The sequence below is a fragment of the Emys orbicularis genome, chromosome 3 (assembly GCF_028017835.1).
Source record: "Emys orbicularis isolate rEmyOrb1 chromosome 3, rEmyOrb1.hap1, whole genome shotgun sequence".
NCBI classification, from domain to species: Eukaryota; Metazoa; Chordata; order Testudines; family Emydidae; genus Emys; species Emys orbicularis.
In genome coordinates, this window is record NC_088685.1 from 87,352,815 (window position 1) to 87,616,756 (window position 263,942).

Below are 263,942 nucleotides of genomic sequence, written 5' to 3' on the forward strand. Positions count from 1 at the left end.
ATGACTCCAATTTAGCAGTGATGTTACTGGGGCAAATAGATCCCTTGTTTAACAATTGATTTCAGGCATCAATTTGACTCATTTTGTTTTATTGGCATCTAAAATGCATTGATATGGAATGGCACCTAAAGGCAACATAGCCCAGGGAATGCTTTGCTGACTTATTTCATTCACAGACAAGAGAAGACAACATTTTTAGCCACATGTTGAAGGCACATAATAAAAGTATGCAATTTACACTTTCTTCCAAATTCTTCATCCTATTTAAGGGACTCCGAAGAACACAGTCTCACAGATAATGCTTTCTCACAAATACTGCACATGCATGCCAGGATGTTTATTTTCAAAGCTAGAGACACTGATCCTGTGATAGTGTTTTCATACAATTACCTAAAAGAAAAATATTATGTATGCTGGCAATAACCGTCAGATTTTAAATGTTGCCAGAATGCGGGATTATGACTTTTTAAAACATTTACGGTGGATATTATTGTTGCATAAGAATTCTGGGAATAGCACAGTATTTTACAGGCTGATTGTATCTAAAGTCCCATTACTCACATCCTTCACAACAACATTAGTTGTTTCAATCACTATAATGGTTGCGCTAATAAATATTTAATTCATTAATGAAAAAATCAATCCCTGCAGTGTCTTGATGCAACAATAAATTTTTTTTCCTGAATATTAAAAAAATGCAAAACCAAATCACATTTGCTGACCATACATCACTCTGTGTTGGAAAAGAAGGGCATGAAGTTCACTTGCATGAAAAAACAATGTCTGTTAAATAGTATTTCAGGTCAACGTTATCCTTTGTTGGCCTCTGGAACAATGCTAAACTTCTGAGTTTATCTAGACTGAGTTAATAATACCTAGCATTTCTGTAGTGCTGTACATTTTCAAAGTACTACACAAAAACTAACTAATCCTCAAACCACTACTGTGAGTGAGATACCTAAGTATTATCCCCATTTTATAAATGAGGAAACAGACAGAAAGGAGAAGTGACTTTAAGGCCACACAGAATCAGTAATAGAGCCAAAGTGTGAATGCAGGACCCTGACTCCTAAGTCTGTGCTCATTCCTCCAGACAACACTGCCTTCCACACTCCCTCCATCAATATTTGTAAAACCACCTGAAGTAACAATTTATTGCCCTTAAAGTTTCAGCCTGATTTTCTGTTCAGAATGTTCAGAACTTGTATCTCGCAATCAGCAACAAATATTCTCTCTTTAAGACACTTTTTGTTGCCTCTCCTCTGCTTTGGTGCTAACTCTTAGCATAAGCTTCTCTCAGCTTTAAACACGGTCTTTGCAGCCCTTACCCATAAATGGCTGGATGCTGCAGGGCTGATTCTTCTTTAGATCATTAGTCATAAACTTAGCTCTTTGACACAGGATGCCAGACCTCAAAGGCTGGCATCCAACTTAAGCACACTGCTGGGAATGATGAATGATCTCTGAGACAATGCTGTACATTCCAATGTACCAGGGTTTTCGAAAGGCTGCTGCTGCTGCACTCCACCAAGTACAAGCAGAAGAGGAAAAAAACATAGTAAGTGGATTAATGTAGGCAGAGAATCCTTTATATAACCATGTCTACTTCCACTGGCTAACCAGCCCTGCTCTCGTCAAGAGGAATAAACATAACCACACATGTTGCAGCCCCTTGGAATGCTTGATGAAGAGATTCCTATAATTTGTAAATATCATCTGGAAAATGTTTTGGGATCCTTCTAGGTGAAAGGTACTACACACTGGAAATGCAAGTCACCAGTGCAGACACAAAGTAAAAGAAACCTCTTTGATAGCAGGCATGCATCATGTTAAACCTAATCCTTGGACGCATCAGGGAGGAGGAATCAGTCAGAACTCTTTATTTGCTAGAAACCAGCAGTAGTGACAAGGGTACAGCGTGTTCTTACCTTGTCCTAAAGTTACAGCAGAAATTCAAGCCTCTTTTTTGGTGTCAGTCGAGAAGCAAGTGAGTGGCAGCCATTCTCTCTCACACAGCTGGGATGGAGAAAATGGGTGCAGTTTATGATAAACGCAGTATAACAACCATCTCTGAAAAACTGACTCGTGGAGTTATATGCAGGCCAACGAAGCACAGAAAATCAACCTGAAAAACAGAGCTGAGTTCCCCAGCTCATGTTCTCCAATCTAACATGCTGTCACCCTAGACACTTGGGAGAATTATATTCAAAGATAGCCTAGAAATGGGATGGGGGGAGGGATGGGAGGAAGAGGTAAGCGGGGGGGGGGGGGCTTAGTCTCCAAATGCACAGCTTTTTTAGAAGACAAATATGTAAAATCACCAGGTTGGTAGTTTTATATTTTTATAAGTGGTATCCAAGCTGCATGCTAAATCACTTTAGAGAGAGTACACCAAGCATTCCACCTGTTTTGTTTTTCCATAAAGCTTCATTCTATTTCCGTACATACAAAACACGAATACCCTCTTGGGTATTTTAAAAGGCTATAATTCCAAACTGGAGGTTTTACAAGCTCTGTTTTGTGTGGTTTATGATATCATAAACATCTGAATACAATTACAGGTTGCAACTCTGCAGGATACATTGCTTCTTTTGTAACTCAATGTCTGATGTTCACAACTTTCCAGCACACTTCTTTGATTTGAACCTTTTATTATTGTTATTATTATTATTATTATTACAAATGTATATTATTTGTATTAAAAAAATTCACACTGAAGCAAAGTCAATTCAATTTCATGACAACTAGGAATATAAAATAAATGCAATGAACTCATAGTTCAGTTTTAACAGTCATTTCAAGAGCGACATGAGGACAACTTAAAAGCAGTAAACTCTTAGCTCTAGAATGAGAAACAAATATTTTGTTTTGTGTTTTTGCAAACCCATCAGCATGGGTATTGCTGTATGTGGCCACCATAGAGCTAAAGCAGCAAAGTTTTGTGGCAGCATGAAGAGCATATGCAGTAATCTATAATAAAAACTACAAAAATGAAGGATACGTGCATGAAATTATAAAAAAAATAACTGAAGAGAAACAGACACACTTCCACCAATAGTAAACTTGGGAGAATACAAACTAGAACAATTTGAAAATTATACTACATTACATATATAAAAAGTTCTTTAAATTGCTGTTAAAAAGGACATCTTCAGTCCACATTTTGTGTAATACTTTTTAGTGTCTACACAAGACAGATTTTTAAAAAAATTAAATAGTATTAATTTACTACTAAATATTTAGGAGATAACAGTGCATTAAGAATTTTTTTCATATAGTAATACATATCACTCCTGTGTGGCGACACTTTTAGAAGATTACATATGGCCTTATGTACAATACATTTATTTAATCCTAAAACAATTCTTTGCTTAATGGTGTTTAAGTACCATTACTGAAGATTACAAAGGGGAACTAAGCTTTAATATGTTTATATAAAATATTAGACATATTTGAATACTTCAAGCTACCCCCAACCCTCCCCTCAGAATGCTCTTCCCTCCCCCTCCCCCCAAAAGATACAGTGTCACAGATACAGTGCAGGACTCGCAGCTTTCACAATATTCTTCCTTCATTGTGCAGTTTGTGCTACATAAACGTCACCAATGTAGACTATGCTGCTAATCCCATTCCTCACTCTCCTGTCTTCTCCAAAAACCAGATGAGAAACATTGCAGGATGGTATTTGACTGTCCACTGCTTCACCAAGGGAACAGGAATGAGAAAACAATCAAGTTGATGTCACTTTCCATTTCTAGTTGCCAGTGTGAAATACCTTTCTGAGGGCACACAGAGGTTATGGGTACGGTCAAAACTGTGAATAATAATAAGTGTCAATTACCAAAACTGCACAGGTAGAAAAATATACATGATCCTGGGTTCCCATAACATATTACATGATTAACCTCTGAATACAAAGAGCATTTTTCCTCATGAAATTACCTCTGAACAAGTCTCTCTCACCTTGGCTCCCATCCACCCTGAAATTCACACATAGCTCACCAGAAAAGGCCAAATATCCAAACACCAACTGACAAAGAGAGAGAAAGCGAGCAAACGTGCACAGTAAACATTTTTAAGCAGTAACCACTGCTTTTATTTATTCCCCTTTCTACTTTTATTTTGAAGGCAATGGAGGAGTTAGCTCAGCTTTGCACGTGCATAGAAGCTGCAAGGGGCTAAAGCACAGCAAGCAATTTAGATCTAGCAAATACAGAATTATCTATTCAGTTTAGACAATGGTGATAGCAGTCATTCTAGGGGATGGAAGCTCATTGAATTAAAGCACATTATAATGCTGTGTATCTTTGCACTCCACACATCGATGAACCTACACTATGATTCAGCTTTGTTGGCACTATAAGAGTCCAGCTTAACTACAAGCAGATTTTTGTCCCCCTGCCACCATCAATAATTTGATGATGAATAAAAGCAGGTGGGAGGGGGACAAACGTTAGACAATTATGTTACAATAGCCAATGGTGTTTTGAGAGGACAGAGGGATATGAAGAAGACAGGAGACAATGACCAGCATGTCCAGAGCCTAGTATCCAGAAAATTGGATGCCAGTCACATGAATATCCAATAATGTTGTTGTAGGGCAGGGGCAAAATTCTCCTTCAGATAGACATGGGACTCCCACTGACATCATTAAGAGGTGGGGACTTGCATCTTTCGAGCCCAGATACATTGCAAGCAGGTAACAAAATTTACTAACAATTAAAATCAGTTCCTGCCAACTAAGCTACGCAGAAGCACAGGACATGTAGTATCACAAAGAATAAAGATGGAAAGTATCCAATAGGAGATGGTTTTGTCCTAATAATAATTTATATTTTCCTTCAAATTGCTTCATTTCATTTTTATCACTTCTTGCCCATTCTTTCTTCAGTCACTTTCCAGAGAAGCCTGGTGTCATCGGCAAACGGAGCAAAGTCTTGTGGCAGCTGGTGTGGCCAAACCAGGTTTCCAACTGGTTATAAAAGCAAAACATTTTTGTGAGAGGAAAAAAAGCATTAAAAGGTGACTGGGAGCTCACTCTCAATGGAAATACTTATTACTCTAACTGGGACGAAAAAACAATTCTCCTCAGACAAAGGATCTACTACCTGCCTAGTTTCTATCACAATTTTAGTGTGGAATGTATAGTGGTTATGTCTAAAGTCTTGCATGGATTCAGGATAGAACACAACTAAACATGATATCACACTGTGTAGTGTAAATGTCCGTAATATGCATTGCTTAAACATAATTTGCTCCTTTCTTGACTTCTTCTCCAGCAATCAATTAAAAAAGACTGGTGCTGCTTATACAGCGAGGAACATTCTAAAGTACATGAATGTCTTTCCAGTTTTAGTGCAATCAAATTCATCAGCCTTATTTCTAAACACAGAAGGAAAATGGAGCTGCTCCAAATTATACATTATGTGTCTCTGAATACCTGTGGCTCCGAAAGTTGGATAATGATCCTCCGATTATGCTTGTGAGCTCTAATTATTTACCTGGGATAGACTGCTAGTAACCCATCCACTTATGGTCCTTAGGCACAATCACAATGTGTTTGCTCTTAGGAAAAAGAAACATTTCAGTGCAACCAATCTGGATTAATCACAGCAATGTGAAGAATAAAGAATTTGCGTATTAAACATGAAAAACGAAGACAATTTTCAACATGCTCTTCAAAACATACAATAAGTTATCTTAAATTTGATGATCTTATATAAAAATGGACAATTATTTGTTTTTTTTATTTTATAATCCTTTACATTTTTGTTGTCTTATATTTAGATAATTGATTCAGGGAAACTGACAAAGGGAGATATATAGAGCTCCCACACACATTAAAGAAGTGGTTTTTTGTTTTGTTTTGTTTTTTTAAACAAGGACTAGTATAAGTCCTCAACCACATTCTCTCTTCTACTGAGATCATAGGGCACTAAATATATTTTCCTGGCTATTTTGGGTGCCCAGCCAGAGAAGACATTCTGTTACATTCCATTCCTCTGTTCCAATGGCGCTCCAAAAGCATCTCCTTTTCATGTAAGTATCATGCTTTAGTTTAAAATAATGCTTAATTCAGCACTACTCAGAACATGGTCATAATATGTATGGGATTCAATATGAAAGATTTAGGAAACATTCACAATCTTCTGTTTGGTGTACAGTCCAGTACCATGAAGCACATTAGCTGCTGCAGAGACTTGGGTTGGTTTTTTTTTGTTTTTTTTCCCCCTAAGACATCGCCTGAAAACTAGACTAATACAAACAGAATAGTAAAATACTCTGGAACAGTAAAATTTGCTGTTCTTGACATCCATGAGGAAAACAGTAATATCCTGTGAAAAAAACATAGTGCTTTTAAAAGGTGCATTATACCTGTATAGCTAAACTGGTTTGCCTAGTATAAAACTAACTATATACAAGCTTGAAAGCCTGGGAGTTCAAGATTTTAAAACTTTAAAATCACATTAAAGAGATTTGAAAAGATAGATTTATGGCGATCACTACAGCATGAGAAAGGTGCACCAGGAATCCTTCAAAAATTCCATAGGTTAAAGAAGTTAAGTGCTGGGTTCAGATCAGACGGTTTCATTAGAGTTACCACAATGGAACACATGCGAGGGAAGCACGCGGGAGGGCGGGGGGCACTTCACAAGAATCTCCTTTATGGCAATAAAGAAGGAACAGAGTCATTGAAAAAAAAATCTTCCGTAAATAAAGTTTTCCTTTTATAATTGTGAATTTTAAATTTGTATCACAGTTTGCATTTTTGGTTCTTCTCATTGTTAGGAACTTCATATTGCTGGAGTCTTTTGACTTTTAGTCCATTCCTTTCTAAGCGCAGTCTATTAGGTCTCAGTACCTATGAGACTGATGAGACTGATGATACTGAGAGCTCTGTTGAGATGATGTGGAATAGCCCATTGTACTCTGGGACTGAGAAGATCCCTGAATGTTGCTTTGGTAACTCAGGCGTGAACTGGAGTGCTGGAGAAAAAGAAAATGGAAAAGAATTAAATTAAAACAGCCTGTTAGGACAATGATGCAGGGAGCTTTTCAACTCTAAGAGGCTCATTCAAATCAAAATGCTGGGTGAAAGCAACTGAACAGCATTCCTCTTTAAGGGCCAACAGTATGATAATTAAATCATTATTATTAATATAGCACCCAAATGGTGTTAGGTGTTTGACAGGCATGGGAAAAAGACAGAAGTTACAATCCAAGACCATTTTAAAATGATTTTGAAGTGATTGAACCCCATTGCTAACTCTTAATCTTTGTTGTTTCTTAATCCCATGTCTATCTATCATGATTTATTTTTTAATAAATATCTATATTTATTTGTTATTTCTATGCCACTATTAACTAAATAACAAATGTAAGTGACTGCCAGCTCCAAACTCTCATTCTCTACATTGGGGGGTGGGGTGGGGAGAGATTAGGTGTGCTAGAGAGGCAATGTATTCAGTTCCAGAGGAGATGGAATAAGAGTAGGGAAGAAGTGGGGGGATATGACTTAAAAGATACCCCAACATCTGACTGGGGAGAGACTTGTTGATAAGTTCCAGTAATAACATCATTCTAGAACACGTCTCGATTCCTATTCTGGTGCTCCATCTACTAAAAACAAAGACATTTACACAGAGATGCCAGTGAGTGCATGTGTGCAAGACCTTAATATTTAATTCCCTGAATTCACTCTTTAAATTGCCAGAGTTGTGAAACAAGGTTTCGCAGAAACAGGAACAAATGTTTGTTATTTATTAATCTTAATACTTTGTATGGAGCAGATCTCAATGAAGAAACATCAGCTACTTTAAGAATTTCAAAATACTTGTACAGTATTTTGCAGATTCATAACAAAATAGTGACTTAATCTGTTCATGCCCTCCAGTTTCCTTGCCAATAAACAGTTAAGACCTGGTAGTATGTATCGTATAAAACATATGTAGCCCTTTTCATGTAAAATATTTCAAGATCCTGTATAAATGATCAAATCTGGCCTTCAAATCAAATAAATGCCTGTGTACCCCGGTCTTAGATTTTGTTTTACAGAGCTCTGATCCTATTGCCTTAACATTTAGCATCCAGGCATTCAACAAAGAACAAAAATAAACAAATGCTCTGTCACCAGCTACGATAACAACAAGGAGTCTGGTGGCACCTTAAAGACTAACAGATTTATTTGGGCATAAGCTTTCGTGGGTAAAAACCTCACTTCTTCATGCATCTGAAGAAGTGAGGTTTTTACCCACGACAGCTTATGCCCAAATAAATCTGTTAGTCTTTAAGGTGCCACCAGACTCCTTGTTGTTTTTGTAGATACAGACTAACACGGCTACCCCCTGATACTTGACAGCTACGATAAACATTAATCTAGACTCCACTAAAAAGATGAATAAATGAAAAAATGAAAAGGGTCAGAAAGTTAGACAAAAAACAAGCAAACCAAGAATTACAGTTGTCATTCTTAGAAATCATAAAATCATAGAATATCAGGGTTGGAAGGGACCTCAGGAGGTCATCTAGTCCAGCCCCTTGCTCAAAGCAGGACCAATCCCCATCTAAATCATCCCAGCCAGGGCTTTGTCAAGCCTGACCTTAAAAACCTCCAAGGAAGGAGATTCCACCACCTCTCTAGGTAACCAATTCCGGTGCTTCACCACCCTCCTAGTGAAAAAGTTTTTCCTAATATCCAACCTAAACCTCCCCCACTGCAACTTGAGACCATTACTCCTTGTTCTGTCATCTGGTACCACTGAGAACAGTCTAGATCCATCCTCTTTGGCAACCCCTTTCAGGTAGTTGAAAGCCACTATCAAATCCCCCCTCATTCTTCTCTTCTGCAAACTAAACAATCCCAGTTCCCTCAGCCTCTCCTCATAAGTCGTGCTCCAGCCTTCTAATCATTTTTGTTGCCCTCCGCTGGACTCTTTCCAATTTGTCCACATCCTTCTTGAAGTGTGGGGCCCAAAACTGGACACAGTACTCCAGATGAGGCCTCACCAATGCAGAATAGAGGGGAATGATCATGTCCCTCGATCTGCTGGCAATGCCCCTACTTATGCAGCCTAAAATGCCATTAGCCTTCTTGGCAACAAGGGCACACTGTCGACTCATATCCAGCTTCTCGTCCACTGTAACCTCCAGGTCCTTTTCTGCAGGATGGCTGTGATGAAGGATGGCTGTGATTAAATAATATAAATGATTGTTCCCCACAGATTTAAATTCAGAAGATAAGTGAGCCCAAAAGCAAAATATTTTTCCTTCTAATTTTGAATTATATCTAATGGAGTAAGATTAATGCCATAAAACTAAAAGAATGCATTTAACTAGGCTATGCTTACTTTAGTCCCACAAAAGAGAATTTCTGTTTTGACTCCAGATTTGGACAAATTGCAGACATTCCATTCTGGATATAAGACAAACAGTCAGCTAGAACTAAGAAAGAGAGAGCGCTACAGCTAGCCAGATACAAGTATAAAAATGGATAATCAGTTTATACTGTTTAACAGCTGATTTAATTGGAACATACAAATAATTAACAGCACAGGGGTCAAAATAAAGCCTGGCGTGGAGGGATCACTAAAACAAATGGCTACAGGCTGTGCAGAAAAGAATCACAAGAGCTACATTTAATTTTCCAAAAAGGTAAGACTAAAATTAAGAAAATCCTGTAATGGGAAGGCTTGCCTAGAACTCCAAGACATCCTGAAGGATCCCATGGTCAATAACATCAAAGGCAGCACAAAAATCCTCAAAATATGGACAGAAACAAGCCAGCCATAAATAGGGACTTTCCGAGATCTCAATCCACTCTGGAACTTTTCAAGAAAGAAATTTGACTGAGTTGTTGCTACTCCTAAATTGCCATCACCACCTTTAAAATCATTTGCAATAAAGAAAGAAAACTAGAAACGGAAGGAGAATGTCTAGCATTCAGAAATCAATTATCTGGGGAGGGGGCTTGATGGGTTAGGAAGTCAAAGCAGCTCTAGAGTAAAAAGAAAGGTTTAAAAGAGGCATTCACCCACGAAAGCTTATGCTCCAATACATGTTAGTCTTAAAGGTGCCACAGGACTCTCTGTTGCTTTTTATCAAGATGATGTCCTTACTAAAAGTATCCAGCAATAGCATTTAGAATCCTTGCAAAAAACATAACTTCAAGTGATATCCAAAAAACAACAACGAGGAGTCCTTGTGGCACCTGAGAGACTAACAAATTTATTTGGGCATAAGCTTTCATGGGCTATAACCCACTTCATCAGATGCATGGAGTGGAAAATACAGCAGGTAGGTATAAATACACAGCACACAAAAGCTTATGCCCAAATACATTTGTTAGTCTCTAAGGTGCCACAAGGACTCTTCGTTGTTTTTGCTGATACAGACTAACACAGCTGCTACTCTGAAAAGTGATATCCAGTCTCTTCTCATTCTGACATATTTTCAATGATCTTTTTGATAAGAAACAAAGCTTTGTTTTCAGGTGTATTTTTTTTAAAATGAAAAATATTTATCTGGTGATGCTCAATTAATATTGTCTGAAATGTTCATGATGTCCCCAAGTATTTGTAAGTTTGGTTCATACAATGCTTTGAATTATTTCATATATGTCACTTATTCAGTGGAAAAAATATTTTAATTCTAATAAACCAAGATAAATGTGCAGCTTCAAAAAGAATACAGAAATATTGTTTTCATTTAATATATTCTAATGTTGCTATAGTGGAAAACAACAGACCAGTTTATTGCAAATAACCCCTCAAATGTTTCATTTGAAGATTCACTTTTGAATTCACTCACAGGAAACATTTTAGAGATAAAATGGGAATCACCATTATTACAGTGTCTTGCTTAAGCATGAAGCATACTGACTCACTTATAGATCTATGTTATAGCGTCACAGAAATTGTTGATCTTTAAGATTAAAAGAACAGTTATCAAGGTATTAAGACAAACAATAGAATAGGAATTATCCCATCTATCATTATCACATGGAACAGAAAGTGGCAGGAATTAAATCAAAGAACCTGTGCTGTTGACGCAGCATATTTTTCTAGAGCCTGCTTCTCACATGGGATCAATCCTCCAAAGTGCTGACTACTCTGGACCCAATCCAGCAAAACACTTCAGCATGTGAAAACAGTCCCACTGACTTCAGTGGGGTTACTCACATTCCTAAAGTTATGCACATGTTTTAGAATGATATTGAAATTCTGAGAACAAAGGAAACGTTATTGAAATCTATATAAATACCAAAGAGTGAAATCCATCTATAATGAATTTTGATACAGTGAAATGTTTTTTAAACTGAAGTAGAACTAAAGTCCACAGTTCTACTAATAATTAGAGCAAGCACAATTCCATTATAATTAACTTCACTTAAAGTAAATTTATTCTGTGGAAATATTTCACTATAAAATTCTATAGTGGAATACACCTTGCCCCTAAAATTAACTAAAGTAGTAACAATCAGAGTCTGTACCTGATAATCTGAAGGCATGACAGGCCCGCCTGAGTTAGTGCCTGAAGGCCCTATGCGTGGTTTCTTATTTGGAGGCACCTGATTGAGGCTGGAGTCCTGGCTGTGCTGAAGTCCTGCCCCAGTGCCTCCTCCTCCTGCTCCACCTCCTCCTGCAGTCCCATTTGTCTGGGTACTGTTTTGCTGTTGCTGCTGCTGTTGCTGAGGTGCTGCTTGCGGTTGCTGCTGAGGTGCTGTTTGTTGCTGATGTTGATTCTGTTGCTGTTGATTCTAAGAGAAAGCACAGCTGGGGATGGTCACTTTTTTCCTGAATTATTTATTTACATTTGGTGTCACAAACTCTTCAGAACCCCTAAACCACAACTTGGGTGAGAACTAGCCACAGGACAAAGCACAGCTGGACTGTAGTGAAGAGCACCAAAGTGAGTGAAATATCTGTCCTCAATATGCTGCTATTTGCTCCAGGTAGATATTTGTGAACTGAGGAGGGAGGGATGAATTTCAAAGTTACTTAAACTTTGTGGGTTTGAAATTTCAGAATAGAATAAAATTGTGGTTCATTTTTAAAAATAAGGTGCACTGGGGGAAAAAAGCAACTTGAATGACAATCTAGTACCTCCTATCCCTAGCCAGCCAATCCAGATCAGCTTAATAATGAGAAGGATGGAAGGAACTATCAAGAAAATGGTGGTGGTCACATCACGAATGAGTGCAAATAAGCTGCAGCAAGGCAGCCAGATAGCAGTGATGAGCAATAGCAAATAAAGTAATAATACTTTGCACTTCAATGGCACCTTCCACCCAAGAATCAAAACAACTTTCCAAACATTAATGAAGCTTCACAGCAATCCTGTGAGGCAGGTGGCATTATCTCCATTTTACAGATGAGTCAATTGAAGCACAGAGAGATGAAATGAGTTGTCCAAGGTTACATAGTAAATCTGTGGCAGAGCTGGGAATAGATATTCCAACTCCTGAGTTACAGTGCTATGCTTTAACCACCTTGCAATGAGAGAGATGCTGGAAACAGGCCAAGCATGGTGCCCTAGACACAGGGTCAGAGAGTCTTGGTGGTAGCAAGAGGAAGAGAGTTTGTTAGAGCAGACTGCCTGGAGATAGGGTTGCAGGCCAGTGTTTTCTGGGGCTGAAGGAAGAATGTGGTGGCAGAGAATGAGGGGAAAAGGTAGCTGAAAGAAGGGAGGGAGAGAGAGACGCGAGATAATTGAAAGAGACACTAGTGCCTGGTAGCAAATAAAAGAAAGGGGAGGGAGCCAGAAAGCAAAGAGAAAAAGGGCAGAACATATGGATGCAGAGTATAGGAGCTGGAGAGCAAAGGAGACTCTGGTGGCCTGGCAGCAGAGACCTAAGGACTTGAAAGAATGGAGGGTGGAGCGTGATAAGCAAGAGTTCCACAGATATCCAGCTGTAAAGAAACAGAACCATCTGGCATTGTAAAAGGTTCTTATTGCCGGGCATCCATGCAGCCAAGGGGATTACAACAGTGACCATTTTTATTTGTTGTTCATATAAGATATAAAACTTTCTCTTTAGAGAAACAAAAACACATCTTTATTGCAGTCTGAGTTTCACCAGCCAATAAATAAAAACTCTAAAATGTTGCTCAAAATATTTGAGCACTTTTTGGTAAATACTTTAAAACTTTATAAAATTCTGAACTCATTTCAGTTCTTCCAGGGTCTTGGGGGTGAGGGGTCTGCTTAACCAGACAACAATTTATCAGAGCTTAAATGTGGTCAACCTTTATGGAAAACTTAAATAATTCGCTTCCCATAAGTCATAGCAACCAATTGCCTTCAGCACAAACTTCTTGGCAGACTCACTAATCACAAGCTATTTAGCGTCCTCAAACTAAAGTGTGCATCGATTGCCATTCATCACGACAATGTCACAAGTTACACTCCAGATGAAATTCACAAGAATGTATTTATTTAGGACTGCACAAAGGCTCATACTGTCTTGCATCTACATGGAGGGCTTATGTCTCCCTTTCCTATCTGCTAAAGTCAAAAATATATCCTACTTCCTGTGTGCATCATACAAGTCACACCCAGTTTCTATTTCAGGGGAGATCAACAAGTTAACTTGTTACGTTTTTTTTTTTTTTTTTTAAGTTAATGAAGTTTAACTTTTTTTAAAAAAAAGAAGTTATTTATCTCACAGAGGTAGATCAAACCATTATTAAAGATCCAAATGAACTGTCATATTTAAGACCCCATTTGTATCATAGTGCTTAGATTGTCATTTTTTTCAATTAATTATTTGACATTTTGTGATTTTTACATATGGGTGCTTGGGTCTGAGCTGAACCATTTTCACTATGAATCCCCACAGCTGCCAAGTTGAAACCTGGGCTGCATGAAAAACCGAGAGAACTCTCTCAACTGGGGCTAATGATTTGTTTCACGGGGGCATGGATCATGGAGTCCATGTTTTTTCTGGCTTTGGACAGGTGAGGCATGGAGATTACCTAGCTGGTTTGAGAAATCTGTGTAGTGCAGCTACTGTTCCTTTTGCTAGGATGAGGCCTAGTCTACACTAGAAAAGTTTGCCAGTATAGCTATAGTGGCAACTCCCCTAGTGTAGACGGCAGCTTATACTAGCAAAAGAGTGTTTCTGCCATTACCATTTTTAACAGTTATCTGAATGACGTAAGTTATATCAATGTGGAGAATGAGGGCTATAACTGTGTTATTTTGTTATGAATATTATATGTACCTCAGTTTGCCTGCCTGATATTATTCTGTCTGACTACATGGAGTTGAATTTAGAAGGGGTTGTAAGGAAGAGCAAGCAGGGACCAAAACAATGGTCAGAGATAAGCTCTGGGTAAACAAGTTCAGAGGGACAATAATAGCTGGGCGATTAAATTGGGAAGATGCTCTTCCCAGATGCCGGCTAAAAGCGACGCGCTGTTTTGCGAAAGCCAGAGCCTAGATATCAAAAGGACCATAAATAGTTCAAAGCAACCCGTGGAGAAGGGAAGGGGTTGTGGGAACTGCTACGAGAGGTGACACATTTTTAATTCAGCGGCACAGTCTGCAGAGGTGAGGTTACCTAGGTTGAGTGGAACCCTCCTAAACTTGCATGGAAAGGAATAAGTCTAGGTAAGGCCAGACACATGTACGTTTTTGTTGTTTTCACCCATTTCTCTGATCACAGTGTATCTTTGGGTGAATCAACAATACTTTTGTTTGGAAGGAGCTGTTTTGAGTCACTTTAATAAGTTGCTGGTCACAGGCTCCTGGAGGAAAGTTTCTTGCAGGTGCCAAATACATACAAGTCTACTGTGTTAACATGAAAATAGGAGGATCCTGCCACCACAGGATCCAGTCTAAGAATGGTAGACCTGTGTGGTTACACCCAAAGAGAGGTAAGGCAGTGAAACCTGTCAGTTGAGGGGTGCACTCAAGAGGGACTGCAAAGGGATCTAAGGCACAGTTCGCTCTGTAGCAATGACAGCATGGTTGACTAAACATGTTGTAGCTTGGAGGTCCACTCTAAGGTGAGATGAATGCCCACAGAGAGACAGGGAGAAAGCACTGTTGCAGTTCACCCCATGACAACAGGCAAAAGCACTTACTTGCTAGTATAACTATGTCCACACTAAGGCTTTGGCCATATAGAAATGTCATAAAAATAAAGAAATCACACCAGTAACTGACATTACTATACCAGCAAGTTTCTAGCATAGACCTGCCTGAGTCTGGGAAGCAGTGCTGGAGACAAGGTAGATGCACCTCGCCCCCACAGGCTTTCAGGCACTGCTGCCACTGCAGGTCTGAGCTGGCAGGCACTGGTGCAGTGGTTTCCAGTGTTTTGAAATGGTTGTGAACTGTTAGAGGTCATTAAGTGGTTTAACCCTTTTTTTAAATGATGAATATTGGCAACCAGTGACTGGGAATTTGTCTTTTATTCTATTTCCAGGACCAGATCTGCCTCACAGGGTTGCTGTGAAGCTTTATTACTGTTTGGAAAGTTGTTTTGATTCTTGGGCAGAAGGTGCCATTGAAGTGCAAAGTATTTTTACTGTTAATATAAATTACTGTGGCAAACAACAAGCTTTAGTAAGCATGTATTACTTTTTCAAGACATTTAGTAAACTATTTCAAGACTGTATTTTATATGACAGCTATTGCAGAATCATTGTTCCTTCATGTCCATCACTGCAATAAAGGGTTTTGCTGTTTTCACCCATTAAGCTGAGTATCTTCCCACTGAAGGGATCTTTGTCACTGCTCTGATTATTGCAGCATTTGTGACAACACAATTACGTTGTGCCTGCACTCTACTAGAAAAGTAAATCTGACATTCAGGAACTGCATAACTCAATGGGATGAAACTTGTTAAATAGTAAAGGTGTAAGGACAGCAGCACATTCCCCTGCACTGCCACCCTCATTCGTTCTACTGTTTTAGTTAGAAAAAAATCTAGCCATGTGTCTGAAACAAGGGGAAGGAAAAAATCATTGGGTTTTGTTTTTGTGAATACTTATTTAACTTTGCTGACTAATGAAAATTTTGGAGAAAGGATGTTTTTATTAAAGATTTACCCTTCCGTTAAAGTGTAAGAGCTCCAGATACACCATCTCAGAGACCCCCTGTAAGCCTTCCAGCAAAACCAGGAAAGACCAAACTTGACATTCCTGATGTTAATATGTTTTTTAAAAAAAATATTCTAAGCCTTTTTTATACATCATAAAGCAGCAAAACATGGTACAAATCCATTTTTTAAAAACACCCTTCACTGGTTACCTTTAACAAACTTTTCTTGTTGTGGAAACAGATTCAATGAGTAATACATAGTTTTAAATGTCATTTTTTTCTAAATTAACTAGATATGCTGCAAAATCTTTATTTATAGCACGCATAAATATGCAACAGTCCCCATGAGACACAAAGGCTATTTACACAACAGATCATAATAGCTGCTTTGAATATTTATACTGTGCGTGTCATTTTTCTTTAACTAAATAAAATTTCCCAAGAAAATGAAATGCAAATATATACTTTAACACTCACAAATGAGTAAAATCAACTTAACAAAAGCCAAACTCATTTGAGCTCATGTTGTTCCTTATTGTTCGGTAACCGAAAGTTTAAAAAGCATTGCTAAATCTCGGAATTTCAATTACATCAGTATCCTGACTCCACGGCTATTTTAATTTAGGTTTTGTAATTTCCTAGTCTCAAAAAAAGACCCGGGGAACAAAATCCTGAGGATTTAGTAGATTAACATTTCCCCCTGCTCTGACACTGTCACATGTAAAAGAAATACTAATCTACAATATCAGCTCAGAAAGTAGAATTTACTCTTTCAAATGTATCATTGACAGGCACAGCTTTAAATCAAACTGGGCTCCCATGTTGTACAGACTATCTGAACCAGAGGACATGCATAACCAGAGGGTTCCTCTTGGCTCAATAACAGGCCCTGTCCCATGCAGATGCCAGGACACAAGTTAATTACAGCATGAGGCCTCTTTCTCTTTCTTCTGTTAGCCATGTATTACTAACAGTGTCTGACTAGCTGTAAATTTTTAAGCTTAGGAAAAATACAAACAAACAATCTTATTCACTATAATTTACTATGCATTAATGTGAAACTTTCTAATGTACTGTGAAAAGTTTGGGGACAGTCTTGCCTTTAAAACACATTCCTGGGTAAGAGCCCATGTTCTTTTAGTTTCCCTTTGTGGCATCACAACTTTTTTGTTACATTTTGAAAAAAAGTGCCTTTTATTATACCTTATCTCCTTTTTCTTCGGGTTCATCCTCATTGAGGAATTCTCGTTTTGGATAAGGAATCTGGCAGCCAGCAAACACACTGAAATATATCAAACAGCAAATCAGAGACATACTAAACATACATGCTTCTGAAATTAATTTGTTTAATGTCATATATATTTCAGGGCTTTTTCTTTTAATGTTTGTTATGCCTTGACTCCAAATTACTAAGTGACACCCTATAAACACCCAACAGATATATAACTACTGGTAGATGTACACTGACAGGAACAGTATCCCTGATGATGACACAGCACAACTTATTGCTGAGCTCTGTGACTTTATCCTCACGCACAATTATTTCAAATTTGGTGACAATATATACCTCCAGACCAGTGGCACCGCTATGGGCACCCGCATGGCTCCACAATATGCCAACATTTTTATGGCTGACCTGGAACAACGCTTCCTCAGCTCTCGTCCACTCACGCCCCTTCTCTACCTACGCTACATTGATGACATCTTCATCATCTGGACCCATGGAAAGGAGACCCTGGAAGAATTCCACCATGATTTCAACAGCTTCCACCCCACCATCAACCTCAGCCTGGACCAATCTACACGGGAGGTCCACTTCCTAGACACCACCGTACAAATAAGCGATGGCCACGTTAACACCACCCTATACCGAAAACCCACCGACCGCTACGCCTACCTTCATGCCTCCAGCTTCCACCCCGGACACACCACACGATCCATCGTCTACAGCCAAGCACTGAGGTACAATCGCATCTGCTCCAACCCCTCAGACAGAGACCAACACCTACAAGATCTTCACCAAGCATTCTCAAAACTACAATACCCACACAAGGAAATAAAGAAACAAATCAACAGAGCCAGACGTGTACCCAGAAGCCTCCTGCTACAAGACAGGCCCCAAAAAGAAACCAACAGAATTCCACTGGCCATCACCTACAGTCCTCAGCTTAAACCTCTCCAACGCATCATCAGTGATCTACAACCCATCCTGGACAATGATCCCTCACTTTCACAGACCTTGGGAGGCAGGCCAGTCCTCGCCCACAGACAACCCGCCAACCTTAAGCATATTCTCACCAGCAACCACGCACCGCACCATAACAACTCTAACTCAGGAACCATTCCATGCAACAAACCTCGATGCCAACTCTGCCCACATATCTACACCAGCAACACCATCACAGGACCTAACCAGATCAGCTATAACATCACCGGCTCATTCACCTGCACGTCCACCAATGTTATATATGCCATCATGTGCCAGCAATGCCCCTCTGCTATGTACATTGGCCAAACTGGACAGTCACTACGCAAGAGGATAAATGGACACAAGTCAGATATCAGGAATGGCAATATACAAAAACCTGTAGGAGAACACTTCAACCTCCCTGGCCACACAATAGCAGATGTAAAGGTAGCCATCTTACAGCAAAAAAAACTTCAGGACCAGACTCCAAAGAGAAACTGCTGAGCTCCAGTTCATTTGCAAATTTGACACCATCAGATCAGGATTAAACAAAGACTGTGAATGGCTATCCAACTACAGAAGCAGTTTCTCCTCCCTTGGTGTTCACACCTCAACTGCTAGCAGAGCACCTCACCCTCCCTGATTGAACTAACCTCGTTATCTCCATACTGATTTATACCTGCCTCTGGAGATTTCCATTACTTGCATCTGAAGAAGTGAGGTTCTTACCCACGAAAGCTTATGCTCCCAATACTTCTGTTAGTCTTAAAGGTGCCACAGGACCCTCTGTTGCTTTTTACTGATTTTAACTTTTGCTATATTTGCTGTTGGCAAGCTGCCTTCCTCTAGAATTATAGCAGAACTGAGTGAGCACAAATGACAGCACAATTATTTGCTGTCCTGACACTGCATTTGTTCACTTTGCTGTGTGAATCAACCAGAAACTCTACAGCACTTAATTGGAAGTATGGATGGCACAGTGGATTGAGGGCCTGATCCAATGCCCATTAATGTCATGGGAGTCTTTCCATTGACTTCAACGGCTTTTGTATCATGCCCTAAATGTACTAGCTATTCATCTCTGGAGAACTGGAATCAATTAGTCTTAGGGACCTTGTTTAGAAGGAAATAAAAAAGAAGTTTTTAGATTGAGTCAGCTAATATGATTTAAAATACTATTTAGTATCTAGTGTACACACAGTTTAATACCTTTAAATTCATGTTGCCAGGTGTTGTGACCTAGGCAGAAGTAGACCAGTATGAGAGAACAAAGACCTACTAGTAGATAATATTTTGTACCAATTTTAGTTTCAGCAATTCTTGCTGTTGAACCTTTGGGGGGTAACCTGTGCTGCAATACAATCAGCTTAACATGATTTTGAAAGTGCTAACCTGGGTCTACGATAATTGCTAAGTGGCATTTCAAATCATAATGGCTAACTTGATTTTTTTTTTTAATTCTTTTTTCCTAGTCTAGACTAGACCTGTGCTTTCTTCCTACATCTGGAATCCATTCCCTGTCTATCATGCCTCCTCCATAAATTCCATTTTAAGTATTCTGTTCTTCTAGGAGGCTGTGGAGAGTGAGGGGGATATCAGTATTATATTTTATGAATATCACATATATCACATATATCACATATTCCTCAGTTTACCTGCTTGATATTAGCTTGTCTGGCTGCATGGAGTGAAATCAAAGAAAGCTGTTGCGGGGAAATACACAGAAAACAAACAATACCACAGATAAAGTACCTTCAGAGAGAATACCCAAGGTTGTTAAGGGAACAATGAGGGAGCTATTACTTTGAAATGCCCACCTGCCTGACTCCAACAAGGCTAGCAAGGACCAGGCCAGAGTCTAGGATCAGTGGGGACACTCATCCAATAAAGGCCCCAGCCTAGGGAAGATGGGGGTTTGAGTGGGCAGCAGCTGCTGGAGGTGGATATCTGATTGACAGACAAAGAGAACGTTGCAGGGACTCTCTCTCTCTTTCCCAAGCCCGGGGAACCGGTACTTGGGGTAAATGGAACTTACCTAAACCTTGAAAGGAAAGAGTAAAATGTAAGGCCCAGGCAACAGGCCTCTTTGTTTTAACCCTTTGCTCTGCTTTTTATTCACCTTTGAGTAAATTAACAAGACTTTGCTTTGAAGGAGGTGTTTTTGAGTCACTTTAATTGGATCCCGGTAACAGGCTCCCAAAGGAAAAGGGCATACAGATGCAAAATACAGTTAGGCCTGTTGCGTTATCACAGTTGGTAAACAGGGAACCTGCAGTCCAGAGATCCTGTCAACGGGTTGTAGGACCCCTGGTTCCACCCAGAGAGGCATTCACTTGAGAAGGATTGAAAGGAGTCTAAATGTGCAGCTTGTTCTGTAACCATGACAGCATCCTATAATCCCTAGAACTCCCCTCAAATAATTAACAAAAGAGTAAATATTTTTTTGAAATCCAAACAAATATCATAGGACTAACAAGACTCATGATAAATGTCATTGCTTGATCGCTCACAGACTTTTGTTGCCTTGTAAGCTCTTCAGGGCAGGGATCCCTTTTTTATACATTTATAAAGTGCCTGGCACAATGGGGTCTAGTCCATGACTGGAGCTCCTAGGTGCTACCATAATAATAAATAAAATAAATAAAATAATAACAAAATAAATAAATAAATAATAATCCCATGCTGCATCTGTGTATTTTCTATTCAGATAATAAAGTTTCCTGGACAGGGTTTTTATTGCCTTTCTGGCTGAAAAGCTCCTAGCACCCTGTTGGCACAATTAAATAATTGTATACAAAAAACACTATGTTAAAAGAATAGTCGGTTTGCAAAGACAAGCACTCAAATGTTAGGAAATTCAAGAATAAAGGTGACCATGCCCCTGCATACAGTTATTAATTACTTGATCACATGCTATTTTTACCACAGCATCCCTGCCTCACTAAGTACATGGGATGGATAGGACTCTTCAAATGGGTAGATATTCATATTTCTTTTTATCCTCTTCATAGAGTGGGTGGCCTTTCGCCTTATTTACTGCACACCCTCCAACTCCTGCATGGAATACAGAATTATTAATTTCCTCATGAGCTTTTCCATGGTGCTCATCATTGTGGCATAAGAGTACTTCACAAACACTAATGCATAACATTTATAACACCCCTGTGGGTAGGGAAGCATTACCATCCACATTTTATAGCTGGGGAACTAAGGCACAGAGAGATTAAGGCCAAAACTATCAAGTGTCCACTAAATTTGCTCAGCTTGAGATCCATTGGCATGTGGATAGCAGTTTATATGTTCAAATCACACCTCTCATTGACATTAGATGCAGTTGTGAGTACTCAGCACATTCACAAAGCAGAACCTAGGATCTCAAGCTGGGAACCCATAAAATGAGGAACAAACCATTAGTGGACAATTGTGAAAAGTTTGGTTTAAGTGACTTGCCCAGCACCACATAGGAATTTCATGGCAGAGTCAAGAACAGAATCCAATTCTCTAGGATATCATTCAACTGCCTAAACCATGAAACCATCCTTTCTCTTCCTGCAATCTCCTTCACTACACACCTTCCAACTTCTGCAACAAATGAGGCAAGGGTTTTACAGACAGCCTCATTCACTACAGAACACTGGTTCAGCCCTGCGCAGATCCATCCTGTACACTGAATGAGGCAGGTGTCCTGTGGAAAAGCAGCATGTTATCATGTAATTAAAGTCTGTATCATAACACATATGCACAAGGAAGCTGAATTAAGCTTGCATGGGCAACCTGAAGTCTGGCATTTCCTAACTTTTGAGTGCTTGACTTTGTAACCAAAATGTTCTTTTAATGAAGTATTTCTGATGTAATTTCCTAGAACACTGAAAAAACATTCTATCGTGACAAGTCATCATATTTTTCCTTAACCTCATTCTCAGAAACAGCTAAACCATTTTAAGTGAAACTTCAATAAAAAACCAAAACAAAAACCAGCCTGAGGCAATCCCTACCCAGCATTGAAAATTTCAGCCCAAACGGTTCAAGTTTGGTAAAATTATAATGGAAAGTGGTTCAGCAACCTTAACTACATCAGATGCTGCTGCCAGCTCAGTCTATAATTAATGATAAGACACTAGATTGAGGCCATATGATAAAGTATTTTTGGTATTCTTATCATAACAGCAGATGTATCTGTCCATGTCACACCACCTCCACTGGCATAATTCAAGGTCTCTGCCTAAGGGAGACTGTAGACTAAGATAAGAGGGGCTGATTTATAAGTAATTGTTCAGAACTAAGTACATTATGTACAGCTTGGCTGAATGATGTATGTCTAAGAGGGGCATATCTACAAGAGTTTGATATAAATACTTCAGAATAGTTTTCTAAGAATCATCGCTTCTTTCCCCCCACCATTTACCCACTTTTATTGAGTGCAGCAAGTATAAAGTTGTTGCTCTGCCTATCACTGGTTGATTTACACCACTGGTGCCCCTAGAAAGCTCAGAGGTGGACTCACGGTGGTGAGAAATATGTTCTTGTTACAAGCACATTTCTTCATTTTTAAATGGTCACCATATACTGCACATTAATAGTTAGCAAAAAAAAAAAAGCATCATTGTAAAGAACACAGAAAAAGTGAGACACATACTCTGACGTAGGCAATGGATCCTCCTGGAAATAGGGATCCTGCAAAGCCTGCTCTGAGGTAATTCTCTTCGTAGGATCCATGGTAAGAAGTTTTTGAAGCTGTGTAGTGTAACATTGGAAGTAGTAAACAACTTATGAAACCATTATTTTTCAAACTAATGGCTTGTATGCCCCATTTACATCACGATCTGGTAAACTACAAATGGCTCATTCAGAAAAGGAAAATAAGCATTTCATGCTCAGCAACACGTCTAGTTCTATGATGCACATACATCAAAAATATTATGACTATGAAGTTTTGTTGGTATGAAAAATAAAGTTAACTGGGCTAGATTCTTCAGTGCTCTATGTGCCACCTTGAGCTACTCAAATAAAGTGGCTCTAAATTAAGTGTAACTGTCCGTGACGGATCAGCCCAATATAAGGGTGATTCGCTGCGGGCACACAGATGGAATAGGAGTTATTATGTCACTCCCTGCTGCTGGCAGAGCAGGGAAAGAGGCATAGAGGAAAGTAGGTGAGATCAAGACCTCCTTTTGCCATGCCCTTTGGTACTCTTTGTAGACAACGTATGCAAGAGCAGCCTGAGAGGACTGGTCCCACACAAAGGCTGCATCCAGATCAGAGTGCAAAGGTGATCTTTATGCTACGATTGTGCATACACCCATGGCCTGTCCTCTTTGCAGATGAGCTACACTAGTAGTACACGGGTAGCACTCTGCTCCCATATGAGAGACAAAGATTCTATGCCTGGTATCTCTTGCTCGCGGATGTGAACATTATGCAGGCAATTTGCTCAGCCCCTCGCAGATAAAGGCCCAACACAAGAGATGGGCTTTGGAGTGTATTTGCAAGGTTTATAAGCTAGGGGTCTGATGGACCTTTCTATATTATAGGTATGTTAAATAGCAAAGAACTAAAGAAAGCATTCATCCTTCAGAAGGAAAGGTGATCCTCCCCCGCCCCCTCTCTCCCACTGATACATATATAATTCACAAACTGACATATGATGTAACTATACAGAGGGATTACTTTGCCCGTATCAGAAAGGCAGCCAATTCTGGGGTGAAATGCAGAAGCCGACAATGGCAAATTTGTTAAAATATTAAAAGCCATGGCTGTAGCTATCATTTATATTTTTAAAATTCATACTTCTCATCCTCCGGTAAGCAGAGACAGAACTGTTTTAATATTACAATTATATTTCAAAGTAAAATAATCCCTAAGAGCACAATGATGTACATACCAAAAGGAAAACTTTACTGTCAGGCTTGACTTTGTGTTTCTCCATGTATTTTATGAGGCTACTATTGGCATATCTGAAAAATTGTAAACACATTTCAAAAATAATATACTGTAGGATTATGGCACTGCACCAAGCAATAAAGAAAATGCATACTAGTCCAAAAGGACACATTATATATTCTAACAAATGAAATACAAAATGTCCTACATTGCCATACACTATATTTGTGAAGTGTGAACGTTTGTCCTAGCTTTCAGTGTTTGTACTTTATTACAATGGAACGTACAGCTTTGATATATGGCTGAGGTCTTGATAGTAGCACACAGCCATAGCAAATGTTGTAGGGAGGGCAGAGCTGCCCTATCCTAGTGGAAGCTACTTTGTCAGACAGGCACAATAGCTCCAACAGTGTAGCCACTGCATCATCATTTGCCATTTGAGAAGCTGTTGCAACTATTCCCTTCAGCTGGCAGAGAAACAAGCCTGTCCCTTTTCCCAACAGAAGCAGGAGCCATGTGAAGTCTTCGCATTTCCTGAGCTCAAATATTCCCATTAAGAACAATCAGACATAGAATTTATGTCTTGCTTTTAATCTCTAGATCTCTGTGGGTAACTATGATTATTTTACAAAGAGGGAAACTGATGCACAGAGGCATCAAGTGGTTTGCCAAAGGTCACTCAGAAAATCCAGGGCAGAGCTGGAAATAGTACTTAAATCTCCTGAATCCCAGACCTGTACCTTGTCCTGGACTATGCTGCTCCCTTTACTATTTCCCTTCCTTGTCTACGAGTGCAGCGGATGATCTGACTTACTCAGCAAAAACTCTTGCCAGCATTAAAAGATGGACACTAGCATTCTTTTAAAATCCAAATAATACTCTTCCAAAGTCTAAACAAGACAGAAGATAATTGAAGGTAATCTCTAGTGCTGACTTCTGTGTATCTATTACAAGCAGTTTTTAACCACCGTCTCTGGTATAATCACTTACGTTGTTCTCCTAAAGTCTTTTTGAAGTGTGGGATATTCTGGCATCTTCCTTATATCTTCCCAGTCTTTATCTTAGAAAAGATAAAGCAATCGGACAGTTTAAAGTGCAGGTTAAATAATATGATGTACATAAACTGTAATATTTGTCTGACATTTTATGTTAGTTGTTCTGTATTGTTATTCCACAAGTCCCACCACTTTCTTGGGCAGAGACTTCACATCCATCATACTGCCAGCTTTTATAAAGCTATAGAGCTAGTAATTTCCTTTAAAACAAAATCCAACTCAAAGGGTTTATGCCTGACCTTTTAATGAAAGTAAATTACCTGCTGGGAATCCCATTACACTAAAAATGCGGTCTAGCTGATCATGATGAAAAGGATTGCTCGTTTTGATGTCTTCCTGACGACAGTGAAAAATAGGTTCTGAAGTCAATAGCTCAGCAAATATACACCCAATTGCCCAAATATCTAGGAAAGAGAGAAGATAATTTATGTGAATTGACCATATTCCATCAGCCTGATTTCTATTTTACACAGTAAAGACACAGTAACTCACATGAAAATTCATTACAATAATTTAAAACATGCAATAAATTAACATACGGGAAATGGAATAACTGGATCACCACATTTGAGGTTACAAGCCAAATCAAACAAACAGTATTGTAAATTCTATCTGAAGTTGGACTCTGGCAATCTAACACAGTATAGCAATACATTCAGAGTTACAGCAGAAGCCCTCCCAATCTCTGCTGACAACTTAATCACTTGAATGTCCTGAAGATTATCTAAAACAGAACATAATGCTCCAAAAAGGATAGATTGAAATAATAGCGCTATCAGATACTCTCACGCAATTCCTATAAGGCAATCAAATATATACTGATAAGGAAAAATTATAACAGCTTGTGTGACTGGGCAAACAATGCAGACTAGATAAAATGAAGAGAGCAAGATCCAAATTTTAGCTAAGAAAGAAGACAGACTGTAGCTTTCTCAACCAATTAAAAAGACCCTGATACATGCTCAGTAATGCCCATTGGAACCATTTTACAACAGTGTACTCTACAGTAGCTTAATAGCAAGTGCATTAATGAACAGTACAACAGACTGATCATCTCAATGAAAGCAAATTCTAGTAACATTAATTTGATACAAAAAGGTTTTGTGTTCTGTCATGTTAACATGGTATTCAAAACAAAATCTACCAGAATAGCAATTTCAGTTATGTTAAATAAATCTATAGATTATATGTGATCTAGCTAACTCCACTAACAGCAGTCCTAGAGTTTTCTGTACTACAACAAACTTACATTATGCTAAGCACCCTAAAAATGTACAATAGTCAAGCAATGGGCTTGAGGACGGGGAAAAAAAATACTGGCAGCTGAATTAGGCACCACCAGAAAAATAATTTTTAATTTTTCTTTATAGTACCCTTTGTATTATTTTCTCCAGTTAGTTTTCAGTCTCCCAAATTTCTCCACTTCCTTTGAGAAATACCATTCCACAAGTCAACATCTTATCATCAGACATTTTCCTGATGGTCATCTTAAATTTTCCCTTTCAATATTTCATCCCATTACTTTTATACACATTTAGGTCACATTCTCAGGTGTTGTCTTGCTTTGATTTTATTATTAGGGGTATTCGCATGAAAACAACATCTTTTGTTCTTAAGATTTTATCTCCTTCTGCAGCATGGGCAGCCTGGTATTTATATAATTTCTATGTGGGTCAAGTGAAAAGACTTAATCATTGAGTCTTACATGAGGCATTTAACTTCTTCTACTAAAAATAAAATATGCAATCAGTGATCTCCTTTTGGTGGCAAAGATGACCTGGAAAACCTCCTCAGATATGGCACATTAAACTTTGGAAGTCTATTCCCTTATGAGCTAGGCTGTGAGTGAGGCAGTTTACAGGTGGGGATGGATTCAAGTATCCTGGGTCTTTGTGATATAGATAAACAGAGAAATTACATTTCTCTGTTCTCGTGGCTTCACAAAAGTTGCCACAGCAACAAGTGGAATTTTTTCTATAACAACTTTTTTTTTTTTTTTAAGACACACAGGCTGTAAACTCAGCATTTCGGGTTAATGTTTCATTTACTCAAGAAATGGATTACTGGGCAACATGAAAGTACTTTAACTATGTTGCTTTTCAGTCATTACATTATTTAATATGTGCAGTTAATAATTCCTGAGTTTAGCCTGTTATGCCTCTTGTTGGATTCCCTTCAACTGTCTTTAGGGTATTATCAAAAATATCCTTAAGAGACTTATTAAATTATAGAAAATCTGTCACTTTTATTTTTTATAGAATCACAGATTTATACGGCTAGAAAAGGCATCATGAATTGCAATCCAAGTGGGTCAGGATTTTCTCTACACTAATCCTTAGCTTTATGTAACCTGCTCTAAAACATGTCCTTGGCAGATACTACTGAAACTGCTTAATTGCCCTTACTGCTAGGCAGAGTCGATAAAAATCAACTATTTTTTAAAAATCACATTTTTTAAATTTAAATCGGATTTTCTAATTTAAATTAAATATGGGCTTATTTTTTTAAAACAAACATAAGTAAATCTGAAATTATGACAACCTACATTAAGGTCTAAACTTACAATAATCTATTAAAATAATTTAAATTAATTTTTTTTTAAATTAAGCAATACATGTTTGCTGCCAACTTTCAAAGAAAGTCAAATCACTGAACTGGCAGAAATCACTGGCTAACCACCTGGAACATCATGGTTTACTGAAGCGCTAAACCAGCTTTTGAAATCAGTAGCCACTTCTGCAGGTGCAGAAAGAATATTTTTTTATTTCAGTTTATTCTACTAGTTCATCTCAATGACTAATTCATTCAAAGTTGAAAAACCAGCTGGGTGATGAAAAAAAAAAGCAGGAAAGTTTGTTTTCCTCTTCCAATATATTAAAAAAAAACAGGTGGGAGAGGATGAAATCTACGAGTTCTAAAATCCTGAAGGACGTGGTGACCAGAAACAATCAGTTCAATTAACGAACTATGAATACTACTTCCTTTGTTTAAAAATTAAGTTTGTTTTCAATGCAAAACTTATTTTGATAAACTTTTTATCTTCTGTATCCAACGCTAACTAAAGATAAAAATTAAAATGCTGTTTTGTGCATTTTAAATTGAATTTTAATTTCGATTCAAACAAAACTTGACAAATCATGTACAAAACTGATAATAAAAAGATATGAAATGTAAAAATTAAGAATCTAAGTAAACATGAGTTAAGCTATATAACTGCTTAAATAAATATGTATAGATATATATTATATCCACCTTATTAGCAAAACAAAAAAAATCCAACAACACAAAATTTAGTGTAAAGGCTATATTTAGTTGCAAATCAACATGTTTTAATGGTTGCCAACAAAGGAGACCCAACCTTTATTTAGGAAAATAACTAAAAAGTATAAATGCAAAACAAGATTAAAGTATAGAAGCTCCTTCAGTACAAGTGTCCCTATACACACCAGTGTATCTCCCGGATTATTTGAATTAAATCAATCATGTATAGTTTGGGTCTCATCTTTTTGATAAAAATAAGATATTCCTGCCCTTATCTACCTTATGGATCCAATCCTGTAAACAGTTAGGCCTGGTCAATACTTAAAAGTTAGATTGACCTAACTATATTAATATGTCAACCTAACCCCTGGTATAAACACGGCTAGATTGATGGAAGGATTCTACCACCTCTCAGAGAGATGGATTAACTGTAATCAGCGGAAAAGCCCTTCCATCGATGTAGAGAGCATCTATGCTGTGGTGCTGTAGCCGTGGTAGTGTAGATATAACCTTAGTACACCATTTAACCCCAGTTGAAAACAAAGAGACCAGACCCACAATAGTAACCACTATCCTTGGAAGTGAGTGTTTGCAGGGTTGAGCACTAAATGTTCAAATGAGATTTTAAAAAGTCTTTCAAATATAAAATATATTGCTTCTCCACCTTTACAGCTTCAGGGACCTCATATAAAATACAGCATTAAAACAAAAGTTTTAATTAATATTTATAATATTTACAATACATACGTTGTAAAACACCCCGAAATAATAAAAAAAGAAGTAAAAGTCTACCACAATAGGTTCTTCCCTTTCCCTATCCCTAAAGGTCAGGAGAGGGGATATTTCACTGCTCTTGAGCTACTGAAGCTAATGCATGGACAGTGTTCATTCTGCTCCTCTATGCTCCCAGGACCAAAAGCACAATTCCCTCCAAACTAGAAGGGTAGCAATGCATATAAGGTTTTAGAAGCTCAGCAAAATAGTGTAACAAGGTGACATGCTGGCTTAATATAGCCAAGTTATCCCCTTCTTGAACCATCCAAAATATTGTTAGCCACGCTAATTATCCTGTAATAGTGTATCTCTGTATAACTGAACATGAAATATAAAATCAAAGAACTTGGATTCAACAGTCATTACACTTTGAGGGGGGAAAATCAGCCCAAGAAGAAGCTGAAGTGGCAGTGGAAGGTATTAGTAATGTAGACAGCACTGGGGCTAATGAACTTGCTTTTCCAATCCTGGGTTAGAATATATGAAATTTTCAGTGTCGATTTGTGTCATATTTTATGGTGGTCAGCTGATATTGGTAAATGGACAGTCTCACTGCAGCTCCTCATTTACCAGTATCAGCTGACTACCACAAAATATGACAAATTGAGATGATTGGCAGTCTCTGCTTAAGACTGAAAATCCACCGATTTTTAGGTCAGGAATGAGGTGCATTTGGAGGGCTGTATGGGAAGCTTGGTCAGCTTCCTCAAATGCAGGGCTAAATTCACCCCAGGAGAAATCTAATCTATGTAGCTACTTATGTCCCTCAACACTGTTCTATATGCGTATCCCACAATTAATGGACTTTATCTTCACAACACTGCTGTGAATATTATTCTCACTTTACAGATGAGGAACTGAATCACAAGGTAGATTAAGTGACTTGCTGTAAACTACAAATGACATTTGTGGCTAAGCCAGTAATTAAACCGACACCTCGAGTTCCAGTCCAGGACCCTTATCCATTAGATCTTCCTTCCTAACCCGCAGTAGAATAACTCCCCTGGCTTCAGTACATATAGATTTGGCCCGTGTCTGGCTCAAGTCATTGCTATTAATCTCACTTTCAAAACCACTAAATGCACTCCAAAACTTTTAAAGATGCATTAGTGTTTCCTTTCAATTTTAGAAACTAAAACTTAGTTTATAAAAATGAAACACCTTTCTGACCAGACTACTCAGTCTGTATCAGCTAGAGCCTTTACCAGTTTATTTTTGGACATTAATTCTGGGGAATATTCTATTTAATCTTAACAGCTAATTTAGAGTGCAGACTAGACAGAGATACAGTAACTAGACACAGATATAACTAGTCTTCCAATTCAGGGAACACTTAATGTACGCAAGACTGCTACATGGCTTTTAACTCATGGTAATTTGTCAATTCTAGCTGGCAGCAGTTTAGGTTTCACAAAATACCAATTCCGCAAACACCCTTGAAATGTTTTATATAAATAACCTTGCGGGAAAAACTAACACCTGTTGTGTGTCTGCCAAAAAACTTTGTGCAGTATTTTGGTTTTCAGGTGACTGCAGTGATGGAATTAGTTTTTCCTTTCCAAAACAATCCTAGAATATACTATACTGTGTACACACAATATTTTTGAAGGAAGTCACCGTCAAGTAAGAGGGAAGTAACCCAAGGTACTCAGCAATAAATCATCCATTGTCTACTGCAACTAGATAAAGAGAGCAACATTTAATCTACTTTGTGCATTTCAGAAAAGAACGAATGCGTTATAACCAAAAACCTACAGTAAAGAGAAACAGTTAAACTATTATTGTTAAATACTATCTGAATTGTTCCTGCACCATCAAGCGTCACTTAGGGCTTGAAGAAGGCTCCGCTATCCCTGTCTCTCCAGGGCCACTCATTGCATCCTTGTTCAGAAGTCCCATACACATTTTCCCTTTCTAAGCACTGTTCAGTGGAGGGATTCTTTTGGTCAGCCCCTTTTATATGTTCCACCAGCAGCTCAATGGCATGCCTTCAAAGGCAGAGGCTCTTGATTCATTCTTAACACATGACCCAGATATTTCCATCATCTTCTCTGGATAACTCTCAGAATAAGATGATGTTGAATTCTGATAAATCTCAGCTTTTGTTATAAATACATTCCATTTGATACCTGGTAACTTCCTGGGGCATTTGCTTTCAAAGGCGTGTCTGCCTATACCTTTGGTGGATTTCCAGGTTTCACATTCACATGTTAAGGTGGAAATATCTGAGTTGAAAATTCATAGTTTGGTCTTTAAATTGTAGATTTTTCAATGACCAAATCTTGCTGGTAAATGCAGCTGTCACCTAGCTAATTCATGACATTATTTCCTTCTGGATATTGCCATTGGCTTGAATTTTACTGCCAAAGAATGTGAGTTGACCCACCTCCCATACTCCTTTGCCTTCTAATGTAAAGCTTAAGTTGGGAGCCAATATTAATCCTATATTTTGCGATGTTGGACAGCCTTTTGGTCTTTGCTGGCATGTTGGTTGAGTGGTTATTCAGAAGAGCTACGTCATCAGCAAAAACTATTATCTTCTGCTAAGCTGTTGCATACCCCGAGTAATGTTAATTAGATTGACTTAAGTGGTAGTATAGACTTGCACTGAGAGTAACAGCTTCTTGTTTCTGGATAAGTATATGGAGACAAGCTCTCTTATTTTGGACAAAATGAAGTTTGAAGAGTTGGGACCTGGAGACCATGAATGAGGAAATGTAGTAATCAAGGTGAGAGGATGGAAGAGAATGAAAACTAAAGCAGAGGTCTGATTTGTACAATATCTGATTGGGGCAACGTTTCTGGGGTTGTAATAGGTAGATTTAGAATAATTTTTATATGCATCCATAATAAATTTGAAATAAGCTTCTCACAATGACAGAATAGTCAATATTCACATCAAGGATGAGAAGTCTCTAAAGCTAACCTAAAATTATAGCTAAAAGCCAGATCGTTTGCAATTAATAATTAAATGGAACAATATATGGACAAGAGAGGAAAAATATACATACTGTGGAAAATGAGAACCTATGCCTATGTTATTTATCACATTTTCATAAAATTCAATTTCAAAACCATCGAGGCAACTTCTCCTCCCGAATGAACAAGTTCTGTTCAATGAGTGCCTTATCTAATTCAAGAGCTATTACAGGGGTAGGCAACCTATGGCACGCGTGCCGAAGGCGGCACGCAAGCTGATTTTCAGTGGCACTCACACTACCCGGGTCCTGGCCAACAGTCCGGGAGGCTCTGCATTTTAATTTAATTTTAAATGAAGCTTCTTAAACATTTTAAAAACCTTATTTACTTTACATACAACAATAGTTTAGTTATATATTATAGACTTATAGAAAGAGACCTTCTAAAAACGTAAAAATGTATTACTGGCACGCGAGACCTTAAATTAGAGTGAAAAAATGAAGACTCGGCACACTACTTCTGAAAGGTGGCCGACCCCTGAGCTATTACTATATTACTATATATATTCCACTTCTTGAGGGCTGTTAAAATTATGTTCCTCAGAAAGAAATTTCAAGATGTAGCTTAAGAGCTTCCTCCTTCACCAAAGGAATGTCTCTCTAATGTGTGGTCTGCAGTTGAAATGGTAACTGTTCCTGATATAATTAGCCCATTAAGATTGCTTGGTAATTGCTCACAATGCTAGAGGCAAAATACAAGTTTGGACTCATAAGGAGCATACACATTACAATTGTCATGTTATAAGCTTCTCCTCCTTGCCTTCAAACTCTGCATAATTCCACACCCACATATATCTCTGTTCTAATTCCTTGTCCCCCTTTAACCTCTTCACTAGGCCAACAAATCTGGCCTCCCCACTGCCTTTGTTCCTTTCTCCTACCCTCATCTCCATGCTTTCTATCTTGCTACCCCATGAGCTTGGAATACACTTTCTATCCAATTGTACAAGGCACCACCCTCTCTTCATTCAAATCCCTGTCTTAAGCTCCATGGCAAATACCATGGTCGACAACTGTGCTCCTCTGGCACAGCGGAACTCTGAACAAAAAGAGTAAAGCACGTCTGTGAGGGAAACAGAACTTCCTCTAGGGGTGGCTTGAGACTGTGGAATGAATTCCCTCAGGAACTAATGATCATTGCAAACCTCATAAGAACAGCCATACTGGGTCAGACCAATGATCCAGCTAGCCCACTATCCTCTCTTCCAACAGTGACCAATGCCAAGTGCTTCAAAGGGAATACATTGAGTGACCCATCTCCTGTCATTCACTCCCAGCTTCTGGCAGTCAGAGGCTAGGGACATGCAGAGCATGGGGTTGCATTCCTGAGCATCTTGGCTAGTTACCACTTCATATTCCACATGCAAGGTGCATTTCTTTGACTTGCCTTCTCTTACATAAACACCTGAAATTTTTAATTTATATTAAAAATTAAACAAACAAAACACCCAGGCCCTATCAAAACAAGACACTCCATTGCACATCTCACTCTGGGGAAAGGATAAGAGGAAAAAAGCATGTCAGAGATGCATAGACACATTGCTTAATGCACTACTGGAGGGTGCTCAGACATTATGGTGATGAGCATGGTATACATGGTTACAAAACAGAAAGAATAGAATCAAGATAATTTCCCACTATGCAATCAAGATAGCCTCAGGACTACTCTAAGTTACAGGTAGATGCAATGGTCCCCAGGGGGCTGTTGTGGCAGCTGGGGATTGCTGAAGCACACCAGAAACACAGCCATGCTCCTTTCCCACAATCACACTCCTTGCTTCACAGGTTGTGTCTAGCACTAGGTATGCCAGCTCTAAGCCAACTGGGGATTCCTCCAGGATAGGAGAATCCTCAGATGGCTATTTAAGCCAGCATTATGGCCACATTACATAGCTGCAGTGGTGCAAAAGGGTTGGACCTTGCCCAATGTTTATATGTGATACAATATTCTACATATCACATTATTATACTCCTCCTTCAGGATGAACTCAATCCTGACAAATGCTAACAGAGGCCACATGGCTGTTTTCCCAAACACCTTCAAGGACACAGGAAATTAAGAAATCTCATGATCACTGGTAATCTAAAATTATATGTCTTGCTAAAGCCAATCTCATTTCTTCTCAGAGAAGGAATTCACTATCAGCATAAATCTGTCTCTTTATATACTTTTATAATATAGAACATTATTAGTAACAAAGGTGATTCAATTGACTGAGATCTTTGTACTGACGGTAATAGCAATTTCTAAACCTAATACCTGGTGTGTTAAGGATATAAGCAAAGAATAATAATAATTACTGCATAAATTACAGGTGCCTAGAAAATCCAATCTCACTCTGAGCCAAATATTTAAATTAGCACAGACTGCTTTCTGTAGGAAGCAAGACGGGGTGAAGAATAGTAAACTAAGAAGAACGAGGAGTACTTGTGGCACCTTAGAGACTAACAAATTTATTTGGGCATAAGCTTTCATGGGCTAAAACCCACTTCATCAGATGCATGAAGTGGAAAATACAGTAGGAAGATATATAGCTACAGAGAACATGAAAAAATGGGGGTTGCCATACCAACTCCAATGAGACTAATCAATTAAGGAGGGCTATTATCAGTAGGAGAAAAAAAAACTTTTGTAGTGATAATCAGGATGGCCCATTTCAAACAGTTGACAAGAAGGTGTCACCCACAACTATTTCACATTTGGGGACAATGTATACCTTCAAGTCAGCGGCACTGCTATGAGTACCTGCATGGCCCCACAATATGCCAACATTTTTATGGCTGACTTAGAATAACGCTTCCTCAGCTCTTATCCCCTAACGCTCCTACTCTACTTGTGCTACATTGATGACATCTTCATCATCTGGACCCATGGAAAAGAAGCCTTGAGGAATTCCACCATGATTTCAACAATTTCCATCCCACCATCAACCTCAGCCTGGACCAGTCCACACAAGAGATCCACTTCCTGGACACTACAGTGCTAATAAGCGATGGTCACAAACACCATCCTATACTGGAAACCTACTGACCGCTATACTTACCTCATTCTTTTTGCTGATACAGACTAACACGGCTACCACTCTGAAACCAGTAAAGTAAGAGGAGACTCTAATAGCCCTTTCTATACTTATAACTCATTCTATACTTCAGTTTTGTTCATATCACAAATTAGTGAACAGACCATGAGTTCTGGTTTGTTACATCTTCTTGATAACATCAATTGTTAAAGAAATACTAGATTTTAGTAAGAAGCTCAGCCAGCAGTCATTCAAACTCCATCCTTAAGCTTGCAGATAAAGCTGTAAGACAAGTTATGTTTTGCTGTTCTCCCAAATTAAGTTCTTTACATTATCCATTTTTACACAATATATTAACATCTTTATATATTTCAACTGGTGAAAAGCAGCATTTTTGGAACTACTAGCTTTGAATATATTTTATGATGTTGCTTATATTTCTCTGCAGATAGAAATGAAGTTTATTCACCTGTACCTAGAGTTCTTTAAGACGGACTCTACATGTTAACACCAATGGAACGTGCCAATGTTGCAACTCTGACTGTGGAACATTTCACAACAGTGTCATATGGAATGTTCTTGGCACCTGCTCCTCCCCCCGTTCCTGAATATTCTGAGGGCAAGGCTATGGGAAAGATGGTGAAAGGACTCCTAAAGCAGAAAACAACTTATCAGGTTCCAGATCCGCATCCTGGTATTCAGTGGGGCCCATCATTGTTTCCTCTGACAACATATGGGACAACCACTGGGGAATGCTCTCTGTACTCCAGTGACAGAGATGGATTCGGGAGCAAAGGATCCAATGTCAGCTTCTGCTGACTTCCAGGAGGGATGGGTCCCTGTAAGACAAGTATGTTCAACATCCCCAAAATATGTAGGTGAGGGCCAATAAAGCCATCTGGCTCAAGGTTCTGCCAAGACTGCCAATAATCTTCATCAGATTCCCAGTCATAGTACCTACTGGGGTAAAGGTATGGTCTGTAGCTACATGAACTGAGGAGCATCTGTGTAGTGTTTGCTCTGATACCTTTTCTTTGCACATGTTGGGAGCTGAGATGGTAAAGAATGGCTACTTGTCTTGTATAGTAACTAGAGTACTTCCAGGTGTATGGTCCCTATCTGTACTACCACCTGAGCAGCCTCTTGTGAGAGGGGTCCCTGAAGAGGATGGTCCTTATTCCACTGTTTTAGTGGACAGTGGTCCAGAGCACTCTTGGCTGACAATGCCAAGGAACAAGTATCGTGTTCTCTTTAAGCTTCTGACAAACCTGCACTGCAGTGCAGAATCTCACCCAACAGAGTGAATTGTGGAAGAAATCCTTTTCCTAGAAGAGAACTTGGAAAGGGATTTTTCACATTGTCCTTGTGAGACTGTTTACTCTTACCCTCTTCAGGTCTCCCCTATTTTCTTCTAGAGTCCTTAACTCTGCTTGCAGTGGTCCCGGAGCTGGAGATAACTGTGCTTGAAAGGGCACTTCCTGTTGCATTTGCCCAATGCACAGCGAGTCTGATGGGCTAGGGTCAGACTCTGGTCTCATTGAGCAATCACCAGGAATGTTCAGAGTCTGAACTCATGGGATTGACTAGTTCAGTGAGAGAAAGTCTGACAGATGTTACAGCTGGATGAGATATGAGCTTCCCTGAAGCAATACAAACAAGTGTTGTAGCTGTCACTGACCAGGAAGTCCCAGAGGAAGACCATGCAGTTCTTGAAACCCGGGTCCTTGGGTATGCTAGGCACCCTAGGCATGCTAGGGGTGGGAGGGATGGCACGAGGAACCTCAAACCTTCAAAAGCTCTCCAAAAACTAACCAACCTCTGGCCTCGGTTCACAAGGTATTTTTGGAACTGATCTTGAGGGAACCAAGAAAGACCGAGAACAGTGCTTGGCTCTGCTAACAGGAACTGTATCTTGTGCCACACTCTTATCCAGAAGTGGAGACATTGGATTCAAAGGGGCATTCCTATTAGAACTGGCTATGCTAACACAGACTGACACCTGTAGGGTTCTGCTATTTCTAGGCTTATGATCCAATGGCTTAGGATCCTTCAATACCCAAGATTTTGCTTTCACTCCAGAAGTGGAAGACAGTACCTTTGTAAGCATCTTGGACTTTTTATTCCCCGAGGGCTAAGGTACTGTTCCAGGCCTCTCAGTACTCACAAAACCAGGGTTTAAGAAACCAGACGGTTTGGCTGTGATTGCCTGCTGAAGTAGTAAGGCTTGGAGATGGTTCTGAAGCTTCTTGCCAGCTCTTGTGGTGAAAGCGCTGTAGTCTGCACACACTGAAAGAATATGTCCTTCCCCCAGACATCTCATATGGTCGTCCAAAGCAGGGACAAGAGGTACACCACTTAAATACTGGCTTCTTCCCCTTCAAATTCACCATAGGATCCATAAGCCCACACCACGGTGTGGCAAGTAATAAAAACTAATAATGGAAATAATTTTATAAGGAAAATAAGCTAAATTTTTAACACTAATCCTAACTAACTTAGAAATCTAATGTAGTGAGTCTTCAAAGAGGTTGACTCTGGGACAGAGCAGCCTAGAGAGGCTCCTGGTCTGACTGCTGCTGCAGTGGGAAGGCACTGAGGCAGCTGGAGCACCACATCCCTTTTATAACCTGGCCCTCAGAATGTTCAGGAACCATGAGGAAAGGGACAGCAGAGGGCACAAGCATGCTCCAACAGGCACTGCTATGAAATGTTCCCCTATCAAAGTTTCACCACCTGCACATCCATGAGTGGGAATGTATAGAGGCCACTCAAAGAATTCCTCTGTCTGAAACAAAGCTTCTTTGTTCAACATACTCTGCAGCACTTTATTATGCCTTCTAGTTTACTTGCTTGTTTAGGAAGCTTAAGGTAAACTGACAGATATTGCAACTCCATGTACTATCTTTAGGGACCAATGTACAAAATTTATGAATGTTTATGTATGACTGTGTTCTACTCCATGAGGGGGGGGAGGAGGTTATCACAGCTCCTCCAGGAGCTAAAAACAGTGGGGGCTGATTATCCCTGGGATTGTAAACTCCTCCAGAAAAGTTCCACCCTCTGTGTTTTCCAGAGACAAAGAGAGGGGCTTTTGGTATAAAAGGATGAATTGAAACTAACTGGTGGTCTTCCTTTTGATTCAGCAAATGGACAGAACCTTCTGTCCAAGCAAAGGCCCCACCCCTTGCTGAAGGCTTGGAAGGAACATTGGCCTATTAAACTCCCCATGTGGAAAATAGGTTATTTCTGGTATATTTAGTAAGTGTGTACGTTAATTTATTGTTTTTACTGTTTTTACTGTAATGCTTTTGCCCTGCGAATAAATGTGCTTACCTTGGAAGAGTTGTATTGTCACTGGTAAAAACACTGTTATTGTCCTAAGCTAAGCACAGGCGCTGGCTGCTAGGCAGACTGGCTTGCTGGGGATATCACAGTGTGTAGAAGGGGATTGTGCAGTCTTTAATCCTGGTCAGAGGGGAGTGGGACAATAGTCGCCACCCAGAGATAGGTGACAGCTGGAGACCTGACTGAGCACTTCTGGAATGGGCCACAGAAGGAATACACATACAGTTATCCTGAAACTGTAAACAACTTCATTTCCCTATACAGTAACTTACCAATTGCTTTTGTGTAATGTCTGGCACCAAGTAACAGTTCTGGAGCTCTATACCAGAATGTCACCACAACTGGATCCAAATCTGCTAAAGGTTTCAGAGGTGAATTGAACAATCTTGCAAAACCCATGTCAGCTGAAAAATAAATATTAAAACTTTTGTTTGACTATACATAAGTCACACAATGACAATCAATATTTATAAGCATGATAAGCAAAATGTTTATTAGAATACGATGTGACCTAGTATCATTGAACATTATAAATCATGGTTATTAGATATCTGACTGAATTACTTCAAATTATATTGGGCCCAACTCCATTGACTTCAATTAAGTGATACCGTTATGTAACATTTAAAAGGTGGCTTCACCGTGGATCTGTAGTACAGTAAAACAATTATATCATGGCCGTAATCAGGGCTGGGCGAGCAGGGCAGCCACCCAGGGTGCAAAGCTGCAGGGGCAGTGCAGGCATGCGGGGGCCATGTGCCCCCCCCCCCAGATTTCAGCCATCCATTTAGCACAGAGGTTTTCAAACTATGGGGCTTGCATCCTGCCAGAAGCTGGCAGATCAGAAGCTGGTGGGAGCCGCCTGCCCTGCTTGGGCCCCTGGCTCTCTGTGCTGTGGGCGCCAGGGCGCTGGCTAGCTCCCCGGGAGCCTTCTCTACCCTGCTCCCCAAGCTGGGCTGCCTCTGCATGGCCAGACACTCCCCAAACAGGACGGGTGGCACAGCTCCAAACTGCGCCTTGACACACTCTTGTCTCTTCCCCCGAAGGAGCCCAACGCCAGCCAGCGACACCCCCTGAAGCCAGCCCCTACCTGTGGAGCCCAGCTTCCATGAGATGTCCCCGAGGCAATTGCTCGCTACTGCAGAGCAGCAGCAGAGCCAGGAGTGCCAGGGTAGCCCTGGTGACTGATGCCAATGTATCCACAAAATGAGAGTAAAACAATGGCAGTGCAAGTTTCCCTGTACTATCCTTCTAATGTACCCGAACCCTGACTTGGAAGGATCACCTCTAGGAGTAAGAAAGTAGTTCAGTCTGCACATTAGCAGAGTTCCCTCAATTACCATTACTGCACAGCAAGCTAGTGTGCTGTAGATTTACACCCTGACTTGCTGCGCAGCAATGTCCCATATGGACACTGCCGCAGTGCGCTAAAAGTCTCAGAATGCTCTTTGGCTACTACTACTTTTAAATCATAGTAAGCCAAAGCACACTACAGAACTTCCAGTGTGCTGTAGCAATGTCCACATAGGACATTACTGCACAGCAAGCTAGTGTGCTGTAGATTCACACCCTGGCTTGCTGCACAGGAACATATTGTATAGACAAGCCCTAAAATATTTGCAGGATCAGGCACTAAATCCTGGCCTCTCTGCTGAATCCACCAATGAATGCCTTTTAATACACACTCTAATGGCAGGAAATTTCAAATGTTATCAAGTTGTATAAATCAAAAGTGCTAAGATAATATAGAGATAGAAATGTATTTTATATAGGACTGGCTTTGTAGTAATGAGGAGGAACATTGGCAGGAGCAGACAGTCAAGTCTGGATAAACACTCAAAAGCATGGATGCATATCCAAACCTCACCTGAACTGTTTTTAAAGCAATTTTGCATGCAAAATCTCAAATAAAAGGGTTCTCTCACAACAGTTCAGCTCTCCTCTTTCTAGGAGTGACCAATACAAAGAACTGTAGAAGCATATAAACACAAAACTTAGTAAAACATTTTCAAAAAAGTTCAGGTTGAGTCAAGGAATGGGAAAAAGTTCAGGTGGGTTACTATTTTATCCTAACTGATTTGAACATTCCCACCCAATACCTAAAAATAGCATACATTTGCTATATTAAAAACAAATTTGATATCCTCTTTATTATTGCCTAGTACCTGCATAGTATAATTAGATATGTGATTAATAGCTTCCACAGTGATTTTGTGTTTCCACTTTGATGCCTAATAGTTTTTTGTTGTATAGGGAAATCTTCAAAAGAAAAGTGCACCATCTCTTTAAATTTTATATGTTAACATTGTCTGAGGAAATGAAGCATTGTTAAATACCATATTAATTCTTGGTTACAATAATTCCACTATTGCTCCACATTTCTTAAATATTGAACTTTTTTCTTTTACCAAAAATGGATTTCCAGTAATTTCATTAACAAAAATGTGAACAATTGTTAAAACCAGTACTTAAGAACATAAGAATTGCCATACCATATCAGACCAATTATCCAGTTACCTTTCTAGTCCAGTAACCTGTCTCTAAAAGTCACCGGTACCTGAATGGTAGGTAGAAGTTGCAAGAAGTCTGTGTTGGGCAATTATTGATAAACATAGCCACAAGGAAAATTTCTACCTAACTGTTGATAGTTAGTATTTGGTTTATGCCCTCATCTATACTTTTATCCTATCTAGTGTAAGTATACATGTCCTCATTATCTATATAAATGTCAAATCCTTGCTAAATTCTTAACTTCAAACATACTTTTTGGCCAATATTCAGTTTAATTAGGAGTTATGTACAAAATCTTCTTCTTAAGAATACAGTGAATTTTAGAATGTTCTGTTATTTTAAACTACCACGTTGCATAGAAAGTTCATTATTCATTGTATATCTAATGAATATGTTATTGAAAGGGTTACCTATTTTGACTCTTCCTCTTTCAGGACCTTCTCCCATTACCAGAATGTTTGCTGGTTTCTGAAAAATAAAAAGCAGAATATTCAACTGACTGACACCTTATGAGACAATCAAAACCCTGGGTAAATTGCTCAAATGGTTAATTACCCTCACTATTAAAAATTGGCACCTTATTTCTAGTCTGAATTTGTCTAACTTCAACTTCCAGTCACTGGATCACAAGCTGGACTTAAGACCTCCTTATTATCAAATTTCTACTCTTCCTGTAGATACTTATGGACTGTGATTAAATCACTTCTTAACCTTCTCTTTGATAACCTACACAGATGGAACATCTTAGATCTTTCACTATTAATGCAGGTTTTCCACTCCTTTTATCATTCTCGTGGCTCTTCTCCGAGCCCTCTCTAATTTTTCAACATCCTTCTTGAATTCTGCACACCAAAATTGGACACAATATTCCAGTAGTAGTTGCATCAGTTCTACTCAACAGTCCCTGGTTCTATTCAACAGTCCCTGGTTATGCATCCTACAATCACATTAGCCCTTTTAGCCAGTGTCACACCAGAAGCACATATTAATTTGATTAGCAACTATGACACCTAAGAATTTTTCAGTCACTGTTTCCCAGGATAGAGTCTCTGTCACAAGCTGTCTAGCCCTTTAAGGCAAGCCAGGCACAGCCTTGCCTGTGACCATCACACTCAGATGGGGGATAGTTGTCCAGCGACTTAATTAAAAGTCTGCAGGGGATCAGTGAGAGGACTATTTAAACTGACTTGGGAACACAATCTGGGGGAGGAGACCCAGGAGATAGGAGCAAAGGGGAGTTCCCTCTCTCTGGGAAGGGCCTGGTAAAGTCAGACTAGAAGATATCCACAAGGAGCAGGGAGGGCAACATATAGTGGGGGAAACCTGCTGGGAAGAAACAGTATAGGAAGCAGCTCTGCAGGAGGTAGGGGTTGCAGGCGAAAGGCAGAGAACTTCAGAGTAGCGCAAGGGGACAGAAGAATTATTAGTTTGTATTTTTATTTGAACTTACAGGTGAACCTTTCTTACACTAGAAGGGGATGAACTTTTAAGTGACCTGGCCAGAGGGACAGGCCATGGAAAACCCAGACAGACAGGCTCTTATGGGACCAAGAAAATGGTTACTGGGGAGGGTGTGAGAAGGGAGGTGCTAGAGACAAGAACCCCTGCAACACCACAGTTCTATGGCAGTCAGTGCAATTGCATACAGTCCACCATTCTGCAAGTAAGGCCTACATTCTTTGTTCCCAGATATATGACTTTACATTTGGCTGTAAAGAAACACCTATTGTTTGCTTGAGCCTAATTTATCAAGTCATCCAAATCACTCTATGTCAGTTACCTGTCCTCTTCATAATTTACCACTCCCCCAATCTCTGTGCCATCTGCAAAGCTTATCAGTGATTTTGTGTTTTCTTCCCGGTCATCAATAAAAATATTAAATAGCATAGGACCAAGAACAGATCCCTGAGGGTTCTCACTAGAAATACACTGCAATAATAGTTAATACTGTCCTTTGCACAAAACCTTTTAATTAAAACCCTTTAATTAAACTTTAATTTTACCTTTAAAAACACTTACAAATAATTAAAATGTCAGCAATTTCTACAGTGAGGTACAAGCAGAAACCCAAGAACACTGTCAGGAACATTTAGATTTCTTGAATGGTGACCCATGAAGTCCTTGTCTTGGGCTAGGTCCACACAATTTTTTTTGTTGATCATGAATGTGATTTTTATTAAATGTCATTTTTATACCAACAAAAGCCCTCGTGTGGAAGCAGTTATCCCAGCAAAAAGTGTTTTTGCCAGTAGAGCTAATTTTGTTAGTGGAACTGGTACAAGCTATACCAACAAAAGCAATCTTTTGCCAGTATAAACTGTGTCTACAGCATAGCTATACAGACAAACCTTTTCTAGTGCAGATTAAGCCTTGGCTGATAATACAAAGTCTTTATAAGTATCTCATGCAATCTGCAACTGTTCAAAGCAAACAAATTGTCCATTCCAAACATTAGCTATATAAAATGTGCATATTACATTACAACAATTGTTGTACAATTCAACAATAAGCAGGGTTTAGACTTCCCTAAACATTAATAGACGTATCTTGGAAGATTTTCTACTATTGTATTAACAGCTACAAAAAAAATGAACAAGATTTTAAATGTGAAATTATTTAAATAGAGGGATACACAACAGCAACCTTCAAAGCATAACTTTAGATACTTTCATTCAAACATTATCATGAAGTAGGTTTAAATATACAGTTTAAAACTGCTGGCAACTTAACAGGTGACATCAAGTTTGACTTTCTCCAAGAATTAAAAGAGACAGTGAACAAAACTCATGCCATAATCTCAATCGGTTTATCAATTCCTAACACCATATCCCTGAAGTTAAAAGAAGATTTTCTCAAGGTTTCTTAACAGAGAATGCATTTGGCAAGGATAGTATCAATTTTAGCACATGGTTATTGCAAAAAAATATAGACCACAGTCTCTTCAGCAAATCTAGGCAAAATGAAAAAGATGATGCTTGCTCTCACTTTGCACACAAAGATAAACTTTTAACTATAATTAAATGTACATTTAAGGGAAAATGGGCTAACTCTTGCTGAAAATTTAAAATTGACCATAGCAGACGTTATCCAAGTTGATAGCATCTCAGAGTTTGGTGTCTATGAGGTGTCTGTCACCAACACAGTAGACTTATGAAAGTAGTAGTCATTACATAGGTATACTCAAAAGAGTTGTGTAAAATGTAAGCAACTTGGAGCAGGGACTGTCTAGTGTAGCCCCGACCTGGACGAGACCTCTACACTACAACAATATAAATGTTAAATAACAAATAATATTCCCATGTTACCTACAGTAAGTAAATAGTCAAATAAGGACACTTGCCAAGCACAGTTGAGGATGATGGACGATTGCTGTCCACTTAAGTTAAGGCTGCTCATTTTTCAGAGCAGACATCCAGTGAAATCATAAGCAGCTGTTCACATGTGCCCATCATGCTACTGCCAAACCCACTACTACAGTAACTCCTCACTTAACACTGTAGTTATGTTCCTGAAAAAATGCTACTTTAAGCGAAACGATGTTAAGCAAATCCAATTTCCCCAAAGAATTAATGTAAATAGGGGGGGTTAGGTTCCAGGGAAATTTTTTTCACCAGACAAAAGACATTATATATAATATACACACAGTATAAGTTTTAAAAAAAACTATTTAATACAGTACACAGCAATGATGATTGTTAAGCTTGGTTGAGGTGGTGGAGTCAGAGGGTTGGCTATTTGCCAGGGAATGACTTGCTGCTAAATGATGAACTAGCACTTGGCTGAGCCCTCAAGGGTTAACACATTGTTGTTAATGGAACCACACACTGTACAAGGCAGCACGAATGGAGGGAGGAGACAATACAGTAGACGCATGGCAGTGGCTGCAAACATTCCCTGCGGAAACTGAATGTGAGGATGAACCCACGCTATTCCACTGGAGCGCACCTCTCCCTTCACTTTCCAAAGTGCCGGGGGTGCATGTGTGTGTGAGACAGAGACACACAATGTGTGTGTGTGTGTGTGTGTGTGTGTGTGTGTGTGTGTGTGTGTGTGAGAGAGAGAGAATGAGAGAGACGTGTATTGCCCCTTTAAGTACGCTGACCCTCTCTAAGTACACTGCCTTTTTAAGTATATCTGCAAGTTGAGATAGCAGCTGTTGCCAGCAAGCTCCCTCAGTCCTGAGCCCTATGGTGTGTCCCCCGCTCTGTGGAGATGGGGTACAGGAGTAGGGACACCCTGACATCAGCACTCCTCTTCTCCCCCACCTCCTGCACAGCAAGCAGGAGTCTTCCGGGAGCAGCTCCAAGGCAGAGGGCAGGAGCAGCACATGGCAGTGGGGAGAGGGACACCTGAACTGCCCAGCACTTGATAGCCTGCTGGGCAGCAAACATAGGGGAGCTGATAGGGGGCTGCCGATGCACCCTGGTTCCAAACCCCCATCAGCTAGCTCCAATGGACTGCTCTTCCTGCAAGCAGTGAACAAAGCAGGAGGCTGCCAAACAATGTTATAAGGGAGCATTGCGCAACTTTAAACAAGCATGTTCTCTAATTGATCAGCAACATAACAAAACAACGTTAATCGGGAGGACATTAAGTGAGGAGTTACTGTACAAGCTGATATTGTGTTTCTAGGGAAGAGCAGGCCCAATTTCAGACACCATGACATAATTAAACTGCTGAATCATTGCATAAAGCATTAGTATATTCTGTTTCCAGCTAGTCAGTAGTATGTCAGTAGTGTCAGGTAAAGTGTAATTTTTGACAATATAATAAATGGCTCCACTTCAACAGTGTGGGCCATATATCACGTTGTCTTGAGAACATAAAAACCGAAAGATGATGTGTGCCAAAATGATATACTGGAAGACCTCCTGAACGTCTTAGAAGAGAAAGACAGCCACTAGAAAAGTATATCACATTAAATATTAAGCAAGGTACAATTAATCCCTTAAATATGTGATCCTTAAAGCATCACAACTGCAAAGACTGGACATGCTGGAACATGGTAACAAGGTAACTGAGGAGATGAGGACAGAGGAATTGGCAGTAATCAAGAAGGGAGGATAAAAAACCATGTAAGATTGTAGGCAGATGAAGACTAAAGAATAGATATGGGCAATATTGCAGTGGTTGAAATAAGACTTGTAGTAATTCATATGTTGAAGAAAGGCTCATTCTAGGTCATAGACAACATCAACGGCTGTGATGTGCATGGTATCTAAGAGATCAGAAACAAACACATGCACAGAGGAAATCATGGAGCTCTCCTATTGCCCAGGAGGATAACATTTCATTCAAAGGAAATAAAGAAAGGCTATAGAAACCCCTGAATCATTTAACAAACTTATCTTAGTAAAAAATGACAACACTTCTGACCCAGTTGCATCCCAATTAATACACTCTGTACTTTCCTAAAACTCTCCCCTTACTGTGAACACAAAATGCCAGCTGTGAAACAAAGTGATACTGCTGGCTTGCGCAAGTTCAGTTGCTATAGAAACAGCAGAAACAGTAAGAGTTGCAAGTCTCACATTTAAGTTACAAGCAATAAAAAACGAACAGACAAATCCCTGCTGAGATGCATTTGAGGTTTGACTGTATACTAAAGGAACAATTGCAAAAAGAACAAGATCAACAGCAACAAACAATTTGTGTGAAAATTTGAAACATATGCAGCAAGGGGTCTAGATGCCGATATAATTTAGCAAGTTGCTTACAAGATGTAAATTATATTTATAATGTAAATGTAAATTATAGTGTTTTCTCTTCTTCTATCAGTGGGCCAGTGGCAATTAACAGATCTCAATGTGAGAGAACTGGAAATGCTGACGTAACAAGTATGTATTATTAAAGAATAAAAATTAAAATGTAAACATGAATGTGACCATAAGAACACTGATGTTTATTGAATCAATGTAGCTCCAATGAAGTCTTTAACTGGGAGTGGTTGGAGAAGAAAAAAAACACAAACAAAAGTAAAACTGTCTACAATCTTGAGAGGAACACAATTAAATAGGTCATAACAGGAACAGTATTCTAACAATGGATCGTAGCATATTAATTGTAATAACTTTTACTGTTCTTGTACTTAAATACACAGTGACACAATTCTTCAGAGATGTGATAAAGAACTACATTCCCATGAGGGCCTCCTTTGGTCACGCAGCTTTCCATACACAATTCTTTATTGTTTATACCCAAACAAATGTGTTTCCCTGTTGGAATGTACCACTGGACAAAGAATGATCTGAAATAGGCATTTTCTATTGTAAAAAAATTAAGTATTTTTCTACATACAGTTTAAAGTCTTGATTATTTAACAATTATTTATAGGCTAGGCAGCACAAACCTTTTGCCCTTGGAGACCTATCTAATTTCATTCTTAAGACACAAGCAAAAATGAGTTTGGTGGTTTCCTCCTAGCCTTTAGATCGCGAACACCCATATCAGAAAGCCATTAGGCTGCATAGAACAGTTTTACACTGACGGTCTGCTGAAAAGTAGCCAGTGGTTGTTGAAGGTCAGTATTTAGGTGCACTGTCGGATTTGTTTGGAGAAACTTGCACCCAGCTTGCCTGCACTACCCCAAAATCCCCCTACCTATCCACAAGAAATACATTCATACAATAAAACAGAAAAAAGTCGTTAAATGGTTTGCAATCAGAAGCTCATCAGAACAAAAATCCACCCTTCAACTCAAAACATTTTAGTCACACATGCTGCATTACCGAACTAATGTTTTACCAGCCAATCATCAAACTTATTAATGTAGTAATTCAGTCACTAACGGCTCTTTAGCTCTTTAAATCTTTTATTGCTAGACAAGCATTCCAACCCTCTAATAGTTTTTGGTGCTCTTTTCTGAACTCCTTCCACTGTATTTAACTACATGAAACACAGTGTGTGTTAGTATTGTCATTCCAGCATCTATTGTTAGAAAATCGTTTGGTCAACATCTTTCTGGTATTGAGGTACCTTAGAATAGGACACCATATCTAATTAGTTCTTCACATTGCAATATGATAGGACTACAAAGAAAAGCAAATTCATATAAGCCTGACAAGAGGTCTCTTTTGACAAAATGACTTTCAAAGTCTCTCCCTCCTACTGAATAATCAGCATTTCAAGTTATTTTTCCCCAGATTAATTAGTTGCTATTTTCCCAAAGTTAACTACATTACATTCTCTATCTAGATTTCTAATCCCTCTAGTTCTTTTTGTATTATTTCTCTGTTCTACTGCTATTAGCATTACCTCTCAATGCAGCAGCATCTATGAATTTCATCAAAATGCTGTTCACCATTTCTTGTTGTTTTCTACAAGTACTACATTCAACAAGAACAGACGGATTCAGACCACTACAGTACACGCTAGAGACAGAATTATGTCTAACATCTAGGAAATCTGCACAAAAGGGTAGGAAATCTTTTTTTAAAAACGGTTGGAGATCATTCAATTGAAATTGAAATTAGTCTAAGTCTAAAAAGAAAAATGGGTAACAGAGGCAAATGTGGTTAAGCAATTAGGTAACAAGAAGAATAAGCCCATGCAGTGAGTAGTGCAATGCAAGGCTTTTAAAACAAAATGATCTAATAAGAACAAAGATGAAGAATGATACAGAAAACAGAAAATTAACAATGGACACTATTAGATTGGTAGGCCTAGACTTTTTGGTTTCCTCAATAACACCTTGACTTCTCCCTTTTTCTTTAAATTGGATAGACATCAGACCAAAAGCTACTACTGCAGTGAAAATGGAAATAAAAATAAATATGGATGTTTACAAATATAAAGCCAAGTGTAGCCAGATTTTTATCTTTTAAAGAAGTGTAGCTTCAAAATTCCATATTCATGTGCTGTTTGTTCTCAGAGAAGCAGCAACTTTGGCCACAGAGATATGCTTCAATCATATTCTGAAGGATCAGAACCTAATTTCACTCTATGCCCTTTCTTTACAGTTGATAATGAAGACAGCATTTATTGCCTTCTCCCTTCCTGAGTCAGACATCTACCCTCTTCCTCTGCAGGATGGTAGTTTTAAAGTGAAATATACAAGGGACTGATTTTTAAACAGTTGAAAGAAAGTGCAGTTCTGAATTTGAGAGCAAGAAACTACTGAACAGGTTTCCCGGAGATGTAGAAGAGAGGATAAATAGGCAACTGAGCTGTGATGACTGCTAGTGTTGCAGAGCTAAGTTTTTTATTTCTCTATTGTCCACAACTGCTGGATTAACAAAAAAGCTAACTCTGGAGACCTGAAATTCCTCCAATTGCAACCAGAAGTACACAGTTTGCCTCAGGCTCTGGGACAAATTACAAATCTTTTAGAGCATAAGCTTTCATGGGCTACAACCCACTTCTTCGGATGCATATAGAGTGAAACATATATATATATATATATATATATATATATATATATATATATATATATATGCATCCGAAGAAGTGGGCTGTAGCCCACGAAAGCTTATGCTCTAATAAATTTGTTAGTCTCTAAGGTGCCACAAGTACTCCTGTTCTTTTTGCGGATACAGACTAACACGGCTGCTACTCTGATACAAATCTTTGTATAACCAGAAGCAAAAAATACACTATATAAGCTAACTGATTAGTAAAAATCTTTTGCGGGAAACTTATTGGTTAATAATAGACTTTGGACCAGATCCTTGTCTGAGGCTGAGGAGCACAGGTCAAGAGAGGCTGTCTTCATATCACAGTTTGATTCTAAAGATGATCAATCAATCGCTAAACTGAGGAAGCATGTATGATAGATAATTACATACTGTGATCGGTGTCGGTCCACCTACCCGCTAGGGGGCGGTGGGGAGCTACGAGGTCACTGGCCGGCCTGAGTTACGCCTCCGCCAGCGGGGAATTAGCTGCGGGAAGGCCGCCAGCCAGAGTCTGTAGCGCGCCCCTCAGGCAGGGGAGCGCCGGCAAAGGTCAATAGCGCGCCCCTCAGGCAGGGGAGCGCCGGCAAAGGTCAGTCGCGCGCCCCTCAGGCAGGGGAGCGCCGGCAAAGGTCAGTAGCGCGCCCCTCAGGCAGGGGAGCGCCGGCAAAGGTCAATAGCGCGCCCCTCAGGCAGGGGAGCGCCGGCAAAGGTCAATAGCGCGCCCCTCAGGTAGGGGAGCGCCGGCAAAGGTCAATAGCGCGCCCCTCAGGCAGGGGAGCGCCGGCAAAGGTCAGTAGCGCGCCCCTCAGGCAGGGGAGCGCCGGCACGGGTCCCGGCGTGGCTCGGCCGGGTAGGGGAACGCAGGCCCACCCTACACCACTGCGTTCCAGCCCAGGGCCCTGACAGCGGCAGGACAAGGGTCCCGCCACTGGATCAGCGGGGTCCTTCCGCGATACAGACTCACCACTGTGCAGCTCTGTCCCTGGGCTACTTCCTACCCGATTGCTCGTCCGAATCCCTCTGGTCCCGTCAGTGCGTCGGGGTAGTCCGCTGTTGGCAGCTCCAGCTCCCCCTCAGGCTCAGGCTCCTCCAGCTTCTCCCAGTCCTTGGCTGCTGGCAGCTCCAGCTCCCCCTCCGGCTCCTCCAGTTCCTCTGGGTACTCGGCAGCGGGCAGTCCTGGCAGCCCCAGTCTGTCCTCCAGGTGAGGTTTCCACTGGTCCAGGGCAGCAGGGTCTGAAGGGAGCAGCCCGCGGTCTGCATCTGCCTCCCTCCCTGGTGCTGCTCTAACTGAGCTAAGGGCCCCGCCCTTTATACTTCCTGTTCCACCCCTCCCCTTCCGGGGGGTGGAGCGAGCTTGGGCTGGCCCCGCCCACTCAGGCTGAGAGAAAGGCCCTTTACCCTCAGGTTCGGAGGGCAGCCACCCTGGCTCCCTACACATACATAAAAACTATGTTAAAAGAACATGTTTAAGGTTGCAAAGTCAAGCACCCAAAAGTTAGGAAATGCCTATGAAATCTTAATTCGACTCCCTTGTGTGTATGCATGATGATATAATCTTTAATTACATTATCACATAATGTTTTCCACCGTTCTCTTTGGATGAATCAAGGTTGTGTATTGAAGAAGACTGATGTTTGTGGAACCCATGGCTTATTTGTTGCAGAAGTTGCAGAGAATTAAGTCTATCCCTGTCTCCACCATAGAGTTCCTATCTGATGGTGGACAAGTCACTTAAACCAAATTTTTCATAGGTGGTCACTAATTGTGTGTTCCTCATTTTCTGGGTGCCTCACTTAAGGCTCTTGAATCTGATTTGCAGAAGTGCCGAATACAGTAAACTGCAACTGAAGTCAATGGGAGCTGTGTTTTGAACATACGAAACGCAATATAATGCTACGTACTTTGAAAAATCAGGTCCTAGATGTCTCATATTGGGCATCCAAAATTAATTGATACTTTTGCCTCAGGTCCCCATCCATAAAATGGGGATAATACCCACTCATTTCAAAAGGGTGTTGAGAAAATAAAGGCATTGTTTGTGAAGAACTCAGATTCCATAGTGTTGAGAGCCATATAAAAACCCAAGATGAAACTAATAATTCTGTCTTCAGAGCAGGGTTTGAATACTATGCAGTAAAAAAGACCTAGGATCACACATTGAACAGGGAGGAGAAATTAAAATATTGAATAGCTACTCATATGGTGAGAACACCCTCCTCCTGTGCATTGAAAGATGCAAGGGTCCTGAGGAAAAAAAACAATATGTGATCATGTAATTAAAAAGTGCACAAGCAGCCTTAATTCTGGCATTTCCTAACTTTTGTGTGCTTAACAATGTTCTTTTAAAGTATTTTTGTGTATAATTTCCTCAGTTTAAAAAAAAAAAATTCCAACATATGATGCCATATAGATAACCACAACCTTTAGATCCACTGCACAGACCTCTGCCACTTGAACTAACAGAGTAACTGACAGAAGAGGGATGGGACACTTTACCAGTGGGTTTTCACAGACGCTTGCTCTCAGCAGAGGAATGATGAGACTCAGGCCTGGTCTACACTAGGAGTTTATGTCGAATTTAGCGCCGTTACATCGAATTAACCCTGCACCCGTCCACACCACGAAGCTATTTAGTTCGACATAGAGCTCTCTTAAATTCGACTTCTGTACTCCTCGAAAACGAGAGGAGTAGCGCTAAATTCGAAATGGCAATATCGAATTAGGCTAGGTGTGGATGGAAATCGACGGTAATAGCTCCGGGAGCTATCCCACAGTGCACCACTCTGTTGACGCTCTGGACAGCAGTTTGAGCTCGGATGCTCTGACCAGCCACACAGGAAAAGTCCCGGGAAAATTTGAATTCCTTTTCCTGTCTGGGCAGTTTGAATCTCATTTTCTGTTTGGACAGCGTGGCGAGCTCAGCAGCACTGGCAACGATGCAGAGCTCTCCAGCAGAGATGGCCGTGCAATCTAATAGAAAGAGGGCCCCAGCATGGACTGATCGGGAAGTCTTGGATCTCATCGCTGTGTGGGGCGATGAGTCCGTGCTTTCAGAGCTGCGCTCCAAAAGAAGGAATGCAAAGATCTACGAGAAGATCTCTAAAGCCATGGCAGAGAGAGGATACAGCCGGGATGCAACGCAGTGCCGCGTGAAAATCCAGGAGCTGAGACAAGGCTACCAAAAAACCAAAGAGGCAAACCGACGCTCCGGATCCCAGCCCCACACATCCCGTTTCTACGAGGCACTGCATTCCATCCTAGGTGCGGCCGCCACCACTGACCGTGGACTCTGAGGATGGGATATTGTCCACGGCCGGTTCCTCGTCGGAAATGTTAGCGGACGGGGAAGATGAGGAAGGAGATGAGGAGGACGAGGCAGTCGACAGTGCTTGCACCGCTGATTTCCCCGACAGCCAGGAGCTCTTCATCACCCTTACCGAGATCCCCTACCAACCGTCCCCATCCGTTACCCCGGACACCGAATCAGGGGAAGGATCAAGCAGTGAGTGCTTTAAACATCTAAACATTTATTTTTAACATAACTGGAATATTTATATTGTTAACAATGGGGTTTTCATTCACTCATTTAAACATAGAAACTTTTATTTATAAGACAACAGGAATATTAATAATATCAGCAATTGGGTGTTCATGATTTCTTTGCCTTAGGCAACTATTTAGTCCCAACTATGTAAAAAAAAATCAAATAATGTCCGGATTTTCATGATTAGGCAACCACAGGACGCTCCACTCTGTAGTCCCTTCCAGTGCAGTTACACCAAAATACGGTCTATATGTCCGGGAATTGACACAAAGTCCTCCTGGGAGAGCTCAGCATAGCTCTCCTGGAGGTACTGCTCAAGCCTGCGCATCAGGTTCCTTGGCAGGGCGATCTTGTTAGGTCCACCGTGGTAGGACACGTTCCCACGCCATGACTCTATCAAGTAGTCCGGGATCATAGCACGGCAGAGCATGGCGGCATACGGCCCGGGCTTCTGCATGCTCTCCCGAAGCATCCGTCCCCTGTCGCTCTCCGAGATCCTCATCAGCGTGATGTCGCACATGACGGCCTGCTTTGAATTAGGGAGGGGAATGTTAGTATTGGGACTGCTTTACAGCCACGCGGTGGAGGCGGCAGAGGGGCAGCATACAGGGACCTTTCCCTGGGACAGCCGCGAGGTGGTGGGACAGGGGCAGAGCTCATGCTTCCCTGATTGCTGCCAGCAGAGAGTGGCATTGCTTTCAGTGCGAAAGGAGCCCAGTGCTACTATTAAAGTTTTAAGCTGCCACAAGTCTACGGCTTACCATGTTTTCCTGCTACAAAAGTAGAGGTGTCCTGCCACGCTTCTCAGATCGCAACTGCAAGACCCCAGGCACTGAAGGCGAGGGCCGAAAATTCGACCTTGTCCTGAGTGCGCATGTGAAAGGTGCAGTGCATGGTGTTGTTCACAGAGAAAGACTATGTTCTTTGTTAGCAACTTCATTTATCTGTCTCAGGAATTCACTCCCTTTTTCCCATTCCCACAGACACATCTGCGACTGTCTCCCAGCCTGGCATCACACTCCCAGAGGCTAGCACAGATTAGGAGGAGGAAGAAGAAGACGCGTGAGGACATGTTCTATGAACTTATGGACTGCTCACGAGCGCAGGCAGCCCAGACGACACAGTGGAGGGAGAACTTGTCACAAATGCACCGAGCAGTCATGGAACGGGAGGAGAGGTGGCGCCAGGAAGACCAGCAGGCTACTCAAACCCTGCTTGGACTAATGAGGGAGCAAACGGAGACGCTCCGGCGCCTTGTGGATGTTCTGCAAGACCGGAGGCAGGAGGACAGAGCCCCGCTGCAGTCTATCTCTAACCGCCCTCCCCCGCCACAAAGTCCCACACCCCCCTCACCAAAAGTCCAAAGAAGGAGGGGCGGCAAGGGCCGTTAAAACTTTCAGTCAACCCCTGCAGACTGCTGTTGCACTAGAAGGCTCTCGTTCCACAAAGTTTGAAAAGTCCTTTCCTACCCATCTCACACAAGCCCCCGTCCAAGTTTTCTCCCCCCCCTTTTCATGTGCGGTTCATAATAAAATATTTGTTTCTGTTAAGTACTGTTTCCAAGATTTTCTTTTAGAGGAGATTCTGTCTGAAGGGGGGGAAGGGGTTTGGTAATTGGACAGGACAGTCACCTTAAGGAGGCTACAGAGGCGGGGGCAGGTCCAGCATCAGGACACATACACAGTGCAGTCACCAGTTACCCTGGTCAGTCTGGGAGGTGGTTTTCATGTTCTGGGGGGCGCGGGGGTTGATCTGTGACTTTGTGGCGGGGGAGGGCAGTTAGAGAACTTATGCCGCGGTCCTTATCCTGGATCACAGAGCCACGCAGCAGGGGGTCTGTAACCCTCCGCCCCCTGCCAGAAAGTCACTTGGCCGACACATACACGCAGTCCCGCCCAGGACTGCTGGCAGGCTCCGTTGAAACAACCAATCCACCACTTCGGAGCCTGTCACTCCCGGAGTTTAGAAGCATCATTTGCATCAGAACACTAAACCCGCCCCCCGCCACAGTCTGCGTCCCCGGTTCAAAACATTCCCGCGAAAACAGTAAGAAAGAGAACGTTGTTCATTAACAAAACGGAACAGATTTTATTTGTTGGGAAGGTGGTGAAGGGGGTATGTAACTTGGAAGGATAGTCAACAGTAACTGGGTAAAGAAACGGGGGGCAGGTTCAGCATCTGTGTCCACAAACTAAACAGTCACTGGACCCTGCTCAGTCAGGAACCTAGCTTTCAAAGCCTCCCTGATGCACAGCGCGTCCCGCTGGGATCTTCTAATCGCCCGGCTGTCTGGCTGGGCGTAATCAGCAGCCAGGCTACTTGCCTCAACCTCCCACCCCGCTATAAAGGTCTCCCCCTTGCTCTCACACAGATTGTGGAGCACACAGCAAGCAGCTATCACAATGGGGATATTGGTTTCGCTGAGATCACAGCGAGTGAGTAAGCTTCTCCATCTCCCCTTGAGACGGCCAAAGGCACACTCCACCACCATTCTGCACTTGCTCAAATGGTAGTTGAAAAGTTCTTTTTCTGAGTCCAGGGCGCCAGTATAGGGCTTCATGAGCCAGGGCATTAGCGGGTATGCAGGGTCCCCGAGGATCACTGTAGGCATCTCCACATCCCCAAGACTTATTTTGTGCTCCGGGAAGTAAAGACCTTCCTGCAGCCGTCTAAACAGACCAGAGTTCCTGAAAACACGAGCGTCATGAACCTTGCCCGGCCATCCGACGTTGATGTTCGTAAAACGTCCCCTGTGGTCCACCAGTGCTTGCAGCACCATAGAAAAGTAGCCCTTTCTGTTAATGTACTGGCTGGCCTGGTGGTCCGGTCCCAGGATAGGGATGTGAGTCCCATCTATAGCCCCACCGCAGTTTGGGAATCCCATCTCGGCAAAGCCATCTATGATGAGCTCCACGTTTCCCAGGGTCACTGCCTTTGATAGCAGTACCTTGACGATTGCCTTGGCTACTTGCATGACAGCAACCCCCACGGTAGACTTGCCCACACCAAAGTGGTTCGCGACTGACCGGTAGCTGTCTGGCGTTGCAAGCTTCCAGAGGGCTATGGCCACTCGCTTCTGGACAGTCAGGGCTGCTCGCATCCGGGTGTCTTTTCGCTTCAGGGCAGGGGACAGCAACTCACACAGTTCGAGGAAAGTCCCCTTCCGCATGCGAAAGTTTTGCAGCCACTGGGATTCATCCCAGACCTGCAGCACTATGCGGTCCCACCAGTCCGTGCTTGTTTCCAGGGCCCAGAATCGCCGTTCCACAGTATCCACAAGACCCAGTGACACCGAGATGTCCTGGGCGCAGGGTCTCGTGGTTTCTGAGAGCTCTGAGCTACTCTCTGAATTCATGCCCTCACGGTGGTGCCGTAGCCTCCTCTCCTGATTTCTCTGCAGCTGCCTCTGGTAAAGGTGGATGAGAAGCTGCGAGGCGTTGAGAACTGCCACAACTGCAGCGATGGTCGCAGCGGGATCCATGCTCGCACTGCTGTGGCGTCCGCGCTGTCAGTAATCAGAAAAGTGCGCGAACTGATTTCCCGCCGGCGCTTTCAGGGAGGGAGGGAGGGAGGGCGGGAGTGACGGACGGATGATGACAGGCACCCAAAAGCACCCTCGACACATTTTTTTACCCAGAAGGCATTTGGGGCTCGACCCAGAATTCCAATGGGCAGCGGGGACTGCGGGAACTGTGGGATAGCTGCCCACAGTGCACCGCTTCCAATGTCGACGCTTGTCCCGTTAGTGTGGACTCACAAAGTCGAATTACTGTCCTTAGTGTGGACACACACGTTCGACTTTGTAATATCGATTCCACATATTCGATTTAACTAAAATCGAACTACTCTCGTAGTGTAGACATACCCTCAGACTCCATTCCAGACACTGGCACAGGCACAGACTCGCCCTTTACAAAAACCATGTTAGCTCTTCCCCAACAAATTGTGTTCATCTATGTGTCTGATAATTCTGTTCTTTACTATAGTTTTAACCAATTTGGCTGGTACTGAAGTTAGGCCTTCTGGTCTGTACTTGCTGGGATTTGTTGGGAAAGAGTCAACATGACTTTTGTAAAGGTAAATTGTGCCTCAACAACCTATCAGAATTCCTTCAGAGGGCGTATAAACATGTGGACAAGGGTGATCCAGTGGACATAGGGTACTTAGACTTTCAGAAAGCCTTTGACAAGGTCCCTCACAAAAGGCTCTTAAGCAAAGTAAGCTGTCATGGGGTAAGAGGGAAGGTCATCTCATCAGGGCTGACTAACTTTTTTGCCGCCCCAAGCAAAAAAAAAAAGAGCGCCACCCCGCCGTAACACCCCCCGCGAGCGCCACGCCGCCCCGCAGAAACCCCCCGAGCACTGCCGGAACCCCCCCCGAGCGCCACCCCGCCCCGCCGAAACACCCCACCGAGCACCGCGCCACCCGCCAAAACACCCCCCCGGAGCGCCGCCCCGCCGAAACACCCCCCCCAAGCGCTGCACCGCCCTGCCGAACCCCCCCCAAGCGCTGCCAACCCCCCACCCCGAGTGTCACGCCGCACCGCCGAAACCCCCCCCGAGCGCCGTGCCGCCAAAACAAAAACAACCCACCCCCCGCAGCACCGCCCGGCCGAAACAAAAACAATAACAATAAAAAACCTCGAGCACCGCCCCGCCGAACCAAAAAAAAAAATCCACGCGCCCCTTGCCACCCCAAGATTGGCCGCCCCTTACAAGGTGCTGCCCCAAGCACATGCTTGGTCGGCTGGTGCCTGGAGCCAGCCCTGCATCTCATGAATCAGTAACTGATTCCAAAACAGGAAACAAAGGACAGGAATAAATGATCAGTTTTCAGAATGGAGAGAGGTAAATAGCGGTGTCCCCCAGGGATCTGTACCGGGACTAGTGCTGTTCAACATATTCATAAATGACCTGGAAAAAGGGGAAACAGTGAGGTGGCAAAGTTTGCAGATGATACAAAATTACTCAAAATAGTTAAGTCTAAAGCAGACTGCAAAGAGTTACAAAGGGATCTCACAAAAAATGGGCAAGCAGGCAACAAAATGGCAGATGAAATTCCATGTTGATAAATGCAAAGTAATGCATATTGGAAAACATAATCCCAAATATACATATAAAATGATGGTGTCTAAATTAGCTGTTACCACTCAAGAAAGAGATTTTGGCATGGATAGTTCTCTGAAAATATCTGCTCAGTGTGTAGCAGCAGTGAAAAAAGTTAACAATGTTAGGAACCATTAGGAAAGGGTTAGATAATATGACAGTAAATATCATAATTCCATTATATAATACTCCTGGGGGAATTCTGCACCACTGCACGATGCAGAATGTGTGCAGAAATTAATGTTCTGTGCAGAATTTCCTTTTCCCCCCCACAGAGGCTGCAGAGCTACTGGACCCAGCAGAGCCCAGCTCTACACCTCACAATTAGAAGACACTCCCAGGGAGTGGGGGACAGAGCAGGAGGGTTCCAGGCAGCTGCAGTTCCTGGCACACCCTGAAGGAAGGACCCACACAAGCCCAGGACCCAGCATCAGACTGTATCTCCCTCTGGATCCCTGGGCTCTGGAATGGTAGGGGGTGCATGCGAGTGTCTGGTCTGGGGGGGCATGGCTGGGCTCTGGGGGGTGGGGGAGCAAGTGTCTGGGCTGGGGGGTGCCCTATGGCTGGGCTCTGGGAGGTAGGGGGTGTGAGTGTCTGGCCCTCTGGACTAGGCTGTGCCGGGGGAGGGGGCAGAGAAACAGGAACTGGGTGGTCACAAGGGGTTTCTTTAACTCTCTACTCCTGGGGGAATTTTGTGTGTCTATATTGTTATAGATATTGTTGTTGACAGGTATTTTGAAATAAATTACCAAAATAATTGAAACTGGCATGTTTATATAGCATTATTTTGACAAATAAATTATGCAGAATTTTTAATTTTTTGGTGCAAAATTCCTCAGGAGTAATATAAATCCATTGTATGCCCACACTTTGAATACTGTGTGCACTTCTGGTCGCTCCATCACAAAAAAGATACATTACAAATGGAAAAGGTACAGAGAAGGGGAACAAAAATGACTAAGGATATGGAACAGCTTCTATAGGAGGAAAGAGATTAAAAAGGTTGGGACTATGCAGCTTGGAAAAGAAACTACTAAGGGTGGATATGATAGACATCTACAAAACCATGACTAGTGTGAAGAAAGTGAATAAGGAAGTGTTATTTACCCCTTCACATAACACAAGGACCGGGAGTCACCCAATGAAATCAATAGGAAGCAGGTTTAAAACAAACAAAAGGAAGTACAATTCTTCACACAACACACAGTCAAACTGTGGAACTCATTGCCAAGAGATGTTGTGAAGGCCAAAGCTATAACTGGATTAAAAAAAGACTTAGGTAAGTTAATGGAGGATAGGTCTAAGACTGGTTGGACACCACCCCCACCCCCATCGGGATGCCACATGATGTACTGGGGTTTCACTGAGCCTCTCCTGCTCCATGAGTCTAGATTCCCTCTCCCTGTTTTGCTGAATTAGGCTCTCCAGCCTCTTGCAGCACACGCACACATACACACACACGCACAGGTAGGACCACACCCAGCTGCAGACACAGACTGAAGTCAGTTCTGTGTGAGAGGACTCACCCAGCACTCACATGCACACCCCTTTTGGGAGATAAACCCCAAATAATACTGTCTTGCAGTGTATAGAAAGATCTGCACAGCACAAGCTCACTCTTTGCTCCTCAGGTGTTTCCAGGTATGTTGCTGTAGGGAAGAGTGAGGTCCTCCCATAATGTCATTTTCCCCCTTTTATATCTTCTCCCCACTTGCTGGAAAGCTCTTTTGCTGTGACCTGGGTCAAACAGTTCTCATTGCGTAGTGCTATCTCTGAGATGTTTCTATTGTACACAGTTCCTGGGGTAATCCTTATGCTTGTGTGCATTTCCTCAATAAGCCATTAATATTGTTTGGCCTTTTTACTGTCGTACCTGAAAGGCTGCTTGTGGGTGTTTTCAACCTGAGGACATGTTTCTGCAACACATACATAGCCAAACTTCATAATTTCACACACGATGATAGCACATACAATCCAATGAGATATTACTGTCTAGCAGATCAAGACTTTTAGAATAACACCTAACAAGGCATACCTTGTATAAGACATATCCTAATTACATGACAGTGGTGAATATTGGGGTGTCAGGGTGTAACACGGTCCATCAATGGCTATTAGCCAAGATGATCAGGGATGCAACCACATGCGCTGGGTGTCCCTAAGATTAACTGCCAGGTGCTGGGACTGGACCACAGGGGATTGATCTTTGATGATTGCCCTGTTCTATTCATTACATTTGAAGCATCTGGCATTGGCCACTGTCGGAAGACAGGATATTGGGCTAAATGGACCATTGGTCTGATGCAGTATGGCCATTCCTATGTTATTTCCTCTCCCTTCCTAATACTGCCCAAAAATATCAGACAGAACTTTCACAGTTTCTTATATAAATCACTGTTAACTAATGATCTGATGTGATTTCTTGCAAAACAGCAATTCCTATAAAACATATGGTTAACTTATAAACTGAAGTGGTATGATCAGAACTGAAAGATATGGTTTTGCTAGATATAACCAGTTGTTTTGAAGTATATGAACAAAAATAAAATCTATCCACTGCTTGATCAATGAATGAAGCAGTTAAAGGAAGTTATGGTACTGGAAAATTGATTGCTCATATCCAGGGTAAAAGAGGTCAGCACAATCAAGAGTGGAATGTATGGAACTATAGAAGGATTCATAAATGAAAGAATCCTCCTTGAACATACCATTCTGGAGACTCAGGGATTTCTTCAGGTTGCCTAGGGATGCCTGGTTGTTGAAGAATGTTTGCAAGACAAAATTAAAACTCAAGACAGACTCAGGATGCTGAGCATACTTTCATAGTACTTTACTTCATAATGTATTGCTTTGTTTTGTTCCAGTTGATGACAATGCAGTTAAAGTTACAGAGAAAAGAACTGTAAAAAAAATAGAATTCCAAAACAGTCAACACAATTTAAATTAAAGCTGTTATGCAACATAATCTATCCAAAAGCACTCATTGGTGCTGATTCTGCAACAGTATACTTCAGTTTAAAATACCTAAGTGGTGTTTTGGGGAGGACAAGGAAGAAAAGAAATATGAAGGAGAGAAATGGATGGAAAAAAGAAAAAAATTGTGAAATAATTTTAATAAAAAAAATCAAAAGGAAGCAGTTGTTCAAAACAACACATTCATGTTATCTCAAGGTTTCTCAACGAATCACAATCCACTCTAGCTCAATTCCCATGGAACGTCTCAATATTGGATAATTTAGGGCCAGATTCTGTGTGGTCCTTAGGTAGATGTGCAATATGGTTGGGGGAGGAGGAGAGGACAGAGAGTATAAGGAGATTGCCCCAGCCCTGCTAACTCATTTAAGGGCCAGGTATATTTTCAAACCCTGTGCTCATGGGAGTACACGGACTGCTCCCAAGCTGCTACCTCATGGGAACATGGCACCTCAAAGGGGATGAGACCATTGTTCTATCCACTTAGACACACCACCTGCAAAGAAATGTGGAGGAAGTAAGCTGCATCCCATAGAAGATGTAATAACAGATCACAGCCCCTACTTGTGTAATAGCTCCGGAACACATTCTGCTTCAGAATGCTTCAGGATGCTATGGCCAAGTCAACATAATTCTACATTGCTCCTTACCAGAAGATGTGCCTAATTTACCTTTATTTTATAAATATAGAATAAAGATCTGACTCAAAAAATACTGAGATGGGACTTATGGTTATATATTCTTAAACTAGGACTTCCAGAAATTAATGATACACTGCCACTGTCCTTAATTTAATATCAAAAACTAAAAAGAGAGACTATAAGTCTGGGAGAATACTAATATTAAAAAAACCCACCAATTATCCTAAATAGTTCTAGATTAGAATCTGATGAAGGAAGGAAATGAGATTAGGACATTCAAATGAGTGATTTACACCTGTTTTCCATTGTTGGAACTCTTGTGCTTATTTGCGTTGTTCTATTCTTTGCCTTGAGAATTAGGCATCATAATTGCCATCTCTGATAATTCTTTGAACTATGGCAATAAATTCAGCTATTGTCAACTTCTGGTATTTGTTTTATACAGTATTCTGGCTATTCTGCATGGCCTAGTGGGACTATTAAAACAGGAACTTGAGGCTTTTAGCTAATCAAAGTACAAATAACTAAAAATGAGAGTTCTGCCAATCATCATAAAACATGTTGTTAATTGTACTTCACCAAATATCGTAGACATTAAAATTCTGATACTTCACTCTTCTGTTAGTCTAAGGCAGGCAAAGAATAAAAAAAGTTTCTATGATAAATAATATAGAAATAAAAGGCATAGTTGCAAAATTAACCCATTTTCATCACAAGCCTGATTTTGCTCAGTGGGTTTAGACTGACTGAATTAGGTTAAAATAATAAGTCCTTATGTGGAAATCTTAGAGAAGGAAAAGAGAAAGGAAAAATAGCTATTTATAAAGTGATTATTTTCCAGAAAATTTGTCTTGAAGTCTTTGCCTCCATGTCTACAGGGGGATTTTGGGAATACTTCAGGGACGATGCACTAAGGAACCAAATTGTTCTTTGTATTTTTTAAGGCAGAAACTTTAGGCTGAATTCAGGAAAGGTATAATATGTAGTAACTATTATTTTAGTGATCAAATGGTTATTTCTAATCATCTTTCAAATTTAAATAACTCTTTCTTTTTAGTGTTTGATTTTCCAAGATGCATGGAACTGTGCTGCATAAATATTAATATATTTACCCACATTCGGTACATACTGTTTTTCCATTTTCAAAATCTTGAGGATCCTCCAAACATACAATCAGCACTACTGTGTAAGAGCAACATGGTGGAAAATGTACAGTATAGCACCCTGACAAAACTTAACTAGTTTAATTGGATTCCTGATATCAAACTAACTGTAAAGTCATCACAAACTAAATCACACAAAGAAATAAAGTCACATGTATACAAAAATGAACATTTTCCTCCCTGCTGCTATATATACAATCTTGCACAGGAATTCATATTACTGAAGTTATGAAAGAACAAAGAGAAAGAAAAGAAATTATTATGACCAATAATATTAGCAGGAGAGGATCCAATGCACACCATAACTAGTCAAAAAACAGTACTGGTCAGCTACAAATGGGTGCAAGGTCAAATGCAAGTTTCTGACAAACTGTTATCTCAAGCATTTAGAAATGACAATCTGTCATGCTGCTCTTCGGGAATCATTCCGTACAAACAACTGTTATTTTTAATGTATATTGATTGGGGAAGGGTTAGGCAAGTGCCAAACAAATGGCCAACAACTTCTATATTATTAAGTACTGTTTACATACAGCAACTTTATTAAAATAGGGCTACTATCAAAGATACAGAGAAAATTGAGTTGTTTTAAAATTTGTATTTCTATGGATTTAAATAATACTAAATGCTGCCCCCTTTAATGTGAAGACAGACATTATATTTATCCTTTCTCTGTACTGAGACTATGGAACTGAAGACAAGTCTGAAACATGCTTGTGTGATCAATCTAAATATATCCTATAGGCTAAGGGTTAAATTCTGCCTCACTGTGGAAATACTGCCCCAAAGGGTGCACATACAGTAACTCCTCACTTAAAGTCGTCCCGGTTAACGTTGTTACGTTGCTGATCAATTAGGGAACATGATTGTTTAAAGTTGTGCAATGCTCCCTTCTAACATCGTTTGGCAGCCGCCTGCTTTGTCTACTGCTTGCAGGAAGAGCAGCCCATTGCAGCTAGCTGGTGGGGGCTTGGAACCAGGGTGGACCGGCAGTCCCCCTATCAGCTCCCCGCTCCCGTAAGTTCCCTGTGCAGCAGCTGCCCAGCAGGCTAGCAATTGCAGCTGTCCCTCCCCCCACTGCCATGTGCTGCTCCTGCCCTCTGCCTTGGAGCTGCTCCCCGAGACTCCTGCTTGCTGTGCGGGGGGGAGGGAAGGAAGAGGGGGGGGCTAATGTCAGGGTGTCCCCCTCCCCCCTGCTCCTGCACCCCGCTTACCCCATCTTCCATAGAGCAGGGGGACACACCAGGGCTCAGGACGGAGGGAGCTTGCAGCAGCTGCGATCTTAGCAAGCTGATCTAATTAACAAGGCAGTGTACTTAAAGGGGAAATGCGCATTTCTCCCTCCATTCCTGCTGCCTTGCAGAGTGAGAGAGTTAACCCTTGAAGGCTCAACCAATTGCTAGTTCATCATTTAGCAGTAAGGGAAATATCCCACCTTCTGACTCCACCTCAACCAAGCTTCACAATCATTATCACTGTGTACCAGTATTAAATTGTTTGTTTAAAACTTATACTGTGTGTGTGTGTGTGTGTGTCTATATATATATATAGTCTTTTGTCTGGTGAAAAAAAATTCCCTGGAACTTAATCCCCTCATTGACATTAATTCTTATGGGGAAATTGGATTCGCTTAACATCGTTTCGCTTAAAGTCACATTTTTCAGGAACATAACTACAACGTTGAGTGAGGAGTTACTGTATACACCAGGGGTAGGCAACCTTTCAGAAGTGGTGTGCCGGGTCTTCATTTATTTACTTTAATTTAAGGTTTCACGTGCCAGCAATACATTTTAACGTTTTTTAGAAGGTCTCTCGCTATAAGTCTATATATTATATAACTAAACTATTGTTGTATGTAAAGTAAACAAGGTTTTCAAAATATTTAAGAAGCTTCATTTAAAATTAAATTAAAATGCTGATCTTACGCCACCAGCCTGCTCAGCTCGCTGCCAGCCTGGTGTTCTGTTCACCTAGGCCGGCAGCGGGCTGAGTGGGGCCTGACCTCTGAAGCCCCCCACACCCCCAGAAGGGTGGGTGTGGGGGGCTTCAGAGGTCAGGGCAGAGGGCTGGAGGGGTGTGGGGGGTACAGGGCAGAAGGCTGGGGGTGTGGGGGGCTTCAGAGGTCAGGGCAGAGGGCTGGAGGGGTGTGGGGGGTGCAGGGCAGAAGGCTGGGGGTGTGGGGGGCTTCAGAGGTCAGGGCAGAGGGCTGGGGGTGTGGGGGGTGCAGGGCAGAAGGCTGGGGGTGTGGGGGGCTTCAGAGGTCAGAGCAGAGGGCTGGAGGGGTGTGGGGGGTGCAGGGCAGAAGGCTGGGAGTGTGGGGGGCTTCAGAGGTCAGGGCAGAGGGCTGGGGGTGTGGGGGGGTGCAGCGCAGAAGGCTGGGGGTGGGGTGGGTCAGGGCAGAGGGCTGGGGTGTGTGTGGAGGTGCAGGGCAGAAGGCTGGGTGTGTGGGGGGGTTCAGGGCAGAGGCCTGGGTGCTCGGCTCGTGGGGGTGCTCCCAGCCCCCTGCGGCTCAGACCCCCCCCGCCCACTGCTCTCCCCTGCGGGGGCAGGAGGCAGAAGCAGAAGCTTCGTCCTGCAGTAGCCAAGCTCCCCCGCTTCTTCCCCCAGCCGTGGTGCAGCCTGCTTTCCTGCCCCTCCTCCTCTCCTTCCCTGCGCCGGCCCTTGCAAAGGGAGGGGGGAGGAGTGGCAGTGTGCTCGCTGCGGCTCATGGCAGGGGGCTGGAAGGGATATGTCCCGTTCCACCCCCTTGCCCAAGGCCCATCCCTACCTCTTCTCTGCCTCCTTTACCCAGGGCCGGCTTTAGCAAGGGGCTGCGGGCAGGGCCGGCTCTAGGATTTTTGCCGCCCAAAGCAAACACAATTTTGGCCGCCCCCCCCCCCGTTTTTTAATTACCCCACCCCCGACCCGCCTCAACTCCGCCCCTTCCCCAAATCCCCAGCCCTGCCTCCTCCCCCCAGGCTCTCAAGCCTGGGAGGGAGGGGGAGCAGCGGCGCGCGAAACGGCCGCTCGGGATCTCCCCCTCCCTCCCAGGTTTGAGAGCCTGGGAGGGAGGGGGAGACTCCGAGTGGCCACAGCGCAGGCGCCGCTTCTCCCCCTCCCTCCCAGGCTCTCAAGTCTGTGAGGGAGGAGGAGCAGCGGCGCGCGAAACAGCTGTTTCGCGCGCCGCAGCCGCTCAGGATCTCCCCCTCCCTCCCAGGCAGCAGCAGCGGAGGTGAGCTAGGGCGGCCGGGGCACATTTTTAGGGGCGGCATTCTGGCGCCGGCCATGCCGCCCCTAAAAATGTGCTGCCCCAAGCACCAGCTTGTTTTGCTGGTGCCTAGAGCCGGCCCTGGCTGCGGGGCTGCCGCGCGCAGGCCGGAGCTCCGGCCGGAAGAGCGGGGCCGCGGGGCTTTTGCGGAGCAGCGAGCACACTGCCACTCCTCCCCCTTCCCTTTGCAAGGGCCGGCGCAGGGAAGTAGAGGAGGAGGGGCAGGAAAGCAGGCTGCACCACGGCTGGGGGAAGAAGCGGGGGAGCTTGGCTACTGCAGGACGAAGCTTCTGCCTCCTGCCCCCGCAGGGGAGAGCAGTGGGCGGGGGGGTCTGAGTGTGGCTGAGGGTCGGAACCGCGGCAGGCAGCCGCGTGCCATTCAAAATCGGCTCGCGTGCCGTGTTTGGCACGCGTGCCGTAGGTTGCTGACCCCTGGTATACACCAAGAACTAGGCACTTTAGACAATACTAGAGTTAGATGCCCAACTCTATTTGGAAGTCAACTGAAAGCAGAGGCTTAACTCCTTTAGGTGCATTTGAAAATTTCACACTGACACAGTCTTGATAAGCAAACATATTTTGGTCAGCAATCGCCCTACACACAACACTCTATCTGATGGCACAAGCAAGAATAATGTTGGGGGGTGGGGCAGAAGCGGTATGAGTAGAGGCCAAGTATGTGGAGCAGACCCATCCCCCACCACCATCCTAGATAGCCCCTCCTCCACAGCTCCTGTTGCAGGATAACACTGGCATGGAGGCAGACAACTTCAACCTTGCACTCCCCTTGCTCAAATATTTTGGGTAGGTGCCTATGCACCATGCCCTACCAGAATTTGGCCCTACTATTTTATATCCTATTGCTAATTTGGAACAACATGATGAGAGGCAAATCTCATTCTTTGATGTGGCAATATAGTCTTCACAATTATTGACATGAAGCAAAGGAGGTAAAAGAACGAGCTATTAATAAGATTTCTGTTTGCTCTTTGCAGGCCGGAAGAGAGATCTCTTTATAACCTGCCACAGTTGGATGCTCCCACTCAAATGAGATTATAAGATATAAAGCAGAGATCTGCTTGAGAGTGTTTATGTTAATGATGTCTTTGCAGTGTTTCTTAAAATATGTATTCTTGATGCATGCTCTGTGGAATTTTAATGTATTACATTCACTTTTCTGCTCATTTTATCAGTTACCAGATAACATATACTACTAGAGCGCATAATGAACTTTGATTCACCTTTTTGCTGTCTATTCTTTTCAGACTTAGTAAAAGTTCCATTATTCACTCCAGAATTTGAAGACTGTGCACGCTACATGCCAAATTTGGGTATAACTATCTGCCCCCACAGATCTGATTACAAAATTGGGACCTTGGAGTTTCAGATCCAGGCTGGTTTGGAGTTATCTGAGATGAAAAATTATTCGGGAATTTTTTACTAAAAATACTGGACTTTTTTTCAGGCTAGAATACTCAGATATAGTTCAAGAGATTTTCTTCCCACTTAAAACAATTCACTTACATGTCGAGAGCAAGAACAAGAAACTTCACCCCAACATGTATTTTTGTGTGTGAAAAGTTATAAACAGCTAAAGTTACAGCTTTAGAAACTGCTGTCACAACATCTGTATACATTGCTAACACAATGCCCTATTTGAAGCCCTTTATGTGTACATAAAAAGGTATAATGGGTAAAGTGTACTGAACAAATAGTTCCTGCTTTGAAGAGCTTTGTCTAAGGGAACAAATCAGTATAATACAGGATGCTTCATGGTACAGGCTTCCAGCATTTGGTACAAGAAAGTACTCTGAGAACGTTAATCTGGGAAGATGTTCCAAGCAAAAGGAGCATCACGAAAGAAAGCAGAGTTAGCAGGAGTGAAGAGGCAAAGGGAGCAATCAGGAGAGGCGTAAGCACAAGGTAGAGCAGATTATATCAGTGGAGGTTAGAAAGGGATGCAAGCAGAAGAGAGTTATTTGGAACAACACTGAAACAAATAAAAAGAGAAACCTCTGCCCCGAAGAGCTTACCATAAGCGTCGACTCTGTGGGTGCTCCGGGGCTCAAGCACCCATGGAAAAAAAATAGGGGGTGCTCAGCACCCATCATCCAAAATGGTTGCAGCCCCGGGGCTGGCCACTGATCAACTGTTTGGCAGCCCCTGGGGCTGGAGAAAAGCAAGTTGCGGGCAGGCGGGTGGGTGGGATGGATCTCAGGAGAGGGGGCGGAGTGGGGTCAGGAAGAGGCAGAGCCAGGGCAGGACCTCAGGGCGGAGCAAGGTGGAGCACCCACCGGAAAAAACAAAAGTCAGTGCCTGTGGAGCTTACAATCCAAGCATAAAAAAAGAGACACTAGATGGATTCAGACAGGCAGCGGTAGTGCAAGCAAATGAGGAGACAATATTGGTTAGTACGATAGGTTGTAGTCTCAGAACATCAACAGTTTAATTGTTGTCAAGTTTTTTTGTAGGCCTCAAAGCAAAGAAGAGTTTTAAGGAGGGAGCTGAAAGTTAGTTTTGTGGATGATTACAGGGAGCTTCTCCCTGGCATGAGGGGCGGCATGGGAGAACACATGATGGTGTCTCTTTGAAAATGTAACAAGTGGGGGATTGAGGCTGGCCTCATGAGCTGATCAGAGGCAGGAGTCAACCTTTCAGTACTGAATAAGAGATGGTGTTAGGGTGGTGATGCGTTGTGTGCAGGGCCTTGAAAGTGAAGGCACATAGCTTTTAGAGGGCTGGAGCATGGCACTTTCTAAAAATCAGGCTCCTTTAAGGTATCATTTATGGCACCCAAAAATCTGGGCACTCAAAGTCTCTAGCAGAACTGTATGAATAACTGAATTTTCTATTTGGTTACCAAACGAAAACAGATAAATGTGGATTTACAATATTTTTTAAAAAAACATTTGATAAATTAAAAAGTAGAACTAAATTCATTTGGGGTCAAAAAAACATTTTGCTTGTCCCAAAACTAAATGCTTTGTTTTGATTTTGAGGGCTTTAAAATGGTTTTATTAAATAAAATTGAGGGAAATTCCAAAACAAAATGTCTTTCTGAAACAAAGTCAAAATGTTTTGCTTTGGAAATGCCAAAACAAATCTTTTCAGCATATCTGAGAAGTTTCTTTTCTCCCCACTCACAAAGAAACAATCACCAGCATTGACCCGGCATTTTTCAGGGAGGGAAAAAAAGGATTTGCATGAAAAATTTCACCCAGCATTAGCCATTTTGACAATATTGGCCTACTTAACAGTCATAAGTAATATTAAAAAAAAGTACAACATGCTGCCAAGAATTAGAAGCAGGAACAATTCCAGATTAAATTCAACACAAAGAGGAAAATTCATCAATACTATCTGAGAAGAACAGACACTTACATACATTACAATAATTGTGGTTCATTAAGCATAAGGGACTATGGGTTTCAAACCCAAGTCCACAGAACTCTTAGGAGCTAGTAAGCTCCAACCTGCCACCAAGCAATCTGCTAACAGTTGCTAGGGCAGAAGCTAAACCCCGACAGAGGACTCCAGTTCTGGAAACTGATTGGCAGAACACTGGGAATCCTGATTGGTCCACAGCTTCTATATAAACACAGGATATAAACAAGAAATTGTCCATGCAACTGGGATCCACCTTACTCTGGACTGTGTGCTTTGTGCTTCCTGCTCCTGCGGCTTGACATCCTGGGACCCCAACCTGGTGTGACTCTGATTATCAATCCGTGCTTCTGCTCTCAAGTTTGTCTCCTGCTTCTGATCTCCTGGTAACCTGACCCTGCCTATCTCCTGACACTCGATGCTCAGTTTGCCCTCTGGCCTGTCTCGGACTCTGATCTCCTGGTATCTGACCTGGTCTGATTTCTGCTTTGATCATTAGGCCAGATCGCTCACATTCCAGTCATGACATCAAGATGTATTGGCCACATGGATTTCACTGTTGGTGTGTATGCACCCCAACTGGGCAAGAGCAGATATTTTTGGCCAGCGGTGTGTGTTGGGGCTGGGCCTGCACCCAAGATGCACCCCTCCGATCTGAGGGCACAAAACAGCAGAGTGGGCACAACTGTGTCCGTTGGGGCTGCACCTGCACCCTAGATGTCCTTGCCCCCAGGCTCTCCACCCAAAGGCATAAAGGGTAGAACAGGCCCAAAAAGCTGAGATGCCCCTCTAGCTGCCCAAAGGGTCACAGCCAAGAAAGAAGGCTACACTGTTTAAAAAACAACATTGCTTAGCTGGGAAGTGAAAGCAGTTATAAAGAAAAATAAAAAATAATAAATGAAAAAGATGGAAAGTTGATAGCACTGAATATAAAACAGAAACTAGGAATTATAGAAAAATGATAGGAGAAACCAAAGGACATAAGGAGAAACCTATAGCCAACAGGTTATAGTCAATAACAGAGAGTTTTTTTAAGCATATTAGGAACAAAAGGGATGCTAATTATGGCATTGGACCATTACTAGATGGAAGTGATAGGACTGTCAATAATAATAATAATGTAGAAAAAGACAGTAGTCAACTTTGCTTGGTGAACAATAAATCCTGGAATAACGTCACAATAGCCTCGAATGAAACACAGGAAACTCCATTATTCTATATTGGAGTATGGTACTGCATGTTCTACAAAGAAAAGCCAAGGACTAGAACGGCTTACACATCTTCTGCGCCCAATAAACCATTCTTTCTTGAAAAGTTTCATGAGATGTTATAAAAACCAGGAGTCCGGTGGCACCTTAAAGACTAACAGATTTATTTGGGCATAAGCTTTCGTGGGTAAAAAAAACACTTCTTCAGATGCATGCTCTCTCCATGCATCTGAAGAAGTGGGTTTTACCCATGAAAGCTTATGCCCAAATAAATCTGTTAGTCTTTAAGGTGCCACCGGACTCCTCATTGTTTTTGTGGATACAGACTAACATGGCTACCCCCTGATATGAGATGTTATGGTCAGAAGTGATCTATTCCTTCCTTCATTGGAGAGACTGCACTTTCAGTTGCACAGCACCTCTATCACTAGGTGGGCATGTCTATAATCAGTTTCCAACACTGCTTACTATAGAAGTTACATATCGAACGTCTTCCATTCAATTTCTGACCCAGCTTTTCTCTGCTTAGCTTGTGAGTTCACAGTGCAAAGTTCTATGATAGCAGATTTTCAGAAAGCCTTACAGACATGCAGTACAACAAAGCTCTTTACTCTCCTCTCAAGATAGTCCCTCCATTCACCTGATCATCCTAACAGTCCTTCTGTGCACCTTTTCCAGTTTGAATTTGTCTTTCTTACACCTGTGCAACTGTAATTGTACACAGTATTCCAGATGAGGTTTTACCAGTGCCTTATACAACGGCATTAAAGGGTTCCCTATCTTTACTGGAAACACCTCATCTGATACCTCCTTTACCTTGGTCTGATATATTTGAAATCAGCCTGACTTCTACAAAAATTGTGGTCAATAATAAAAAATATTTATGATAACTTCTGAAAATGGAAATATTTTGATTTTTAAACAATGCAAGGATGAGGGAGTGATCTGAGACATAAAAGTAAAAATACAATAGATCTTATTTGGTATAGGATCTTTCCAGTAAATTATCCCCAAAATGCTTTACAAGAGCTAAATACAAAATACTGTATGTTGTAAATATAGAAGCAATTATATAAATACAGTTTACAGGGAGCAAATTATTCATTTGTAAGACCAATAACTGAGAAGGAGAAAAATTAAGAGACATAGGGAAGAAGAGAAGTTAAAAGAGCTTAAACTAGAGAAGTACTGGCTCTTCCAAGGGGCAGGCATTTCAAGGAGAAAGCACTCGTACTGAAACTCAAGATTATGAGCAGGATCAGGTAGGAGCTCAGTTCTAGAAATACAGACTGAGCCAGAAGAGGGTATAGAGAGAGTCATAGGCTTGAGCAAGTTCAAGAGTTTTACATCAGGTAAGGCAATTTTGATCTGAATCTTGAAATGAATAGGGAGTCAATGGAATTATTTGAAGATTGGGGAGGGGTGAATGCATTTGTTTGTACATGGGACGAGATATAAAGCAATATTCTGTACATGATAGGGCGTGTTCAGTTAAGACTTGGAAAGGACACAGAAAAGGGAGCTGCAACAATTAAGGCAGTGAAGATGAAAAGAGTGATGAGGATTTCAGGAGAGATGGAGTCAAGGCAATATGAGTAATGAAGAAGAGATGGCAACAGGCAGATTGACAGCTATAGGAATGTGGGCAGAGAAGGAGAATGGAAACAAATGAAAGGTAAGTGTCGAGGAGGAAAACAGCAGATGGGAGTTGTTGTTAAGAAGGCGCTTCTAGCCCAAAAGAACAAATTCTGTCTTTGACCTGGCTCAGAACTACTTACATTTTCTCCCCCATTTATCAACAATTATACCATTTTCTATGTAGAATAATGTGGAAGAGCAGGTAGCAGTGAGACAACTACATTTTTCAGGTACCGGAGACATATGGCTTAGGGGCCTATCTCCATCTTTAGGCACTAATAGGATTTTCAATAGGACCTAACCAGGTTAGGTGCCTAACTCCCATTCATTAGGGACAGATTTTCAACTGGAAATCTATGAGTAGGTACCTAACCTACTTAGGCACTTTAAAAAAAAAAATCTCACTCGGTGCCTAAATCCCTTTGAAAATCTAGCTCATTATCACAAACCATAGAATATTGCTTTCTGCCCAACAAATGTACTCTGCCATGCATTATTCCTTACTGATTACGTAACAAACTACATCCTGTGCCATTCAGTTTAAATTATTCCTTTAGCACAGTAGCAACCATTATATTGTGAGTGAATGACATTCTGACAGCGTTGGATAAGGGTCAAACCTGATGAAGCTTTATTTCTTATTGAGTTAGCAGCTTTCATACTCTTGTCAATTGAATGACTGTTACAGCAGTTTGACTTTTAGAATAAGAGGTATGGGCTGATTTGGCACCATCACTAAAATTAGAGTTCAACAAAATAAAAAGACGCTGAACCCAATATTTTTGAAAATATTTATGGTAACTTTAGAGTGTTTCCCACTTAACAGGGAAAGTGCATACTATGGGTTATAGAAGACTGCTGGGGAAGGTTAAAAAGTGTATTAGCCCAAAATATGGGTAATGATGAGTTAACAGGAATTATCCTAAAGTCATTATTATTATTATTATTATTATACTGATATTTTATTATCATCCACATTTAAAAAGGAAAACCCTTCAGAAACAATGTAAAATGCTGCATATTGCTGAATGGTACATTGTTTAAAAACAATTCAGACCTTTATGACACACACACACCCTTATTGACAGACTGAGGAAGGGGAGGGGAGGGTTGGGATTCTTCCAACCTAACCAAAAATTATAACACAAATAGGACAGTCATTATGGGGATCAGAACCTTATAGAAGGTATTGAGGGGAGAGGGTTAAAATGAAGTCATTGACAAAATTCTCATTTTGTGGGAACAGAACTGAGCTTGAAAGGAGAAAAACAAGGCAACACCTTTTTTTTTTTTTTTTTTTTTTTTGAGGGAGGAGGAGGGTTTCAAACTTAAAACACAACAATTTCCTGTCATCAGTTTGACAGCCTCGTTTCCTTTACCTTTTGGATCCCCCGTTTTTCTTCCACATATTTTTAAACGCTGCAGCTGAAAGGAGATATTGAGGCAGCCTTTTGGCAAAAAGCTTGTACATCTGAAGTACGGGAGCAATTGAAACAGAAAAATTATAGTAGCTAATCTGAGCAAAGAGATCTGCATTAAGAACTAACCATCCACTGAAAATCCCTGCCTTCTAACAATATTTGCCAGCCAATCAGAGCATATATAGTCACCGATTCTATGGTTATTGAGATATACCTGTGCCATCATTATACTAAACAGCTATCTAGAACTTCATAAGTGGGGACCAAGTATATGTTATTCAGAAACCATGCAACACTGTTGCCCTCTTAGTGACTATGACAATCAGTATATTGATACACAGTGACCTGATAAGAATAAGTTTCAGGAATATTTGAGTTTGTAATGTCCTTATCAGTATCGTGAATTTTTCAAAAACAAGAATCCAGTGTCCCGTTTTTAGTTTGTTGAAGTCCAATATCAATGAAGTTGCCAAACCAGCCCCCAAAGCTTTTGTTCTAAAAGTTCAGTTGCTGTAAAATTTAGCTTCAATAGCATTAGAAGTTTCTGCTAGCTCAATAAATACAGCTTCACCAAACTTGAGCCTTATCCAAACCTCTGACAAATGTCACCCACAGTTATTACAGCAGGAGTTATTGCAGGGATAGGCAACCTATGGCACGCATGCCAAAGGCGGCACGCAAGCTGATTTTCAATGGCACTCACACTGCCCGGGTCCTGGACACCGGTCTGGGGGGCTCTGCATTTTAATTTAATTTTAAATGAAGCTTCTTAAACATTTTAAAAACCTTATTTACTTTACATACAACAATAGTTTAATTATATACACCTCTACCCCGATATAACGCTGTCCTCGGGAGTCAAAACATCTTACCGCGTTATACGTGAAACCGCGTTATAGCGAACTTGCTTTGATCCGCTGGAGTGCGCAGCCTCGCCCCCCCAGAGCACTGCTTTACCGCGTTATATCTGAATTCGTGTTATATCGGGGTAGAGGTGTATTATAGACTTATAAAAAGAGACCTTCTAAAAACGTTAAAATGTATTACTGGCACGCAAAACCTTAAATCAGAGTGAATAAATGAAGACTCGGCACACCACTTCAGAAAGGTTGCCGACCCGAGTTATTGTTTTAAAAGTAGATCTAAAACTGAACTAAACAAGAAAATGTCTCCAGCACCTGAGTACTATAGATACCTTGCATGAGGTGCCATATTATTCCACTTAGAAAAACTGTATTATTGACTCTTGAATGAAAGAATGAATGAGGGTACATAGTTCCCAGACATCTCTATGACAAAAGTTCTTCAATGGCAATTTTAGGAATGCTGAATCTGGTCCATACACATTATTTCCAAAGAAAAATATATTACAAAAATACTGGCTGTCGATGGACACTGCACTGAATTTTCCAATTCTAACTCAATATTTAATCAAGAAGGATGGAGTTAAACTACTCTGGTTCTTAAGTTTAAAAATCTGAAATTGCTATTTTAGGTAGAACCAGCTGAATACTTTTAAACTCCAAATTTCACCGCTGCTTGACTACAAGGACATTTTCTACATTTAATATATCCTTTAATAAAAAAATAATAATGGTGATTGAATGGAAATGTAACAGACTGCCCTGGAGAGAATCCAAGTTTGGGTTCTCAGCTCCTTAGGCTAGCAGAAGTCAAAAGCACTGAGGAGGTCTGTAAGGTGCTGGTTCATCCCCAGCCCACAAAGAACCCCCTGCTACACCTAGTCTCTTTTTCAGGCGGTTTTATGTCTCAAAGGTAGGCAACCCCCTCCCCCCAAACACAGCTCCCCAGCACCGTGGTCTATAGCTCTCAAGGGATTTTCCCCTTTGCCTCCCTCAAGTCCTCCTGCTTCAGGGCCTATTGCAGGATTCTCCCATGCTCCATTAACTGAGCACTGCCTCCTTGGGCTCTCTCCCTAGGGACTCTTTTCCTCCACAGGCTCCCACTGCCTCCCCAACCAAGGAGATTCCTGCAGCTCCTGCTCCCACTACCCAGGTCTCCTAGTTTCTGGCCTGTCTCCCTGTTTCCAGGCAATGAGAGCCCAAAATATGATCTCTCTGCCCTTTTCCTGACTGCTTCTCAGGCCTGACACTCCCAAGCTCTCCCCACCACCCAGTAGCTAGCTGCCTTCTCATTTAGCTCAACTGAGGGGTCAGCTGACCAGTCAGAGGTGCACTGGCCTCTTTCCTCTTAAGGGGCAGTGCCATCCTGTGACAAGATTTTAAAAAGGCAGCAAACTTTTAATGTTGATGCAAGAGATGGTGCTATCAAAGAAAATGTGCTATAAAATCACCAGCAGCTTTACTAAATAAAATCACTGCTATATTATTCTTACACTATGAGCTGAAGTAGGCAGGAAGGCTATTTGAGTTGGTAGATGATGTCAAATCCTGAGACAAAGCACTAAAAGAATAATGGTGGACAGCACAGTTGCCAACTTTCACATGGTAAATAAGCACCCTGACTTTCGCAATAAGCCAAAACATCAAGCTAATCCCATTTCAAAACAAGGCCAAAACAAGCCAATCCCTAAGAACCCTAACACTATGTGACTAGATCCCCCCAGCATGCAGTCTGAGCCCTGGTCTACACTGGGGGGGGGGGGGGTGTCAATCTAAGATACGCAACTTCGGCTACGAGAATAGCGTAGCTGAAGTCGACGTATCTTAGATCGACTTACCTCGCGTCCTCACAGCGCGGGGTCGACTGCCACCGCTCCTCCGTCAACTCCGCTTCCGCCTCTCGGCAGTGGTTGAGTTCCGGAGTCAACAGCAGAGCGATCAGGGATCGATTTATCGCATCTACACTAGACTCGATCACTACCCGTTGATCCGGCGGGTGGTGAAGACCTGCCCTGAGCCTGTGGTGAGCTCGCTGTGTACCGCTGATCCTCTCCCCCCCTTGCCCCTGCTTGCCGGGAGCCAATAAAAAAAAGAAGCAATAAGCTACAACAAGCAACAAGTTACAAGCCAAACAAGCTACAAGCAAAAAACTAGCCAACAAGCAACTCAAAAGCCAATTAAGCCAAAAACAAGCATACTTTCTGCGTTTTTTTCATGGGTTTGGCATGTTTGGTGGACAGAGGATGTGAATTAATTATTTGTGTTTCAGTACCACCCAGAGGTCCCTTTTGTGCTAGGCGCTGTACAAACAGAGTAGAATAAGAGCCCCTGCCAAAGAACTCATAATCTAATTTCAGACAGGACTCAACCATGAGAGTATAACAAACAGTAGGAAGGAGAAGGATGACAAGCGAAATAGCAACCAAAACATGTGATAACATGTAGGCCAGTTATGTACTACGTTCGATGGTTTCAAGATTTTCTTTTCTGCATAAAAATGGTAAGATAATTGTTGAATGAGATATATGTCACGAATCCTCATTGACCAGACTTTCTGGCATATGTGGCTAAATGATGACAGATTATTTCTGAAGCTACAGATCTGTGGATTTTTAGCAGTGCTCCTGTCGCACAAAGATAGCTTTGGAATTAAAGTGGCTGAAAAAATTAACTTTGAAATGCTTGATATAGATATATCAATATCATATATATATATGAAATTCAAAACATATGCATAAGACTGCAACAACCCCTCTTTTACTGTTCAACTTAAAAACTTAATTGCTAGCTCCTGAGAGGAGCCTCTCACAATTTGATCCTTATATAGCTAGCACAAATAATTTCATCTAGGGCATTTTTTTAGTTTACTCTGTGTTTTGTTAACAGATCTGACCTACACTAAAACTAAATGTAATTTGCACCCTAAAAGGTTTTAAATACAAACAAAAAAAGGGGAAAAAGATGAAGGTTCAGAGACAACTCTTTTATGAAATACTAACAGACCTGTCATTTTTACAGCAAAGTAAGTCTATCTCTGACGGAGATCACAGAACGTGATAAAGCTAACGAATGAAAGCAAGCATTCACTGTCACGGCTCAGTGCAAGTTACTGGACCATTGATCAGCACTGATTAATTTAGATGCAACACAGTCTGCTACATTATTGCAGAATCCTAATATAGTGGGAACGGCTACTGTATGTGTTACAAGTGAAGAGGAATATATACTAGAGACCACAAGAAGGGGATCAACATCTGAGAACAAATGCAAATACAGCATTTTTTCCTTTGTTTCTTTACATACTATGTATGCACACGCAGCTCTGTTTTCTCTGATCTGCTTCAAGCTTCGTCACCTTCCAGAATTAAAAGTATGAACTTTTTAACCTTATTCATGATGGATTATGCCACTGAATAAGAAAGACATTTAGACAGATGTGATGTTAGCTGATCACATCATAGCTGAGAAAAGGCAGTATTCTCTAAGAACAAAACAGAAAAGAAATAGAATTTGCAAGATTACAGTCACTGGAAAGGAGGCACTTTAAAGAGCTGTTTTTAGAATGTAAAGCTCAGTTTACTCACTCCAAGAGGACAGCTGCACCAGCATGCTAAATACATTATCTATTTACTAAAATGCTTTATAAAGCAGATGGCATGTGAATTTGCTCCATTAGAAATGAGAACATTTTCCTTCTGTTTTTTTCTACATTAAGCAAAGAAATAAATAGATTCCTGAACTACTTTTATTTTTTGTCCTCACTCTCCATTCTCCACTCCACAGGAGAGCAGATAAGCAGCTCTCAGAGGAGCCACATGTAGCTTTTGAATTTACTGGCAGAATGCAGCCAGAAGAATGTAAGTCAGTACTTTCTTTCCTCTGACTTACCTTACCAATATGTTTTATTTCCTGTCAAAGTTTTATTGGTGTAAAACTTTTTCTAAACCTTGGGTTAAGCTCTTCCCTGACAGCAATTATAATTCTTCATTTGTAAGATGCATCTACAAACCACAGAAGTCTTAGTAAGTTATCCAAAAAGGGAAAGCATGTGCTAATGGACCTCTGGAAGATGTTTTGTTGTTTGGATGTATTCAAATGCTGTAAGATTCAGTGGACCTTAGCAGACATATATAACCTTACAACACTAAGGCTTTGTCTACACTGGCACTTTCATTGCTAAAAATTTTTGTCACTCGGGGGTGGGAAAAAACACCCCCCTGAATGACAAAAGTTTGAGCAACAAAAAGCGCCGGTGTGGACAGCACTTTGTCGGAAGGAGCCGTGCTCCTGGCAACGAAGCTTCCACACCTTGCTCTCTCCCTGCGATAAAGAGTGGCCACACAGTGCACCTTACAATGGCGCGGCTGCAGCGGCACAGCCGTGCCATTGTAAGCTATGCCGTGTAGACATAGCCTAAGTCTCTCTAGAACTGAAGGGGCACACAGTGTTCTAAGCAAAGACACTCCTGACCTTCTGAAGTGGACGCTGATAAACGTAACATTTTAAGGATGTAGAAAACAATAGGCCTACCAAAAATTAAACCTATTTGTCAATGCGTAAACCCTGTTTTAGCTGACATACTCATATATTATTGGATGACAAATAAACATCTCTTTAAAGGTATCAGTACAATCTGCTTCCACTATGTCTTTCAGCACACTATTCCAAATCACTCAAGCAGAAACAGCCCTTCCAGATATCTTCTAATCATTACCACCCTCCCAATCTGGGAACATGAGAAATCCTTTCTGTAGATCCTGGTTTGGTCCTTTAAAATACTTACATACTGTGATAAGATCCCTATATTGTAAAGGGTCAGGTGGAATGACTGAGGAATAGGCACCCCAACCCTTTTTGTACAATATGGGAACCAGTAGACAGACGTAGAAAAGCACCAAACAAGACAAAAAAATTACAAGCAATATCTATTGTAAGGACTTACATTTTTAAATGGAAAGCATATTCTAAAAGCTAAACAAACAGGCAGACAGGTTGGTGGTTATTTACTTATTTATAGAAAGGCATGTATACATCCTGATTGGTGCCAAGAAAATCTTCAAGCTAGCACAAAATTGTTGGCAGCAGGGCAGGTTCCAACAGTTCTGCATTCCTGCTCAGCAACTGGTTGTCAAAAGACTGATGAGTGAACGCAACTCTAAATTTACTTTTGATATCAGCTTTTGAAAATCCTTGCTCAGATTCACTTGTGGAAGGGGAGATTGTCAGACTTCTTTAAAGCGATTCTTGTATTGTTCATTGTAGGTTACATCTTTCAAAAGTACATACGTTTTGCTTCATTTATAATCTGAAATGGTACACTGAAAAATTGCCTCTGTTTTGAAAAAAAACTGCTTCAGTTCTGCAGTATTGTAGGTAATTTTTTAAAATTAAGCACTGTCTTAAGGACAAGCTTTTTGAAACAGGAAACATGTTTTACTCTATGTTTGTAGAGTGAAGTGTAAATGTATAGCACTCTATAAATCAATACAAATAACAGTCCCCCACTAAGGAATCCTTCCAAACATGATCAGTTTCTCACTACATACAAGCCCCATGTAGAAATCATGAGTGCCTCTTTCTTACAGTTTACCGAACATCTTTCTGATACATTGTGTAAAGCAGTTAAAAATGGAGGAAGCTTTTTGTCCACCATGTAATTAACTTTTATTTTAAAGGCTCCTTAATACTTCCAATTCACTTGGATGAGTTCACCAAAAAAATAATTATATAATTTGCACTATATAATGTTTTTTCACTTGAGGATCTCAGAACGCATGAAAATATTAATTAGGACTTGCCAGAAAATAATTTCGTTTCATGAAAAATTTCAAGGTTTCTTCAACATTTGTTTTTGTTCTGTGAAAATGAGATATTTCTAAATGTTTCATGAAAATGACCCCAAAACAGCCAATAGCCCAGTGGTTAGGGCTATCACCCAGGATATGGGAGATCCAGATTCAAGTCCCTGCTCTGCCTGATTCAGCACAAAAGAGAGAGTATGTCCAGACTACAGCTGGGATTGATGCTCTGAGATCGATACACTGGTGGTCGACTTAGCGGGTCTAGTGAAGACCCACCAAATTGACAGCAGATCGCTCTCCAGTCGACCCCTGTACTCTACCCCCGATGAGAAGAGTAAAATAAGTGGACGGGAGAGTTTCTCCTGTCGACCCCCCTGCGGTAACTCGATCTAAGGTACATCGACTCCAGCTACATTATTCACATAACTGGAGTTGCGTAGCATAGGTCGACTTACCTAGCGTAGTGTAGACATAGCCAGAGAGTCTACAGCCAGGTGGGTAGGGTAATGAATCAGGGACTTGAAACTGGGTCTTCTGTATCCTAAGTGCCCTTACCACAGAGCTAGAGTGTCAGTCTCTCCCTGTCTCTGGCCCTATGAACATTTAAGTAAAATAGCTCCTACAGGAAAGAATGAGATAAGACTGGATTGTGGGAAACTCAGGTTGAAGTCTTTACTCTGCCTGATTCAGACCAGGGATTTAAACGTGTATCTCTCACATCCCAGGTGAATGGCCTAGCTACTGACTACTCTGGGCTGATCTCTCTCCTGCCCCCCACACCCCCACCTTACAAATTCCATCTGGGCCTGAGAAAGCCTTTTTGTTAAATCAGCATTTTCCAATGAAAGACTTCTTAGTCAAAACCATTTCAACTAGCTCTAATATTAAGCTCCATAATGTCCCTATGGATTAGATAATAGATGAAGTAATTGAGGCAGAGAGGGGTTAAATGACATGCCTAAGGTAACACAATGGTAATGCTCAAAATAAAACCCAAACATGGCTCCCTGATTTTAGTTCTGTACTCCAACCACTGAATAAAAGCTGCCTCCTATGATGAGATACCTTTTGGTTTTTGAATTAATGCATCCAGTCTGTCTTTACTACAAATCTGAAAATAGACAGATATTAGAATTCAGTATTGGCCTTAAACTGAGAAATTATTATAAAAACGGGAAAGTGTTGGTTTTCTAGACACATACAAGTGTCATGGTTACCATTTAAAATACTCTTTTTGAATATAACAAATAAGTCAGAAACCAAAGTGATCCACATACAGAATAATCTTTCTGGCCACTCTATTTCAGCTTTCCCCTTTTGCTTTTCCTGGATGGAGAAGGTAAAGCCATGGTCTCTACATCAATGGCTGTGATTGCCAGAGAGTCCTTTGGAATAAGCCTGGCTATTGCATTATCCACTGCCTGCAACTCCAAGAGATAGATGCTGAGTTGGAATTCCTGAGGAGACAACTTGCCTTAAGCCAAGTGAAGGCCTATCTGAGCTGACAATGGTCAATATGCAGATTTCTGGCAGATCTGCCACAGGTTTGCCCTTGTAAAGATAATGGGGTGATCACTACTGAATTAACTAAATATTGAGAGTGACTGTTAATAGGTGGCCCATAACTGAATCTGTTAGCTCCAGAGCCTGATCATCCAAAAATTCAAGCAAGCTCTGAAATAGTGGATTATTTATGGCTTGAAAGCTAGAGGAGACTGTCCCTGGGCGGGAGACTCTGGAAGAACTCTGGGATGAAGTTGAGGGCAAGTGGTGGGTTGACTGAGGCAGAGAAAGGTCCGTAGTGCTAGGTGCCTCCCTGGAGTACTGTGTGCAACAGGAGCTGGCCACTGTGATAGTTTGATGGGAAGGGTTCCCATAGAGCCCACAGTTATTCTCTTACAAATCTGAGGCTGATTGCCAAGATTTTGGAGCATGGAGCACAGGGAAAAAAAACCAACAGTAACTATGGGGGAAGAGGGGAGAAGACAGCAAACTGTCAGGTACCTGCTTAGAAGAAACTCTCAAAATGAAGCGATAGAAACTTAGGAGAGGAGTGTATGGGGCTGGCCGGGGGGAGAGGGGGGGGGCCCTCCAGTGCATGAAGCCAAACATGGAAATGGAAATATTGCCAGCTGAGTTCCTCTTAACCACTAAAAGTGGCTGGAGAAGATCCTTTCCCTTTAAGATGGAGACCAAAGGAAGACAAGACGACGACTGCAAAACATCCTGAGAAAAGTAGCCTCATGGTGCTGCTGAGGAAATGGAGGCAGAATACTGATGAGAAATGTCAATGCAGTTCACCAGGCTTGATTGTAGAGGTTGCTGAAAGGCAGAGTACGCTGGCATGGGGAGGGGAAAAAATAAAAAGAAACCTCTTTTCTTCCTCTTCCAACTTGGTCCAATAAAAGATATTACCTCACCCACCTTGACTCTCCAATTCTGCAAGTCTCAGCAGATTCAAAATTGATGGAGCAGTAGATTATCATGAAAGAAAACAAAGAAAATACAGACCTAATATGATATCAAAATATATAATTCCTAAGGCTTGTTAACATTGACAGGTTCCTATAATTCTCATACTTTTGGTCCTTCATATACTCTGTTAAGGATTTTGCTATCGTGGATTAAATAAATCTCATACTTATTTACTTTACTTAGTTTTGCATGTCATTTTTGCAAACACAGTCCAAAGCTGTTGTCTGGCCTGCTCCATAGCAGCCTGGATCACCAGGGAATTAGGTGGAGGATGAGAGCCAATGGAGTGGGGTATGCTGTAGGAACTCGAGCAGAGGGTGGCAGATCTGATGTAGGAGAGGGGGCCTCTTAGCAGGTGAATTGACTGGAACACGCAGAGACCTCATCCGTTCCAGGGCAAACAGTTCATGAGGCCCAGGAGCACATCTGATTCTCTCTGGCATCAACAGCACCCAGTCCACGGACGGAACCAGGGCTGGTAAGGGGGCCTGCCTCGGGACTGACGATTCAGGCTACGCTGGCAGACCCAATGCAGGACGGGTGCGTGGTTCCAGAACCGGGACCGGCAGATCCAGCAAACAATGAGACTTATTCTCACTCTGGTGGGCCTTGGAATGCACCCCTCCTCTGTGGTCAGAACTTGTGGAAGGTGCAGCTTCTTTCTTGGATGTGGAGGAAGACTTACTTCCATGCTTATGAGCATGCTTCCACATTTCATGGCTAGATCCCGGCATGGAATCCACAGCACTGGCACTGGCGGAACCGGAATGGGACTCCGCGGTAGGAGGCGCACCTCTAGACTGCTCAGGCCAATGTATGGAGGCGTTCCCTGGCCAGGATCCGACTGCAGCCTCATGGTGACCTCTTAAGGTGGAGGAGCTTGCCTTTCCAGGTATGGGCTGGGAAGGAGAGGCAGATACTGCACCTGGATGTGACGTGGGCTTCCCCCAACCAGTATAGACAATGTTGGTCCTTGTCGCTGAGCGAAAACGGGTGAGGGCAGGAAGTGTAGACCTTGAATCCCGGCATCTTCAGCATAATCCAGTTCCTAGATTCAGGTGCTGGGGGCGTTGGTGGAAAACCACCAAAGCAGCATCCCAAAGTCCTTAATCCTACAAAAATTGCTATGAACACTAAATCCATTACAAAAATCAGTAAAATCCTAACTATGTACAAGAATAAAAACAGTTTTTCTGGAAAGTGCATCACCAAGGACAAGAAAAAAAAGCAGAAGCTCCAATTCAGACCATGTGGCGGTGAGAAGGAATTGAAGATGCAGTCGGTCCGCCCCGCCCTTTATCTCCTCAGGCAAAACCACAAGAGAATGCAAGGGCGCATGCGTGGACCGACTCACACGACTACTCTGAAAAACTCTGGCTTCGGGCACATGGCGCATGTGCATAACCCTCAGTAGAATGCAATAGGGATCATCATTCGAAGGAGAACTGGCAATAAATCTCACCCTCACGCTGGAAGAGAGCAATATGAGAAATTAAGGAATTGACCTTGGACCTCTGGTTACATCTCATTTAATAAAAGATCATCTGCAGGATTCATTGGTCATGACAAACACTTTACAAAATTAAAACTGCCCCCAATAACTGGTTGGGAGGTGTTGGAGCAAAGAAACCACACTTGCATACATGTTTTGGCCATGCCCTGTTATTTCAAGCTTCTGGGATGCCACTAAAAGAAGAATTAACACAATCAGAGACTTCACTTGACCTTAAAGCAGATACCTGCATAATGGGCCATGTACCCTGCAAATGGAAGCTATCATTATAGCAAAGCAGATGGCTACACCGAACTTTACTGGTTGCAAGACATCAAATTTTGCCACACTGGAAAAGTAAATAGTGCTCCATGCCACAAAGACTGGTATCATGGACTGGCAGACCTGGCTGTGAAGGAAAGGATCACATAAAATAGACAGCAAACCCCAGAAAAATTTGAATCCATTTGGGACAATTTCCTAGAACTGATTAGCTAAAGATCCCGTCAGGACATCTGGAAGAAAGGCAGGTTTCAGAGTAGCAGCCAGGAGACTGACTAATCCACATACTCCATCTTCCAATGCCCTCTATTTCTCCCCCTCCCACTCCTTCCCATGCCTTTTCCCCTCTTGGCTTTGATTTCATTAAATTTAATGCATGTCATAAATATCCTGTGCTGGAAATATTTAAGTTAATGCTTGGGAACCCAAGCAACTGTGTAAATTAGTCTTTTCTTGTTTCTGGAGTATTGTATTTTTGTATTTATTCTAGAAATTGGCACCTAGAATTTGTTATAAGAAAAAAGATTGAAAAAAATAATAAATAATGAAATGGCCTGTGTCTCTTATTTTCCATTAGTAATGAGTATAGGCTGTAAAAAGGGATATCATCACTGGCAATATCTGACAATTGCTAGAATGTCCAGGATTCTTAATAACATTATTCTAAAAAGCACTGTGGACAGTGTGTGATGGATTCTGTAGTGGGGTTCCTTTGGCTACTTAAGAGTATTTCCAGATCTTGTGGTTGTTTAGTCAAAATGATCCATTTTCTAAAGGATCACAGAATTAGTCAGAAGGCGAAAACTCCATTATTTCTGAAGTATCAGGGGGTAGCCGCGTTAGTCTGTATCCACAAAAACAACAAGGAGTCCGGTGGCACCTTAAAGACTAACAGATTTATTTGGGCATAAGCTTTCGTGGGTAAAAAAACCTCACTGAAGTAGGTGGCTGTAGCTGATGCATTCCAAGCTTGCCCTTTAATGCCACCAAGTCTCCTTTTCAAAGAGCTAGGGTAAAATTAAATTAGAGTCTAAAGCAGATATTAGTGTTATAAGAATGTGTTCAGCATTTAGACTTTATGGAATACTTGTAGGATACTGCAGGTATTGATCTCACTTATAACCTCTGTAGCCCATGATATCAAGTTACACTGAGTGTTTGCATTGTAAACCTCTGTAATTGTGTAAAGCAAACAGGAAAAGAAGTGTTAATTAAGGTAAAGTGTGCATTCTGCACACAATATGGCCCATTGAAGGCTAATGAGGCATTGTGTAGCATCAAAGGACAGAGACCTTGATTGCTTTCCTAACTCCATCCAGGAAAGGAAGGCCTGTGCATCCACAGTTCCCATAGAATCTGGGAATGGGCGACAGGGGATGGATCACTTGATGATTACCTGTTCTGTTCATTCCCTCTGAAGCACCTGGCACTGGCCACTGTCAGAAGACAGGATACTGGCCTAGATGGACTGTTGGTTTGATCCTGTATGACCATTCTTATGTTAAGATTTTCTTTTCTTCACCCAGCAACATGTAATCCAATCAGAAAGTATCATTTTAAATGTCTTGATAGGCAACAAGCCTATGTATCTTGTAGACTATTTAGTACACCAGCTCCAAGGTCACTAAAGGGACATAATGCTATTGAAAGAAATCAAAACCTGACAGTAGTGACAACATAAAGACTGTGCTCTTGTCCCAGACCCTATGCTCCCTTCTTCTTTGCTGTATTCACAGATTCTTAGATTCCAAGGCCAGAAGAGACCATTGTGCTCACACAGTCTGACCTCATGTGTAATACACAGGCCACAGCACTTCCCCAAAATAATTCCTAGAGCATATGTTTAAGAAAAACATCCAATCTTGATTTAAAACGATCAGCAATAGAGAATCCACCACAACCCTTGATAAACTGTTCCAATGGTTAATCACTTTCATCTTTTAAAATGTACACCTTATTAAATAGCATAATCAGGTAAGGAATATCCTCTCCAAAGCCGCTTATCTGCTGATGAAAAATAAGTATTTAATCTAAAAAAAAATTCATATTTGTACAAAGCCATGTAGTCTTTCAATCTCCCACAGAAAAAAAAAATAACCCCAATATTATAAAATTTATCAACACAGTTACATTAAATCTAAAGAAAAAATCTCAATAACCAATAGTAATCAGTTTAACTGAACATTTAAACCTTAGAATGATGACAGTTTCCAAACTGTCATCCAACAGGGTACTTGAGAAGGTGCAGACAAAAACAAACTTCTTCCTAAGGATCACACTTGATAATTGCTGGTAATAGCCTTTATTCCTTCTTAATGCAGCATTATTAAAATAAGATAATCAATTTCTCATTTTTAAAAGTACAATTGTTCAACACTGGCACAACAGTAGAACACTGCAGCTACTTCTCTATTTTGTTTACATCTTTAAATTTTTGTTAAGATAAAATGAATTGAGTGGGGAGATGATTTGAACAGAAGAGCTCAAAATAAAAAGATCCATTAGACATGTTGGACAAATCTAGAAAGTGGTGTAAATTAAATCTTCGTACACCAGTTTGGACTACCTTACTTCTGCCCTACTCATTTGTAAGGGAGTCCAATATATCAAGCAGCTGGAAGGTGGTGTAAGTTAAAGTCAAAGCTACTGTATTTTGATGTATATCTTCTTGTGGTGACGCTGCATATATGCTACTCTAGATTACATTCCCTTATACTTCAGTTGAGAGGATGTAAGCAAGCATAATGGGGTCTAACTTTCACCAATTTGTGCATCACTTTGAATTTGAGCACAAGGAAGTTTAAGCTGGTAGAACAAAATACAACAAGGGAGCTGGAAGAAAGTATAAATTACATGACTTTGACTCACATTTGAATTTGGCACCATGGCTTTTTTAAATCCTCACACATTCCTTTATGGCTGTATGTGTCACCTTTCCTGGATTTGTCAGTTCACATTGTTCAATTTGTTTACCAATTTGCAGTTCTTGACTCTTTTGGCCAATACTGATGGTCTTAAAATAATTTCTCCAAGTAACTATTTTCAGGTATCCAAGAATACTGATCCTGGGATCTCCACAAATATATTTACTATCCTAGTTTTTTTGCAATTTTCTTTTGATTAAGTGCTGTGACGGGTTCGGTCACAGAGATCCCCTTGGGACTGTCACCTGCTGTGCTGAAATTACCTCTGAGCCCATTTTCCCTGCCAGCTTGGGACTCCAGAACCCTGCCTTGTTGAGCCAGACATGCTAGCCTTCTGCAACACAGACTCAGGGCCTGGGCCATGCCCCCAAAGCTGCAGACTAACTAAAAACAGCTCAGCTCCAGCACCCAGACACCTGATGGGATCCAAACCCCAAATAAATCCATTTTACTCTGTATAAAGCTTATACAGGGTAAACTCAAATTGTCCGCCCTCTATAACACTGATAGAGAGATATGCACAGCTGTTTACTCCCCCACGAATTAATCACTTACTCTGGGTTTATTAATAAACAGAAGTGATTTTATTAAGTATAAAAAGTAGGATTTAAGTGGTTTCAAGTAATAACAGACAGAACAAAGTAAGTCACAAAGCAAAATAAAACAAAAACATACAAGTCTAAGCCTAAATACATTAAGAAACTGATTACATGTAATCTCTCACCCTCAGAGATGTTCCAATAAGCTTCTTTTACAGACTAGACTCCTTCCTATTCTGGGCCCAATCCTTTCCCCTGGTACAGTCCTTGTTAGTTCTCACAGACATCTTAAGTGGTAAGCAGGGGTTTTCTCATGACTGGCAGCCCCTTTGTCCTGCTCCACCCGCTTTTATAACTTTTACACAAAGCAGGAATCTTGTCTCTCTCTGGGTCCCCACTCCACCTTCTAAATGGAAAAGTACCAGATTTAAGATGGATTCCAGCATCATGTGACACGGTCACATGTCCTGTGAGACCCCAGCCTCCATTCTTTCTGGGCTGGCCCACACGTACACAGGAAGGTTTGCAAGTAAACAGAGCCATTTACAATTCATTGATTCTGAAGCACCCTTAATGGCTTACACTTAATATGTTTACATTAGTAATACAAGTTTACTTCTTATTCTCCTAACTCCAGACATAGAAATAATACATGCAAATAAATAGGATGAACACACTCAGTAGATTATAAGCTTTGTAATGATACCTTACAAGAGACCTTTTGCATAAAGCATATTCAAGTTGCATCATATTCACATTTATAAGCATATTTTCGTAAAACATATGGAGTGCAACATCACAAGTGCAACAGCACAATAAAATCTATAATATCTCTCCCACTACTCAAGCAAGTGTCTAGTTCTTGTGTTTCTGCATTTTTCAATGTAGTTTGTGTGCAGTAAATTCTAAACATCATTTCCTGTTGTATTATACTAAAACAGTTTGACTGGTACTATGATATAAATATTCTCTGAGAATGTTATAGCTTTAGATTTGTAAATTTATGACATTTACATGTTACTTTTTTCCCAGGGTTCTTATTCTTGCTGAATTGCTACAAATAACTAGAAATTATTTATACTATCTAATCAGGAAGACACCATGCACCCAGCTGTAAAACACTGCTTTACATAAAATAGAAAAAAGTATTTTGTTTCCAAAGGGTGTAACCAAACCAACTAAGACAAAACAAGAAACAAATATCAGGCTTAGTGAGTAAGGGAAATAGTTCACATACACACACTTTGATTCAGTTTAATGGAAATATACATACAATTGTTTTATAAGTACAAATAACAAGAAGGTAAGAAGGTGGATATGTAGGGAAACATAACTGAGTTTTTGATCATTAAACATTTAAATGAGTTGCTAAATGAGCATATTAACTCCAATCTCAAGAGAGGATGTGAACTACTAGAGCAAATAGAATCATACACTCATAGAAGATTAGGGTTGGAAGAGACCTCAGGAGGTCATCTAGTCCAACCCCCTGCTCAAAGCAGGACCAACACCAATTAAATCATCCCAGCCAGGGCTTTGTCAAGCCAGACTTTAAAAACCTCTAAGGATGGAGATTCCACCACTTCCCTAGGTAACGCATTCCAGTGATTCACCACCCTCCTAGTGAAATAGTGTTTCCTAATATCCAACCTAGACCTCCTCAGCTGCAACTTGAGACCATTACTCCTTGTTCTGTCATCTGCTACTACTGAGAACAGCCGAGCTCCATCCTCTTTGGAACACCCCTTCAGGTAGTTGAAGGCTGCTATCAAATCCCCCCTCACTCTTCTCTTCTGCAGACTAAACAAGCCCAGTTCCCTCAGCCTCTCCTTGTAAGTCATGTGCCCCAGCCCACTAATAATTTTCATTGCCCTCCACTGGACTCTCTCCAATTTGTCCACATCCCTTCTGTAATGGGGGGCCCAAAACTGTACGCAATACTCCAGATGTGGCCTCACCAGTGCCAAATAGAGGGGAATAATCACTTCCCTCAATCTGCTGGCAATGCTCCTAATAATGCAGCCCAATATGCCATTAGCCTTCTTGGCAACAAGGGCACACTGCTGACTCATATCTAGCTTCTCATCCACTGTACTCCCCAGGTCTTTTTCTGCAGAACTGTATTGTTTGCTGTGCATCAATATGTGATTTTAATTACTTGAGACTTACAAGATTCTTAAAGGGGGTTTTATTCTGCAGTTCTTTCTTTTAAAACACACATGCATTCTGAGTGTCTTTAATCACCAGTACAGTGTGTAGCACCCCTTGCTGTGGTATCTAAGCACTTCCTAGTAAATTAGTTTTACATAGCAAGAACCCAGTGAACTTCAGAGTCTTCTGGTATTCTCCCTTCCTAGTTATAGAAAGCTCTGTTTGTCATCATCATTCCACGTGTGATATGGAAAAAAATTCTTCCCTCCCACAAAGACAACTGTCATTTCTAAGGAAGAATACAGACTCCTGGCACCATCTTTGCTCCATATATACCGACAACAGATAGGATCCACAAAAGTATCATCAGCCAACCTGAGCGTAAATAGCATAGGTTAGAGAGAGAAATTCCCAAGTTTTTAGGCTTCTTATAGGTAGCTGCCTTGTCAAGAAACCAAGCTCTTAAGAGACTGTACGTGGCATGGTCCTAAGATCATTTATGCTTTCTTTAAATGTAGTTGAGCAGTTTTTTGTTTTTAGGTTTTTGTCTTAAGCCATTTTTAATTATGTCTTCACATTTTGCATAAGTGACACCTCTCTTTCATAGACCATCTCCTGAGAAAAATGGGAAATTCAGCACTACAATCAGTCCTATTTTTGAACTTTGTTTCCTGCTGTTGCTCAGAACTACCATTCCAGATGCAGAAAAGCACAAAGAAATTCTACAGGTTGTCTACATTAGTGTTTCGCAGTGCTAGTGTTAGAAATGGTAGGAAACTTTCAGAAAGAACACCTAGCATAAATGGGGCAATTGGCAGCTTTCATAATCTGCAACCACTTTTAAGAGCAACTCTAGGTCATGCGAAACTTGCAAAGGTGACAACTTGATCTCAGTTCACTTCCCACAGCCAGAAAAAAATATCACATGAAAAAAATACTCCACAGAAGAAACTAGTGTTCACTAGCTTTTATGATAACCTTACACACTGTTTGGCATATGTGCGAGTTATCTATCACCTTCATAGTAAACTGCCCTTTTAAAGTAGAGCACACACTTATACTACAAATACATACCAGCTGGCTGGTGTATTGTTTTCAGATATTGGTATCTGCATTCCTTTTACCGGATGCAGTATCATTGTCCTAGTTCAGATGTGGCAGATAAAAACAATGTGAACACATAGTTTGTTTTCATTTTTAAAGCCTCCAATGGTATCCAGTAACAATAACAGGAAGAGCTGTAAGGATTGATAGGCAAGATTATTACTTGGGACTTTTCTTCCTCTTCCCAAGAATACATATGTGAACTTTTCGATATCATATAAAACAGAGTACTTACCAGGTCCCTGTGAAGCACCCAGTTTGCATGGAGGTAATGGATTCCATCAAGGATCTGGTAGAGTAGTGATTTAACCATAGATCTTGGCAACTGCATGGGCTTTTTATTTGCTTTTGAGGCACGGTGAAACTTGATAATATGCTAGAAATAAAACAAGTAGAAACATGAAGCTTTTTTAACAAAGTAAGTTTCCTCAAATAACATTAACAAAGGGAAAGAAATAAAGAGGTTGTTGCCTTTTGCATTGCAAAGGTGGCCTCCAATTATTTTTTAAATGTGTGTGTTCTCACGGTTACACACCTACTCATTTTTAAAGAAAATCTAGATACTACCAAAACAGTGACTACTTACCACTTTGCAGTAACTGTGGTTCTTAGAAATGTTTTTTTCCATGTGGACCCCACCCCATTTATGGTACATATGTGCCGCATGTGCATGAGATTGGATTCTTTTGTCCAGCAATGTCCATTGGTGCCACACCTGTGCCCTGCACCCACCCAATGGCATATGGGATAGACCGGCCCTGATTGCCTCTCAGTTTCCTTGCTAATTCACAATCCCAGCACAGATGGACTCCAAAGGAACAGAGAAGAGGGGCGGTCATGGGACTCATAAGGACAAAACAATTTAAAGACCACAGTTACTGTAGGGATAAGCAACAGAGGGTCCTGTGGCACCTTTGAGACTAACAGAAGTATTGGGAGCATAAGCTTTCGTGGGTAAGAACCTCACTTCTTCAGATGCAAGTAATGGAAATTTCCAGAGGCAGGTATAAATCAGTATGGAGATAACGAGGTTAGTTCAATCAGGGAGGGTGAGGTGCTCTGCTAGCAGTTGAGGTGTGAACACCAAGGGAGGAGAAACTGCTTCTGTAGTTGGATAGCCATTCACAGTCTTTGTTTAATCCTGATCTGATGGTGTCAAATTTGCAAATGAACTGGAGCTCAGCAGTTTCTCTTTGGAGTCTGGTCCTGAAGTTTTTTTGCTGTAAGATGGCTACCTTTACATCTGCTATTGTGTGGCCAGGGAGGTTGAAGTGTTCTCCTACAGGTTTTTGTATATTGCCATTCCTGATATCGGACTTGTGTCCATTTATCCTCTTGCGTAGTGATAGGGATAAGTGTAGGGATAAGTAATCATTCTCACCTCGAGTCGTGGTCAGTATGGATCCCACTTATGGTGATGGACTAGCAGTTCCCAGATTAATAAAGGAGGGTCTGAGGATTTCTAGCTACAGAACTGCTCTCCCAAATTTGGCATGTGATTTGCTCTCTGATCCAGAGCCTAAGGTTTGTTAAAGATATAAAATTAGCTCCCAGTGGCTGCCCTGTGGGTCTCTGAAGAGGATGCCTCAGCTCTAGTTGAGTGGGCCCTGTTGCCTGAGGGAAGGGGCATATCTGCTAGTTGGCAACAAGATGTAATGCACTGAATGATCCACTTGGATAATTTCTGGGAAGAGGGTGATTCAGGAATTGTTTGGGGAATCCCTGAGAGGAGATGGGGACTGGATGTCTGGAGATGGGTCTCAGCTTAATTCTGGAAAGAGTATGTGAGCGAAGAGAAGGAAGAGTAAATATATTTTAGAGATGGTGGTGACATCTCAGTGGTAGGATAAGACATTACCAGTACTGAGGGTTTAATTCTTTCTTGTGCCAGAGAAACTGGTACTAGTGGCATCAGAATTGAGGCTAGCGCCAGGGGCTCAATGTCAGTAGGTAGGAACAGGCCTGTAATACTGTTATGGACTATGGTACTGGGGATCTTGGTGCCTATGAGGAATCTTTGTTTCAGTACCAGAATAGATTTGGTGCCATACTAGCCTGTCCAGGGAGCCTTTGGGTTCATCCCTATTTACAGAGATACTTAAGGATTGGGATCAATGGGAAAAGAGTCCCTTTCTGGCATAAGAGAACACCTTTCAGAACTCAATTAACCCCTTATGGATGGCTAAAACTCTACCTCCTGGAGCCAGGTATCTCCGGAGTGATGAGTTCTGGTAAAGAAGGACCAGCAGACAGAGCAATGGACTGGATCATGCCTCTTGAAAAAGAAAAGACACCAACTGTGTCCATCAGTTATTGGAATAAGTCCATCACATGATTGGTATGGCTTGAAGTCAGAGGGTTTAGACTCGGCCATTACACAGGCAGGCACCTTGGCACTAATTAGTACTCAGGCGAAAAACAGAAAATCTAAAGAAAACAAAAAAGAGCTGCCATGAGGGTAGAAAATTGCTCCTGAACTAATTACGTTAATTACTAATATTTACAAACATTTACATAATTGCTTCAATGAAGGGGCACTATGGGGTAGCAGGTGAACACTACAAAGTTTCCTCTCGCTGTCACTGGCGGTAAAAGGGAAGTGAGAGGCAGTCAGAGCCATTCTGCCCTATATGCCCTTAGTTGAAGGGTGGAGTGCACGAGGACATACATGGCACAGGCATGGTCCCAACAGATACTACTGCTCAAAAGATTCCAATCTCGTTTGCATGAGGTGCTGCACGCCATAAGTGAGATTCTCACAGACTGAGATTCAAAGAACCATGCATAACAAGCCAACTTTCAATGTGCTTTTCTACAGGATGAAATTCATACAAACCATTTGCATACATTTATTTAGAGCAATTCAAGGTATTAATTTGAGCAGCGACAAGACTGAATTGCTTGAACTTTCTGTAGAAGCTGCCTAATTCAAAAAATTTTCACCAGCTTTGAAGCTTTAGATATCAGGCTGTAACTAGAAGCTGTGTCTACATTAGACTTTTTCTCTCATCGTTCTCACCATTGCTACCACTGGTGAAGCTCCTCTGGGGGGAGAGTTAACATAGGCCAGCCACTGGTATTTTAGCCACCATGTCAACGAACCATACTCAGAACAGCTCTTGATGACACAGTGGGGTTAAAAACCTGGCAACTCCTTGTCAACACTAATATTCTCATTGTTGCTTCCACAAGTGATGATGATAGTGGGAAATACAGAAAAATGCCTAGTATAGACAAAGCCATAAGGTTACTAGTTCTTGCCACCCCAAAATACAATTAGTAAATAAACCCCAAACTCCTACAGCAGGGTATCCAAATGACTGAATATTCTGATAACACTAAATGAAACCCTTAAGGGGTCATTTTACATATTATGTACTTCAAAGTACTTTTCAAAAGATGCTGCTGCTAATTACAACAATTTAAAAAATATATTTTATTGGTATACAATCAAAAATTCAGAAGCAGCAATAAAACATGCAGAGGTTACCATGTCAAAGACCCACACACCAAATCAATTAGTAAAAGCTTAGCCCCTTTCTCATGGAGCATGTACTGATAAAAGCATTTCAGTGGATCCATTTCAGAACTAGCTAATGATCTTTGCAAGAAACTAATCCTTACAAAAATATTTTTTTAAAACCAAACCATATCATGGCATGTAGAGAAATCCCCAACATAAAAGAACAAGGCTGGTTAGGGATACTTAAATGAAACAAATGCACAGCCATTATGAGCAAAGTATGCAAAAGAACACAAATGAGAGGTAGATGTTAAAAAACTGCAACTATAAAAGAGTCAGGGAGTTAATAGTGTATTAAGGTTTGTTGGAAAATTATCTAACCCTCTCTGGAGAGATTCTCCTTTAAAGGTCTAATCAAAGCCTAGTTCCCTGTACTAAGTGCAGCTTTACCTTCTTTCACAATCCTCCCAATTTTACAGGTTAATTATAATTGATAATTTCCCTCAACAGAGGTAGATGGGTTTCTCAAATTCCATTTCCTACAAAACAAAAGCAAAAACTACAGTTACTGCTGCTATCTTGTTCCAGTAGAGACAGGCTTACACTATTCTACACACTTGGTTTGATCCTGTCCCACTTACAATTTCAGTACTGAGTAAAATTTAAATTAAAGATACATTCAAGGCCAAGGGATTGGGATACAGAATATTTCACTGCTATGTCACTGGACTGAATCAATCTTATGAGTGACCAAGTCATACACATCAGAAGGCTGTTTAATGGCTTATGTAAGATGAGTTGGCCTCAGTCCAGTTTCTTGTGGACAAATATACATATAAAAACAACTACCAGGACAACTAGTATTAATGTGAAATTTTGTTGGCAGCTTCATCTGAGAGCCCACGGAACGTAGAGACATGGTAACTGGCTACCGTCTCACCATCAGAGATTGTTCCTCCAGAACAAGATTGATGGCTGGTGGGTCCCAGTGCTTTTATTTGTTTTATTTATTTAATTTATTAATTTCTTCAAATTTTCAAAAGTACAGCTATAGGCTTCCATCCAGTGCTCTGGGGGCCTATTCCATAAACTAGAAACCACAACAAAAACAAAGGACTGACCATAAAATAGCCACCTTAGCCCACTCCCTCCTCAACAGCCTTAAGGAACAGAGAAAAAAATGGGATCTGCAATGTATCCAGAAAGTTAACGCATCTTGTCTCTGGCAAACCAAGGGAGAAAGCGAGTTCCAAAACACAGGACCTCTCACAGAGAATGCCCTGTCAGCAGCCCTCCCTTGTTTGTACTGAAGAAGCTCCAGCTCGAGCACCTCTGCTGATCTCAAATAGGACAGGATATAAGAGGGAGAGAGTTGATCTGTCAGGTAACCAGGTCAGAAATCAAATCATCAAATTATTCAAGGTCAAGGAAATAGAAAAATCAAGAAATTGCCAGAGTTGCTTTGTTACAAACTTCCCAATGACGTTGCCTAAAAACGGTAGATAAGAAACAGGTTCACAGTTAGCAAGAGTGACAACATCATGAGTTGGTTTCTTGAAAACGGATTTATTTAAGAGCTGCTGGAGCCACTGCTCTTCCCTCACTCAGGGAAACACTGACAATATCAATCAACAATGGACCCACTACTTCCCAACTGGCCTGAAACAGCTGGTAAAAAGGTCCAAACTGAAAGCTGATGAAACCTCCTATTATCGTGAAGATAAGAATGGCCATACTGGATCAGACCAATGGTCCCTTTATCCCAGTATCCTGTCTTCCAACAATGGCTGGTGCCAAATGCTTCAGAGGGAACAAACAGAACAGGGCAATTTATTGAGTGATCCATCCTTTGTCATCCAGTCTCAGTTTCTGGGAGTCAGAGGCTAGAGACACCCAAAGGATAGGGTTGCGTCCTTGACCATTTTGGCTATTAGTCATTTATAGATCTATCCTCCATGAACTTAGCTAATTCTTTTTTGGATTAGCAGATAAGCACTGAACACCTCACAACCCCTCACACCATGTCCAACATAGTGTCTTTTTTCTCAGAACCTAGGAAGTGTTATATTAGCTTAGATCAGTGACCCTTCTCTTCCAGCATACCGTCTTCCACAGTAGCAGAAAAACTGTCTATCTGGCAGAACAGACACAAAAGCAGCCTTCAGCAAGTACTATAGCATTGAGGAAAGGGGGAAGGATGAAGCCCAGCCAGAATTACCCTTCCTCTTTCAGTGTCTCCAGACCCAGAACTCTGTAGGGGTGAACCTCCCACCTTCTGGGGATGCTAGGGTCCATGGGGCACCAACCTACCCCTAAGCCACGTGAGAAGAAGAAAGAACCAGGAATGAACCTGCCTCCCCTCCCCCACACACACACCCATAGAAACTCGCAAGCCAGCAGGAACAGACACAGAAGCAGCCTCAGCAGGGACCAAGGAACAGCGATGATGTCACCACACTGCTTTGCACAGTTTTCACTATGGACATTCTTTCCCCTGAGAATGCTGATTGACTGTCTGCTCTAAGCCCCTACTGCTCATCCTTCACAGTCTCTTATTTATGCCTCATTCCACCTGCCCTTCATACCCTTCCCTCCACCCACTCTTCTCTTCTGCTTTGTCCACCTCACTCCCCTCTCCTTTCCTTTGTCTTTCCGTTTAGTTAATCCCCTCCCAAAGAGGCCCATCTAAACAATTTAAAACAAAATATTATGGAACTAACCCGGCATTTGCAAACCGTCACTTTGTTCATGCTGCATGTATGTTATATACCAGGGGTCGGCAACCTTTCAGAAGTGATGTGCCGAGTCTTCGTTTATTCACTCTAATTTAAGGCTTCGCGTGCCAGTAATACATTTTAACATTTTTAGAAGGTCTCTTTCTATAAGTCTATAATATATAACTAAACTATTGTTGTATGTAAAGTAAATAAGGTTTTTAAAATGTTTAAGAAGCTTCATTTAAAATTAGGGTGACCAGATGTCCCGATTTTATAGGGACAGTCCCGATTTTGGGGTCTTTTTCTTATATAGGCTCCTATTACCCCCCACCCCCTCTCCTGATTTTTCACATTTGCTGTCTGGTCACCCTATTTAAAATTAAATTAAAATGCAGAGCCCACTGGACCGGTGGCCAGGACCCGGGCAGTGTGAGTGCCACTGAAAATCAGCTTGCGTGCCGCCTTCGGCACGTGTGCCATAGGTTGCCTACCCCGTTATATACCTTCCCCCTATCTTTTGTCTATTTAAGTTGTAAACTCTTCAAAGTAGCAACTGCCTATTACTCTGGGTTATGTACAGTGGGGTCCTGACTTCAATTGGTTTCTAGGCACTACTGTTATAAACATAAGTACTGCTGATAATAGCCAGTACCAGAGAAAGGTGCAAAAAACTTTGCAGTAGGCAGTTATAAAATAGACTGTCCATAGAGAAAGTTTCTTCCTAATTATCATCAGTTAGAAAGAATCAATCATCAGCGCTGGTTTATGCACTGAAACAGACTTTTAAAGGATAAAACAGTGACATTAACAAGACTAGTCAGAATTACTGCTGCTATTCAGAAGCCTGTGGGTAACAGTGAAATTCATAGGAACATAAAACCTCAGAATGGATCAGACCCAAGGTCCATCTAGTCTAGTATCCTGGCTCAGACAGTGAACAGCATCAGATGCTTCAGAAAAAGGTGCAAGAATCCCACAGGAGGGAGATGTGGGATATTCTGTCCACCTACATTAGGTCTCATCTTGATCTCTAATAGTTCGAGGAGAGTGACTTAAATCCTGAAGTATGAGATTTAACTCAAGTATCAACGTTAATTTCATGCTACTGCTGTTGCTTGAGAAAGCCAAAATGCAGCAATGCACTAGAGTTAGTCATGAGGAGTTCGACCCAAAAACCACAAGATCAGTAAAAGAGAGGCTGGAAAAGTAATCAAGTAGCAGAAATTTCTCTCTTTCTATACTGATCACTGATTACCTATTAGCTGCTACACTACTTACAAGTAAAATAAAAATAATAACAGTAGCCACTACACTGTAGTCTACTTCTTCATCTGATTTGCAATCTACCTCTGTTAAGTAACAGCAAATGTGAACACTTAAAAAAAAAAAAAAAAAACCAACAACAACAACAACTTACGGACAACCTCTGGGAGGATTTTGAGGTACTCTGTGGAGCCTTAAGATATCAGAGGTCACACTAAGACTTTAATTACAAACACTATCAAAACTAAATTACTCTAGGTAACACAAAGACCCATAACAAAATAGAGAACAAACACAATCTACATCATTCAGAACAGAAGTCTGACCTTTCAAAACACTCTCGCCTAGTAAAACTGCATCAGACCAACAAAGCCAGAGCAAAACAACAGCAACAAAAATATAAGGATGGATAGGAGTGGATGACTTCTAGTATGGCTAGTAAGTCATAAAAAGGCTGCTATGCAAAAATGCAAAATGTAATAAAGAATGCACCATGATGCAAAGGGAGGCTTCCACCTACATCAGGACAGGGTGGATTTATTTAAATCACCAAGTGGAAAGCCTCTATTTAAATCATCAATTTTAATCAACTTCCCCATTTGTAGTTTGGTTATTTTCTAAAGACGATGCAATCTCATTGGTTGATATAATCATTAAAAAATGTTGATTTACAGCTAAATAGAGCCTTTTCACACTAGATTTAGTACATCTTTTTGCTATCTAGGAGGGTACACCATAACTACACACATTTATTTAAGCAATTGTAGAGCTTAACATTTTCAGATTATTAATTGTAGTTTAGTATGTTAGAAAATGGTGAATAATATATTGCTTTTTTACTAGATAATTAATTTTTTGCTCATTATTTGTGTCAAGGTACATTAGGATGGTAACTGGAATTTAATTAAACACACAAAACAGCATATAAAATTTATTATTAAACAAACCAAAATGTTTTGGATACATAAACTTCGCTTATCAAAACATGTTTCACATTTACAACTAAATAATTTATTAAAGGAACGGAAGGATTAACTGTAGTCAGTAAATTAAACTGATTATTTCAGATCAGCCTGGAAATATTTTCAAATGTGCATAAGTGAAAGTGACCGGAGCTTAAGTTTCTACACCCCTAGGGATATGTCTACACTAGGTAAACTACAGCAGCACAGATGTGGCACTGTAGCTGTGCTGCTATAATATAGACACTTACGACAGAAGGGGTTCTTTGTCGCTGTAGTACATCTACCATCCGAGAACAGTAGCTAGGTTGACATCATAGTATTTATACCGGAGCTTAGGTCACCTTGACTACATCACCCAGGGTGTGAAATTTTTCACAGCCCTGTTAACCTGACCTATGTTTGTAGCGTAGACCAGTCTTAAGTCTGTTGAAGATAAGTTACTCAGGGTAACCTTCAAACTTTTAAAACTAGTAGATCTCATCTGCTTCCTCCTTGTTTTTATTCATGATGAGAAGAGAAGGACGAGTTTTCTAGCTTCTTCAACTCCCAATCAACTTATCAACTTCGAATGAAATAGTCCAAATGAAGAAAATATTCCTTTTGTGCCTACAGAAGAGGCTATTGCTGTCAGAAGTTGGTTTAGCACTTCAGCAAACTCGGGTCCCAGGTGCTTACCGTGTGACTTCCATCTGTTCAGTGGTGTGACTTTCTTTAAATTGAAAACTGAGCCAATCAGAGTTCAGGTAGGGAAAAGCTATAAAATAGGAGTATCTAAGTGGGCTCTGTGATTGATCCTGATGAGTTATGTGTTGGTGTCTCTTGCAGTCAGAAGCCAGGTCCCAATACCTTGGATGACTTTGCTAGTCTCTTGCACCCATAGCACAGCCCCTGGGTCCTCACAGGATTAAGCCCTTAATACAGTTCATGAGCTGTTGTGCCACATTTACAAAGCTTGACCTCAAAAGCTGAATGTTTTTCCCAGTTCTTTCTTTACCTAGAAAAGCAGCCTTTTACTCAAAGTTTTTGTAGAAGCTCAACATTTTTATTTAAATATTTTAAGAGAATATAATAAATTTAGACCTTGACATATTTTGTATTAAACTCAGATTTTAATTTAAACTGATTTTTAAGAACAAATGATAATTTAATAACAAAATTTTAAAAATCTGATTTAAATAAAAAATCTGATTTTTTTAAAATCCTCAATCTTTATCCACCGTGGATCAGGGGATTCTTGCTGAAATATTTGACAATACTTGACCATGGTGGTCAATTGACTGGCTTGCCAAGCCTACATTTAAGTAATATAAAAATATTTGGGACCTGTTGCTGCTTGAGCCTATCCTTATGAGTAAGAGCTAAAATCAGACTTAATGTAACCAAGTAAAACCAATGGAATTGCACAAGATCTGAGTATGACTTAAATACTGGAAAATGTTGATGGAATCCACTTAAATTTGCAATACTATTTGTACTTACTAGCAGGCTCTTCACCATCACTATTAAATTAATAGTAAGAATACAGACTATTTCCTTGAAGTTTGATATGTAAAATTGTAAATCTTTATTTGAATGCTGAGTCAATTGGAATTAGGAAGCTTGGATCCAAAGAGGATCCTTTGTGCTTTCTTTCTAAACTAAATGAGCATAATAGGATTTCTCATTTCTATTACTAGATGAAAATCATATATTAAAGACAATCCCTGCATGGTTATAACCTTTTTCTTTAATTTAAGAAGGCAGAGTATGTGTAATAGATTAACATCCAACATTATTGCATATCATATGCAACAACAATTTTTTATTTTAACAGTTTCACTGGTATCACTGGTATCTGCAGATGAACTTATTGAGGATCAGCTCTGTGCCATAAGCTACAGAAGGAAAGATATCTCACCAATTCAGGACAGCAAAATGGATATTAATTTTCTTTAAGAGCAGGAATCTAGTTAAGCAAATTGAAAGGATGTATAATATAATACACAGGATGGAGAGATCTGTTGAATATTTCAATCAAAGAGCATGTAAAGGGAATACTAATATTAAAAAGGTGATGGTGCAACACTGACAGGCCCCGCTCATCGGCAGGCGGGATCGAACCTGGAACCTCTGGAGCTAAACGCATGAGCCTCTACTGCAGCTAAAAGCCAGCTCTTAACTAAGGATATAGCGCAGACTCATTAATCTCTCTCTAAGAGGTCTCAGTGCCACTAGATGGGACAGAAAACCAAACCCAGGATGTGTGTGGGTTACAATGGCATAAAGGTTTATTGGTGTAGCTGGGAATCCTACACATTTCTGACCTGCTGGAAGGTTATAAATACATAACCTTTGCCAATAAAAACCACATCTCTAGCCAGATCTCATCTATGGCCTTTAAAAAAAAAAGTTACTAAAAAACGTTGAATGTAGTGGCCATCATTTAATTTGTTTCTTATAAATTTTAAAAGTGATGTCATAAAATGCTTATGACCCACAAAGGAAGTGACAGGCAGCAGAATAAAACCTTAAACTAAGACAGAATACGGAAAATTATATGAAAACAGAATAGGTCAACAAAGTTCCTTAATTATAAAACAGCAAGAGAGCAATACCGGATTTATCATGGGGCAATTGGCGCCATGGCGCCGGGCCATGGTCCAAAGGGGCCCCGGCCCGCTCTTCTCCGCCCCCCACTCTCTCCTGCGGGGGCAGCGGGCAGAAGCTTGGTCCTGCTGGCTCCTGCTGCAGGGCAGGCTCCGCCGGCAGCCAAGCACTCCCCTCCCCCATCTCTTCCCCGGAGTGTGCCGCGTTGGCTCACCTTACCTCAGATTGCATCATTTGAAAGACAGACTGAAAGAACACAGGACAGAATTTAAAAACATATGGAAGCCATATGTGGATTATATTAAGGATTTTGGAATTAAAGTATAAAACCGAGTATTATTATTGTATTGGTTCGATGAATTGCTACATGGCCAAAGTTCATCTCTAAACAAGCATGCTTTCCTCAAATCATGTGGATTTTGTTTTGCCTGTCTGGTAAAATTTGGGAGGTATTTTGGGGATTCAGTATGATTATATTAGCTAATGAGTGGGTAGTTAATATGTCTGCAGGGAGGGATAATACAAATATTGATACAGACTTAGTCAAATGTTTTTAAGTTATTACAGCTCTCTTCACCTCTTCCTTATGCCAACCACAGATGCTAAGAAGATACATTACAGTGACTAACATAAATTACAAGTAAACTTTGTAGTTTAATATATTTGTCACCAAATGTGAGGTGGTCTGTGATGCTTCTGTATTAAAAACGCTGAACAAAAATAAGTAGTGTTTGTTCTTGTCCATCACAAAAGAATTTTAATAAAATGTAATCATCATCTGAATCCAAAGACTATCCCTTTTAATGACTGGGCTTCTACCCATCATTTTTGTTCATTAAAATAGGTTGAATTTTTATTGTACTACAAAATATATAGAATAATATAATATCTGGCATACTTCATTATTCATCTCTGGCCAAAATTTTCTAGCATAGGAGCTAAAGATAACCACTTTAATTAAAAGTGGCCTGATTTTTATAAGTGATCCACATTTACAGTTCCCACTGAAGCTGTTAAGAGTTGCAGATGATTAGCAACTTTAATGATCAGGACACACTAATTTAGGTGCTTAAATATGGATTTGGGTAACTAACTTTAGGCACCCAAATTTGAAAATGTTGGTCACCTGTGTATCTCTCTTAGTAAAAGCACATCTATTATCCAACAATTTCCAAAAAAAAAAAAAAACCTTTTCAGATGGATATAGGCATTAAATATACTTATTTTGTTTTGGCTAATGCTGTGAGAGTATATAGTGCTGTTCAGTAAAAACCCTATGCAAAACAAGTAAGTTCTCTTCCCCAAAAGGTATAAGGGCCCAAGTTGCGCAGCACAGGAAATGCAAAACACCACAACACAGAAACAAGTGGACATTACTACTGAAATGATTCACAAAATGTGGGATTTTAAGGAGCTTTTTGAAGGAGGAGAGTGAAGGAGCTTTACGTACGTTAACTGGGAGGCTGTTCCTGTGTAGGAGGCAGCATGAAAAAAGACACAAAGTTGGGAGTGAGCAAAAGAGACAAAAGGGGAAGTTAGGAGTGATGCTTGGGAGAAATGGAAGGAACAAGGGGCTTGTAGAGGAGATGAGGCCAAAGGTTTAGGCAAGAACCAAGTTATGGAGAGTATTGAATGTAACTAATTTTATGCAGAGGAAGAAGGAGAGTTCTTGTAAAGATTAAAAAGTGGAGAGACATGATCAGGTGCATGGGAAAGGAAAATTATTTGAACAGCACATGTTGCACAGAAAAGAGTGAGGAGAAAGTGAGAGGCCAGAAACAACTAGGGTAACAAACATTACATCTCAAATAATATATATCAATTAACTAAACTGGGAGTATGACTAAATAACAGCCAGACCCGTAAGGAGTGGTGAGAACATTAAAACATAGTGATTTCTCATCTATTAGCCATGTGGTGTGTTTTTTTTTTTTTTTTCACAATATGAATACCACATGCACAAAAAAATTAGAATAGCAAAGGTTGGTGAAAATGGTTCTTGAACATGCCACTCAGTGCAGCAGTAAAATGGTTCTTGTGGTTACTCTAAAAAGCAAGTAAATTCAACTGATGGACAGAATTATTTAAATTCTATGCATGTAAAATTATAATATGTAGAATGGGAATATAACACTTAGTTATCACCTGTGTAGAGTACACACATTTTTTGCGTCACTTGACTTTGATGAAAAACCTTCTGAAGTGACTCAGTACAAGACTGTCACCATGTCAGAGCAAGTTGATTCAACTAGATTATATGCAGGAGGATTAAATCTCATGACTTGATTCACTCTGATTTAAGTTTTCTTTTACTTTGTGCATAGTCTGTGTTTACTTTCCTTAGTAGTAAACTTCTGATAGTGTCTTGTATAAATAGCTCTCATTATCTAACATACTTGTAATTACAAGCAATTCAACAATCTGCCACTGACATTAAACATATCATTAGTAATGCTAACTTCCATAATAGTGATGCCTTCATAATAACATTGAGACTGACACTGGCAAGGACAGAAGTGGCAAGAACGTTTTCAAAGGAACTTAATCACCACAAATTATTCTTAGGATGTTTTGTTCTCTTCTGGGCCTGAACCAAGCCCCCAGATCTAAGCAACCCATATATTTTGGATGAGGAAATGGAGCTTGAGAATCTGTACCCAAATCCAAAACACAATGTTGTAGCAAACCTCAGTTTATAACAGATCAAACCAAATATCATGAGACTTTTGGTGGGAAAATTCTCTTTCTGCCACTGACATGCTATCACTATGAGGAAATGAGCTAGAGATATAAGTTTTCATTTTAAAAAAATCTCCAGAAATCATTTCATATCCTACTCTAAACTCAATAGAACAGGCCTCACTCATAGCAACATAACAAATTCAGACGTTAATAAACTTTGAAATTAGTGTATAAAACAACTGGATTTTGGTTTTCCGCACTAGATATTGATGAGGGAGGCCAGGAAACTAATCTCTCTCTCACTTAATTTTTGTAACAAAAGTAGCCAAAAGAAAGCATGGAAAGCTTCTTCACACTTCTATTTTAGGGTGACAATTCGGGAACCCCATAAACTATTCCCTTCAAATATGGTAGGCATATTCAATTTTGCCTTCAAATCTAATCTCCATTTTTGAGGCTGATATGGCATTTTTCATGGATATTAGAGGGAAGGCCAAAATTGGGATTATAATAGATCCTCAGTTACAACCGTAACTATATTACATACAGACACATCTCAGTGTCACATATGAATGCTGTATAAATATTTCAAAAATACAGGAAAATTGCACTTACCCACAAATCATGTTCGGCATAATCAAACAGCAGCCAAACCTTTCTATCACTGTGAGAAAGGAAAACCTTCTGTAATGCAATCACATTGGGGTGCTTCAATTCTCGTAAAAGCTGTAAGTAAAGACACAAAAAGGTCAGTATTTCTACAGCTACAAAAAACACCATTTACATGATTCCAGTTTGCAATGCAAAGTATCTAATGACAAAGGCAACTGTGTTACCAGAACTGGAAACATGGATAACTAGGGTAGGTCATAGTCATGCAAGGTACTTGCAACAAAGTAAGTATGGTCCCATAGACAATATACCCAAAGCAATTCAGCACATTATTGCTATTAACTTCAGAAAGGGCTAGATTGTGCCCGGCTAGGACACGGATGCAGAGTGAGGTGCCGTAAGAACAGCATAAAGAGCCGTCCCACTGAAGGGTCAAACAGAATTGGAGTTTAGGGGTGACTACATTTCTATTTCTATTGGGAGAAACACACACACCCTGGCTAGCCTCATAAATGTGTACAGCAGTGAACAACCTGTATATGTTAAGCATCTCAGGAAGGCAGACTGCACAGTGCCTCCTGGTGTTCCCCCTAGGGTGACCAGATGTCCCAATAAAATTGGGACTGTCCCAATATTTAACCCTTTGTCCCGCATCCTGATCAATGTACGATCGGGACGCCATTTGTCCTGATATTCAGGTAAGGAGGCGAGCGGGAGGGAGGCGCCGACTCCGACTCCAGGGTTGGAGCACCCACGGGGAAAAATTGCAGGCAAGCTCCCCCTCCTCGCCTCCTTCTCCCTCCCTCCCCCCAGCATGCCCGGTCCCTGCTCCTCCCCCCCGCCAGCGCTTCCCGCTGCCTAACCTCTGTTTGGCGGCACGTAGCGCTTTCCAGGAGGGAGGGGGGAGGAGCGGGGACGCGGCGCGCTCAGGGGAGGAGGTGGAGAAGAGGCAGGGCAGGGGTGGGGACTTGGGGGAAGAGGGTGGAATGGGGGCGGAGCGAGGGCGGATGTTTGGGCGGGAAGAGGCGGGGGGTGGGCGAGCACCCACCTGGCAGAGGGGAAGTCAGCACCGTAGGGGTGAGTGGCAGGCGGGGGGAGGGGTGAAGAGGTGAGTGGAAGGTGAAGAGGCAAGTGAGCGAGCGGCGGACAGATGGGGTGAGGAGGCGAGCGGTGGGTGGGTGGACTGAGGAGGGATGCAGCAAGCCAGCAAGGGGCCGGGCGATGAGGAAGAGCACAGTGGGGGGGGGGGGGGGGGAGCCGAGCGGGAAGGGGGCAGGACATGGGGCAGACTGGGGGCGGAGCCTGGGAGGAGTGGGGGTGGACTATGGGCGGGGCTGACGGCACCCCAATGTGTCCTGATATTTTAGTGTTGTCATCTGGTCACCCTAGTTCCCCCTGGGGTGGTGTGACTGTGCTTAAATGGCACAATTGAGCCTGAAGGATGTATATCATGCTGTGTGTTTAAGGCAGCAGTTTTTCACCACTGGCACATGGCTGTTATTAGTAAACATTTCTATTATTACACACACACACACAAAAACCCTATGTTAAAAGGACATTAAGGTTGCAAAGTCAAACACTCAAAAGTTAAGAAACATCAGATACACAGGCAATCTTAATTCTATGTGGAGCAGCACTAGCAGGACATGAAACACACACTTTGCCACTGCATTTCACAGATATTTGCTGACAGCAGGGGAAAGGTGAAACTCAGGAATCTCGGGTTCCATTCCAGCCTCTGGACAAGAGTGTGCTCTAGGGGGCACAGAGTCTTCTACCCGTTCCCCACAAGCTTGACCCCTTCTGATACATCCACTCCAAACTGTCCACGTCCCCATCTTGACTCTCTCTCACTACTGGCGCCTTGCCCCAGTCGCCTCGCTTAACCAGTCCCATCCCCCACTCCTCAGGCTTCCCATCCCAGTCCCAGGGCTCAGACAGCCCTAGTTTCCCCCTCTGGACTCACTGTCGCAGTCTTCCTCCTAGTCCCCATTCCCGGTCTGTGTTCCTTGCTCAGAGAATCCCAGGTCCCCCCACTCACACCCAACTCTGTCCCCCGTCTCCTTGCCCAACCAGTTCCATTCCCCTACTCCTTGCTCCTCATCCCATCCGTCTGTGTCCTCCGCATCCCAAATCCAGTTGCCTTCCTCCTTTCCCCCTCACAAACTCAGAGTCCCAGTCTCCTGGAATAGGATTCTTGCCCAATCAGTCCCCTCACCACCACCACCTGGCTCCTTGTCCAGTCAGTCTCAGTTCTCCCCTCAGATCCTTGTCCAGTCTCCGTTCCTCCCCATCCTCATATCCTGGCTCTTCGTCAGATCCCATGTCTCTTCCCCTCACCTCCTTTCCCCCACCTGACTGGTTCCCAGACTGTCTCCTTGCCCAACTAATTCCACTCTCCCTCCCACCCCTAGTTTCCCTCTCCCACTAAGGCTCCTTGTCCCAATCTCCTTCTCTCCACCCTTGGATCTGGCTCTTGTCTCCTGTGTATTTGAATCCAGCTGCTTCCTCCTCTATGCTGCCTGGGCCCAGCTGGGGCATCAGTGACTGCACAGGAGAGATGATCTCACTGCTATCAGTTTCTGTTCCCGGCCCCAGCCTGGCCCACAGCAGCAATTGCATAGAAAGTCCTGCTCAGAACCCTGTAGCCCCTGGCTGAAGCAGGTTCAGTGCGGATGGAATCTTGTAAGTTTTTTACTTTAAAGCTCTAGCAAGTCTCTACTGAACACATGCAAACTGGGATTTTTCCAAGACTTATAACTTGGCCAAAGTTGGGCAGATCTTCACAGGGATGGCAAAAGTCACAATCCTGAGAATAAGGCCAATCCATGTCAAATTTCAAGTCTCTGCTCCAAAGCATGGCTATGCTTGAAGTTTTCAAAGACAACATCACCAGAATTTTTAATTTGGGCAAAACAACGTACTTTTCCCTAGTTTCATTCTTGGAAAAGACTGAACTCTTTTGATGGAAATTTCCTCCCCCTCCTCACCTCCCAAAAAAAAAAAAAAAAAAAAAAATCAATCTGAGGCAGAGACCCAGCATGGAAAATTTCACCCAAACTGTTAAAGAATGGCAAAGTTATAAGCAACTGAAAACACATTCTTATAATGAAAAACAACGAGGAGTCCTTATGGCACCTTAGAGATTAACAAGTTTATTTGGGCATAAGCTTTCGTGGGATATAACCCACTTCATCAGATCCATGAAGTGGAAAACACAGGTATAAATATACAGCACATGAAAAGATGGGAGTTGCCTTACCAAGTGGGGGAGGTCAGTGCTAACGAGGCCAATTCAATTAGGGTGGATTTGGCTCATTCCCAACAGTTGACAAGAAGGGGTGAATATCAACAGAGGGAAAATTATTTTTTGTAGTGCTAACGAGGCCATTTCAATCAAAGTGGATGTGGCCCATTCCCAGTAGTTGACAAGAAGGTGTGAGTATCAACAGAGGGAAAATTATTTTTTGTAGAGACCCAGACACTCCCAGTCTTTATTCAGACCTAATTTGATGGTGTCAAGTTTGCAAATTAATTCCAGTTCTACAGTTTGTCGTTGAAGTCTGTTTTTGAAGGTTTTTTTTGTTGAAGAACGGTGACTTTTAAGTCTGTTATTGAGTGTCCAGGGAGACTGAAGTGCTCTCCTACTGGTGTTTGAATGTTACTATTCTTGATGTCTGATTTGTGTCCATTTATTCTTTTGCGTAGACACTGTCCGGTTTGGCCATTGTACATGGCAGAGGGGCATTGCTGGCATATATCACATTGGTAGATGTGCAGGTGAATGAGCCCTTGATGGTGTGGCTGCTGTGGTTAGGTCCTATGATGGTGTCCCTTGAATAGATATGCGGACAGAGTTGGCAACGGGGTTTGTTGCAGGGGTTGGTTCCTGGGTTAGTGTTTCTGTTGTGTGGTGTGTAGTTGCTGGTGAGTATTTGCTTCAGGTTGGGGGGGGGGTCCTATCTGTAAGCGAGGACTGGCCTGTCTCCCAAGGTCTGTGAGAGTGAGGGATCGTCCTTCAGGATAGGTTTTAGATCCTTGATGATGCGCTGGAGAGGTTTTAGTTGGGGGCTGTAGGTGATGGCTAGTGGCGTTCTGTTACTTTCTTTGTTGGGCCTGTCCTGTAGTGGGTGACTCCTGGGTACCCTTCTGGCTCTGTCAATCTGTTTCTTCACTTCCCCAGGTGGGGACTGTAGTTTTAAGAATGCCTGATAGAGATCCTGTAGGTGTTTGTCTCTGTCTGAGGGTTTGGAGCAAATGCGGTTGTATCTTAGGGCTTGGCTGTAGACAATGGATCGTGTGATTTGGTCTGGATGAAAGCTGGAGGCATGTAGGTAAGTATAGCGGTCAGTAGATTTCCAGTATAGGCGTTTATGTGACCATCGCTTATTTGTACAGTAGTGTCCAGGAAGTGGATCTCTTGTAATGGTAAGTGTTCTTAAAATGGTAAGTGTTGGGCAACCTGAATAATTATAACCAGTGCAACCAGCCCAACCTATAATGATAGCACCCAAAGGCGGCAATTGGGATTTGAGCTCCATTTTGTTGGGTGCTATACAAACACAGATAAGATACAAGCCCTGTCACAGAATGTTTACAAGCTAAACTATACAAAACAGGGTAGGGGACAGGGTTGCAGCGTACAAACAAATGAATCTGGTGAAGAATTGGAACAGCTTTGTTAGTTACGTGGTTTGTGGTTTCCTTTAAATTAGAAGTAAAGGGAGAGTAAAGAATGGCAGGAATGGGGAAGTTAATAAGAGTAAGCAAGTAGAAAAAGGTCTGCAGAGTGTAAGCCTTTAAGGGCAAGTAGTGTCTTATCCATGTTTGTAGTGGGACCTTTGGGTGCTACCATAATATAAATATTTAATAATACATAATAAGAAAGAGAGATAGTCACTGTATTAATATTGCTTCATCAGGCTTTTACAACTTATGGTCAAATGTCCATCCACACCTAAATGATAAAAGCCTACAGGCAGGGCATCAGTACACTGACATTACCTACCTTCTATTCTACTTGTTCCAAATCCCTGTTTTGTGATTGAGAGGGAAGTCCCTACTCAGCATGGGTAACAGTCAGGGTCCGAGTTATGCTTAAGATGACCCATAACTAAATTGTCTGTTTGAGGATCCACAACTGAATGGTAAGCTGAGGGCATGGGTTGTATACCTACGGTTTAATTCTGGTAAATAAGTTCAGCCCTTCAAAAAGACTGGGAACCAGTGCTTCAAGTACCACTATGGGTAAGGTATCAGTTCTCAAATGAACTGTGTAAGCTAATTTGAGAAGGGGATTGGTCATTTCTATTTATCGGTAAGTCAACATGACCTTCATGGGCACTGCTGCTCCTGGAGTTCATTCCAGTTCCCGTTTCTCTCCTCTTATGGAAGGAGTGAAAACTGAGTCTCTTGGGAACAGAAGCCCTCATGATTGATCCTGTCCCCAAAGTCTCTGACAGCTACTGCTTGGTCATTCCTCACCAAGACAAGCATCAATGTCAGTAAAAAAATATTTTTCATGCTATTTAATCGTTAAAAAAATAATCCCAAATACTAATCCAGTTTGTAATTGCATTTCAAAGAGAGCAGAAGAGGAGGAACCAGATGGCTAAGAAGATTGATAGAATGCTACAGCATGTTTTCCTATAAGCCACTGCTGCATTTCCAGTCTAGGTCTGTAGTGATCACAGTCATTACTAGTCTCAGCAGAGAGTCTGAATAGATGAATACTGAGGCACACTTTCAGGGCAGAGTGGGGGAAGACTTTCTGATATACTTTTCAACTCTTTTTTTATAGTGAAGACTTTATCTTAACAGAGACATTGTCTTGTGGACCACCTTGAGCGCTCTTATTTAGCCTAAGCCCCTGCAGGATTTACAACCTTCTTGAGTTGTTAGCAGTCTAGGGGCCATGATACACAGCTGAGCAGTTTTGAATCCATCTGAAAAAGAGCAGTGCTAATCGGGTCACTAAAACACAAATTCTATGCCGTAGATCTGATGTCAATTTGCCATTATACAAAGATACAGCTGAGAAATAGGAAAGAATACACAACACATGATTTACATTAACTAAAGAGTACAATATTTAAAATGTGTGTGCATTCTGGAATTCTAAAAACAAATATTTTACTGCCATTAAAACTAAAGAAATCTTATATCAGTGGGCACATATCAGCACAACTTGACTAGTAAGTGAAACGTGCAAAAACAATGGAGTACATAACTCAAGAAGTTAGAGGAGAGAGATTCTTTCACACTACAGAAGCAATGATAATTTTTTTTAGGCAAAAGACACAGATACACACCAACTGATATTCTAAACATTTTAATTAATATTTTAAATATTTTTTCATTTATATTATAGCATTTAAAACAAGAAGGCATGAAAAGCCCCCTTGTCCAAAGCTTCAAGACTAAACCTGAGAAGAACTAGACTATGATTAACCTAACCACTTACAAGGATTTCATAAAACTCAGAAAAATTACTGCTTTGGTTTTGTGTAAAGTATGTTGGTTTTATGTAAAGTATGTTTTTAATTTACTGCATATAACTGATACACCTGATCCTAAAATTGAAGGAGTACTGCATTTAAATGGAATATCAAGAATTCTCCCTGAAAAAAAGTAGCTGTGTTTTTCAGTTACTACATAAGCCTCTGGGTAAATCTGTGTAGTCACAATCACAGAAGCCAAGAAGGTCCCACCAAATTACCTAAATTTGTTTGTGCATGTTAAAAAAGTACACACTGTATGCATGCTTTTTTAAATGATCATGTTCTGAAAGCCAAATTAAATATATTAACATTCCAAAAGAATGTTGAGAGTCTGCCAAGTGAAATTACCTAGGAAGATTTCTAAGTAATTAAATTGTAAATGCACAAACTAAATGTAAGATCCTTACAGTAGAATCTCAGAGTCATGAACGCCTCGGGAATGGAGGTTGTTCATAACTCTGAAATGTTGGTAACTCTGAACAAAACATTATGATTGTTCTTTCAAAAGTTCACAACTGAACATTGAGTTAATACAGCTTTGAAACTTTACTATGCAGAAGAAAAACACTGCTTTTCCCTTTCTTTTCTTTTTCAGTAGTTTACGTTTAACACAGTTTGTTGGCATCCTTTCATCTGTGAGAGATGGTGGGAATTGCAGCCTATGATGTAAATGGTTTGCAATGTCTCATGTAACTGAATAGTCCAATATGAGATTTGCATGATCTTTGGCAGTTATTGCAATTGCATGTACCTTGGTTGGGAGCTGCTTCCTTCCTACGGGCTCTTTTCTCTTCAAGCTGTAGTAGCCAGCTTCTGTCATGGACTTTGATACGCTGTTGGAGAAGATAGCATCACTTGTTACGATCACTTGCCAAGGTTTCCCATTGGTCAGGATCAATTCCAAATTCCTTCATATCTCACTTGCATATGTCTTTATAGCAAAGCTTGGGTCATCCTGTTGTTCTTGTTCCCTCTGATAGTTCCCCATATAGCGTGTCCTTGGGTATGCGTCCATCTTCCAACCTACTCAGATGGCTCAGCCAGCGCAGTCGTCTTTGCTTGAGCAGGGCTGTCACACTTGGTAAATTTGCCCTTCGAAGAATTTCTGTGTTGGTGTCTTTATCTTGCCATTTGGTGTTGAGTATGAGGCATAAACAACGTAGGTGGAAACTGTTTAACCTTTTCTCCTGATGAGCATAAGTTGTCCATGTTTCCCCACCATACCTGACAGTGCTGAGGACGCAAGCATTTTGGTACACTAGCATTTTGGTCTTGATCAGTGGTGGGCAACCTGCGGCCCATCAGGGTAATCTGATTACGGGCTGCGAGACATTTTGCTGACATTGACCGTCCGCAGGCATGGCCCCCCGCAGCTCCCAGTAGCCGTGGTTCACCATTCCCAGCCAATGGGAGCTGCGGAAAGCAGCGGCCAGAACGACAGGTTGAAGAGTTTTCCATCTGATCTTGTGTGGAGATACACTCCATCTTTCATGTCCTTAAATGCACAGTTCAAGAGTATTAAAGAGAAGATTCCAAAGAGTGTAGGGGCAAGAACACATCCTTGCTTCACTCCACTTTTCATCTCAAAGCTTTCCGAAGTGGACCGGTCAAACTGGACAGTTGTTCTCATGTCATTGTGGAATGAACATATAAGACTTAACAGGGTTAGTGGGCATCCTGTCTTTTCTAGTATTGCAAATAGACCTGCTCTGCTGACTGTGTCGAATGCTTTGGTTAGGTCCAAAAAGGCGATGTACAATGGTCAGTTTTGCTCTCTCCACTTTTCTTGGAGTTGATGCAGAGAAAATATCATGTCTGTAGTTGATCTTCCAGCCCTGAATCCGCACTGTAATTCAAGGTAGACACAATTCGCCAGCTGTTGTAGGTGCACTAAGATGAATTTTGCGAAAGCTTTTCCTGCTATACCTAGTAGCAAGACACCCCTGTAGTTGTTGCAGTCGTCCTTTTCGCCTTTATTTTTATACAAAGTGATGATGTTTGCGTCATGCATCTCTTGTGGTACCTCACCCTCTTTCCTGCACTTAAGTAGCAACCAATGAAGATATGAGGCTGGAGCACCCATGGGAAAAAAATGGTGGGTGCTCCCCCCATCAGAGCCTTCCCCTCCCTCCCTGCGCCTCCTGCCTGCCGCAGATCAGCTGTTTCACGGCATCAGGAGGTGCTGGGAGGGGTGGGGGTGGAGCGAGGGCACAGCGCACTCGAGGGAGGGGGCAGAACTGGGCAGGAAGAGGTGGGGTGGGAAGAGGCGTGGCGGGAAGAAGCAGGGCAGGGGTGGGAAGGAGTGGAGTGGGGGCGGGGCTTGGGCGGAGCACCTCTGGCAGATTAGAAACTCGGCGCATATGGTAATAGGCTGTCTTGAGGATTTCCGCTAGGGTACCATCTTTTCCAGGAGCCCTGCCACTTGATAGGAAATTAATGGCTTTTCTTAGCTCTTCTACAGTGGGCTCCACATCTAGCTCTGGCATGACCTGTAGAGTTGGTATTTGATCCAGTGATTCGCTGGTGATGTTTCTTTCTTCTACGTATAGCTCTGAATAGTATTCAACACAACAAGACAACTATTTGCTTTTATCTGTAATGATTTCACCACTGAGCGATTTGAAGGGGGCAACCTTGTTGACAGTGGGACTGAGAACTTTCTTCAGGCCATCATACATGACTTTGAGGTTTCCTGTGTCTGAGGCTGTCTGTATCTCTTCACAGAGCTTGATCCAGTAACGATTTGCACAGCGTCTGCTTGCTTGCCTGATCCTGTACTTCCAGTTCCAAATTAGGTGTGTGGTTGACTGAATGCAACACTAGTGTTTGTAACTCTGAAGTTCTACTGTATTTACACTTGCTAGCTGGATAAATGTATATGATTAAATTAGCAGCTTTGTCTCAAGCGGCTACAGTAGTCTTTGAATACAGAACACTGTAACTGCTGTTCTTTAAAAATATATCAGATAGATATTAGTTTATGTCATACAACATTCTTTTAAGATCAAGGTGATAAAAGCTATTGTCCAGAGACTAGCAAAGTTACACATACTGTAATACAAATTATCATTCTGTCTAAGCAGAAATTTTTTTCTTCATTAGGGCTCTGCACTGGCACAGGAGTCTGCCCACATGAATCCAAGTGCAGGATCAGGATCTAAAGTTGCAGTATGTTCAAAATTCAATATTGAATATTTATAAATTTGATTCTCGGAGATAAATCCATCCTCTGATAATTCAAATCAGACACCAAAATTCTCCAAATATTTTTTTAAATTAGATTACTGGCTGAGGCTGCTTGGAGCAGGGCCCATCAAGCTCTCTCAGTTCTATAACACACCAGGTGTATATCAGGTATTTGGATATTTTTATGTTCATGACATTCAATTATTGTAAAATATTATATGATCTGTGCTCTAACATGAACAAAGATGCTCGTTAAAGAGTAGATTACATTATTTTAGTAATATCTTTATCTGCCCCTTTTAAGTTAATGGTTTTTTAGACTTCTAAATGGAATGAAGTCAGCTATCATTTATAGCCACATTTGAAAGTGCTGTTGCAACACCAGCAGCCCACATAACATGTATAAACATGAGATCTTTTTCCATAAATATTTAAACAACAATTATAGTGAATGATACAATCAAAACAGTAAAAGTTATTTTGCTGCCTAACAACAAACCGCATACTGTGCAACATTTGGTCCTTAAAAAGGGATTATAAATATATCAAAATTGCAGCATAAAGAAGTGGCACTTGTCAAAATAAATTACCCAGAACGGAAGAATTTTTTTTGGTTAGGGTTGCTGTCACCAACATCATGATTTCAGATAAGATTTAATGGAAGTCATAAGCAGGAAGTGGACATTTCCCCCTTAGAGTTCATAATAAGCTATTCTGAAGGGACAGATCAATTACCTGTCATTCATGAGAGGCACTCTCTGACTCATTGCTTCTCACTCACAGCAATTAAAAACAAAAGTTTACTTCATAGTTATAGCCAAGAGATACTACTGTAGATCTGCTGAAGTTATACCAAACTTTAAGTTGGTACTTGCCACAGTAGTTAAATACAAGTAGGTATCGACAGCTTTAATTTTATAGATGTTTCCAATGCTTCACTATGTAGTATTGAAGACTGTTGCGAGTAAGTTTCCATTCTAAATTCAAACCAGTACAGGAAAGATTGTTAAAACTTCTTCCAGGTGGTCATGCTATTTAATGTGCCCAGAACCTGAGTTTAGGATACACTACTCTACTAGGGAAACAGTTTAAAAAAAAAAAAAGTATATATTCACAATGATGTTGATGTACACTAAAGAAGTCTAGAACGAGATTTATATCATGGTATACCTCGACTATATTTCAGATATTCTAATTATATCCTGTTTAGATCCCTGATGATTCTAATTATATTTGCTGGTATTCCATAATTTTCCAAAGACTATCTCTATAAATGCTGTCAAATGCCTTCCTGAAAGCTATAAAATTAATCACAAGTGCTGCTTGCCACTCCACACTTGGTTGTATACATCTCAGAACTACAATTGGTCTTCACGTTATCTCAGGGGTCTAAAACCTGCTTGTTACTCTCTAAGTTGAAAGTCTATTTGTTTCTTGATACGTTCCAGGATGACATTACTCTCAGTGCCTGGGAACATGTATAATGTGATTCCCCTCCGGTTATTACAGTTGGCAAGCTCGCCCTTCTTTGGCAATATTACTAAAAGGCCTCTCTTCTACCAGGTTGGGTTCTTTTCTTCATAGTATATTCTATCCAAAAACATAAGGAAAGCCTGGAGCATTGTTCCGACACTTGCTTTAAGTATCTCTCCAGTAATATTGCCCTCTCCAGCTGCAATCTCATTTTTGAGAGTTTACTGATGGCTTTAACTTATTCTCCCAAATCAATATCAAGTTCTAGTAGTAGCTCTTCATCATGTATTCCTAGTAGTTCGTTTGGATCAGAGATGGTGACAACATCAGCCAGTGGTTTTCAGTGACAACTGGAATAAGGCAAGGATGTACTATGTCCATTATGTCCCCACTATTGTTTGTACTGGTAATTGACTATGTCATGAGGAAAGTAACTGCAGAAGGCAACCGAGGAATTTTATGGACAAATGATAAAACACAATTGGATGACCTCATTTTTGCTACTGACATTGTCCTGATTAGTTCAACACATCAGATGGAAGAAAATACATCTTTTGGCAGATACAGATGTTGATTTGTTCATCAAGAAGGGAAGGCAAAACATACAACTATCAATGTCCCAAAACTAATCAGAGTGGATGAAGAAACACTAGAAGAAGTCAGTGATTTTACTTACCTAGAGGTAAGATGTGCAATGATGGTGATACCACGCAGGATGTGAAGCAACAAATATCAAAAGCAGTAAACAATTTTTATAAACTTGAAAAGATTTGCAAAAGTAGCATGATTGGCACTAACAAAACCTCACATTTTTAACTCCAGTATCATGTCTGTCCTTTACGGAGCAGAATCATGGAAATCTACAACAGAAATTAATAAGATCAACTCATTCCAAAGTAAAAGCCTGCAGAAGATCTTCGGAGTCCATTGGAAAAAAAGTTTTTTGCACCATCAGAAATTGTAAGTAGAGCAAACCAATCTAAATGACCAAATATGATAGGATGACAACTAAGGACATATTTAGGACGTTTTACAGATGCCACCAACATGATTTCCATGGCAAGTGATAATATGGACACACCACTTGGAAAGAGAAAAAGAGGGCAACGTACAGAAACACAGAATAATAGAGGAAGAAGCAAAATTCATTCACATGACACTCAGAAGCCAGAACAGACCACCACAAGACCAAAATAAATAGCAGAAACTGGAGGATGCCCTATGCACCTGAAGGAGGAGGATAAAGAAAGAAGAATTATACCTTATATGCTTTAAAAGTAAAAAACTGCAAATATTAACAGTTAAGGCCAATTAACTGGATTTCCCATTAACATTATTTTTCTTAGAAGTGCAGCTTCAAAATCGTTTCGTAACTATGCATTCTGTTTTACTAGACCCCAATACTATCCACTGTTCTTGGAAATTAAACTCATCACGTGTTTTTAAAAAAAAACAAAAAACAAAGAACTTTTTTCTTCGTCTCTGTAACCATGATTTTCTGCTGCAAAAAAGCCTCTACTTAAATTTTGTGTCCTAGGAGAAGGAAACTTACTGGAATTTCTTTGAGTCAAGGAGTGAAACAGTTAATTTTAAATTTGCTGTCTAAAGGGTAAGGCAGAACCTGAGTTAGGCTGAAATTCCTGCATGGCATGAAAGGCTCAAGTGATATTAATGGGCTTTGAATCTATTATGGAGCAATGAATGTGAAACCCACACACAAACTCTCTTAACAACTAAACTTTGCTTACATGCTTTGACTTTAGACTCCCTGCAACAAATCCAGCCCAGGTGTTAGAAACTCAGCTTCATCTGAAACACCTTGCTGTCTGCTCTTGCTGAGAAAGGGTCACATTTAAATATACACTGTCCAGAATGGAAAACATTGCTCACGTGAATAAAATGCAAAATATTTTTTTTAAAATCTGTTTCTCAATTAAACCTAGTACTATAACATTGTTACTATAGATTTAGACTCTTTAGGGAGGAGGAGGGATAGCTCAGTGGTTTGAGCATTGGCCTGCTAAACCCAGGGTTGTGAGTTCAATCCTTGAGGGGGTCACTTAGGGATCTAGAGCAAAAATCAGTACTTGGTCCTGCTAGTGAAGGCAGGGGGCTGGACTCAATGACCTTTCGAGGTCCCTTCCAGTTCTATGAGATAGGTATATCTCCATATATTATATATTATCATCCCGAGAACCTTCTGATGTTTCCATTGACATACTGGAAGGAAAGTATGTCAATGGAAATTACTTTCCAAACAATCGCAGCCCCTTTCTTCACTCTCCTACACACATTACCCAGTGTGTTCAAGGACACATTCTGCAAGATTCAAACAGCACTATCTCATGGGTCACATGCCAATTCTGAAATGATTATGGGGTGAGTTCACCACTGATATGACTCAAAGAATACATATTTCAGTCCCCAGGACGTCCTCACAGGTTGTAAGTCACTTATCTAGAATCCTCTTGCAACATAGCACTCTGTTTACATTCTAAGGACACACAATGAAGGGCACCTCCAGTACTACTGGTTACTATGTGCTTACATCAGGATTCTCAAACTGGGGGTCGGGACCCCACAGGGGATCGTGAGGTTATTACATGAGGGGTCACTAGCTGTCAGCCTCCACCCCAAACCCTGCTTTGCATCCAGCATTTAGAATAGTGTTAAATATATAAAAAAGTGTTTTTAATTTATAAGGGGGGATCGCACTCAGAGGCTTGCTATTTGAAAGGGGTCACCAGTACAAAAGTTTGAGAACCACTGGCTTACATGAACCTACTCCTCCTCAAGCTGAATTACACTTGGACAAGTCCAAACACAATATGGAGCGATTAATACATTATTCCATCTCTTCATACATTACAATCTGACTAGATTTCATTATATGTGGATGTAACTTGTGTTTAAGAAGGCTGTGTAACTGTCTGGGTTTATTTTATTATAGACTGACAGGGTGGACTGATTTAAATCACAGCAATTTAAAATCACGGATTTTAATCTTGATTTTATATCAGCAAGCAGGAAATCTGGATTTAAATCAATTTTAGTCTTGTTTTCCATTTGTACTTTTTAGTTATTATCCTAAAGAAAGGTTGATTCTCATTGGTTGGCAATCATTAAAACATATTGATTTGAAACTAAATAGCCTTTACACTAAATGTGGAGCTTCTTTTTATTAACCAGGAGGATACACTATATCAATACATATTTAAGCAATTACATAGCTTAATTTATACAGATCCTTAATGCTTTTTTTTATTATGCTATAAAATAATGAATGATGCATTTCTTACCAGATGATGATTAATTTTTTAAATTTTTGATTTGTCTGAAGCTCTATTTGGAAATTCAAATTCAATTAAATGCACAAAACAGCATTTTTTAAAAAAAATTAGTAGTTAAATAAAGTTAACCCATAAATGTATTGGATACATAGAAAAACTATCAAAACATGCTTTACATTGAAAACTGATTTATTAGACAAAGTATTATCTGTAGTTTAATTGAACTGCTTGTTTCTGATCACCATGGTCCTTCAAGATTTTACAAGTAGATCTCACCCTCTCTCATCTGTTTTTTATTTATATAGTAGAAGAGGAAAAACAAGATTTCTTGTATTTTCAAGTCTCATTTGGTTTCTCAACTTTGAATGACCTAGTAATTGAATTGAACTAATTGAATAAACTGAAATACAGAAAAGATTTCCTCTGCATCTGTACAAGAGGCTCCTGCTGTCAAAAGCTGGTTTAGCAGTTCAACACAGGTTTTAGGTAGTTAGCCAGTGATTTCTACCAGTTCAGTGGTTCGACTTTCTTTAAAACTTTAAACAGCAAGAATGTATTGCTTAATATTATTGTTTTAATTTAATTTGAATGATTAATAGATTATACACCTCTACCCCGATATAACGCAACCCGATATAACACGAATTCGGATATAACGCGGTAAAACAGTGCTCCAGGGGGGTGGAGCTGCGCACTCCGGCGGATCAAAGCAAGTTCGATATAACACGGTTTCACCTATGACACGGTAAGATTTTTTGGCTCCCGGGGACAGCGTTATATCGGGGTAGAGGTGTAGTAAATTTATACCTTAACATAGATTGTCATAATTTCAAAATTAATTTTAAAATTATTTTAATTTAATTTATTTTAATAAGTAAAAGATCCAATTTCAATTTAAAAAAAATCTTTTTTTTTTAAATTGATTTTTTTAATCTGCCCTGCAGACTGGACTGGACATTGTGACGTATTTAATAACAGATTTGTTTATTGTCCCCTCACCTCTATAAATCTAATCCAATAATACTTGTCCCAGGTTTTACTAGAGCCTTTTGCCTGTATCCCAGGTGAGCAATTATTTTACTTATTTTAATAAACGAATAAGGGAGGGGTTTGAGAGAGAAGAACTAATTCACCACTTTAAGGATTTCATTACATTCAGCAGCACCTCAGCTTGTATTGTTTCCATCGCTTTAGCGATGCTGTAGAACTTCCCAATTATAAAAACATTTAAAATTGAATATTTCTTGCATATCTAGTTAGGGATTTTTTTTATACAATCCTTCACCATAACATCTTTTACCTGATGGTGTGGTCGCAGCCTCAAAATTCTAGGTTTGTATAGCCTGGAATAGTTTCTAGGTTTTCTGGCACCTACATAACATATACAAAGTTGCTAGTGACTTTCTTTGCTTTCTGTCAAAATGATACGTATTTTGAGGGAAACTTAATCTGGAACAAGATTCCCCTATCAGTGGATGTCTTGTATACTGAAAAAAAATAGTATTGAAAAATGTCCGATGTTTGAGAGAGGGTAAAGTTGGTAATGGAATCAGCAGAGAAGCTTCAGTGTTGGAATCTTCACAAAAGAAAGGAACATTTCAAAGGACAATGTACGCAGAACCATTGCTTTGCCTTTCATTATTTGCCCCACTAACTAAAGGACAACATGCTGATACTTCGCTTCAACAGAGCCCACGTTGTCTTAAACTCTTTCTTATATGTCATCCATTAATTATCTTAGAGTTTTGTACTGCTGCCGATAGCTGGAGTATGTGAGTGCCTTCCAAATAAAAGACTGACAATACCAAAGTCTCTGGCTTGTCTACTTTTTGGAAGAGAGAAAAGTCTGCTTGGAGAAGGGTCTCTTTGTAGGCATTAGGGAGGAGAGGTGAGCTGTTGTTACTGTGCAGGTCATTCTCATTATGATAAAAAAGCTGTATCAAATATGAAGGCTTTGTAGCACTTGCTCAAATGGTCAGACGCCAGATTCATCAAAGCTAAGTCTTCAGTGACCAAAAAGGTTGTGTTTTTACCGCAGGATAACTAATGCACATTAGCTATCCTACTGTAAAAATTTAGTAGAAGCAATGCACTTTAGTTGTGCTAGAGTGGTAAACTAGGCGAGGTCAACCATGGGTGGGAGGTACAGTGCTGACCTTGCTTAACTACCTCACTATCTATGAAGTGGCAGACATGAGGGGCGTAACCAAAAGGGATAAAAAGGCTAAAAGAGCTTATGAACACTTTTACAACAGATGTCACACAGAGAACTCCCAGGTCTAGAACCTGGTGACTATGTTCATGCCAAATTGGACGGAGAAAAGGGATGGACAACTCCAGCTGTCATAAAGAAAAAGAATTCAGTGCCCAAATCATATGTGATTGAGACCAACAGCAGAGAGTTCAACAGAAAACGTGAACATCTACAGTTTGTTCATAAAAAGGAACAGTCAACAGAGCAAACTGTACAGATGGCAGATGCAGAACAAGAAGACAATGACTCAACGATTCCAAACCAACCACAGCCAGTCGCTGCAACTAATGGATAGCCAGGTGACCAAGTGATTATGCGTTTGGGTTATGTAAATAGAAAAGCAGTACAATGCAGAGACACTTGCAATGCAGACTTACAATGCAGACTGATCCGTACTGAACTGCAAAGACATTGTGACAGTGTAAACATTTGTAGAAGGTAGAACTTAAAGGGGGAGATGTAATAGAATGCTAAACTTTATGTTGTTTAGCCTCTAGGTGGCACTATGTGTAAAATACCTTATTTAACAAAACCTCAGCCATACGTGGTGGAGCCTTAAAGGATCTTATGATGAATACATCTGGTACGTATAAGCAAGCTCTGTAAGCAGTCCATATCTGGTTCAGGAGCATGACATGACCAAAAAAAATCAAACTTGCTTTCAGATGGTTTGTCTAACCGACTTATAAAAACAGTTCCAGCCACCTGAGTCTTGTGTTTTCTTTACTCTGGGTACATACACTTGTGTTCCGTTGGTTTTAAGGATGGTTCAGCTGAACTCGTTTAAAACCGTTTTGAACATTGAGGAAAAATTTCCTCAGCACAGACATAATGTATTTGTTGCCCTTGCGAGGAAGCAGGCATCGCAGTATAAACAGTGCTACTACACTGCTAACCTGGACTTGCAGAAAACACTCTCTGGTCAAATATTAGAAGCAGCAAAGGAGGGACTTGCCATATTAATATCAGTCAAGTGTGAACTTAAAAGCATAACTGCTTAAAAGCATAACTTTGGCTCTTTTTTAGCAAAATGTATGATAATACAATTAAGATCTTTGAGTTAAAATATCGGGAATGGCAGAAGTTAAGGTTCCTCCAGGGATATGCAGAAATTAACGTTAATTAATATTTAACAAGAATAAAAAATACTGTGCACAGTAGTATGTGCAATGTGGCCAAGTTAATGTTGCTGTAGAAACCTTAGCTTTTACATTTCCTAACACTGAAACTTTATTTTAAACTATGTAGCTGTAAAGTGGTTTAACAGCTTTTTTATTTTTGGCACTACATTTTATATTAGTCCTTACTTCTGTGTTTCATTTCCTGTAAGTGTTCATGAAATGAAGATGCCAGATTGGTGAATATGAAACAGAGAAATTTGATACATGCAAATTTAACTGCTTTTTTCCCCCCTAAAGAAAAAAGCCAAAGCTACTTCTATAATTTATTTCTGTGGCTCTTACTTGTCTGCAATAAGAGTCAACTCCCTGACTGCTCTGGTGTGGCAAACAGCCACAAAATGTCCATATTTTATGTGTGTATTACACCATGTACCTCTGGCTGGACATACCTCATCTCTTGGGATATGATTTTTTTTTCACACCCTGGGCATGTAGGCTGGTATTCTGCTAAGACTGGGAGTTCTCTCCCATTGCCTCAAGGGTTTTATGATATTGACTTTTAACTCTCAAGTTTCTGTTTACAGTATCTAAGCTAGTTTCAGGTTCTTCAAGTTTGTCAAGTTGTCCTAGGTTTTGCTGTTTCACCAACTCAGATTGATTTGCTCTCTGTATAGCTGTGGCTAGGGTTAAATCTCTCTTCAATTGTACCTAATGTGAAAAGGCTTTTATTAGGGCTGTCAATCAATCGCCGTTAACTCACGTGATTAACTCAAAAATATTAACTGCGATTAAAAAAATTAATCGCGATTAATTGCACTGTTAAACAATAGAATACCAATTGAAATTTAATAAATATTTTTGGATATTTTTCTACATTTTCAAATATATTGATTTCTATTACAACACAGAATACAAAGTGTACATTCCTCACCTTATATTATTATTTTTATTACAAATATTTGCACTATAAAAATGATGAAATAGTATTTTTCAATTCACCTCATACAAGTACTGTAGTGCAATCTCTTTATCGTGAAAGTGTAACTTACAAATGTAGATTTTTTTTGTTACACAACTGCACTCAAAAACAAAACAATTTAAAACTTTAGAGCCTACAAGTCCACTCAGTCCTATTTCTTGTTCAGACAATTGCTAAGACAAATAAGTTTGTTTACATTTATGGGAGATATTGCTGACTGCTTCTTATTTACAGTGTCACCTGAAAGTGAGAACAGGCGTTCGCATGGTACTTTTGTAGCCAACGTTGCAAGGTATTTACGTACCAGATATGCTAAACATTCATATGACCCTTCATGCTTTGGCCATTCCAGAGGACATGCTTCCATGCTGATGATGCTCGTTAAAAAAAGAATGTGTTAATTACATTTGTGACTGAACTCCTTGGGGGGAGACCTGTATATCTCCTGTTCTGTTTTACCCACATTCTGTCATATATTTCATGTTATAGCAGTCTCGGATGATGACCCAACACATGTTCTTTTTAAGAACACTTTCACAGCAGATTTGACAAAACGCAAAGAAGGTACCAATGTGAGATTTCTAAGGATAGATACAGCACTCAACCCAAGGTTTAAGAATCTGACGTGCCTTCCAAAATTTGAGAGGGACGAGGCATGGAGCTTGCTTCCAGATGTTTTAAAAGAGCAACACTCCGATGTGGAAACTACAGAACCCGAACCACCAAAAAATGCTGGTGGCATCTGACTCAGATGATGAAAATGAACATGCATCGGTCCGCTCTGCTTTGGATCGTTATCGAGCAGAACCCGTCATCAGCATAGAAGCATGTCTTCTGGAATGGTGGTTGAAGCATGAAGGGACATGAAGGGAATATTTAGCACATCTGTATATAAATATCTTGCGATGCCGGCTACAACAGCGCCATGCGAACGCCTGTTCTCACTTTCAGGTGACATTGTAAACAAGATGTGGGCAGCATTATCTCCTGCAAATTGTAACCAAACTTGTTTGTCTGAGCAATTGGCTGAAGTAGGACTGAAGTAGGTTCTAAAGTTTTACATTGTTTTGTTTTTGGGTGCAGTTATTTTTTTGCACATAATTCTACAGTTGTAAGTTCAACTTTCATTATAAAGAGATTGCACTACAGTACTTGTATTAAGTGGATCGAAATATACGATTTCTTTTGTTTTTTTACAGTGCAAATATTTGTAATAAAAAGGAATGTAAAGTGAGCACTGTACACTTTGTATTCTGTGTTGTAATTTAAATCAGCATATTTGAAAATGTAGAAAACATCCAAAAATATTTAAATAAATGGTATTCTATTCATAGGCATGCGCAGCACATTTCATTAGGGTGTGCACCCAGGGAGCCCCGCCCCCACCCTGCCATAGCCCCGCCCTCACCCTACCCCCATCCACTCCCTCCTACTTCCTGCACCCTGACTGTCCCCCTCAGAACTCCCAATCCCCCCCTGGTCCTTGTCCCCTGACTACCCCCTCCTGGGACCCCTGCCCCTAACTGCCCCCCAGGACCTCACCCCCTATCTAAGCCTCCCTGCTCCTTGTCCCCTGACTGCCCCCCTAGAACCTTACCCCCTACCTGTCCCCTGACTGCCCTGACCCTTATCCACACCCCCACCCCCAGACAGGCCCCCAGGACTCCTAAGCCCCATCCAACCGCTCCCCGCCCCCTGACAGGACCCCCAGAACTCCCGACTCATAACCCCCCCCTGCTCCCTACATGCCCCAACATCTCTCCACACCCCTGCCTCCTGACAGCCCCCCCCCAGAACTCCCGACTCATCCAACCCCCCCAGCTCCTTGTCCCCTGACCACCCCCTCCAGAGACCCCCCCCACCTTAACTGCCCCCCCAGGACCCTCCTTGCTCCCTGTCCTCTGACTGCCCTGACCCCTATCCACCCCCCGCCCCCTGACAGACCCCGGGACTCCCATGCCCCATCCAACCCTCCCTGCTCCCTGACTGCCCCCTCCAGAGACCCCCCACCCCAACCACCTCCCCGGGATCCCACCCCCTATCCCACCCACCCTGCTCCCTGTCCCCTGACTGCCCCCACCCCTTATCCAACCCCCCCCCAGCCCTGGACCCCTTACCATGAGGCTCCTAGCAGCATGTTTTGCTCCGCACAGAGCCAGACACGCTGCCCCGCACATGGGTGGCAGGTTTGTAGAAGTTTTGGTGGTGCCCAAAACCCGCCCCCCCCAACTCCACCCCCCACCTGCCTAAGGCTCTGGGAGGGAGTTTGGGTGGGGGGAGGAGGTCTGGGGTGCAGGTCCTGGGCTGGGGATTAGGGTGCAGGCTCTGGGATGGAGTTTGGGTGCTGGGTGCAGGCTCCAGGGTGGGGCAGGGAGTGGGTGTGCAGGAGGGGGTGAGGGGTGCAAGCTCTGGGACGGAGTTTGGGTGCAGGCTCTGGGCTGGGGGTGGGGGTGTAGGAGGGGTAAGGGGTGCAGGCTCTGGGAGGGAGTTTGGGGTGGGAGGGGGTGCAGAGGGAGGGGGTGCAGGCTCTGGGAGGGAGTTTGGGGGCAGGAGGGGGTGTGTGGGAAGGGGGAGGGGGGTGCACACTCTGGGAGGGAGTTTGGGGATAGGAGGGGGTGCAGGGGTGAGGGCTATGGGCTGAGGATGAGGGGTTCATGATGCAGGAAGGGGCTCAGGGCTGGGGCAGAGGATTAGGATGCAGGGGGATGAGGGCTCTGGCTGGGGATGAGGGGTTCATGGTGCAGGAGGGGGCTCAGGGCTGGGGCAGAGGATTAGGGTGCAGGGGGATGAGGGCTCTGGCTGGGGATGAGGGATTCATGGTGCAGGAGGGGACTCAGGGCTGGGGCAGAGGATTAGGGTGCAGGGGGATGAGGGCTATGACTAGGGATGAGGGGTTCATGATGCAGGAGGGGGCTCAGGGCTGGGGCAGAGGATTAGGGTGCGGGGGGATGAGGGCTGGGGATGAGGGGTTCATGATGCAGGAGGGGGCTCAGGGCTGGGGTTGAGGGGTTTGGGGTGTTGAAGAGGCTCAGGGCTAGGGCGGAAGAGCAGGGTAAGGGTAGACTGCCCTGCCATTAGGGGATGGAGGGCACTAGGACCCTGGGGCAGCAGACAGCAGTTGCTGCCGGGAGCCACTCAGCGTAGGAATGTGCTTCACCAGCAGCACAAGCAGGCAGGGGAGAGGCGCGCACCGCTTTCTTCCAGGCAGGGACGCGGCGAGGTGGGGGGGGGAGACCCGCGGGGGAGGGTGGTAGGTGGGGGCCGGGGGAAGAGACCCAGCTCCAGATATTGGTGGAGCAGAGCCCCCAGCATGGCTCCAGGGGAGGAGGGAAGGCGGGGGAGGGGCCAGCGGCTTGCTGCGCCGGGAGAGTGGAGCCATTTGCCCACCCCTGCATTAGTGTGTGCCTGGGCACACCCGGCACACCCCGGGTGCATGCCTATGATTCTATTATTGTTTAACAGTGCGATTAATCGCACAATCCTGATTAATTTTTTTAATTGCTTGACAGCCCTAGTTTTTATCTGTTATCTCACTAACAGCCTGTCTGATATTTTCATGTTTTGCATTCCCCAAATCACAGTTTTCATTCAAACCATTCAACATTTTCCCCTGGTTCTTGAATTCTCTAGTGAAAACATGCTCTTTCATAAACCATATTTCTCTGAGGTATAAAGTACACATCAAACATAGCCAGAACCAGTTCTTTGTCATCTTTATGATTGTCTTCAGTAAAATCAAAAGTTTTAAAGATATGCTCTGCTTGCTTCCCCACAGTATAAATTAAAAGATACCTGTATATCTCCAGTTTCCTTGTGGAGTTTGCAATTTGAAATCTTGCAAAATACTGCTTCCAGTCTGTCCATTGTGAACATTTGTCAAAGCTAAAGTTCTTTGGCGAACTGATGAGTAGCATGTCAATGAGATCCTGCAACCTTTGTTCCTTTGTTCCTTCTGTTTCTGTTCTTAGTTTACTCCTGACACCATGTCATGTACTTCTGTACCAGATGTGGACTGGTTACAGATCTTGCTTATACACACCAAATGTGTACAACATAATGTACACATTTAATGCTCTGTCAGGTATGGCCGAGGTTTGTTTAAAGAACATATTTTTACACATAGCACCATGTAGTGGCTGAACAGAATAATACAGTTTAGCATTCCAATACCGGTATAGGAAGAAGGAGCTCACTTTAAATGAGAACTCAGAATATTACAGAGGAAGAAAAGTTTGTTGTGACTCTCCAATTCAGAAATCTGCATTTTTTTTAAATATGATTTTATCCTGTACCTGAGGTTAGAGACAGTTTTGAAGACAGATTCTGTTGGGTGTTTCAGTCATACATTTACAATTCTGCCTTTCCCCTTTACCGCAGTGGAAAGATGAAAAGGAATGCAGTCTCCTCTCCAGGAAAGAAGAGTTTTCCCCTCAGTTGGGGAACCTCTGACCTGCTACAAAATTAAAGATTTTTAATTGAATAATCCAATACACTAAACTGAAATAATCTAGCAAGAAATAAGCCACTGAAAAGCTATTAGGAAGGTCTGCCTTTTCTGGAGGTATTAAAATGCCTTGACTTCTCATCTGAGTTGACTTGCAAGGAAGTTTCCTATATTACTGACATGAGGAGGAATTATCTGATCAATAATAAAGCTTAAAATATATTCTATTTGAACTAAAGGAAAGAGATTTCCAAGAACAGTTTCTCTGCTGCAAGAAGCTAGTCAATTTACTAAAAAAAAAAAAAAAAAAAAAAAAAAAAATCTTCAAAATTGGCTCCAGTTAATTCCATGTTAAACAATGTATTATGACACCTAAACACGTATTAATTTGGTTGGTTTTTTTAATTGCAGCTGGATACATGCATAGTTATTATTTCATAATTTATTTTACTATTCATCTCATTTACACAGGGCAAGAGCTTGTCTTCACTGCTAAAAAAAGCTGAGAGTATTTTACATTGGGAGTAATTAACAGTGTGAAAGCTATCCTGAGGTAAAAACACTGAAGACAAGCCACTCCCAGTTTTTTCGTGAGGTAAACTAACCAAGGTCACTCAAGATGAGGTTATAGGGATGACTTTCGTGGTTTGTCTTCAGTGTTTTTACCTCAGGATAGCTCACATGTGTTAATTACCCCAAAGTAAAACACTCAGCTTTTTTATTTATTTATTTAATTTAGCAGTGGAGACAAGGCTTAAGTTACCAGGTCACACACTGATGTCCTCTGACTTGGCATATCCACTTGGGATTGAAGATGCTGACAAGTATTTTCATCAACTAATGTTTTCTAGAATACTAGGGGAACAACCCATGAGATCACACAACAAATGGACCCATCAGTACTGACTAGTTCCTTATTTTTCAGAAGCTGATTTTCCCCCTTAAATTTATAAAACGTCTGGCTTTTGAAGGACGACTGTGTGTAATTATAAACCAGTGCTAAAGAAATAGAGGGATAATGCTGTTATTGTTTCACAGAAAGGAAAGAACATCTATATCTATAGGTGACAAGTGGTTTGTCTTGGGCTTTTTTTGTGTTTGTTTTTATTGAGCATTTTTGCATCTTGACACAACCTAAGTGTACCAAAGCTATATACTGTGTTCAAAAAAAAAAAAAAAAAAAAACCTACACTCACTTGATACCAAAGTTGTGACATGAATCGTCCAAAGAAAGTTAATAACCTAACAGAGTGTCAATCTGAATTTTTATTTCCTTATATTAATCCGGTTCACAAACTCTGACTTTCAAATTGAATTTATTTCTAAAATATATGAATTTATGGAATATTAGAGATTATTTTTCACTTTTGAAAGTGAATCAAGATAAAGGCCACTTTGCTTCTGAGAGCATCCACAAAGGGGTTCAATGTACTTTTATTAATGCATTTTAAATTCATACCTTTAGTTAATTTGGCTTAATTTCCCATGCAGAAAGTCCTAAACTGCAGATATAACATCAGTGTAATAGCTAGCTGGATGTTGATTAAATCCAAACTCCTCAAAATGAGAAAGTCTACAAAATTAAGAGAGGCAAGAACAGAGACATACAACAGTTCCTGTAGTAATTTCTGCTATTATTAGCCTCGTAAAACATGATTAAATTCCTTGTGTTGATCCTACTGCATTTAAAAAAATAAGGAATATAAATCCAATCTAGATTTTAATCTTTTACTCTTACACCAATTAGACACACAAGTATTTCTGATTTGATGCATCTTTAACATTTAATTCTTTTGTATTTCCAATGTGTGGTAGAAAAAAGTGAAAACTGACAGTATTTTACATTTATGGTTCCACTGTATTTAATAAATCTGTGGTCATAGTTTAACCATAGTACTTTTCTTTAAATGGTTCTATACACAGTATTTTATAGATGCATACCGTACATTTTCACTGCACATTGATTGTATTATAGTAAATCATTATAGACCCAAATATTGCACATAGTTCTTTTACAGTAAATGCTCGTGTACATTATATTTTAGGGTAATAATACTGAACTTGTAACAAAACCAACAAAAATATACTTCAGGGTCTTTTTTGTTCAAGACTCATTAAAGAAAAATTAGTGAAGGAATTTAGCCAGTTATTTGTTGTAATTTTAACATTTCTCTCACTGAGTTAAAGAACAAATATGTTTATTATATCTTTTTATGAATGTGATTACTGTTAAATTTGGTACTAGTTTGGCACTAGGTTACCACTTATTTATTAGTGATACCTTTTGCAGTCACTCACAGTCAACTCTTTGGAGAAATCCAAAGCATGCAACAAGCTAAAACAAGACGTTAATTGACTGTCTCCCAAGTCACAATATGCCCCCCCACAAGATTCTTTTCATTTTCTTACCATCCCATCGAGGGCAATTGAGAAAACTCAACGGACTATTAGTTTAGGACTAGTATTTTCTCATTCCTCAGTCAAAAGTGAAAAGTTTTGTGGTGACACAACTCATGAGGCAAAACTACAACATTTTTTCCCCAATAAGAACTGAGACAGCTGGCAAAGGCTTTAGGTGATGAATGATAACTTAATAGATGTCTCTTTAAGGAAACTTTGATCAGCAAAAGAAATATTGGTTAGGCAAGCTAAGCAACCTCTAGAATTGGCAGAGGTGCTCTATAGTGATCCCTACGGGCTCAGAACAACATTCTATGTTAACACTCCTATTAGACATGCTTGCTGAGAACTGGGTTCAAAGAGTTTCCCAGACAATACACAAGTAACTGAAGTGTCATGCAGTCTTATTCAAGATTATTCACAGACCCCTTCTAAAAGTGAATACAGTTTCAGTAAAACATGTATGCACGCACTTGCTATCAAGTGTCATTTTCTACAATCCCAACTTTCATTCAAGACTTCAATACAGAGTTCACTCATGGACACCAGCTTCATAGCATCTCCAAATGAATTAACTGAAATCATTATTACTTTTGTAATTATGTGTCATATGACTTCAGACTGCCTAAAAAGGCAGGGAAATTCTTTTTATCAGTTACAAAATTTTATTATTGGCAGGGCTGGTAGCACTGCCTATTATTAAGGCTGCCTGAAATTTGGCATTATAAGACCTTGTTTTCAGTTGCCATAATTTTCCCAATCTTTAAATGCTTATGCTATTAATGGAATGATGTCAGATTGGAGGAGGTCTGAAGTGGTGTTCCACAGGGATCTGTTCTGAGTCCAGTATTATTTAACATCTTTATGAATGACCTGGATGTACGAATAGAGTTCATCCTGATCAAATTTGCAGATGATACAAAGCCGGGGAGAGGGGGGTTGCCAACACTTTGGAGGATAGCGCTAAGATTCAGAGGGATCTTGATAAATTGGAGAACTGGGCTATAGACAACAAAATGAAATTCAACAAAGACAAATATAAGGTGCTACACTTGGGGAAGAAACACCAAATGCACAAATACAAAATGGGGGGGGTAACTGGCTTGGCAGCAGCACAGCTGAGAATAATCTGGGAGTTGTGGTGGATCACAACCTCAATATGAGTCAGCAATATGAAGCTGTTGCAAAGAAAGCAAGTGCAATTTTAGGTTGCATTAGCAGAGGCATAGCATGCAAGTCATGGGAGGTGATAGGACCACTCTGCTCTGCGCTGGTTAGGCCTCAGCTGGAATACTGTGTCCAATTTTGGTCACCAATGAATAGAAAGGATGTAGAGAAACTGGAAAGGATTCAGAGGTGAGCAACAAAGATGATGAAAGGGATGGAATGCAAGACATATGAGCAATGGCTGAAGGAACTGGGTACCTTTAGTTTGGAAAAGAGGAGATTAAGGGAGAGACATGATAGCGATCTTCAAATACTTGACAGGCTGCCATAAAAGAGATGGAGAAGAGTTGTTCCCTCTTGCCACAGAGGGCAGGAAAAGAGGCAATGGGTTCAAACTCAGCACAGCAGATTTAGATTAAATCTCAGGAAAAGTTTCCTAACTGTAAGAACAGTAGGACAATGGAACAGACTGCCGAGGGAGGTTGTGGAAGCTCCTGCACTGGAGGTTTTCAAAAGGAGGATGGATAGCCATCTGTCTTGGATGGTTTGGACACAACAAATCCTGCATCTTGGCAGGGGGGTAGACTAGATGACCCTTGTAGTCCCTTCTAACCCTATGATTCTATGCTGACATTTTCCACCCTGGCTGTGAGCCTCATGCTATTTGGGGGGGGGGGTGGTTTGGTGTTTTTTGGAAAATTTCAGCCCAGATGGTTCAGCTGTTTCCGAGAACAAGGTTGGGGGGGGGGGGGGGGACACATTTTCCCCATTTAAAAAAAAAATCTGTGACCTTCTGCAGCTAATCATTCAAGTACGGATAAAGGAAAATACTGATTCCTTAAGGGAGCCACTACCATGGAGAGGCATTTTGTACCTGCCTTGAGTGCAGAGAAAAGACCAAGTGGGAATACTCCAAATAGGGACAAGCACTCAAAGAACTGTGGTAACTTAAATGTTGACTTTTTAATAGTGACCACTGTACTTTCACATTCAATATTATACAAAGGCTCAGACCCTTTTATTAGTGATCCTGCCACATACAATGTTTGAGCATAAGGTAAATTAGTTTGAGGAAGGGGTGCTAAGTGACTAGTGCTGCACATTCCGGGCCGAGACTGGTCAAAAATCTATTGCTTTTTACATTTGAGTCAGTCTCACATATACTTGAAGAAAATTAGAAATAATAGTTTATATTGGATTCTCCCTATTCTGGATTGCAATATATAATCTCATTTAATAGCACGATACAGCAAGATTAAACTGTTTCTCTTATACACTTCAATGGCTTGTCCCAGGAACTTCTTCAAACAATTCATTTAATATAGTTTGGCAAGAATCCTAATAGGACTGCTTTGCTGCTCCAGAAAAGATATACAGGAACTCCTCACTTAACGTTGTAGTTATGTTCCTGAAAAATGCGACTTTAAGCGAAACGATGTTAAGCGAATCCAATTTCCCCATAAGAATTAATGTAAATGAAGGGGTTAGGTTCCAGGGAAATTTTTTTCACCAGACAAAAGACTATATTTTTATTTATATACACACATACACACACACACACACAGTACAGTATAAGTTTTAAACAAACAATTTAATACTGGTACACTGTGATGATGATTGTGAAGCTTGGTTGAGGTGGAGGAGTCAGAAGGTGCGATATTTCCCAAGGAATGCCTTACTGCTAAATGAACTAGCAATTGACTGAGCCCTCAAGGGTTAACTCTCACAACACCCTATAAGGCAGCAGGAAAGGAGGAAGGGCAGACAGAGAGACACACCCTGTGTTTGAGAGAAAAAAATGCGCATTTCCCTTTTAAGTAGCTGACCGCAGGCTTAAGTATACTGCCTTGTTAATTAAATCAGCTTGCTGAGACCTCAGAGGGCAGCTACTGCCTAGAAGCTCCCTCCCTCCATCGTGTGTCCCCCCTGCTCTATGGAAGATGGGGTAAGTGGGAGACACCCTGACATTAGCCCCCATTTCCCCCCCTCCCCCCGTACAGCAAGCAGGAGTCTCTGGGAGCAGTTCCAAGGCAGATGGCAGGAGCAGCACATGGCAGTGGGGAAGGGACAGCTGCTGCATAGGAACTTCGGGGAGTGGGGAGCTGATAGGGGGGCTGCTGGTCCACCCTGGTTCCAACCACCCACCAGCTACCTGCAACGGGCTGCTCTTCCTGCAAGCAGTGGACAAAACAGGCGGCTGCCAAACGACGTTAGAAGGGAGCATTTCACAACTTTAAATGAGCATGTTCCCTAACATCGAAACAACGTTAACCGGGACAACTTTAAGTGAGGAGTTCCTGTATAATGAAAGGACCTGGACTTTTCCCAAATTATTATAAATTTCTGTCAGCAGGAGGCAAGCTGGTAACTTGTTTTATAGTATTTTTTATTGTTTGTGTTACAACAGTAGCAGCTAGAGACACCAATCAAGAAGAGAAGCCCACTGGGCTAGGTACTGTACAAACATATGGTAAAGAAAAACAGAAACACTGACCAGACCCAAGTGCAGAGCTCCCATTTGTAATTGTTTTAGGATATCATATTTTAAAAGTTTCAATTCCCAGTTTTATCTGTATCACCATAGTGCTAGCAGCCCTACTTATGGACCATGGACTGTGCTAAGCACTGTATCAAGCAGAACAACCAGGCTCTCCCTACTCCAAAGGCTTAACAATCTAACTTTAAAACATGAACAAAAATAAACAGACAGAATCCCCAGAGGTGGAAGTACAAGAAAAGGAGACAATATTGCTCAGTATGATAAGCTATGGACTCGCACATTATTTTTATATATATACATATATATATATATCTTTGCAGCATCATTCTGAATGGATATGAGTGGGGCATGATTACTTTTGCAAAGACCAGAGAAAAGGGTTTTGCAGTAACTGAGATGCAAGGTGAGGGCCTGGATGAGTGTTTTAACTGTATGGATGGGTAGGAAAGGCTGTATCATAGAGATGTTATGCAGAAAAGAACATGCAAGATTTAAACGTAGATTGAAAGTGAGGACCTAGAGAGAGGTCTGAGTTGAAGACACCTAGATTACAGACCTGAGAGACAGGCAGGATGGTGATGTTGTCTACAGTGATCAAGAAAAGAGATAGTGAGAAGGGGGTGGGTGGAGGGAAGATTAATAACTGTGTTTTAGCCATGTTAAGCTTGAGCTGATAGCTAGACAACAAGTGTCAAAGAGACAGATCAAGATTTTAGTTTGGAAACAAGACGTAGATCTGCAAGTCATCAGTATAGAGTGGGAAGCTGAATTTGTTTTTGCAGATGAGATTACCCACTGGTAAGGTGTAGAGAGAGAAGAGAAGGGGACCCAAGACAGAGTCCCCTGGAACCATACTCCCGCTCCTCCTCCCCCAAAAAAAAAAGTTGAGGGGGAAAATTAGACCGATCCTCCAAAGAAGCAATTAGAGAGGTAGAAGGAGAACCAGGCAAGGACAGATCACAGATGCAAAGGGAGGACAAGATTTCAAGAAGAGGACCATGGTCAATGGTGTTGAAGGCAGCTGACATGTCAAAAACAGGAAGAGAAGGAAAGAAGGAGAGGGCTGAGAACAGACAAGAAGTCATCAGCAATGACAGACCTGAAGTCACAGAAAGGCCAACTGACAGGGCATGAGGGAGAGGGCTGATGGGCAATGCTGACAGTGACCAATCTCCTCCACCTTCCCCTTTTCAAGAAAATTAATTTCAAACTGGAACTGGTACAGAGAAGAGCTGGTAGGATGATCAAGGGAGTGGAGAGCCTATCTTACAAGAGGAGACTAAAAGAGCTTGGTTTGTTTACTCTAGAAAAGTGAAGGCAGAGAGTGGATATGATTGCGCTCTATAAATGCATCAGGGTTATAAACACCTGAAAGAAGACCTTTTTAAGCTAAAGGAGACTGTTGGCACAAAAACAAAGTGGGTATAAACCATGAATAAGTTTAGGCTGGAAATTAAAAGATTTCTAAACCATCAGAGGAGTGAAATTTTGGAACAGCCTTTCAATAGGAGTAGTAGAGGAAAACAACTTAACTAGTTTTAAGACAGACTTAATACATTTATAAATGGGATTATATGACAGGATTGCCCATGATAGAAAGGAACTTGACTCTGTAATGCAGGAGGTCCTTTACAGTCCTATGGCCCATGTTCCTACATCAGATAGGGGAAGCTCACCAACAGAGAGATTAGAGAAAGCAGTGCTTGGTAAAGGGAACTGTCCTTTTGTTGAATGGGAGAGTTGAATCAGGGCTGCAGGACTAACAAAATGAAGGTGAGGAAACATGCACCAAAGGGGTCCAATGGGTCATCAATATGGAAGCTGAAGTCTCTGTGGATTAGTGTGATGAGAGGGCGCATACACCAGTGGACAAAATCGGAGGGGCAGGCTGATGGGGAGATTAGAAGATTTAAAAACAACACACAAAAAGAGTTACGTGAATTTAAAAATAATTCATTCCTTCTATTTAGAGGTCAAATGTTTTTCTTTTACATTCATCTTTTCAACCACCACTGCCATAATATTGGACATTTTGGAGTAGTTTCCCAACATGTCACTAGGGTGTGATGGGATAATTCAGCCAATTAGCCAAATAAACTAAAAAATAAGGGATACACAATATTCCTTTCTTGTTTCCATGCACTACGACATTACAGTTTGATCTATCTGACCTCATATGTTCTTTATCCGAACCTGAAAAAAAGTATAGGCAAGGACACTTTCCTTTATCCCATATTGTGAAGACAGAAAAAATGTTTTTGCAATGCCCTTTATAAAAGCATAAAATAAAGGTTTTCCTTTCTATTTCTGGCAAGAAGTACGGAAAAGCATAGGCAAGAGGCCAAATCGTAAGCTAGTGTATAATGGCAAAACTTCATTGTCATCTCAAAGTTATGCTAGTGTATACTACAAGAGGATCAGGCCTAAAAATGTGCTTTGTTCCTAACTATCACATCCAATATCAAAGCTCTTACTTCCTTTGAGTAAAAGTTGAGAACAGTATTCACTAACCTGGAAAGAATGTGGCTGCCCACAGGAAGGAGAATAAGCTATACCGGTATAATATGAATGTAACTGCATCTACAATAGGGAAGCTGTACCAGCATAAACATTTTGGTTAAAAAAAGTCATACCCCCTAATCATAATAGTTATACTTGTACAAAAATCCGTGTACAAATCAGGCCTCAGTATAATTTTACATGATCCAGAAGCTGAATACTAATATTTTTGGTATTCTAGTAGAGACTTTCTTTTTTTATACATACTTTTAAGGTATTTACCCAATTTCCTTTTCATTTTCAGATATTTTAGAAGAGTAACACAAATTATCAAAGATGTAATACTAAGGAGTCAAATGTCAAATCAAAAGGAACTTTCTTAAGGAGACAATCAGAAGAATGCATAATACTGAAGAAAATGCAGTGGCAAAATATAAGTCTACAAAATCTAAAAAGCATTTTAGTGTGGAAAGGGAGCATTGATGAATTTTATTATTTAAGTTAAAATATTTAAAATCTCATACAGCGTCAGATAAGGAAGAGTTCTCTCTCCCCCATACCCTTCTTCCTTCTATTCATGGCTTATTAATTTCATCACATGCAATGGTAAAGTAATAAGCAGTTTAATTACTGCCAGCATTATATTTACTAATGAGGGTGATAATTGGCTGCAACTCCATGCTGCACATAAGAACATCTGTTCTTTTCCTTTCATAGGTACTGAAATACATATTCTCTGTTGCCTGGGTAACAAACATCTTTCCCTGAATAAAATCTAACATTTTAAAGGGACACTATCAACTACAGTCACTTCTGTCTGATTTTCTCTCCCCTATTGTTAGTATAACTGAGTGGTTTTCAAACTTTTACCATCACGTGTCACTTTTATCAAATAAAATAAGCTCAGGCCCCACCTTCACCTGTTCTAAAGATAACATTCACTTTGCCATCTCTTAGCTGAACAGAGGTCAATTTCTGGGCTTTGCACCAGGTTAGTTTCCATTGTTGAGTGGTGACATTCTGGACCATGGTGTAATTTGTTTATCTATACCAGTGGTTCCCAAACTTGGGGTTCTCGGGGGGAAAAAATCCCTAATGGCAGACAGAGCTGTCCCTAGGAACCCCAGGCAGCAGGACTTCCAAGAGCTAAGCAGATCAAAGCAAGCATATCTATCACACTGAGGAGGTTTAAATTTCAATACTCCCTATAAGAGATGGAAAGGGAGGTGGATATTTAAAAATTAAATAGGCAGCTAGTATTAATAGATTCAATAGCTCATAACCTTTATAGAGATATGTTACATGGCATATGTAGCATACAATACATTCTAGTTTTTTATATATATATAAAAAACTAGTATACACACACACACACACACACACACACACGCGCATATTTCCATAAAGCCTTGGGTGGGGCAACAATCGTCACAGACACTACTCCCACTAGTTCTCATCAAGCTAGCCTGCTAAAAATAGAATGCAGCCATGGCAGTGCAAGGGTCTAGCTGCCCTGAATACCTGTCTATGGTCTGGACCGGACTGTATTTGGGGTGACTAGCCCCTCACACCGCCACGGCTACATTCTATTTTTAGCACACTAGCTCAATCAGAGCTAACATGAGCACATTTCCTTGAGTGAGGAATTACACCCCCAGCTTGAAGTGCATCCAGGTACCGAGGTATGCAAGATGTCCAGGAGTTGCACATGATTTTTCCTGGATCACCTCAACTAGATCTCAGGTGTGTTAGCCAATTTGTGTAACGAGTCCTGAAATCTCTTGTGTTTATCTGGGGTTGTTGATAAGCATAAGGGGCAGGTGGCAATAGGGGCGGACCTGGGAGTAGTATCCCTCTGAGCTACATCTAGGATAATAAAACTCACCCTTTAACTCCCGCTTGGACATATGCTGGCCTGAATACCTAGACCCCATGGAATGAGCTGGTGAAAGCTCCATAAAGCCCTGAGCGCCTGAGGAGGAGAATGAACTGTCCTCCTGAGGAGGAGGACCTGTACCAGCAGGCATGCCAGGAGCACCTGGCTGGTAGTGCTGATATACTCTGTACCACTGCCAGAACAGCAGAGGAAGAGGCACCTTCACCACTACTAGTCCTGGGAAGTCCAATAGCAAAGAAACCAGTATAGGATTTTGGTCCCTAATACACTGGTGTCAAAAAATAGGCAAGTAGATTGTGTTAGTACTGGAGGCCTCAGTGAAATGAGGTCAGTAACCATCTATTTATGTGGTACTGAAGTAGCTTGTCATGAGGCACAGTGACCGGTGCCTGACAATGTCAGAAGGACTCTTTTTGGGACTTGTACTACCTTTTATCTGAGTTTGTGATGATTTATGTCTCCTCAAGGAAGGGCCTGGTGATTGAGACTAGATCTCTTCCCCTCGAGACCCAGTGCTCTTCCCTTCCCAGGAACTTCAGCTCCACATGTAGAGGAGCCAGCAGGATCAGTTTTAGATAATTGTTCAGAAGTTTCTGCCCCAGACATCCCAGAGTCTGAAGATGGGTGCACTGACCTCTCCAAAAGGAACATTTTTAAGCAAGATACCCTAACTCTGTTTTCACAGAAAAAGACTTACAGATGGCACATCTTTCTTTAATGTGCCCTTCACCTAGACATAGTAAATATCTGATGTGCCCATCACTGAGAGGTATTAAAGCCTCACATTGAATTTTTGAAGCTGGAGATTTGTGTTCAGTTATATAACTGATCCTAGTATGGACTCACAGGCAAAACAAAGATGTTAATTTCCTTATAAAGGGAAGAAAGGAAATGTTATCAAAAAAATCTATACAATACTAAGGACCTAACTACCTACAAGTGTTGACATAAAGAATAAGCTGCACTAATGAGTGAAGAAGTTAGGAAACTGCAAGTTTTGACTCGACTCAGCTACAAGCAGTGAGAAGAAGTTGAAGGGCAGGTGGAGTAATCCCATCCTTTATGCCCTTTTGGAGGCAAAAGGACAGGACAGGCACCAGAAGCAGCCCCAACAGACACTGCTGACCACAACAATCCAACTTGAGTGCACTAGGCACATGCGCACCAAGACGAATATTTTTATTATATATATTTATGTATATACACAAACACACACGGACAAGCACTTTAAGTAGCAGCAGTCAAGACCTTGTGCAGAGAGGAAGGCAAGTTTTAAGGACGAAGACTAATGTTACTAATAAGTGGTAGAGACTATAGGGATAGGATTCAACAATGGAAGAGCAGTATTGCTGTTTGGCTGGGTAGATGGCAGAGTTACGCAGCAGAGAATAAACCTACAATGGATGAAGGAAGTGAAGTCATAGGACTTGCAACAGCCATTCAGCAGGTTAAGTACAGAAGTGGACAAAGAAAATGTTGGGAACGAGCCAGGACTGTGGGTGGTGAGATGAACTTTATGGTAGAGAGAGGGCATGGGTGCCAAAAGGTAAAGAGCAGTGCAGAATGAAGGGAACAAACAAAAGAGTCTACTGAAATAAGGAATAGAGCCAGGAAGCACAGTGGGAAACTTCTGGTAGCAAACTCACATCCCATCTGTGAAATACAGTAAGTAGTCCAGCAGACATCACTAGGCATGCCATTTAAAACACTTCACAACTTGGGAGTTCTACTGGTTCCTTTTTAAGAGACATTTAAATTCCTTTCACCAATTCAGTTCCTTGGCACCCATCTTCATTAAATAAGCATGCCATTTATGAGAGTGCCAATTAAGTTGATTTTACTAAATATTAAATCCGGATTATAGAGCTATGGATAGGCACTCAAAACGAAACACATTCAACAGAATACTATCAATTTATAGGATAATACGTATTTCATACAGTTCATTTGTGACTAGACAAGGGAAAATAATCCCATATATCAAAAATCCTTTACAAAATAGGTAGGGCTGTCAAGTGATTAAAAAAATTAATCGCAATTAATCGCACTGTTAAATAATAATAGAATACCATTTATTTAAATTTTATTGGATATATTGATTTCAGTTACAACACAATACAAAGTGTACAGTGCTCACTTTATATTATTTTTTTATTACAAATATCTGCATTGTAAAAAACAAAAGAAATAGTATTTTTCAATTCACCTAATACAAGTACTGTAGTACAATCTCTTTATAATGAAAGTTGAACTTACAAATGTAGAATTATGTCCAAAAAAAATAACTGCATTCAAAAACAAAACAATGTAAAACTTTAGAGCCTATAAGTCCACTCAGTCCTACTTCAGCCAATCGCTCAGACAAACAAGTCTGGTTACAATTTCCAGGAGATAATGCTGCCTGCTTCTTGTTTACAATGTCACCTGAAAGTGAGCACAGGCATTCACATGGCACTGTTGTAGCCGGCGTTGCAAGATGTTTACGTGCCAGATGCGCTAAAGATTCATATGTCCCTTCATGCTTTAACCACCATTCCAGAGGACATGCGTCCATGCTGATGATGGTTCTGCTCGATAACGATCCAAAGCAGAGCAGACCGATGCATGTTCATTTTCATCATCTGAGTCAGATGCCACCAGCAGAAGGTTGATTTTCTTTTTTGGCGGTTAGGGTTCTGTAGTTTCCACATCAGAGTGTTGCTCTTTTAAGACTTCTGAAAGCATGCTCCTCAACTCATCCCTCTCCGATTTTGGACAGCACTTCAGATTCTTAAACCTTGGGTCAAGTGCTGTAGCTTTTTTAGAAATCTCACATTGGTACCTTCTTTGCATTTTGTCAAATTTGCAGTGAAAATGTTTGTTTTAAGAACGTGTGCTGAGTCATCATCTGAGACTGCTATAACATGAAATATATGGCAGAATGCAGGTAAAACAGAACAGGAGACATACAGTTCTCCCCCAAGGAGTTCAATCAAAATTTAATTAACGCATTATTTTTTAACAAGCATCATAAGCATGGAAGCATGTCCTCTGGAATATTGGCCGAAGCATGAAGGAGCATACAAACGTTTAGCATATCTGACATATAAATACCTTGCAATGCCTGTTCTCACTTTCAGGTGACATTGTAAATAAGAAGTAGGCAGCAGTATCTCCCGTAAATGTAAACAAACTTGTTTGTCTTAGTGATTGGTTAACCAGGAAGTAGGACTGAGTGGACTTGTATCTAAAGTTTTATATTGTTTTGTTTTTAAGTGCAGTTGTGTAACAAAACAAAAAAATCTACATTTGTAAGTTACTCTTACACGATAATGAGATTGCACTACAGTACTTGTATGAGGTGAATTGAAAAATACTATTTATTTTGTTTATCATTTTTACAGTGCAAATATTTGTAACAAAAAATTATAATATAAAGTGAACACTGTATACTTTGTATTGTGCGTTGTAACAGAAATCAATATATTTGAAAATGTAGAAAAATATCCAAAAATATTTAATACATTTCAATTGGTATTCTATTGTTTAACAGTGTGATTAATCGTGATTAATATTTTTGAGTTAATCGTGTGAATTGATTGCTATTAATCGACAGCCCTAAAAATAAGATAACATAACCCCAATTTAATAAGAACTTCTCAAACCAAAGTACAATGAAAATTTTAAACATTTTCTATTTTACCACATTTTATGTTTCAAATGTTGCAAGGTCCTGAGCATTCTAACAGACATTTTACCTTCCCTAACATACAAACATAATTCTGTAAAATAAGTTACATTTTCCCCACTCATACACCCCCGCTAAAACAACAAAATATATACTACTGACAATTTCTGCCTATACATTCAGGCCTGATCTAATACCCCCTGAAGTTAATGGAAAAACTAGTCCTCCTCTCTATTTATTCAGTGTCATTCCAACTTACTTTAATGGCCAAAGTAAGTATTTACTACTTTCTACTCCTTTGTGCAGGGTCAACACACCTATGGAAGATAAAGATTGTATTTTATTCATAATGAACAGAACTAATAATCAAGTTCTGATGATAGAGTCTTTATTATTAGTAGTGTGAGTCAGAACTCATCTTGAAACTAAAATTTCAGACTGAGTTTTACAGAATAGTAGCTAAAATAAGTGTTTTTAATTGTCAAGTGAGTAAATCTGATCTGCAAGCCGTTTAAACAATATGCTACCCTGTGTCAATTTTATGAAGTCACTTTTCAAAGCAGACCTGCACTATAACAAAAAATTACATTTTCTTTAAAGGATGTTTAAAAAGTTGACAAAAACAAGAATACTCAGAAATAACACTGACATTTCATTAGTTATTAACATGGATCTGCTTTATACCCTTTCTTGGATGCAGGCCTAAACATACTATATTGATTAGCTTGAGGGGGGCAGGAGGTGAAGGGGGGGGAGGGAGTTGATGTATAAAAATATCTAGTTACGTTAGATTTTAAAAGTAATATTATTTTGGTCAGTAATGTCTGCTGCTAAGACACTGAAAAGAGGCAGATCTGTTGAATGAAGAGGTACCATTTTCACATTTTTCTAATAACTTCTCTCTAAAGTAAAAAAAGGATAATGAATACCATAGCGCGGCAAAGCCTCATCGCTGTGGCGCCTCCTGCTGGTTGTCCAGGGAATTAGCTCGTTCCAGCCCGGAGCGCCCTCTGCAACCCGGTGTCTTGCCTTTTGCTGGTCCCCAGTATCCCTCCCAGACCCGGTGCCCCTTTTCCTTGGGTTCTTCCCCCTGGCAGTACCCCCACAGCTCTGGGTCTCCCCTCCCCAGGGAACCCCCAACCCTCTATCACCCACCTCGCCTCAGTCTATGGCTACTGCCAGTCACCATCTAGCCTCCACTCACTGGGGCCAACTGCAGTGTACAAGCCATTCATCATTGGCAAAGGGGGGTTTGAACCTGCTGCCTTTGCCTACCCTTGGGCTGCACCTCTGCAACCCCAGTACCCTTCCCGGCCTTTACCAAGGCCTGCAGCCTGGAGCTTTTCCAGCCTGGAGCGCCCCAGTTCCTCTGGCCTTTCCCCAGCCCTGCTCTACTCTAGGTACTCTGCCGAGCTCCCAAGCAGCCAGGCCCATCTCTGTCCACATCTAGAGAAAGATGCTCTGAGCTCCGGCCTAACAGCCCCTTTATAGGGCCAGCTGTGTCCTGATTGGGGCGTGGCCCAGCTGCGCCTGCTTCCCCAATCAGCCCAGGCTTACTGGTTCCCCACCACAGCCCTCTCACAGGGCTGTTTTAAGCCCTTCAGGGCGGGAGCAGGGTTACTGCCCCGCTACACATACCCATAAATTATAACGTCTCTTATGCTTTAAAAAGCTGTTCTGTAGTCCCTTATGAAAACTGCATTTAAATTGCACAGTTTATACAGGATTAGGCAATGTAATTTGAGTAAATCTCATTTTACCCATGGCATGCAGATCAGAAGGGGCTGTCATGTTGCTAAACAAATAACTTTCCTGCTGTTGATTCATGTTTTATAAAGCCCATGATATGTAGACTATTCTAGCCAATACATGCCTAACATTAATAAAAAAAAAATCCCTTAAATTTATAATATATAGTTATTTAACTACCTCCAGCTACTGAAATAGGGAGTGGAGTTTCGAATCTTCCATAAACACAAACATTCTATTTTCACATTCAAAAGAAATTGCTACTGCAAAAGTGTGTTTTTCAAGAGATACATGGTAGATTTTGAGGGGGGGGACAGTTGTTAATGTCTCACTTTATTTAAACTATGCTCTAAAAAAGCAGATGGAATAGAAGTAGAATGTTACCTTCCACCTCACAGCAAATATTGCAAAGTGCTGATGAAGTCTAAGATCCAGGACAAAAAGGAAGGTTTGGACATGGATGTAAGTCCTCTGTTTTGGTTAAAGATTACTAATTAATAAACAATCATGTAAGTTATAAAATAGAGTTTGTAATTGTGTCTTAAACATTAAAGATGTGGTACCTATGTAACACTTTATGTCTTCAAAATACTTTAACATTGAAAAATTAATCCTCACTCTTATAAGGTGAATTTATTTCACATTTCTAAAATGCAGAAAAATCAGGTGACCACGAGTTATTGGTACAGCCTGGAGAAGAACACAGAATTTATTAGTTTCATGTTTAGTTCAACAGATCACATGGACTCTAAGACATTGCTTATCCTCAGAACCATTCGGTCCCTCTGGCATGTTGTAGCACATCTTGCGCCCCCACTCCAAGTGGTGTACACGAATGCTACAGTCTTCTTGGATTAGTTTTCAGTAAAGCTAAATTAATGTTATAATCCAAACAATTTCACTTTGTAACATGTTAATGTCCCTATGGACAGAGGTAACTTGAAATGGTTCATCTAGTCCTCCCGCTAGTGTCCCACAGTACATGGACAGCCTTTTGAAGGCACACAAAATCTGCTGTTTCTGGGAGCTTTGCCAGGAACCAATATATTGACACAGGGCGTTGCAACTGAAATGGTTTTGAATCCTAGTCTTAATACTGACACAAAGGCAAAACTGCAACAATTCAGAACACTCATCACCATCACTAGTGCAGACAAACAAACCATTTGTGACTAAACTAGAGCAATACAACTAGTTCAAAAAGGAATAGCTCACTTCTCTGTCTTGAAAAGACCACTGATCTAAAAACTTAAATATTTATATTCAGTTTATTTTCCCCTACAAAGAAATTCAGTGAAATTTAGAACTAAGTGCACTATATCTAGTTACATTATACAGAGCAAATTAAAAATAAACCTTGAACCAAGTTCATGGCATTTATAAAGTGCTACAAAATAAGAGTTTTGATTATATAGTAGTTCTTAAGATTGTTACAATTCAGACTGATTGGAAAGTTACAATATGGAGACTGGTTTCAGTGGTAGCCGTGTTAGTCTGTATCAGCAAAAAAAAAAAAAAAAAAAAAAACAACCAAGGAGTCTTTGTGGCACCTTAGAGACTAACAAATTTATTTGGGCATAAGCTTTCATGGGCTAGAACCCACCTCATCAGATGTATGAAGTAAAAGATACAGGAGCAGGTATAAATACATGAAAGGATGTGGGGTGCTTTGCCAAGTGTTAAGTCAATCTAACGAGATAAATCAATTAACAGCAGGACACCGAGGGTGGAGAAATAACTTTTGAAGTGGTAAGAGAGTGGCCCATTACAGACAGTTGACAAGAAGTGTGAGTAACAGTAGGGAGTATTAGTATTGGGGAAATTAAGTTTAGGTTTTGTAATGACCCAACCACTCCCAGTCTTTATTCAGGCCTAATCTGATGGTATCTAGTTTGCAAATTAATTCCAGTTCTGCAGCTTCACTTTGGAGTTTGTTTTTGAAGTTTTTTTTATTGAAGAATTGCCACTTTGAGGTCTGTTATTGAGTGACCAGAGAGACTGAAGTGTTCTCCTACTGATTTTTGAATGGAGACTGTGCTTGAGGGGAGGTGTTGGAGAAAGAGGAGTCAGTCTCCAAGGGCATAGCTCAAGTCACTGATCCATGCATTAGTGAAACAAGACTAGTGAGTTTTGACTCTCTGGGCTCCACTATAACACATGGGCTCTGATGGCTACATAAAGTTAAAGTAATTTAGAAACCTTGGTATACATGATATAAAAATATTACCAGAATCCCTTAATAGAATTAAAGTCCTCTAATTCACTTACTTGTAACACAACTTGTTCTGTATGTAATATACAGTAAAAAAAGAATGTTGATATTTATCTTAAAACTGTTTAACCTTTTGATTTACCTAAGTGATGGATGTAATGTGTTAAATTTTGATCAAATGCTGTAAACATTAGGTATAACCAAAGTGGCAATACTCATGGTAAAAAAAGGTATTAACAAGAGTACTCTAAATTTGACAGGGTACATTATTTAGTCCTAACATATAATCCAACAGTTGATCTCTTATGTAAAGATGAATTTAAAACCTAGCTTTCAAGATTTATTTTAATAAGCTTAGTCAAACTTGTTGGCTGCTTCTCACATTCTTTGGAGAAAATTGCATTAGCAAACAGCTTGTCCACAGGCTCTGTTTAATGGGATAAATTATATTTATTATTCCAATTGTTGGTAGAAAAGAAAACTAAGTAAAAGATGAAAAGCCAATTTTGCACAAATGTTTCATAAACTTTCTAGAATTTTTTTTTTTTTTTTACTACTGCATGTTATTCACTGATTTTCCATTCTCATTATAACAAGAGCATAGAAGTCAAAATAATGAAGATAACAAAAGAAAAATAGGTTTCAGAGTAGCAGCCGTGTTAGTCTGTATCCGCAAAAAGAACAGGAGTACTTGTGGCACCTTAGAGACTAACAAATTTATTTATTAAAAGAAAAATACAATGCTGGGTATCCAAGCCATGATTTCAAGTACTTTAAATGATGAATATCTAAGAAAGGTATCTTCAAGATTCAGAGAAAAATTAAGCTTCCTTGAAAAGATATGTTAATGCTCAAGTCATATCAAGGAATTGTTACAAGATTAAGCTTAATTATATACATTAAGACTGGGGTCTTTCATTGCCTGATCATGCAACAGTGGACACTGTAGATCTTACTACTGTATTTTACAAATACAAAATGTTTTCTACCCAGTATTACAAAGATACTGTAAAAGTACTCCTACATAAGCTATTAAACTGATAAATAAGAATCTTAGTAGACAATTTTAAATCTACATAAGTGTGCACTAGTAGTTATGTTGTAGCTGATGCAGATGCACTAGTAGTTATGTTGTAGCTCATGGATCTCTTCAGAAGCAGATTTCCAGATTACACAAGTACAGTGCAGGTTTTAGTGTATGCAACTATGCATCTCAATAAAAACCACAGACTTACTACTCCTTTCAACAAGTACAACATTGGAGTCATTTTCAATGAAGAGAGAGTGTCAGTCACAAACAGTTTCTGGGTCTGAGGAACAAGTGCTGACTACCAAACCACAAGCCAATGGCCTGCTCTCTTCCTTTCACTAAATAAAAAGGTTAAAAATAAGTGGCGGACAGTGTGTATGGGGGGAGAGATCTTGCCATTTCCTCATGCTCCAATATTACGCTATGTATTTAGACTATGATGGTGCTATTCTGATGCTATCAAGTCTTACATGTCATGGCCAGAAACTGATTCAGTAAATTTTCTCCAAGCCCAGAAGGAACTCACATACCCAATTATTTTGGAGGTAGCAACTGAAAGAGAATGATACAGGAAATACTTACCTCTATTTCTTTTCTCGGAAGCAGCTTTTCCAACAATCCAACCCTGTAGGTTCATGGTCCTTTCGCTATAGGGAACAGAGGCAGTCATTCATGGGCAGGCTACTTGAAATGACCAGCCCTACAGGACCTTCCCACAAGAATGACAGTTTGAAATATACAAATTTCCATGTAATGCCAACTGTCTGTAGCCATTTACTAGTTTCAGTTAACAGGGTTGTTATGGATTACGGTCATGCTGCTCCAGGGAAAAGAAACAAGCAAGGTTTTTTTGTTTGTTTCTCAGTGTATGTCCCATCAGTCACTCTAGGGAAGTGACTAAGATTAAGTAAAAAGCAACAGAGAGTCCTGTGGCAGATCTGTTAGTCTTAAAGGTGCCACAGGACTCTCTGTTGCTTTTTACAGATCCAGACTAACACAGCTACTCCTCTGATACTTAAGATTAAGTAGAGGAAGAGAAGAAATAAAATAAAAAAAGTTGAACACAAATCCTGCGACCCTCCCAAAGCAGTTCTTAAGTTGAGACTTTAGCAAGGTGACCTCTCTGTTTCTAAAACATAGATGATGATGATGATGATCTTATAAATCCAGTTTATAATCCCTTGTGTAGCTCAATACTTGGCCAAACTGTAGTTCTTCAATATCCCATCTGTTTATGGCAAGGTTCTTTCATATTGTTACCCAGGGGAGTGACCCTTATTCCCTATGGTAGCTGAATCCCTTTTCTTCTGGAGGCTTCCAATACAGCTTTAACCATCTTCCAATTGATGCTTCTGAGTTCCTACTGCTACATCTAGGGTGAAAAGAAACTAAAAGAGTAGATCATTTTTTCAAGTCCGTGTTTTCTGAAAATATACTTTAGTTATTCTAATGTCTCAGTACTGGAGTAAAGAGCATTTTTTCCTTGAAATCTGTGGGAACTGGTATTTGTTCCATGAGTGAAGTCAGAAGAAATTCATACCAGTATTTTATTTTTATGAATGCCATTTTCAGGAATTTTCTTACCAATGTTGCTAAAGGTAGAAAAATGCCACTTTGATGCATAAGAACTCTATATCCTAGTAAAGACAGGAAAAAAGTTGGTAAAGTACAGGTAGGAGGTACTGAGGAACAATCAAATTTTTAAAATTCCTATTTAAATATAACACATGAAGGCAAGCAACCAAATATTGACAAGAAGCACGCGTGCTTATGTACAAAACACTCAAAGTCTAAATATGCAGTGTTGTTGGAGCACTCCAGGAAGACAAGTCCATTGCAGAGAAGCTAACTGAATTCTATGCATCAGTCTTCACTCCAGAAGATATGGAGGCGATCCCCACACCCAAGCCATTCTTTTTAGGTGACAAATCTGAGGAACTGTCCCAGAATGATATGCCAATAGAAGTGGTTTTGGAACAGATTGATAAATTAAACAGTAATAAGTCACCAGAATCTGATGGTATTCACCCAAGAGTTTTGAAGGAATTCAAATAGGAAAGTGCAGAACTACTAACTGTTGTAACATAGTGCTTAAATCAGCCTATATACACCAAATGATTGGCGGATAGCTAATGTAATGCTGACTTTTTTAAATGTTCCAGAGGTGATACTGGCAATTACAGGCCAGTAATCTTAACTTCAGTACCAGGCAAATTGGTTGAAACTACAGTAAACAACAAAATTATGAGACACATAGATGGACATGATATGGAGATATACCTATCTCATAGAACTGGAAGGGACCCTGAAAGGTCATCGAGTCCAGCCCCCTGCCTTCACTAGCAGGACCAAGTACTGATTTTTCCCCAGATCCCTAAGTGGCCCCCTCAAGGATTGAACTCACAACCCTGGATTTAGCAGGCCAATACTCAAACCACTGAGCTATATTGGGGAAGAGTCAAACACGGCTTTTGTAAAGGAAAATCATGCCTCACCAATCTATTAGAATTCTTTGAGGGAGTCAACAAGCATGTGCACAAAGGTGACCTAGTGGATATAATGTACTTGGACTTTCAGAAAGCCTTTGACAAGGTTCCCTCATCAACGGTTCTAAAGCAAAGTAAGGAGACACGGGATAAGAGGGAAGGTTCACTCATAGATCAGTAATTGGTTAAAAGACAGGAAATGAAGGGTAGGAATGGTCAGTTTTCACACTGAAGAGAGATAAACAGAGGGATCCCCCCACGGATCTCTACAGGGACATGAGCTGTTCAACATACTCATAAATGATCTGAAAAATGGGTGAACAGAGAGGTGGCAAAATTTACAAACTATACAAAATTACTCAGTTAAATCCAAAGCTGACTGTGAAGCGTTACAAAGGGATCTCACAAAACTGGGTGACAAATTGACAGATGAAATTCAATATTGGTAAGTGCAAAGTAATGCACAATGGAAAAAATAATCCCAACTATACTTACAAAATGATGGGGTCTACATCAGCTGTTACCACTCAAGAAAGATCTTGGAATCATCATGAATAGTTCCCTGCAAAAATCTACTCAATATGCAGCAGCAGTCAAAAAAAGCTAACAGAAGGTCAAGAACCATTAGGAAAGGGACAGATAAAACAAAAAATATTACAATGCCACTATATAAACCCATGGTATGCCCACACCTTGAATACTCCATGCAGTTCTGTTCACCTTATCTTAAAAAAATGCATTATAATTGGAAAAGGTGCAGAGAAGGGAAATGAAAATGATTACGGTATGGAACAGCTTCCATAAGGAGAGATTAAAAAGACTGAGACTGTTCCTCTTAGAAAAAAGACTATTAAGAGGGGATATGATAGAGGTCTCTAAAATTATTAACAGTATGGAGAAAGTGAATAGGGAAGTGTTATTTACCCCTTGACATAACACAAGAACTGGAGGTTACCTGATAAAAATAATAGGCAGCAGTTTAAAGCAAACATAAGGAAGCACTTTTTCACACAATGCACAGTCTACCTGCAGAACTCATCAACAAGGGATGTTAGTAAAGGCCACACACACACACAAAAACTGGGTTCAAGAAAGAATTAGATAATTTCAAGGAGGATAGGTCCATCAATGGTTATTAGCCAAGATGGTCACGGATGCAATCCCACGCTCTGGGTGTGTCTAAACCTCTGACTGCTAGAAGCTAGGACTTGATGGCAGGGGATGGATCACTTGAAATTGCAATGTTCTCTTCATTCCCTCTGAAGCATCTGGAACTGGCTGCTGTGAGATACAGGATACTGGGCTAGAGGACCATTGGTTTGACCCAGTATGGCTGTTCTTATGATCGCCAACAGAATCTAAATTACAATGTGAATACAACAAGCTTGAATGAAATATGGATTCCTGCTTCAGCTGATGTTGTCCAAAAGTTGAAAGATGGGATACAATCACCACCACTGACTCTAGGAACCATTACCTATTTGATACAATCAGTTATATGAGCCCTTTCCTTTCTATGGACAGGGAACATAAACAGAGGTAAAGGAAGAAAGGCAAAGCACAAAAATGATTTGCCAAGTCCTAACAAAGGACTGATAAACTGATCTGTAATCTCTCTGGAAAAAGATAGCGGTCTTTGCATTTCTCCTTGACAGAAAAAGTCAGTCTCTAGGTCACAAAGCTATATCTGATATCCTCCCATCTCGTGCAATGTCTTCTATGTATAATGGTTTTGAACCTGTGGACAGCTGAATGACCTCTTAACACAGTGATAAATTCCTGGAACCTCAGATTTTGCTCAGGTATAACATGGTTAAACATCAGAAACAGGATGGGTTGTCAGCTATCCTGAACACTCAGTCAATCAGGTTGTTTGCACCACATGTGCCTTTCCTATATGCAACCTCATTCAATGGAGCCACATATACACCACTATGAAGATGAGCCCCAGTTTTGGAGACTGGCATCCATCCTGATCATTCCTCTGAAATTTGTATTATGGATGCCAAAAGAACTATCCACACACTTGTCTTAATATGGCCCCCTTTGTCTGAATCCTTTAGACTCACCTGTGTAATGTTGAGCTTTTCAAGAGAAATGTGTAGTCTTCCCACTTGCAATGCAAATATCAGAAAGGAAGTTTCTGAGCTCTTGTACTATAAATTGGTTTTAAATCTGAGGGCTAATTTCCTCTTCTTACATAGACACTCACTCTCTCTGAATCTGCTCTCTCCATTGCCACCTATAGAGACGTCTCTACCAATCCACTCTCTTTTCTGTAGGACTTCATAGGTTTGTATAAGCAAACCCTGTACTGCAGGTTTTGAGGTACATTTTTGGCCAAGCTTGTGAGGCCTTACATTCAATATCATGGAATCTCTCAGTCTGTCACACAGTAGCTTTTGAACACTGTATCCAATCAATTCCAAAATTTCATTGAATATTCTAGACATCAGTAGTCAGAAGTCTATTGATTTGGAGGAGAATAACAATATTGAAAAAGGGAAAACAAGACACACTCAGCCACAGTCTCCTGTTGATGGCAACCCATTAATACCTTCCCCCAGAAAAATATCCCCTTCACCCTCCCAGTAGAATTTAACATGTTCACACCCTGATCTATGAATGATCAAAAGAGAAATAATTGCTCTCCCTGCTTGGAGCTTTGGGGTGGATGCTCAGCCCCCCTGGGCAGACAGAGGGAGAGGATAGAGAAGGAGGCTACTTTCATTCCTTCCTCATACTTTGCCTCCTCAAAGCCTGCTCCATTTGGGCAAGAGAAGGCATCAGCCACCCACGCCGCCATTCAATAAGGGAGGAAGAAAAGGTTAGGTATCCTTTGGAGGGATGCGGGAAGAGAGACACAGAGCCCCTAGTATGGTGGGGCAAATGGCGGACAGGGAAGACAATCCCTAGTATGATGGGGAGAATGGGCAACCCTGGTGGGTGGGGGGATGGGCAAGGAAGGGGGAAGAAAGCCCCTGGTATGGTGAGGAGAATGGGACACCCTGCTGTAGTGGGAGGAGGGAATCAGGGGGCACACAGGAAATCTGCAAGGGGAGACTGGGGAGTTACAGAGAGTCCCTGAAATAGAGGGGATTGGGAGAGTGTCACATAAGGAGCTTGTGGGGTGGAATGCATGAATACAAGGAGCCCCTGGTGTGTGCACTGAGCTTGACCCACAGAAGTTATAAAGTGTGCCCCACAGTGCCCCCTTTAGTCTATCTTATTTGATAAAAGGAAGAGTACGTTTTTCTGTTTCGGCTACCTGAGCCATCATCTTCCCTAAGGTTACTCAGTGTTTGCCAGCAGTAGTTTGCCATGCCATCTCAGCCACAGGAGTTTTACTATGGAATTTGTGAGAAATGTTCTGGAGATGAATAAGTCATCCGCTGAGGCAGCCAAAATAAAACAAGCAAAAGCCACACTTTTATTTACTGTAGAATTAAAAGCCTTATGTAATAGTTGTGTCATTTTTCAAGGTTGTCTTGAGCTCTTGAACCAAGCTAGAACAGTTCAAAAAAAGAAAAAGCAAGACTATGATGCTGACATATTTCCATGTCAGCATACAGACGTTATTAAATAGACACTAGTATGGCCATATGGTCTCATAGAGAAGGAAAAGTTACACGGGAGAACTGAACCCTCCCCCACAAAATATTAATACAATTTAAAACTAAGGGAGTAAAAATGCAGAGATGATAAAAGTCTCACTGCTGTCAGAAGATTGACTGTATGCTAACTGAACACATTCTAGCACTGATATTAGAAAACAGCTGTTATTCCCTCAAAGACAGAAATTCCAGCAGGCAGGTCATAGAAGTAGATTCTTTTAATTGTAATTGGACAACCCTGCAACTACACCTCTACCCCGATATAACGCAACCCGATATAACACTAATTCGGATATAATGCGGTAAAGCAGTGCTCCGGGGGGGCGGGGCTGCGCACTCCGGTGGATCAAAGCAAGTTCAATATAACGCGGTAAGATTTTTTGGCTCCCGAGGACAGCGTTATATCGAGGTAGAGGTGTACCTATAATCTCCACAGTGAACTACCTTAATTTAATAGTGACAGGCACTTTAAAGAACAGTACTTTTAGCTGCTACACCTCCTTAGATTACACAAAAAATTACCATGTATATTATGCTAAACAGAAGTCAGTGGCTTCTTCAATTCCTGACCACCATGAGCTTCTATTGTCATGTGATACTGTGTGTGTCTGAACAGCTTATTTTTGTGTTAGGGTACTAGAGTATAAAAAGCCAGAGGCATACATCTTATATTTGTAAGCACTGACCATGATGTCAGCATTCAAATATATTAGATCAAGGAAGTGCATCTCTTACAATGATGCAGCAGGCATTGCATTACAAAATTTTATTCCCCTAACAAGTACTTTAACCCTAATGCACAGTTATTTTCAGTCTCAAAAAACATCAAATGGCCAAATTCTGCCTTCAGATACAGACATGCAATTCCTATTATTATTAGGAGTCCTACTGACATCACTAGGAGATTCATACACTTACAATGAAAGAAAGCATTAAAGCAAAATGGAAAAGTAGTCTTAAGACAACTTTCTGTACGAAGGAGAGCACAGAATGTAACAAGACTACAGTGCATTTTCAGACATAAAACAAGAGTAGGTTACCATTACACTGACATAGAACACATTAGTGACCTTTTCATAATGGCAACTAGAGTCTCTTTTGGAACCTTAAATATTTTTTAAATTTAATTGATATAGTTTTTAAAACAATACTTTTGTTTTTTAACCCTGGCAAATAAAGTAAGACAGACAAAATTATCCTGAAAAAATATATATTATATCCTTGCCACAGATCTGACATTTACAAGTTGTTTTTAATATATTTACAAAACATTAATTTTAGTAGAAGCGTATATTGGAATAAACCTTCAAATTTTCATACCTAAAGTGAAAAGTTTCTACTTTAAGCCTTTGGTTGTGTTGTTCACAGAGCAAGACATACACTATCCATTGCATAACAAAGTATAAGAAAATATTTTCTTTTGTTTATGTCCACTTACTGCAATCTCTCTACAGGCCGACATCGATATCCCTGTACCTTCAATTTGCTTCAGTGCATACTCCTTTTCATCTTTTCTGTGCATAAAAACAAAAAAGAGGAATATTTTATAGATTGCATTTATATTCACTTAAACTGATAAAATGCAAGTATATTACACTGATTTTTGTCTTCTTAAACTAGATCAAGACAGTGAAACACTACAGCAGAATGAGGATCAAAAGGAATCAAACCATCTTTAACCACTGTCACAATCATCAAAACTAAAACACTGAAAATTGTAATAAGAAAAAGCTGTCAATCTGTAAATATCTACATCTCTTGAAACCATAAAACATTTGCAAGGATCCCTATAAAGAAACTCCATGGGCACTTTTTCCAGACCTTAACAGAATATCAAACATAAAAATATATACACACACAAGGTATCTGCAAGATAGGAAGATCTAGCAAACATGCAAATGGCTCAAATCCAAATTAAAATTGTAATAGGCTTTACAGTTAGAAGTAGGCTTTTATGTTTTGAAGATTTAATATATCACTGAAAGAATATCAAACTCACAATGCGGGTTTTTAAGATACAGTTTTGCTTATTATACTGCAACAGATCTAGCAAAGTCTTTGCTGGGTCCTCATCACTGACAGTTTCAAACTTCATGTGCCCTGTACGGTTCAGTGCACCCTGCAGGGCAAAGTCCTAGAATCTGAGATGTTCCCACTAAATAGGCTATCATGCATTTAAACAACCACAATACAGTATACTTAATCAAAGGGTTGGCTAGTAAGAAGTAGGGAAAACCCAGAAGGTCAACGTTAAAGATAAAGCACTCTCACCAAGTCCCACTCATGCTCCAACTTAACCTCCTTATTGTCTGTAGTTAAGGTTATAATTAGCTTCCATAATAATGCTTGTTTTTGCAATCCTATACCTTTGGATACAAAATTTGTTTGGCTTGAAAGTTGTCAGATTTATTCTTAAGAAAAAGGAGAATTTGAAAAGTTACACTGATTGGAAATTGAGTTTTGTCTAATTTTGTCTCACCCTAACTCAAAAGTGGATTATTACTCCTCCTTTAAACTAACCCTCTTGTTACGTCTACAAACTTGTGTGCTAGTTAGGTTTGAAAATACATTGTAACAAAGCCAAAATTCTTGATTTTTGTGGTGGGCAATTCAGGGGCAATCCTGCTCTATTTATTTCAACAAGAGAGTTTGGTTTTCGTTGGTCGTTTTTTTTTTTTGCCATTGCCTTCAGCAGAAGTAAGGTTAAGCATCTTAATATGCATATGCCCTCTATTAGCAGCTTAGAAATAACAAAGGTCCTTCTATAAATGAAAGCTAACACTTTCCTTTAGTTTAAGCAGTAAAGGCTCGGGCCAATAGTTTTTGCAACTATTGGATTGGGGTTCTAATTGAGTTTACTATGGAGACATAGCAGCCTCTTCATATGGAGACCTGTAATTATGGTTCCATTCTAAGGGAGATAAAAGAAAATCAGTTTTAACTGCAAAAAACCTTCATGCTTTCTGAAGTTTGTAGCTGACTCACCAAGAACTAGAATATATTTTGAAATATACGTACTTTGAAATTACTTCAGATTTTTTGGGGGGGGCAAAGTGTAAGTTTATGTCCCTGAAATCAAATGAAAGATTACAAAGTTTGAAAACACAGGTAACTTTTGACTTGGGACTTGTGTAAGAGGCAGTTTTCAAGGGCAGGAATTAAAAATGTTTAAGAAATTGCCATTATTGAAAACAAGACCTGATTTTCTGTCAGTAAAACTGATTGCAAAAAGACAGATAAGAACACAAGAACGGCCATACTGGGTCAGACCAAAGGTCCATCTAGCCCAGTATCCGGTCATAGAATCATATCACTGCTCTACAGCCAAAATGCTTCTGAAATAAATGTAGTCAAACTTTACTAATTCTGGGTCACTGAGAATGAAAATGATGCTTAAAATTGTTGATTGGCTCTAGTTTTCAAGATATGCTACTGGGTCAGTATATACGACCCTTGACTTGGGAATGGCGGAGGATAAGTGAGTTATAAAGGGAAGGGATCTCAATTTAAACCAGAAATGACTAAAATACATCTTTGACTGGATCTATGAATAAATCTATGACTGGGTTTGGACAGTACTTGCTTTTTAGGCAAAACAATGAATGATGCAATCTGAAGCTGGTATTGCGTCATACAGGATATGAATTGCATCATGTTATTCCTAGAAGTCATGGATGATGCAATCATAACGAAGCTTACATCACTCTGCTGAACAAATTGCCCTATATCAGCTCTAGAAATCATACAGTGTCGTGCTCTTATTTGTCAGTGTTTGATTTTGCAAAGGGACACATTTCTGTTTAGCCAAAGTGAGCAGAGATGCCTCGTACTTGTGTGAACAGTGCAGAGAACTTCTGCTATGTTTGTGGTGAAGTGACTTTTGCATCACAAAAGCGCAGTATAACCACTATGGTTAAGAAAGCCTATCACCTTTATTTTGGCTGCAAAATTGGAGATCAGGACAAGAGGTGGGCCCCACACATATGCTGCAAGACTTGTGCAACAAATCTTCGCCAGTGGTTGAACAGGAAAAGGAAATCTATGCCTTTTACAGTGCCAATGATTTGGAGAGAGCCAACAGATCATACCAGCAATTGTTACTTCTGCATGGTGCCTCCAGTTGGGAAAGGTGTGTCAAAGAAGAAAAAGTGGACTGTGCATTATCCAAACATTCCATCAGCTATACGCCCAGTACCCCACGGAGAAGGACTGCCGGTTCCTGATGCACCAGAATCATTCTCACTTGAGTCAGACGAGGAAGAGGAAGAGGATGAAACTTCTGGTCCTGAACCATCAATGTCACAGGACCCACATTTTCTCCCATCCTCCTCCTCTGAACCACACCTCATAACACAAGGTGAACTGAATGACCTTGTCAGGGATTTGGAACACCCAAGAGTAAGGCAGAGCTGTTGGGCTCCAGACTACAGCAGTGGAATCTCCTGGCAGGTGATGTTAGGGTTTCCATGTTCCGTGACCGTCAAAAGGATCTTGTCCCATTCTTCTTCATGGAAGGTGATCTTGTAGCCTGCAACAACATCGATGGTGTGATGGCAGCCCTCAACATCGTTCACGATCCAGATGAGTGGAGACTGTTCATTGATTCATCGAAGACGAGTCTTAAAGCTGTTTTACTGCATAATGGCAATGTTTTGCCATCAATTCCAGTTGGTCATGCAGTCCATATGAAGGAAACCTATGACAACATGAAACAACTTTTGAGGTGCATAAACTATGACCAACATCAGTGGCAGCTTTGTGGCAATTTGAAGGTTGCTGCTCTCTTGCTTGGTCTGCAGACTGGATACACAAAGTACTGCTGTTTTCTCTGTGAATGGGATAGTCGTGCAAGAGATTCCCACTACATCAAGAAAGATTGGCCACTCCGACAGTCATTGGAGCCTGGGAGGAAAAGTGTTCAGCATCCACCACTTGCTGAATCAAGGAAGATTTTGTTTCCACCCTTACACATCAAGCTGGGTCTGATGAAGAACTTTGTCAAGGCCATTGACAAAACACAAGCAGCTTTCAAGTACCTCCGTGGAAAATTTCCAAGCTTAAGTGAAGCTAAGATAAAGGAAGGTGTCTTTGTTGGTCCTCAGATTCGTGAACTTCTTCGAGATGATGCATTTGACCATGCACTGCGTGGCAAGGAAAAGACGGCATGGAAAGCCTTCCAGTTAGTGGCAATAAATTTTCTCGGAAACAACAAGGCAGACAACTACAGGTTGTTGGTGGAAAACCTCCTCAAGGCATACAAAAGCCTTGGTTGCAACATGTCACTAAAGATACATTTTTTGCACTCTCATCTAGATTTTTTTCCACCGAACTGCGGAGCAGTGAGCGACGAGCACGGCGAGCGATTTCACCAGGACATTGCAACAATGGAGAAACGCTATCAGGGCAAATGGAGCCCATCAATGCTTGCATACTATTGCTGGACAGTGACAAGAGATGCTCCATTTAATGAATACAAGAAACAAGCCAAGAAGCGCCGAGTAGACGCTGAATAGGACTAAACTATGTACAAAATAGTTTTTTGCCTTTTGTTTCATAATAAATTTTATTTATATAACCCTTTTGCTGATTTTTAAAGTGTTACATAAACCGGACAGGTGAAATATTATCATGTAAAGCAACCATAAACACATGAAAAGACCTAGGTTTACAATTTATGATTAAAACTACTATCTACACAATATACATAGACATAAAATGTAAAAACTTAAATATCTTAGAAACAGTAGCCAATCAGTTGTTTTAATTGTCATATTTGAATTCAGCACATCAAAATACATAATAAATAGCACATTTTATCTCTGAAGCAGACAACTTCTCAAAAATTGTAGACCAGTGATATCAGGGTTGGAAGGGACCTCAGGAGGTCATCTAGTCCAACCCCCTGCTCAAAGCAGGACCAATTCCCAACTAAATCATCCCAGCCAGGGCTTTGTCAAGCCTGACCTTAAAAACCTCTAAGGAAGGAGATTCCACCACCTCCCTAGGTAACCCATTCCAGTGCTTCACCACCCTCCTAGTGAAAAAGTTTTTCCTAATATCCAACCTAAACCTCCCCCACTGCAAATTGAGACCATTACTCCTTGTACTGTCATCAGGTACCACTGAGAACAGTCTAGATCCATCCTCTTTGGAAACCCCTTTCAGGTAGTTGAAAGCAGCTATCAAATCCCCCCTCATTCTTCTCTTCTGCAGACTAAACAATCCCAGTTCCCTCAGCCTCTCCTCATAAGTCATATGCTCCAGCCCCCTAATCATTTTTGTTGCCCTCCGCTGGACTCTTTCTAATTTTTCCACATCCTTCCACATCTTGTAGTGTGGGGCCCAAAACTGGACACAGTACTCCAGATGAGGCCTCACCAATGTCGAATAGAGGGGAACGATCACGTCCCTTGATCTGCTGGCAATGCCCCTACTTATACAGCCCAAAATGCCGTTAGCCTTCTTGGCAACAAGAGCACACTGTTGACTCATATCCAGCTTCTCGTCCACTGTAACCCCTAGGTCCTTTTCTGCAGAACTGCTTCCTAGCCATTCGGTCCCTAGTCTGTAACAGTGCATGGGATTCTTCCGTCCTAAGTGCAGGACTCTGCACTTGTCCTTGTTGAACCTCATCAGGTTTCTTTTGGCCCAATCCTCTAATTTGTCTAGGCCCCTCTGTATCCTATCCCTACCCTCCAGCGTATCTACCACTCCTCCCAGTTTAGTGTCATCTGCAAACTTGCTGAGTGTGCAGTCCACACCATCCTCCAGATCATTAATGAAGATATTGAACAAAACCAGCCCCAGGACCGACCCCTGGGGCACTCCACTTGAAACCGGCTGCCAACTAGACATGGAGCTGTTGATCACTACCCGTTGAGCCTGATGATCTAGCCAGCTTTCTATCCACCTTATAGTCCATTCATCCAGCCCATACTTCTTTAACTTGCTGGCAAGAATACTGTGGGAGACCATATCAAAAGCTTTGCTAAAGTCAAGGAATAACACATCCACTGCTTTCCCCTCATCCACAGAGTCAGTTATCTTCTCATAGAAGGCAATTAGGTTAGTCAGGCATAACTTGCCCTTGGTGAATCCATGCTGACTGTTCCTGATCACTTTCCTCTCCTCTAAGTGCTTCAGAATTGATTCCTTGAGGACCTGCTCCATGATTTTTCCAGGGACTGAGGTGAGGCTGACTGGCCTGTAGTTCCCCGGATCCTCCTTCTTCCCTTTTTTAAAGATGGGCACTACATTAGCCTTTTTCCAGTCATCCAGGACCTCCCCCGATTGCCATGAGTTTTCAAAGATAATGGCCAATGGCTCTGCAATCACATCCACCAACTCCTTTAGCACCCTTGGATGCAGCGCATCCGGCCCCATGGACTTATGCTCGTCCAGTTTTTCTAAATAGTCCCGAACCACTTCTTTCTCCACAGAGGGCTGGTCACCTTCTCCCCATACTGTGCTGCCCAGTGCAGCAGTCTGGGAGCTGACCTTGTTCGTGAAGACCGAGGCAAAAAAATCATTGAGTACATTAGCTTTTTCCACATCCTCTGTTACTAGGTTGCCTCCCTCATTCAGTAAGGGGCCCACACTTTCCTTGACTTTCTTCTTGTTGCTAACATACCTGAAGAAACCCTTCTTGTTACTCTTAACATCTCTTGCTAGCTGCAACTCCAAGTGTGAGTTGGCCTTCCTGATTTCACTCCTGCATGCCTGAGCAATATTTTTATACTCCTCCCTGGTCATTTGTCCAATCTTCCACTTCTTGTAAGCTTCTTTTTTGCGTTTAAGGTTAGCAAGGATTTCACTGTTAAGCCAAGCTGGTCGCCTGCCATATTTACTGTTCATTCTACACATTGGGATGTTTTTTTCCTGCAACCTCAATAAGGATTCTTTAAAATACAGCCCGCTCTCCTGGACTCCTTTCCCCCTCATGTTATTCTCCGAGGGGATCCTGCCCATCAGTTCCCTGAGGGTCTTCCGACAGTGGCCAGTGCCAGGTGTCCCAGAGGGAATGAACAGAACAGGTAATCATCAAGTGATCCATCCCCTGTCGCCCATTCCCAGCTTCTGGTAAACAAAGGGTAGGGACACCATCCCTGCCCATCCTGGGTAATAGCCATTAATGGACCTATCCTCTGTGAACTTACCTAGTTCTTTTTTTAACCCGATTATAGTCTTTGATTTCACAACATCCTCTGGCAAGGAGTTCCACAGGTTGACTGTGCATTGTGTGGGGGAAAAAAACCTCCCTTATTTACTTTCTCCACACCAGTCATGATTTTATAGACCTCTATCATATCCCCCTCCCCCCCAGTCATCTCTTTTGCAAGCTGAAAAGTCCCCGTTTTATTCATCTCTCCTCATATGGCAGCCGTTCCATAGCCCTAAAAGTAGCTGGCAACAAAAATTGAGACTATTTCAGAACTGGGCAGGGCTACTTTTAAGAAGAGTGAAAAGAAATTTTAGAATCTACTGAAGTAGCTGACTCCATCTGTGTGTCCCCCGCTTACCCAAAAAAATCAAACAAAAAAAACCAGTCCTTTAGCCTAGGGGGAATGTACACAGATCCATTTTTCAGATGAGGTAGCGGAGGAACTGAATTTAAGTAGATTGTCAGAAGTTACATTGATAGAGCCAAGAAGGGATTCCTTACTTTAGAAGTGGTAGACTTGTACCTTATTGCATACAAATTGCTTTGGATATCAGTACTTAGTTAAGCCAAATGTAAAACAAGGTTAATAATAAACTCTTACCCATCTTTTTGAGCTACCTTGATAACTACTGACGAATTCTATGTGAAGTGCAAAGCATTAACCGCTTTTTCAGATAGGAAACTGAGGCCCAGAGACATGAAGCTTGAGAGGCACTGTCTGTGGAATCAAAGACCAGAGCTTTAGCCTTGATCAGTGATCAGACACTTACAGTTGCCATGATTTTTAAGCAATTTTTACCAGCATTTAAGAGTGAAGGCAGGCTGTACTATTTAGCTACCTTGTTAGGTGTACAGTGCAAGAGACAAAGGTCCGTCCACAGGAGTCATTATTAGCTTGGCCTGAAATGCTCACTTTTCTGTTTTAATAATCTGGTGGCCCATCCATTCTATTGAAAATTTTTAGGGCTGTCAAGCAATTAAAAAAATTAACCTCAATTAATCACACGATTAAAAAAATTAATCGTGATTAATTGCGCTGTTAATAATAGAATACTATTTATATAAATATTTTTGGATGTCTTCCACATTTTCAAATATATTAATTTCAATTACAACACAGAATTCAAAGTGTATAGTGATCACTTTATATTTATTTTCATTATAAATATTTGCACTGTAAAAATAATTTTTCAGTTCACTTAATACAAGTACTGTAGTGCAATCTCTTTATTATGAACGTTGAACTTACAACTGTAGAATTATGTACAAAAAAACTGCATTCAAAAATAAAACATTGTAAAACTTTAGAGCCTACAAGTCCACTCAGTCCTACTTCTTGTTCTGCCAATCGCTCAGACAAACAAGTTTGTTTACATTTGCAGGAGATAATGCTGCCTGCTTCTTGTTTACGCCACCTGAAAGTGAGAACAGGTATTTGCATTGCACTGTTGTATCCGGCGTCACAAGATATTTACATGCCAGATGTGATAAAGATTCATATGTCCCTTCATGCTTCAACCACCATTCCAGTGGACATTCATCCATGCGGATGACAGGTTCTGCTCAATAACAATCCAAAGCAATGCAGACCAATGCATGTTCATTTTCATTATCTGAGTCAGATCCCGCCAGCAGAAGGCTGATTTTCTTTTCTGGTGGTTCGGGTTCTGTAGTTTCCACATCAGAGTGTTGCTCTTTTAAGACTTCTGAAAGCATGATCCACACCCCCATCCTGATCAGATTTTGGAAAGCACTTCAGATTCTTAAATTCTGGGTAGAGTGCTGTAGCTATCTTTAGAAATCTCACATTGGTACCTTCTTTGCGTTTTGTCAAATCTGCCTTGAAAGCGTTCTTAAAACGAATAACATGCTGGGTCATCATCCGAGACTGCTATAACATGAAATATATGGCAGAACGTGGGTAAAACACAAAGCATGAGACATACAATTCTCCCCCAAGGAGTTCAGTCACAAATTTAATTAACGCATTATTTTTTTAACGAGCGTCATCAGCATGGAAGCGTGTCCTCTGGAATGGTGGCCGAAGCATGAAAGGGCATACAAATGTTTAGCATATCTGGCACGTAAATACCTTGCAGTGCCGGCTACAAAAGGGCCATGCAAATATCTGGTCTAACCTAAATCTCTCTCAGTGGTTAAGGAGAACAATTTATCACCCTCCTCTTTATAACAACCTTTTATGTGCTTGAAGACTGTTACCATCCCCCCCACACACTTCATCTACGTACACAATAGAAAAAAAGTTCTTAAAATTTAAATTCCAAAACCCAAAAACTTGTTTACAAAACCCAGTAACTAAGAAGAAAGGAAATAGCTAATTAAGGACATAAATAAACCTTACACTACCCATATAACAGACATTCCTATCAAGTATTAAGAAAGGTATACTGTGATGTTGCACTCCATATGTTTATGGAAATACGTTTATAAGTGTAAATATGATGTAACTGGAATATGCTTTATGCAAAAGCTCTCTTGTAAGGTATCATTACAAAGCATATAAACTACTGAGTGTGTTCATCCTATTTTTATGAATGTATCATTCTTGTATCTGAAATTAGGAATACAAAATATAATTTTGAGGTCCTATTGTAGTTATGCAAAGTGTGGGCCATTAATGGTGGCTTAGAATCTTGATGGCTCCCATCAACTAGGACAATTGGTTGTAAATGGCTCTGTTTATGTGTAAGTCTTTCTGTATACATGGGTCCCAGCCAGTGAGTAATGAAGTCTCACAGGACATGTGAACATGTCACATGATGCTGGAATTCATCTTAAACCTGGTGCTTTTCCATTTAGAAGGAAAGGTGGGAACCCAGAGAGAGACAAAGGATTCCTGCCTTGTGCCAAGAATATAAAAGGGAGTAGAAAAGAACAAAGGGGCCTGCAGTCATGAGAAATCCCCTAGTTACCACCTGAGCCGGAACTAACAAGAACTGTACTAGGGGAAAGGATTGGGCCCAGACTAGGAAGGAGTCTAGTCTGTGAAAGAAGCTTATTGGAACATCTCTGAGGGTGAGATTTTACCTGTATTCAGTTTCTTAAATGTATTAGGCATAGACTTGCATGTTTTGTTTTGTTTTGCTTGGTGACTTACTTTGTTCTGTCTGTTATTACTTGGAACCACTTAAATCCTCCTTTTTATTCTTAATAAAAATCACTTTTGTTTATTATTGAACCCAGAGTAAGTGATTAATACCTGGGGGAGCAAACAGCTCTGCATCTCTCTCTATCAGTGTTATAGAGGGCGGACAATTTATGAGTTTACCCTGTATAAGGTTTATACAGAGTAGAACGGATTTATTTGGTGTTTGGATCCCATTGGGAGCTGGGTGTCTGGGTGCTGCAGACAGGAGTACCTGCTGAGTGGTTTTCGGGTAAAGCCTGCAGCTTTGGGGACGTAATTCAGACCCTGGGTCTGTGTTGCAGCAGGCTTGCGTGTCTGGCTCAACAAGACAGGGTTCTGGAGTCCCAAGCTGACAGGGAAAACTGGCTCAGAGGTAGTTTCAGCACGTCAGGTGACAGTCCCAAGGCGATCTCTGTGACCGAACCCATCACATATATATCACCACAATCGTAACTCACACAAAATACTATTTTCAGTAATTTCAAAATATAAACAACTTTTCTTAAGAAAAATTACATATGTACACATTAATGCTAAATTCTTCAGCCTGAAATGCAAATCCATATTCATAGTTTTATCATAGACTAGTTTTACACTTCTCCTATTTTATACACATTATCAGGAAACAGCTGTTTTGAGTACTTCACCAAAAAACTACTGCCAACTGATAAATATATTTTAGCTCCTATTATTTCCCATGTATCAATATTCTTTCAGACAAAAGCCATTTAAAAACCCCAACATTCCATGAGTCAGTTAAGACTGTTGCACTGTGATGAAATACATAGTTCTGTATACTAGATAAGAAATCTTATATTGTCCATGCAAACAGTCTTATGTCCTTAGCTAGCTATTTCCATGCTTTTAAATGTTGAGGTTCGATAAAAGAAAACAATATGTAAACACACTGCCTGATCTTTACTGACCTAAACTTTTAAGCAACTTTTTTAAAAAATGTATTTGAATGTGTGATGCTACAGTATACACACAAGAAAGTTCTAGTGAACTATGTAATAAGCTTAAGAGTCAAGTATATTGGTATCCCTGTAGGAATAGCACAGTATAAATATCCACAATAGTGTTGTGAGATCTATATCAGAGGAAGAATATGAGTGCAGTTTTCATTAAAAGAGAGGCACAAGAATTGTCTTTATTATACACTCCACAAATCTGAAGAGTCATGTAAGAGGCCCTTATTCTGTAGTTCTGCAGTTTTGGGGCAATGCAGAAGATGGCAACTTATTCTTACACAGACCTTTGACTATTAACAACAAATCAGATAAGAGTTGTTTTCACTAACAGACAAGTTTCTCCCTTAGCTGGTTACAACACAAGTAATTCCATCCAATGATCTTCCAAAAACAAAGCATTGTTTTAAAGTGTCTGCTGTTGCAGCTATTAGATATTTACATTTATGAAGTTTTAAAATTCTCATAATCAAGACTATGGGTATTATTAAGGGACTATTCTGGTATTATTCTGGTTCCAGAAGTGTTATCAACCTTGTTATTTTATGAAAAATAAAAGCATTACAACAAGCTGAATTACATGAGACTTGTATCCTGGCTCCAGACTTTGCAAACTGCCATGGGTAACATCCAGATGCAAAAGCCTTCAATCCTAGCAAGTGATAGGAGGCTCTTTCTATTGTAAAATGCCACACCAGGTGTAGTGTATGAGGTGATCTCTCACCTTGAACAGTTTCTCTCCATCACTTGGCAAAACCTAGTTCTGTAAATTTTCAAGGTTAATATTTCTTAATTTGTACAGTGGAAGGAAAAACTGGTTTATTTCCAAATCAAGTACTCCTTGCAGAAAAGCAAAATGCAACTTTATGCTTTCTTCCTGGTGCCACTTTCACTTTGCATTTTCCTCACACAAGTCCAAAAACAAGTCTACTTTCAAAATGTTCATCTCAGAAGAACATAAGACTTAAAATCCTTAACACATTTCAGAGGATTTTAGTACTAAGCCTCACAATACTCAGCAGTGGCTCCAGGCACCAGCGCTCCAAGCGCGTGCCTGGAGCGGCAAGCCGCAGGGGGCGCCCTGCTGGTCCCTGCGACGGCGGCAGTCAGGCAGCCTTCGGTGGCACGCCTGGGGGAGGTCTGCCAGTCCCGCGGATTTGGCGGCAATTCGGCGGCAGACCTCCCCCAGTCCCACGGATTTGGCCGAATCCGCGGGACCGGGGACCTCCCGCAGGCAGGCTGCCTTTGGGCGTGCTTAGGGCGGCAAAAAAGCTAAAGCCGCCCCTGACAATACTTCAAGAATTAGAAAACATATTACAGATAAGTTGACAAAGAAGAGACCTGCCCAAGACCACGGTATCTGTAACAGAAATCAGGAAGACTTGACAATTAGTCCATTGCTGTAATCTCTGATACTACTTTATCTATATATTCAGAGTATGTTTCAGATATATTATAATGGCCTCAGTTTGAATTCAAGTAGGCTTAATTTGGATATCATTAAATACAGTTCAACCTGTATAACAAGATCACAATTAACTATCTGCATCAAGGGACTGTTCTACAGGGTTGTTCTCCCAATGCAAGCTCTAACAGACACCGTTCACCAGCTAGAACAGTGGCTCTCAAACTTATTTGATCAAACACCCCTTCTTTGTGTCTGTAGTAGTTTACGCCCCCTCCCCAGCCACACAAGTACATATAATCGCCAGCTCTGAAGGCAGAGCAGAGATCAGCGGCTGCTGGCCAGGCACCCAGCTCTAAAGGCAGCGCCACCTCCAGCAGCACCAGAGAAGTATGGGTGACAATGCCATACCATGCCACGCTTATTTCTCCAGTGGTGCTGCCTTCAGAGCTGGGAGCCTGGCTAGCAGACAACGCTCTCCGGCTACCCAGTTCTGAAAGCAAAGCAGCTTCTCCCTCCCCCCCCCCCCCCACCAGAATACATTCCACAGTGTCCCCCAGTTTGAGAACATCTGAGTTAGAGAATACAGAAGTGACTGCATGGTATACTAAAGGTTATGTTGTGCACCTATCACCACTCTAATAGTGTGTACAATAAAAAAAATTTTAAGCACATCATTATAATTTAAAAGATCTCCAACTCACTTCTCCTAAACAAAAACCACAAAGCTGAAATAATGGTTTTGTATGTTAGACTAGGATGGGTGGGAACCTAGAGTCCAGGGTCCTTCAATGAGAATACTATACTGCCAGTAGTGACTTTTAAATCTACCAATTGTTTGCCTCGACATCACAAGCTACTCTCAACTATAGATGTAAAGCATAAGCAGAAATGTGATCACCAAGATATTTAGAACATAAATTATAAGCCCCTTTTAATGTTTTTAATAGATGAAAACCAAGACTCTGGACTGCATCCGGAAATGAACTGGAACCCCAGTGCAAGCTTTGGAGCACAGGTATAATATACTTCATGAATGAAACACTGCTAAACAAGTAGCCATATTGGACACTAGCTAATGTTTCGAAGTGGCGCTCAAGTATAGCCCCAGGAAGAGCACATAGTATTAGTCCCATATGGAAATAATGAGCGCAAATAATGGTGGGGAGATGTGCGTCTGATTGGGAAGCAGGATGCAACCTTTCCAATGAAAGATAAAAGTTCTCGTTTTCAGCTACTTTTTGGATAGACAAAAGCAGCCCTTGATCCAACAAGACTCCTAGATTTCAAACATGAGTATCAAAAGGCAAATAAAGGCATATATTCAGTCTCTCTGTATTTTCCCCAAACTGAATTAAGTCTTACCCAAGAAGTGCATCAGCCAGTTAGCTCTCATCCACACTTACACTTTCAGGGTTACCAAGGGGTACAGGGTGAATCACTACTGCCAACTTACAGCAGGAAGGAGGCTTGTCTGTGCCCACTCGCCCAAGGCTATCAGCTGCTGGCAACACAAACATCTCATTCTGGGTGCCACAAGTCCTGCTCTTTCCCTCTGCAGGCTAGCAATATTCACACCTCAGCCCTCGAGCTCCCTAAGTGAGTCCATGGGGCAGAGCAGACAACCTGTGGCTAAAACTATGGAGATAATTAGCCTCCCAAGTTCTGGTTTGGGCCCAGAGCCCAGGTCCCTCCTACCGATCTGTACACCCCTCTTCATTACACTCAAGTGCCTAGTCCCTCAACTTCCGGACACCTACAATGCACAAAGATTCACTGCCTCTGTGGAAGCAGTGCCCCCAGTTCACTACCTCAATTCGGGACTCTCCATAGCACACAGCACTTAGTCACATATGTAGCAAAACCAAACAAAAGTTTATTTGACAAAGCTTAAGATAAAGATTCAATCAAAAGCAAGTATAAGAATTGGAAACATATGGTTACAGATAAAATAAAAAATATAAAACACCATCCAGAGCCTATACTTATTAACAAAGTTCCTTTCCTAACTAATAAATTATCTCTCACCCAATTGTCAGTCTGTACAGCATTTTTCCAGTAGAGAGAGCTGGAATGCACTTTTCATGAGACACTTAGAGTGTCACCACTGTAATGGATACTACCGTATGTCCTTTTTTCTCCTTTTATACAATTCCAGACTTTTTGTCTCTCTTCAATGACCGAGTTGTTTTGTTAACTTTAGTTTGCCCCCAATGGTCCACCTAGTCAAGGTCTTTTTTTCTGGGGCTCTGTTGTGCTTTGTAAAGGCCCAAGCCCGCCCCTCGTCTAGCCTATAAACACTTAGCTAGGCTGGGTCAAACAATGTCAATTGTTCTCATTCTTATAGACTCATAGACTTTAAGGTCAGAAGGGACCATTATGATCATCTAGTCTGACCTCCTGCACAACGCAGGCCACAGAATCTCACCCACCCACTCCTGTAACAAACCCCTAACCTATGCCTGAGTTACTGAAGTCCTCAAATCGTGGTTTAAAGACCTCAAGGTGCAGAGAATCCTCCAGCAAGTGACCCGTGCCCCACGCTGCAGAGGAAGGCGAAAAACCTCCAGGGCCTCTGCCAATCTGCCCTGGAGGAAAATTCCTTCCCTACCCCAAATATGGTGATCAGTTAAACCCTTGATTGAGTTGGCTCTGAGAAAATCTTGCCTCAATTGAAATTTCACTTCCAGCAGCTTTGAAACATAAAATATTTTCCATACATACATCCCACAACAACCATGACAACCAGCAGGTTCTTAGTTTTTGGCAGAGACCACACACAGCCCCTTCAATGAAATATCATGAAGACAGTGATCACAGGGGAAACACCTGTCTAGGCAAGTCCTTGGATATAGACTCATAACTATGTACCCACCAGTGGTCTATTGCCAACATTAGGTCACACACACACCAGTATTGCAAACATTATAAAATAAGGTCTTCCCAACGGTTTCTACAGCTACTGATGGTTATCTCCCAGTGCCAAATACTTTCACAGTCACAGTGCCAACTGAATGATACCAGATTTCCTATTCTTATCTCCAAATGGAATGCCTGAAGAAGGCAAGTCTTTCCTTTGCTCACTTATCTCAGAAATTCCTTATTTGTTACGTTGGGAATTGTAACTGTGCCAAGCAAAGAAGGCAGAAGTTCAGATACTTAGGTAGTGGCTTTGATATAGTTGCACTCTACCTTCTTATTGCAATCCAATCCATAGTACTGACATACCTACCCCTAGTTCTTCAAACTTCAAAATTGTTTCCAGATATGAATTTAAGCAGGAAGACAAGGCAGGCAATGCATGCCTAAGCAATCATTATAACACTTCAAGAGATGTTAAATGCATGAATCCATAGATTAAAAATACTATTCATATGCAAAGTATAAAATATCAGGTGCAGAAGAAAATTTTAAACATCTCAAAATGAAGCTAAGTGCAACAAAATCAGAAAAGTAGAGAAAAAGGAAAGCAAATGGAGAAAATAAAACTTTTTTAAATATGTAAGGAAAGAGTTCAGAAGAAAAATGACAAGATACTTGGGAAAAAAAACTATGGCCACGAGACCTCTCACTACTACTAGTAGGAGTGAAAGTTTGTGGGGGAGGAGGGGTTAAACAGTATTTTCGTACTGGATGTGATGGAATGGAGTGGTGAATAGTTTACAATTCTGTCAAATGATTAAAGAGAATCGATTCCAACCATCTATTAATGAAAATGTAAACAACTAATATAGAGAATTACCTAAGGTAGCGAGGTGTAACCAGAATGAGATAAAATGGAAAGAAAATTTAGTCTATCAAAGCCAATGCTTTGAAAATCTGACCTCAGACTGTTAAATAACCACTTCAGTGAAGTGGCAGAAGACTCCATCCCCACTTGAGACATTTTAAACAAGACCAGACAAAGCAATTAAGAGCAAATGTTGATGTCAAAACACAGGCAGAGTAGCTGGCTTGTATGTTAACTAGTTCCTTGAAGGCTGGGGAAGGGAAGAATCCTCCCCATGTGAAGAGTGGCAGAACAGCAGCAGCAGCATGGCCTAACAGTTGCTAGTGTGGGGTCAGTGTTTCAGAAGTGTACGAGGAAGAATGGCTGATAGATCCATGAAGTCACATGTTCTGACCTGGCTCCCAATCTTCCCCTGTAAGGTGGTGTAGAAAGAGCCCTGCTGTGAAGAGCCCTAGGCTCCATAGCACACAGGGAGTACCCATGCATTGCAATGCCTCACAGCATTCTGCCCTTGAACTGCCCTACATTGGCACCATTCCAGTTCCACTACCAGCATGAGCTGGCGTACCTGTGGAGGTGGTGGTGGGATTTGTCACTAACGGAATATACTACCTATGAAGAACATATTTAAGATTTTATTAAATTGTACTTCAACACATGCCTGTCAAGTATAATAGCCTTTAAAAATCTAAAAATTAGAAAAAGAAAAGTGGAAGACATGGCAGAAACTTATTTTCCATGGTTTAAGAAAATACTGAAGCAAATCAGACACAACCAGAACACCACTCAGATGACAAGAGTGGTATCTATTTTAGGAGAGATCTTATTCACTTTATACATCGATGACCTGGAAAAAAGTGCACAACATTTACTTTCAATATAAAATTGAAAACAAAACAAAGGCAGAGGGCAATAGAATTTATCACAATTGGAGATCGTAGGGACATTAAGATGGATCTCTCATCAGGAGATCCTAATGACCAATTTTTAAACAAAGCTCTGCTTTAAAGGACTGCAGCCTAGAATTATTCTTCCCCAGGGTACAAACACCTGTTTAATCACTTAGCACTCTGAGCTATATCTAATGAGACAAAGATCATTTTTCTTTTAATATAGAAAGTGAATAATCTGTGCCTTTCATATATAGTAGTTACAGCTTTGGATCAACTACTTCCATCTTTCCTTGAAGCTAACAGCCAAGACCCAAATCAGGTGCTGGCAGCCTCACCAGAAAAGAAAGTCTCGCAAGAGGACTCAAGCTTTGGCCAAAAATGTATTTGGCTAAGGTATTTCAGTGTGTAAGAAGCCTTGAAAAATAGAGCCAGGGGTATGGGACGTGATTGAGATGCAGATGAAGAGGAAATGTCAAAGCCCTCGAGATATCAAGAAGTCCACATTCAACATCGGTGAGAAAGATGATAGGCCACATCCGAAGTATTCAGCCCAATCCTGGAACAAGTAGCAGTCTTTCCTACACAACAGAACAGGAGTTAGGGCAAGCAGGAAATATCTCACAGTAAGCACAATGGACATCCTTGAAAAAGTATTATACTTATCACTTTGTTTCTATACTTTTAATCTTGAAAATAAATTCTAACCGCTTCAGTTTTCAGGGAAGGAGCATTTGCAGTCCTTCATTGTCCCACTTTAATTTATGCAAATAATTTTACACAAAGTTTGGATTACTAGAATGTCACTGTCCGATTTACATTTTTCAACACCACTGCACTTTTTGTATATATGGTTCCTTCTTTCTAATAGATCACCACACAATGCCAGGCACCCCAGCAAACATACAATGACACCAGAAGGCAGCACTCCTCTTTACCTTCTGCTGAATATTCTGCTACCTCCAAGGCAGGAAGTCCATACACGAAGCCCTTCTGGAATCTACGAACACAGCAGAAGTAAAAGGCAGAGAAGTTTATGTAGATTTAAAGGTTACACTTCTCAAAACACAACAATGCCAAATTCCTAAATGCTATGCTTAGTTTATTATTACGTTGTTTACAGACTTGTCAATGTACTATATTTACATAAATAAATGCCCAAAACAAAGCAATTACTAAGATTCAGCATCCAAAATGTAATCTGAGTCTACATTTTGTTTTAAAAAAAATTAGAAAAGGGAAAGTTCTCAATTCTACATTGTATTAGAAGTAGTATTGCTACATACGCTGCATACAGACAGTAATTTTTAAAAATTGCATATTTATTTAATCAGAGGAGCCAATCTAAACCACAGGACAAATGACTGGACAGATCAGATTTTTTTTTTTAAAGTAGTCTAGTTAAATAAATGTTACACTAAAATAATAAGATACAGGAAACTTACAGGACAGCAAACTAGATAAAAATTATAAACAAGCTTTTATTACAAGATACTATTAGAAACATAAATATAGCCTGATTTTGCCCTTCATTTGGTAAATATATTCAGCTGCATTTTTAGAACAGACACTACGAACATAGCTGCCTTTCTGTTTATTTGTCTCTCTATCCACCAGGGTCTATGAACTCAGAAGGTGTTTACAGCTTAAGGAATAAATCAGATTCACTACCCACTGCTGCAAAATTCATGCTTTAAAATGCCATATTTATATGTTCTTCTACTTTGCATTTCTAGAGAACCTACCATAAGACCTGAAAGAGTATTGCAAAAGCTAAGCAAGTCTCAGAGCACCCACGATAGACAGGTATTTATCCACATTTTACATATGGGGAAACAAGAGAGATTAAGTGATTTAACCAAGACAACAGTGAATCCGTGTGTTTATGGTGAATATTCTGGATTTAATAAAGCCTACCCATGAGCTAGACCATAACCTGAGCCAGGATGGAGACAAGCACTTTCTCAGAAAAGGTCTTTCACTGGTATTTATGCAAAAAGAACCTTGCAGGCAATGCAGGAGACATTCATGAACCAGGTCTTTTCTGTTCCAGCACCATTAGTAGTAGGTTAACCTAGTTCTCTTCCTTCTCTCCAGTAACTTCTAAACTAGGAGAATCAGAGATAAATCCTAATTGATTGTAAAGGCCTCAGACTACTATACAATCAGCAATCCCAGCAAGTTTTTAGGGTTTCTACTTGCTAATTAGAAAGAGTTTATTAGCTGCAGTTTTTCTAACCCTATTGTAGGACACAATAGAAAAACCTCTTCTTTGGCGATTCACTCTCCTTTCCACTCAGAGACTGCCTCTGCTACTACCACCCTCTTGATGAAGGTTCATAGAGATATCACCAAGCTAAAGAATGTCACCACTGCTAAATTTAAGCTGACTCCACAGTACCACTAGTGAATAGGAACTATAATATATGCAGGTAAGTTTCTTCCTAGGCTATGGATACGAAGTTTGACAGTCTGTAATGTAAAATGTTATGTAAAAGCAAATGTCCCCATGTTCAATAATTCTGAAGTGCTAAAAATTCAGCTACTTTAGTTCCAGGTCCAGGTAAGTTCTTTCAGCCTTTACTAGAACTGTCCATGGCTTCAGTTACTGCAGATGCTTGGCTATGGCTGCCAAATCTGCACCATCTAAGGCAGCCCACGGAAAGGTCCTAGCCATCAGTTTGCCCTATTCTATGATGGCCTGCAACTCCTGCCTGGCCTCCTCCAGCAACTTGTCTGAGCACTTCAATACATTACTAGAACTGACATGACTGACTGGTTAAAAAAAAAAAAAACAGTTACTAACCTGTTCTGTAACTGTTGTCTTTCAAAATGTGTTACACATGCCCATTCCATTTCAGGTGTGTGCATGCCGACTGCAGAGTCAGATTCTTTTTTCCCTTAGCGGTACCTGTCAGAGTGGCATTTCCTCATGCTGCTGCATGATGATATAAAGTGGGGTGCCACCTCAGACTCCCTTCTCAGTTCCCTCTTACTGAACAGACTCTGACAGATAGGAAGGTGAGTCATAGAATACACACGTATAATACATCTCAAAAAACAGTAACAGAACAGGGTTAGTAAGCATTTTTTCCTTCAATTGATTGCACATATCCATTCCACTTCAGGTGACTCCCAAGCAGTTCAAACCAGAGGTCTGTTTCACAGTCTACCTGAACAAGGACTGAAGAAGTACTCATCCAAACTTGGCATCATCTCCAGAATGCTGAGATATAATGTAATAAGTAGTAAAAATATGTACCGATGACTATTAATTGCAGATCTACAAATGTCGGCTATAGCTACTTGAGCCAAAAAAAGTTGCTTGAGATAGAATCATAGAATCATAGAATATCAGGGTTGGAAGGGACCTCAGGAGGTCATCTAGTCCAACCCCCTGCTCAAAGCAGGACCAATCCCCAACTAAATCAGGGTACACACACACACGCGTTCCAATCTTAAATTTCAAAAAGTAATAGCTGCTTCTAGGATAAGCAAACTCCCTCAGTCCCCGTGCTACCACCCTGCTTGGAGAGGGTACATTGGCAATATCATTGCACAGGCATATGTAGGACAAAATCCAGGATGCAATCTTCTGCTTTGAGACTGAAAGACCTTTCATCCTGCCCACAACAGACAAACAGCTGGGATGACTATCTAAAAGACTATCTAGTCCTGTCCAAGTAAAAAGCCATCACCCTTCTAACATTTAAGGTATGGAGCCTCTCCTCATCCTGATGAGAATAAATAAATTAATGGAGATATCCTATCTCCTAGAACTGGAAGGGACCTTGAAAGGTCATCGAGTCCAGCCCCCTGCCTTCACTAGCAGGACCAAGTACTGATTTTTCCCCAGATCCCTAAGTGGCCCCCTCAAGGATTGAACTCACAACCCTGGGTTTAGCAGGCCAAAGCTCAAACCACTGAGCTATCCCTCCCCCCTAAGAATGGGACTTAGGAAATAAAGCCATTAAGTATATGGCTTGATTGGGGTAGAATTCCACTACTACTATAGTCAGGAATTTCAGATGTGGCGGTACACATACCTCATCCATATTTAAAAAAAAAAAAAAAAAAAAAAAAAAAAGAGTAAGGAGGGTCAGCTACCAATGCTCATACTCCACTACCCTTCTTCTGGAGGTAATACCTCCCAAAAATACTTCTTTAAGAGAAAGTTGCAGTAAAGAGCCTGCAGCCATCAGTTCAAAGGACAGAACCATCAAAACTTGTTGATCTAAGTGCCAAGGAGGAATGGGATCCATCACATGGAGAGAACCCCTGACCAAATGCTTTAAGAATCTGACTGACATAACATTCAAAAATACTAAGCAGCCTGTGATTGATGGCTGGAGACAGCTATCAGCTGAACTCTGACAGAACTAAATCAATAGGTCTTGTTGTTTCAGGTGGAACAAACAGTTCAAAATATATTGGAGAGGCCAGGAGTGGTGAAAAAAATCACCATTCTGTTTTGACCATAAAGGAGAATCATTTCTACTTCAACGGGTAAATGTATCTAGTAGTTGGCTCCCTACTATTCAGCTGAATGTTCTGCACATTCTCTGAACACTTCACTCTTGAGGTGTTAACCATAGAGCGTCCAGGCCATCAGATGGAGAGCAACTGGGTTGGGATATAGCAAGTGACCATGATCCTGGGAGCTCAGCTTGAGTTCTGGAGGTAGTGTCAAAAGAGTCCTAGCAGAGAGGCTCAGGAGACTGGAGAACCAATGCTGTTAAGGCCAAGCTGGTAATATAAAGATGATGCAAGCATGATCTCAATTGAGCCTGAACACGCCCATGGGAAGGGATGGAATGGGAGGATAGGCATACACCAGTTCCTCTTTCGTAGAAAGTACAAAAGCATCAATCAGAAATCCTGGATTGTGAGCTCCTCTGGAATAGGGTGACCAGATAGCAAGTGTGAAAAATCGGGACAGGAGGTGGGGGGTAATAGGAACCCATATAAAAATAAGCCACAAATATCGGGACTGTCCCTATAAAATCGGGACATCTGGTCCATCTGGAACAAGAAACTTGGCACTTTCTGTTGAGGCAAATAGCAAACAGGTCTATGTAAGTAACTCCCTGCCCCCAAGTTTGAAAAATGAATCTCAAGTTATCTGAACTAAGAGGCCACTCAATCTCTGTTGAATGATCTGCTATACTATGAACACAAAGAAGGTGGGAGGCTCTGAGATGTATTGCATTGGCAATACCAAACTCCCAAAGATGTATTGCCTCTTGATAGAGATGGTCTGATACAGCCCCTCCCTACATATTCATTTAGAATATTGCCACAGTGTTGTCCATGAGAACATGTAGCCTCTCCACCGTGATGGGAGAAAAGCCCAACAGGCCAGATGAACAGCCCGCACGTCCACAAATTTATGTGGACAGCAAAATCTTCATGAGATCATAGACTTTGAGTTGGTAGATTTTGTAGGTGAGCTCCCCAACCTAGAGAAGAAACATCCTTAACTAGAGCCAGTGTGGGTAAGAGAGAGCCAAAGTGAACTCTCTCCCATACTCTCATTGGCCGGATGCATCCATTAGTCCAAGGAGACAAACCTAATAGCTTTATTTGACAGGTTAACAAGCCTTGTGCATAGGAGGGAAGCGGTAGATGTGGTATATCTTCACTTTAGTAAGGCTTTTGATATGGTCTTACATGAACGTCTCATAAATAAACTAGGGAAATACAACCTAGATGGAGCTACTATAAGGTGGGTGGGTAACTGGTTGGAAAACTATTCCCAGAGAGTAGTTATCAGTGGTTCACAGTCAAGGTGGAAGGACATATCAAGTGGGGTCCCGCAGGGATCAGTTCTGAGTCCAGATCTGTTCAATAGCTTCATCAATGATTTAATGGCATAAAGAGTACACTTATAAAGTTTGTGGACGATACCAAGCTGGAGGGGTTGCAAGTGCTTTGGAGGATAGGATTTAAATTCAAACTGATCTGGAAGAACTGGAGAAACAGTCTGAAGTAAACTGAATGAAATTCAATACAGAAACATGTAAAGTATTCCACTTACGAAGGAACAATCAGTTGCATACATACAAAATGGGGAATGATTGCCTAGGAAGGAATACTGCAAAAAGGGATCTGGGGGTCATACTGGGTCACAAGTTAAATGAGTCAACAGTGTAACACTGTTGCAAAAAAAGCAAACATCATTCTGGGCTGTATTAGCAGGAGTCGTTGAAAACAAGACACAAGAAGTAATTCTTCCACTCTACTCCGCACTGATTAGGTCTCAATAGGAGTATTGTGTCCACTTCTGGACACCACATTTCAGGAAAGATGTGGACAAACTGGAGAAACTCCAGAGAAGAGAAACAAAAATGATTAAAGATCTAAAAATAAAAAACATGACCTATGAGGGAAGATTGAAAAAATTGGGTTTGTTAAGTCTGGAGAAGAGAAGACTGAGAAATGACATGATAACAGTTTTCAAGTTCAGAAAAGGCTGTTACAAGGAGGAAGGGGAAAAACTGTTCTCCTTAACCCTGGAGGATAGGACAAGAAGCAATGGGTTTAAATTGCAGCCAGGGTGGTTTAGGTTGGACATTAGGAAAAACTTCTTAACTGTCAGGGTGGTTAAACACTGGAATAAATTGCCTAGGGAGGTTGTGGAATCTCCGTCATTGGAGATTTTTAAGAGCAGGTTAGACAAACACCAGTCAGGGATAGTCTAGATCAGTGGTTCTCAACCAGGGGGGTACACAGAGGTCTTCCAAGGGGTACAACACTTCATCTAGATATTTGCCTAGTTTTACAACAGGCTACATAAAAGACACTAGCGAAGTCAGTACAAACTAACATTTCATACGACTTGTTTATACTGCTCTACACACTGAAATGTAAGTACAATATTTATATTCCAACTGATTTATTTTATAATTATATGATAAAAAATGAGAAAGTAAGCAATTTTTCAGTAATAATGTGCTGTAACACTTTTGTATCTGATTTTGTAAGCAGGTAGTTTTTAAATGAGGTGAAACTTGGTGGTACACAAGACAAACCAGACTCCTGAAAGGGATACAGTAGTCTAGAAAGGTTGAGAGCCACTGGCCTAGATAATACTTAGTCTTGCCATGAGTGCAGGTGACTGGACTAGATGACCTCTTGAGGTCCCTTCCAGTCCTACTATTCTATGAGACTAGTACTCATGCAGGAACTCAAATCAGCATGTCCAGTGGTGATGAGCCAGGGAGTACCCAGTCTTTAACCCGATTTCCTGAGACAAAATCCAGTGTGCCAAACCACATATGTGCAGGAGGCCGTATGCCCCAGTAGTCTGAGGCAGTTTCTTACTGTTGTGATTGGATGGGCTTTGAGATCTGCGGAAATGTTAAACATTCTCTGGAATTTGGCTTGATGTAGGAACACTTTGGTTACTGTAGAATCCAGGATCGCCCATATAAATTTTGTTCTCTGAACTGGGGAGAAGACTGACTTGTCCTTGTTGATCAATAAGTGGGACTGGATCCTGCATAAACTGAGTTCTACTTGGAGTTTGTATCTACCTCATACCAGCCAGTCATTCAGGTAAGGAAACACTTGCACTCTTGATTTTCTTAAGGATGCAGCCACTACTGCCATGCCTTTTTGTAAATACTTGCAGGGCAGCAAACAGGCCAAAGGGCAGGACCGCAAACTAATAATGGGTTGTGTTGACCAGAAATCTTAGCAATCTCCTGTGGCTTTGATGGATAGCCACATGGAAATACGCATCCTTTAAGTCATCAGGATCCAGGAAGGGGATGATGGAGGTTAGGGTGCCCATACAAACCCTTGTTTTCTTATACATTTGTTCATATTTTAGAGGTCTACGATGGGTCTGAGACCTCCTTTAGGATCAGGAAGTCTTCTATAGCTCCCAAATGAAGGTGAGACTGGACCTCCTGGAGGAGGACAACCTCTTGAGAGTGGTCCCTGAAAAGGGATGGGGAAGGAGGGTGGAAATAAATCCCTGTTCCACAGTACTTAGCACCCAATCGATCTGTCATGATATGGGCCCAAGCAAATAAGAAGTGAGATAACCTGTTGGAACAAACAGGGGAGGGAGAAACTGGGACATAATGATTTGATACTCTGTCCTCAGTAAGACAGTCAAACAGGCTGCCTGGATTTCCAGACTGTCTCAAAGAACCTACCATGGAAGAAAACTGAGGAAGTGGAAGTCTCTTCCTGTGGTCCCCTCCTCCCCCCACTGCTTTTCTTGGAGTTGTCAAGGCTGCCTTGGTGGGAAGAGCTGGTATCTCTGGAGACATTGTGCAAGGAATTGCTTTCCTTTAGGGAAAGAAATGTAAATTCCCAATGTTTCAGTGTGGCCCTTGAATACTTCAGACGATGGAGTTTCTCATCAGTCTTCTGTGAGAAGAAGGTAGGACCTTCAAAGGTGAAGTTGCTGGATAGTCTGCTGGACTACCTCCTTCAGGAGACCCAATGATTATGCGCAGATGTCCATGGCTTCAGTTACTGCAGATGCTTGGCTATGGCTGCCAAATCTGCACCATCTAAGGCAGCCCACGGAAAGAACCTAGCCATCAGTTTGCCCTATTCTATGATGGCCTGCAACTCCTGCCTGGCCTCCTCCAGCAACTTGTCTGAGCACTTCAATACATTGCCTGAAAGGGAGAATTCGTATCTGGCCAGTAAGACTTGCTGGTTAGAAAGATACAATATTGTAGACCAGCTGTGAAATAAATCTTTCTACCAAAAATATTTCTAAAGTCTCTTTCTGTTTTTGTCTTCTGAGGTAGAAGACGACTGTCCCTGATCTCTCTTTCATTCACTGCTGAGACAGCTAAGGAACCTGGCAAGTGTAAAAACATTCATAGCCCTGAGAAGGGACATGGTAGATTCTCTCAGTCCTCTTCGCTGTTGGAGGCAGAGAAGATGGCATTTGCCACAAAGATTTTGTGCACTCTAGAATGACTTAATTTATAGGCAGAGCCATTCAAGAAGATCCTACCAGATATACGTAGTATGCCTACCAGCCTGTAGGGACTCTGCCTCACTTGATATTCAGACTGAGGTGGTTCAGGAACTACTCTCTTTAGTTACTCTTAGTAGGCCCTGTAGTCATCCTGGACAGACAAAGAATCCCCAGACACCACAGGCTCATCCTTTCAACTTTCCACAATATCCAGAGAAGCAATCACCCAAGGCAGAATTCCTTGATGCCCAGCCCAAGCAGGAAGTTTCAAAAGGTAGACACAGGGCGACCTCCCTGAGGAGGTGATATAGTCTCACTTCTCTATCATTTTTTCTGGGACTTGAAATCCCTACAGATCTGGCGATGGTCTTGGAAGTGACCCTGACCGATGCACTTTATGTACCTGGAATGAAGATCACTCACCAACAGACTTTTTGCAGCAGCACAAGGCTTAAAAGGCTGGAGACCAAGGCATACCCCAATAGTGGTCAACAGTCCCCCTTGTATAGCAGGAACCTGACACTCAAAGCTGTAATAGACATAACAAAGAAAAGTTACTCTAACAAGTACTACTAACTATTTACAGAAGGGAAATCAATCCCCTGGAGTGAGAGAAAACTTATAGTAGCAAGTTGATCAACTTCCACTACTGATCCTAGGTAGTAAAAAGGAACTGAGGAGGGAGTGGAGCAGCTCTTCCCTTTACACCATCACGGAGCAGCACAAAGTGGCAGAGGGTGCATGCACCACCCCAACGGTTACCAATAAGGGAAAAGTCTCCAACTCTAGTGCACTAAGAGCACACACACCTGAAGTGGAATTGACATGTGCAATCACTCAAAATAGAACACAGATTCTAAAAGCTTTCCTTTCCGGAGAAGCAAACAGCACAAGAGAAAGAATTATCCAAAGATAAGGAGGTGGGGGGAAGGGAAATATTATTGCTACATCATATGTATTAGGCATTAAGTGGTGAGAAGACGGATTTATACTCCAATGATGTTAAAAGCAGACTATCATTAAGGACTCCACTACCTAAAAAAAAGGAGTGATGCGCTTCTATTTATCTGTGAATTATACATCAAGGCCACAGCAGTAAGGCTCTTTAGACTGTCAGAGAAGCTCACTGCATTTGCCACCAGTTTCATAGAATCCTATGTAATAATTTTCTTAATTAAACAATAAAGACTAGTTTACCAAATTATTTAGGAATAACAATACCAATATCTTTAGCTGCCTGCTCTTTCGCAATTCTGTAAATAGAGCCCCTGGAAATAACATTACTGTGTTGTAACATCGAGTTCAGCTATGACTAGCTTAGTCTGCATACTATCTTTTCCAGTCTAATACCCCCCCTATTACTGGACTACAGAAAGGGTAGAAGATAATTTTCTAGGAATACCAAATATTAGGTCTACACTGATCTTATTAGGAAGCCTGCACTGCTTATTCTTCTGCTTAACAAGGACCACAAGTGTGTGGACTATTCTGAATGCAGATTCTTCTCTAAACCATCATAACATCCCCATTTTCATTCAATTTGTAACAGAGTAAGGGGGAAAAAGGACTTTGGCACTAAAGCTCACTGGAAGGAAGAGCCCATGAAACTCTACAGCAATCTTTTAATGTTCTCCTTATGGCACACATGAAACAGGAGGAGCATCCTCCCAGCCTGTTAGAGATGCCAGAGGTCTACAGGAAGCATGTTGTAGAGTTACTGATATTCCCATCCCAGGCCTCTCCAGCTCAGCTGACTTACCTTCTACAGTCTTTAGCTAGCTTTAATAAAGGGTATACATATAGGCAGTTTGTAGGTAAACTAGATTTTAAGTATAGAAACTGCTGACTTCAGGCTGCAATTTCACTGATGAGGAGGCAGAAGGCCCGGCAATCTACACAGCCAGAGTCAGACAGACTGCATGTTTGTCCTATCTGAAAAACACCCTTAGGCAGAGATTGGAATGGAAGATAGATGCTTGGTCAGGTCCAATTTCACTCACTGCAATTTGGAAGTCCAGCCATCATTGCTAATGCATGCTCCAGATTTGATTTTTTTAATATATACAAAGATTAAGAATTTAAATCATTAAGGTGTCAGACAGGCTTGTAAATTACAAATACACAACATGTTAGAATGGTTGAGTCAGCATGAGTAACAAAGTAAAACCACACATTTAGATTTTATTTTACTATAAAAATAATTTTGTTATTCTTCAACTTGCTCTCAGATAACAAGTGACATCCCTCCTATATGCTATATGTATTTGAGTCATATTAAAATAGAATGGAAGACCCTTTGTCTCAATGTTTATTAAATTGTATATCAGGTGTGACAAAGTTCCTCCTCTACCTTGGTGGGTCCTGCGCTTATTGGCAGATTTGCTTACTTCACAGATTCACCCTGTGGGTCAGGAAACAGTCCAGAGACCTTCCCCTCTGGTAGAAGCTATAGTCCAGGTCAATTCCTCCTGTGTTTGATCAGGAGTTGGGAGGTATGGGGGGAACCCGGGCCCGCCCTCTACTCCGGGTTCCAGCCCAGGGCCCTGTGGACTGCAGCTGTCTATAGTGCCTCCTGTAACAGCTGCCTGACAGTTACAACTCCCTGGGCTACTTCCCCATGGCCTCCTCCAAACACCATCTTTGTCCTCACCACCGGACCTTCCTCCTGATGTCTGATAATGCTTGTGCTCCTCAGTCCTCCAGCAGCACACCCTCTCACTCTCAGCTCCTTGCACCTCTTGCTCCCAGCTCCTCACACTCACTTCCTCTCCCTGGCTCCCCCTGGCTTGACTGGAGTGAGCCCTTTTATAGCATCAGAGGGGCCTTAATTAGAGTCAGGTGCTTAACTGCCTCACCTGACTCTTAGCAGGTTAATTGGAGTCAGGTGGTCTATTAGCCTGGAGCAGCCCCTGCTCTGGTCACTCAGGGTACAGAAAACTACTTATCCAGTGGCCAGTATATCTCCCTTCTGCTACTCTGCTGTTCCCAACTGGTCTGGGTCTATCACATATCCCTCCCCCCTGCTCAACGCCAAGGGGTTGGGCAGCTTGGGACGCCAGACAGTGTACACGTGATAAGCCATCGGCGTTGCCATGGCGACTCCCTGCTCTATGCTATATGCGGAACTGGAAAGGTTGGAGGGATAAGAACCACCTGGTTACCCTTGTGTTCTTTTCCTTGTTCCGTTGCATCCATTGAAGAGGGGCATGGTCGGTCACGAGGACAAATCTGCGCCCCAGCAGGTAGTAACGCAGCGTTTCCATGGCCCATTTTACGGCGAGGCATTCTCTCTCTACCACTGCGTATTTTCGTTCCCTCAGAAGGAGTTTCCTGCTGAGGTAGAGAATTGGGTGTTCCTCTTCCCCAGCCATCTGCGACAGGACAGCCCCTAGCCCCACCTCGGATGCATCTGTCTGAAGGATGAATTCCTTGGTGAAATCCGGGGCTATCAATACGGGGTTACTGCAGAGGGCAGTCCGTAGGTCTGCAAATGCCCTCTCTGCTGCATCGGACCATCTGACTGGATCCGGACCACGGGCCTTCACTAAGTCCATTAGGGGACTTGCCCTTGTGGCAAAATGGGGAATGAAACGCCGGTAATACCCCACCACCCCTAGGAATGCTCGGACCTGCTTCTTACTACTTGGTCGTGGCCAATTTTGGATGGCCTCTAAACTTGTTCAGTTGAGGTTTCACCAGACCTTTTCCTACCACGTAGCCAAAATATTTGGCCTCTGTGAACCCCACAGCACACTTAACAGGGTTTGCCGTAAGGCCAGCTCGCCTGAAGTTTTCAAGGACCGCCCCCACCTTCTTTAAGTGGGTTTCCCAGTCTGGGGTATGAATCACCACGTCATCCAAGTAGGCCGCAGCATAGCTGGCATGGGGGCGTAATAACTTGTCAATGAGGCGCTGAAAGGTAGCTGGGGCCCCATGTAGTCCAAAAGGAAGGACCGTATACTGGAAAAGACCCTCTGGTGTAGAGAACGCCGTCTTCTCCTTTGCATCTTCAGCTAGGGGAATCTGCCAGTACCCCTTTGTCAAGTCTAGGGTCGTTAAGTACCGGGTATTCCCCAGACGGTCTACTAATTCGTCTATGCGGGTTATAGGGTAGGCATCAAACTGGGATATCTCATTTAGTCGCCGGAAGTCATTGCAGAACCTCGTGGTGCCATCAGGTTTGGGCACCAACACTACTGGGCTGGACCACTGACTGAGATTCTTCAATGATCCCCATCTCCAGCATTTTCCTGACTTCTGCTTTTATTTCCTCCCTTTTGGCTGCTGGCACCCAGTAGGGCCTCATTGTTACTCTGGACCCAGGGTTCGTGACGATGTGATGATATGTCCCAGTTGTGCGACCCGGCTTTGTCGAGAATACTTCTTGATATTGGGCAATCATCTCAGTTACCTCTTTCTTCTGGGCTGTCGTTAGATCGGGAGACACCCTCACCTGTCCAGGGTTTTTGTTCCCTGGGTGTAGGTCTTCCCGAACCACTGTGCACGCTTCTCGGGTATGCCAGGGTTTCAGAAGGTTGACATGATATATCTGTTCTAGTTTTCGACATCCTGGTTGTCGCACCTTGTAATTTACTTCCCCTACGGGTTCAACTATTTCGTAGGGCCCTTGCCACTGGGTCAACAGCTTACTTTCGGCCGTGGGTACCAGTACCATTACTCGGTCACCGGGCTGAAACTGGCGAACCTTGGCTTGACGATTGTAGTAGGTTTGCTGGGCCTCTTGGGCCTTTTCTAGGTGCTCCCTCACTATGGGAGTGACCCGGGCTATCCGGTCCCTCATCTGTAGCACATGCTCTATTATATTCTTCCCCTCACTGGGTTCCTCCTCCCAAATTTCCTTGGCTATGTCCAGGATGCCTTGGGGGTTGCGCCCATATAACAGCTCAAAGGGGGAGAATCCAGTTGAGGCCTGAGGTACCTCCCGGATAGCGAACATAAGGTAAGGTAGTAGGGTGTCCCAGTCCTTCCCGTCCCGACTTACCACCTTCCTTATCATAGCCTTGAGGGTTCGGTTAAACCTTTCTACCAACCCATCAGTCTGCGGATGATAGACTGAAGTTCTCAGGGTATGTATATGGAGCAGCGTACAGAGGTCCTTCATTAGCTTCGACATAAATGGGGTTCCTTGGTCTGTTAATATCTCCTTTGGTAGCCCCACTCGGGCAAAGATCCCCACCAACTCCTTAGCTATCGTTTTAGAGGCCGTGTTTCGCAGGGGGACGGCTTCTGGGTAGCGAGTAGCATAATCCAGAATGACAAGTATATATTGGTGGCCCCGGGCTGTCTTCTCCAGGGGTCCCACTAGGTCCATGGCTATTCGCTCGAAGGGGACCTCTATGATGGGACGGGGTACTAAAGGTGCCCTCAAGTGGGGACGGGGACTGTGCAGCTGACACTCCAGGCAGGACGCACAGTACCTCCACACTTCTTCATGTACTCCGGGCCAGAAGAACTGTCTTAGGACCCTGGCCAGGGTCTTCTCTACCCCCAAATATCCCCCAAAAAGATTACTATGGGCAAGACTTAATACAGCATTCTGGTGTTTTTGAGGTACTAGGATCTGCTGTACCTTCTGCCCCTGTACTGGTGCAACCCGGTATAAGAGATCCTTCTTCATTATGAAGTAGGGTCCTGGTCCCTGGGTTTTCCCTTCCACGGGGACCCCATCTATTCTAGTCACCTCCTTCCTAATGTTGTCATACCTTGGGTCTTCTGCCTGGTCCCGTCCAAAATTTCCTCTCCCGGGGCTAATCTGCCCGAGATCTAGGGGGCCAGTCTCTGTTGCCTCTACTGGTTCAGAAGTGTTAGGGTGGGGGTCAGACTCGGGTGCTTCTCCCTCCTGGGTGGCCTCCTTTTCAGCTGCTCGGGTCCGCCTACCTACGAGAGCGACCCTCTGGCTTTGGGTCAGTATTCGGATTCCCAAGGCCTTAGCTGCCCTCCTTTCCCTTTTTGTCTTTCTACCCTGTCTGGGAGTGGAGAACAAATCTGGGGATATTTCAGAGAAGGTTGGGGGTTGACAGTCTACTGTGGATGCCTCACTAACTTCAGGGTTTCCCCCTTTCTCCAATCCCCTTACCGGGAGTAAGTCTCCAAACCCTGGGAAGTCCCTCCCTATGAGCACCGGGTATGGGAGTTTAGGGACTACACCTGCTGCTACCTCAGTAGTGTTCCCCTGAATCTCGATTTTTACTGGGATGGTAGGGTAATAACCAACTGTCCCATGGACACAGGTTATCCCCGTATGCTTAGCCCACAGCAGCTAACTATGCTTCACGAGCTTCCCCGAGACAAGTGTGATAGCACTCCCCGAATCAACCAGTGCTGTGGTCTCTACCCCATTTAGTTTCACTGGTCTGGTATACATATGTGGGGTTAGTGAGACCCCCACAAGGTGGATTAGGGAGCATGTGTCTGCCCAGTTCCCCAGGTTACACTGCATAGGCTCCTCAGCATTGGGACACTGTGCAGCTATGTGTCCCCACTCCCCGCAGGCATAACATCTGTATGGAGCCCTAGGCATTCCCAGGTCTCTTGGTTTGGGCAGTCTAACATCCCGATCCTCTTCTCTCTCAGTGCTCCGACTCTTTGTGGCCTCTAGTGGGCCTTCAGCCCCTCTCTTTTTCCACCTGGGCCCTTTTGGTGGCCCAGTCACCCGAGCTTTGGGGCTTGGTGCTGCTAATTTAACCCGGGGTGCCTCTTCCTTAACTGGTCGGGTCAGCTCCCTCGCTGTCCTTCGCCTCTCTACCAATGCGATGACCTCGTCGTAGGTGCAGGGTTCGTTCTGGCTTACCCAGGCGTGAAGGTCTGGCGGTAGTCCCCTCATGTATTGGTCAATGACCAGAACCTCTAGTATCTCTTCCGGATTCCGGGACTCAGTTCGCAACCACTTTCATGCGAGATGGATGAGGTCATACAATTGGGACCGCGGGGTTTTGTTTTCCTGGTACCTCCACTCGTGATACCGCTGGGCCCGCACTGCAGTCATTACCCCAGATCTGGCCAGGATCTCTGCTTTCAGCTGGGGGTAGTCTGCCGCAGCCTCTTCAGGCAGATCATGGTAGGCCTTCTGGGCCTCCCCAGACAGGAATGGGGCAAGGATGCCAGACCACTGATCTCGAGGCCAGGCCTCCCGTAGGGCTGTCCTCTCAAAGGCCAGAAGGTATGCCTCTACATCATCCTCCCGCGTCATTTTCTGCAGCCAATGGCTGGCCCGTATGAGCCGCATCCCATCATGGCCACGGTTCAGCTCTGTAAGGGTCTTTACCTGGCTTACCAGTTCTCGCAACATAGCTCGGTCTTGAGCAGCCTGGTCCATCAGCAGGCGATTAGTCTCTTGCTGCAGCCGCTCTGCCTCCTGTTGGGCGGCTGCCTGGACACGGGTAGCCTCCTGCTGGGCCACCGCAGCTTGTATCAGTGCGCGCACTACGTCATCCATTGTGGTGAAAAAATAAATAAACCCTCTCCCTTTTTTTTTTTTAAATCACCCTCCTTCTTCCGCCGCGCTGTGTACCCCAAATCCCACTCCTGACACCAGTTGTGACAAAGTTCCTCCTCTACCTTGGTGGGTCCTGCGCTTACTGGCGGATTTGCTTGCTTCACAGATTCACCCTGTGGGTCAGGAAACAGTCCAGAGACCTTCCCCTCTGGTAGAAGCTATAGTCCAGGTCAATTCCTCCTGTGTTTGATCAGGAGTTGGGAGGTATGGGGGGAACCCGGGCCCGCCCTCTACTCCGGGTTCCAGCCCAGGGCCCTGTGGACTGCAGCTGTCTATAGTGCCTCCTGTAACAGCTGCCTGACAGTTACAACTCCCTGGGCTACTTCCCCATGGCCTCCTCCAAACACCATCTTTGTCCTCACCACCGGACCTTCCTCCTGATGTCTGATAATGCTTGTGCTCCTCAGTCCTCCAGCAGCACACCCTCTCACTCTCAGCTCCTTGCACCTCTTGCTCCCAGCTCCTCACACTCACTTCCTCTCCTCTGGCTCCCTGGCTCCCCCTGGCTTGACTGGAGTGAGCCCTTTTATAGCATCAGAGGGGCCTTAATTAGAGTCAGGTGCTTAACTGCCTCACCTGACTCTTAGCAGGTTAATTGGAGTCAGGTGGTCTATTAGCCTGGAGCAGCCCCTGCTCTGGTCACTCAGGGAACAGAAAACTACTTATCCAGTGGCCAGTATATCTCCCTTCTGCTACTCTCCTGTTCCCAACTGGTCTGGGTCTATCACACAGGTTTTCACAACTCAGGTAGTTACCATGTATTTTAATGCCAATATCAAGATTTTAAGTAGATTTTCTGGAACATATGATAAACCAGTAAGTTATTAAATATCCTTAAAAGAATTATGTTTTTAAGCATAACATGTTCTTGAAAAGACAATTCACTTCCCCACTCTCAGCAATGATAGGTTTAATTTCAGATTATAAAGAGTTAAACTTTCATGCACTGCACCAAACATTAAAAGCTTTACCTTTTTCATTTAAAGGGACTAAAGGTCTCATTTCTGCAGAGAACAAGTTTACCAATAGCTTATCAACTGCACTTTCCTCCCTGAAAGCCTTACCACGAGTTTAACCATGTACAGCAACCTGGCATCAAATTTCTTAGATATATTTTATTTAATTTATTTATTTATTTTAAGCTAACAAAGTCACCACCTAAATTCTCAATCTTAAAATCTATGTACATCATACTAAATGTTGTACATGCCATAGAATATTTATATGATTTTCTTTTTTGTGGATAGTCAATAGGCATTCTACATTTTACAGTATGGGTAGATACATTTGAAGCTGATGGAATATAATAAGTTGCTGGCTAAACATTTGTACAATTGTTAATATTAAATTAAATTACACTGGCCAAATTCAGTGAAAAATTTAAATCATGCGTTTTGTATAGTAACAGGAAAAGCCATAAGAACACGGCAGTAACCTTTTGTGGTATGGTCACAGACTTGAGGGACAAATTTTGTTCCTTCCCAACTGGGTGCAAAAGGCCCCTTGCCAGGTGTGCTGCTCATGCTCTCTAACAAAGCCAAGCTCTGGAGGAGATCCTTGTGTAGCTAGCTGCACATAAAGGCAAGCCAGTTGGAAAAGCTACACTGGAGAGTCCTTTTGACCTTTTCCTCATAGAAGGGTGTGGTAGGCTTTCATATTCTTTAATAGTTCAGAAGCATAATATGTGTAAAGTCTCATATTAAGATGCTAAGATTTTTTTCCACAGAATGTATATGTTGATGATAGCACAAGTTACATTCAATTGCTAATAGATCTTTTGGTTGATTAAATAGACCTTTAATATAAGAAAGCAACCTTAATAGTCTGAGGGCCCACCTTTTGTATAAACCCCACACTGGGAGTTAAAGGGTTACTCCTGGGGGAATTCTGCAAAGAGTATTTTAAAATGCTGCATATTTTATTTGTCAAAACAACACAATATAATCACTCCTGTTTCAATTATTTTGATAATGTATTTCAAAATATCTGTCAAGTATGTCAACAATATAAACAACAGCAAAAAGGATTCCCCCAGGAATAGAGAGTTAAAGAAACCCCCTACAACAACCAGTTCCAGTTAGGGGGGCTGTGTGGGGCCTCCAGAGCCCAGACACCCACAAACCTTCCCCCCAGAGCCCAGCCGTGGGGCAGAGCCCAGCCCAGACACCAGCACCCCCAAAACCTTTACTCCCCCCAACTTCTTTACTGTCCCACCAGGGGACTGCCTGCCCTTCTTCACCCTTTGCCAGAGCTGGCTGGGTCTTCCAGACCCTCTCACGTCCCCAGAAGAATGAGGATCAAAGAGCATGCAGCCTCCAGCCCCCCCCCCCCCCCCCCAGGCTGGGTGCTCTGCTCACTGTCAGCTGGGCTCTGCAGAGTCCAGCAGCCCCTACTAGCAGCCAGAAATTTTGCAGGGTAAACAGGGAATTCTGTGAAATTCTGCATTGCACAGTGGCGTAGAATTCCCCCCAAAATAAAGGGTTAAGGAACAACTCCAGGCCCAGACACCCCACCCATCTGCTCATGCAGAGCATGCGCCTGGTGGAGGTGGGGCTTAAAAGACCTCAGACAGCTCAGAAGGGGGATGATAAGGCAGGGAGAAGAACCTGGCCTCAGGAGCTCCTGAGGAAGGACGCGGAAGCTGCTTCTCTGAAAAGAGAGGAATCGGCCCACTAGAACCCAGACAGACTAAAGGCACGGTGTTTGTTCTGCATTACCTTGATTACAACCCTTTCTTGAACTTGGACACCCTCTCAGGGCCCTGGGACAGACCCCAGGGGAGTGGGAGGGCCTGGGCTCCCCTACCACACTAACTACTAGGCGCCACCTCCGTCAAGCACCAACCTTTACAGGCATTCAGTTCCATTTCTGACCTGCAGCACTGGACACACTGCTAACTAAAAGCTATTGCACAGGCTTGCATAAGGACACCAAGCCTGTTCTCTATGTCAATGGGAATGTTTGATCAAAAATGTACAATGAGGAACAGTCACTCTATTGCACAAATATGCAACAGACATAACAATTAGTTGGAATCAATCATTTGGTACCACAGGAGTAAGTTTGTTATATAAGATCACAGATTACTGTTCCCCAGATAAATACAAGTGCCTCTATTTCACAGATATCTATTTTACAGGAAACCATTATCCTTTGACTATTCCATGGATATTATCTCTTACCTAAAAAGACAAACTCAGTTTAGAAGCCGAAAAAACAAGAAAGGTCACTTGTTTCCACTCTTCCTTTTATGCTTAAATTTTTGTATGTGCAAATAGTATACTGTACATCACTCAGCTGCCAAAACATTATTAATCCATTTTAGAAAAAGCCAGATATTGACAAAAGCCAAGATATTTTGTACTGAGAATAAAGAATTTAAATCAGCAAGTCTAGCTGCGTTTATGTAATTAAATTTAGGGGATTTTAATGACAGCAAAGTCAAAGTCTTTCTTGATTACCACAACAGATTTTCAAAAAAATACTTTAAAAATACTTTAAATACAATAAAATTACTTTAAAAATCTATGTCAATTCTTCTATTAGCTAGAAAATATCAAAATGTGAGTGGGGTAGGCATGACCTTTCAACAAACCCATATTCCCTGGAAAGCTACTGGAACAAATGATTAAACAATCAATGTATAAGCACCTAGAGGATATAAGTAATAGACAACAATGATTTATCAAGAACAAATCATGCCAAATCAACAGAATTTCCTTCTTTGACAGGGTTACTGGCCTACTGGATAAGGCAGAAGCTGTAGACATGATATCTTAAGTTTAATAAGGCTTTTGAAACAGTCCCACATGACATTCTCGTAAACAAATTAGGGCACATAGTCTAGATTAAATTACTATAAAGTGGGCGCAAAACTGATTGAAAGTCCATACTCAAAGGCTAGTTATCAATGTAATGATTCACTATCACGCTGGGGGGACATATCTATTGGGATCCTGCAGGGGTCTGTTCTGGGTCCAGTACTGTTCAATATTTTCATTAATGACTTAGATAATGGGAAAAGAGTATGCTTATAAAATTTGAGGATGACACCAAAATAAGAGGGATTACAAGCACTTTGGAGGACAGGGTTAGAATTCAGAATAATGCTGACAAACTGGAGAACCGGTGTGAAATCAAGAGGAAATTCAATAAAGACTAGTGTAAATGACTGCACTTAGGAAGAAAAACAGTCAAATGAACAAACACAAAACAGGCGAGCCACAAGTACCACTGAAAAGGATTGGGGATTATAATGGATTACAAATTGAATAAATCAGCAACGTGGTGCAGATGCTAAAAGAGCTAATGTCATTCTGGGGTGTATTAACAGGAGTGTCAGACATAAGACACAGGAGGTAATCGTCCCTCTTTGCTCGGCACTGGTGAGGCCTCAGCTGGAATAATGTGTCCAGATCTGGGCACAACACTTTATTAAAGATGTGGATACGTTAGAGAGACCAGAGGAGAAACAAAATATGATAAAAGGTTTAGAAAACCTGACCTATGAGGAAAGGTTAAAAAAACTGGGCATGTTTAGTATTGAGGGGAAAAAACAGAGCAGACCTGATAACAGTTTTCAAATACCGTATATACTCGATCATAAGCCTGTTTGTTTATAAGCTGACCCTCCCCCCCCCCCAAGATGAATAAGTAAAAAATGGAAAATTTTTATGACCCATTCATAAGCCGACTCAGCAAACTTTGCCTCCTGGGCTAGCAGGATAAGCCGCTGGTGGGCCGAGATGGTTTGTTTACCACGAGCGTCCGCAGGCACGGAGGGAAACATAAGTAAACAAAGTGTCCCGGCGCGCCAGCTGCTTACCCTGAAGGGCCAGGACAGCAACTGGTGGGGAAATTTCTTGGGGTGGGGCGGAGAAGCTGGGGTCAGGGGAGTAACCCCTGTGACCACCTCCCACATGACCCCACCCATAGCCCGGGACCCCCACACTCTCCCCATCCCATCCCTTCCCACCTTATCTGGGGAGGGCCAGGGGAGGATGTCTCTGGCCTGGCTGGAGCTGCTCCGGCAGGCTGGGCAGCACGGCCGCAGCCTGCTCCAGCGGGCCAGATCAGGCGGCGCGGCCGCAGCATGTTCCAGTGGGCCGGGCGGCGCAGCCACAGCCTGCTCTGGGGGGCGGGGCCGAGCAGCATGGCTGCAGCCTGCCAGCCCCGGAGCTGCAGTTGCTTCGGGAGTTGGGGGGAGAGCAGCGTGGCCAGAAGCAGAGAGACTCTGGCCCCGCCTCTTCCCTTCTGGCTCTGCTGGCTGTGCTGCCTCTCCTTGCTCCCTCTGTTGGGGGGAGGGGCTGTGTCCCACCTCTCCCTCTCTATACCCGTTCATAAGCCGACCCCCTTCTCTGGTGCTTCCCTTTTTTTACTAAAAAAATTCAGCTTATGAACAAGTATATACGGTATGTTAAGGGCTGTTATAAGGACTATAGTGATCGACTATTCTCCATTTTCACTGAAGGTAGGACAAGAAGTAATGGGCTTAATCTGCAGCAGAAGATATATAGGTCAGACATTAGTTACAAAAATTTCTTTCTATAAAGGATAGTTAAGCACTGGAATAGGCTTCCAAGGGAGGTCGTGGAATCCCTGGTTTTTAACAACAGGATGAACAAACACCTGACCGGTATAGGTATACTTGGTCCTGCCTCAGGATGGGGGAAAAGGACTAGATCAGTGGTTCTCAACCAACCTCTCGGGGTATGCAAAGGTCTTCCAGGGGGTACATCACCTCATCTAGGTATTTGCCTAGTTTTACAACAGGCTACATAAAAAGCACTAGCGAAGTCAGTACAGACTAAAATTTCATATAGACAATGACTTGTTTATACTGCTCTATATACAATATACTGAAATATAAGTATAATATTTACATTTGTTGAGTTTATAATTATATGGTAAAAATGAGAAAGTAAGTACAGTATTCTGGAAAGGTTGAGAGCCACTGGAATAGATGACCTCTCGAGGTCGCTTGCAGCCCTGCATTTCTATGATTCTACGCTGGATCACAACCAAGTGTTTAAAAAGAGTTTTACTCCACTGACGAGGAAGATTTCCAGTGGAACATATGCACATGCTTCTAGTCCTGGAAGGGCCCTTAAATATCAGACTTGAAATGTGACATTTATACATGGAAAGCTTTTAAGTCATTCCTAGAAGTGCTTAAAGTTTGTTTCAAATGCATCTCTCCCACAGAGACTCATGTAACTAAAGCATCTAGCTTTACTGGTGGAAAGACAGAATCTCAATTTGTTTTAAAAATACTGACTTTTTAAATAGATAATCTGTAAAATTAATTACATTATAGTTAAGGTTACCCAGCTTTCCACTTATGACCTTGTTTTCAGTTGCTTATAACTTAGCCAAATTTTAACCATTTGGGCTCAAGTTTTTCATGTTTGCCTTGAGCTGAATTTTTTGTAAAAGTTTCTGTAAAAACAGTTTAGTTGTTTCAGAGAATAAGGTTAGGGGAAAACACATTTGTTTTGCCAATGTTAAATTCTTACAACCATTTCGTTGATAAACCAGCATCTCTATACTTCGAATCAGCCTGAGGAGCAAGGTGCATTTTGCTGCCCCAGTGAAAATCCACCCAAGTTCATGCAAATGGGAACTTTCATAGGCTTAGTGAACATTTGTTAGAGGCTGGTAGCAAAATTCTTCCAACATTCTGACTTCACTGAGCATGCTCCCCCACAGAGCTTGCTAAGCATACTCCAGCGCAGGGCTGTGCAGGACAATTGCTCATCCTGGCTGCCAGGGGCTGTTGTGGCACCAAGACTGGGTGTCAGGCAGCATGAAGGAGAAGATGGAAGCTGCCTGAGACATGAATGCAGAGGGATGAGGAGCAGAGTGGGAATGAGGCACAAAAGGGAAAGGGGGTACAGGACAATTTGGGGCAGATAAGTACCTAGGAGGGTTGAAACAGGGAAAACAGAGAAAGGGGAAAGTGGCAAAACATCTGTAACTACAGCAGACTCCTCTCCAGAACCCTGAGTAGAACCCAGAAGTCCCAACATCCTCAATAGGAGAGATATCATCCATTATCTGAATATTTGTAAAATCCACTAGAGAAGGGTCACATTCCCTTCTAGTGGCTGGTCCATACAGAGAATAACAGCCTACTACCACCAATTATCCCATTAGCTCAAGTGGTAGAGGGCTAAACTATGGTTCTAAAGGTTTCAACCCCACTAATAACCCAGTGGATGGGTATCTGTTCAGGTTTTCTAGGTTTTTCTAGGTTTTCCCAAGATCATCCTTTTTTCTGAGGTAGCTGGCCAGGGAAATCTGCAAGGGTGCTAAGTACACACTGCCAGCTGTCCAATGTTAGGGGCTCAGAATCATCCTGTGTGTCCGAGTTTTTTGCACCTCAGAGGTGATAACCCTAGGGTCCGAATGGTTCCAGAGGGTAGAATGTTGTTTTTCCCCCTTATTTGCTTTTTCGAAATCCTAAAAAGTTACATACAAAAAATACATTAAAAGACCATCAAAGCACCAAAGTAAAGCACCAAAGTTGGGAAATGCTGTCATTAAGGTTGCCTGCACAATCTTAATTTGCAGCCCCTTGTGCATATGTATTGTAGCAGTCTTTAATGATATCATCCCATGCTATTTTTTCCCCCCACAGGACTCCTAGCTCATTCAGTACACAGGATGGATGGTGCTCATGGAATGACTCAGGACAGCGTAGTAAAAGAGGCTACTCATGCATTGCAGCAGTTAAAAGGTGTATATTGAATGAGGTGGGGGGCTACAGAGAGAGAGTTTAAGAAGCAAGGAAAATCTATCAAAAATGTGGTCTTTTTTGACAACTGTAGTTTAGTTATAATGATGATGCTTACTAATGCTCTAGTCTATTTTGTAAAAATGAAGAACTTGCTCAAGACTTCGGCTTAGATACTATCAGTACATGATACAACCAGTGACTGGCCAACACCAGGTGCTGAGCGGCGGCTAAGTAACTGGCAAACCTCAGAAATGCCATTGCCTTCAGGAGGATTGGCACCTGAGTAGACAAATGGGATCTTCAATGGAGAAAATACCATCAAAAGGCAGAAGAGTTAAATCATGATTTAACCAACATCAGCCACAAACCAGAGAGAAAGCAACAGGAAACTACCCTCTGTACTTTATTCCATGAGAACTATTATGGCAGAAAAAAGTTAAAGTGAATCACATGTGGCACAAGCCTGTAGCTTCAGGCCAGAAGGCACAACAAACTATACTGGGGAGGAGGCGCCAGCAATTAAAAGCTGTGGTTATGAGTGACTTGAACAATCACTAAAACACCATGTGAAGATTGGGGACTTAAATATGAATGTCAGCACAGTAAGTTAACCAAGAAGTAATGGGAAACAATGGTTTGGGTTCACAAAATGAGAGAGGAAGACTTAGTTGAATTCTGCTGCTCTAATCAACTGGTCATTACAAACAACATTTTCACCCAAAAACCTGGATGTTTCTATATGTGGAGGTCACCTGATGGTATGACAAAGAACCAGATAGGCTATATAATAATATAGCAATGCTGGTGATCAAGAGTCCAATGGACAAAGACTTCCAAGTGCAGACTGCGGGTCAGATCATAAGCTGTTAGCCTCAAGCACAAAATTAAAACTTAAAAAGATACAACATTCGACAAGTCCACTGCATCTGGATTTGTCCAGAATCAATGAAGTTATATAACTTCTGTCCAGAATAGGTTTTAGGCATTGGCATAGATGAAAGAGAACAATCCCAGCAAACTTTAGAATAAAATGAAAATTATTATGCTCAAAACCACCAAAGCACACACTCTGAAAAGTCAGTGTAGGCTTAAACCATGGTTAACTGAGCTGTTTGAGCTTGAGGAAAATAACACAGTGAAATAAAGGCTTCGAGGCAGAAGAATGTAGATGAGAATATAAGTAACTAAGCAGACAGATTCAAAGCAGACTGGATAAGACAAGAGCGAATATACAAGAGAAAAATGTATGTAACCTGAGAATTATAATTAGTGCAATACAAAAGGCATGTTCACAATAGTCAGACTTCTTACTGAAAGGTTTTACCCACAATCAAATGTAATAAAAGTTCACGATTGCAGAGTCCTCACTGAGGGTGGTGATAGTAAATGCAAGGGGAGAGATTACTGTGCTAATCTGGATACCTCAAGATGACAGACGAGAGTACAGAGCCAAAGCCCTAAATCCTGTGAACGAAAGTGGTACATGCTATTATGAAAATGAAGCCTGAGAAAGCATGAGAGATAGATCACAAAACTGTTCTTATATGGAAATTTTGTAAGGATGTATGGATGACTAGAAATTGGCGAGAGAACTGGATGAAGGGAATTTTTCTGCCCTTATCAAAGAAGGGAAACATCATAGAGTTTAGTAACTATTATACCATCTCATGAAAGCAAAGTTATGCTCTACATAATCCAGGACTGTATGAAATGAAGGACAGAAACAGAACTATCACCACAACAAGCTGGTTTCAGAGAGGGCCAAGGCACATGTCACCAAGTCACATCATTGAAAAATGTGGAGAGTACAATCATGCACTGATCACATGCTTCACTGATTAATGGACAAACTGAAGAAGCAGTAGATGAATTTAATTATCTGGGATCATATACATACAACCAAGGAGGCTGTTCCCAAGAAATTGGAAGACTACTAGGGATGGCTCACTCAGCTATGGCCACCTTTAAAAAAGTGTGGAAAAAACGTGGCATCTCAAAATGTATGATGGTGCAACTGGTGAAAATCCTATTTTTTTCCATAGCAATTTAAAGATGCGAATCATGGAAAGTTTACGCTGCTGACAAGAAAAGAACTGGAGCTTTTGAAATGTGGTGATGGCCAAGACACACATCTCCCGGATAGGAAAAAAAAAAAAAAGACAAATGCCCATGTTAGAAATATTACTGGAGAGAAGCAGACCCTGATGTCAGAAATCAAATGCAAAACTTATGTACTTTAGTCACATGAGGCACAGAGATGGAAATAACCCTGAGAAAGTCATTATGGAAGAAATGGTGGAGGATCATCATAATAGGGGATGACCTATGATAAGATGGATGGATGGTGTGCAGCAGATTACCTACTGAGTGCTCGAAGTTAGCCTTCACGAACCATCACTTTAGATAATTCTGATATGTTGTCACTTTATGTCATATTCAAACATAAATAAATGGATTTTCTTAGTTTACTTTAAGAACTTGCTAACATGTAACCTCATTATAGCTCTCAACTACATATTCGCCTGAGAGTTGTGAGAGGCTGCTCAGTGGTGTTGATTAGCTAAATGCAGATTCGTTAATTAATGGTTCAATCACACTTGCTTCTTGAACTCTCTCTTCTGAGTGTTACTGAATACCAAACTTCTTCACTATGCTTCAAAATTAGCAGAATCAAGATGTTTATAACATTAAGAATGTTTTTCCAAACTATAGTCTGATAAGGTGTTCAAATATTTTATATCACTTCATCACACTGACAAGAACAGGTAGTTAATATTTGATTGAGCAAGTTTAAAAAGGAACAGACTAATTTCTTTTATAAATGTAGCTTATCTGATGGATTTGCCCTCAAAAAAGCTAACGGGGTTTCATAAAAAACCACAGTAGGAGTTAGACTCTTAGTTTAAAATGATATTTAAGAAAGGGAACAAGCTTCTAGACAAAATACAGAACTATGCTCATTAATATTCATGTATATTTTTGTACAAAGTTAGGCACTAGACCAGGGGTGGGCAAACTACGGCCACATCCGGCTCATCAGACATTTTAATCCAGCTTAATCCTCAAGCTCCCACCAGGAAGCGGGGTCTGGGACTTGCCCCCCAACCCCTCAGACCTAGCCCCACCCCAGAGCCCACACCCCCAGCCGGAGCCCTCACCCTCTGCCCCGCATCCTAACCCCCTGCCCCAGCCCAGTGCCCCCTCCTGCACCCTGAACTCCTCATTTCTGGCCCCACCCCAGAGCCCGCACCCCCAGCTGGAGCCCTCACCCCTCCCGCACCCCAACCCCCAGTTTTGTGAGCATTCATGGCCCGCCATACAATTTCCATAACCAGATTTGGCCCTTGGGCCAAAAAGTTTACCCACCCCTGCGCTAGACCAAATCCATCCCTGCTGCAACTAATGAATTTAGCCCAATTACTCTGATCTGCAAACAGCACAAATAACCCAAACAATTCATAATTAAATAAGATAAATCTTAACAATTATAAAGTTAAGCTGTACTTAAAATTTAAAATAGAGCACAGAGATTGACCTGAGGATCAGTGTTATTGCTCTAGATAGCCACATGGGAAACCAACGTTCAATTCTGGAACTATTGCAAGTGCCAGGAATGCTATGCATGTATTATGCTCAACTCTATCAATCTGCTGACCAATCAAAATCAAAGATCCTTGGGGGAGTTTCTGGATTGGAGACTATCAGATGTGGAGGATGTGACAAATATGGCAAATTCCTGCAATATATTTGGGAGACCAGATCACATTGTATTGAGTGTATGAATTGTTTATGTATCATTGTGGGCCAGGGAATGTGTGCACTCCATAGGGGAGGGTTACCACAGCTTCTCCAGGAAGTGAAAAGAATAGGAGATGATTAAGGCAAATCACCCAGGTTATAGAACCTCCAGAGATGTACCACCTCCCAGAGAGGCTCACATACTCTGGTTCAAACTGGACTATCCAGAAACCAACTAACAAAGAAAGGACTTTTGGATAAATAGCCTGAGCTTAAAATGACTCAGGGCCTTTGCTCTGGTTTCCAATCTAAAGACTGACATGAACTTGTAACCACAGGAAAAACGCAGTTGTGGAGTTTGAAGGACTGATACCTACCAGTGCCCTATGCTGGAGCTGGGGGTGTATATTCTGGGGGTGTACTTCTGAGCATGTGTGTAGATTCTTTTATTGTTTTATATGCTTTCTCTGTAATGCTTTTACCTTAAGAATAAATATGCTTACTTAGAAGGAGCTGTGTGGTAACTTAACTGCTGGTGACATGCTGATCACAGCCCTTGGAGAGAAAGCAAAACACAGGCGCTAACTTTTAGACAGACTGGATTGCTGGGAATATCACAGTATAAGGCAGAAAACTGCACAACCTTAAAAGACCAGTTCAAAAGCAAGTGAATGTGACAGGGTTCCCAAGGTGTAACCTATAACTGGGTTACTGCTGAGCCCTCTGTCTCACCAACCTCAGCTCCCTCTCACACTGTGATGCTGTTGTTAAGCCACAAACCTCTGTCAGGTAGTGAATTTACACAGACATCCACAGGCAGGGACACACCCAATTGCATTGCATAAATGCTTCTCCCAGCCACTCATGAACCAACTATAGAAAGGCTCCAGCCAATTCCCCCCATCTCCCCAGCCTTGCACCCCAGAACTGTACAGTCTTGCACTTATATCAGTGTAAGTTAATTAAGTTCGCCATTTCTATAAAGGAAAGTGGACGTGCACCACCCTTTGTAACCTAAGCAGATTTCCCAAGCACTTCAACCAAAACACACTGTTTTAGGTAAAATATAAAACAGATTTATTAACTACAGAAAGAGAGATTTTAAGTGATTATAAGTAGTGAGCGTAGAGATCAAAGCTGGTTACCTAAGAAATAAAAAAAAAAATTGCAGTCTAAATTCTATAAACTAAACAGGCAGTGGTTCACCTTGATAGATAGTACAAGCAGGTTACAGATCTTCAATACACAGGCTGGAACTCTCCTCCAGCCGAGGATCACCTTCCTCCATTCAATCTTTGTTCTCCAGATGTGTTTCCAGGTGTTGAGTTGTGGGGGTAGTGAGGCCAAGTGATGATGTCACTTCCCCTCTTTTATAGTTTCTTCCAGCTTGCTGGAAAGATCCTTTGCTATGACACATGTCAAGCAGTCTCCATTGCCTATGTGTTATCTGTGAGAAGTCTCCATTGTATACAGTTCCTGGGATAATCCTTAGGAGTGTGGATTCCCTTTAATGGGCCATCAGCATGTCTGGCTCCTCCACAGTTGCATCTGAAAGGCTGGTTGTGGGTGTTCCCAACCTCACAACATATTTTAGTAGCACACACATAGCAAAACTTTATAACTTCACATACAAAGATAGCACATACAATCCAACAGGATATTAATGTTTAGCAGGTCAAGACTTTTAAAATGATACCCCACAAGGTATATTTTAAACAAAACATATCATAATTATATGACAGTGGTGAATATGGGGGTTCCAGGGTGCTGTTTTGAAGCACAGAGTGCCACAGTGAGATGCAGGTCTTCACCCAGGAGAGGTGACAGTTGGGAAACAGAAACTTTTAAGTGGGTGCCCTTGAGGGACCAAAGAGGGCGAAATACAGGTGCAATTATCCTGAAACTGTGACAGAGGGTACTATTCAGCAGCAGCCAAGCTACATACTTGTTACTGTAAGTAGAACATAGAAACAAGTTTTGACAATAGACAACAGGTCTACAATTTTTAGAGCATATTCTTGTCTGGAGTTTTACTTGAAGCAAGGAATAGGTTAAGAAGTTATTCAAGGTTTCAAAAAAAAAAATAGTAAATCAAAACTATGCAGAATTTCCCTTACATATGTATCCCTGCCCTCCAGAATAAATAAAAAATAACCTCACTTTATTAAATACAAGTATTTGGGCATGGAAAACTGCCAAACATGGACAGTATTGTACCTCTCAATTTGGGAAAGAAAACCCCAATTTACTTCCCAACATATTGATTATTTTTCTATAAGGAATTTCAAAAGGTATTGCACAATGGATAATTATCTCCCTTGATATTCTATTTCTTTGAGGAACTCTCAGGATTCTCAATCTAATCTCAAACCTCTAGAGAAAGACTGGCCAGGAACACCCAAACCTAAAGAGTTTAGAAGAGCTACAAATCCCACCTCCTTTCCTTCCCTGTCCTCAACCCCACCTAAACAAAACATTTCAGTCATGCACTGCAAATTGTACAACCCATTAGTGCCCTCAACTGTCAGTTCCTTTTGATGAAGAAAAACATTCACTATGCAGAACTCTAAAGACAACCTCAAAAGAGAGCTCCTGATCGGATTTGGGCAACCGAGAGAATTCTGCAAGATTATATCTTCAAAGAAACAGAACTACAAAGCAAGTAGTTTTTCCGCCTTTAAAGATATCATCACAAGCATCTCAGTCGGGAAGAGTAGAGTAGCTCAAGAGATGCCCCATCTAATAAGGAAAGCAATAATACGTACTGCATCACGCACAGTTGAAAATACAAGCTATTCTAAACAAGCAACCAGATTTTTTTTTTAAATAAAGGTTGAGAGGAGTCTGGTGCCTCCAAATATGATGCATTAAATAGAACTTCAAGGATATATGTCTCCATAACTAAAAACTTGGAGAAGTTAAACAGGGGACACTAAGAGAAACAAAGACTCCAAAGGAGTGGGAAAGAGTTTGGACCTCTCTGCTCTCGAAGGCAGGTCATGGCAAGTCTGAGACATCAAATCAGGGCTTCACCCCTAAATACATGCAATTTTACTTTGGGAATGTATGTAGGCCCATGGGAGCCATGTAGCTACCAGCAAATGGTCATGATTAAAATATCTGAGGTTTCCAGTAAAACCTACCCTCCCTCTGATAAGGCTCATATTATCTAGGTCAAATTAGTAGAAGATTGAAACAGACAGTAATGTTCAAGGAATGGGTGTCAAGAAGTATTCTGACTACCTATAGTTTGTCAGACTGGGACCTGCAGCCAGCAAACCACACTTGTTTTGCTCATTTATGGAGTGATCCAGGAGCACTAGTGAAGGCTGGGAGGGAATAATATGTGAGACATAGGGATAGGGGATATCACAAAGAGCAGAGAGGGAATTCTAGGATGTTTATAGACTCATAGACTTTAAGGTCAGAAGGGACCAATATGGTCATCTAGTCTGACCTCCCGCATGATGCAGGCCACAAAAGCTGACCCACCCACAACAGAATCTTCCAGCCTGCGACCCCTGCCCTATGCTGCGGAGGAAGGCGAAAAACCTCCAGGGCCTCTGCCAATCTACCCTGGAGGAAAATTCCTTCCCGACCCCAAATATGGCGATCAGCAGTACCCCGAGCATACAGGCAAGATTCTACAGCCGGACCCTCATTTTACCCGCGATGGCACGTTAATGCCTAATTGACTAAAATCACGTTATCCCTTCAAACCATTCCCTCCATAAACTTATCAAGCCTAATCTTGAAGCCAGAAAGGTCTTTCGCCCCCACCGTTTCCCTCGGAAGGCTGTTCCAAAATTTCACCCCTCTGACGGTTAGAAACCTTCTTCTAATTTCAAGCCTAAACTTCCCCACGGCCAGTTTATATCCATTCGTTCTCGTGTCCACATTACTACTGAGCTGAAATAATTCCTCTCCCTCCTTGGTATTAATCCCTTTGATATATTTAAAGAGAGCAATCATATCCCCCCTCAGCCTTCTTTTGGTTAGGCTAAACAAACCGAGCTCCTCGAGTCTCCTTTCATAGGAAAGGTTTTCCATTCCTCGGATCATCCTAGTGGCCCTTCTCTGTACCCGTCCCAGTTTGAGTTCATCCTTTTTAAACATAGGAGACCAGAACTGCACACAGTACTCCAAATGAGGTCTCACCAGCGCCTTGTATAACGGAAGCAGCACCTCCCTGTCCTTACTAGAAATACCTCGCCTGACGCATCCCAAAATCGCATTAGCTTTTTTCACAGCCACGTCACATTGCCGACTCATAGTCATCCTACGATCAACCAGGACTCCGAGGTCCTTCTCCTCCTCTGTCACTTCCAACCTATGCGTCCCTAACTTATAACTAAAATTCTTATTAGTCATCCCTAAATGCATCACCTTACACTTCTCACTATTAAATCTCATCCTATTATTTTTACTCCAATTTACAAGGTCATCCAAGTCTCCCTGCAGAATATCCCTATCCTTCTCCGAATTGGCAATACCTCCCAACTTTGTGTCATCCGCAAACTTTATCAGCCCACTCCTTGCATACTACAGAAGTTAAACTAACAGGTCTGTAGTTACCCGGGTCACTTTTTTTCCCCTTCTTAAAAATAGGAACCACATTAGCTATTTTCCAGTCCATCGGTACCACCCCCGAGTTTACAGATTTATTAAAAATTATCGCCAAGGGGCTTGCAATTTCTCGCGCCAGCTCCTTCAATATTCTAGGATGGAGATCATCCGGTCCGCCCGATTTAGTCCCATTTAGCTGGTCAAGTTTGGCTTCCACCTCTGATACTGTAATGTCAATCGCCCCTCCTTTATTCCCCTCTGTCCCGCTCCCTCTATTCCTAAACCCTTCATTAGCCTTATTAAATACTGACGCAAAATATTCATTTAGATATTGTGCCATGCCTAGATTATCCTTAATCTCCACTCCATTTACATGCTTCAGCGGTCCCACTTCCTCTTTCTTTGTTTTCTTCCTATTTATATGGCTATAAAACCTCTTACTATTGGATTTAATTCCCCTCGCGAGGTCCAACTCTACACGGCTTTTGGCCTTTCTCACCGCATCCCTACATGCTCTGACCTCAATAAGGTAGGTTTCCTTACCGATCTGCCCCCTCTTCCATTCTATGTACGCTTTCTGTTTTTTCTTAATCGCCCCTTTGAGACGCCCGCTCATCCAGCTAGGTCTAATTCTCCTGCCTACTAACCGTTTCCCCTTTCTCGGGATACAGGCCTCGGACAGCTCGTGCAACTTCAGCTTGAAATAATCCCAGGCCTCATCTGCCTTTAGCTCTCTAAGTATGTTAGCCCAATCCATTTCCCTAAGTAGTTGCCTTAATTTATAAAAGTTGCCCTTTTATAAAAGTTTGCTAGATGAGGCAGTATAAAGAAGAACTGGTAACTCCACTTCCTCCTGTGGTTGGATGACTGTTTCAAACAATTGTGCCAGCAAATGACTGGTGCCAAATTTGTCAGGACTAAGTAATGATTGAGCCTTAAACAACATCAAAGGCTACAAGGACATTACTTAGTCCCTGACAATCCACTGAAGCACTAGTTTGGGTCACAAGATGCAGTTCAATTGAGTGGGGGGAGGGAGGGAAATTATTCTCAGACCTGCAAAATTCTCTAATATAGACAAGATCTTTGCCATTTATCCTGCAGGAGCTACTCCAGCTAGTGCTGCTGCTCAGTGTCCTGTTGCTACAAAATCATTTATTCTGAGCCACTGCTGGGTTCCCTCCTGGTCATCACCAGGTATCAGACCAATTCAAGAGTGGGACCTCACACCTGAGAGTCTCATGGCACTAGCACCAAAAAGCCCAATGGTTTCTCCATTTCAAAGAGATACTTGCAGGACTGTTCTTACTAAGCAGATTATGATCCCATCCTTTCCTAAAAGTTCAAGTTAAGTTTACAAGCAGTTATCCTGGATACTGACTGCATCCAATATGAAAAGTGAACAATAACTGACAACTCAGGCATACTGAACATGGTGGAATCAGAAATAATTGCATTGCAAAAGATCTTAATATGACTTCTTGCATCAAGGAATCCAGAAACTGCATTATTTACACTGAAACTAGCACTGACAGTTTGGGGAATCTATGTAAATTTATGAATTCCATGTGAGTTAATGAACCCTATTGCTGACTATGACCTTCTGTGTGGGTTAAAATCTTCTACATATGGCAGAAAATAGACAATGTCTAAGAAATTGAAACAGGAACATCAAGGACTATCGACAATTGAATAGCCTTGCCCTAGCAGAACAATGGAGGCTACCAACCAAGACTATTGACTGGTTAATGCTTTATTAGATGAAATAACCATCTATGCCAGAAGCCTGTAAGAGGGAAAGGCGAGCTAACTCTTGTACATTTCTATGAGGAAAGTGTGTATAGTTAAGACATTCTTTTGCAAAGTCTGCATGTTCCTTGCTTTAACTGTCAAGTAGTCTGATGAGTTAAATCATAAACTAGAGCACTCATGAGGGTGATGCTCTGGGGAGGGCATGCTTACACTATTGGAAGACTTGGGGGTCTTGTGGTCTTAAGCAACTAGGCACCGATCTTGTGGCTTAGGTCAGCTGGGCCCCACATCCTAAGAATGGGTACTAGGCAGGAGTCTGTAACCCCAGGAGCGTGCCTGTCTTGTAGTCTAGACCCAGGAGGCGTGAAGGACGCAGGATCCTAAGCTTGGTTCCAAGACAGCAGCCTGGTGTCAGATGACAAGGAAGAACTCAGCCAGCGCTGTAACTTTCCTTCATTCTTCTTGAAAAATAAGAGCTTTGATTCAAGAACGTCACGCTAAGGTCTTTTGCAATGCAGTTAAAGTACCCCTGATTGCAGCATGTTTAGTTCACATTGCATATCACAGCCAACTGAACAGGTATAAAAATAATTCACTAGTCTGGACTAAAGTCCATCTAATACACAGTTAACGCAAGGCTTCATGCACAGTGACATTATTAGTCTCCAACATTAGCTAAAACTATTCTATTTACATGAACTACTCATTCAGAGTAAGTGCTATATTCTAAACACCAGCACCCAGAGTAATATTTTTAGCCTATTACACAAGCATTCTGGATAACAGAACACTAGAATCATATCAACGTTGTGCTTTGCAGTATTCCGATTATTCACCATTGAAGCCAAATTATTGCACAGAGAACATGTAAACTGATCTGAGCTCTTTGTTCTCTGCCTGCACAAGTTAAGCAAAGGGTACTATTTTAGGAAATGCACCTGCACTGCTCTTTTTATGAGCAGTATTTTGGACGCTAAAGTTTAGAACAAAGTACTTGGAATTAAGCAGTTCCTCAGCTTTTAAGCTGATCAACTAAGTTATCTTATAAAAGAGTATCTGTATTTCAAGATGATGAGCTGTAGATCCACTTTCAGAACTCAATTTTTGCTTTGTCTGTCAGCCTATGCAACCTGTCAGAGCAGCATGAAAAGAGAGAATGCGAGAAAGGGAGCGAGCATATTAAGGTAGACAACTAAGCATGCTACAGTTGGAAATTATTATTGATGTATGCAACTGACGCATCACTATCATGCACTATCAAAAGACTACGATACTATACATGTGCAGTACACGATTTAAAAATACTTTTACCTTCATTCCTAAATGCACAGATGAAAAACTACATTAAGATGGAGTTAAGGTTAAGAGTATATATTACTATTTAGGATAAAAATATTAGAGAATATGTTGCAATTATCCCAAATTATATAACTGAATTATATAACTGCTTGTTGTCCCATAATGGATTAAACTGATTTTTAAAAACATTAAAACTTTTCTCCTAGGGTTTCCCTATGGGGCAGAATTAAGGTTTCTTGGATGTGGATTTTCACACCCCTGAGCAATGTAGTTATACTGATACAAGTCTGTAGTGAAGACCTTGCCTGAGAAATTTTTGCCTACTATCTTTAGAAACACAAAGTTTATTTCTCTAATCTTTTAAAATCTTTAGTTTTCAATTTATTTACTTTTCATTTAACAACACTTTGAAGATACTCAACTTCACCATTCACTCCTGGGATATTTCACACACCAACATGAGAGAAAAGTTTAAAAAAAAAAAATAAGATGACATTTTAAAACCACAAGAGTTGAGACAGGGACTTAGGATCCGGTGCATTACCTAAAATTACTATAAATTTTAAAAAATTATTAGATTGCCATTAATAGTACCCTTTTAACCTATCAGAGGTAGGGATACAACCAGAAGTAAATTTGTAAGGATGGCTTAGGGCTTGTCTACACTATAAAATTAGGTTGACTTAATTTAGGTCAACCTAGAGCCACGGCAGTAATTAACTCAGCTATTGGTATCCACACTACCCTCCTTCTGTTTGCTAATTCTTTTGTGAAAACAACTGTCCTGAAGTGGATTCAGCATTCTTTCAGTCAAATACATGACTATTGAAACAATCTTTTTAGGTCAATTACTACTTTGTTTCATCCAAGGTGAAACCTGAGATATTAAAAAATGCAGGTTTTGTTTGAATTCCTGAATGCCAGCAAGCAAGGTCAAGAGATGATACATCTTTGGAAAGTAGAAAGCAAAGTTTACAATTGTTTTTTCTTTATGTGATTCATTTTCCCATTCGGTGTTTGAGTTATAATTGAGGGAGGAAGGGAGTGTGGAAATAGAAGAGAGGTTATGGAAAGACTATTCAGCTCCTGACAACCCCCAGTTCAGTCCTGCTTCTCAAACACCTTTCCTGATATCCAGTTGTCACAGGTTTAAAACTTAACACAGCAAAAATGAACTCATTTTTCCTCCCAAACACTCTTTACTTTCTCCCCTCTCTAACAGCCACTGTCCTCCTTGTGCAATGGGATGACAACTTATCCATTCCTTGTGGGGCCCCTTCTCTCTCTTCAGTAAGTCAATCACTAAATCTTGCCAATTTTTCCCCATTAGATTATGAAAATTGATCCTCTTATGCAATCAGTCCAGTTTTCTCTACTCCCCTGACAAAAACCCTTAACCCATATATAATGATGTGCTATTTGCATAGCATGGGCAACAGAGCCCAGAGCATCTCACATCTTTAAGAAGTCTCAGACATTGAAGAAGGGGGAGGCATGATAGATCCCTGAAAAACTCTGCACATGAGACTCTTAAGGAAATAGCAGCAAGTATCCATCACCATTCACTTTGTCCTGTTGGAAAGTAGAGCTGCATCATCATCTCCAGCTATGTCATGTCATGTCATGTCATTTCATTCACAGTTGTCAATCATGACAACACTAACTACCTAATTCCTATTTCATGATTTTTCAGTATGTTTTGCAACTAGCAAGTTGTACAAATTCATTTTATTTTGATGTGTTGCTTATTATCGGGGTATATGGAGTTTTTTTTCTTTTTAATTACACAAACTATAGTGACAAATTTTCAGGTTCTGCTTCAGGCTAAGAAACCAACAGTAGTGCTCCACACTTACCATGCTAAGTCAACTAATATACTTCATGCAGCAACACAAGAAATTTTACTATGATAAAGTACATGGCATTACACATTCAACACATCAGAAGACAAGCAGCACAAGCCCTTGAGTACGTGGGTGAGTTGTGCAGTCTAAATTCATTCCCAGCTCTTCTGTAACTTGTGGTATGACTTTAGACAAGTCTAGGGTTGCCAGGTGTACATTTTTTTACCAAAATGCCCGCTCGAAAAGGGACCCTGATGGCTCCAGTCAGCACTGCTGACCCGGCCATTAAAAGTCCGGTCAGTGGCACAGCGGGGCTAAGGCAGACTCCCTGCTTGCCCTGGCACCACGGAGCTCCCGGAAGTGACCGGCATGTCCCTGCAGCCCCTAGGTCTACGTGCAATCAGGGAAGTTCCACACACTGCCCCCACCCCGAGCGCCGCCCCCGCAGCTGCCATTGTTTGGAAACCGCAGCCAATGGGAGCTGCAGGTAGGGTGACCAGATGTCCCGATTTTATAGGGACAGTCCCGATATTCGGGGCTTCGTCTTATATAGATGCCTATTACCCCCACCCCGTCCCGATTTTTCACACTTGCTGTCTGGTCACCCTAGCTGCAGGGGCGGCGCCTGCAGCGCACATTGTGAAGAGCCGCCTGGTCGTGCCTCCGCCTAGGGGCCGGACATGCCGGCCGCTTCCGGGAGCAGCGGGGAGGCAGGGCAGGCAGGGAGCACCACCCGGCCAGAGTCCACACCCCAAACCCCCTGCCCCAGGTCGGAACCCCCTCCTGCACCCTAACTCCCTCCCAGACCCTGCACCCCACATGCCCACCCACATCCCAACCCCCTACCCCAGGTCAGAACCCTCTCCCGTACCCAAACGGGCTCCCAGAGCCTGCAACCCAACCTCCTGCCACAGCCCTGACCCCCTCCCAGAGCCCACACCCCAACCCAGAGCTCCCTGCTGCACCCTGAACACCTCATTTCTGGCCCCACCCCAGAACCCACACCCCCAACTGGAGCCCTCACCCCTCCCACATCCCAACCCCCTGCCCCAGCCCAGTAAAAGTGAGTGAGGGTGGGGGAGGGCAAGCAACAGAGGGAGGGAGGCTGGAGTGGAGGGCGGGACCTCAGGGGGGAGGGGAGGGGCAGGGGTGTTCAGTTTTCTGCAATTAGGAAGTTGGCAACCCTAGGCAAGTCACAATGTGGATAAAAATCAATGATTTTTTGAAAAAATAAAAAAAAATATTTTTATTTAAATTGGATTTTTTAATTATTTAAATTACAATACGTTTTTCTTTTTTAAATAAACCTGTTTAAAATGATATCTGAATGTAATACAAAATATGGTAAGGCCTAAACTTCTTACAATGTGTTAAAACATTTAAATAAAAAATATGCTGCTGCATATTTAATTAAATTCTAGTTACTGTCCTAATGCAGCTTGACACAAATCATGAGCAAACAGTTAATTATCTAGTAAATAGAAAATGGTGAATGATATTGCTTAACACTAAAAATGTACAATTAATAAGAATCTGAAAATATTAAGCTACACAATTGCTTAAATAAATGTGTATAGTTAGTATACCCTCCAAATCTAGTGTAAAGGCGCTATTTAGTTGTAAATCAACATATTTTATGGTTATGCCAACCAAAGCACCTTTTTTTAGAAAATACCTGAAGTACAAATAGAAAAGTTAAAATAGAAAATTATTTAAATCAAGGCTTTCCACTTGGTAGTTTAAATCAATCCATTCTGGCAAGTCAATCACCTCTGCACCTATAACATGGGAATAATGTACTTACTCACCTTTATAGAGTGCTTTGAGACCTTTTGTGTAAAAATGCCAAGTAAAGAGTAATTACTATTTGATAAAAACAAAATCACTATTATCTTTGCTAGAAGTTGTTCAAAGGCAGTTAATGAACAACCAAGCAAGCAAAGTACTTCAGAACATGCAACATCATCACAGCTTCAGAGACAGCAAGCCAGTTCAAGACACTGGGTTTGGGTAAAGGTGACCAGAACTGACCATGATTAGAAAGATTACATTTACTTGAAATCCTCAGCATCAGTTTCAGCTTTTGTAGTTGCTACTTCTACTACAAAGCTAAAAACGGCATGGACTGTGTCTATTTGATTTGTGAATCCCATTGCTCCTCCTATTGTCCTGATTGGCCCAAGGATTAACAACAGTATCTTTCTAGGACAAGGGTGGGCAAACTATGGCCCCTGGATCCGGCCCAATAGCCGTTTTAATCTGGCCCTCGAGCTCCTGCTGGGGAGCAGGATTTGGAGCTTGCCCTGCTCCGGCACTCCAGCCAGGGAGCAGGGTCAGGGCCGCTCCACGCAGCTCCCGGAAGCAGCAGCATGTCCCCCCCTCTGGCTCCTACGCATAGGGGCAGCCACGGGGCTCCGCTCCGCATGCTGCCCCCGCCCCAAGTTACGCCCCCGCAGCTCCCATTGGCTGGGAAACATGGCCAATGGGAGCTGCAGGGGCAGCGCCTGTGGATGGGGCAGTGCACAGCATAGCCGCCTGGACGTGCCTCCGCATAGGAGCCAGAGAGGGGACATGCTCTTGCTTCCGGGAGCTGCTTGAGATAAGCACCACTCAGAGCCTGCACCCCTGAGCCACCCCCTGTGCCCCAACTCCCTGCCCCAGCCCTGACCCCGCCCGCCTCCAAACCCCTCGGTCCCAGCCCGGAGCACACTCCTGCACCCCAAGCCCCTCATCCCCAGGCCCACCCCAGAACCTGCACCCCCAGCCGGAGCCCTCACTACCACACCCCAGCCCGGAGCCCCTTCCTGTACCCTGAACTCCTCATTTCTGGCCCCACCCTAGAGCCCGCACCTACAGCCAGAGCCCACACCCCCTCCCGCATCCCAACCTCAATTTCATGAGTATTCATGGCCCGCCATACTATTTCTATACCCAGATGTGGCCCTCGAGCCAAAAAGTTTGCCCACCCCTGTTCTAGGTGATAGGTTTGACCATACAAAGGGAGCTAGATAGACAAACCATATGAAAGGAATAGAAGCACTCTATATTTACCCACACTGACAGAGGCTAGAGACTGATCTTTCCTGAAGTGTAAAAGAAAAGTCTTTTCAGTCATATGATGAAACTAGAGATCCAGATTCTTACTACATCCTGAAAGTTTTCTCCCGTTGTGAGGGAAGCCAGATTTATGAAGCTCACAACAGTTAAGCACACCACTGTTGCTCACAGTCTCATCAAGACATTGCAAGGAATTTAACAAGAAAATGGAAGCAAAAATCAATGCAAGACAAAGTGTACTAGTCACACTTTTGTAGGTGTGATTGGGAAGTATTCTCCAAATATATTCTATTTCTTGTTGGACAAATGTGAACAAGCCATTTTAAACTGGGTCTCTCAACTGCAGCACAAATTAATAAGCATTTGGGAAGAGATGTCTTCATGGAGAAAAGGAATTGTTAAGGGGTCAAAATTAGAAGAAAGTGATGGTGTCACAGCGGAGCTCTAGCCAAACCCCCAATTACTGGATGTTTCCATTAATGTGATTGGAAAATTAAAGTTAATATTGACATTTAAATTGTAATAATCAGATTTCAGATCTATCCACATCTGTATTATCCTTCTGAGCTATCAGTTCACTTTGTGTGTAGACTTTGAAAGAATGTACTGCATCACGTCAGATAAAGATGGTTGCCTTCACAGCCTAAGAGACTTCAGCACCTACATTTGGAAAATTTTGGCTTAACTTTAGGCAAATGCATATTTAGGCAACTAATAAGTGACATGTTTTTTCTAAAGGTGCTGAGGGCCACACAAATCCTACTGAAGTAAATGGGAATTGCTGGTGCTCTACACCTTTAAAAATGAGCCCATTTTCATTAAATACATATTTAGGCACCTATGTTTAATGATTTTAGCCCTATTTTTTTTTCTATTAAAGCTTAACTTCCCCAGAAAATGATTAGGTCACTAGACACATGCCACCACATACTGAAGAAGTCAAATGCAGTCAATGCCCTGTCTAGAATCCTTTCATGTCCCAGTAGATCAAAATCAGAGCAATGCAGCCAGTTTTACAAGCGCTTTATGGAACAGCTTACCAAGTGCCATATAACAATTTACTGTTTCAAAAATTTGGTTTATAAATTTCATGAAACATGAAGTGACAAACCCTGTGTAGAATGTTTGCAGAGCTACGGAGTATTGAACATGTTCAGCCTCTTGAGCAGTGCTGGGCAATCTGTGGCCTATCAGGGTAATCTGCTGGCGGGCCATGAGACAGTGTTTACATTGACCATCTGCAGGCACGGCCGCTCGCTGCTCCCAGTGGCCGCGGTTTGCTGGTCCCGGCCAATGGGAGCTGCGGGAAGCAGTGAATGCTCCAGGGCTGGAACACCCATAGAAAAAATAGTGGGTGCTCAGCACCCACCACCCACCTGCCAATCAGCTGGGGGGGAAGGAAGCAGAGTGGGGCTGGAAGAGGCCGAGCAAGGTTGGGGCCATGGGGGAAGGGGCAGAGTAGGGGCGGGGCCTCAGGCGGAGTACCCACGCGGAAAGGAGAAAGTCGGCACTGTATCCGGCAATAAATCATACCATGCAGGTTGTCCTTATTTCCTTCATCATTTATTTGGAGGGCTGCTGTCAGTCCTCCCCCTTTCCAACCAGGTCCCAGCAGGCATTGCTGGGATGCTGCTACGCTCCGTTTGTCTGAGGCTTAGGGGAGGGGCTGGGGAAAAAGTGAGGATTGTTTCCCCACTGTACCAGTGTGAGTCTATATCCCTATTTTCACCCTTTTAACAAGACTATGATAAATTTTCTACAAAGTATGCCTTGTAAGGTATCATTTGAAAACTCATGATTTGCTATCATTATTGTTTTAGTAAAATGTGTGATAACATTGTATGTACACTTATAAGATACTACTATATAACATTACTGAGACATGTTCCAAGTTTAGAAAAGCAGGAACAAACCAGTTCCTCAAAGACAAAAGGCAAACTGACGCCTCTGCCAGGGATCAACAAAATCAAATGAATTATCTACCTGGTTAAGTGGCCATTCTTTGCCAGGAAAAAGGGTGTGAGCGAGAAATCTACATTTTGGCAAAGAAACAGCTGGATGTTTCTGTCCCCCCAGACCTTCTGTCTCCTGAGCCTCATCTCAAAAAGTATAAATAATGGGGAACTGATGCCCCAAATCATCTCTCCCTTCATCTCTACTCATGGCATCGACAACACTTGAAGGACAAAGGAAACATCACTGGACAGGGGAGGGATCCTGGCAGAAAGGAATTCAGCCAGTAAGACTGCTAGAACATGTACTGAGAGATTTTTGCTTTGAATGCACTTAGCTTGTTAGATTAGGCATTAGTTGAGTTTTACTTTTTATTTCTTTGTAACCAATTCTGACTTTTATGCCTCTTTACTTGTAATCACTTAAAATCTATCTTCTTATATTTAATAAACTTGTTTCATTGTTTTATCTAAACCACTGTGCTTGGACTGAAGTGTTTGGGAAACTCCATTTAAAATGTCGGAGAAATAACAGGATTTATGCATATCATTTTCTATTAAAAAAAAAAAGATAGACTTTATAGGAGCTTGTATTGTCCAGGAGAGGGCTCAGCAGTATACGACACACATTTCTGGGGGAAGTCTGGGTCTGCAAATTTGCAGGTGTTCTTTTGCAGTGTAATTCAAGAGTGGCTGGGTGTAGCACCCTTGCAGTATAGCTGGGAGTAATCTGCATGCTGAAGCAATAGTGAGATCAGGCCAGGAGCGGTCACTGTCCCAGCACCCCAGGTTGGAGAACTGAGGGAACACAGCTGTTCAACAGTCCAGATTGTACCCTGGGGATTCTCACACCCAGATGATAAGAGTCCCAAGCCCCTTTCCCCCAACTTCCTTAAGGGATGCCTCCCACAAAAATCTGTTCCAACTCCTATTTACCCTTGAACCATCTTTCTTCTGTAATGAGTATGGGCACGGGCCACCTGTTGCTGGTCTGAGATAGAAAACGTTCCTTCTGCAGTACATAGGATATAAATCCCACGCCATCCAAGGCACATGTAAGGCTAAGTTTCCACATACCTGGACCTGCCACTTCCCTTTGCACCATCTACTTTGTTCAGTGGAGTTCCCCTGCCCCCTCCTCTCAATTCCTTAAGGAGACCCCTCCTTCTGTAGCCAGACAAGAGGACTCTACATCTAGTTGCAGTGAGTACATTCTCTCTATGAAGATATTTTAGCTAGTTTTGTCCATACATCAGTCACTCCAGCACCTTAGTCATTTTGGTTGCTCTTCAAATTACTTTTGATCATCTGCTGATATCTCTAGTACTGAGGTACCTTAAAACTATACAACACATTCCTGTTGTGAACTCACTGACCAGTACCATACAGAAAGGGTTAACAATCACCTCCATGCTCCATGAAGTGAAGCTTCTGGATATGCAGCCCAGAAGTGATATTGGCATTTCTGACATCAGATTACTGTCCACTATCACCTTTAAGTCCTTTTCATCATCACCTCTTTCCAGTTCCTCTTTCTCATGCCCAGTGTAGTTTTTGGATCATTTCTCACACAGATGTATTAGCTACCATTGTTCCAAGTTCAGTCTCATTTTATTTCCTGCCAACATTTCTAACATTTTAATGGCTTTAGGTACAAGTCCCTTATAATCCTTCCAACACCCCCTTAAAGTACATGAGCAATATCCCCATTTTACAAATGGAAAAACTGAAGGTGTGCAATCAACTTTTAAAGTTTAAGACAGAAAAATTATACTTTGGGGGAGTGGAAAAACCAATTCTTATAAGTAACTCCAAGCATTACTATAACAAAGATTTTTTTAGTTTACGTGATGTGTTTCACAGCACTGAGTATAGTCATTTTAACGATTATTTCTTATTGTTTCCAAAGATCTTTCACGCAGTAACAAGGATGAGAAGAGCCATAAAAAAGGAAAATGTAATTGTAAAATCACCAAAATTATCAGGGGAGCTCAGGGTCACTTGGAGTACCTGGAACTCCTTTAAATTCTCTTTTTGAAGTTAACTAGACTTTATGCTGAAGGCTACAGCAGTCAGCTTTGGAGCTGGAATCAGATTTCCTGACTCCCAGTCCTGTACTTGGACCAGTCCTCTGTCTCTCAACTATTAGTCTAGCCTCAGTATTATACCCTACTAACTTAGACCATGTCTACACTACCACTTATGTTGGCAAAACTTATGCCGCTCCGCTCAGGGGTGTGAACAAAACACAGCTCTATGTCAATAGGAGAGCTTCTCCCACTGACATACCTACCGCTGCTCGCTGGAGGTGGTTTGATTATGTCGACAGAAGACCCCTCTCCTGTCGGCACAAAGCGGTTACACGAGAGATCTTACAGTGGCGCAGCTGCATTAGTGCCACTGTAAGCTCTGTAGTGTAGATGTAGCCTTAATGTGTCTTGCAAATTTAGATTACTCTAATAAGCAATTTACTTGTACCAGGAGATCACAGAGGAATGTGTTTAAACTGAACCCAATACTGACTGCCCTCTGCAGCACTGCACTGGACAGAATTCTAACCACTGTTCACAAGCATTCCTTTGTATAGCAATAATGAAATTTAAATGATAATAAGTTTGTATTTTTAACATCTTGTTGCTTTTCCAAAACTCCACTTCACTATACTGATGGAAGTCTACATAGATTTAGTTTGTGGAAAGTTAAGAACTTACAAGTGTCTTTAAAAACTGAATATGTACAGAGCAGCTCTGTAAATGCACCCTTAAGGACTACATAATAGTTCTGTTAAAAAAAAAACAAAAAACAAAACAAAAAAAACCCACTGAACACTATCCTATGTTCCTATAGGTCTGACTGATTTGAATGAGAGGTGTTTAGAATTATTATATTCTCCAGTAAATATACATGTTGTCTGAAGTACGGATCAACATTTGATTTTTTTAAACCTTAGATATAGTTCAGTTTTAATCATAGAATTGCAATACAATGAAATGAAATGAGACAAGCAAGGAATAGTAACAGCTGGCTAGGGCACTACCATCCCACCTGTGCAGCATCATAGGAAGGAGAGCAGCACATCTGGGCCTAGCTATCAGCTACTATGAAGTTATACACATCTAACAATTACCAGACTTATGAAAAACTACAGTACAGTTCTACACAGTAGAGACTGGAAAAGCAGAAGCAAGCACAGCAGGTCATTCTTTTAGATTTTAAAAATAATTTTGATGAACTCTGGAGGTGCCAATGCTTCAGGTAGCACACAATACCCCTAGAGGATTTTCCATACTTAAAAACCTCACACATTTTGTAGACGTACTGAATTACCTCACTAGGACAACAAGAAAACCTAACTTTTTAGCACCACCTCACTCAATTTTTACTAGACTGTGCTATTAAATGTATCACAAAATGCATAAGGGACACTAACCACCACCAAATTACTGAGCAGCTAACAAATTTCACAGCCTTAATAATTCTGGGGTTGGGGATGAAAACATTTATTCAAAAACAAAATAAGATATTTGAAGCAACACTTGAGAGAGACCTCCACTAAGAACACATTGGGCTAGCATCAATATACTCAGAATACTCTTTAATTTGGTTTTATTTGTGTGGAAGGAGGTTGTTTGTTAGTTTTGTCTATTTTTGCTAAAACACTCAGGGCCTGCTTGCGGCCCTGAACGTAAATGCTTAATTAGCACATTTATGAGCTATATGAAGCCCGGATGTACCAGTCAGTGGAGTTGCACCTGCAGCTCCCCACCACCACCACCACCACACAAAGTCATGTTTTGTAAATACATTTTTTGAAAGCTGGATTTTCTACTTTAGTACAAAGTTTACAAAACTTTTTCAAGAGTTAGGTTCTTTAGCCTATTTTTTCCTTTGCCTCACCATCCCTCATGACTTCAAGTGAAACAGTAAAGTTACTGGGTGGAGCATAGGGAAGAAAATTGCTGGTGCCCATCTTTCGCAGGGAGAAAGGGCCACTGAGACACACACACACACACACACATTTACCACCAAGGCTACCACAAGTCATCCTCAAGCCCTTACCCCAAACCCTGACTCTCCCTCCTACCACCCCCCACACACATGCACAAGGGATGTCCCCAATCTCCCCCCAACACACACACTCCCCACTTTCACCCCAGGGCTGCCCCCCCACAATCAAACCCCACCTTCACCCCAGGACTATCCTCTCCCTTCTTCCCTCCCACTGCCCCCCACCTTCACACCCTGGCTCTCTCCCTCCCACTGCCCCACACACACAACCAACCTCACCTTCATACCCGGCTTGTCGTACCTCCCCTACACACAAACACACACACACGGAGTCATCGCCAGCTCCCCTATCGCACCCGGGCTCACCCCACAACTGCCCCTTCCCCCCAAGCCGCGCTCCCCGGCGTATGTTGGGGGATTTCTGGGCATTCCCACTGGCAGGGGGCGCGGCAGCCAGCGCCGCCCAGCCCCGCTGTCACCGCCAACCCCTGCCCCCAGGGGCCACAGACAACCACAGCCTCCCCCGCGGCGCGAAGCTGCAGGGTCGAGATGGTGCCCCAGGAGCCTGCGGCCGGGCATCAGGGTCGCGGGGGAGCACACGCAGGGACTCACGGCACCGCTGCCACCCCCGGCTCCCCATCGCCCCAGGAGAGCCAGGGGACCGAGCCAGGAGCGCCCGCCCCGTACCAGCGCCGCCTCCCCTCTTACCCGTCCTTGCGCCGCGCTTTGTAGACGTGCCCGTAGGTGCCTCTCCCCACTTTGCAGCCCTCGTACTCGAACAGATCCTCCACCCGCTCGCGCTCGGCCGCCAGCTTGGATTTGAACTCGTAGTCCATGGCTCACCCATGGGGGAGGGGGGCGCGGCGGGATCAGCGCCCCCAGCGCCGGGAACCCCCTCCCTGCACCATTTCCTTGTTTTGGGTTGCGGTGTGGTTTTTTGTGTTTTGTTTTGTTTTTGTTTTTTTTTGGTCCCCTCCGCCGCCACCCGCTTCAACTGGGGCGACTCAGCGTCGCGCGGGGCATTCTGGGACTGGTAGTGCACCTGGCGGCGCGGGTCCAAGGGCCCCCGCCGGCAGGCAGCGGCATGCGAACTCCATTTCCCAGCATGCCCCGTAACACCCAGTCCTTGTCAGCGCCTGCGCTCCCTGGGCTGCTGAGCGTTTCAGCGGGCGCTGGGAAGTTGCTGACTCTTCACTTTGCCCGACTGAGGGGGGAGCAGCGGCTACATGGGGTGGGGGGTCGTAGGGAGACCGTGCGCCATACCTGCGCCGCAGCTGCCGCCTCAGCCCTTCGGCTATGGGGGGGAGGGGAGGGACGCTTGTGTGCCTGGAACGTGCTTATTTCTTGAGCTGCCACTCAAGCGGTGGCCCCGCCCTCCCCCTCACTGTTCTTCCCGATTGGCCAAGGCTAATCCCGCCCATTCGCTCCTGGTCTACGGGCGTAGGCGGGAGTGGCTGTCCTGCTCGTCAGTCAGCGGCCCTGGCACGCTCTGTTGGGGCGGAGCTGTCTGTGGACAGAGCGGTCGGGGGCTGGGGCAGCGTGGAGCGGGAGCTGCTTTCGGTGTTGCACTGCCGCCCACGGCTCGGCGTCGTGCCCCGCAAGGTGGCGTTGCCTGGAGGGGGCCGGTGACGGCTCGGAGCGGCCGGGGAGGGGGTGGAGCTGGGGGTTCCAGCTGTCCCTCCCTCGAGGGGTCAGAGGCGGAGAGCGCTGCCCCTGCCTGGGTACACCCTCCCCCCCCACACGCCCCTTTGCTTCACAGCGAGGGGATCTGTCACCCTCGGCCCCCAATAAGGTGCGGGCCGAAGAGGGTAGCGCTTTGGTTTCCTTCCCTACCAGACCAAGAGGGCAAAAGATCTGAAGGTATCCACTTAAATCGTGCATTGCACTCTGATATTGCGCTAGGGCAGAACCATGGCTTCAGGGTGTGTTGCAAAACCAAAGGCTTGCCCAGAACTCGTTGCACAGAGGTGAACCTATATTGCCGGCGAGCCCATGGCGGTGGGAGTGAGACACCATGCGCACTTCTGACTCACCATCGCCCTGACAACATCCCCAGAAGGCTACTGCACTGTAAATGGAAACATCCAGTCATAAATCAGTCTTAAGCATGATTATCAAGAGAAGGGTTACATCCTTCTGTCCTAGGCTTGGTGTACATTTAAGTTGCGTTGGAATAGCTACTTCAGTTAGGGGTGTGAAAAAAATACACCCCTGATAGCCATAGCTATGCTGACAAAACCCCCAGTGTAGGCACAACTATGTTGACAGAAGATGGTGTCTGTCGAAATAACCAGTGTCATTCAGGGAGGTGGTGTTCCTACAACAAATCTGTTATTATAGGCTGCATCTACACAACAGAGCTACGCTGGCATAGTTATACCTAGGGCCCTACCAAATTCTCAGCCGTGAAAAATCCAGCACAGACCATGAAATCTGGTCTTTTGTGTGCTTTTACCCTATACAATAAAGATTCCACAGGGGAGACAAGTGTTTCTCAAACTGGGAGTCCTGACCCAAAAGCCGGTTGCAGGGGGATTGCAAGGTTATTGTAGGAGGGTCATGGTATTGCCACCCTTACTTCTGAACTGCCTTCAAAGCTGGGTGGCTGGAGAGCGGTGGCTGCTGGCTGGGTACCCAGCTCTGAAGGCAGCAGCACAGAAGTAAGGGTAGCAATACCATACATGCCATCCTTACTTTTGCACTGCTGCTGGCAGTGGCACTGCCTTCTGAGCTGGGTTTCTGGACAGCAGCTGCCGATCTCCGGCCACCAGCTCGGACAGCAATGCCACCGCCAGCAACAGTGCAGAAGTAAGGGTTGCAATACCATGATCCCCCTACAATAAACTTGTGACCCCACTCCCACTACTCCTTTTTGCGTCAGGATCCCTACAATAACAACACCATGAAATTTCAGATTTAAATATCTGAAATAATGAAATTTATTATTTTTTAAATCCTATGACCGTGAAATTGACCAAAATGCACCGTGAATTTGATAGGGCACCAGTTATACCGATACAGGCTCCATAAGGTAGACATATTCTCAATTCCCATTTCTATTTTGAAATTGATATTTACTTTAGATTTATCATTTCAGGCTGAAACTAGGGATGGTTTGAAGTGTTCCGAACTGGGCAAGGTTTACCCTAGGTTTTAGGTTGAATCTGGGTCCAACAGCACCACCACGTCTCAAGCTGTTCTCAGAAGATTAGTGGTATATGGGCACATTTAAACATTTTTTTTAAAAGGAGACCACATTTTGGCTTTATTTTTTATCTGAAAATCAGTGCCATAAGGACTTTGCTCTGTCAACAATGTCAACCTCTATCATCAATTCTCCCATTATGCATGGAAAAAACTCCCCATCAAATCCATAAAGCTACCACCTTATCCTCAACTCACTTCTGCCTTGACACCTACAAAACACTGACAGTTAGGTGATGTTGGCTAGGCACGGCCGGTGGTAAACTCAGACTATTGGCTAATATGCAAAACATGCTTATTTTACTTTTACCTTGTCATCCCAGAAATATCCTTTGTTCAATTAATCTACTTGTTGCTGCTTATTATAAACAAAGACTGAGTTCACTGGGCTGGGACTGTTTTCTTATTACTCATGTAGCAAGATATGGACACGAGTCTTGATGTGGGCTTTTTGGTGCTTTTGTAATGTCAATGAATTCTAAACAATGTGAAAACGTAACTTCATACCCAGGCCAATATCAGTCCTAAATATATTGGGCCTACAAAGGAGTCCTCAAACAGACATCATGAAGACTAAGTGTTGAAGTTCTAGAGAGTAAATTACTTTGAGCTCTCAAATATTTTAAATACTTTATTAATTTTTGAAATGTTGTTCTGCTTATTTTGAAGCTTCTTTCCCTTGTTTGGAGGCCTCCATGACTTAGTATTTGGGGCTGAGGTAAGTAGAATAAATTTGAATTAATTGGAACCTCTAAATCAAATTTTGTATAGTGGTTAGTGTTTGGATTCAAATCCTGCATCTGATTGGTATAGCCAGAAAATCATAAAGGGCTATAAAAGTCATGACAAGAAGCTTGTATCTGAAGTGGCAAAGGGGGACCATAATTATTCTAACGTGATAATTTTTTTTTTAGAAAGGTATGTGAGTCAGCTTTCCTTCTGCCATAGCTCCAATGTGAATCAGAATTATCTGATAGCCTGCCTTCTCACTATGCAAGCTTCTCTAATGGTGGATGCTGTCCTAAGCAGGGATTTATTTGCAGATACTGGTAAATGAAAATTCATAAGGCCTGATCTTGAGCTGTTACATTGCTGTTTTGCCCAATGAGAGGTATCAATCCAATGTTAACCAATATAATTAAATAAAATTACATACTTCAGAAGTGTTAATAAAAATAAAACCATTACAGAGTTATCCTCTGTGGTCAAAATAAATGCTTCAGTATTTCCCATTTCTCACATTTTTCCCCCATCCTAAACTTCTGTCATCTTCCTAACTAAGCAACTCCAACTTCTCCACCATAATTTATCTCCCATCTGAAATCCCAGCTGTCTTTTTTATCATCTTTGTTTCCCTTTCCAAACACTCCCCACCTCCTCCTGCCTCCACTTTTCTCTGACAGTATTTCACCAGTTTCTTCTGAGAAAAATTGACAAGAATGCAACAAGACCTTCACCTTTTTCTCACCTTTCCTTCCCCTCCTACAACTCATTTTTCCCTGTCACTGATACAGAAGTTTGTCTGCTCGTATCCTCTAGCATTTTCATTGACCCCATCCCACCTCCTGATCTATATTGCACCCACTCTCATCTCCTCCTTTATCCTTCTCCTTAACCTCTCGCTCTTCCCCGGTTCTCTCTCCTCATAATACAAGCATGCTTCAGTCTCTCCCATCTTAAATCATCCCACCCTTGACCCACTTTTCTCTCCAACTGACATCCCTCTCCCTTTTATCTGTTGCCTCATTAAATGTACTGTCTATAATAGCTGTCTGGAATTTCTCTCCAAATCCATCCTAGACCCTTTCCAATCTAGCCTCTACCCTTTGCACTCCAATGAAATGCCTCACTAAAGCTTTTAAACTCAGAACCAATACTCCATCTTCACTCACCTCAACCTATCAGCTGTCTTTGACACCACTGATGGTGCTCTTTTGATATCTTATTCTCCCTTGGCTTCCATGACTCAGTCCTCTCCTAGTCCTCCTCCTGCATCTCTAATCACTTCTTCAGCATGTTCTTCAGAGGATCCTCTTGACCCCCAACTCCAACATTCTGTGGGGGGGTGGGAGCAGAAGGCTTCACTCTTCACAAAAGAGAAGGATCCCCTTCTCTTTTCCCTCTATACCTTATGTCTGCATAAACTAATCTGCAAACACAAATTCAACTCATCTCTATGTTGAGAGCGCACAGATCCACTTCTTTTCTATACCTGTCTCTTTCTATCCAAACTGAAGCCTCAGCCTGTCTCTGACATTTCCTTGTGCATATGCAGCCATTAGGTTATACTCAGCATGGCCAAAACAGAACTTCTAATCCTCCAATTCCTCTTTTCTCAGGGAATGTACAACACCTCCATCCTCCCTGTCTCTCAGGCCCAGAACATTCAACTTTGCATTCTTTCTAAATCCTTACATCGTGGTTGTGTCAATCTAGGTCAAATCTTATGCAGAAAAAATTCTAAAATACTGCCTTTCCTATCCACCCACACAACTGAAACTCTCATTATCTCATTATTAAGGACCTCATTATCTCAGGCTATATCTAAGCTACAGCGGCACAGCCATGGGTGGTGCGTGCACCCTCCATTTAGGGAGGCTAGGCCCCTGCCCTGCCACTTCCATCCAAGGCCCCTCCCCACCTTCTGCCCCGCCTCCCTTCTGCCCCTCCCCCCTGCTCTCACCAGTCAGCCTGCTGGTGCAGCCCCGCACCCCAGCTGGCGCCCAGACCAGCCCTGAACCTGGACTGGCCCACTGGCACTAAGAGCAGTCCGGAGGAGCCCCACAGGACTGTGGCAGGGAGTATTAGAGGAGGTTTCAGGAGGCTTAGCCTCCCCCAGCCTCCATTACCTGCCGCCCATGGACAGGTAATGGGCGGCAGGTAATGGAGCCTAGCGCTGTAGCGCTTTTGGTGAAGACGTTCTAAGTCAACAGGAGAGAGCTCTCCCATAGGCTTAATAACTCCTGCCTCCATGAGAGGAGGTAGCTATGTTGGTGGGAGAAGCTCCCCTGATGACATAGCGCTTTCCACACCGGCATTTAGGTTGATATAACTTACGTCACTCATGGGTGTGCATTATTCACACCCTGAGTGACGTAAATTAGACTGAAGTAATTTGCAGTGTAGACATAGCCTTAGTTACCACAATGTCCTTTTCTCTGGCCTTGACAAATGAGGGCTTGCCTTAGCTATATCCATTCCAGATGCTGCTGCAAAGATCATTTCCCTAGCTTGTCACCCCTCTTTGCATCACTAGACTGGTTCCCCATTCCCTATTGCATCAAACAAATTAATCTTCATTTTCAAGGCCCTCCTTGCATCTCAACTTCCTTCCATTCCCTTCAGGGAAAGAATTGATCGTATCTGCCAACCCTATGAAAGGAGGAATGATTTAAAATCTTTAATGTTGGAACAGAAATAAAATCACACCTTTGAAATACAGGTAATTAAATAGATGAGGCTAGAACCAGACAAGACTCAAACTTTTAAAGTGTAAGAGTTTTTAAAAGGTGAATTCAAATGTCTAAGAAAGCCAAGAACCTGTTTAAGACTCCAAATCATTAAGAAGCTAAGTGAAGACCTACTATATTTACTTGCAAATTTTTAAACAAAAATTCAGTTCTTAGCTGCCAAGACCTAAGATCTGGGTGCATTGTTTTCCCTGCAACAAAATCTTAAAGCAAGTGATCTCCTGGACTCTTGAAGAGACAGTATCTTTACCTCAGGTCCTGGTAGGTAAAAAGGTTCAGTTAATAACACTGTATTTGACATTTGTGAGCCTAATATACATGCATTCTGTTGAACTTGGATCATAAATCAATTTTTAAAAGCATTTCAGATCACCTACCGGCAGGAGCGCCACCAGCTTTTTTGCCGCCCTAGGCGGCGGAAGGTCCCGCCCCCGAAATGCCGCCCCCGACAGAGGCGGTGGAAGGTCCCGCCCCCGAAATACAACCAACGAGTGGGGCGGCCGAAGATCCGGCTGCCGCGGTCGCCGCCCCCCAAATGTTAGTGCCCTAGGCGACCGCCTAGGTCGCCTAATGGGTGGCGCCGGCCCTGCCTACCGGTAGTCTTAAGTAAAGCTGTAACTTTGAGTAGTGCCCTACATGTAACAGGGCTGCTCTCTCAGGCAATAGCTCTACAATTGATGGGAAAGGCATTAACATTCCAGAGCTGGCTCAGTCTTTCTCTGGACCTTCACCTCTGTTCACTCTTTTTAGAAATGTAGTCTACAGATTAAAAGGGACGCTCACCAGGCAGTTTGGCCCAACATGTTTTGAGAGGAAACTGTTACAAAACTTAGTATTAATAAAAGTGTTTTCATTACAGTTTTAATTTAAATGAAACCAGTTTTTTTTTTAATTTAAGCTATTCCTTGGCAGCGTTGTGGTGGTGCATTAGAATCAGTAAATGAAGCCAATTAGAAATAGAAATGAAACTGCCTAGTTTTTTTCATTGTCCAAACTGAGTAAGATATAGAAAGAAAAGAAGTGAAAAGTAAGTGATATTTTAAATTTGTTTTAATAACCTGGGGTATAAGTAACAAGTAAGGAAATGTATGTTAACTTACTTTAAATGTGAGTGTCCTAATGCCTAAGAACTCAAGGAGAAGCAAAAAAAAAAAAAAAAAAAAAAAGGGAAGTGGCCATGATAACTGTTGTACTATGATGATGCTGGCTGTCCTACCTGATACTAAGCTGAGTTTTAATATAACTGTGGTAAGCCTGTGAATTCCTATTGCTCTCCTGCTCCTACCAACCTCTAGCCCAGGGGTCAGCAACCTTTCAGAAGTGGTGTGCCGAGTCTTCATTTATTCACTCTAATTTAAGGTTTTGCGTGCCAGTAATACATTTTAACATTTTTAGAAGGTCTCTTTCTAAAAGGCTATAATATATAACTAAACTATTGTTGTATGTAAAGTAAATAAGGTTTTAAAAATGTTTAAGAAGCTTCATTTAAAATTAAATTAAAATGCAGAGCCCCCCAGACCGGTGGCCAGGACACGGGCAGTGTGAGTGCCACTGAAAATCAGCTTGCGTGCCGCCTTCGGCACGCGTGCTATCAGTTACCTACCCCTGCTCTAGCCTGTCCATATAAGGCTAAGTGTTCCTGGGATTAACGCAGCCCTGGGGCCAATAAGGATGATTTTCAGAAGTTCAATTCCCACTTGGTGCAAAAAAAACACAACGAAACCCCTCCTCCTCCAACTCCTGATGTGGGGGTATGAGTTAGCATTTTCTGCTCTCCCATAAAAATGGAAATATTTAGAGGAGTTCATCTTAGCCTGTCTGACTGGAGACAAGTTGATGAGGGCGGGGAAAAAGAAGAAAAGTTATCCATTTGGATGAATACAGATAGGTTTGGGCAGCTAGAGATGAGCCACAAGGTACCCTCTTCTTTCCCCTTTTTTCTTAGAGGGGAAGCCGCACAAGCAGTTTTACACAAGATGGAGAATCTCTGAGTGACAGCCAATGGGAATGGAAGGAAGACTGTTGAAGAATTGCCTTGTGTCCTGGGGCAATATTATTTCCAATGCTTTTTCATGCTAGGAATATGCTAGTAACACGCAGCTCTTAGAAGTTTCTCAGTTTTACTAAATTGGTATTTTCTCTATGCTTTCTGTCTCACTGGGTCTATTTCCATGTTTTCTAACCCAGTTAGAAGCGAAATGGCTTTAATATTTTTAAAATACCATTCTTTTCTTTTTCCTTCTGTTGATGTATAAAGGTGGCCTAAGAGTCACACAAAACCACCAGAGCATTTTTTCTTCTTAGTACTTACCTCAGGAATTCATTTAGATCAGGAATGCCAAATTGGCTGACTCCAAGAATATTTGTTATACACTCTAACATCTTAACTGGAGATGCAAAGATGTTGCTTTGGAATAAATAATTCATTTTTAACAAAGTGTTAAGTCACAAAAGCTAAACACAAAAAGTATTAAACAGTCTTACTATAAACCCCTTTCTTTCTCAGTTGCTCAGCTTTCATTCTCTTGGTGATTTCACTAATTCTTTACTCATCATAGTTTTCCAAGGCAGACAAGACATGTATTTCTAAGACCAAAGCCGCCTTTTAAACATTTTTAGACCTTGTTTATGCAAAATGAGGGGGAAAGGACATAAGCCAAATCATTCCCCTTTGCAGGTTGCCTTTAGAATATGCTAACTTTTTCTTTGCAGTTTGCTCTAACTTCCTTCCTTCCCTTATTGTCTAGATAAATTTATCAAACGTTATACTCTGTTTCTATATAATTATCAGGGAAGAGCAAAAAAGTTCTTATCTCTTCTTTAACCTTCCTTAACCCACAGTCTCCCACAAATGGAGGCTGCATGATCTCTGTTGCTTCACTCTTAGTTGGCTGATCCTTAACTGGAGCATTCATTTGCCTATTAGGTTCAGCAAGGGAGCAGTTTCTCTTCTGACTCTTAAAGGGCCAGAAGCAGCCTTTTCCCAGCAACTTTGCTAAACCTAACAGGGCATTGCATTGGTTAGCATATAAAATACTTATTTTAAAAGTTTACTTCAGTTAGACTCAAAATGAGGCTGCCTTTTCTGAAGAGTAGAAAAAGATTCATCTCTTGCAGTTTAAGGAAGTATGGCGTATATAATGGAAACCACAGAGGGGGAAGAGGCCTCACAGGAGGAGGAGTTTATAAGAGGTCTCTGCAGGTGTATGTCTTCAAATAGAAGTGCTGCTAAAGCACATAGAGGTTCACTTAAGAAACTAAGTCATATAAACATATTGGAAATTTTTTCTGGGAGGTATAATAAATATATCTGGGGTCTTCATGGGTGCTTGCCTGAAAGTTTCAGGAGTCTCTGCAATGAGGTGGGGCATCATACCATAGGTTTTTCAAGAGATTTTTGACTCTATTCCAGGTCCAGCACTTCAAGGCTTGGCAGTTCATAGCCCTGGTGGTACCTCTGGGCTTGCCCCGTCAGTTAAAAAAGTAAAAAATTGCTTGAGCCCCATCATCTAATTGCTTGAGCATCGTCACCTCTTTCATTACAAATTAAACACTGCCCATACTTACATCAGCTGCAAAATCTGAAAGGGGAGTACAGCAGAATCAAGTGGCATAAGTTCAGATGTCTTATTTAAATTGTAAACTTGTCAGCGTTACAAAGGAAAAACTAGTTTGTGTCAATGAGTTTTAACATTAATGTTTTTAATTTAAAAAATTTCACTTTTGTAGCATCTTCCATCCAAGGGTCTCTCTATGTCCCTTACAGCCATTAACTAATTTAACCTCAAAATACCCTTGTGATGTAGAAAAGTATTAGAGCCTCATTTTATAGGTATGGAAAGTGAAGCACAGAATTTAAGTGACTTGCCAAGGATCTTACAATGAAAGTGCACACTAGGAATGGAACCCAGGAGTCTTGACTTCTGCTCCCATGATCTAGCCACTGGCCTACATTGGCTTTTAATTCACTTATTGTTATAAGTATCATAATCAAAATGGAAACTTTGTGCTGTTTTTCTGGGGAATGATCCAGTACTCTGGCCTGAACATAGGAGGTTCTGCCTTTGGTGAACTTCTTTATTCTGGGGGTGAGAAAAACAAAGTGTTACCTCACAAAACAGCACAAGGATCTTGTAGACAAAATATTCCTTGTCCCTGGACTAACAGAAAGCTAAGGCTAAAGGACAAATCACAAAGACATGGTAAATCAGAGGAAAGAGTTAAATATCCAGTTATGGAAACAGTGGGGCACAGTAAAGTTACATCGGAATCATTACAGATAAAAGCAAGCAGTTGTCTCATTGGGTTGAACACTATTCAGAGCTATACACACAAGAAAGAAATATCACCAACGAATCACTGGACCAAATACCAACTCTACGGGTCATGCCAGAGCTAGATGTGGAGCCCACTGTAGAAGAGCTAAGCAAGGTCATAGATTTGCTATCAAGTGGCAAGGCTCCTGGAAAAGATGGCATCCAAGCAGAAATCCTCAAGTGTGGGAAAGACAGCCTATTACCTTATCTTCATCAGCTGCTACTTAAATGCTGGAAAGAGATGCATGACGCAAACATCATCACTTTGTATAAAAACAAAGGTGAAAAGGGAGACTGCAACAACTACAGGGGTATCTTGCTCCTAAGTGTAGCAGGAAAAGCTTTCACAAAAGTCATCTTAGTGCACCTACAACAGCTGGCGAATCATGTCTACCCTGAATCACAGTGTGGATTCAGGGCTGGAAGATCAACTATAGACATGATATTTTCTCTGCATCAACTCGAAGAAAAGTGTAGAGAGCAAAACCGACCATTGTACATCGCCTTTGTGGACATAACCAAAGCATTCAACACAGTTAGCAGAGCAAGTCTATTTGCAATACTAGAAAAGATAGGATGACCACCAACCCTGTTAAGTCTTATACGTTCATTCCACAACAACATGAAAGCAACTGTCCAGTTTGATTGGTCCTCTTCGGACAGCTTTGAGATGAAAAGCGGAGTGAAGCAAGGATGTGTTCTTGCCCCTACACTCTTTGGATTCTTCTTCTCAGTACTCTTGAACTGTGCATTTAAGGACATGAAAGATGGAGTGTATCTCCACACAAGATCAGATGGGAAACTCTTCAACCTGCCCCAACTTAAGTCAAAGACCAAAGTCAAAAAGGTGCTAATCAGCGAACTTCTATTTGCTGATGATGCTGCCCTCAGTCCACAATGAATATCTACTACAAGAACTCATGGATCCCTTTCAATTGCCTGTCAGGCATTTGCTCTCACCATCGGCATCAAAAAACCAGTTGTATTAGGACATGAGGTTCCACAAGATCCTTCAATTACCTTAAAAACAAACCAGGTAGAAGTAGTCCAAAAGTTCAGCTATTTAGGTTCTACAGTGACCACCAACTTCTCACTGAATGAAGAACTAAATGTTCACATTGGAAAGGCTGCCACCACCTTTAGCAGACTAACTAAAAGAGCATGGAACAACTCAAAGCTTACCATCAAGACCAAAATGCTAGTGTACCAAGTTTGCGTCCTCAGCACTCTCATGTATACTGGGGAAACATGGACAACTTATGCTCATCAAGAGAAAGGTTAAACAGTTTCCACCTACGTTGTTTATGCCACATACTCAACACCAAATGGCAAGATAAAGTCACCAAAGCAGAGGTTCTTCAAAGGGCAAATTTACCTAATGTCACAGCCCTGCTCAAGCAAAGATGACTGCACTGGCTGGGCCATCTGAGTAGGTTGGAAGACAGATGTATACCCAAGGACATGCTATATGGAGAGCTATTAGAGGGAACAAGAACAACAGGACGTCCCAAGCTTCACTATAAAAACACATGCAAGCGAGATATGAAGGAATTTGGAATTGATCCTGACCAATGGGAAATCTTGGCAAGTGATCGTAACAGGTGGTGCCATCATCTCCTTCAGGGTATCAAAGTCCATGAGAGAAGCTGGCTTCTACAGCATAAAGAGAAAAGAGCCCATAGGAAGCAAGCAGCTCCCAACCAAGATACATGCATTTGCCAGGGCGGAAAAAAATTAGTGGCCCCAATCTTGTAAAGTGACAAAAATGAGAGCTTGTCTACACACAGAAATAGCACTGGTTTAACTTAAATTAGGTTAGTTAAACCATTGTAGCTTTTGTGTGTGGACTCTCTTGTGTGAAATTAACACTGGTTATATCTGTTTAGCATGTGCCTGTTTACTGACACAAGCTAAACCGGAGTAAGCCTGGTTTAAACTGATCTAAAGGCTTATCTACACACAATTTTTGTACCACTATTATATTGATTTAGAAAGCCATATAGTAAAAGTGGTGCAACCCCCTGCTGTGGACACAGTTATAGCGCTATAAAGGTACATTTATCAGTATAGCTCAGGGGTGGCCAAATTTACTGACCCTCTGAGCTGCATACAACAATCTTCAGAAGTTCAAGAGACTGGGCGTGCCTGCTGGGTCTCAGCTTCAGCCCCGCGGTGGGGTGGTGGGACTTGGGGCTTCAGCCCCGCGGCAGGATGGTGGGTCTCAGGGCTTTAGCTCCGGGGGAAGGCAGGCTCAGGGCTTCAGCCCTGTGTGGAGGGGGGTTTGGGGGCCTCAGCCCCATGAGAGGCACCTGTCTGGGCTTGAGGCTTCAGCCCCACTCCTGCTGAAGCCCTGAGCCCCAGTAGGCATGCCCCATGGGGTTGAAGCCCCAAGAGCCCCCACCTCCCTGCTGGGTAGAAGCCAGAGGCAACACACGAGGGGCACATGGGGTCACATGTCCCCACCAGATTTTTGCCAGGATTTGCTGGCCCTGCTTGGTCACATGGTGCTACCAGGCCCCATCCGTGCATGGCAGCTGTTGGACCTAGAAAGCTGGGAGCTATGGCCATGAGGAAAGGCAGCAGCAAATAGCTGGGAGCTGCAGGGAGAACAACTGAGGGTAAAGGGGGGCATGACTCAAGCTGTTGGGGGGGCAAACCTATAAATTGTGCCCCTCCCACTCTCAGCAGGCACCATTTGTTTCTGACAGAAGCCCCAAGCCCCACCACCCTGCTGCAGGGCAGAAGCCCTGAGTTCCCCCCTCCCCAAGTCTGGTAGGTGGAGAATGGGGAGGGAGGCTCTGCAAGACGCACTTTATAAAAGAGCCACATGTGGCTCATGAGCTGCGGTTTGGCCACGCCTGGTATAGCTTATTACCATAAATTTAGCTATACCAATATAAGCATTTTTATACTGGTATAGAATCATAGAAATGTAGATCTGGAAGGGACCTCAAGAGATCATCAAGTCTTTCTCTTTCTCCTCCACAGTGCTGAGGCAGGATTAAGTATACCTACACTAACCCTGACAGATGTTTGTCTAATCTGTGCTTGAAAACAACCAATTATGAGGATTTTACAAGACCCCTAAATAACTTGTTCCAGTACTTAACTATCTTTAAAATTAGAAAATTTTTCCTAATATCCAGCCAAAATCGTCTTTGCTGAAAACTAAGCCAATTACTTCTTGTCCTATCCTCAGTGGATTTGGAAAACAATTGATCACCTTCCTCCTCATAATAACCTTTTATATATTTGAAAATTATGTCCTCCTTCTGCCCTCAATTCTCTAGAATAAACATATCAAATCTTTTCTCATAGGTTATGGGTTTTTTTTCCCTCTCCTCTTGACTCTCTCCATTTTATCCACATCATCCTTAAAGTGTGGTGCCCAAAACTGGAAACAGTACTTCAGCTGAAGCTTCACCAGTGCTGAGTAGAGCTGAACAATTACCTCCAGTGTTTTACATACAACACTCCTGTTAATACACCTCAGAATTACATTTGTCTCTTTCGCAACAGTATCAGATTGTTGACTCATATTCAATTTGTAATCCACCATTATCCTCAGATCCTTTTGTGACCCGTTGTGCCTGGGGCAGCCCTCACTGAAAATGCCACGGTCAGGGCAGGCTGCAAAAGGGAGAGCAGACACTCCCAAAACTGGTGGTTAATACTGAAGTTAAACTCACCAACCAGTCACAAACAGTGCTTCTGATCCCCCCCCACACACACAAGTTATTGAGAAGTGAAAAAAGAAATCGCACAGCCCCCTTTGTTGCATTCCAATTCTCTGGCTCCCAATCAGCACCTAGGTCCAGTACAGTGAGAAGTTATTTAAAAACTCTGCTCACTATACAAAATGCTCTTCTGACCCCAAAGGGTCAGCTACGTCACCAGGTCAATATTAGTTTGGATCTTACCTAAAATATCATGGTGCCGGTCAATCCTTTAGTGTCTAAAACTAAAGGTTTATTATAAGGAAAAAAGAAAGAACAAGAAGAGAGTTGTTAAATGGTAAAGCAATCGGATACCTACAGAGACTTCAAAGTCCATATATCATGTTCTTAGCAGTATTGGTGAGTTTGCTAGCTTTAAAGTCCCTCTGGAACTTGGGGTTGGATGCGTCATTCAGTCCTTTGTTCAGGCCTTTGTTTGTAGAAAAGTTACTCCAGAGGTAAGAAGCGGAATGAAGACAAAATGGAGATGATGCAGCTGCCCTTTATATTCCTTTTGCCATGTGACTTGTACTTCCTGTGTCCCCAACACAAGTTTCATAGCACATGGCATGGAAAAACCTTGGAGTCCCCTGTCCATAGGCCTGCCCCTACAAGTCCTGCTGACTCATAAGGTATAGCCCCTGACTTCTTTCAAAGGGTTCTTTGAACAGCTGATGACCCTTGATGGGCCATTGAACAGTCTCAGCACTGATGCCAATCTGTCTGGGGTTTGTTACCCAGAAACACAGTACAAGTTTTGAAATACAGATATATTATACATATCTATAATTCACAATACAAAGATGATACAAACATATAAACTAGATTATCATACTTGGCAAATCATAACTGTTACAGACTAGGGATCGAATGGCTAGGAAGCAGTTCCGCAGTTCAGCAGTTCTGCAGAAAAGGACCTAGGGGTTACAGTGGACGAGAAACTGGATATGAGTCAACAGTGTGCCCTTGTTGCCAAGAAGGCTAACGGCATTTTGGACTGTATAAGTAGGGGCATTGCCAGCAGATCAAGGGACGTGATCATTCCCCTCTATTCTGCATTGGTGAGGACTCATCTGGAGTACTGTGTCCAGTTTTGGGCCCCACACTACAAGAAGGATGTGGAAAAATTGGAAAGAGTCCAGCGGAGGGCAACAAAAATGATTAGGGGGCTGGAGCACATGACTTATGAGGAGAGGCTGAGGGAACTGGGATTGTTTAGTCTGCAGAAGAGAAGAATGAGGGGGGGGATTTGATAGCTGCTTTCAACTACCCGAAAGGGGGTTCCAAAGAGGATGGAGCTCGGCTGTTCTCAGTGGTAGCAGATGACCGAACAAGGAGTAATGGTCTCAAGTTGCAGTGCGGGAGGTTTAGGTTGGATATTAGGAAAAACTTTTTCACTAGGAGGGTGGTGAAGCATTGGAATGGGTTACCTAGGGAGGTGGTGGAATCTCCTTCCTTAGAGGATTTTAAGGTCAGGCTTGACAAAGCCTTGGCTGGTATGATTTAGTTGGGAATTGGTCCTCTTTGAGCAGGGGTTTGGTCTAAATGACCTCCTGAGGTCCCTTCCAACCCTGATATTCTATGATTCTATAACATTTTCACAGATACCTTACATGGCATATCTGGTCAGATTTCTTGTAATTTTATAATATTGGTATGAACAATATCATAAAATGTCTCCCATGTTTCGTACAGCATCACACCTTTGCTGCACTGCCACTGCCTATTCAGTTTTTCCCGATTTTGTAGTTGTGCATTTGATTTTTCACTGCTAAGTGAAATACTTTGCACTTGTCTTAATTGAATTAATCTTTTTGATTTCAGACCAATTCTCCAATTTATGAACAGCATTTTGAATTCTAATCCTATCCTCCAAGGTGCTTGCAGCCCATCCCAGCTTGGTGTCATCTGCAAATTTTATGTGTACTCTCTACTCCATCCTCCAAGCCATTAATGAAAATATTGAATAGTCCCAGAACTGGGACAGACCCTGTGGGACCCTACTTGATGTCTTCCCAGTTTGACAGCAAACTAGTGATAACTACTCTTTGAGTATATTTTTAGAAACAGTTATGTGCCCACCTTATCATAATTTCATCTAGACATGTTTCCTTAGTTTGCTTATGAGAATGTCATGTGGGACTGTGTCAAAAGCCTTATTAAAATCAAGATATATCACATTTAGTGCTTCCTCCCTTTCTGCTATAACTAATTAAGCACTAGGAAGTTGTGCTGCTTTAACTATATTGGTTTCTAAACCAAGAGAGTTATAGTGATACAAAAACTGTTTGTAGACCAGCCCCTCAGGGTATGTCTACACTACGAAATTAGGTCGAATTAATAGAAGCTGGTTTTATAGAAATCGGTTGTATACAGCCGATTGTGTGTGTCCCCACATAAAATGCTCTAAGTGCTCTAGTTGGCGGACCGCGTCCACAGTACCGAGGCTAGCGTCGACTTCCGGAGCATTGCACTATGGGTAGCTATCCCAGAGTTCCCGCAGTCTCCGCTGCCCATTGGAATTCTGGGTTGAGATCCCAATGCCCGAATGATGCAAAACAGTGTCGCGGGGGGTTCTGGGTACATGTCGTCAGGCCCCTCCCCCTCCGTCAGAGCAACGGCAGACAATATATTCGCGCCTTTTTACCTGGGTTACCTGTGCAGACAACATACCACGGCAAGCATGGAGCCCGCTCAGCTCAGCTCACCGTCACCATATGTCATCTGGGTGCCGGCAGACGTGGGACTGCATTGCTACACAGCAGCAGCAGCTAACTGCCTTTTGGCGGTAGACGGTGCAGCATGACTGGTAGCCTTCATCGGCGATCTGGGTGCTGGCAGCCGTGGGGCTGGCAGCCATAGGGCTGCATTGCACCAGCCCTTGCCTTTTGCCTTTTGGCAGTAGATGGTTTATTACGACTGGTAACCGTCATCGTCGTACAGCAGTGGCTGGAACTCCGTATGTCCCCCAGTCCCCCATCCCCCCAGTCATATTCTGCTGCCTTCACAATGACGATGATGGCTATCAGTCGTAGTATGCCATTTTCTGCCAAGCGCCCATCGCACATTAGAAGAGTCTTCCCTGAGCAGCAGATCGTGCAATAGGCCTGAAGGCCATCGTCATCATACAGGAAAAATGTGGCTATAACTGCCAAGCGCCCAGTATTTGCTGCCAAGCAGCCAGAAGATGCCGAGGGCTATCAGTCATGCTGCACCGTCGTCTTAAGATGTAAAAAATAGATTTGTTCTGTATTCATTTGCTTCCCCCTCCCTCCGTCAAATCAACGGCCTGCTAAACCCAGGCTTTTGAGTTCAATCTTTGGGGGGGGCCATTCTGTGTGACAGTTGTTTGTGTTTCTCCCTGATGCACAGCCACCTTTGTTGATTTTAATTCCCTGTACCTGTACGCCATGTCGACACTCGCCCCTCCCTCCCTCCCTCCCTCCTTCCCCTGGTCCATCAGATACTAGTTTCGCGCCTTTTTTCAGACCAGACGCCATAGCTAGCACTGGGATCATGGAGCCCGCTCAGATCACCGCGGCAATTATGAGCACTATGAACAGCACGCGCATTGTCCTGGAGTATATGCAGAGCCAGGACATGCCAAAGCAAAACCAGGACCAGCCGAGGAGGCGATTGCAGCGCGGCCACGAGAGTGATGAGGAAATTGACATGGACATAGACCTCTCACAAGGCACAGGCCCCAGCAATGTGGAAATCATGGTGTTCCTGGGGCAGGTTCATGCCGTGGAACGCCGATTCTGGGCCCGGGAAACAAGCACAGACTGGTGGGACCGCACCGTGCTGCAGGTGTGGGACGATTCCCAGTGGCTGCGAAACTTTTGCATGCGTAAGGGCACTTTCATGGAACTTTGTGACTTGCTTTCCCCTGCCCTGAAGCGCCAGAATACCAGGATGAGAGCAGCCCTCACAGTTGAGAAGCGAGTGGCAATAGCCCTGTGGAAGCTTGCAATGCCAGACAGCTACCGGTCAGTCGGGAATCAATTTGGAGTGGGCAAATCTACTGTGGGGGCTGCTGTGATCCAAGTTGCCAGGGCAATGAAAGATATCAAGGGTAGTGACTCTGGGAAACGTGCAGGCCATAGTGGATGGCTTTGCTGCAATGGGATTCCCAAACTGTGGTGGGGCGATAGACGGAACCCATATCCCTATCTTGTCACCGGAGCACCAAGCCACCGAGTACATAAACCGCAAGGGGTACTTTTCAATGCTGCTGCAAGCCCTGGTGGATCACAAGGGACGTATCACCAACATCAACGTGGGATGGCCGGGAAAGGTACATGATGCTCGCGTCTTCAGGCACTCTGCTCTGTTTCGAAAGCTGGAGGAAGGGACTTTCTTCCCGGACCAGAAAATAACCGTTGGGGATGTTGAAATGCCTATCGTGATCCTTGGGGACCCAGCCTACCCCTTAATGCCATGGCTCATGAAGCCGTACACAGGCAGCCTGGACAGGAGTCAGGACCTGTTCAACTACAGGCTGAGCAAGTGCCGAATGGTGGTGGAATGTGCATTTGGACGTTTAAAAGCGCGCTGGTGCAGCTTACTGACTCGCTCAGACCTTAGCTAAAAGAATATCCCCATTGTTATTGCTGCTTGCTGTGCGCTCCACAATATCTGTGAGAGTAAGGGGGAGACATTTATGGCGGGGTGGGAGGTTGAGGCAAATCGCCTGGCCGCTGATTACGCGCAGCCAGACACCAGGGCGGTTAGAGGAGCACAGCAGGGCGCGGTGCGCATCAGAGAAGCTTTGAAAACGAGTTTTGTGACTGGCCAGGCTACGGTGTGAAACTTCTGTTTGTTTCTCCTTGATGAACCCTCCGCCCCCCCCCGTTAACTCTACTTCCCTGTAAACCAACCACCCCACCCTCCCCTACCCTCCCCCCTTCGAGCACCACTTGCAGAGGCAATAAAGTCATTGTTACTTCACATTCATGCATTCTTTATTAATTCATCACACAACTAGGGGGATAATTGCAAAGGTAGCCCGGGATGGGTGGGGGAGGAGGGAAGGAAAAGGACACACTGCAGTTTAAAACTTTAACTCTTATTGAAGGCCAGCCTTCTGATGCTAGGGCAATCATCTGGGGTGGAGTGACTGGGTGGCCGGAGTCCCCCCCACCATGTTCTTGGGCGTCTGGGTGAGGAGGCTATGGAACTTGGGGAGGAGGGCTGTTGGTTACACAGGGGCTGTAGCGGCGGTCTCTGCTCCTGCTGCCTTTCCTGCAGCTCAACCATACGCTGGAGCATATCAGTTTGATGCTCCAGCAGCCGGAGCATCGACTCTTGCCTTCTGTGTGCAAGCTGACGCCACCTATCATCTTCAGCCCGCAACTTGCTCTGTTCATCCCGTGATTCAGCATGCCACCTCTCCTCTCGTTCATATTGTGCTTTTCTGAAATCAGTCATTGACTGCCTCCACGCATTCTGCTGTGCTCTGTCAGCGTGGGAGGACATCTGTAGTTCTGTAAACATGTCATCACGCGTCCTACGCTTTCTCTTTCTAATCTTCACTAGCCTCTGTGAAGGAGAAACATTTGCAGCTGGTGGAGGAGAAGGGAGAGGTGATTAAAAAAGACACATTTTAGAGAACAATGGGTACACTCTTTCACGTTAAATTTTGCTGTTCACATTACACAGCACATGTGCTTTCGTTACAAGGTCGCATTTTTCCTCTTATATTGAGGGCCTGCCGGTTTGGTGTGAGAGATCACTCATGCAGTGCCAGGCCACAGATTTCAGCTTGCAGGCAGCCATGGTAAGACACAGTCTTTTGGCTTTTTTAACCTTCTTAACATGTGGGAATGGTTTCAAACAGTTTCATTTCCCATACCAAGCACCCGTTGGGTTGGCCATTTAAAATGGGTTTGCAATGTAAAAGGAGGGGCTGCGGTTTCAGTGTTAACATGCAGCACAAACACAACTAACTCCCCTCCCCCACACACCCAATTCTCTGGGATGATCACTTCACCCCTCCCCCCCACCGCGTGGCTAACAGCGGGGAATATTTCTGTTCAGCAGAGCAGGAACGGGCACCTCTGAATGTCCCTTCCCCTTAATAAAATTGCCCCATTTCAACCAGGTGACCGTGAATGATATCACTCTCCTGAGGATAACAAAGAGCAATAAGGAATGGATGTTGTCTGCATGCCAGCAAACACCGGGACCATACGCTGCCATGCTTTGTTATGCAATGATTCCAGACTACGTGCTACTGGCCTGGCGTGGTAAAGTGTCCTACCATGGCGGACGGGATAAGGCAGCCCTCCCCAGAAACCTTTTGCAAAGGCTTTGGGAGTACATGAAGGAGAGCTTTCTGGAGATGTCCCTGGAGGATTTCCGCTCCATCCCCATACACGTTAACAGACTTTTCCAGTAGCTGTACTGGCCGCGATTGCCAGGGCAAATTAATCATTAATCATTAAACACGCTTGCTTTTAAACCATGTGTAATATTCACAAAGGTACACTCACCAGAGGTCCCCTGTGTGCCCTCAGGGTCTTCGGTGAGTTCGGGGGTTACTGGTTCCAGGTCCAGGGTGACAAACATATCCTGGCTGTTGGGGAAACCGGTTTCTCCGCTTCCTTGCGGCTGTGAGCTATCTACATTTTCTCCATCCTCCTCTTCCGAACCCTCTTCCCTGTGTGTTTCTCCAGTGAGGGAGTCATAGCACACAGTTGGGGTAGTGGTGGCTGCACCCCCTAGAATGGCATGCAGCTCCGCGTAGAAGCGGCATGTTTGCGGCTCAGCCCCGGACCTTCCGTTTGCTTCTCTGGCTTTGTGGTAGGCTTGCCTTAGCTCCTTAATTTTCACGCGGCACTGCTGTGCGTCCCTGTTATGGCCTCTGTCCTTCATGGCCTTGGAGACCTTTTCTAATATTTTGCCATTTCGTTTACTGCTTCGGAGTTCAGCCAGCACTGATTCATCTCCCCATATGGCGAGCAGATCCCGTACCTCCCGTTCTGTCCATGCTGGAGCTCTTTTGCGATCCTGGGACTCCATCACGGTTACCTGTGCTGATGAGCTCTGCGTGGTCACCTGTGCTCTCCACGCTGAGCAAACAGGAAATGAAATTCAAACGTTCGCGGGGCTTTTCCTGTCTACCTGGCCAGTGCATCTGAGTTGAGAGTGCTGTCCAGAGCGGTCACAAAGAAGCACTGTGGGATAGCTCCCGGAGGCCAATAACGTCGAATTCCGTCCACACTACCCCAATTCCGACCCCCTAAGGCCGATTTTATCGCTAATCCCCTCGTCGGAGGTGGAGTAAAGAAACCGGTTTAAAGGGCCCTTTAAGTCGAAAGAAAGGGCTTCGTCGTGTGAACGTGTCCAGGCTTAATTCGATTTAACGCGGCTAAAGTCGACCTAAACTCGTAGTGTAGACCAGGCCTAAGAGTGTCCATACACAAAGTTGCAATGGTTTGACTAAATTGATATAAAATAACACTTTCAGTTAAATTGACACTTGTGTGTAGACCAAGCCTTAGTGTTTGTAGAAGATCCTTATTCTCCAAATATGATGAAAAGTCAGACAAAACTGAGTGATTTATTTCAGTGTTTAAAGGGACATAACTTGAAACATAATTTTAAAAAAATAGTTTAAAGTTGCTTCTGGTATTAAAAATTGATGGGGAACTGAGAAGGTTTACAGTTCTACAATCATGTTCTCATATTTAAAAAAAAAATCCTTGTACCTGTTGCTATGTGAGGACCCACACAAACTGGGGAAATGACTATATGCAAAGTGCTTCTAAATACATAAATTAAACAAACTGATTATTTTTTTCTCATTTCTTTCAGTTCTAGTAATCTGAGGCGCTGTATCATTTCAGACAGAAGCATATTTTTAATGTTGTCTATTTCTCTTTAATCTAATTTTTGTCATTTTGAAAGTTCAGAGCCATATTATATTCTCTACAACCTGCTTCCCACATAGCACCAGTGTAAGATATTACATGCAAGGGATCATATGATAACTAGTAAATTTTATTTTTCTGGAGTCTAAATGTCAAAGGTTCTCAATGTCATGTAATTAATGGCACTTGGCATATTACTGATTTGGGCCCAATGTTTTTTAAAGCTTTCAGCAGGATTGGAAAGAAACAGCATGCTCCTTGTTCAGGTCACTGTTATATGTGTGCTCTGTTTGTTTCTGAGAGCCAATTATTATTCGTATTTCTAGTAAACTTTTATATGATAGTAGCACCCAAAGACCCCAATTGGTACTGAGACCCTATTGTGCTGGGTACTGTGTAAATACAGAAGAGGGACAATTCTCACCCAGAAGGGCTTACAATCTATCCTTAGGCCCCAGAAAAGTAAACTTAATTAATCATCATACAACCCTGCTTGTAATTTCTAATACCATAGATACAAGTACATGGGAGGCAGATTGCACAGACTATACTATAACACTCAGTTCTTATTCTTTATATGTTGTAATGAAAATATAGATCTTCCACGACAACTGAAACATTAACCTACCTGTAACAGAGGATTGATCTCTAGGCACATGCCCAGTGCACCTGTTCCAAGGCAGGTCCTTTAGTGCGTTGGTTTAGCACAAGTGATGGAACTGAGACCAGCCACTGTTCCACAGAGCTACAATTTATAAGGTGCCTGTAGACACATTCAGTTAGGGTTGCTTTTTGGTGTAAGAAAATAGGGTGATGTCTTCCTAGAGCTTCCTAACAGAGGCTTGGGAAATGTAAATTTGTAAGGAGCAGAAACCAGCTAGGAAGGCTATGGGGTAACAAGTCTGCTGGGAGGAAAGCCTCAGCAGTGACAGGGCTAGTACTCTACACCAAAGTTTGTGACCTAGCAGGAGTAGGGTTGCCAGGCGTCCGATTTTTGACCGGAATGCCTGATCGAAAAGGGCCGCTGGTGGCTGCTGACTGGGACGTTAAAAGTCCGGTCGGCAGAGCAGCGGGGCTAAGGCAGGCTCGCCGCTCTCCCCCCGGCAGCCGGGGGGAGGGCGCGGGGGGGAGGGCGGCCAGAGCGCCGGGGGGAGGGCGGCGAGCCCGGCTGTGGCCCCGCTCTCCCCGGCGGCCCGAGCGCCGCGCCGCCCCCCTCCAGGTGCCGCCCCAAGCACCAGCTTGGTTGCCTGGCGCCTGGAGCCGGCCCTGACCCTCAGGCAGAGCCCTCACCCCCTCCTGCACCCCAACTCTCTGCCCCAGCCCAGTGAAAGTGAGGGGAGAGCGAGTGATGGAGGGAGGGGGGCTGGAGTGAGTGGGGGCAGGGCCTCAGAGAAGGGGAAGGGCAGGGGCCCTGGGGAAGGGGCGGAGAAGGGGGTGGAGCAAAAGTATTCGGTTTTGTGCAATTAGAAAGTTGGCAACCCTAAGCAGGAGGCTGATTAGATTTGTGATTTGTGTTCAGTAAATCAGATTCCTAGAAGAGGAGGTTCATTGTGAAAACTCCTGCAGTGTGAAGTTTGATTCCCTGGGGAAGTAGTAGGGCCCAATGTTGGACTGAGTGAGCTCCTTCTATAATTTCCATAGTCTTCTAGAAGGTTCTAAAATATTGAAAACATTCAGAGTTAGGTTATCTTATTTTTAAATGGTCTGAATAACACAATTGTTTAATAGCTATAATAATATTGTGGTTTAGAGTTACCTTGTGCTTGTGTCAATCCTAACATTACTTTAGAAAGAACACCCTCTGAAATCATTTGGTTTTTTCTGAGTGAAGATCAGTGACAAATTTAGTCCTGAAAGCCGTAATCCTGCAATTGGTTCCACTCAAACATATCCCCGCACCTATGCAGAGTCTGTTGCAGAACTGGGGCCTAAGTCTGTAATTCATCTGAAGCAGGACTCCAGGGTTCTCTTCCTGCCTCTGAAACATCCATTGAAGAGGACTTTGAACAAGTAATTTAACCTCTTCATGCCTCACTTTACCTGAACTTGGAATTTTATTCTATTAATTTTTTTAATACTGTCCTCATCACTGTAGCATCTGAGCATCATTTGTTTCGGTCTTCACCGAGAAGTCTGAAGGAATGCCTAACATAGTGAATGCTAATGGGAAGGGGGTAGGTTTAGCAGATAAAATAAAAAAAGAACAAGTTAAAAATCACTTAGAAAAGTTAGATGCCTGCAAGTCACCAGGGCCTGATGAAATGCATCCTAGAATACTCAAGGAGCTAATAGAGGAGGTATCTGAGCCTCTAGCTATTATCTTTGGGAAATCATGGGAGACGGGAGAGATTCCAGAAGACTGGAAAAGGGCAAATATAGTGCCCATCTATAAAAAGGGAAATAAAAACAACCCAGGAAACTACAGACCAGTTAGTTTAACTTCTGTGCCAGGGAAGATAATGGAGCAAGTAATTAAGGAAATCATCTGCAAACACTTGGAAGGTGGTAAGGTGATAGGGAACAGCCAGCATGGATTTGTAAAGAACAAATCATGTCAAACCAATCTGATAGCTTTCTTTGATAGGATAACGAGCCTTGTGGATAAGGGTGAAGCTGTGGCTGTGGTATACCTAGACTTTAGTAAGGCATTTGATACGGTCTCGCATGATATTCTTATCGATAAACTAGGCAAATACAATTTAGATGGGGCTACTATAAGGTGGGTCCATAACTGGCTGGATAACCGTACTCAGAGAGTTGTTATTAATGGTTCCCAATCCTGCTGGAAAGGCATAACGAGTGGGGTACCGCAGGGGTCTGTTTTGGGACCGGCTCTGTTCAATATCTTCATCAACGACTTAGATATTGGCATAGAAAGTACGCTTATTAAGTTTGCGGATGATACCAAACTGGGAGGGATTGCAACTGCTTTGGAGGACAGGGTCATAATTCAAAATGATCTGGACAAATTGGAGAAATGGTCTGAGTTAAACAGGATGAAGTTTAACAAAGACAAATGCAAAGTGCTCCACTTAGGAAGAAAAAATCAGTTTCACACATACAGAATGGGAAGAGACTGTCTAGGAAGGAGTACGGCAGAAAGGGATCTAGGGGTTATAGTGGACCACAAGCTAAATATGAGTCAACAGTGTGATGCTGTTGCAAAAAAAGCAAACATGATTCTGGGATGTATTAACAGGTGTGTTGTGAGCAGGACACGAGAAGTCATTCTTCCGCTCTACTCTGCTCTGGTTAGGCCTCAGCTGGAGTATTGTGTCCAGTTCTGGGCACCGCATTTCAAAAAAGATGTGGAGAAATTGGAAAGGGTCCAGAGAAGAGCAACAAGAATGATTAAAGGTCTTGAGAACATGACCTATGAAGGAAGGCTGAAAGAATTGGGTTTGTTTAGTTTGGAAAAGAGAAGACAGAGGGGACATGATAGCAGTTTTCAGGTATTTAAAAGGGTGTCATAAGGAGGAGGGAGAAAACTTGTTCACCTTAGCCTCTCAGGATAGAACAAGAAGCAATGGGTTTAAACTGCAGCAAGGGAGGTCTAGGTTGGACATTAGGAAAAAGTTCCTAACTGTCAGGGTGGTTAAACACTGGAATAAATTGCCTAGGGAGGTTGTGGAATCTCCATCTCTGGAGATATTTAAGAGTAGGTTAGATAAATGCCTATCAGGGATGGTCTAGACAGTATTTGGTCCTGCCATGCGGGCAGGGGACTGGACTCGATGACCTCTCGAGGTCCCTTCCAGTCCTAGAATCTATGAATCTATGAATCTATGAATCTTCTAGAAATGTATTAAGCAAAATGACTAGCCCTTGTCATGTGAGTCTCCTCTTCTGCTATCTTCCTCTCCAAAGGGAAAACTGAGTTTTGCTTTTGTTTATTTTTTATTTTATGGATGTTGTGTGTGTTTATTAATTAAGGCAAGGTCAAAGGAGTGTCCCTTGCCCTTGGAATGGGAGCAATGATGACTGAGGTGTTTCTTAGATCCTGCAAGAGCTTTTCAGTCTTGGATGGTCCCTGGGACCTCTGTTTCCTGCACAAACAAGCTTAACCTTTGCAGTAGCTAGCTGTCTTGTGTCTGAGGAGCTGAGTTGTTGACCACAGTCTTCATTCTTGAGCTTCAAGTGGCCTTTTAGGTACCGTGGGTCCAGACCTTTGCACACCAATGCTATCTGAGACTCATGAAGTAGAGATGGTTTTAGTAAGATCGAAGTTTGTGAATTATCTTGACAAAAGGAAGATATCCCTGTTAACAGAAGAGACAGACTCAACTACTACCTGTTTTTCCAATATGATACTCTCTTCCAACTAATATCACTTCAGTTTGATCTGGATTGAGTCTTTAGTTTACTTTCACCAACTCCCAATCTCAGATTCTGTGCTGCAAGAGTCAGACATACTGAAAATAACTTTTTATATTTTATTGTAGAATAGTGAAAGGACTTCAACAGTGGGGGTAATCTATCATTGGAACAACTTACTGAAGAAATTGGCAAATTCATATTCCTTGAAGTCTTTAAATTGAGATTGAATGTCATTCTAAAAGAGATGTTCTAGTTCAGTGTTTTTCAACCTTTTTTTGGGCAAAGGCACACTTGTTTCATGAAAAAAATCACGAGGCACACCACCATTAGAAAATGTTAAAAAATTTAACTCTGTGCCTATATTGACTATATATAAAGTAATTCTCTTGAATAGGAATCAAATAAACACAAAGAAAGTATTTTATAATTACTTTATTATGAAATAGTAAGTAAACAGAAATATGAAAAATTATAAAATACTTTATTCAGTGCGCAACCTGGGCCTGTTTGGCTGAACACAAAGCTGATATTCTGAGCTATTTATAGTCCTTAACATCAGTGGTGGGATTCAAAAATTTTAGTAACCAGTTCCGACATTCAAGCATGGTTTAATATTTTTTTCCCACGGCACACCAGGCAACATCTCGCGGCACACTAGTGTGCCGCGGAACAGTGGTTGAAAAACACTGTTCTAGTTCAACCACAAATCACTGGGCTTGATAGTATTTACTTACATAGTAGCAAAGAACAAACACTTCAACTGCTGGAATCGCTGGATGAAATTCAATGGCCTATGTTATGCAGGAGGACACTATATGTTCACAGTGGTCCCTCGGCCTTAAAATGTATTCTTTAGAGGACTAAATTCTGCCCTCTTCTACGCTAATGTGTGTCTGTGGGAAGGATCAAAACTCAAAATAAGAAACAGACATTTCAAGTGTGTGTTTTTTGGCCATCAAGCAAGTTTTTTAATTCTCCTTGGAATCTTGATAACTTCAAGAATTTTTGGTTAGCCACAGTTTTTTATGAATGCCTCCATACTAGCAATTAGTTTGTAAAGGACAGATTTTCTGGATTCTCTGAATTCTAACATGCCAGTGATTTTTCTCTGAAGTGACTATTGTGCAGGACACTAGAAGAATGCTGCTGCAGACACATGTTTTTAAGGTAACTGCAAATAGATACTTGTACCATAAGTACTGATCTGTGAGGAAACTTCCAAACAAAAATCAGTACTCTGTATCATCATCAAATAAGCGCTGTATAATTTTCACCCTCAAAAGCCCCCATTCCATGGCAGCCTTTTCTCTAAGGGGGAAGGGCTGGACATGAGATTGTCAGTGTCTCTTTGTGTGTCAGACAGATCTTGCTCAAGAATAACAAGCTAGTGACTGAGAATATCCAGAGCTCAAAGTCCCTACTGGCCTTGGAAGCAAGAGAGTAGCTAGGAACTCATGCTTGGATCACTCAATAGCCTATTATGCTACCATCAGTTTACTACAAGGGAAAGCCATAAATCTCATATTTTAGTGAGAGACTAGATACAGATTTGCACATTATTACATGCATATATATGGTGCCTATTACTATAGTATCTGGGCATCCTTTATGTAGTTTGATTAAAGGAACAATGTTGTCAAGAAATCAAGTCAATTTCCAAAAGCTGCTGGCACTACAGGTGTTCTGGTGTTGAAAATGCAGCAGTCACTGACACCTTGCCTATGCTAGCAGTTCTACCATTGCTACTACCTGTGGCGCTGCAACAGTGTTAGGAACAATGGAAAAGTTCAGGGAAGGGAGTCTAGCATAGACCTAGTGATAAATAATCAGCACTTTCACTTATCTGGGCTATGGTTTTTGCTGCAGACTCACTATCTCTGTGAGCTCCTAGGAGGCCCATTTCAGATAAGATCAACAGGTTCTTCTTTGAAATTACCTCTGCATATTTTCCCTTGTAGGATACACCTTCTGACTGTACGGTATTTTAGAAACTGCAGGGGGAGTTGTGTATACTACGTGCCTGAAAAGGGTCCTGGGTAGTACCAAGCACTTGGAGTCAAGGTTATACTAGATAGGTGCATCAACCAGCTGCTTAAGTTCCTTCTGTTGAACTTCAGAGTCCAAAATTTAGACCATAACCCTGAGGAAGAGAAGAAGGTGGGCAGATCCTGTATGATTATGCAGGGACAAAACTCTTTCTGAGGACTCCAGTAACTTATAAGTAACCTCTCTTTTTAACTAAGGTGGCCTCTGCGTATTATCAGTCATTGAGTACATGGGGATGGGGTAGGTAGTAAGCAGTACAACCTCCAGGGAAGTGGGCTGAGGAATTCTAAATTAATAGATAATGGAATTGACCTTCTCAAGTGAGCATCCATTCTGAATGGCAAGTGTGGAAGCACGAATGAATAAACAAGTAAACCAAACTTGAAGTAGCTCTGTGTATTACCATGATACGTTACAAAGGCATGCCATAGATCCTGGCTAAATTCTAGTGGAGTGAGTTCCAGTTCCCTTTAGTACTGGAACTTGAAACTTCTATGCTCGCACTGTAAATAGCCTGATCACTTAGACAGGAATTGTGTAGGAACAGCTACCCTTTATAATATATAGATAAGTTGTAAACAGGGTCTTATCTGAAATGGGCCTCCTAAATGCTGTAGTCCTGCCTAAATAGCAGCTCAGTGCCATTTTTACATCTCAGACATAGAGCCTTATTTCTCCCTGATGAGAATAATGGTCTGGATAAGATAGAACTAAGACATAACCTTGGGCAGAAATGTAGAAGGGAGATGAAACACAACTTTGTGCTTATGGAAGTCTGAAGGGAGGATCATCTGTCAGAAGCATCATTTGACAGAAGGAGTAATTCACTTACTTTATGGCAATCACTCATGTAAGTGTAAACAGACCTCTCAGAATAGCTTTAATGTGTTATAATTTGAAATGCATCTGAAGATCACCCTGTTCCAAAACCACTGAACAAGATATAGTAATGGTCTGTCACAGTGGTGGTAAAATTTACCAGGCAGGGGAGAGCTGGAGGGTTCGGGGATTACACCATGATAAAAAGGTTTTTTTAATGGTAGCCAAAATAATAAAACTGGTTGTAAAAAAAATAACAGGGATTTTATTTAAATAGGAACAAACAGAATTGGATTCCACCTACAATAGCATTAAATAGATTAAGAATATGTATAATAACAAAATGTATAACCAATTGAAAATATATACACTATAACTTATTACTCAGTGTACTTAACTAAATATAACCCTCAAAATATATCTATCCCTGAATGCACAGGCTATTATCTTATAGGTTATTATGATTATTAGTTAGTTCAAGATTCCCCTTTCCCCAGATATCTCACTGGGTACTGTCTTAACGCCAAGTCAATCATTGAGCCTCAGGTGCCTCTCATGATTTTCTGAAGAGATGGACTTGACTCCAGTGATGCTTGCTTGCAGGGGACACACATTAGGCCAGACCTACAGGATCTGAAGGACCCATAGTTCTCCTGTTCTGCCGATGCTCAGAAACTGAGGCTCAGGAACATGTTATCAAACATGGACTGACTTGACCAGTCAGCTTTAAACTAAAGGGACTTCTTCTGCACGTCTGTTTGTCCAGCTCAATCTCAGTCTCTCAATTTACTCTCAGTCCCGGTTTCCCTCTGTCCCCACTATCTGTCTCTCCATTTCTCTTCATTTACTCCCAGACTCTGTTTTGCTCTCTCATTTTCTCTTAGTTTCCCCGCTGCCTGCCTCTGTCCCTTAACCATCCCCCTCTTAGGAGAGAGGCCATCTCCTCTCACTTTCTCAGAGGAAGGGCTACCTCCTTTCCAAAGACAAATGACAGTACATTCACTCTGAACACACCCAAAACCATACATCCCCATGCAGGATCGAGTCCCTTTACCAAATTTACATAAGGAAAGAGGAGAGACCTTGTGAAACAAAGAGCTCACAAGAGCTCAAAGGGTGCCTCTAAAAACCAAGCAAGCACTAAGTTGAGATCCCATATCAGAATAGGGTCTTTGAAGAAAAGCATTAAGCAGTCCTTTCAAGAATCTCTTTACCATAGGGTGACTGAACATGGTAAAATGGCCCACAAGGTAATAGTGCACAGAGACTTCTGAGAAGAATTCACTCACAGGGGAAGACTCAGCCTTTAAGCAGGTAATCCAGGATAGAAGAAACAAAGGAAGAACTTGGAAACTTGAAATTATCCAATGCACATACTGAGAATATTTTCCACTTTTGTGATCAGAATTTCAGTGTGGATGGCTTTCTAGAATGAAGTATATCCTATACAATGTTAGAAAAAGTAAGGTCAGACAACAATTACAATCCCACAGCTCAAGCAGCCAAATTAAAAGGTAAATATTGGGGTGCTGAATTAGGACATTTGTTGATTCAGTAGATCTGGACAGAGAGATAGAGGAGGCTCCTGAGAACTCCATGGAAAAAAAAAAAAAAAGGAGCACTGTCTTTCAGAGCAAGCCCAAAACAAGCCCAACCCATTTCAAAGGTTTGGGGTGGGGTGTTTTATACAAATTCCATTATTTTTTTAGTAGTTCTAGTTTTGCTGCATACAACATTAAATTACACATTAAAATATTACAATAATAAAGTTGTGTGTACTTACATTTTTTAAAAAGGTCAGCCTTGCTCTCTCCATCCTCCATGGTCTCTCTTGCCTCAATGTGGTACATTCCCGTGTTGAACCATTAAGGCATATCCTGGTGTGGGACAATACATTGGAACATGGGATGTGTCAAGTGGGTGGTCCAGAAAGTTCATGAATTTGGGTGTGTTTTCTTAATTGAACTGGAGTGAGGTAAGAGGATTCTAAAATTCTAATGATATTCATATATGACACCAGTCAATTAGCGAAACCACTCCTACAACCATTTTTAAACTATAATTTTGTGTTAAAGTCACCTATTACAAAAAAGCCCAAATAAGCGACCTCCAAATAAAATAATCCCAAAAAACTGCAACCCGTGGCTCTCAAAACATTAAAGCGCCTTTTTAAAAAAACAAGCCCAATTCTGTTATTGGAAGTGGACTTGGCAACTACTGTTCTGGCTCTAAGTGGAGTGATCAAAATGACTCTCTGTGTTTTGTCATTTTTCCCAGTCACTCAAGAGATTGGAGGGATGCATGAATTACCCTTGGCTCCAAAGTATGGACAAAGAAGAAAGTCAAGGAAAGTGTGGGCCCCTTACTGAATGAGGGAGGCAACCTAGTGACAGAGGATGTGGAAAAAGCTAATGTACTCAATGCTTTTTTTGCCTCTGTCTTCACAAACAAGGTCAGCTCCCAGACTACTGCACTGGACAGCACAGCATGGGGAGGAGGTGACCAGCCCTCTGTGGAGAAAAAGTGGTTCAGGACTATTTAAAAAAGCTGGACGAGCACAAGTCCATGGGGCTGGATGCACTGCATCCGAGGGTGCTAAAGGAGTTGGCGGATGTGATTGCAGAGCCATTGGCCATTATCTTTGAAAACTCATGGTGATCGGGGGAGGTCCCAGATGACTAGAAAAAGGCTACTGTAGTGCCCATCTTTAAAAAAGGGAAGAAGGAGGATCCGGGGAACTACAGGCCAGTCAGCCTCACCTCAGTCCCTGGAAAAATCATGGAGCAGGTCCTCAAGGAATCAATTCTGAAGCACTTAGAAGAGAGGAAAGTGATCAGGAACAGTCAGCATGGATTCACCAAGGGCAAGTCATGCCTGACTAACCTAATTGCCTTCTATGACGAGATAACTGGCTCTGTGGATGAGGGGAAAGCAGTGGATGTGATATTCCTTGACTTTAGCAAAGCTTTTGATACGGTCTCCCACAGTATTCTTACCAGCAAGTTAAAGAAGTATGGGCTGGATGAATGGACTATAAGGTGGATAGAAAGCTGGCTAGTTTGTCGGGCTCAACGGGTAGTGATCAATGGCTCCATGTCTAGTTGGCAGCCGGTATCAAGCGGAGTGCCCCAAGGGTCAGTCCTGGGGCTGGTTTTGTTCAACATCTTCATTAATGATCTGGAGGATGGCGTGGACTGCACCCTCAGCAAGTTTGCAGATGACACTAAACTGAGAGGAGTGGTAGATACGCTGGAGGGTAGGGATAGGATACAGAGGGACCTAGACAAATTAGAGGATTGGGCCAAAAGAAATCTGATGAGGTTTAATTTGGACAAGTGCAGAGTCCTGCACTTAGGACGAAAGAATCCCATGCACTGCTACAGACTAGGGACCGAATGGCTAGGCAACAGTTCTGCAGAAAAGAACCTTGGGGTTACAGTGGACGAGAAGCTGGATATGAGTCAACAGTGTGCCCTTGTTGCCAAGAAGGCTAATGGCATTTTGGGCTGTATAAGTAGGGGCATTGCCAGCAGATCGAGGGACGTGATCATTCCCATCTATTTGACATTGGTGAGGCCTCATCTGGAGTACTGTGTCAAGTTTTGGGCCCCACACTACAAGAAGGATGTGGGAAAATTGGAAAGAGTCCAGCAGAGGGCAACAAAAGTGATTAGGGGGCTGGAGCACCTGACTTATGAGGAGAGGTTGAGAGAACTGGATTGTTTAGTCTACAGAAGAGAAGAATGAGGGAGGATTTGATAGCTGCTTTCAACTACCCGAAAGGGGGTTCCAAAGAGGATGGATCTAGACTGTTCTCAGAGGTACCAGATGACAGAACAAGGAATAATGGTCTCAAGTTGCAGTGGGGGAGGTTTAGGTTGGATATTAGGAAACACTTTTTCACTGGGAGGGTGGTGAAGCACTGAAATGGGTTACCTAGGGAGGTGGTGGAATCTCCTTCCTTAGAGGTTTTTAAGGTCAGGCTTGACAAAGCCCTGGCTGGGATGATTTAGTTGGGGATTTGTCCTGCTTTGAGCAGGGGGTTGGACTAGATGACCTCCTGAGGTCCCTTCCAACCCTGATATTCTATGATTCTATGACAAAGCATCTGTGATAGAATGTCTGTCCAGGCCTGCTTTAGAGTCAGGATATTAACCTTTTGTAACTCTTACCTATATCAGATGATGTAGGCCAAGAAAGAAAGTTCAGTCTCCTGACACAACACGTGTGTGTGTGTTACTCTTATTACAAAGTGTGGCAGGGCAGGGGTAAAACCCCCTTTAAAGACCTGCCAAAATGCTGGCTACAGCCTGCTCTCTGGCCAGTAGGCCAGGTGTTGAGATGCAGGTACTCAGCAGGGAGCCCAGCTGCAAGCCCTATCGAGGGCTGGCTCAGACGAACATGCTGGGCTAAGTAGTGACAGCTGGGCTGGGGCAGGAGAGGGCTATAAAAGCCCTGGGCAAACCTCAGTGAGGAGGCTAGCCTGGGAGGAGGCAGAAGGGCAGTATCTCTATCTCTTTGCCAACAAGGAAGCCTCAAGGGCCAGGATACCCTGGGGAGGGTCTGTGGGGCACTAATTGTTGGGGGAAGTGGGAGAGCCTGTGACACAAGGGCAGAAGGCTTTCTTTCCGGGAACAAGTTTGACAGTGCTGCCAAACCAGAAGAGCTCTCCATCTGCGTCCCAAAAGACTAGCATACCTTGCCACGTGTACAAAACAAACTGGGGTAAATTATTTATTTTAATTTTTCAGGTATAATTATCTTAGGTGTTGTTTGCAGCAATTGTATTATTATTATTTTTTTTTTTTTTAAAAGCATGGTTTTTAAATTGACTATGTCCCTTAATATGTCTTTTCTTTACAACAGGAAGCATATATTCCATGATCATCACACCTGCCATGCAAAAGTAGCTCACTATAAACAGAAACTCCAGCAGTAAATTAACTACTCTTGGGGGAATTCTGCACCAAACAATTAAAAATTCTGCACACAATATTTTAAAATTCTGCAAAGTTCTGCACATTTTATTTATCAAAATAACACCAGTTGCAATTATTTTGGTAATTTATGTCAAAATACCTGTCAGCAAGTATGTCTGAAACAATACAGACAATATTCAGGAAATGTTGTGCAGTTGGGGCTCATGCTGACAGCCCTGGTCAGTTGGGGCTCCAGCTGACAGCTGTGCGCATGGTGGGGCTCCTGCTGACAGCCCCATGTGGCTAGTCCTCCTGCTGACAGGCCAAGCATGGGGCTGAATTTATTATTTCCACCAGAAGGAAGCATTTTGTTAGAAATCACAGATCTGTGGGGAAAAATAGAATTCTGCAGGGAACATTAATTCTGCATTGTGCAGTGGCACAGGGAGATCCCAGAACCTTCAGTTAGTGGAAAGTCAAGACAAAAAATGTCTTGTAGCACACTATACAAGTAGCATAGCTTGGGCTTAAACTCACTTACAAATGGAGACTGAGTCTCTCAGATAAAACAATGTAGAAAACATAAAGGGAAGGTTAAGATTATATTGCTACAGAAATATTTACCAAAGGTAAGGTCATAAAGTGCAACTCACTTAAATGGAAAACAGATGAAACATAAAAAAGGCTGATTTTTAAAATCAGGTTTAAAAAAAGAGATTTTCTGTATGCACCTCCTATACCTCTATGATCAGAACCAATTTTGCCCAACTCTAGGAAAAAGTGTTGCCCTCCTATCCCCAAAATGGATAAACTATTACTTTTGTATTGTCCAAAAACAAGCTCTCTGTCAAGATTAATTCTAGAGCAAATTTCAGAGCTGAGTCATGATCTGTATTTAAAAGGAGGTTTTATTTTGGAAATGCTGACACAAGCTTAGCTATAGCATTGCGAGCAGTGAATGCTGCTATAGTAAAACTTAAATCACACTGCCACTGAAAAAGTATAATAGGTTATTTCAGTTGTAAGCCAGCTAATTATACATGCATTTTTAGAGTTCTAGGTAGTTTAGCCACACAGATTCTACTGCTTTTCAGTATGGGAAATATCTTGTAATTTATAGGTGAAGTATTGTACAATATATAAAATTGTGGCAGAGACACTTTAATTTTTTATCATAATGTTGCCAAGTCTCATGACTGTATTGTAAATCTTGTGACATGTAATCTTTTTCTTACACCCAGCTCCTGGATTCATGTAACTATGTGGAAATCTCATCTGTTTTTTTATAAGGTAAGTTTCCATCCCTCATTGTTGCAGAGAAACTTTAAAATGTTGAACCGCAAAAATTCAACATCAGAAGTCAAATAAAAACTCAAACCTATTATTTTAAAAAAATCTCATTACTTTCAAGCAAACCTCATGAATTTGATGCCTGGTTCATGATTTTTTTAATACTTATTTTGGCAATATTATCATAATTTTAATATTGTAAACCTCTGGTTCCCATTTGAAGTATTCACTTACCGTATATAAACAGCCTTTCTACAATATTTTTGTGATTGTGATAAATTATCCTTAAATCAAGTTGGTTAAAACCCACCACGAACAATCCCATGTCTCTGCACAAGCTAACACTATGATAGGAATGGAGCATTCTAATAGCCTAGCTTCCTTCAGTGAACTTTATGGAAAACAACTCAACATGTCCTACCTCCTACAAAGGTGTGTGTAATTCAGAACAAGAGGAAACAATACTATCTGGATTTGAGCTGTGGGTTTTCCTCTCTTTGTGCTGTTTAGCTGAAGCAAAGGCTTATAGTTTATTCTTTGTCTCTATGAAAAGCCTTTTCAATTAATTTAGACCATAGCTCTTGTCTGTGAGGTCTTAAAAGGAAGAGAATGGCTTTTCTCTTCTTTGTAAATAAAATACTTCCCTAGTGCTAACATTCCATCCACCTGCGGTTGATTCCTTTAATTTCTATTGCACTGTCCAGTTTCTTGATATCTATAAAATGTGATCTACAAAAGATCTTTAAAATTTGGGTTTGTCTTTTCTTGCAGCTTTGTGTATAAAGAAGGCCTGATTTGTTTAGTTTTTAAACAAATTCCTTGTATTTTACCTTTAGAAATATCAGGCATGTAAGTCTAGCCTTTTCTGGGTTTGCAGAGAATGGGGAGGCAAGGGGATATTGCAAGATATGAAAGTTTGCCATCCTTTCCATTAGATGTATATTCTGGAAACTTTTACAAAGTCTCCTAAGTGCACATAATGCATTTAATTAAAATGGCATTAACACGGGGGGGGGGGGGGGGAAGAGTTCTAAACAGTCTAAAATCCCTTCTCAATTACTCAGCTTTCAGTTTCTTACTATGCCAGTTTCTCTAGTTCTTCAGTCACCTGCATCTTTCAGAATAGACATAACCTGAATTTCTAGTGGTAAAAAAAAAAAAAAAAATGTAACTCTGTTTTTGGCCAAACAAAACAAACAAACACATTAAATTCCTATACATCATAAAGAAACAAAGGGGAATAAGCCCAATTTTCGCCCCCTTTGAAGATCTGTAACTAAGGCCTGGTCTACACTATGACTTTAATTCGGATTTAGCAGCGTTAAATCGAATTAACCCTGCACCCGTCCACACAACGAAGCCATTTTTTTCGAAATAAAGGGCTCTTAAAATCGATTTCTGTACTCCACCCCGATGAGCAGAGTAGCGCCAAAATCGATTTTGTCATTTCGAATTAGGGTTAGTGTGGCCGCAATTTGATGGTATTGGCCTCTGGGAGCTATCCCACAGTGCACCATTGTGACCGCTCTGGACAGCAATCTGAACTTGGATGCACTGGCCAGGTAGACAGGAAAAGCCCCGCGAACATTTGAATTTCATTTCCTGTTTGCCCAGCGTGGAGAGCACAGGTGACCAAAGATAGCTCATCAGCACAGGTAACCATGCAGGCCGATAATCGAAAAAGAGCACAGCATGGACCGTACGGGAGGTACTGGATCTGATCGCTATATGGGGAGAGGATTCAATGCTAGCAGAACTTCGTTCGAAAAGCCAAAATGCCAAAACTTTTGAAAAAATCTCCAAGGGCATGATGGAGAGAGGCCACAATAGGGACTCAGATCAGTGCCGCATGAAAGTCAAGGAGCTCAGACAAGCCTATCAAAAAACAAAGGAGGCAAACGGTCACTCCGGGTCAGAGCTGCGGACATGCCGCTTCTACGCCAAGCTGCATGCAGTTCTGGGGGGGGCTGCCACCACTACCCCACCTGTGACCGTGGATTCCGAGGCGGGGATAATCTCATCAGCTACACCTGAGGATTCTGCGGACGGGGAAGAGGAGGAGGAGGACGAGCTTGCAGAGAGCACCCAGCACTCCGTTCTCCCCAACAGCCAGGATCTTTTTCTCAGCCTGACTGAAGTACCCTCCCAACCCAGTATCCAAGAAGGGACCTCAGGTGAGTTTACCTTTTAAAATATAAAACTTGTTTTAAAAGCAAGCGTTTTTTAATGATTACTTGGCCCTGAGGACTTGGGATGCATTCGCGGCCAGTACAGCTACTGGAAAAGTCTGTTAACGTGTCTGGGGATGGAGCGGAAATCCTCCAGGGACATCTCCATGAAGCTCTCCTGGAGGTACTCCAAAAGCCTTGCCACAAGGTTTCTGGGCAGTGCAGCCTTATTCCGTCCTCCATGGAAGGACACTTGACCACGCCATGCTTGCAGCAAGTAATCTGGTATCATTGCATGACAAAGCCTGGCAGCGTATGGTCCTGGTGTTTGCTGGCATTCAAGCAACATCCATTCTTTATCTCGCTGTGTAATCCTCAGGAGAGTGATATCGCTCTAGGTAACCTGGTTGAAATACGGGAATTTAATTAAGGGGACAGAGGTGGCCGTTCCTACTGGGCTGTTTGCCTGTGGCTGAAAAGTAATCCTTCCCTGCAGTTAGCCAAGTGCGGGGGGGGGGAGGGGGAATTGGTCCAGAGCTTTTTGCGTTTGGCTAGCAGGGATCTTCCCTGATACCAGCCACGCGGTGGGGGGAGGGATAAAGCAATCATCCAGAGAATTGGATGGGGGGGTTAGTTTTCTGCTGCTGAAGGTTAACAGGAAAACCGCAGCACTCAACGGGCTTTGCTTGGTATGTGGGAAAGGAGGGCGCAGAAGCCGAAAGACAATGGCTTACCATGGCCCCATGCAAGCCGAATTCTGTTGCCCGGACCTGCATCTGTGATTTCTAGCAGCAAAGCCACAGGCACTCAATATTAAGAGGCAAAATGCGACCTTGCACAGAAATCACATGTGCTATGTAATGTGAATAGTGTTGGTCACCGTGAAAGAGTATAAGCATTGTTCTGCAAAATGTATCTTTTTAAAAAATTCTCTCCTTTTTTCCCTCCCTCCAGCAGCTGCAAATTCTTCAAGCAGCCTTCGGGACGGAGGAAGGAGATCTCAGATAAGGCGTCGGAAAAAGAAGACGCAAGACGATATGTTCGCAGAAATCATGGAATCCACCCGCAGTGAAAGAGCTCATCTGAATGAGTGGAAGGACACGGTTTCAAAGTATAGGAAAGAAGCCAGTGAACGTGAAGACAGGAGGGACCAACGTGAAGACAGGAGGGACCAATGTGAGGAGAGGAGAGACGCTCGAGATGAGAGGTGGTGGCAGGAAGATCAGAGGAGGCAGGATGCAACGCTGGGGCTGCTGCGTGAGCAAACAGACATGCTCCGGCGTCTGGTGGAGCTTCAGGAATGGCAGCAGGATAACAGAGTGCCGCTACAGCCCCTGTATAACCCCCCTCCCCCCTCACCATGTTCCATAGCCTCCTCACCCAGACGTGTAAGAACGTGGGGGGGGAGGCTCCGTACACCTTCCCATTCCACCCCAGTGGACAGCCCAAGCAAAAGGCTGTCATTTTTTAAATCTTTTTTTAGTGGCCTTTTCCTTCCTGCCGATCCTCCTCCCAAACCCCACCCGGGTTCCCTCCCTCTTTTTATAATCAATTAATAAAGAATAAATGATTTTTAAATGATAGTGACTTTATTTCGTTTGAAAGCAAGCTGGGGGAAGGGGGAGGGTGGGTTCCTTACAGAGAATGAGTCAATAAAGGGGGCGGGTTTTCATGAAGGAGAAACAAACAGAAATTTCACACTGTAGCCTGGCCAGTCATGAAACTGGTTTTCAAAGCTTCTCTTATGCACAGCGCTTCCTGGTGTGCTCTTCTAATTGCCCTGGTGTCTAGCTGCGCATAATCAGCAGCTAGGCGATTTGCCTCAGCCTCCCACCCTGCCATAAAGGTCTCCCCCTTACTTTCACAGAGATTGTGGAGCACACAGCAAGCAGAAATAACAATGGGGATATTGGTTTGGCTGAGGTCTGAGCGAGTCAGTAACGATCGCCAGTGACCTTTTAAACGGCCAAATGCATATTCTACCACCATTCTGCACTTGCTCAGCCTGTAGTTGAACAGCTTCTGACTCCTGTCCAGGCTGCCTGTGTATGGCTTCATGAGCCATGGCATTAAGGGGTAGGCTGGGTCCCCAAGAATAACTATTGGCATTTCAACATCCCCAACGGTTATTTTCTGGTTGGGGAAGTAAGTCCCTTGCTGCAGCCGTTTAAACAGAGTAGTGTTCCTGAAGACGCGAGCATCATGAACCCTTCCCGGCCAGCCCACGTTGATGTTGGTGAAACGTCCCTTGTGATCCACAAGTGCTTGCAGCACCATTGAAAAGTACCCCTTGCGGTTTATGTACTGGGTACCCTGGTGCTCCGGTGCCAAGATAGGGATATGGGTTCCATCTATCGCCCCACCACAGTTAGGGAATCCCATTGCAGCAAAGTCATCCACTATGACCTGCACATTTCCCAGAGTCACTACCTTTCGTAGCAGCACCTCAGTGATTGCTTTGGCTACTTGCATCACAGCAGCCCCCACAGTCAATTTGCCCACTCCAAATTGATTCCTGACTGACCGGTAGCTGTCTGGCGTTGCAAGCTTCCACAGGGCTATCGCCACTCGCTTCTCAATTGTGAGGGCTGCTCTCATCTTGGTATTCTGGAATTTCAGGGCAGGGGACAGCAAGTCACAAAGTTCCATGAAAGTGCCCTTACGCATGCGAAAGTTTCGCAGCCACTGGGAATCGTCCCACACCTGCAACACTATGTGGTCCCACCAGTCTGTGCTTGTTTCCCGGGCCCAGAATCGGCGTTCCATGGATAGAACCTGCCCCATTAACAACATGATCCCCAAAGCACCGGGGCCCGCGGTTTGAGAGAATTCTGTGTCCGTGTCCATGTCCATGTCCTCATCACGCTTGTCGCTGCGCTGCCGTCGCCGCTGCCTCCTCGCCTCGTTTTTCTGGTCCTGGCTCAGCATAAACTGCACGAGAACGCGCAAGGTGTTCACAATGTTCATGACTGCTGTTTTGAGCTGAGCGGGCTCCAGCTTTAGAAGATCAGGCCCATAAGGAAAGAGTTTAGGATTAGTTTTTGTTTGTTTGTACCATTTAATCTGTTGATTTTAGGGATTTCTAGGGTCCTAACTGTAATTTTCCTATTTAGTATTAGTCACTAAAAGTCATCACTATCTCAGAGGTATCATAAAGTACTACTGATCCTATATTTAAGTTTGAGTTTTAAAACAAATCCTTTATTCTCAGTCACACAAATTTAACAAAAATAATTTCCAGTTGAAGTTTGACATACTTGTGTTAACTGACATAAGAGGCTTTCAGAAAACTGAGAATTGAGACATACTACAAAAATTTTTGTTACACATACAAATATAAAACAACTTAACAGTGCCACAATCTTCCACTGTATTTATAGTATATAGAAAAAAAAGTTATTGACTAGAACACATTGCAACAACTATTCAGCTAAGTGTTCCTGAACAGTGGTTTCAGCTAAAAGGAAAAAAACCCTACATTTATCATTCTAAACAGTATATTAATCAAATATGCATGAATACCTAGTTGACAATCATTGCCAAACAAAGATGAGCTGAGAATCCATGTGAAAAATTTAATTTGAAAAATAAAGAATAACTAAGATATACTTATGAATTATACATTTCTTACAAAGATGTTGCAAGATATCTATTGTTAAAGTGCCATGTTCACTTACTGTGCTATGCTATATGAATAAGAAAACATCATTTAAAAATATATACCTTTTATTTTAAATATAAATACTACTGTAACATTAAAAATCTCCATTTCTGAGGGGGTTTCATATATGAATATTGTTTTAATTAACATTTTTTACATATACACTCTTTATTCAAGAGGCAACATGAGCTGTAGGAAGTACAGAGTTATGAGTCAAGAACACGAGTTCTTGTTTTTGCTTCTCATGCACTCACTCTGAGGCGTTGAACAAGTCATTTAAAAAGCTCTTCCTATGAAACTCAGACCACCAACCTTTGTCTTAATATCTCCACTTGTGAAACGGGAATAAAATTTACCCGTCACAGTAGTGTTGTGAGGATTAATAAATTAATGTTTGTACAACCCACTACTGTGGCATCTGGGCACCTATTAGCTTTTACATTAGCTCTTTAGTTCATATTACTTGCATCAAAATTGAAATTCTTGGCCTGAGGGTGTAATTTACCTTTAAAAAAACTTCACTGAGTGATTATTTAATATTTTATGTATTTTTCTTTTTAGCTATTGAATAATTCATTTTAAGTAAATTGTGGGAAGGTCACAAACTTTTTTTTTTTAATTAAGGCATAATTTTCACAAAACTGGCCAGTTATTACGTAAGAACTATTTCTCTTTGCTATTCAGCAAATACAGAATTTTGCAAGGCATAGCTAAATATTCAAGTTATTGTAAGGATATTTTCTGGACAACCAAGCAGGTCCACAGGTATCTTAGAAACCTAGCAAAACAGACAACCACTGCTTACTGTAGCATACAAAACCACTGCTAATTCCTGAGTTCACATCCAAGGAACAGGTTTATTTCAGCATAGGTACAAAGTGCCACACCCCAGAGATCAACTGAGGTATATCAGGCAAAGGTTTGGCTGTACATACAAACAAGGTGTACATAAACAAAGGCAAAGACTTAAGTCTCCATACACTCTTGTATACCCAAGATGACACCATACTTTTATCAACACCACTCTCCTCTTATTTGTCACATAATATTTTATGACCAAATATAAGATTCCACATTACACCCTAAATTATATAACTTGTATATATTAACAAAACTATCAATCTTAATATTTGACAGAGGTTTGTGGGATTTTGGGGACTTTGTTTACCCTGATTATATTTGTCTGGGTCATCCTAATCTCTCATTGTTACTTCATCCTTGGGAGCTTGTCCCCAAATCGAGGCCATTTCAATAATTGAATAACAGGATACATACTAAGCCAAAAACATTGTTTTGTACTCCTTTTGAAAAAAAGGTTATTCAAAGGTTCATGAATCAAACTAAACTAGCCCTTTATTTATATTGATTATGCACTTGCATTTTTATATTACTAGCTAATACACCTCTACCCTGATATAACGTGACCCGATATAACACTAATTCGGATATAACGTGGTAAAGCAGTGCTCCGGGGGGGCGGGGCTGCGCACTCCGGCGGATCAAAGCAAGTTCGATATAACACGGTTTCACCTATAACGCGGTATTTTTTTTTTTTTTTTGGCTCACGAGGATAGCATTATAGCGGGGTAGAGGGGTGTGTGAGATATGATCCATTAAATACACCTATGCCCTTACCATTTTACCTGACGTAAGTTCACCTAATCATTGCGCTTTGAAAAATATTAATAAACTCTGAGCTTGCCATCAGAATTTTACTGGGCTCCTAAAAGGGGGTCAGATGGAAGGACAGCACTTTGTATTTTTTATTGATATCTAATACAATACATCAGAAAAGCAACTAGTTGTGTACAAGAAATCCACTATATGGCCCCTATATAACAAACATATAAAACCCATGCCTTGACTATTGTGACTGTTTTTAGATGTAGACACTAACAATAGATAATTAGCAAGTAAATAAGAGAACTATCATTGCTAGTTACAACAGACATAAAAACAAACCAGAATTTCCATAAGGTAAATGAACAACTTGTGTTTGCAGAGAGAAATTTTGACCACTAACATTTGACCCACTGAAGCAGGGAGCTGGCTGTAGTTACTGCCTTGTATGCAAGTAGAAATGGGAGAACCAAGGCTGCTAAATCAAGATGAATGTGGGAGGGCAGCGCTGGGCTGGGAGTAGTACAGATACATAAAAACAATGAACACTTTTGCCTAGAAACTGGTCAAATGTCTTGAAAGTGCACAGTCTTCTTTATGTGCACAGACTAGATCAGCAGCAACTAGTTTTTTCTATCTGTATCCTTTTAAAGTGTCCTTGGAAATGTGATACAGAGAATAAGCAAATCAGTCAACAGTATGACTGAACTGTGTGTAGCAGAGGAACCCCTCCACCCAACACATTACCGTTTTTGTTCTCTCTCTCTCTCTCTCACACACACACACACACACACACACACACACACACACACACACACACACACACACACACACACACACATTCAACCAGCTATCCACAAAACAAGAAACCCTTGTACAAAGGGAATATTCTCCAGGGGTTGATTCTACATACTACACAGCCACAATTTTCTACCAGAATGGTGTAAAGGGGCTGAAGCGGTATGGGGAATTTGTCCATTTTCTTTTGCTCACACTAAAACACGGACATTCTTTCATCACTCCCTCTTTGGAACGGATTCTTCATTCTGATCAAGGTATGCTCAGCATGGGACAGAAATGGGCAAGGACAAAGGTGGCTTTATGCTACCTTTGTGCTCCCTGTATTCTGGGGCTGGTGGTCCCCAGCATCCAGCTGCCTATTAATCCAAGGTGATGTTCTGGCAGGCAGGGATACCTGGAATGTGGAGCCACTCTGACTATGCACCCTTTCCCTTGGTCATGCTCCCTATATCAAAAAGCTGAAAAATGGTAGTTGGCGTAGAACTACAGTAGCACTATAAGTTCCCCTCCTGGGAACTTTCTCACAGGAGGAAATCCCAGCTGCCAAGATACAGTGGCTTTACAACCCCTTTGCACATACAGAGCAGCATAAAATGGCCATATCACAAGCAAATATTGTACCCTCTGTATCACCATCATCTGATGATCTCTGTACTGTACTTTGCTCCCTCACTCTCCCATGCCCTGTCTACCTGCAAAAATTGTACTAATTTAACTAAATTATTTTAGAAACTGCTTTAATTAAATTGGTGTAATTGCTCTGCATGGACACTTAAATCAGTTTAAGAGTGCCTTATATCAATTTACCTTAAGTTGATACTTTATCAGTTTAAAAA

The 263,942-nt window shown here is 41.9% G+C and overlaps 1 protein-coding gene across 1 annotated transcript; it reads right to left on the reverse strand.

The window, feature by feature from the left end:
* Positions 1–6,233: 6,233 nt before the first annotated feature.
* On the reverse strand, positions 6,234–219,801 carry CDK19 (cyclin dependent kinase 19). Its single transcript, XM_065400782.1, has 13 exons — positions 219,594–219,801; positions 155,602–155,677; positions 105,699–105,809; positions 91,643–91,783; positions 41,470–41,527; positions 38,821–38,952; positions 25,431–25,574; positions 25,106–25,175; positions 24,117–24,189; positions 22,872–22,969; positions 17,251–17,329; positions 11,489–11,755; positions 6,234–6,987 (listed from the first exon to the last, which is right to left on the reverse strand). Exons 1-13 carry the CDS (start codon positions 219,719–219,721, stop codon positions 6,856–6,858), a joined length of 1,509 nt encoding a protein of 502 aa, XP_065256854.1. The 5' UTR covers positions 219,722–219,801; the 3' UTR covers positions 6,234–6,855.
* Between the last annotated feature and the right edge of the window lie 44,141 nt (positions 219,802–263,942).

What these genes read in the sequence shown, in the direction of transcription:
- CDK19 (XM_065400782.1), bottom strand. Translation starts at nt 219,721, where the DNA reads ATGGACTACGAGTTCAAATCCAAGCTGGCGGCCGAGCGCGAGCGGGTG. An exon ending in AAAGCGCGGCGCAAGGACGG is followed by an intron (nt 155,678 to 219,593) that starts GTAAGAGGGGAG and finishes TTTTATGCACAG; the next exon opens with AAAAGATGAAAAGGAGTATG. An exon ending in GGGTGCTTCACAGGGACCTG is followed by an intron (nt 41,528 to 91,642) that starts GTAAGTACTCTG and finishes TTTATTTTTCAG; the next exon opens with AAACCAGCAAACATTCTGGT.